The 288,358-nt window shown below is 39.8% G+C and overlaps 2 protein-coding genes across 2 annotated transcripts; both read left to right on the top strand.

Moving 5' to 3' along the window:
- Positions 1 to 39,421: 39,421 nt before the first annotated feature.
- On the top strand, positions 39,422 to 46,372 carry LOC126069859 (serine protease 52-like). Its single transcript, XM_049873492.1, has 7 exons — positions 39,422 to 39,590; positions 39,751 to 39,879; positions 40,181 to 40,300; positions 44,225 to 44,360; positions 44,739 to 44,986; positions 45,479 to 45,612; positions 46,100 to 46,372. The coding sequence occupies exons 1-7, from the start codon at positions 39,422 to 39,424 to the stop codon at positions 46,370 to 46,372; spliced, it is 1,209 nt and encodes a 402-aa protein (XP_049729449.1).
- Positions 46,373 to 80,394: 34,022 nt separating this feature from the next.
- LOC126069858 (glycine receptor subunit alpha-3-like) lies at positions 80,395 to 266,425 on the top strand. The gene is made up of 9 exons (XM_049873491.1): positions 80,395 to 80,509; positions 83,760 to 83,770; positions 91,878 to 92,031; positions 92,235 to 92,425; positions 138,231 to 138,454; positions 150,467 to 150,549; positions 192,736 to 192,873; positions 210,744 to 210,958; positions 266,306 to 266,425. Exons 1-9 carry the CDS (start codon positions 80,395 to 80,397, stop codon positions 266,423 to 266,425), a joined length of 1,251 nt encoding a protein of 416 aa, XP_049729448.1.
- The last annotated feature ends 21,933 nt before the right edge of the window (positions 266,426 to 288,358 follow it).

Genomic DNA, 288,358 nt, shown 5'->3' with positions numbered 1-288,358 from the left:
TAGCAGCAGGGGGTCCCACTCCGGGGGAGTGCAGGATGCTGACAGGCTTCCCCCAAGTGCCAGTGAGGTAAGTGTGTCTCTGTTCCTAAAGCACTTTGGTGAGTGGGCTCTGCAGCTGCACCTTAGTCACCCAATGCATGTACCTCTACAGATTGGTAGGTGTCACTATCCTCAGACCCCTGTGGCAGGAGGCTAGGTTGTTTGGGTAGAGCTTCAGCCCTCAGTTCCCCGTTGTGTGTCAGTGAGGGCTCTGTTTAATAGGTAGAGATATCAGACCTGGGAAACTTGTCTTTCCAGTAGTCTGCTAAAACAATTACAGTCAGATCCCTATCAGAAGTGCCTTTGCAGTATAATAGCCACCTTGTTGCCTGTAGGGATGAAAGCCCAAGACTGTGGATCTGATAGGCTTGGCTGGAGCTGGTTCTGTATTTTTAGTCCAATTTCGGGAAGTCAGGGAAGGAGTTTTGGTCCCTGGGTTTTTTGTAGCTGCTTCTCTCAGGGCAGGAGAATGGGTTAGGAAAAGACAAAAAAAAAAAAAAAATTGCAGAGCACTTCACTCCCTGGCCCAGGAAATTCCAATGTTAATGAAGCCACCTGGGAAGGGGAGGGGAGGAATCAGATAGATAGGAGAGAGTAGCACCCAGGAATATAGACAAAGTTACTTATCTTGCTTGGTGAGGACTGTTTTATCTGAGATTCTCGAGGGGCGTGTAGCCTGTGTGCATTGGCTGCGTCGAGATTGCCCTCGAGGGTCAGGCCTGCATCCCGTCCTTGCACTGTCTCAGAAGCTGTGGTCAGTTCCTCTGCTCCCAGTCCAAAGCCCAGCGCCAAGGTTCCCTGGCTGGGACTCTGCATTTCAGGCTCCAAAACCAGTCGCTGCCTCCTGGTAACTTCTCCTGCTGGTAGCTGCGTTGCTGCGCTGCCTGCGTGCACTGGCTGGGCTTCCCCCGAGGTCACTTCTGAGGGCTAGGGCTGCATCCCGTGTTTGCGCCATCTCGGGATGCCGTGCTCATCTCCCCTGCGCCCAATCCAAAGCCCAGCGCCAAGGTTCCACAGCTGGGACGCCGCACTCCAGGCTCCAAAACCAGTCGCTGGCTCCCGGTGACTTCTCCTGTCAGCTGTGTCGCTGTGCTGCCTGCGTACACCGCCTGGGCTTCCCCTGAGGTCACTTCTGGGGTTAGGGCTGCGTCCCGTGTTTGCGCCATCTCAGCATGCTGTGCTCAGCTCCCCTGAGCACAGCCCAAAGCCCAGCGTCAAGGTTTTCTGACTGGGATTCTGGCTCCAGGCTCCGAAAACAGTCATTGGTACCCTGTGGTTGTTCGTCCTCAGCCTCTGTCACTCACGTCAGCTCTTTAGATCTGTGTTTGATGGTCAGGGTTCATAGATTGTCATGTATGTGATCGATTCACTTGTTTTTCCGAGTCTTTGTCTGGATCCTGTTCTCAGTGGGAATGGTTTTCCCTCTCACTCCATTTCAGTTGGTGTTGGCTGTTGGCTTTGTATAAATGCCCTTTATAATTTTTAGGAACTTCCCTTCTGTTTCTATTTTGCTAAGAGTTTTTATCATGAATAGGTGTTGGAGTTGTCAAATGCCTTTTCTGCATCAAATGAGAAGATCACGTAGTTTCTGTCTTTTGTTGTATTTATGTGATGGATTATACTGATTGTTTTTCTAACGTTGAACCATCCCTGTGTTTCTGGTATGAATCCCACTTTGTCATGGTGAATTACTTATTTTGATATGTTTTTGAATTCCATTGGCTAGAATTTTGCTGTGGATTTTTGCATCTAAGTTCATGAGGGATATTGGTGTGTAATTTTCTTTTTTTGTGGAGTATTTACCTGGTTTTGGTATCAGAGTTATTCTGGCTTCATATGAGTTTGGGAGTACTCCATCCTTTTCTGTTCTCTGAAACACCTTTAGTAGTAGTGGTGTTAACTTTTCTCTCAAAGTTTATTAGAATTCTCCAGTGAAGCTATCAGGGCCAGGGCTTTTCTTTTTTGGCCTTTTTTTGATTACTTTTGAAATCTCTTCTTTTGTTATGTGTTTATTTAGTTGTTCTGTATCTGTTTGTGTTAGTTTAGGTGGGTAGTGTGTTGCTAGAAATTTGTCCATTTCGTCTTAAAGTTTTCAGATTTGTTAGAGGACAGCTTTTCATTGTACTCTGTTATGATTCCTTTAATTTCAGTTAGGTCTGTTGTGGAACTGCCCATCTCATTTCTAATTTGAGTTATTTGCTTCATCTCCCATTTTTCTTTTGTCTGTCTGGCCAATGGTTTATTGTTTTTTTTTTTAATCTTTTCAAAGAATCAGCCTTTTGGTCTTGTTTCATCTTTCAATTGTTTCTCTGTTTCATATAACTGTGCTCTAATTTTTATTATTTGCTTTCTTCTGGTTCCTCATGATTTCTTTGTTGTTCTGTTTCTATTTTTTGAAGTTGTAGGGATTATTCTTTGATTTTGGGCATTTCTTTTTTTGTATGTGTGTATTTATAGATATAAACTGACCTCTGAGTACTGCTTTCGCTGTGTCCGAAAGGTTCTGATAGGAAGTATATTCATTTTCGTTGAATTTTGTGATTTTTTTTATTTTCTCCTTAATTTGTAGTATAATCCAATCATTTTTGAGTGAAGTTTAGTTCAGTTTCCATGTGTTCGATTTCTTTTCCCCGATATTTCTGACAGACTTCTAGTTTAATGGCTTTATGATCAGATAAGATGCTTTGTAATATTTTGATGTTTTCGATTCTGTTAAGCTTGCTTTATGACCTAATATGTGGTCTATTCTAGAGAGTGTTCCATGTGCATTGGAAAAGAACGCATACTTGGCTGCTGCTGGGTGGAGTGTTCTGTATAGGTCTGTGAGGTCTGGTTGTTTAATTGTGGCATTTAACTCTTTGATGTATTTACTAAGCTCCTTTCTGGATATTCTGTACTTCACTCAAAGTGCTGTGTTGAAGTCTCCTGTTATTGTAGAGCTGTCTGTCTCACTAATCAGTGCTCTTAGAGTTTGTTTTATGTGTCTTGAAGTCCTGTCATTGGGTGCATAAATATTTAATATGGTAATATCCTCCTGGTGTATTGTCTGTTTAATCATTATATAGTTTCCTTCCTTGTCCTTTGTGGTAGATTTAAGTTTGAAGCTTGTTTTGTCAGAAGTTAGTATAGCCACTTAATGCCCTTTTTTGATTGTTGTTTGCTTGATATATATTTTTTCCATCCTTTGAATTTTAGTTCATTTGTGTTTTTAAGTCTAAGGTATGTCTCTTGTAGGCAGCATACACCGGGATCATGTTTTTTATCCATCCTGCAACTCTGCATTTATTGGTGCATTAGTGCGTTTACATTCAGCGTAATCATAGATACGTGTGAGTTTAGTGCTGCCATTTCAGTGACTTTGTCCTGTGTTGTTGACAGTTTCATGTTTCCATTTACTTTTTTGTGCTGAGAAGTTTTTGTTTGAAATTGTGTGTTCCTCTTTTTTATTGTAGTTAAATTTGTTTTTGCTGAGTCTTTGTATTGTTTTTTTATTTTGAAGTGTAGGATTGCTAGTCTTCTTTGTGATTGCCTTAATATTTACCCTATATTTTTCTAAGTTGTATTTCCCTGTATCACCTTGATTTCCTCTCCATATGAAAGATCTTTGCCTACTTTATTTAGTCTCTGTTTATTGATTATTGTGGTCACCTTTTACATAATGACATCACTGATTCCCTGTTTTGAATTTTTTTTTCAAACCTTTATTTTTGTGATTCCCCTGCCTGAGTTGATATCTGGTTGCTGTGTTCTGTGTTCTAGTGTTGAGTTAATATCTGATATTTTAGATTTTCTAGCCAGAGATTGTAGTTTTGGTTTGGATTTTTGCAAATTCGGTGAGCTTCTGTTTATCTGTAGTTTTGCTGGATATATGATTCTTGGCTGGCAGTTTTTCTCCTTCAGGGCTCTGTGTATGTTATCCAGTTGCCTTTTTGCCTGCATGGTTTCTGCTGAGTAGTCCGAACTTATTGATTCTCCTTTGTAGGTGACTTTTCGCTTAGCCCTGGCTGCTCTTAAAATTTTCTCTTTATCTTTTGTTTAGGCAAGTTTGGTGATAATATTTGTTGGTGTCTTTCTTTTGGGATCTGCCTTGTATGGGGTTCGATGAGCACCTTGGATAGATATCCTGTCATCTGTCACAATGTCAGGGAAGTTTTCTGCCAACAAATCTTCAACAGTTCTATTTTCTGTTATCCCTCCCTGTTCTGGTATTCTAGTTACTCACAAGTTATTCTTCTTGACAGAGTCCTACATGATTCTTAGGGTTTCTTCATTTTTTACAATTCTTTTCTCTGATTTTTCTCATATATATCGGTGCCAAGTGGTTCATCTTTGATCTCACCAACTGTGAATTCCAGTTCCTCAATTCTGCTCCTCTGACTTTCTGCTGAGTTGTCTAAGTCTGTAATTTGATTGTTAATCTTCATAATTTTTGAATGCTGTCTCTGTGTGGATACTTGTAGCTTATTAAATTTTTCATTATGTTCTTGAGTACTCCTTTTAATTTTTTCAACTGCTTTATCTGTGTGTTCCTTAGCTTTTTCTGTGTGTTGCCTGATCTCGTTGCTGTTGTCTTGAACAGTTCTGTATATTAATCTTTTGTATTCTGCGTCTGGTAATTCCAGGAATACAACTTTATCTGGGAGAGTCCTTGATTCTCTATTTTGGGAGCTTGTTGAAGCAATCATGGTCTGCTTTTTTATGTGATTTGGTATCAACCGCTGTCTCTGAGCCATCTATAAATTATTGTATAAGTTTATTTTATGTTTGCTCACCGTGTGCTAATTTCCTGCTTTTTTTTGTTTTTATATACTGAAATAGACTACTAGAGTGAGCTACCTTGATTATTGGAGCCTTTCAATCACTAATGTCCAGTTACCAGATGGCTAGAGCTGTTTGTTACCAGGTATATAAGCCTAGGAGTCCCTTCACTATTCATGTACAGATTCAGCTCAGATGTTCTGATAGTTGGTCACCTACTGTGTGGTATAGGCTCTCATCCACTATCTTAGAGAAGCAGTGGCAACTGCTATATGCACAGGTTTCTGGTAGCAGCAGGGGGTCACACTCTGAGGATGGCAGGGTGCTGACAGACTTTCCGTACATGTGAGTGAGGAAGGAGTGCCTATGTTTTCTAGAGCATGCTAGTGGGTGCACTCTGCAGTGGTACCTTAGGCACCCAGTGCTTATATGTGTGAGGACTGCTATGAGCCACTTATCCTTGGAGCCATGTTGTCTAAAAAGCCCACTCTTAAATAACCATTATCTTTTAGGCAGCATATAGCTGGGTCATATTTTTTATCCATTTCTGCACCCACTTCCTTTTCACAGGAGCATTTAGTGAAAGGATGAAAAAATATTTCTTATGCAAATATACTTTACCCAAAAGACAGTAGAGGTGACAATCTTACTATCAAAGTAGACTTCAAGCCAGAACCTGTCTTAAGAGACAAACAAGGCTATTATATAATTATAAAAGTATCAATTCATCAAGAGGAAATAACAGTTATAAATAGATACATGTGTCTAATACCAAAGCACCCAAATACTTAAAGCGAAGATTGCAAAAACTGAAAGAAGAAATGGACACTTCAACCATTATAGTGAGAGACTTCAATACACCACTTTCAGTAATGCCCAGAACATTGAGAAACATCATCTGAAGACCTGAATGACATGATAAACCAACTAGGTGTGACAGACATACATAAACATTCTCCCAGCACGACAACAGTATAATACACATTCTTCTAAGTCACAAAGCAAGTCTCAGAATTTTTTAATTATATATTTTCTCTGACCACAATAGTAAGAAATCAGAAATTAACAGAAAGAATACTAGAAATTATGCAAATAGATGGAAACTAAACACATTGTTACCAGGTCTTTAAAGAAACTTCTTACCAGTGTCTTGAACTCCATTCCTTCTTTCATTTTGTCTGCTAATTTTTTTTTATTTAGTTGTTTTTTTTTGTTGCTGTTGAGAATATACACAGCAAAACATATACCAGTTCAGTTTCTGCATGTACAGTTTAGTGATATTTATTACATTCTTCAAGTTGTTGTTCAACCATTTTCACCTTTCTTTTCTGACTTGTTCTCCCCCATTAACATAAACTCACCGACAGTTAAAGTTCATATCTGATCTTTTGAGTTGCTGTTGTCAGTTTGATCCTTTACAGATAGGTCTTAAAAGAGCGTAGTGCTCAAGGTGGACTAGTTAAGCAATTTTTGTTTGGTTTTAAGAAGACTTTAGGGGTGTTTTTGGTTTTAAAAGTTAAAGATTATTTCAGAGCAGTAGTTTCAGGGGTTCGTTCAACCTCCATGACTTCAGAGGATATGAATTCCATGAGAACTTAAAATATTGTTCTGCATTTTTACCCTTTGGATCAGAATTCTTCTGTAGAATATTTTACCAGAAGTCCACTAATGGTAGCTGGACGTTGTTGGTTTTTGGTCTCAAGGTAAAGGAGGCGGTTATTCATTGAGGCAATTAACCACACATCCCAAATCCACCTCTTATTCCTGACTTTACTTTTTTTGTTGCTCCAGGCAAATAGACATCAATTGTTGTGCCTTGGATGGCTACTGGCAAGCTTCTAAGATGCCAGGCACCTTACCACAAACTAGGAGGCAGAAAAGAAGCACTAAAGACATTATTAGGCCAGTTAACTGAAATGTCATGTGAAATCGTGACCCTAAATCTTCAAAGCAAGGAACTGGATCCTATGAGGTTTTTGATTGTTCATAAGCAGCCTGAGCTGCTACTGCTTAGGTATTTATTTGTTTTGTCATTATTGTAAATATATCTATCATATAACTTTTGCCGGTTCAACTTTTTCTAGGTGTACAACTTACTGACAGGATTTACAATAATTGACTGTGTGATTTTTCCACCACCATTAACTCCTCTTTTCCCCTCCCTTCTACTCCTGGTAACCACTAATAAACTTTGGCGTATAGATATTTGGCTTTTAATGTCTTTTTTTATAAGTGAGATCATATGATATTTGTCCTTTTGTGATTGACTTATTTCACTTAGCATAATGGCTTCAAGAGGAAGTCCTTGTGATGTGGTGGTTAAAGTACTTGGTTGCTATCCGAAAGGTCCATTGCTCGAACCCACCAGCCACTCTGCAGGGGAAAATGTAACAGCCTGTTTTGGTAAAGATTTTCAACCTTAGAAACCTTATGGGGCAGTTCTACTATGTCCTGCAGGGTTACTATGAGTCAGAAATGACGCATGGCAGTAGATTTGGTTTTAATGCCCTCAGGCTCCACCCATATTGTAGCATGTATCAGGACTTCATTTCTCCTACTGGTCGAGTAGTATTCCATTGCATGTATATACCATGTTTTGTTTATCCATCTGTTGAGGACATTTAGGTTGTTTCTACCTTTTGTCTGTTGTGAATAGTGCTGCAGTGAACATTAATGTATAAGTCTCTGTTTGAGCTTCTGCTTTCAAGTCTTTTGGGTATGCTCCTAAGTGTAGAATCCTGGGTCACATGATGGTTCTATTTTTAGTTTTCTGAGGAGTAGGCCCAGTGTTCTTCCCAAGCCTGTCTTATTGTGGACTCCTACTGTCTTGCCTTCTTGTCCTTGTGTTTTAACAGGTGTCGCCCATTTTGTCTCAGATACTTGACTGAACTAAGATGCATGTTCCACACGTGTATTATTGTTTGTTTTATCAGTCTGTTTAATCTTTGGTTGAAAAGTAGACTTCAGGAGTGTCTTCAGTTCTGAGTTAGCAGAGTGTTCAGGAGCCGTAGTCTCAGGGTTTACTCCAGCCACTTTTTTTGTTGTGAATTTTTCTCCTGCTCTGTCCAGAACCCTCAGTAGTGCTAGAGTGGTCAGTGGTGGTAGCTGGGCACCACCTAGTTCTTCTGGGCTCAGGCTGGTGAATGCTGTGTTTTATGTGGTGTTTTGCCCTTTGGACAAATATTATCCTTGTGTCTTTCGTTTTCTTCATTCTCCTTTTGCTCCACATGTGGTAGGACCAAAAGATGTATTTTAGACGACCACTCTCAGGCTTTTAAGGCCCCAGGTGCTACTCACCAAAGTAGCACGTACAACATTTTCTTTATAAACTGTGTTATGTCAGTTGAGCTATATGTTCCCTGAGACCAAGGTCCCAAGCAATCAGCCCCATACTCATCCCTCAGGGAGTATGGATATGTCTGTTAACCCTCTATGACTTTGCCTTGGTCAAGTTGTGCCGACTTCCTCACTATTATGTACTGTCTTACCCTTCATTAAGGTTACTACTTATGTGTTGTCTAGTTAGTGTTTTTCCCTCCTTAACCCTGCACTTTGTCGTGACTATCAAAGATTGTTTCTTTCATGAGTTTTCGTAATAGTGGTCTCATACACTGTTTGTCCTTTTGTGACTGACTTAATTTCACTCAGCATAATGCCCTCGAGTTCCACCCATTTTGTGTGATGTTTTATAGATTCGTCATTGTTCTCTACTGTTGCATACTATTCCATTATATGTATGTACCATAGTTTGTTTATCCATTCATCTATTGATGGGCACTTAGCCGTTTCTGTCTTTTTGCTATTGTGAATAATGCAGCAGTGAACATGGGTATGCATATGTTTATTCCTGTGATGGGTGTTATTTCTCTAGGATGTATCCCTAGGAGTGGGATTGCTGGATTGTATGGTATTTCTGTTTCTTGCTTTTGAGGGAATTGCCATATCCTTTTCCAAGGTGATTGTACCATTTTGCATTTCCACCAGCAGTGCATAAGAGTTTCAGTCTCCCTGCAGCCTATCTAACATATGTTATTTTCTGTTTTGTGCATGTGTGTGTGAGTAATGTTGAGGTAAGATGGTATCTCATTGTAGTTTTAATTTGATTTTTTAATGGCCAGTCATCGTGAGCATTTCCTCATGTGTCTGTTAGCTACCTCAATGTCTTCTTTGTAGTATTTCTTCAGATCCTTCGCCCATTTTCAATTGGATTATCTGTTTTTTTTTGTTGTTCTTGTAGAGGTGTTAGATTTTCCTACAGATTTTAGAGATTAGAACTTTGTCAGATATGTCATTGCCAAAATTTTTTTTCCAGTCTGTAAGTTCTCTTTTGATGAAGTCTTTTGATGAGCTTAAGTGTTTAATTTTTAGAAGATCTCACTTACCTAGCTTATCTTCTTGTGTTTGTATATTGTGAGTTATAGTTTGTGTTGTATTTAAGCCTTATGTTAGGGTCCCTGGCATTGATTGTATTTTTTCTTCCGTGATCTTTATAGATTTTAGGTTTTATATTTAGATGTTTGATCCAGTTTGAATTAGTTTTTGTATATGGTGTGCAACATAGGCCCTTTTCATTTTTTTATAGGTGGACATCTAGTTGTGCCAGCACCGTTTGTTAAAAAGACCCATCTTTTCCTCATTTAATGGACTTTCAGCCTTTGACAAAGATCAGCTGAGTGTAGGTAGGTGGATTTATACCTGGATTCTTGATTGTTTCATTGATCAGTGTGTCCGTTGTTGTACCAGTACCAGGCTGCTTTGACTGCCACAGCTGTATAGTAGGTTCTGAGGTCAAGTAGTGTGAGGCCTCCTAATTTGTTCTTCTTCAATAATGATTTACTTATTGTGGCCTTGTTTCTTTCCAGATAAAGTAAATGTCATGGATTGAATCGTGTCCCCCCAAAATATGTGTCAACTTGGTTAAACCATGAGTCCCAAATTGTGTGGTTGTCCACCATTTTTTCATTGATGTAATTTTCATATGTGTTGTAAACGACAATCTCTGCCTGTGGCTAATGAGGCAAGGTTAGACTTTGTTAAAGAGCATTATTGTGGAATGTAACACCCTTACTCGGATCACATCTCTGATCCAGCGTAAAGAGAGCTTCCCTGGGGTAAAGAGAGTATACCTTACAAAAGATAAAAGGAATGGAAGGGAGCAGAGTGTTGGGAACTTCATACCACCAGGAAACAAGAGCCAGGAGAATAACATGTCCTTTGGACCCAGGGTCCCTATGCTGAGAAGCTCCTTGACGGGCGAAGATTGTTGATAAGGAGTTTCCCCAGAGCCAGCAGACAGAGAAAGCCTTCCCCTGGAGGAGGTACCCTGAATTTGGACTTCTAGCCTCCTAGACTGTGAGAGGATAAACTTATGTTTGTTGAAGGCATCCACTTGTAGTATTTCTGTTATAGCAGCACTAGATGACTAAAACAGTTAATGATTAGTTTTTTCATCTCATTAAAGAATGTGTTGATATTTGGATTCAGATTGTACTGTATTTGTAGGTTGCTTTGGGTGGAATTGATATTTTCACAATGTTGAGTCTGCCTATTCATGAGCATGGTATGTTTTTCCATTTATGTAGGTCTCTTTCGGTTTCTTACTGTAGTGTTTTGTAGTTTTCTTTGTACAGGTCTTTTAGGTTCCTGGTTAGATTTACTCCTAAGTGTTTTATTTTTTTAGGGGCTAATGTAAATGGTATTGTTCTCCTGATTTCCTTTCCATAGTTCTCTTTATTTGTGCATAGGAGTCTAACTGATTTTTGTATGTTTATCTTACATCCTGCTGAATCTTTATCTAATAGCTCCAGTCGTTGTCTTTATGGTTCTGTATGTATAGTATCGTATCATCCACGGGCAGGGATAGTTTTACTTCTTCATCACCAATTTAGATGTCTTTTATTTCTTTTACTTGCCTTATTGCACTAGGGAGCCCTGGTGGTACAGTGGTTAAAGCAAGGAACTGCTAACTGAAAAGTTGATGGTTTGAAACTACCAATAGCTTAGGAGAAGAAAGATATGGCAGTCTGCTTCCACAGAGATTTACAGCCTTGAAAACACTCTGGTGTTTCTGTGAGTTGGAATTGACTTGATGGCAGTGGTTCAGGTTTCTTTTTTTTTTTTTTTTTGGTTGTTGCTCTAGACAAGAATTCCAACACAGTGTTAAATAGGGAGTGGTGATAAACGGTGTCCTTGTCTTGTTCCAGTTCTCAGAAGGAGTATTTTCAGCATCTCTCCACTGAGAATGATAGTTCTTGGTTTTATATAAATGGTCCTTATTACTTGAGGATTTTCCCTTCTATTACTATTTTATTGAGAGTTTTAATGAGGAGTGGATGTTGGTCTTTATCAAATGCCGTTTCTGCGTCAATTGAGATGATTATGTGATTCTTTTATTTATGTGGTAGAATATGTTGATTGATTTTCTAACGTTGAACCATCATTGCATACCTGTTATGGATCCCACTTGGTGGTGGCGTATTATTTTTTTGAAATGATGCTGAATTCTGTTGGCTATAATTTTGTTGTGAATTTTTACATCTATAGTCACGAGAGATACTGGTCTGTAATTTTCATTGTTTGTAGTGTTTTTCCCTGGTTTTAGTATCAGAGTTGGCTTCATAGAATGAAATTGGAGTATTCCTTCCTTTTCTTTGTTCTAAAATAGTTTGAATATTACAGGTCTGAGCTATTCTGTGCATGTTTCATAGAATTCTCCAGTGAAGCCATCTGGGCCAAGACAATTTTTGTTGGCCAAGAGGTTTTTTTAATTTTTTAAGAATACCTTTTGAACCTCTTCTTTTATTATAGATGTGTTCAGACTTTCTACCTCAGTTTGCATTAGTTTAGGTAGGTAGGGTGTTTCTAGAAACTTGTCTGTTTCCTCTAGGCTTTCAAATTTGTTGCAGTACAGTTTTTCACGGTACTGTGTTATGATCCTTTTAATTTTTGTTGGGCTTGTAATGTCCCCATTTCCTTTCTTACTTGGGCTTTTTCTGCTCCTGTCTTGTTGTTGTTGTGTTGTTTGTTTGTTTTGTTGTTAATTTGATCAATGGTTTGTCGATTTTGTTGATCCTTTGAAAGACCCAACTTTTGGTTTTGTTGATTCTTTCTATTGTTTTTGTATTCGCTATTTCATTTATTTCTGTTCTGATCTTTATTACCTTTTTTGTGATGGCTATGGGCTTCTTTTGCTGCTATCTGTCTATTTGCCTGAGTTGTAAAGCTAGCATTTTGATTTTATCCCTTTCATCTTTTTTTGGCGTATGCATCTATAGCTATAAATTGACTTCAGAGCCCTGCCTTTGCTGTGTCCCAGAGTTTTTGGAATGGTGTGTTTTCATTCTTATTTAAGTGTAGGAATTCTTTGATGCCAGCTTTGATTTCTTCTGTCACTCAGTGGTTTTAGGCAAGGTGTCACTCAGTTTCCATATTTTTTTCCTCTTGCTCTTCCTGTTAGTAATTTAGACTTTCATGACATTGTGATCAGAGAAGATGCTTTATATTATCTCAGTGTTTCAATTTTGTTGAGGGTTGCATTGTGGCCTAAGGTATGGTCTGTTTTGTAGAATGATCCATATGTATTGGAAAAGAATGTATACTTTGTTGTTTTTGGATGGAGTGTTCTGTATATGTCTATGAGGTCAAATTGGTTGGTTGCGACATTTAGATCTTCCGTATCGTTGCTGAGTTTATTTCTAGATATTATGTTCTTTACTGAGAGTTGATATGTGGAAGTCTCCTACTATTATTGTGTAACTGTCATTTTTCTCTTCAGTACTGTTAGAATTTATCTATTTTGAAACCTTACCATTGAGTGCATAGATGATTATTTTGGTTATGTTATCATGGTAAATTATTGCTTTAATCGTTATATAATGTCCTTCTTTGTCTTTTAGGTGGATTTTGCTTAGAGTCCATTTTATCTGAATTAACATCGCTAGTCCTCTTTTTTGGTTGCTGTTTGCTTTATAGTTTTCCATTGTTTGGATTTTAATATATTTATATCTTTGTTTCTAAGGTATGTTTATTATAGACAGCATATTGATGGGTCTTGTTTTTATTAACCATTCTGTCAGTCTCTCTTTACAGATGCATTTAAACCATTAATGTGCAGTGTGATTATTGATAGGTGTTTATTGCTGCAGTGCTTTTTTTGTGATCTTCTTGATTTCTTTGTTCATCTAACTCTTTCTTACTGAGTTGTTTTTATTTGTGGATTTTCTTTTTTGTTTTTGTGTTTACTGAGACTTAATGTTTTTTTCTTTATTTTGATGAGCAGGTTTGTTGGATTTCTTTGTGGTTACCTTGAAATTTACCCCTATCCTTCTAAGTTTGAACTAGTCTTTTAATATTTGATATTGCTTTGACTTCCTTTCCATTTGAAAGCTCTATACCTATACTGTGTTTTCTCTCTTTTATGCTCTGAAGTTGTTGTCATGCACAGATTGATGTCTCTGGTTTCCTGTTGTAAATCTTTTAGTTTTATCCTTGAGGGTTCATGTTATGGATTGAATTATGGACTTTCTTTTGGGGTCTATCCAGGTATCACTTGGGCTGGGGCCTTGATTCCCAATACTGTGTGATTTTCCTATATGTTGTAAACCCTGCCTTTATGATGTTAATGATGGAGGATGGGTAGCAGCTGTGTTCGCAAGGCAGGACTCAGCCTACAAGATTGGATTGTGTCTTGAGGCAATCTCTTGAGATATAAAAGAAAGAAGTGAGCAGAGACACGGGGACCTCATACCACCAAGAAAGAAGTATCAGGAGCAGAATATGTCCTTTGGACTTGGGGTCCCTGAGTTAAGAAGCTTCTAGTCGAGGGGCACATTGGTGAGAAGACTGACAGAGAGAAAATGTCTTCCCCTGGAGCTGATGCCCTGAGTTTGGAGTTTTAGCCTACCTTAATGTGAGGAAATAAATTTCCCTTTGTTAAAACCATCTACTTGTGGTATTTCTGTTACAACAGCATTAAATGACTAAGACAGTTTATTATCTAGGTTGGTATCTGGCTGATGCTGTCCTGTGTTCTAGATTCAAGTTGTTGTCTGATGGTGTTTCTCTAATGAAAGGATGCCTTTAATAATTCTTTTAAGTTTGGGTGGTTTTTACAAATTCCCTTAATTTTTGATTATCTGGAAATGTCCTAATTTTGCCAACATATTTGAGCAAGAGTTTTGCAGGGTATATTATTCTTGGATGGCAATTTTTTTTTTCTTTCAAGCTTTTATATATGTCCTCCCATTCCCTTGTTGCCTGAATGGTTTCTGCTGAGTAATCAGAGCTTAGTCTTATTGTTTTCCCTTTGTATGTGACTTTTCGTTTTTCTCAAGCTGCTTTCAAGATTTGTTCTTTGTGTTTGGTTTTGGCAAGTGTGATTATTATATGCCTTGGTGACTTTCTTTTGGGGTCTATCCAGGTGGGGATTGTTGGGCTTCTTGGTCGGTCAGCCTTTTATTTTTCATGTTGTTAGGGAAGTTTTCTGTTAGTAAATCTTCAGTGATTGCAAACATTGCACTCTGTGGCATGTTCTATTTCTCTCCCTGTTCCTGAACTCCAACACACGGATTTTTGCTCTTGATTTTATCTCACATAGCTGTTAGATTTTCTTCATTCTTTCCTTAAAGTGGTGTTCCAAGGATTTGTCTTCAATTTTGCTGATCCTGTCTTCTGTTGTTTCAGATTTGCTCCTTTAACCTTCTGTTATGTTGTTCATTGCTGATATTTTGTTTATCTTTTGGATTTCTATTTGCAGTTTTTATATGATTTCTAATTGTTTCTTTTTTCTTTATTGAACTTTAGATGAAGGATTACAGAACAAACTAATTTCTTATCAAACAGTACACACATTGTTGTCTGACATTGGTTTAACAACCCTACAACACGTGAACACTCTTCCTTCTCAACCCTGGGTTCGCTTTTACTCCCTTTCCTGTTCCCTCCTACCTTCCAGTCCCCACCCCAGGGCTGGTGCACCCCTTTAGCCTTATTTTATTCCATGGGCCTGTCTAATCTTTGGATGAAGGGTGAACCTCAGGAGTGACTTCATTACTGAGCTGAAGGGGTGTCTGGGGCCATACTCTCAGGGTTTCTCCAGTCTCTATCAGGCCACTAAGTCTGGTCTTTCTTTTTGAGTTAGAATTTTGTTCTGCATTTTTGTCTAGCTCTGTCTGAGACCTTCTATTGTGATCCCTGTCAAAGCAGTCAGTGGTGGTAGCCGGGCACCATCTAGCTGTACTGGACTCAGCCTGGTGGAGGCCGTGGTAGAAGTGGTTCATTAGTCCTTTGGACTAATCTTTCCCTCGAGTCTTTAGTTTTCTTCGTTCTTCCTTGCGTCTGAACAGGCGAAACCAGTGGAGTATACTAAGTGGTTGCTCACAGGCTTTTAAGACCCCAGACATTACTCACCAAAGTAGAATGTGGAACATTTTCTTTATAAATTCTGTTATGCCAAATGAGCTAGACATTCCCTGAGACCATGGTTTCCACAGCTCTCAGCCCAGCAATTTGGTCCCTCAGGGAGTTTGGATGTGTCTGTGAAGCTACCATGGCCCTGCCTTGTACAGGCTGTGCTGGCTTCCCCAGTATTGTGCACTGTCTTACTTTTCACCAAAGTTACCACTTATCTATTATCTGTTAAGTGTTTTTCCATCCCTCACCCCTCCCCTTCCTTGTAACTATCAGAGATTGTATTTTTTGTATGTAAACCTTTTCATGGGTTTTTACTATAGTGGTCTCCTTCAGTATTGGCCCTTTTGTGATTGACTTATTTCACTCAGCATAATGCCCTCCAGATGCGTTCATAGTATGTGATGCTTCACAGATTCATCGTTGTCCTTTAGCATTGTGTAATACTCCATTGTGTGTATGTACCATAGTTTGTTTATCCATTCATCTGTTAATGGACATCTAGGTTGTTGCCAACTTATTGCTATTGTGAACAATGTTGCAGCGAACATGGGTGTACATATATCTGTTCATGGGTGGAAAAGAGTGTGTACTTTGCAGCTGTTGGGCGGAGTGTTCTATGTATGTCTTTGATGTCAGGTTGGCTGATTGTGCTCTTTAGCTCTTTTGTATCTTCGTAGACTCTTTTTCTAGATGTTCTGTCCTTTACTGAGAGTGGTATGTTGAAGTCTGTTACTGTTATTGTGGAACTATTAATTTGTATTTTTGGTGCTGTTAGAGTTTATGAATTTTGGAACCCTGTTGGGTGCGTGGATGTTTATCGTTGCTAAATCTTCATGATGGATCGTCCCTTTAATCATTATATACTGCCCTACTTTGACTTTTTTGTTGGATTTTATTTTAAAGTCTAACTTATCTGAGGTTAGTATTGCCACTATTGCTCTTTTTTGGTAGTTATTTGCCCGATGTATTTTTTGCATCCTTTGATTTTTAATAAATTTACATCTTTGTCTCTAAGGTGTGTCTCTTGTGGACAGCATATTGATGGATCCTGTTTTTTTTTTTTTTTTCAATCAACTCTCACACTCTGTGTCTCCTTATGAGTGCATTTAGGCCATTTACATTCAGTGTAATTATTGATAGGTGTGAGTTTATTGCTGTCATTTTGCACTACTTTTTTTTTTATGGTGTTAACATTTTCTTTGTCCCTCTTACTCTCCTGTGCTAAGTTCCTTTTCTTTGTGGATTTCTTTTTCATTTCTTTTGTTTTTATTGAGGCTTTATGTTTTACTTCTGTATTTTGATAAGTAGGTTTGCTGACTTTATTTGTAGTTACCTTGAAATTTACCTTTATCTTCCTAGGTTTGAACCAGTATATTATTACTCGGTATCGCCCTGTCTTCCTCTCCATTAGAAAGTTCTGTACCTACCACTGTTAATTCTCTCTTTCATTGTTCTAATGTTGTTGTCATTTACAGACTAACCTCTCTGGTTTGCCTTTGCAGTTGATTTGGTTTTGGATAGTCCTTGAGAGTTCATTCCCTAGATTGGTATCTGGCTGGTACAATCATGCATCCTAGATTCAGGCTGTGATCTGATATTGCTTGTTCTCAGACTAAAGTACTCCTTTTAGTAATACTTGTAAGTTTGTTTTGGTTTTTACATAGTCCTTTAATTTCTGTTTATCTGGAACTGTCCTAATTTGATCCCCATATTTGAATGGAAGTTTTGCAGGATGCATTATTCTTGGTTGGCAGTTTCTTTCTTTGAAGGTTTTGTATATGTCATCCCATTGCCTTCTTGCCACCATGGTTTCTGTCGAATAATCAGAGCTTAGTCTTATTGTTTCTCCTCTGTGTGTGATGTTTTATTTTTCTCAAGCTGCTTGCAGAATTTTTTCTTTATCTTTGGTTTTAGTGAGTGTGATTATGATATGCCTTGGTGTTTTTCCTTGAGGGTCTGCCATACATGGGGTTCACTGAGCTTCTTGGATGGTCAGCGTCTCATCATTTGTGATATATGGGAAGTTTTCTGTCAGCAGTTCTTCAGTGATCCTCTCTGTGTTTTCTGTTTTCTCTCCCTGTTCTGGAACTCTGATCACTTGTAGATTTTTGTTTTTGATTTCTGCTTTTTGCTTCAAATCTTGGATTGCTCTGAATATTAGAGATTTGAATTCCCTGTCAGGTAGTTCTGGTGCCTTTTCTTCCACTGGAAAGTCATCTGATGTTTTATTTTAGATGCCTACTGGAACCGTCCTATCCTGTTTTTTTATGTTTTGATATTGTCTCCTGTCTTCAGGACATTTGGTAGTTATTTTCTTCGTTTCTTGACTGTAGATTTGTTTGTTTCATCCTGTTTTTTTATTTGATTTGTTTTTGTCTCAGCAGGTGGGCTGTGGGTTCTTTGTTGTTTGCTCGTCTGTAGTCACGAGACTTTTCCCTTCCTTGTCCCAATGGACAGGGCCAGTAAGTCAGCTGTGGTACAGCAGGGAAGGTACATCTGAAGGGGAGGGGCTGGGATAGGTTGTTTGTGGCATGTACTAGGGCTGACAGGGTAGGCCAGGAATCAGTGCAGGGCAGGTTCTGGTAGGCCGTGCCTCTGCTGCTCAGGGGTATGATGTTCAGTGCATGGTGCACGTAGGTAGGGAAGAGGGAAGAAGTAGTGATGTGTGGAGTTAATAGGGTTTTGGGAAAGAGGAGAGAGGAACAGGATCCAAAAACAAGCAATAAAACACAGAAAAAAAAGAACGTGAAGGGAGCTTGCCGTTAGAGGGGAGAGATGAGAAACCGAGAATTGGAGAAAAGCAAGAAGGGTAAAAGAAAGAAAAAAACTTAAAAAAGAAAGAAAAGCACCAGGAGTCCTGTAGTCCCACCAGCGGGGCAGCTGAGAACTGGAAAAGTTGCTCGCACACTGCTCAGTAGAGCCTTGCTAGAGGGGGTATGGATGTTACACAGCAGCAGGTGTTGAGGAGATAGGAAAAGAATGTAATTGTAGAGAGACGAGAACTGAGAAATGGAGAACGACAGAAAGGGAATAAAAGAGAGAAAATTAAAAAAAAAAAAAAAAAGAATGTCCCCCAGAGATCCTACCTATATGGCTGCGTAGCTGGGGACTAACCCCTAAGTCGCATAGTGCAGCCCGGCTAGAAGGGGCTCCCAAGCAGCGAAAAGAAAGAGAAAACAAACAGAAGAAAGGCAACAAGGCAGGAAAAAAAAAAAGCCCCAGGGATCCCACCAGTGTGGTGTTGAGGGCCAGGGGAGTGGTTCCCTAGTTGAGCATGGCTTCACAGCGTTTCAAGAAGAAGCAAAGCTGGCACACAGAGCCAGGTGTTCCAGAGAAAGGAGGGGAAGGAGGTAGGAGGCACAGAAGAAACAAAAGGTATGGAAAGAACCAGCACCAGCTCAGGGGCCTGGCCTGTGTGGGCAGGGCAAATCCAAAAAGCCTGTGGCCAAAGCAGCTGCTTCCAGGCCAAGAGACTCCTGCTGGTGGGAAGCAGAGGAAGGGGAAGAGGGGGTGGGGGCCGGTGCTAGGAAAGTGTAAGATCTTGTTACTGGGTGCGCTGTCTCTTGCTGGGAACTTCTTGAAGCTACTTTTCTGTACTCCTTGTCTGCCAATCTCTGACGTGGGTGAGGCAAATCCAAGCAGCACGGACACTGGACTTCCAGCCAGCCGAGCTACAACAGCCAGCCAGGAAGCTTGGAGGTAGAGCAGCAGGGAGAGAATGGGGGGTGGCAAAGTGTGTATCACTGGTTACCACGTGCTCTGTCTCCTGTTGGGAGTTCCACGAAGCTGCTTTCCTGTGCTCCCTTTATGCCGATCCCCAACAGGAATCTAAGACGGCAGATCCATGCTGCATTAGCTGAAGGGGCCCTCTGCATGTATCTCTCGTTGCTCTCTGTCCTCTTGTCAGTTTCTTATACCATTCCGTGCTTGGCTGAGTTCTTTCCCTGTTCATTATTTGTCATTTCAGGTTCCAGGAATGATGTTTGTCTCTGTTTTACTTAGGTTTTTGGGTCTTCGCTAAAGAGGATGGTGCTTGCGCCTATGGTGCCATGTTGGCCAGAAGCACTCCTAATTGTTTTTTTTTTTTTTTTTGATATTTTGCTCTTATATTATTTTCAAAATTCTCCCATTTCTTTGTGTTTTTTTTCTTGATTTGTCTGTATTTTCTATTGTCAATTTTTTCCTTTGTTTTGTCTGTTTGCTTTGATGTTTTTCCTAATCTCTTAGAAAGCCCTTAACATTAAACATTTGAATTCCCTATCAGGTAGTTGGTGTGCCTTTTCTTATACTGGAACTGAGCCATTCTGTCGTATTTTTTGTAAATTTTAATATTGTCCACTGTCTCTGAGACATTCAGGCATTATTTTATTCATTTATTGATTGGGGGTTTGTTTCATGTTGCTTTTTTATATGGTTATGTCTAGGTGAGTGGGTTGGGTATGTTTTGTTGTTTGCTTATCTGTGGGCACGATAGGTTCCACCACCTTGTCCAAGTGAGCAGGGTCAGTGCTCAGCTATGGTACAGCAGGGCACATTGGAGGGACAGGTCGTTGCCTGCAGCACCAATTGGTGCCAGTGGCTGGGTCCAGATGTCTGCACCAGTCCTACCAGGAGAAGGGTGGCATTCAGTGGGGCATGTCCCGGGCAGCGCATCTACTTGGGGGTGCAGTGTTCATTGGGGTGGGTCGGGGGCAGTGCAGGCTGGGGTCTGGGGGTCTAGGGGTCCACCTGGTTGCATTTGGGGGCATGGCACTTGGTGGGTGCAGGGTCAGTGCAGTTGTTCTGGGGTGCAGGAACTCATGCAGGTACCACTCGGGGTGCAGTGCTCAGAAGGTGGGGCTGGGCCATGGCACAGAGCATGGTTTGTAGATTGAGGTTCCAACCTGGTGCTGATACAGGGTGTGGCATTTGGTGGGACAGGGCCATGGGGCAGTATGAGGTGGGGTGTGATGGTCCAAGGGTCTATGCAGGTACCACTCGGGGCCCAGGTCAGTGTGTCACAGGGTCAGGGAGTCTATGTTGGTGCCATTAGGGCTTGTGGTGTTTTCTGGGACAGGGTGAGGGCAGGTGTCGGTGTGGGGCAGGGCCTGGGACTTACGAGGTCAACACCAGTGCTGCTGGAGTGCCCAATGCTTGGCAGGGCTTGGGGGGCAATGTGGGACAGGGTCCAGGGGGCCAGAGGCCTGTTCAGGTGCTGCTCAGGGGCATGACTCTAAGCAGGCAGTGCAGAAACCAGGAAGGAAAGGAGAGGATGTGATGTGGGAGAAAGAAACAAGAGAGAAAAACGAAAGTGCATACACACACACAAAGAAAAATGGCACAGCAGGAGCCAGTGGTAGGGGTGGCGTAGACCCAGGGAGTATCAATGGCTCTCGTAGACCCAGGGAGTATCAGTGGCTCTCTAGAAGAGTGGTACTACGTGCCTGTGAAGAAGAGATGGAGGGAGTGCACGGGGCTAGGTGGGCAGGAGAAAGAAAAGGAATGAAGGGAAAGGGAGAGGAGAAACAAAGGAAGAACACATGGCCCTGAGGAAACCAGCTGTTAAGGGAGGGGAAGGATGGGGTGGCGGGATGCTCGGGTCTCCCTCTCCAGGCAGCATGGCACAGCCCATGAGGAAGGGGCAGAGGAAGCACAGGGCCTAGTTGGAAAGGAGAAAGAAAGGAGAAAAAGAGAAAGGGAAATAAAAATAAAAAAATATAGCTGAGGGAACCAGCTGGCAGGGACAGGGAAGACCCTGGTTGACAGTGGGAGATGTCTGTCTGTTCAGGCGACTGTGGCCTGTTGGAAAGCAGTGGAAGCAGCATACAGGCCAAAAGGGTGAGGGGTGGAAAAGCATGTATCTCTGGTTATCAGGAGCTCCTGTTGGGAGCTGCATGAAGTTACCTTCCAAGATGGTGGTGCTATGCTACGGTAGCTAGCAGGGGACCTCTACTGTGTGTCTCTCCTCATTCTCTGTCAGTTTCTTCTTGATTTAGTTTTGTGCTTGATCTAGTTCTTTATGCTTTCATTTGGTGCTTAGGGTCCCAGGACTGACATTTGTGCCTGTTTTACTTAGTTTTTGGGTCTTTGCTGTGAAAGGATGGTGGGAGTGCTGTCTACAGCACCATATTGGCTCCCTCTTTTTAATTTTTAGGAGCTCCTGGTTATGTAGTTTATCTTCTGGTGTCTGTGAATTGTTAGATATGGTTTATATTTTATTTATGCCATGTATTAGGGCCCCTAGTATTGTCCCCGTTTTTTTGTCCATGATCTTTATCATCTTAGGTTTTATATTTAGGTCTTTGATCTACTTTGAGTTAGTTTTTGTGTATGGTGTGTAGTATGGGTCATGTTTGATTTTTTACAGATGTTCATCCAGTTTTGCCAGCACCGTTTGTTAAAAACATTTTTTTTTTTTTTTTTGCCTTTTATCCATTTAATGGACTTTGATCCTTTGTCAAAGATCAGCTCACCATAAGTAGGTGGATTTACATCTGGATTCTTGATTCTGTTCCTTTGGTCATTGTGTCTCTTGTTGTACCACTACCAGGCGGTTTTAACTACCATGACTGTAGTGTGAGCCCTTCAACTTTGTTCTTTTTCTTCAATAATGGTTTGCTCATTTGGAGCCTCGTTCCTTTCCATATAAAATTGGTAATTAGTTTTTTCATCTTGTTAAACAATGCTGTTGCTGTTTGGATTGTGATTGCATTATATCTGTAGATTGCTTTGGGTAGAATTGATGTTTTCACAATGTTCTCCTTTATTTTGATTCCTGGGATCTTAACTCAAACATTAGTTTAATAGCATTAAAATTTTTTTCTGTTACTTATTGCTATACCAAAAAACAAAATAAAATCATTGTCCTCAAATCGATTGTGTCTGATGGTTTCCTAGTGTGTTACAGAGTAAAAATGCCTCATGGGGTGTTGTTGGTTGTAATTGTTAGAGAAGCAGATTGCCAGTCCTTTCTTCTGCAGCACTGCTGGATGGTTCAAACTGCCAACTTATTGGTTAGCTGTTGAGTGCAAGGCATTTGTGTCACCCAAGCATTGTGTTTGTCTGATTTTGAGCATTTATTAATTTAAAAAATGATAATTTTTATAGTTTATTATTTAAAAGATACTTTTAAGACTTACTGAAAAGCTTAATTTACTAGAGTATTCCTTGCCATACTGTTTGTCTTAGTCATCTAGTGCTGCTATCACAGAAATACCACAAGCAGATAGCTCTAACAAAGAGTTTATTCTCTCACAGCCTAGTATGTTACAAGTCCAAATTCAGGCCTCAGCTCCCAGGGAAGGCTTTATATCTCTGTTGGCTCTGGAGGAAGGTCCTTGTCATCAGTTGTCCCCAGTCAAGGAGTTTCTTAGCACAGGGGCCCTGTGTCCTAAGGATGCACTCAGCTACTAGCTCTTATTTCTTGGTGATGTGAGGTCATCATATCTCTCTGCTTGCTTCTTTGTGTTATACCTCAGAAGAGATTGACTTAAAACACAGCCTGATCTCGTAGACTGAGTCCTTCCTCACAAACATAACTGCCATCAGTCCCACTATGTTAACATCATAGAGGCAGGATTTACAACACATAGGAAAATCATATCAGGTGACAAAATAGTATACAGTCATACAATACTGGGAATAATGGTGTAGCGAGTTGACAGATTTTGGGGGGCGACAATTCAATCCATGACAGTGTTGTTGTTTTTAGTTGCCATTAAGTCTGTTCCAACTCATGGTGACTCCATACGTTCAAAGTAGAACTTCTTGATAGGGTTTTCAAGGCTGGGCTGTGACCTTTCAGATGCAGATTGTCAGCCCTGTCATCTGAGGTACATCCAGGTGGATTCAAATCACCAACTTTCTGGCTGGTAGCAGAGTGCTTGACCTTTTGGAGTCTGTGCACCATTTGGACTCTTGCACATAATAAGTGGAAAAGAAAGAAAGATAGGAAACCAGTGGGTAGCCAGGAAATGTAAGCAGTCTATTTTTGTTGAGGGTTTTTTAATAGATACTGACTCAGCTGGGAAATGTAAACTTTTACCCCATGTCCTTTCTTCCTTTTTGTTGTTTTGAAAAAAGACATGAAGACTGGCACAGATAAACTATCTTGCAGTCATTCTGAGGACAGAAATCAAATAGTAAGCAGAATGATAGAATGAGGTGGAATTTCTGATAAAATCACAAGCCTGCCTCCTGCTTTGATGGTGTATCTCTTGATTCACATCATTGCCATTGGAGGGAAATGAGCTTAGATCTTCAGATAATTTTCTATAAATTTACAATATAAATATTTCTGAGCTAGTGATTAATAGGTGTAGGTATATGAATAAATGTATCAAAAATACGGCTATACGCTCTGTCATGGATTGAGTTGTATCCCCCTCAAAATATGTGTCAACTTGATTAGGCTGTGATTCCCAGTATTGTGTGGTTGTCTTCCATTTTGTGATAGTAATTTTATGTTGAGAGGATTAGGGTGGGGTTGTAACACCACCCTTACTCAGGTCACCTCCCTGAGCCCAGGTAAAGGGAGTTTCCCTGGGGTGTGGCCTGCACCACCTTTTTATCTCTCAAGGAAAGGGAAGGAAGCAGGGAGTTGGGGACCTTACACCACCAAGAAAGCAGCACCAGGAGCAGAGTGTGTCCTTTGGACACAGGTTCCTGAGCCTGAGAAGCTCCTCGACCAGGGGAAGATTGAGGACAAGGACCTTCCACCAGAGCTGACAGAGAGAGAAAGCCTTCCCCTGGAACCGACACCCTGAATTTGGACCTATAACCTACTAGGCAGTGGGAAAATAAATTTCCCTGTATTAGAGCCATCCGCTTGCAGGTATTTCTGTTATGGCAGCACTAGATGACTAAGACACTATCATATCCTGATCTACAGATTATTTTAAGCAGTTGGGTCATATAGGTCTATCTCATTCTTTTTAATTAGGAAGTAGTTTGTGGTAAATAATATCATATGGTAAAGCCAAACAGAGCATAACTTTTTACAAGAGAAGAGACTGGAATACCGGTTGTGTCAACTCAAAAAATAAGGTTAATATTGGGCTAAAGAATAAAATTTTCTTTTAATTTTAAAATCACCTTTAACTTGGCTTTCTTAGTGTATGACAACTCTAGTTGGTTTATCATAATAGAAGGAAGGAAAATATCTCACAATAAGTTCTTATGATGTCAGACATTCTATACTCTATAATTTCAGCCTCAACCTGGGTAGCCAGTCTCCTAGAGCCCTATCTTGTATTCACACCCACCTGAGCCAGCATGAGAGCACCGATCTTCTTCTGCCAGTTTTGGGGATTGGTTTTTCATTGCTGTGGTGGTAAGTTACAGATTTGGGGGATTTTTCTTTTTTCTCTTGTTTGTCTTGGTACTGTGGACACTGTTTTTATGTTCCTTAAAAAAAAAAAAAATTCTTCTATTTTCCGTGTCATTTGTCCTATCTCTTATTTCTTCTTCTAATTTTCATTTGTTTTTTTTCCTAATCTTGCTTTTTTTAGGTCACATTTTCTCTACCCCTTCTAATTTTCTCTATAGTCCCTACTTTTCTCATCTTCATGAACCAAAAAACTGTAGGGTGACAAGTCTCGTTAATCATTCAACAAGATATTGTTCTTCACATTATGTTTACCTCTTCCTCTTCGTATCTAACCGTTGTAGTGCCTAATTCTCAACAGCAGTGGCTAAGCTCAGTGACCCCAACGATTGCCCCATTGTCAGCATCCAACAACATCCCGTGGCTAGTGTCCATGGCTGAAACCTGCCAGGGCATTATCCTGAGTCGGTGGTGGATCCTCTCCACAGCCAGCTGTCTGATTAAAATGTAAGTACAGCTAAAGACATAAAAAAGGGATCAGAGTTCAGTATACTTTTCATATCTTCTTCCAGTGGTGTCACTGGGACTGGTGTCACCTAGTGTAATAACTCATGATGTCACCCTCCTCATGCTCTACCACAATATTGTAGCTAAGCACCAGAAATTTGACAAAACCACAAAAACAACAACAACCACTGCTGTTGAGTCAATTGCGACTCATTGCGACCCTATAGGACAGAGTAGAACTGCACCATAGAGTTTCCAGGGAGCACCTGGTGGATTTGAACTGCTGAGCTCTTGGTTAGCAGCTGTAGCACTTAACCACTATGCCACCAGGGTTTCCTATCAGCACATGGAAATGAAACCAAACTGTCGTTGTAATTGAGTAATAATGACAGCTGTGACCATAGGGCGTTAAAAGGTTCAAAAAGTAAATTAGCATAAGAGTTTTAGCCTGGTAGATATGTTGATATGTGTGAGCTGGGCTTATAAAAAATTATTGTTGTTGTAACTAAGTACAGAGATACTTTCAGAAAAAATAGTAAATGTCTGCTGAAACATTGCACAGAAATTTTATGGACAGTTGTTTTTGTGTCACCCCTTTGGACAGTGTCACACAGTACAGTCTGCACTACCTAGATAACACTGTCTCCATCATACTTACCTGTATTTGCATTGAATTTTGATGCATTAGAGGAGCTTTGATTTTTTTGGAAATTATACTAAAAATGAAGTTTGAAGTTTGTGTAGCCTAATTCCATTTAGTGCTTAAAATAGAGTTATCAATCATGGGACTATAAAGTAGAAATGTATTGGGTTACATTCCCAAGTAAGTGATATGGCAAACATATCAGTTTAAATATAAATTTAAGGAAATGTTTTAATCATTTTAATTTTATTATATTGTTATTCATCTTTCTGTTTCCTTAGGAAACATTTGCGTTCTGACATTTCAATAGTCATTGACCAGGAAGGAACTCTATTTGGCCATAAAATATGCCTGCACCCAAGTTTTGATCCAAAAGTTGGAACTGATCCATCCAAAGGAAACATAGGGGTGATGCTCCTGCAATACCCTATCAGGAAGGAAGAAATACCACTTTCTTACACTTATAACATCTTCTGGAAGAGTTGTTACAACTGCCAGTACAGACGCTGCCGGGTATACCAATATCAGAGTAAGCCACAAGAGTCATGTGTTATAAATGTAGCTCAGAAGAGTTAATATGGAAAAAATACCTATCAAATTAATAAAGAAATGGAAAGTTCAAAATAAGCTTGTAAATAAGTTTGTCCATATTACCCCACTTTATAGAGGAATAAACTGAGTCCTAAGGAAAAAAATAGTATCGGGGTTACAATTATTTAGTGTTCTGTTATTTAAGACAGATTTTAGGAACAGCTGAAAAATCCATGGCTATGTGAAATAAGTGTGTATGACATAAGATTAAAGGAAAGGGGAAGTCAGAGTATCAGGAATTCTGTATGATCAAGTGATTTAAAACTGTATGGTAAAATACTTGGGAAACTATTCTATAAAATATTTGAGAGGGAGAATAACCTATGTCTCACAATTCTTACCATCTGTGTCCCTTCAGATGACAATAACCTTGGCACCAGTATCAAGCAATTGTCAGTTAACCTTCTGGACCTCTCATTCTGCCACCATCAACATATCCACTTAACTAAAACTGACAGCTTATGCATCTGGAGTCAACCACAACAAGACTGCTGGGTACTCACTGTATAAGGGAAAAGTTACCATTGGGGGGGGATTTAGAAATTTATGTAATATTCTATAAAAATGCAGAGAGACTTTTATTCTTAAGCTCATAATTAAATAAAGCAGGAAAATTTTCATGGGATATTTGAGAAAAAGGTTTTGGGGAACAATGGAAAGAATAGAGGAGTTATAACCTGGAATTGAGTTGTTGGAATATAAATATAATTCAGTTTAAAATACAAGCTAAGAATCTATGAAAAGCACCAAGCCTACAGTTATAAGGAATAATGATTATCCCGAGGCAACAAAAAGAACAACATAAAATTAGCCAAGGAAAACATGTCTACCAATAACTAAATCTTTAAAGGATGTTATGGCAATACTATTAAACAGAAACCTAACTTAAGAAATCATATAACTGTCTTAGCAAAACATTTGCCATTCTGTCGTTTTTCACATGTGCAGTTTAATGACATTAATTGTATTCATCAGCCTTCACCATTAAGTGTTTTCAAGTTTTGCCATCACTCTTAACAGAAGCTCAGTGTATCTCAAGCAATGAGCCCCCTTCCTCCCATTCTCCCCAAACGTTTGCCTGTTACAGATATTTCATATAAGTGTAATCATACACTCTTTTTGTGGCTGACTTATTTCACTCAAGCATCATGTTTTCAAGGCTTATGCATTTTGTAGCATGTAATAATAGAGTGATAGTTATGACTAATAAACTTAAGATAAAAAAATTGTTAGAAGGAAATTTCAGGTGAAATAAATACACATGCAGATGTATAAAATACACTTGATATTTTTGTGTTCTGGTGGGGACTAGCTTATGCCCAGTCCCTAGGGAATTTATGATTTGATAGGAGAGGTATTCTGTAGATAAAGAAATGCTTAAAATAGGTTTTATACAGATAAGCCATGTAAATGTAAGAAGAACATTTAATATACAGGTAATATCTGGGCAGTAGGGTGTTTTTGGGAACTGTTTGTAAGGGACATACAGATGAAATGTGAACAGAAAAATAAGCTGGGGCCATATTATGTAGTTATGATATATGAACTTGATTATTTAAGCTGTGGAAGCCACAAAAGATTTTAAGCCCAAAACTGACATTTTAGAATAACCAAGCATTATCTGTTTTAGAAGGTGGTATGAAGAATGCCTTCTGAAAAATTTTAACAATCAAGTTTATTTAGTACTTTAGTCTCCTAGTGCTGCTGTAACAGAAATACTACAAGTGGATGGCTTTAATAAACTGAAATTTATTTTCTCTCAGTTTAGAAGGCTAGAAGGCTGAACTCAGGTTTCAGCTCTAGGGGCAGATTTTCTCTGTCAGCTGTGGGGGAAGGTCCTTGTATCCTTTCCTAGGTGATCTTCATGTGGCATTGCATTTATTTACCCCCATCAGTGCTTCTTTGTTTCTGTGCCTAATCTGCTCTTTTGTATCTTAGAAGTGATTGGGTTAAGATACACCCTCCACTTACATGACCTCATTAACATAACAAAGAAAAACTGTATTGCCAGGAGGGATTATATCCACAGGTATAAACCTGTTGCCGTCAAGTTGATTCCAAGTCATAATGACTCTATAGGATAGAATAGAACTGCCCCATAGGGTTTCCAAGGAGTGTCTGGTGGATTCCAACTGCCGACCTTTTGATTAACCACTGTGCCGCCAGGGCTTAATCCACAGGTATAGGGTTAGTATTCCAACACATATTTTGAGGGTACACAATTCAATCCATAACATTTAGGAATCTGTTCAGCAGTCTAGTAAGTAACTTCTATACTCTTCATGTTTTGTCATAATTATCTGGTGTAATGCAAGAGCAATTAAAGTTTCATTCATTCCTTAAATATTAGATGTCTAAACATTGTTTTTTAGTGTTGTGCTGAGGCTTAGCAGTTAAAAAGAGAGAACTATTTTTACCCTCCTGAAGCTTTTTTTTTTTTTTGGACAAGTGGCAGGTGACAAATAAAACCATAAAATTGCAAGCAGTAATATGTACTTTCAAAAAAATAACAAATTTTGGGGATGTGCTGTTAAAAATAGGGAAATCACAGAAGGCCTTTTTCAAAATGTGTTATTTGAGTAAAGACTTAAAACTCTTGAGGAAGCAAGCCATGTGGATAGTTGGGGGAAGAGAATTCCAGACATTCAAATTTTCTGAGGCCAGAATGTACAGAGCATGTTTGAAGAAATAAGCAAGAGCGATGGTAGCAAAACAAAGGAAAGATGTTGGCAAGTTGTATCAGAGACAGGTGAAGATTTAGCTTTCACTCTGATTATCTTTCTAGGTGCTGGGAGGAGAACAAACAATGGGCTGGCTTTGTAGGCTGGTGTGAGAGTGAAATAGGGAGATCAAACAAGAAATGATGGCAGAATCAGAATAATGGCAGTAGAGGTGATGAGGATAAACAAAATCATTATACATGATTGTTCAGGTTGTGCTCTGCCTAAACATGTTCAGCCAAGGAGATACATGATATCCAAATAGAGATGTTTTGGTTATGCACTGATTTTTTTTTAGCTTGGAAATTCCCTCTAGCATTTGAATTTCTTCTTTTATACAGAGTTACAGTTCATTTGTGTCTAAGTCTTATATCCGGGAACTCTTTGAAGTATGTGCCATGTAACACTTCTTACTGTCTGTGATGTTATTTAGATCCCTGGTGTTAGAGAGGTTGGCTGCCAGCCAAGAGGTCAGGAGTTGGAATCACCCACCTGCTCCTTGGAAACCCTGTAGGGCAGCTCTACTCTGTTCTGTAGGGTTGCTATGAGTAGGAATTGATGGCAACTATGTGTTGACTATGAGTCAGTGGCAATGGGTTTTTGGTTTTATGATGATATATGTGGTAGAAAAGAATATGTAAAACTTAGTGTATTTTTATACCATATAATTTTACATATAATTTATAAATATGCTTTGTACACATACTAAGCATATTTATAAATTATGAATCTATAGGTTTTACAATTCTTATGTGTTATATATGTTTAAATATGCATTTAAAATACATTTATGTATGTATTCTCTCATGTACACATATTTCACTTTGTATATATATATATGTGGATTATCTTTGTTTCCTCATTCAGGTACAGCAGGGTAGTCCTGTTCTCTGTCTTTTTGGCAGCCACTGGGAACTGGTAGGCCTGGTCAGTGAGTCCTCAATGGCCTGTTATGACCCTGTTCTTGTTATCAAGACAGCTCCATACCTATCTTGGATGAGATGGTTTATTAAGGCATCCCAGAAATCACCGGCTCCTGTATTTTCCTTGCCATGCGGTTTTTCCTCTGGAAGAGGAAGTAATCCACGAGATCGCTTCAACATTAGCTCAGGCCCTGCCATCTTTACCTCCCGTGGATTCTCTACACAGTCATGGAGGAGATTAGGCACTCTCCTGCTAAACAGACAGCACCGGAATCCACCTTCAGTATTTTTTGGTTTGAATAATAAAGACATGTTTCCTGGCAGTAGAGAGTTACACCTTCAAAGTAGTCAGCTCTCCTCAGCTAGTAAGCTTCCAGTGGTACCATCTTGGACCTCCGCTATTGCCAAACCATGGGATCCTTCTGATACAGCTGAGTACCAGGATACCCCAGTAGCTGACATGTCTGAATCTTGGATTTTCTCTAGATCCAGAAACACAGCTGATACACCTATACCCTTGGACCTTCCACAGAATGATGCAATGAAATATCAAACTGAGAATAATTCAGTAGGATCCCAAGTTCAACGTTTAGCTGGTATAACTGAGCTTCAGACTGTACCACTAGTTAATGCTGGTGTGTCCTGGGGTTTTCTTCCAAATAAAATAGATCTAGCCAAAGTTTCTTCTGAGATGAATATTATCGATTCTCAAATTCAATCTGCTAAAGTTCCTTCTCATGGTCAGCTTGAAGCTACACCTTTGTTACAGATTATTACTGATGTTGGATCTTGGACACACACTGTGCCTGATAAAGTAGGAACAGAAACTCAGATTCAATCTAATGGAGAGAATAGTAGATCCCAACTACAGTATACAATTAATGCAGTTGAACAAGGTTCCAAGCCAGTAACGTATAATTTGCATCCGTGGGATCATCTAATAGCTAATAAAATTGAATTCTGGGCTCATTCCTCACTCAATTTGGGTGGATCTCAATATTCTACAGTCACCAGTACACCGGAGCCCTGGTTTCAGCCAGTCTTAAATATTCTTGGATCTCAAGAAGCTGTGGAAAAGACATGTGGATACTGGGTTCCCTCTGAAATTAAGTCAGTTAGATTTGGGGCTTTTTCTAATCTTAATATACCTTTCTCTTGGGATCAGTCTGCAGGTTATACTGTTGGGTCTTGGACACAGTCTAAGGCCAATATGATCAGACATTCAAGTCAAATGCATGGAATCAGACCCTTGAGTAAACTTGAAGCTACCGTAATTAAACCCCAGATGCAGGATGAAGATACAGCTTGGCTCATGACCCATCGTCTTAATGATGTAAGTGAGCCTTTGGCTTATTCCAAAGTTGTTACTCTTAAACCATGGGCTCAGTCTGAAGCTGATATAGTCCATACTTGGGCCCAGCCAAAAGCCCAAGCTGGAAGACCCTTGACTCAGCCAGTAGCTGAAGTAATCAGACCTTGGTTACAGATTCAAAATGAAAGAATCAGACGCTGGGCTCAGCCTAAATTTCAGATAGCCAGACCCAGAACCCAGAGTGAAGAAGGAGAAGACAAATACTGGACGCAGTCAGAAATGGATGCATTTAAATACTGGACACAGTCTGAAACTGAAACAGTTAGTCCCTGGGCCCAGCCTGAAGCTGGTATAGTTGGATCTTGGTCTCACAGTATATCTGATCAAATGAGACCAAGGATCCAGCTAGAATTTAAAACAGTCTACCCCTGGGCCCAGCCAGAAGTTGATATAGTTAGACTTTGGACTCAGTCTGGAGCTGATACCATCCAACCCTGGACAAAGCCTGAAGCAGATACATTCACACCCTGGACACAGTCCACAGTTGATACAGTCAAACTGTGGACACAGACTGAGCCTGATATATTCAGAACCTGCAGCCAAACTGAATCTCAAAATATCTTCTCCTGGTCCCAGTCTGAAGCTGATAGAATTAGGTCTTGGTTCCAGACACAGATGGAAACAGTGAGGCCTCAGATACATACAAAATTTCCAACAATACGCCCATGGACCCAAGTTTACATTGACGTAGCTAGACCTTGGACTCAGTCTGAAGCTGATACTATTCAGCTTTGGTTCCAGACTCTAACAGACACAATGGATAAAATCAAACTGTGGACACAGTCGTTAGCTCAAATGGACCCTGTAGAGTCTGAAGCTGAAATGGTCAGTCTCTGGACTTGGTCTGCAGCTGATACGTTAAAATCATGGACACAAAATGAAGATTATACAGCAGGACCCTGGATTCACCTGGATAGTAATAGTGTGAGATTCTGGACACAGCCTGAAGTTAAAGTAATTACACACTTGGCACAAACTGAACCTGACAGAGTCATACAGTGGACAGAGGCTGAATCTCCAGCCATAAACTCCTGGATGCAGTCAGAAGATGATGTAGTCAAATTATGGACTCAAAGTGAAACTCCAAGAATAAGTACCTGGACACAGGCTGTACCAGATACGGTCATACCATGGGCCCTAGCTGAATCTGCAGCAGTAAATACTTGGACACAGGCTGTAACTAATATGGTCATATCATGGACCCAGACTTATTCTCTACGGGTAATGCCCTGGACACAGCCTGAATCTGATACACTTGCACTGGGGACTGAGGCTGAAATTCCAATAGTTAATCCCTGGACACAGCCTTTAACTAATGTTGTGAAACTGTGGACCCAAGCTGAATCTCCAACCATAAATTCCAGAGCAGATCTTGAACCTGATACTGTCACACTGTGGACACAGGATGATTCCGAATTCATAAATCCCTGGACAGAGGCTATAGCGGGTATAGTCACACTGTGGAGCCAGACTGAATCTCCAGCAGTGAAATTCTGGACAGAAGCTGAAGCTAAAACGGTCATACCATGGAGTCAATCAGAATTTTCAGTAGTGAATCCCTGGACACAGTCTGTAGCAGGTACAGTCACACTGTGCACCCAGGCTGATTCTGAAGAGGTAAATACCTGGACACAGGGTATAGCTGATATAGTCACAGAATGGACCCAGGGAGCCACTCCTGTGGTAAATTCCTGGATACAACCCGAGGCTGATAAAATCACACTGTGGACACGGGTAGATTGTCTGTCAGCAAATCCTTCAGCAGAGGCTGAGGCTGATATAATCATACCATGGACACAGGCTGATGCTTCAGCAATATGTCCCTGGACACAGCCTGAAGCTGATATGGGTAAACTATGGACACAAGCTGAAACATCAGCAGTAAATCCAGGGACACAGAGTATATCTGATGCATTCGTGTCATGGACTCAGCCTGAGTCTCCAGAAGTAAACCCCTGGATAAAGGCTATAGATGATATAGCCATACTGCATACCCAGGCTGAAACTCCATCACTAATGCCCTGGGAACAGACTGAGGCTGATACAGTTGCATTGTGGACACAGGATGAAATTCCAGCAGTAAGCCTGTGGACACAGTCTGAGGATAATATAGCCACATTGTGGACTCAGGATGAGTCTCCAGATGTAAATCACTGGACACAGACTGTAGCTGATACAGTCACAGTATGGACTCAGGCTGAGTCAGTAAATCCCTGGACACAGTTTGAGATGGATGCAGGTGCACCATGGATTCAGGATGACTTACTAGCATCAAATCCCTGGACTCAGACTGCTGTTAATACTGTCATATCATGGACCCAGTCCAACACTCCACCAGTAAAGATATGGAAACAGCCCATAACTGATACAGTCACAACATTGACCCAGGCTGAATCTCTGGCAGTAAATCCCTGGACAGAAACTGTAACTGATGTGGCCACGCCATGGGCCCAGTTTCTTTCTCCAGCAGTAAATCCCTGGAAATACCCTGTAGCTATTAAAGTCACTCAGTGGACCAAAGCTGAATCTCTAGCTATAAATCCCTGGATGCAGGCTGTAGGTAATACAATCACACTATGGACCAAGGTTGAAATTCCAGCAGTAAATCTTTCAACACAGTTCAAACATAATAGTATTACAGCATGGACCAAGGCTGAAACTCTAACACTAAATCATTGGACACGTACTGAAACTGGTACAGTCACAATGTCTATCCTATCCGAATCCCTAGCAATCAAAACTTGGACACAGGATGTAGCTGATATAGTCACACTGTGGACACAGGCTGAAACCCCAGAACTAAATTTCTGGACACAGCCTGAGGCTAATACAGTTCAAATATCTATCCAGGCCGAATCTCCAATAGTAAATGCCTGGAAACAGCCTATAACTGGTAAAGTCACACGCTGGACCCAGCCTAAATCCCCAGTAGTAAAACCCTGGAAACAGCTTGTAACTGGTACAATTACACTATGGACTCAGACTGATTCTACAGCAGTAAATTCCTGGACACAGACGGAGGTTGTTACAGGCATGCCATGGACCCCTGATCAATCTCTGGCAGTAAATACCTGGACTCAGTATGTTGTGGATACGATCACACCATTGACTCTGGGTGAATTTCATATAGAAAATTCTTGGACACTGGCTTTAGCTGATAGGGTCACACAGTGGACTCAGCCTGAATTTCCCACTGCAAATCCTTGGACAGAAGATGTAGTTAATTTAGTTACTCTGTGGACCCAAGCTGAATCTGCAACAGTAAATCCCTGGACACACCCTGTGGTTGAGACAGTCATACTGTGGACTCAAGCTGATTCTCCTGCTATAAATTCTTGGACAGAGGATGTAGCTGATATAGTCACACTGTGGACCCCAGTTGGATTTTCAGGAGTAAATTTATGGACACAGGCTGTAGTTAATACAGTTACACAGTGGAACCAGGCTGATTTTTCAGCAGTAAATCTATGGTCACAGGCAATAACTGGTTCAGTCACACTGTGGACCCAGGCTCATTCTCTAGCTGTAAAGCCCTGGAAACAATCTGAAAATGAGACAGTCACACCATGGACTCATGTGAAATATCCAGTTTTAAATCCCCAGAAACAGCCTATACAGCCTGAAACAGTCACAGCGTGGACCCTGGCTGAATCTCCAGCAGTAAATCTCTGGACACAGGCTTTAACTGGTACAGTCATACCATTGACTCAATATGACTCTATAGTAGTAAATCTCTGGACAGAGGCTGTAGCTGATAAAGGCACCCCGTGGACCTGGTCTGAAACTCCGTCAGTAAAACCCTGGATATATCCAGAATTCGATACAGTCACTTTCTGGACCCTACATAAACCTGAATCTACGAAACCCTTAACACTTCCTGCAGCGGATATATTTCAACTTCCATTACCATTTCAAACTGATTCTACACAGCCTTCTATTCAACTTGAATCTCAAATATCTCTTCCCTTGATACAGTCTGCAACTGATATAGTCAGTTCTTGGACTATATCTGAAACTGGAAAGATACCTATAACCCAAGCAGGTAGACCATGGGTCCGGCCTGAAGCTGATATGAAGAGACCTTGGTCAAAAACTCAAACAGATACAGTAGAACTCTGGACCCAGGCAGAATCTCAAATACTCATTACCTTGGCCCAGTCTGAAACTGAGAGAGTAGAGCCCTTGACCCAACCTGAAGCTGACACAGTCATATCATGGATGCTACCTGAAACTGGTCTAGTCCACCTGTGGATGAAACCTAAAGAAGACACAGGGAAATCCTGGGCCCAACCTAAAACTAGTACAATTGGACCCTGGATCCAGGCTCAATCTCAAATGGTCAGACCCTGGACACAGCCTGAAGCTGATACAGTCACACTGTTGACCCAGTCTGTGATGCAAGTAGTGACTCCCTTGACCCTACCTGAAATTAATACAGTCAGACCTTGGTTCCAGACTCAAACTGATACAGCAAGACAGTGGACTCAATCTGAATTTCAAATAGGTACTAACTGGATCCACCCAGAATGGGAAATACTCCACTCCTGGAACCATACTGAAACTGATACGGTCAGGTCTGGGACGTGCCCTGAAGGTAATGTAGCCCAACCCTGGATCCAAGCTAAAACCAATATAGTCAGACTCTGGACGCATTCTAAAGTTGATACATTAGAACCATTGACCCAGCTTGAGTCTCAGACAGTTAGGCTGTGGACTGAGGCTGATACAATCACACTTTGGCTGCAGACTCAAAATGATGCATTCAGGTCCTGGTTCCAGTCTGAATCTCAAATGATCCATTCCTGGATTCAGTCTGAAGTTGGTATAACTTACCCTGGGGCTCAGGATAAAGCTGGTTCAATCAGACCCTGGATCAAGCCTGAAACTAGTACAGTCAGACCTTGGACCCATCCTCAAGCTGCTACAATCGCACCATGGACCCAGCCTGAAACTCTTGAAGTCCACCCATGGACCCAGCCTAAAAGTGATACAATAGTAAAATATTCGTTCCATACTCAAATTGATTCAGTCAGACCCTGGACCCAGTCTGAAGCAGAAACAATCCAAACTTGGTTCCAGATTCAGAGTGATACAAATAGACCTTGGTTTCAACCTGAATCGCAAATAGTCAGTACCTTGACTCAGGCTGATGTCAGTGTATTGCATTCCTGGACTTGGCAAGAAGCTGCTCCAATCAGACCATTGACGCAGCCTGAAACCGAAGAAATCAAGCCCTGGTTTCAGCCTGAAGCTGTTTCAGTCAGATATTGGTTCCAGATTCAAACAAATAAAGTCAGACCATTGAGCTTTCCAGAGTCTAAAACATTCATACCCTGGACTCAGCCTGAAATTGATATGGTCCATCCCTGGAACAAACCTGTAGCCCAGACAATCAAACCCCGGACCCAGTATGAATCCTATGTAGTCAGATCCTGGGCGCAGGTTGAATCTCAAATAGTCAAATCATGGAGCCTGCCTGACAAAGCTGCAACTTTCACATCCTGGACCCTGCCTGTAATCCCAGCAGACATACCCTGGACCCAGCCTAAAGATACTACTGCATCCTTTTCTGTTTCTAAAACTGATATAATCAGAACTTGGATCCGTCCTGAAACAGAAATATTCAAACCTGGAAACCATTCTAAAACTATTATAATTGCATCGTTTGCTCCTCCTGAAGTTGAGCCTGATGGAGTAACCCTCTTAACTGGTCAGTTTGGTTTGTGGTCTGCACTTTTTCCCATAGAAACTGTTCCCGTGTCTGAACAATCCTATATAGCTTTGTCAATGAAGATAGCTCCTACAGAAAGCCAAGACAGAATAAATTCTCTCCAGTCTAGTCAGTTCACAACCATTCTTCTTCTTACCCTTTCAAGTGGCTGGCTTCCTAGAAGAGTTGGTTACCAGAACTTTGGCAGCATATTACAAATGACTGAGAGAACAGGAAGTCCTGGTGTCCCATCCACCACTCTTGGTTTCTTTTCCCCATCCTTTTCCTTTTTTATTCCTTGTTCTTTCTCATCTTTATGTACCCTACCCCCTTCATGTTCAGTCTTATCACCTTGCCCATTGTCTTCACCTTGCATTCTCCCTTCTTGCTCTGTTCTTTCAACTGTGATCTTCACTCCTGTTCTTCTGCCCTTAACCTCTTTTAGTGACCCTCTCCAGGATCTGTCTTCCTCAAAGTTTACTGAAGAGGCAGTTCTTTCTCATACTTTTTCGTTCTTGCATGCTTCTCCAGCCACACTTTTAACAGAACAGCCTTTTCTGATACCTGGATCTCAGTCTGGACCCAGGCCTAAATATCATCCTGAACAAGAACCTCTCAAGTATTCAGAACTCAATGTTTCCCTGGCTGAGTGTCACCTGGGTATGGTCTGGAAAGAGAGTCTCCAGGCTTTCTGGCTCTTTAAGACGGCTGTTATTGCTCATGAAACCACAGGTGAGTCCATACTGCCTAGTCATATATTTGAGTTATTATCCTTGGGATCAAAGTTCTTAATAGTGTCTGAAACCAGAGTTGCAGAGTATATCAGAAGTCATGTTCACAAACATTAGGAAGACCAACATTCCAGTTATTAAGGAGAAGGGGATGAATAATATAATTCTTCAGGGATGTCCAGATATTGAGAGAAGAATATTTAATTTTTTCCAGACAGGGTTTATAAGCTAAAAGTTTTATAAACATAAATCCTTTCAGGGGACAGTCCTTTAAAACTACTTGCAGTGCTTGGAGATGGTTTATTATTCCACTTGAGAAATGAATAGAGACCCATAAAATTGTTATTCTCAGAGAGTGTGCATACCGTCTGTGTTAACCTGTAACTCTTGTTTTTAGGGTAAATAGCATGAATTTCCAAGCATTTTCCCCAAATGAAAGTTGTTAAATTGCTAAACATTTTTCTGAAATAGGAAGTTAGCCCTTTCAGATTAAAGAAGATAGGGACATTAACCACAAGTGAATTCCTTCTCCAGAGTGTGGATTACGTCCTGGCCTTGTCCCCCACTGTCCCAACTGCTGGGAGGCAGAAGTGGGTGAATTCCCATGGATGGTTTCTGTGCAACTGTCTTCCTCCCATTTCTGTGCTGGCTCTATATTGAATGAACAGTGGATCCTTACCACAGCTAGATGTGCCAATTTCATGTAAGTCTGATTAAGTCACTCCAGGTTTAAGATATCATGAAATGATGAATACTTTGAGGTTATTAGTGGGTTTTTTTCTTTTAAAGATAGGAGGTAGAGATTCTTCCTTATCTATAGAAATAAAATTTGATGCATCTTATTACCTGCAGTCATGACAGCTTATAAGCTAAACAGAGAGTATACCTGAAATATTCCAAACCCCAGATAAATATTTCTACTACTTTTGGTAGGGATATTTTCTGTTTTTATTTCCTATGTAGATGGCACACCCTATGTAAATCTCCAAATTAGTGCTTCATCTATTTTCTGGGATAATTTCAGAATCCAAAACAATAGATTTATTTTACAAATTTTAAAAAAGATACCCTATTTTTATATAATTTTATTTTGTGAATCATAACCTAAATTAGAATCATAGTTCTGCAACCTGTTTATTATATTACTTCAAACATCTTAAAACTTCAAATTTTTCATTTCTAGAAGAATCATATCTAGCTCAAAAGATTCTTTTGGGTATGTAAGTTACTTATTTTACCATAATAAAGTAGTGTCGTTAATATGACAAGGAAATGAGGTTTGTGGAGAGGAAATAACTGTCCAAGGTCTCACATCTTGTAAGTGAGATATTCAAACTCCTGATTTTCAACGTTTGTGTTACTAAGTGTTGAACACACTGAAAATTATAATGTAAATAATTTTGAGTCAGGAATTTTCAGATTGCAACATAACATTTAAGTTCTCCTTCCTGAAAGTGTGCATGGATACTGTGTCTAAAAGACAGTATGTATTGGCAACAAAGGAAGAATATGAGTATTACTTTAGTTTTCACTGGGACTTCATTTAATTCATATGACCTTCAAGATTCTTTATGACCTTGAATGTGGAAATAATAAAGTTAATGATGAATTTTTCCCTCCAGAAAAAACTCAGAAGCCCTGGCCTTCGTTCAGGTGGGGCTTATTGATCTTCAGGACTCTGCCCAAGCTCAGACTGTAGGCATTCATCGGGCCATGCCCTACCTAGGTCCCAAAGGACCTCTGGGTCCTGGGCTAATCTTCCTGAAACAGCCACTGCATTTCCAACCACTTGTGCTTCCCGTCTGTCTAGAGGAGAGTCTGGAGCAAAAGAATAACATACAACTATATGACTGCTGGTTACCCAGCTGGTCCCTCATGAGGGGTGAGTAATGTAGAGGGCTTTGTGGTGGGATGAAAATGATGTATTTGGAAAAATAATAGCATCCTCTCAAAAGTAATATATGATTTGTTGTTGTCTTCCTCTTCAGCTAGATTCCTTTTAGCTAAAGCTATAAAAACCTCTATTCTCTGTTTTTTCTTAGGAAGTCCTGGAATTCTGCAGAAAAGGCACTTAAGCATCCTGAAAGTCATCACTTGTGACCAATTTTGGCCCAAACTGAATGAATTCACTTTCTGCGTGGAAGCCAAGAAAGCTATGGGGGAGGCTGGCTGTAAGGTGACAGGTTGAGGGGGTGCGAAAGGCAGGGAGAAAGAAAGGGGTATCCTTCAATACCAAAAGTTACTTCCTGCCCTGCTTCAAAATATCCATGGATATCTTCTTGTTTCTTTAGGGTGACCTTGGGGCCCCCCTGGTGTGCCATCTACAACAAAAGGACACATGGGTGCAGGTGGGAATCTTGAGTCACTTTGATGAGCATTGCACAAAGCCCTACGTCTTCAGCCAAGTGAGCCCTTTCCTATTCTGGCTCCAGGGAGTTACACGGCCCAGCCATGCACCCTGGTCTCATCAAGGGCCCGTGACTACCTCTGCTTCCATCTCCCTTTCAGTCTCTACCTCCATGAATGCCTCGGCTTTTACCGCCACTCCTGCTTCTCTCCGGCCACACTTCATCTCCCTGCCACAGCCTCAGAGTAAGGCTCCAAAAAATGGTAGTAAGGGAGGTGTAAGAAGGAAAGGAAAGAAAGAGGAGAAGGGAAGTAGAAAGGAGGGGAAGGAAGAAAGAGCTCTTTTTCTAAAAAATGCATAAGTTTTTATATCTACTAAATAGTGGGAATCATTCAGTACCCTGTAAGACCTCACAGCTAATGAAGGCTTCTAATACGTGGTCTATTACTTTAATCTTATCTCTATATGATATACAGGCATACTTCAGAGATGTTGTGGGTTCCGTTCCAGACTACCACAACAAAGTACATACCACAATAAAGCAAGTCACACAAAATTTTTCGTTTGCCAGTGCATGTAAAAGTTATATTTACACTATACTGTAGTCTACTTAAGCACTAGTAGGGTAGTGGTTAAAATGATCTGCTAACTGAAAGGTCATTGGTTCAAAACTACCAGTAGTTCCCAAGGAGAAAGATATGACATTATGCTTCCACAGAGATTACAGCCTGTGGGGTTGCTATGAGTTGGAATTGACTTGACAGCAGTGGGTTTGTTTTTTGGTTTTGTTAGTATATTAAGTATACAATAGACTATATAAAAAAAGATGAAAATGATGTATATAATTTAAAATATTTTATTGGTAAAAATTACTGACCACCATCTAAACCTTCAAGTTGTAATCTTTTTGCTGTTGGAGGGTCTTGTTGCCTTGATGTTGATGGCTGCTAACTGATTAGGGTTGTGGTTGCTGAAGGTTGGGGTGGCTGTGGTAGTTTCTTAAAAGAAGACAGTGGTGGCACTTGCTGTATCAGGTGACTGTTCCACGAAACATTTCTCTGTAGCGTACCGTACTGTTTGATAACATTTTACCCACAGTAGAACTTTTTTCAAAATTGGACTCAGTCTTCTCAAACTCTGCTGCTGCTTTATAAGCTAAGTTTATATAATAATCCAAGTCCTTCATTGTCATTTCAACAGTGTTCACAGCATCTTCACTAGGAGCAGATTGATCTGAAGAAACCTCTTTTTTTGCTCATGTTTAAGAAGCAACTCCTCATCCATTGCAGTTTTATGAGATTGCAACAATTCAGTCACACCTTCAGGCTCCACTTCTAATTTTAGTTCTCCTGCTATTTCCACCACATCTGCAGTTACCACCTGCACTGAAGTCTTGAACGCCCAAAGTTATCCATGAGGATTGGAATCAGCTTTTTCCAGACTCCTGTTAATGTTGATATTGTGACCTTATCCTGTGAATCATGAATGTTTTTAGAGGAGTCTAGACTGGTGAATCCTTTCCAGAAGGTTTTCAGTTTACTTTGCCCAGATGCTTTATGAAATATACTTCTTAAATAAGTCTTGAAAGTCTAAATTGCTTCTGGATCCATGGGCTGCAAAATGGATGTTGTGTCAACAGGCATGAAAACAACATTTATCTCTTCGTATATCTCCATCAGAGCATTGTCAGCAAGCACACCAGTGGGCTTAAAATCATTCAGTAAATTCTGTTGTAAACAAATGTGCTGTCATCCAGGCTTTGTTGTTGCATGTTTAGAGCATAGGCAGAGTAGGTTTAGCATAATTCTCAAGGGCGGCTAGTATTTTCAGAACGGTAAATGAGTACTGGCTTCAACTAAAAGTCATCGGCTGCATTAGTCCCTAGTAAGAGAGTCATCCTATCCTTTGAATCTTTCAAAGCAGGCGTTGCCTTCTCTGTAGCTCTGAAAGTCCAAGATGGCATCATTTTCCAATATAAGGCTGTTTGGACTAAGTGGAAAATCTGTTGTTCAGTGTAGCCACCGTCATCATTTGGCTAGATCTTCGGAAGGCTTTTACATGAGCACTTACTGCTTCACCTTGTATTTTTATGTTACAGAGACAGCTTCTTTCCTTAAGCCTCGTGAACCACCTTCGGCTAGCTTTAGCCTTTTCTTTTGCAGCTTCCTCACCTCTCTCAGCCTTTATAGAATAGAAGAGAGTTAGGGCCTTGCTCTGGGTTAGGCAGGTTTAAGGGGATTTGTGACTCACTTGATCTTATATCAAGACTACTAAAGCTTTTTCTGTATCAGCAAAAAGGCTGTTTCACTTTCTTATCATTAGTGTGTTCACTGGAGGTAGCACTTTAAATTTCAAGAACTTTGCCTTACTATCACAACTTGGCTGTTTGGCACAAGAGGCCTAGGTTTCGATATGGCTTCCTCACTAAGCTTAATAAGTCCTAGCTTTTGATTTACATGAGATATGTGTGACTCTTCTTTTTACCTGAACACTTACAGGCCATTGTAGGGTTATTAACAGGCCTAATTTCAGTATTGTCCCAGTGAATGGGGACTGGAGGGAAGTAAGAGAGACAGCAGGGTGACAGCCAGTTGGAGAAACAGCCAGAACACACACAAACTTCTCAGTTTGTGGTGTCCAAAACAGTTACAGTGGTAACATCAGAGATCACTGATCTCAGATCACCGTAACAGACTTAATAATAAGGAAAATGTTTGAAATATTGCGAGAATTACCAAAAAGTGACACAGCAACTCGTGAGCACCAATAGACTTGATGCAGAATTGCCACAAACCTTCAATTTGTAAAAAACATAGTATCTGCGAAGCACAGTAAAGCAAAGCACAATAAAATGATGTATGCCTGTAGATGACAGGGTTAACCTAAGTCCCAAAGAAGTAAAATCGTTTGATCAAGTTCTGAGGAGCATAAAATAGGGCCAGCACTCAGACTCAAAGTTAGTCTCCTAACACAAAATTCTTTTCTACCAAACGCTGGCTTATGAATATAGTAGAACTTTTAAGTAAAAGATTTTTTTGTTGGTAATTAATAACTAGTGGTTTTTATAGTTTCCTGTGTACGCAACTCATATTACATTATGATTCTCTTCTTCCTCCATCACTTGACTATTACCAAACATCGAAGTATAATCAGTGGCTATTTCACTTTACTCTTTATACAATTACCATCCTAGACAGCTATTTCTGACAGAATATTATTCCCACATATTTAATTTTCACCTAATTAAAGTTATTTACGAGCTACCTCTTATTGCAACATCCATAGTGAACGATTCTTTTAAAACATAAGTGAGGTGTTACTGCCTTTTTACTCAACTCTTCAAAGTGTGCTTTCAGTAGAATTCAAAGATTCTATTTCTTTGAAGATCTTAATTTATGTTTGAGTTGATTGTACAGCCTTACCTTACTCATTTTGTAGATAGGTTGTCTCCTAAGCCAGTTTTTCATATATATATATATATATGTACATATACACATATGTATGTATATTATCTTTGATATATATGTAATATATTTGTCCTGATTCACATATTTTTATGTTCTCTTTCATATATGTGTGTCTCTATATAAAAATACATATAATTGCATTGTTTCAGTTCATACTTTTTTGAGGAAACCTAAAATTTGTTTCTTTAAATTTGAGCTTTTTCATGAGCTTCAAATCTGAATTTTTTATTTAATGTTATCTATGTGATTTATCACTAAGATTTTGCATTTAGCAAGCTCAACCTCCTCCAGCTCAGAGAAGAGTGCTTACTTATCTCCAAACTTTTGATTTCTTTCTGTTAACATTTTCAAATCAAATTGTTTATTTTCCTTTGTGTTGTCTAACTTCCTTAACAAAACCTAAGTAACTAAGATAATAGTAATATAAAGGTGGCAATATAGGAAAAAGCTGGAATGGTTCCTAATTGGAGTTTAAACTGGACCATAAAGAAACTAAGGATTTTGAAAGCTAGCCATAAGAGAAGGCACCCTTTCCAGGGAAAATAGTATGGATACCACGGTGTGGAAGAATTTTTGTTTGCAAGTCAATCTTAACAATGCTGACCTCTTCAGCAGTGCTAGAAGAGATGAAAAACTTTTAAAGTTGGGCTACAAGTGACAATTCAGCTGAATTTACTTTTACTGTTTTTTTTTCCCCCTCAGCTTTGGCAGGTAGGATTTCTCTTCGTTATGCCATGCCTTGGCAGGCCATGATCATCAGCTGTGGCAGTCAAGTTTGTAGTGGTTCCATTGTTAGTAACTCTTGGGTTCTTACTGCTGCACACTGTGTCAGGAACATGTAAGTTTGTGCACTGCCTCTTCCCATAACCCTAAAATCCAGAATCCCAGAATTACTTTGCTGAAGCCCTCTTTGGATAAATTGCCCTCATTTCATACTTGAACCATTGCTCTTACCCTTATGACTTCTTTGTTTCAGGCTAAATAAGAAATTTGACTTAGTGTGTTTGGTTGATAGGTCCATCAGTTAATTACTTTGTAATAGCACTGCTGGGAAGTGCGACTTCATTCATAGATTTCTGATTTTCCTAGGAGTGAGCTTGATAGGGTCCATGTATTATGACTAAGGAAATACATTGCCAAGTCTAATGTGGTAGTCTTTAAAGGCTCAGACATCCTATTAAATCTATTCTACTTATCTCTACGTATGCACACATAGGAATCCTAAAGATACTGCTGTGATACTGGGCCTGAGGCACCCTGGGGCACCTCTAAGGGTTGTTAAGGTGTCTACCATTCTGCTACATGAAAGATTTCGGTTGGTAAGTGGAGCAGCAAGAAATGACCTAGCATTGGTACTCCTTCAAGAGGTCCAGACTCCCGTTCAACTCCTAGCACCCTTGGGTCATCTGAAGAACCTGAATAACTCAGAATGCTGGCTCTCTGGACCTCTAATTCTAAACCCAGGTTAGTGATTACTTCTCCTGTAGGGGAGTGGTTCTGAAACAAGTAGGACAGAGAATCTGTATTTATCTAAATCAGAGATATATGCAGAGTTCTGTTTTTGTTTTATAAATGAGAGATTTGATGATGACTCCATAGATGATTTGCTTCCCAGTCCTTTGCTAACTTCAGAACTTATTTTTACATATTTGGAAAAAGAAGCAGGATTAGAATCTTTACTTCAAAGTTTAAAGTTAAAAAAAATACTTGCTTAATTATGAAGAGTGCCATTTAAAAAGGCAGGAAAGGGGTTGGAGTAGTTACATGTGTGGTGTGAGGTGCTAATTGTGATGATATGTGATAAGAAAATAAATGAAACTTTTTAGAATAAAGTTAGAGATACAGGTTAGATATAAATGTTAAAGTGATGATAGATGTCATGGTTTTGTCTCTGACCTTGGTGATTCAATAAAGGCTATGTTGCTAAATCTTTTTATATTCCATCTGTCTTTCTAGGAGAGACAGATGAGAACCCAGAAATGTTACAGATGCAAGTGAAGGGAGCTTCAAGCTGTGCCCACCTCTACCCAGACATAGGCACTTCTATTGTGTGTTTCATTACTCAGGCCACAGGCTCTGATAAAAATGTGGTAAGCAGCACTTTTTTTTTCCATTTCCCATCTTTCTAATCTAGGCTAATAGAAACTTTAATGTTGCCTTTTATATAACTATAGGCTACCACATCTACCCCTAAATAATACATATAAGAAAGTCAACCCTGTCGTAATGACAAAAAATAAAAACCTCTTTTATACAGAACAAGCTACTAATTCCTGGTTCATCTGACACTGATTATTATTCTTTATGCAAACTGAACAACTTATTTGGACTCTCCAAACAACTTAGGCATTTTACACAGTATCCTCTGTTCTATTTATACTGCTTTTGCTCCCCAAGGTTCACCATAGTGCATACTTCTCTAGTTCTCCCATTACAAATGATATCCGTATAGTCTAAACCTGGATTCTGTCTTCCTGTCCTCTTGATTCTCTTCCTTACAGGTCACTTAAAAATTCTACTATTAAGTAGGAGCTTGGTAACAGCGACTTGAACACAAATTCTGCTTTGACTTTACAGGAGCCAGTGAGTCCAGGCAGTGCTGTTATGTGCAGACCAATATCTGGCAATGGCAACTGGAGACAAATAGGCCTTACCAGTCTCAAGGCACTGGCTACTATTGTGAGCCCACATTTCTCCTGGATCTTATCCGCTTCAGCAAAGGCAGGCCATCCCCTAAATCAGGCCCGCATGCCTTGGGTGGAAAAGCCCAAGTCCTCTAGCCTCCTTAAACAACCACCTGCACTACCACTTTCTTCAATAATGATCATTGCAGCACACAGTCTGTTGTAGCTAGTGATAATCTTTTCACACTGTGACAGAAAAGACACCAGAAACAGAGAGGAATTAAATGATATAATGCCTTATAGGATCTCTTAAAGTATTCCCTCAATAAATAGTCACTTCCTCTATAACGACTGCTTTTTGCTTACTTCCAGATTAGTGCATGCATTTTGATTCAGTGTTTTCATATTTCAGAGCGTTCAAGGTGAGCGTTTTTAACATGAAAGGAATTTGGGGTTTTAGTTTATCAATAAGTGAAATCTTAAAACAGAGGAAGAGAAAATTAAAAAATTCAAATAACGTTCTTGATGCCTAAACATCTCTCAGATTTATCTTTTGCAGTCATTCCAATACAAGTTATGTTGTACCACTGTGAATAACCTGCAGTTCTACTTTAGGTCCAAGACTGTATCTTTTACTTGTTTCTGAATTTAAGAATCTTTAAGTACCCAACGTTTGCTGTTATTGCAGTATTTATTCCATTATATGGAAAATACTATTTACATTTATTTCTCCCATTAGTTTATGAGTCCAGGAATGATAAAATGTTTCATGTTAATAGGCATAGAACAAGTATATATCAGGATGGTAGAAAGAAATCAAAAATGAAAATGTGGACAAATATAATACTTTCCAGAAGAATTGCTTCTAGGTAGTCTCACACAATTCCCACTCCTTATTCTTCCTGGAGATTTCATTTTGAGTTTGTGGGCCACCACCATAAGACAAGATCTCCTTTATCCTTGTCCTTAAATAGAAATTATTGAAAGAGGATAGCAAAGAAAAAATTCCACCTAGGAAGAAGCTTGCTTACACTTGTTTTCTGTATTTGACAGCATACCATGAACAATTTTAACTGTTGAGTTTTCACACATATTGTTAACTTACAGAAGCACTAACTGAAGGTAAACTCTGCAATCCTTTAGTAAACCCCTTACTTGGAATGTGATATATTATCTTTTCTTTTTGTTTTGTTCCATTTTGTCAAATTGATATGTAGCTGAGCATGTCTTCATATTCCTCACTGATCATGGCTGACATGGTTCACAAAATGCTTTCGGTCAAAAAGCATTGAGAGGCCAGGCAGAGAAGGGCTCACGCAGGTGAACACACGTGGGCCAGCAACAGTAGCTGGGGCAGGTGGTCTCCCAGACCTCCTGCCATTGCCACGCCCACTATCCCACCCCTCAGCCATGGTCCCTCATCACATGTTATCTTGGAGACTGGTGATCCCTTTAAATTGTATGGGTATGAGGATATTTGCATTCACATTTTGAAGGCTTCTGCCCTTGATATTTCAGCTAAAAAGAAAATACCACATGTGAGAAATTGAATGGAAAAAACTAGAGTAAAAAAAAGTGGAGAGAAGCGTACACAAAAAGAAATAGACAAAATATAAATTACGTGAAATTATCAATTAATAGTGGGAACCTGACATTTATAAAACTTCTATACATAGAGTATACAAAAGGAACTTTGAAAAGAATGTTTACTTGAGGTTACTATAGGCATTAGTTACAATTAGTAGAGTTTTGAATTCAGATGTGGTTAAGTACTGCTAAACAAGGTTCACCACATGTTTCAGGAATTAGTTTTTTTATTGTGTGATGTTACTGCTACCATATCTCTTTAAGATTCTGACTGATAGTGGGAAGCTTTTGGTGTCATCTTACGTGGCCCGCTATGCCCTATGCAACATTTCTGAAATCCACTGAACAAATGAGACTTCCAGACACCAGCAGGAGACTGCCTACGAGCACTTGTCCTGTGCCACAGTCAGCACAGGAAAGTTTCTGGCTGGGTGGGGTGAGAACGGGCAAGGTGTCGGCTGCCTGTGGGGGGCACCGATTTCAGCCATGTGATGGCCTGTCTGCAACCGAGGACTGAGCGACAAGTGGTGGCAGGCACAGTAGAGAGGCGCCACCACGGGCCTGCAGCAGCAGCCTGGACTTGCTGTAGCGCTAATGATGAGAGTCCAGCCACCTTGCATCTGGAGAGCCAGGGTGACGGCCTCTGTCCTTGGCGGGGCACCCTCTGCAGGCTGGGGCCTAGTGGTTAAGAGGCAGCTCTGGGTGGGAGGCGGGATTGGTTCCCTTCAGGACAACCGCCTGGGGCAGGGCAAAGCCGGTTCCCGCCGGAGGTGTGCAGACTGTATGCGCAGAGCCAGGGTTAGGCGCCCGCGCTCTGTATCCACCAGGGGGCGCTTCTGAGAAGAGCGGCTGACCCGGGCCAGGTCGGTCTACCGTCCCCGTGACACCTGCCCCAGCGGCCACCAGACCCCATGGTGAGTGAGGCGCGGCCTGGGGAAGCCCGGGCTGCCTCGGGACCTTGGGAGGACAGGGGCCTGCGAAATGGCCCTTTAGAGGGACAGTGCGCAAGGTGTCCCGGGGAGCAGCCCCCGGGGAGCTGTAGCGCCAAGCGGGAGCAGGTCGCAGCAGGTGCGCAGGGAAGGACGAGACGCCTGACGAGGCCGCCGTCTTCTGTGGGGTGCTGGTAGAGGAGAGCGGGGCTGGGAGGGGGAGATGGAGGCGCAGGAGGAGGTGGTGGTGGCGGGGGATGGAACGCCGGAGGTGGAGGTCGTGGCCATGGGAGACACGCAGGAGCAGGAACAGGCGAAGTAGCAGGAGCACCGCGAAGAACCCGAGCCCAAGCCGGCCCAGCCTTGGCCTGCACCCTGCAGCCTCGGGCGCTCCCGGGAGGTTGTTCAATAGAGCTGAACGCCAGAGCCAGCAGGGCCTACTTCCGCCTGCGGTGTAAGCTCTTGCAGACTTGCAAGCCATACCTGGACCGGAGAAGACTCATCACCCAGTGCATCCCCGGCTTCTGGGTCCAAGCAGTATCCATTCTGTGGCTGAGTCCCAACGGCCTCCAAGGGGTGCAGAGTGGGAGACAGGGCTAAGAGGTAGGAAGGGCGTGGGGCTGGTGCTAAGAGACTTGGAAGGGCTCAGGTCAGGGCAAAGAGCCAAGACAAGTGGCCAAGAGACACTGGCCAGGGACTGCTAGTTAATCTTTAGGTTCTGTACTGAGCAGGGAAAAAGTTCCCGGGGAAGTAGGTGCACAGTCCACAGAAAGCAGAAGAATTGCTCAAAGAACCGGGCACTGGCAGCAGCAGGAGTTGCCCAACAGGCCAGAGATGCACACAGTAGGAGTTTTCGGCCAGCCTACAGCACGGAGGAGACAGAGCTCAGGAGTCTCAGGAGAGAAACTGCTTGTAGGCCTTCGGAGAGCTTCAGATGAACACAAAGGCCAACTTCAATGCCCCAAGGGACGTGTGAGGAAGAACCATGGTTGTGGGGTAGTAGGGGTGGGTGTGGCAATGATAGGAGGCGTGGGAGACTGTCTATCCCAGCCACTGCTTGCTGGCCAGGCGGGCTTTGACTGCTGCTAGCCCTTCTCTCCCTGGCTTCTGAAAGCTCCTTGACCCCATGCAGGTTATGAACCAACCCCAGATGTCAGCCCTAATCAGTGAGGAAGAGGAAGACATGCTCAGCTACATGATCAATTTGTAGATCAGGCTGGGGTCAGGTGGGGGAGGGGAGTGGGAAAGGATTCATCCATGAAAACAGACAAGGGCAGGGCTCCCTGAAAGGCAGGTCACCTAAAAAGATGTTTTTGCTGTCCGCATCTACTCCTTTCTCCCTGGTGGAAAAGCTCATCCATCCTAATAACCAAATGCAAAAATCACATTTCACTTTCAGGGCAGCCCCTATTTTCGGAATGAAGTCATCATCAAAGAGTATGGTCTTAACATCACTGGTAAGAATGGCTTCCTTGATGGGTAGCGGAGAGTGTCAGTATGACCCAGCCCCTTCCCTACATTCTCCTTTTTCTCCAAGGTGTACACCATCTAATTCCACTCTAACCCAGTGGTTCCAGGACTGTGAACATGAGGCTTAGAGCTGCGGGCATCATGACAGCAGCCTCAACTTCTTCAACTGGTTCTCTGGTCTGAACTTCTCAGGGTATAACAGGATTGCTGAGGTGGGCCTCTGTAGGTAGGGTCAGAAATGGCTTTGGTATGTTCCTAGCTGTGTTTTGAAATGAGGGCTGAACCTGGCATAATCTGTTCTTTTTCTACTATCAGATCAGTGAGGACTTATGCATTAATTCCCTAAAGTACCACCTGAGGGAGGAAGGAAGCAGGAGAGGTACTGGAGAGAACAGGTGATGAACAGGTGAGAATTTCATTCTGTTGTGCATGGATTTGCCCTGAGGTGGAAGGGACAGGAAGCCATCTATAGGTAACAACATGAAAAGTGGAGATTGAGTTACGAATCAAAAACTGATGCACAAAGAAAAGCCCAAGACCATATGGCTTCACAGATAGATTCTACTAAACATTTAAGGAATTAGCACAAATCCTTCTAAAATGTTTCAGAAAACTGAAGAAAAGGGATCACTTTTCACCTCATTCCATGAGGCCAGCGTTCCTCTGAAAAAAGAGCATAGGAAGACGTTGCTAGTAAGTTAGTGACCACTTTATTTTATGCTTATGTAAATATAACGTTATTTTGTGTTAAATTTTGAATCAGTTTTAAGTGCAAATGTTTTAATGATTTCCTTTCAGAGTGCATATTACTGGTGTGTAGAAATACACTGGACTTAGTTCATTTTGTTATTGTGTCCTACAATCTTAATTTACTATCTCTGATGCTTTTTATTTTTTATGATTTTTATACAATTTTTTAATTATAAGTTTATGTGTGGAAGGAGATAGTTTGTCACTTCCTATTTGATGCCATCTATATCTTGCTAAATTTCTCTGGCTAGAGCTTTGGGCGTACTGTTGAATACAAACGGCAAGAGCGGGCATCCTAGCTTTGTTCTTGGTACTAGTGGGGTGCTCCTAGTATTTCTCTATTGAATGCAATGCTAGTTTGGGGTTTTTAATAAATTTCCTTTTGCAGTTAAGCATCCTTCTATTTCTAGTTCGAGGGTTTTCATCATGAAAGCCTGCTGGGTTTTGTCCAGTTTGCTTCTGCACTGAGATGTTGTAAATTTGCCCTTCATTCTCCAATGTGCTGTATTATGCGTATGGATTTTTATGTATTCAGCCAACTTGTATGACGGGAATACCTTCTGTTTGAACATGGAATATAATCCTGTAATTATCTGATGGATTTTGCTAGCATTCTCTTCAGGATTTTTGCAGGCATATCTATAAAACGTATTTTTCTGAAGTTCTTTTGTTGTTTCCTTACCGGCGTATTTTTCTAGCTTTGATATCGGTGTAATGTTAGACTCGTAGGATGAGATAGAAAGTGTTCTCTAAGGTGGTGCTTTTGGAAGACCTATACTTTGCTTCCTGTCTTGGTGTTTTATTGACTTTATCACAGTGCAACTTCAATTTTGTTCTAACTTTTTTCTGCAGTTTTTCATTTTCCTTCTTTATGGTTTCCCTTCAAATTATGTTAACACCTTAAGTTTAGAAAACCTTCATCGTACCTTAATACTAATTTAGTTTTAGTACTATACAGTTGTCCATCTTTTGGGTATGTTGTTATTGTCACACATTACATCTGAACATAATGCAAGTCCAATACCATATGCATAATAATTGTTTTGTACAGTTTTCCTTAAATAATATATGAGTCAAAAGAGTCATTTCAAAGGAACTACAACAAAATGGTTTTAAATCTTAATTCTACTTATTATGTATAATTTATGCATACATATGTGTATTACATGTGTGTACATATGTGTATTATAATTGCATTGTTATAAATATACTCATATAATTATACTTCAGTGTCTATTCTCATTTTTTAGCAGTTAGAATCTTTTCCCCACTCACTTTGTGCTGTCTTTGTCCATGTATTACACATATATTAATTTTGTCCATAGTGTAGGTTCAACAATGCATATCATTTCATATGTTTTGTTTTAAAAGAAGAGGATAAAGAAGGTAGCACACGCATTTTTAACATATGCATTTTTAAGGTGACCTTTGTCTGTATTGAGTTACCCTTTTAGTCTTTCTCATGAGGGATGAGCTGGAGACAAATTCTCTCCATATTTCTTTAACTGGAAGTTTTTTAATTTGCAATAATTTTTTTAAATTATGCCTTTACCAGATAAAAGGTCCTTGGCTGACATTTTTGTTTCCTTTGATAACTTTGCAGATAGTATCCCTCTGCCTTCTAGCCTCATGTCTTTCTTCTTAGAGATCACCTTTTAGTCTTACTGTGTTTCTGTTGTCAATGATGTATTTTTTCTTGCTGCTTTAGAGATTTTCAGGTTGTATTTAGCTTTTAGCATTTCTATTATGCTATGTTTATTTGTAGATCCCTGCATTTTACCTCCTTGGAAATATTGGAGCTTCCTAGATATACAGGTTATTTTTTTATATACATTTCTGAACTGTATAGAAATTATTCCTTTTAATTCTTTCCTTCCTCCCCCTTTCCCTCCCATTCTCCCTCCCTCCCTCCCTCTTCTCACTGCTCTCCTTACATTATTCCCGTAGCCCATTCAGTGGTGTCCTTAATGGCACCCCCTCTTTTTCTGAGACCTGGTTCATCTGTCGTCATTCTTTATACAGTGTACTTCAGATTGAATAACTTCTGTCAATCTAACTTTAAATTTTCTGGTTACTGGCAAATTATACCCATTGCAACTCTATAATTTCCATTTTAAAAAAGTAATTTATATCTCTGCATTAATATTCATTAACATGACAATCTCATCACACCTTTCTTTGCCTTTTCAATCATGCTTTCCTGTAGTTCTGTGAAATTGTTCTCTGTTACAGTCAACTTTTTGTTGGTCTCACAGGCAGTTATTTTGCCTGCATTATTGCTGACATACGGGTCATAACTTCAATGTTCCTTTACATATCTCATGATTTTCTTTCTTTTTTTCATTGAGGAGGAACTAGACATTTCAGATAGTGCTTTGTACTAACTCTGGATACTGTCCATTCCTTGGTAGCTTGTTATTGTTTGTTTATTTGTTCAGTAACTGAACAGAGTATTTTAGTGAAGTGTGTTCCTTGCCTAAAGCTGTAAGACTCTGATGTTCCTCCTTAGGGAGCCATAAGTTTGGGTAGGTCCACAGTGACTGTGGAATGACAGTTGTACTGGTAGGACTTTGTTTCACTCTTTTCCTGACAACACACCGCACGCTTCAGTAAGCTCTGATTCATAGTGACCTTATATGTAAAGGAATGAAACTCCTCTTCCTGAACCATCCTCACAATAGTTGCTATATTTGAACACATTGTTGCAGACACTGTGTTAATCGATCTCACTCAAGGTCTCTTTCTCTTTTGCTGACCATCTGCTTTCCCAAGTACTTTGTTCTTCTCCAGCGACCAGACCTTCCTTATGATGTGTCCAAACTTACTGAGATGAAGTTTTGCCGTGCTTGCTCCTTAGGAGAATTCTGGCTGCACCTCCTCGATACTAATTTGTTCACTTTTCTAGAAGTCGATGGTATATTCAACATTCTTTGCCGGACCTACAATTTCAATTCACTGTTTCCTTTTGGGTCTTCCTTTTTCATTGTTCACATTTTGTATGTATATGAGGCAACTGAAAACAATATGGCTTGGCCATTAGGCATCAATGTGACATTAAGGTACCATCTATATTATTTCAGATTTAAAGAGTTTTTTTTTTTTTTACTAAATACTTTCTCAGTGTGCTACTTTCATCTTGACTGCTGCTGACATTGGCAGTAATGGTTAATCCAAGTAGAAGGAAATCCTTTGCAAATTCAATTCCTTCTCTGTTTATCAGGATGTTGGTTAGTGGCCCAGTTGTGAGGATTTTGTTTTTCTTCATGTTCAGGTGTAATCCACACTGAAGACTGAGGTCTTTTACCTCTGCCAGTAAGTGCTTCACTCATCTTCATTTTGACAAGGAAATTGAGTCATCTGAATGTTTGTAATATGTTGATGAGTCTTCTTCCAATCCTCATGCCACATTCTTCATGTAGGCCAGGTACTTTTATTATTTGCTGAGCATGCAGGGTGAATAATTAAGGTGAAAGGATGCAGTCTTATCACAAACCTTCTCCAGTTTTAAACCGTGCAGTATCCCCATGTTCTGTTTGAACACAGGCCTCTTGTTCCATGTACAGTTTCCACACAATGAGTTCTGGAGTTCCCATTCTTCACAATGTTATCCATATATATATGTATATTTTATGATCCACACAGCAAAATGCCTTTGCATAGTGGATGGGACAGAGAAATATCTTTTTAGTATTACCTGCTTTCCTTAAGATCCATCAGACATCAGAAATCATATTTCTTGTTCCATATCCCCTTTTGAATCCATGTTGAACTTCTGGCAGTTCCTGGTCAGAGTACAGCTTTGTTTTGAATTATCCTCAGCAAAATTTTTCTAGAATGTAATAATAATGATATTGTTCAACAATTTTCTAATCGATCACCTTCCTTTGGAAAGTACACGAATATGGATCTCTATTACCTGGCTGGCCTGATACCTATCTCTCCAATAGCTTGACATAGACAAATAAACCCTTCCAGCATTTTATCTGCTTGCTGAAACATATTAAGTGGTAATCCTTCAATTCCTGGAGGCTTGTTTGCGTGAATTTCTCCCTTCAGTACCAGCAGTTTTTCCTCATACGCAACCTCCTGTTTGGATGAACATTGGCCACTCCTCTTGGTACAGTGACTGCGTATTCCTGACATTCTTTTTGTTGCTTCTTGTACCATTCAGCTTTTTTCCCATGGAATACTTCAGTATTGCAACTTGAGTCTTCTTTTCTGTCTTTTCTTTTATAGAAATGTGAAATTTTTTTTTTTTTTTTTTTCAACTCCAGGACTTTGCATGTCTTGGAGCCCTGGTGGCTGAGCAGTTAAGATTCTGCTGCTAACCCAAAGGTTGGCATTTTGAATCCACCAGCCACTCCATGGAAACCATATGGAGCAGGTCTCATCTGTCCTATAAGAGCCGGAATTTACTCAATGGCAACAGGTTCTCACATTTCATTACACAGGAAAACCTGCAAAAGCCAGAACCTGGGAAAGACAGAAACTGTCACAGAAAGAACACTCAAATATTTTCCACTAAGATGAGCAAGAGAAAAGTGGTAAGACTGCACCTCATTGATAGTCATAGCGGTCATCCTGTTCTCAAGTGGGAGACTCTCAGTCTTTTCCATTCAGTGTTATGCTGGCTGTTGGTTTTTTATAAATGCACCTTATTCATCCTCAAGAATTTCCCATCTATGCATATACTGTTGACAATTTTTATTAGGAAAGGGTGTTGGATCTTATCAAATGCCTCTTCTCCATCTATTGAGGTGATCATATAGCTCTGTTACTTTGCTCTGTCGTTGTGGTGTATTACATTGATAAATTATACAATGTTGAATCATCATATGTACCTGCAATAAATCGAAACTGTTCATGGTGTATAATTCTTTTAATATGTTCCTGTTTTCTGCTCACCAGTATTTTATTCAGAATTTTTTTGTGTATATTCATGAGGGGTACTGGTCTATTTTTTTTGTTTTGTTTCGTTGTTTCCTTGTCTGGCTTTGAAATCTGGGTAATGTTTCCTTTATAGAATGACTTAACGGAGTATTGCTATGTGTTCTATAGTTTAGAAGAGTTTGAGGAAGAAGGTGTTGCTTTTTCTTTGAATAATTGGTAAAGTCCCCCAGGTAATTTTATTTGGTCCCATAATTTCTTGTTGCTGGAAGGTTTTAGCTTCATTCTCTTCTCTTATGAGTTTGTTGAGATTTTCTACCTCTTTTGTGTTAGCTTAGGTAGGTTATGTGTTTCTAGGAATCAACCCATTTTATTTACATTTTCAAATTTGTTGGAATACAACTTTTTATGGTGCTCCGTTGTCCTTTTTTATTTCCATTGTATCTGTTGTAATGTCTTCGGTTTCATTTCTTATTTTTGTTATTTGCATCCTCTGACTTTTGTCAGTTTAGCTGAAGATTTACAACTTTACTGACCTTTTCAAAGAACCAACTTTTGGCTTTGTTGATTTTCTCTGTTGTTCTTCTGTTCTCCATTCATTTATTTCTGATTTGATTTCTGTTTACCTCAACTGAAATGCTTTTTCATCTCTGTCAAAAATTATTTGTCTCGGCGGGGTCAAGGTGACAGAATAGTGAGATGCTTCCTGTGGTTCCACATATAACAAAGACCTGAAAAAATAAGTGAATTGAAAATCTGTCACAATCAGGGGGCCCTGATCATCATAGACAAAGTCGAGGAGTCAGACTGAGCAACAGGGGGAAGAAGTGTCAGCTGTAAGGTATCCAGAACCCTGTGGGTTAAGTCGCCAGGCACATTCAGGCCAAAGCAAACAGCAGCACTTGGGACTCGTTTCTTCATGGCAGGCAGTGGAGAGTCTGCAGAAGCCTCCAGAGCTGAGGGGAAGCAGCACTGGACCTTTGAGAGTTAAGTGCAAGTGTATAATCTACTACGAGGGGTCAAAATAGCCCTACCCCCTTCAGGACTCTGACAGCAGAGAAGTGCTAATTTCTACTCACCCACCCCTCTCCCAGCTCTACTTCTATACCCGATCTGGGAGTATTCAACAAATGCCACCCCCCTAAGCCAGAACTGAGGGCTACCCTCATCAAAACCAGTCTTCCAGCTTCAGAAGAAAAAAATTGGCAAGCTCCCTAAACCTCGAACTCAGGATAGTCTGCCCAAACCACTCTTGTACTTCAAAAATAGATATACCCTGCCAAGCCAGGAACCCAGGGCAGGCACTGCCCCTTTGCCTCGGCACTGGCATAAGGGTGAATGTGAACTTACAACACCCTTCAACCCTGCCTAGACCTGTGTAGGGTGATTCAGCACTGCAGGTCCTCATTAATGCCACACCCCTAAGCTGGGAACTCTACATCATTCACCCCTAAACCAGTCTAATGCTTTCAAAAATTGCCATGCTCCCTAAGCCAGAAACTCAGGACAGGCACTATCCCTTTGCTTCAGCATTGGCATAAGGAGTCCATGGACCTGTAACACCCTTCATCCCTGCCTAGACCTGCATGGGCTGATTCAACAGTGTAGGCCCTCATTAACATAGAACAACAGGGCATGTACCTGAAGCCTATTTTTACAGCAGAAACCAAGGGGGAGTTGCAGATTCATGACATTTGACATCACCCTGCCCATTAAGCAGGGTCCTCACCCACCCACATAAGAGGCCTGAAGCCTGGTGATATCGCCCATTCCATATAGCTATAAGCGACAGAGGCCAGGAATAAGTGGTGCCTCCCAGTGCTTTTTGCCAACAGCACTGGGTACCCAAAGTCCAGTTGCAAAACCCACCCACCTACACACTCTAGGGGACATGGATATGTCTTCCACCCAGGGACTCAGGGACAGCTCTCAGCCCTGAGCCTTGCTGAGCACATAGGCTCCTACTGTAACCAGATGCCTTTACCCACTCCAAACACCCCTAGATATCCCTGCCCATCTAGGACATTAGGATAGAGTCTGCAGCACATACTCGGTGACTGATGACCAGGACACCAGAGCTGAAGCTGCACAAGAGACCTGAACGGACTCCTGAACTCACATACCTAGTGACAGAACCTGAAAGCTTCAAAGACACCAATAAGAAATACAGCTCTCATGCCCAGCCAACTACTTGGACATATCAGAACAAATGAAAAAGCTAGGAAAGAGTAAGCAAACACACAATAAATAAATATGATAACTTATTGATGGCTCAGAGACTGGAGTCAATATCAAATCACATAAAGAACCAGGTCAAGATGGCTCCAGAAAGCGATCAAAGAGCCAGGAAATCTTCCCAATCAAGAAAAGCTCTTGGAATTACCAGAGTTAGAATTCAAAAGTTTAATATTCATAGCTCTTGAAGAGATCAGGAAGGAAATTAGGCAAAACTCAGAATAACCCAAGGAACACCCAGAAAAAGCAATAGAGGAATTCAAGAAAGCAGTACAAGAACAGAACAAGAAATTTAACAGGCCGCTAGAAATCGTAGAGAAACAGCAACTACAATAAAATTTCTGAGTTAGAGTTAGACAACCCAACAGGAAGTCTCAGGAACAGAATTGAGGCAATGAAAGTCAGAATTAGTGAGACTGAAGATAAATGCCTTGAAACTAATTTATTTGAAGAAAAATCAAAGACTTTTTTTAAAAATGAAGAAACTGTAAGAATTATGTGAGACACCAACAAGAGAAAAGATTTAATAATGATTGTAGTACCAGAACGGGCAGTAAGAGGAAATAATAGGAAATGCAGAGAGAATTGTTAAAGATTTGCTGGCAGAAAACCTCCCTGATATTGTTAAAGATGAGAAGATATCTATCCAAGAAATTTATTGGACCACACTCAGATTGGATCCCAAAAGAAAGACACCAAATCATATAATAATCAAACTTGCCAAAAACAAAGATAAGACAGATTCTTAATAGTAGCTAGGGATCAACAAAAAGTCACCTACAAAGGAGAGTCAATAACAGAAAATGCTGACCACTCAGCAGAAACAAGGCAAGCAAGAAAGTAATGGGATGACATATATAAACCCTTGATGGAAAAAAAAAAAAAGTATCAGCAAGATTTTATATATCTAGCAAAGCTGTCTTTCAAATGTGGTGGCAAAATTAGGACATTTTTAGATAAACAGAAGGTAAGGGAATTTGTAAAAACAGAACAAGTATTATAAGAAATATTAAAAGGAGTTCTTCGGCTAGAGAGCCAAGAATATCAGACAGTGACCCAAGATTAGAGCACAGGACACAACAACCAGGTATCAACCCAGATAGGTTAGTTGCAAAAATAAATCAAATTCAAAAGACTGAAAATAGGAAAGAGTGACATCAATATGTAAATGATAACAACATTAAAACAGAAAAAGAGGGACTAAATACTGTAGTCATAGAACTTGAATATGGAGAGAATGGTAAGGTGATACTGAGAAGTAAAAACGACTCAACACAGAAAATTAAGTGGAACAAAGAAACTGTCAACACCACACACACACACAAATCAAAATGATATCACTAAACTCTATCTATCAATGATTACACTGAATGCAAGTGGATTAAATGCACCGATAAATAGACAGAGTGGCAGAATGGATAAAAAACATGACTGTTCTATATGCTGCCTACAAGAGTCACATCTTAGACTCACAGAGAAAAAAAAATATCAAAGATAGAAAAAAATATATATATCGAATGAAAACTAAAAAAGCAGGAGTGGCAATATTAATCTCTGACAAAACAGACTTTAACATAAAATATAGCACAAAAGACAAGGAAGGACATAATATATTGCTTAAAGAGTCACTACAGCAGAAGGACTTAACAATAATAAGTACAAATGCACCAATGATAGGGCCCCAAAATACATAAAACAAAATCTAACAGCATTGAAAAGAGAAACAGAAGCTCCACAATAATAGTAGGAGACTTCAACACACCACTTTTGGTGAAGGACAGGACATCTAGAAACTCAATAAAGACACGTAAGATATAAATGCCGCAAGCAATCAACTTGACCTGATAGACATACACAGAACACTCCACACAACAGCAGCCAATTATACATTTTTTCCAATGCACATGGAACATTGTCCAGAGTAGAACACATTTCAGGCCACAAAGCAAACCTTAACAGAATCTAAAACATCAAAATATTACAAAGCATCTTTTCTGACCCAAAAGCCATAAAAGTAGAAATCAGTAACAGAAGTAACAAGGGGAAAAAAAATCAAATACGTGGAAACTGAGCAACACCTTGCTCAAAAACTACTGGGTTGTAGAAGAAATCAGGGATGGAATAAAGAAATTCATGAAATCAAATGAGAATGAAAACAAATCTTACCAGAACATTTGGAACATAGCAAAAGCAGCACGTAGAGGTGAATTTTTTGAGACAGGCGATACCACAGCAGACTCAACTGAAATGATAATTCTCAGAAAAATTGTTCTCCAACAAATTTGAAAACCAAAAGGAAATAGACAAATTTTAGAAATACAGATATAAGTAAATTAACACAAACCCAGGTGGAAAAACTAAATAAACCCAAAATAGGGGAGATTGAAGAGGTAATAAGTTCCTCCAAACCCCGCCTCCCCCCTCCCAAAAAAAAAGCCCTGGCCCTGATGGCTTCAGTGGAGAGTTCTACCAAACTTTTAGAGAAGAGTTAATACCAGCACTACTAAAGGTATTTCAGAACATGTAAACAGAAGGAACGCTCCCAAACACATTCTATGAAGCCAGCATAACCCTGAAGCCAAAGCCAGATAAAGACACTACAAAAGAAGAAAATCACAGATCAATATCCCTCGTGAATATAGACACCAAAATCTTCAACAAAATTCTAGCCAATAGAATACAATAATGTATATAAAAAAAAAATTCATCATGACCAAGTGAGATTCATATCTGGTATGCAGGGATGGCTCAACATTAGAAAATCAATGTCGTCCATCACATAAATAAAAGAACCACAAGATCTTATGAAATGATTCAGAAAAGGCATTTAACACAGTCTAATAAACATTCCTGATTAAAAAAAAAAATCAGCAAAATAGGAATTGAAGGGAAATTCTTTGACATAATAAAGGGCCCTTATACAAAGCCAACTGCCAATATCAATCTAAATGGAGAGAGTCTGGAAACATTCCTGTGAGAGTGATAACCAGACAAGGATGCCCTTTATCAGCACTGTTATCCAACATTGTGCTGGAGGTCCTAGCCAGAGCAACAAGGCAAGAAAAAGAAATAAAGGGCATCTACATTGGTAAGGAGGAAATAAAAGTATCCCTGTTCACAGATGATATGATTTTATACACAGAAAACCTCAAAGAATCCACGAGAAAACTATGGGAAGTAATAGATTTCAGTAAAGTATCAGGATTTAAGATAAATGTAGGAAAATAAGTAGGATTTCTCTATATAAACTAAGAAAATTAAAAAAAAAAATCATGAAATGAATACCATTTACAGTAGCCCCCTAAGAGATAAAGTACTTAGGAATAAACCTACCCAGAGATGTAAAAGATGTATACAAAGAAAACTACAAGACACTATTGCAAGAAACCAAAAGAGACCTACGTAAGTGGAAAAACATGTTGAGAGGAAGACTCAACACTGTGAAAATGTCCATTCTACCCAAAGCGATCTACAGATACGATGCAATCAGGATCCACATTCTAATGGCATTTTTTATCAAGATGGAGAAACAGATCACTAACAGCATATGGAAAGAGAAGAGGACCCAGATAAGTAAAGCATCATTGAAGAAGAGGAACAAAGTGGGAGGTCTCCCACTACCTGGCTTTAGAACCTGTTATACTTCCACGGTGATCAAAACAGCCTGGTACTGGTACAAGTACAGATACATAGACCAATTGAACAGAATTGAGAACCCAGACATAAATTCAGTCACCTATTAGCAGTGGATATTTGACAAAGGCCCAAAGTCCACTAAATGGAAAAACGTCTCTTTAACAAATGGTGCTGGCATAATTGGATACCCATCTGCAAAAAAAAAAAAAAAAGAAACAAGACACATATCTTACACCATGTAAAAAACTAACTTAAAATGGATCAAAGACCTGAATATAAAATCTAAATGATAAAGATCATTGAAGAAAAATTAGAATACTAGGAGCCCTTATACATGGCATGAATAGTATACAAACCATAACTAACTGCACAAACACCATACACACACACACAATACTATACTAAAGAAAAATAAAATCATTTTTACACACAAAAACTTGTACGTGGGTATTTATAGCCATGTTGTTCATAATAGACAAAAGGTAGATACAACCCAACTATCTATAAATGGTTGATTGAATAAACAAAATATGGTAGCACAACATGGGTGAACCTTGAAAATACGTTAAATTAAAGAAGCCAGTGACAAAAGACTATATATTACTCCTTTTATATTAAATATATAGAATAGGTACATCTATAGGGACTGAAGGTCCCCTGTAGTGCAAATGGTTTTCATTGTGCTCATGAGAAACCTTTACATAGATTGAGGCAGTTGTTGGGCAGAACAAAGGGATACTGATTGGTTTAAAGTCAGGAAAGGTGTGCATCAGGGTTGTATTCTTTTACCATACCTGTTTGATCTGTATGCTGAGGAAATAATCCGAGAAGCTGGACTATATGAGGAAGAATGGGGCATCAGGACTGGAGGAAGACTCATTAACAACCTGCGTTATGCAGATGACACAACCTTGCTTGCTGAAAGTGAAGAGGACTTGAAGCACTTACTAATGAAGATCGAAGACCACGGCCTTCAGTATGGATTACACCTCAACATAAAGAAAACAAAAACCGTCATAACTGGACCAATAAGTAACATCATGAGAAACGGAAATAAGATTGAAGTTGTCAAAGGATTTCATTTTCCTTGGATCCATAATGAACAGCCATGGAAGCAGCAGTCAAGAAATCAAAGGATGCATTGCACTAGGTAAATCTGCTGCAAAGGACCTCTTCAAAGTGTTGAAAAGGAAAGATGTCACCTTGAGGACTATGTAGTGCCTGACCCAAGGCATGGTATTTTCAATCACATCATATGGATGTGAAATCTGGACAGTGAATAAGGAAGACCAAGGAAGAATTGATGCCTTTGAATTGTGGTATTGCTGAAGAATATTGAATATACCATGGACTGCCAAAAGAACGAACAAATCTGTCTTGGAAGAAGTAAAACCAGAATGCTCCTTAGAAGCAAGGATGGAGAGACTGCATCTTACATACCTTGGACATGTTATCAGGAGGGATCATTCCCTGGCGAAGGACATCATGCTTGGCAACTAACAGGGTCAGCGGAAAAGAGGAAGGCCCTCAAGGAGGTGGATTGACACAGTGGCTGCAACAATGAGCTCAAGCATAACAATGATTGTAAGGATGGCACAGGACAGGGCAGTGTTTTGTTCTGATGTGCGTAGGGTCGCTATGATTCGGAACCGAATTGTTGGCACCTAATAACAACAACTAAGCTAAAGTTTCTTGTTTCTAACCCATGCATTGTCTCTGCAGAAGAAAGGCCTGGCAATCTGCTTCTATAACGATTACAGCCAAGAAAACCTGACTCTGCACAGTTCTATTTTGAAATACTTGTGATTGTCAGGAGTCAGAATCCACACAATAGGGACAGAAAGTGGTTACTTTGAGCTGGGTGTGGGGATGGAACAATTGGTAGTTGAAGTGTACATGTTTCTTTTTAACATGATTAAAATGACTCTAAAATGGAACTGATAATATTTGTAGAGTCCTTGGGTGGTACAAATCTCTAATGTACTTGCTAACCGTAAGGTTAACAATTTGTGTTCACCCTAGAGGTATGTTGGAAGAAGGGCCTCGTGGTCTACTTCCAAAATATCAGCCATTGGAAGCCCTGTGGAGTCCTCTGACATACATGGGGTTGCGCTGAGTTGGAACGAGTGTTAGAGTACTGGTTTTGGTCATGGCTGCAGACATCTGTGAATATACTCAAAAAAACTGAATTGTACTTTATATATGAAATGTATGAATTACATCTCAATAACGCTGCTAAAAATCAGTTGCACGTGCTTGTGTAGTTTTATTTCAAGGTCCTCTGTGCTGTTGTTTTGATCAGTGTACCCCGTCCTTCACAGATACCACACTGTTTGATTACTGTAGCTATTTAGGGAGCCTTGACTTTTGGATGTCACCCCCCGTTTGTCAGGTTGTTGTACTGTGATGCCTTGCACGTTGCTAGGATACTGAAAACTATGTCACTGATACTTTAAATGCCAGCAGGGACCTGTGCAGAGCTTCCAGACTTAGACTAGAGAGTAAGGCTTCCTGATCAAATAAATATGGTGAAAGGATACACACCTGACACACACCTTTCTTGACTTTAAAAAACGCATTGTCCCCTTGTTCTGCTCAAAAGACTGCCTCCTGATCTATGTACAGGTTCCACATGATCACAATTAAGTGTTCTGTAATTCCCAGTCTTTGCAGTATTATCCATAATTTGTTACGATACACATGTTTGAATGCCTTTTGCATAGTTGATAAAACACAGGTAAACGTCTCTTTGGTATTCTCTGTTTTCAGCAATGATCCATCTGCTGTAAGCAATGATATTCCTTATTCCACGTTCTCTTCTGAATCCAGCTTGAATTTCTGTCAATTTTCTGTCGATGTACTGCTGCAGCCACTTTTGAGTGATCTTCAGTAAAATTTTATTTGCATGTGGTATTAATGATATTGTTCTATAATTTCCACATTTTGTTGGATCACCTTTCTTTGAAATAGGCATAAATATGTATCTCTTCCTGTCAGTCGCCCAGGTAGCTGTCTTGTTAATTTCTGGGCATAGATGAATGAGAGCTTCCAGCACTCCATCCAGTTGTTGAAACATCTCAGTTGGTATTCCATCAATTCCTGGAGCCTTGTTTTTCAGCTTGAACTCCTTCTTTCAGTACCATCAGTTTCTGATCATATGCCACCTCGTGAAAATGACTGGATGTGGACCAATTATTTTTGGTATAGTCAGTCTCTATAAATCTTTCCTCTTCTTTTCACACTTTCTGACTCATTCAGTGTTTTGCCCATAGAATCCTTCAGTACTTCAACTTGAAGCTTGAATTTTTCCTTCAGTTTTTTTCAGTTTGAGAAACGCTGTGCCTGTTCTTTCCTTTTAGTTTTCTAACTCCAGGCTTTTGCACGTGTCATCCTAGTACTTTACTTTGCCTTCTTGAGCCACCTTTGAAATCCTCTGTTCACTCTTTTGCTTCGTCATTTCTTCCTCTTGCTTTGGTTACTCTGTGTGCAAGAAAAAGCTTCAGAATCTCTTCTGACATCCATTTTGGCCTTTCTTTCCTGTCTTTTTAATGACCTCTTGCTTTCTTCATGTATGATGTCCTTGATGTCATTCCACAACTCATCTGGTCTTCAGCCATTAGTGATCTATGTGTCAAAGATATTCTTGAGATTGTTCTAACTTCATGTAGGATGTGCTCAAGGTCATACTTTGGCTCTCACGGACTTGTTCTAATTTTCTTCACCTTCAATTTTAATTTATATGTATATATGAAGTAAGCCTTCCTAGCCCTGAACAGAGAATGTCTACTTAGTCCTTTTCTGATTTCTCTTAATCATAATTTATAATTTTATGTGTATAATCTTTCACTTTTCTGGTTAAATATATTCCTAGATACTTTAGTCTCTTAGATGCTATCATAAATGCTAGTTACTGTATTTTTCCCCTTGCTGATACTGATGTATAGAAACCTGAGTGATCTGAGTATGTTGACAATGAACCCTGATACTTTGGTAAATTAATTTACTAGGTCTAATAGCTGTTGAGGTTTTTATGTACAGAATCCTATCTGTTTTCTTTCCTTCTCCATTTAAATACTTGTTTTTTTTTGGTAGCCTAAAAGTCATTTGTATCTCCAGAATAATTTCAAATGATCACTGGTGATAGTGGATCTACCTGTAGTTACAACAGAATTGTGTGCCCGCCCCACCGCCGCTGCAAAATATATATTGTAAATCCGAACCTCTGTAAGTTCTAAGGAAACCCTGGAAGCACAGTGGTTAAGAGCTACGGCTGCTAACCAAAAGGTTGGTGGTTCGAATCTAGCGGGTGCTTCTCGGAAACCCTATGAGGCAGTCCTACTCTGTCCTATAAGGTCGCTGTGAGTCAGAATCTAGTTGATGGCCAAGAGTTTGGGTTTCTATAAATCTTAACCTCCATAATCCCATTTGGGAATGGGTTTTCTTTGTTATGTTAAAGAGGAAGTGTGTCAGGTGTGCCTTAATTCAATCTCTTTTGATATACAATAGAGCCAGGAAGTAGAGAAAACACTGGAGGCATAGTGGTTAAGAGCTGCTACAGGAAAGTTCAGCATCTTGGATTCACCAGGTGCTCCTTGGAAACTCTGTGGGGCAGTTCTACTCTGTCCTATAGGGTTGCTATGAGGCAGAATCGACTGGATGGCAATAGGTTTGGGTTTTTTGTTTCGAAGGAAGTAGAGATGGGAGAAGTTAAATGCCATGGCACATGTAGATCACTAAGGGGTAGAAAAGAGACAAGGACATTCCTGTAGAAAACCCGGAGAGGGAAAGCCTTCCTGCCTGGCATCATGAATTCTTCACTCTCACCCTGCTTATTTTGAGAAAATGCATTTCGAATAATTAAACCAACCCCCTTGTGTCATTTCTGTTATAGCAGCACTAGATATCTGAAACACTTGCCTTGCTCCTTATCTTAAAAAGAAAAATATCAGTCTTTCTCCACTGGGCAGTATTTTTTTTTTTTAAAGCCTTTATTATATAGAGAAACTTCTCTTCTAATCCAATATTAGTCAGTGTTTTTTAACATGGAAGAGTATTAAATTCCATCAAGTGCCTTCTCTGTATCAGTTGAGATGATCCTGTGTTTCTTTTATTTTGCCCTATTAGTGTTTGTTTTTTGTCATTTATTTCCTCCAATAATACCTTGTTTTGTGCTAAGCTGATTTTTTAAAGCTATTTTGATTCCCTTCGCCTTTCCTTTTATGTATATCTTTAGATACTTTTTGTGGCAACCTTAGAATTACATTTAACATCAAAACTTAAAACAATTTAGTTAGTATTGTTATTCACTTAACTTCAAAAGCATACAAAGCCTTGTTCCTATGCAGAACTATCCTGTCCCTCTTTTTTTTATTTTTACTGTTATCACAAATTACACTTTTATACATTGTGTGCCCATTAACTTACAATTTTATTTTTCTTCCAGCATTTTAAATATGCTATCTAACTCTCTTCTTGCCTCTTTGGCTTTTGGTGAGAAATTGGATTTTAATTTTATTAAGATCCTTTGTAAGATGATTCACTTTTGTCTTACTGCTTTTAGAAGTCTCTCTTAAACTTTGTGTTTTTTCTTATTGTGTTTTAAGTGAAAGTTTACACTTCAAGTCAGTCTTTCATACAAAAACTCATACATACATTGTTATGTGACCCTAGTGGTTCTTGCTGTAATGTGACAGCACAGTCCTCCTGTCTACCCTCTATTCACCATGTCTGTTCAGCCAGCTCCTGTCCCCTTCTGCCTTCTTATCCCCCCTCCTGACAGGAGCTGCCCATTATGTTTCATGTATCTACTTGTGCCAAGAAGCACACTCTTCACCAGCATCATTTTATGTCTCATAGTCTAGTCTAATCTATGTCTGAAAAGTTGGCTTTGGGAATGGTTCTAGTTCTGGGCCAATGGAGAGTCCGGGGACAGGCCTCCTGGGGTCCTTCCAGTCAAGTCTGGTATTTTTACTAGAATTTGAGTTATGCACCCAACTTTTCCCCTGCTCCATCATGGACTCTCTGCTGTGTTCCCTGTCAGGTGGTCGGTGGCGGTAGCCCAGCACCATCTAGTTCTTCAGGTCTCAGGCTGATTGAGATTCTGGCTGATATGGCCCTTTCTATCTCTTGGGCTCATATTTTCCAAGGGAACTTGCTGGAAAGGCTCACCGGTGCTGATTTCTAATTTGTTCCTCTACAAAGTGCCCTTCATCAGAACATTGTCTAACTTTTCTTTTTGAAGGAAAGAAATATGATTATAACCTTAAAAGAACTCAGTAAACATTAAAATGCTATATTATTAGAAGCTGGACTTTGCATTTTGCCTGAGGCAGACTTCTGCAGATCACAGCTAACAACACCCTCACTCTCCTCAGGCCTGGGGAAGGAAAGAACAATCAGGAAATCCACTTGTGCATTTCTTTGATGTATAAGATTTTCACTCTCCACATTCAGCTCTGGGTATACAGGGCAAGGTGTCCGGTTTCTCCTCTTGCCTCCATAATTTTGAAGTGTTGCCTTGTTTTGCATTCTGCTACAAATGCCACTGGTGATGCGGCAGTTAAGTGCTCGGCTCCTACCAAAAGGCTGGCAGTTCAAGCCCACCCAGCAGCTCCACAGGAGAAAAGACCTGGCGATCTGCTCCAGTAAAGATAACAGCCTTGAAGACCATATGGGGCAGCTCTATCGTGCCCTGTAGTGTAGCTGTGACTTGGAATCAACTTGGCAGCACACACAACAACAACCTGAACTTCCAGGAGTTGGAAAAAAACAAAATGAAACAAACATTCCAGTGAATATTGAAATGGGTTGATTTATTCATTGGGTCAGCAATGCTCAAGGACAATCCTACATCGTAAAACAACAACTGTTTGGGCAAAGTTAATGAAACACCTGAGCACAGTGCAAAGAGAGTCACATTGTCTTTCTAGATTCAGTGTTTAGATCCTATATACATACCACAAAGATGGTATTCAGTGGAGATAATGGGAGTTTAGACCCCAAAGAACTCGAAATATGATCAGTGACAAAGTTTGTATTAAAAGAGCCATTACCTTTACCATCAAGTTGATTCCAACTCTTAGCAACTCTATAGGACAGAGTAGAACTGCTGTATAGGGTTTCCAAGGCTGTAAGTTGTTACAGAAGCAGACCGCCACATCCTTCTCCTGTGACTGGAACCACTGACCTTTCAGTTAGTAGCCGAGTGCTTAACCATGGTGCCACCAGGGCTCCTAGAAATGAATATTAGGAACATAAAGTCCCCATCATGCTTACACGTGATAGGCTTTCTGAAGCGCTCAGATATATAGACCCCACTATGGTGAAACATTATTGATTACAGATTTATAAGGAAAAAAAAGAAGAAGTGTAACTCAGACCTCTCTCTGCTGGCTACATGATGTATGGGCACATTCATCCACTCTGTCCTGTTCAGAGCTTTTGTCTGGAATCATTAAGTTTTTCCCCTGCAATTGAGCAGTTCCACAATTTTGTATTCTCCCAGAGTCAAATGCCTCATTCTTCTTAACTGGCTCATTAAGTCCCTCTAACGTTCCTTGTAAAATATGTTATTGCCTTACAGTTTTCTATCATAATTAACTATTGGGGTGACTTCGGAGCTCTAAGTATTCAAATTCATCGCTGCATCTGTGAATTGTATTTTGGAAAAACAGAACGTATGTAGAGAATATATATATATATATACACAAATATGTGTGTGTGTGTGTATATATATATATATCTACCTGCCCCCCACATATCTGCCAGTTTGTCATACTGTGGGGGCTTGTGTGTTGCTGTGATGCTGGAAGCTATGCCACCGGTGTTCAGATACCAGCAGGGTCACCCATGGAGGACAGGTTTCAGCTGAGCTTCCAGACTAAGATAGACTAAGAACAAGGACCCAGCAGTCTACTTCTGAAAAGCACTAGCCAGTGAAAGCCTTATAAATAGCAGCGGAACATTGTCTGATATAGTGCTGGAAGATAAGCCCCCCAGGTTGGAAGGCACTCAAGAGATGACTGGGGAAGAGCTGCCTCCTCAAAGTAGAGTCAATCTTAATGACGTGGATGGAGTAAAGCTTCTGGGACCTTCATTTGCTGATGTGGCACGACTCAAAATAAGAAGAAACAGCTGCAGACTTCCATTAATAATTGGAACCTGGAAGGTACAGATTATGAATCTAGGGAAATTGGAAATCATCAAAAATGAAATGGAATGCATAAACATTGCTATCCTAGGCATTAGTGAGCTGAAATGGACTGGTATTGGCCATTTTGAATCAAACAATCATATATAGTCTACTATGCTGGGAATGACAACTTGAGGAGGAATGGTGTTGCATCCATTGTCAAAAAGAGCGTTTCAAGATCACACAAAGGAGGGTTATTCATGTCTGTACGTACATTTCAGCATTTAAAAAATTTGTATATTTGTGTGTGCCCTATTTTACGCAAATAATGCATGCTGTACTGTTTTTTCCCCCACGTGTCTGTCTGTTTGTCGTACTCTGGGGGCTTGTGTGTTGCTGTGATGCTGGAAGCCATGCCACCGGTATTCAGATGCCAGCAGGGTCACCCATGGAGGACAGGTTTCAGCTGAACTTCCAGGCTAAGACAGACTAGGAAGAAGAACCTGGCAGTCTACGTCTGAAAAGCATTAGCCAGTGAAAACCTTATGAATAGCAGCGGAACATTGTCTGATACAGTGCTGGAAGATGAGCCCCCCAGGTTGGAAAGCACTCAAAAGATGACTGGGGAAGAGCTGCCTCCTCAAAGTAGAGTCAACCTTAATGACGTGGATGGAGTAAAGCTTTTGGGACCTTCATTTGCTGATGTGGCACGACTCCAAATGAGAAGAAACAACTGCAAACATCCATTAATAATCAGAACCTGGAATGTACAATTTGTATGATTTGGAATGAAGAACAGAAAAGGACGATATGTCTGCTAATGAAATAAAATCACCTCTTTTTTTTCAAACTTACATCATTGAAGTCACTAAGGAGTTACCTAGTATTAATGAATGCTGTTATCCAGATTTTTTTTTTTTTTTGCACGAATGCATGAAATGATGCCATATTGCCAAACAGGATTTGACCCTCCAGGGGTTTGCCCTTCATTATAAAACCCTTTTTAGCCTCTTCCATGAAATACTAGACAAATCCCAAAGGAAACCGCTATAATGAATACGCATAGGACAAAACCCACTTACTGGATAAATTATGGACTTTGCATAATGAGTTGTTCAATAAATGGTTTAAAAGAAAAAAAAAACCCACATGATCATTGTGATGGAATGTAAAGGAAAGAAGACAGGCTCTGATATCAGAGGACAGGCCATTTGTTGGATGTGAGAATTCGCCCCAGTCTCTCTAGTTCACCCAACATCAACGCCATTCCTGTAAAATGGATGTAACTCTGTAAGGGTGAAGATGAGATTACATCAGGCAGTGAAGCGTGAGCGGGCAGTGTGCACTGTGACCCATTCTGGAAACCTGCATTGTTGCACAATTTGAACCTTTCTCTTGCTCTTGTGGTATTTTCTAGATTCTTAAGTTTTATACTTATTACGTTCAATTAATGAGGTGATGGTGTTTCCCTAGTAAAATTCTCTCCTTCCATGTGGGACACCTGGGCTCTATTCCCAGCCAGTGCACCTTATGCCCGGCTACCACCTGTCTGTCAGTGGAGGCTTGTGTATTGAACGGGTTTCAGCGGAGCTTGCAGACTAAGACAGACGAGGAAGAAATGCCTGGCAATCAATCTACTTCTGAAAATCAGCCAGTGGAAAACCTCTGGAGCACAAAGGCCCGATCCACAACAGATCATGGGGATGGCCGTTAGTCGGGGTCAACTCTCCAGCAGCTAACAACAACACCACATTGAGTATTGTATTTCATTGCCCTGCTAGTACTAGATACTTGGTGAAGATGCTTATCTCATGCCTGCATGGCTCGGATTTGATAGTGTTCTTTACCCTCCAGGAATGGACTGGTGAAATCTAAGTAGTCCATTCCAGGGTCAGTCATCAGGGCGTGCTTCTTGCTGTAAGGGTCTGCAGGAAACCCAGGTAGCAGGTTAGGGCAGCTAGGATACAGAGGACTTATAGTGAACATGGCGTTGTTAGTTGCTGTTGCAGCGGCTCCAACTCATGGCCGTCCTTGTACAACAGAACGAAACATTGCCTGGTTCTGTGCTGTCTTCGAGATGATCCTTGGGGGCTCAGTAGTTAAGCACTTGGCTGCTAACTGACAGGTCAGCAGTTCAAACCCACAGAACAGTTCCTTGGAAGAGAAGACCTGGCAATCTGCTTCTGTAGAGATTACAGCCTAGGAAAGCCTGTGGGGCAGTTCTGCTCTGTCTCACATGGGGTTGCCATGAACGGAAATTGACTGGAGGGCAATAGGTTTGTTTTGGTGCCGTCTTAATGATGGGTGATAGGTTTCAGTTCACTGTTGTGGGTATTCTGTCTTTCCATCTCATGGATGGTTTCTCTCATTTTTACTGACCCTCTACTTTACCAAATATAGTGTTTATTTCCAGTGATTGACCTTTCCTGGTGGTGTCTCCAAAGTAAGCAAGACAAAGTCTTGCCATTCTTGTTGGCCTTAAAAAATGAATAAACATTGTGTAGTGAAGTACTACCGATACGTATATCTGTTTGATATTAGAAAATTCCATTAATTTTTTTTACTTCTCGAAGTTTAAAAAAAAATTAAAAACAAAAATTCTGAAATGAAGATGTTCTTTGCTAAAGAATAAAACCCTGGAAATATGGTAATTCTATTACTGATCCCTTAAAATTATAAAGGTTACTATTCTCCCATTATGCTTTATTTGATGTTTAGATTTTTCTTAACATTTTTCTTGTGTTATGTTCAAACAGGGTGATGGTTGGGGCTGATTAGTATTCGCTGGTCTTTCTTGAAGAATGAGCTCTGTGGTTTCCATTTAATATTTCAGGATAGATTCCACCTGAAAGAGGAAGACGTGGTCAGGTATTCAAGGAGCAGCAGAAATGGCTAAATAAAACCCCTACTCTCATCACTCTGATGATTCAATTCCATTGTGTTTAGATTAGTAAAAAGTTAAGCTTTTGTCCCCTAACACACGTGAATTAAATCTCCAAAGTTCTCAAATAAATTTGTTCAAGATGTGTTGGGAAAATACAGGCCCATTTATATCATGTGAAGTGTAGTTGATTTTATTTGTTTAAAAGCCACAATAAAAAATAGACAACATCTTGGAACCGGTAGGAGCAAGGACAAGCATATATGCGTCTGTTCATGAGCAAAGCAAGGTGAACACTGATCTCTAGGCCCCATGAGGTCAGGGAGAGTTTCTGTCTTGTTCTTCTCCGCACACAAAGTGTTGGCCTTGTAGATGAAGAAATGCTGAAATCAGTGAATAAACTCATCCAACACAGTGGAGACTATCCAAGCAATTCAGTTCAGGAGCTCCAGACCCTAATAGCGGAGTCCCCGCCAGCATTTCAATACCCATTGCCAAGGAATAAATGCCTTGCGATATTACTGGATTTCAAAATTATTAGTAGTTTCAAATCTCGTTCACTCTGAACAATACTAGAACAGCTCGGTAACTATTAAGGCCATTCACTGTGATAATAAATCACAGACGATAAAAACCACAGTCTGTAATGTGTCAGAGTGAACCTGATAAAGTTCAACGTCTATTCTGACTCAAAAATATGTAATACAATAGGATGATACATTTACTATGGAAAAAATAAGTATTTTCAGGCAAGAACCAGCACCTTAATTAATATGGAAATCTTAGAAAAATTCCTGTTAATGTCAGGTATAAGATAAGAACGCCTTCAGCCATTGCTGTGGCTCCACATTTTTCTGAAATTGCTAGTCAATTCAGCCAGACAAAAGGAAGAAAGAAGAAGGACAATTATTGAGGATATGAATGTATATGTGAAAAAAGAATCAAGAGTATTATGTGAATCCTGTTAGAAACAAGAAGACAATGTACTGATTCTATACATATAACGAACTCTGTTGTTAGCTGCCTGTGCCCATGGCAACCTGAAGTACGACAGGACAAAAGCTGCCTGGTCCTGCTCCATCTTCATGATCGTTGGTGTGTCTGCGTCTGTCGTTGAGGCCTTTGTGTCAGCTCCTCTCATTGAGGGTTTTCTCTCATTTTTGCTGACCTTCGGCTTCACCAAACATAGTGTCTTTTTCTAGCAATTGGTCTTTCCTGACGACATGTCCAAGTTTATCAAGGCAAAGTCCTGCCATCCTCACTTCTAAGGAGCATTCTGTCTGTACACTTTCTGATATATACATATCTGCAAAGCAGTCTTAGAGCATGTATACAGATATAGATATGAGCTCTGGTGATGCAGTAGTTAAGCGCTCACTTGCTAACTGAAGGGTCAGCAGTTTGAACCCACCAAGCTGCTCCAAGGGAGAAAGATGTGACTCTCTGCTTCTGTGAAGATTTACAGCCTTAGAAACCTATGGGGCAATTCTACTCTATCCTATAGAGAGGTAGCATCACTAAGGGGGTGCAGGGGTGTGGATCACGCAAGGTGACACTGTCAGAGGGGGCAACACCAAAATGACTCTCTATAAAATATCCTGTAGTTGATTATCATGACAAAACATTTTTCAGCAGCCAAGCTTACAGGTGTCAATGTATCTACAAGGCTGCAACTCTATGCTGACTTACTTTTTGAACCTTCTAATGCACTCTGTTCAGAGCTGTCATTATTACCCAATTATACTTTGAACTGGAAACCCTGGTGGTGCCGTGGTTAAGAGCTATGGCTGCTAACCCAAAGGTCGGCAGTTGGAATCTACCAGGCGCTCCTTGGAAACCCTATGGTGCGTCTCTACTCTGTCCTATAGAGTCGCTATGAGTTAGAATCGACTTGAAGGCAGTGGGTTTTTTATGGGGTTTACCCATGGTTTCATCTGTACGTGCTCTTGTATTCTTTGCAGCCGGTGTTTTTACAGTTACTGATTTTGTCAAATTTCCCAGTGTTTTAGCTACAATATTGTGGTAATTCGTATTTGTGAACCTATGTCAATAACTTTTTTGAGAATGAAGTAGTAATTAAAGGAAAAGAAGGAGTGACATACGAGAATTACGATTTACAAGTAACATTAGTACAAAAGCATGACTAAGGATTCTGCATGGCCAGGTACAGGAAGAGGTCCATGTGGTGGGGGAGGTGACACCATGAGTTACAGCACTGGGTGACCCCAACCCTAGTGACGCCACTGCTAAAGGGTGGCTGTGAGTTGGAATAGACTCGACAGCAATGGATTTGGTGTTGTTTGATGTATATATATACATACATGTATCTATATGGAGCCCTGGTGGCACAACGGTTAAGCGCTTAGCTGTGACCAAAAGGTAAGTATTTTGGACCAACCCAGCCACTCCGAGGGAGAAAAGACCTGCCAGTCTGTACTCGTAAATATTACCGCACAGAAAACCCTATGGGGCAGTTGTATACGGTCACTATGAGTTGGAATCAACTAGATGGCCCACAACAACAATATATATGGATATACGCATACACATTTATAATATGATGCTAAACAAGTTCATAGGTATTAAGTTCATCTGGAAAAACAAATATGAGAATTACTTTTAAAATTTCTAAAAAAGATAAGTAAGGAAGCAAGGCTAGCCCACTTGATATTGAAACATGGTATCCAGTAATGTTTATAAAAGTTGACTATAGGTTCGTGAAAAAAAACCAGAAAACAAAACCTGTTGCCATCAAGTGGATTCCAAGTCATTGTGACCATATAGCAGCTCTATATACAAAGTAGAACTGAGCTGAGTATGGTTTTCTTGGATGTAATCTTTACAGAAGCTGGTTGCCAAGCCTTTCTTCTGCAGAGCCACTGTGGGGGGCTCAAACTGTCAACCTTTAAGTTAGCAGTTGGTCACAAATTGCTTGCACCACCCAGGCCCCCATGGGGGGAGTATAATGTTCTGTTAAAACCAAAACCAAACCCGTTGTCGTTGAGTCGATTCTAACTCACAGTGACCCTACAGGACACAGAAGAACTGCCCCATAGAGTCAGTCTCCAAGGAGCAGCTGGTGGATTTACACTGCCAACCTTTTGGTTAGCAGCCGAGCTGTTAACCACTGCGCCACCAGGGCTCCCCATGAAAAGATAGACCAATTTTCCTTATTGTTAGGTATCATCAAAGTGGCTCTGACTCATGACAACCTGATGCATAATAGAAGGAGACATTACCAAGTCCTCTGCCCTCCTCACAACCTTTGATATGTTTGAGCTTATTCCTTCATGAATAGACAGATTAATAGGAGAACATAAAATCATGAAATTGCCCCAGTACATATGAAAAGTTTGTTTTAATAAAAACAGCATTTCAAACCAATGTCAAACACACAAATCTCCCCGCGTATGGCATTGGGTCAATTAACTGAAGGTTTGAGGGGAAAAACAAAGACGAATATCTATCTCAGTCCTTCTAACAAAATAAATTCTACATGTTTCAAAAATTAAAGTTCAAAAGGGTAAAAAGCACAGACTAGCAGAGGTCGGAAAATATTTCTTAAACAATCTCAGGGTATACAAGGCATTTCTAGCAAATCAGAAAGCAGGAAACTGTAAAGATTTATAAACTTGATGATAAAAAAAAAATTCCTGTCAAAATAGCAGGGGAAGGCAAGAGAATAAAATAAGGCAAAACATCATATGCAAAGCCTTAATATGCCTGATGTTTAAATAGTTTTTATAAGTTAATAAGGGGACAAGAATCCAACAGGGGGAAAAATGGACGAAGGATGTGAACAGACATTTTTACAAAAAGAGAAAATATATATATAGATACAGTTTGCTTATAGACAGATGAAAGGTTGCTCAGCCACGTTCATAATATTAAAAGGAAAATTAAAATAGTGAAAAAACATACTTTTAACCTGTTTTTCTTTGACAAAGCTCAAAAGATCTGAAAATAAATAATGTTTCTAAAAATGTGGGAAAAAGAGGTTCGCTCGTAGAGGATACTGGTGGGGATGTAAACTGGTGCAACCTCTTTGGAAGGAAACTTGATCTAGCAATTCCAAATCTAAGTATGTATGCTACCCGTCCATTCAAATACAGGCATGATGTCCAACAGACAAAAGTATTCTTTCCAGCGTTGTTCATAAAGGAAAAGACTAGGAACGAACCTCATGGCCGTAACTGGGGACTAGTTACATCAACTATACTACACAGCATAAATAGGATTGTTTTGATGCTGTCATCTATGCGTGTGCAACAGTGAGCTGAAAGAAAAAAAAGCTACAAAAGAATGTATATAAATGTGCATAAATATCTAACATTTGTGAAAAAAGACGATGCTGCATATATGTATATTTATTTGTTGCCATCAAGTCCAATCTGATTCATAGCGACCCCAAAGGACAGAGTAGAGCTGCCCCATAGAGTTTCCAAGGAGTGGCTGGTGGATTCCAACTGCCAACTTTTTGGTTACCAGCCAAAGGCTTAACCACTGTGTCACCAGGGCCTCATATATATGTATAGGTATAGGTGTAAGGAAAAGAAGAAGATGCTTAACGAAGTGGATTGACACAGTGATTACAACAATAAGCTCAAGCATAACGATGATTGTAAGGATGGCTCAGGACCAGGCAGTGTTTTGTTCTTTTGTGCATACGGTCGATATGAGGCGGAACCGACTCAACGGCACCTAACAACAATAACAAAGGTACAGGTACAGGTATAGGTATAGGACTGTGGTATGCCCCACCCAAACCATGGTGTTTTCAGTCACCTCATAAGCATGTGGAAGCTGAACAATGAATAAGGAAGACCTAAGAAGAATTGACACCTTTGAATTATGATGTTGGGGAGGAATATTAAATATACCACGTACTGCCAAAAGAACGAACAAATCTATCTTGGAAGAAGTACATCCAGGATGCTCCTTAGAAGCAAGAATGGCAAGACTTCATCTCATATAGTTTGGGCATGTTGTCAGGAGGGATCAGTCTGTGGAGAAGGATATCATGCTTAGTAAAGTACTGGGTCAGATAAAAAAAGGAAGACCATCAACGAGATGGATTGACACAGTGGCTGCAACAGTGGGCTCAAACAAGCATAGCAACAATCTTGAGGATGGCACTGGACCCAGCAGTGTTTTGTTCTGTTGTACGTAGAGTCGCTATGAGTGAGAACTGCCTCGATGGCACCTAACAACAGGAACAACATGTATATATATGTATGCGTGTATGTTGTAAATGGCAACTCCATGTACAAATGAATGAAACAATGCCCAGTCCTGCGCCATCTTGGTGATCATCACTAAGTTCATTGTTACAGCATTCTGTTGTGATTCATGGGATTTTCCTTGGCTATTTTTCAGAAGCAGACCATCAGGCCTTTCTTCCTAGTCTGAGTCTGGAAGCTCCACCCAAACCTGTCCACCATGGGTGACCCTGCTGGTATTTGAAATACCGGTGGCATAGCTTCCAGCATCACAGCAACATGCCAGCCACCACAGTAAGACAAACAGACAGACGGGTGGTGGATATGTGTACATACACATCCACAAAAATACACACCTACAAACACATGTACACACAATAAGAATGTACGAATAATATGAAAATAGTTCTTGGTATAAGACAGAGTTTTATTCTTCATTGCATATCTCTTTTTCCTTTTGAGTCCCCCCGCCGCACGTATGTGTATTGCTTTTGTTTTTCTAACTAAAAAGCAAGTTAAAAAAAAAAAAAAACTAAACGAAAGCCCAACATTTAAATAAAAGATATTCAAGTCACCTTACTCCTATTATTATTCTGTTTTACATCTTTTTACTCAAAGTTACTCTCTTTTGAGAGCCAAACAAAAGCTGACAACCTCTGAGTTTTTTTTTTTCTCTTGCAAATAAAAACAGATTACTTGCTGGATATAAACTAAAATTAATCCAGTTTCGTCCTGAGTGCATTCATAATTTGAGATGTCTGCGACACATCGGAAGATGTACTGGGAATTCACTGAGCCTTAGGCTCACGTGCAGGGCTGTCAGTTACTGTTGTGCATTGGATGTGCTGACGTCTAGGTCAATAATAAGAGGAGTGCCTTTTGAGAGAATGCTAGTTAAGGTACCCTTTCCTGACGTTCTCGTTTATCTCTTCCTGTTCCCACTGATGATCTATTTTTGCCTTATCTTCCCCAACACGTGATCACCTCCATGAGCGTAGCCCATAGCCAGCCTGTTGTCCTTGTTGTCTTCAGTTGCTGTCAAGTGGATTCCGACTCATGGCAACCCCACGTGTGCAGAATAGAGCTGAGCTGCTCCACAGGGTTTTCAGGGTGTGACCTTTTGGGAACAGATCCCCAGGCCTGCTTCCAAGACACCTCTGGGTGGGTTTGAACAGCCAGCGTTTGGGCTAATAGTTGATCACTGAGTTGTTCTCACAACCCAGGGACTCCTATAGCCAGTCTCCACCTAGTCCTTTTGGGTATGTAATACGTAATAAACATTTGCGTAATGATTAAAAAATAAATACATAAAACAGTATTCTTGGTAATAACGATCGTTGTTGTTAGTTGCCGTAGAGTTGCTCCAACTCATGGTGACCCCATGCAGAACGGAGTAAAACGTAGCCTTGTCCGGCGTTATATCACAGTCACTGGTGTGTTTGAGGTCATTGTTATAGCCACCATGTATTTTGAGCGCCTTCCAATCTAGGGGGTTCATCTTCCAGCACTATATCAAACTATATTCTTTTATGGTACATAAGATTTTCACTGGCTGGTTTTTGTTAGCAGGTCACCAGGTCTTCTTTCCTAGTCTGTCCTAGTCTGGAAGTGTTGTTGAAATCTGTCTACCACGGGTGACACTGCCGGTATTTGAAATACTTGCTGGCATAGCTTCAAGCATCACAGCAACATTCAAACCACCAAAATAAGACAGACTGACAGAGGGGTGGAGGAATAATGATTCCTGTTAAATACCCATTGCCATCGAGTCGATTCCAACTTACAGTGACCTTATAGACAGAGTAGAACTGCCACCACAGGGTTTCCAGTTTCCAAGGAGTGGCTGGTAGATTTGAGCTACTGACGTTTTGGTTAGCAACCATAGCTCGCCACGTAGCTCTTAACCACCGCGCCACCAGGGCTCTGCAATAAAGATTAGGAAGGGCTAAAATTAAAACTAAGCACTAGTTTGCAGGATTTTAGTGGTCCATGAAAAGATCACCTCTGTCTACTTTGGGTTCTGTGAAGACAGGCACTATAGAAATACAAAATAGTATTACCTCTGTTACTACAGCACCAACCTGTCAAACAGGCATCCCCACCACGCTCCTTGGGTACTAGACAGTCACTTAAAAGCAGCCACTTCCTGCCTGCCCTCCCTCTCCAAATACAGAGCCTTATGTCATAGCATTAAATGTCTGTGTGTTTTTAATACACTGACTCCATAAAGAGGCTCTGCTGAATGGGAAATTATAGAATTAAACCGCCACACATGTCACTGGAATCTACATCAACTGCAGGCATGTGTGTGGCCTTTTTGCTGATGACATTCTCTGTGTGATTGTTTTTAGAGTTCAGCAGCACTTGTTGGCTATGCCAAGTGAGTGACAAATAGAAAGGTTGAAAATGCAGCCTAGTCGGGGATGAGGACGGTTTAGGCTCTGTGACAGTTCCATGTGTCTTCTATTTGGGTAATCTGTCACAATCACAAATCAGGTGACCTATTTCCCCTACGTTTGGGTGATGGACAGTGGATGTCAGCTCATCCACGTGCGGCTGGATGAGGAAGAAGGGAGAAGAGATTCAGGCAAAGCTTGGACGCGGGAGCAGAGTGGAACATCCTGGTATCGGAGACCAGGTAGTCATGGCAGATAAGGTTGGATAATTCCATCGGCTCATGAGGACATTCAGGGTTAGGGAACTGGATTCTTCTTTTTTGTCCGTTTTGGTTTTGTTCTTATGGTTTTTTGTTATTAGAGACTTTTAAGAGCAGCACAGCAATGGTTCTCAGGAACCTACCCTTGCGGTGTGAGGCAGTGGTGATTCAGCAGTAAAACTGTCCCCCTTCCACATGGGAGACCCTGGTTTGATTCCCAGCTAATGCATCTCACTCACAGCCACCACTGGTCTGTTGGTGAAGGCTTGCATGTTGCTAGGGAGCTAAACAGGTTTCAGCAGAGCTTCCAGACTAAGACAGACTAGGAAGAAAGGCCTGGAAATCTACTTCTGAAAATCAGCCAATGAGAAGCCTAATGATCACAAGGGTGTGATCCATGACTGATCATGAGGATGGCACAGGACCACGGGGACAGTATCATTCCTTTGTGCATGGGGTCACCATGAGTCAGGGGTAACAGAGGTCCCACGATAGCACTTTCAACATGAATTCAATTAGCACCCTTATCAGTCTTGAAAACCAAATTTGTTCTCACTTGAATTTAAGATATTACTAATAAAACCAAAAAACCAAACCGGTTACCATCAGGTCACTTCCAACTCATAGTGACTCTATAGGACAGAGTAGAACTGCCCTGTAGGGTTTCCGAGGAGTGGTTGCTGGATTTGAATGGCCCACAATTTGGTTAGTAGCCATAGCTCTTAACCATTACGCTACCAGGGCTCCATGTTACTAATAGGCAGTAACAAAATCTGTTTTATAAGAATCTCCAACTCATCAGTTGCCCACTCTCAGCTTGGTTGTTGCTGTTACTGTTGCCATTGAATTGATTCCATTTCATGTTGACCTGACATAACAGAGTGAAACTGCCCCGCAGGGTTTCCTAGGCTGTAATCTAGACTTGGTAGTTTGTGATTAATTACCTGCTCAGAGCAAATTAGGTAATCTCATTAATACTAATTCAGCAACAGGAAAAAAACAGAGAAATTCTAGAGTTTTGTCTCCATCTGCACTAGGGGACTAGGTTAGTATAGTTAAGCATTTTGATAGATTTGAGGGATAAAATCAAAGGTCATTGTCTTAGGCTGGATTCTCTGGAGAAGCAAAAGCAGTCACTGTCCATATACATGCAGAAAGAGGTTTATGTCAAGGAGATGGCTCATGCGGTTGTAGAGGCTGGAAAGTCCCAAGTCTGTGGGTCAAGCTGGAGGATTCTCCTGACTTACACAGCTGCAGATGCTGGTGAAGCCAAGATCAGCCGATCAGAGAGCAGGCCTCTGGTTCACAGCCTGTGAAGATCAACGAATCCCAAGATGGGCAGGTAAGCCGCTGGTTCAAGTCCCCAGAATCACAGGTCAGATGAAGAGGAGCCAGCTGCAGGATCCAGAGTGAGCAAATGCCAGGGAGCCTTGACAGAAAGTCTGTCTATATTGGATGCAGGACACATGCCCAGGGAAACTCTCTTTCAACTGTTGGCTACTCACAGCAGATCCTATCATTGAGGTGATCACATTATATCAGTTCTCATCATGGAGGTGATTACATCATCACACGACTGCCAAACTACGTCGTATCTGCCAAACCACTGAGAATCATGGCTCAGCCAAGTTGATACACAACCTTAACCATCGCAGTCAATATACATCCTTTTAATATTTTTATAGAGAAAAACTTACATCATTTGTGCCAATGAGAGATAAATCACTGGAGTGTGAAATCCTTAACAATTTTAAATCCTCAATTTTTTTCTCCATGTGAAAAGTGTCTCTTAAATTTATAAAATGATTAAAAAAAAAATTCTGGTCATACTTCTTCAGGAATTTTTTTCCCCCTCTGAGACTTTAAAGCAAAAAACCAAACCCATTGCCATGGAATTAATTCTGACTCATGGCAACTCCATGTGTTACAGAGTAGAATTGATCTACAGGATTTTCTATGCTATAGTCTTCATGGAAGCAGATCTCCCAGTCTTTCTTCTGAGCTGCTGCTGGGTGGGTTCAAATCACAAACCTTCAGGTTAAAAGTCAAGCACAGTAATTGTTTTTGTCACCCAGGGACTTCCTGAGCCTTTAAGAATGGGTTATTAACTAGAAGAATAAAGAAAGAGCATAGTGTGATGTCTTGGTTATCTAGTGCTGCTATAACAGAAATACCACAATTGGATGGCTTTAACAAACAGAAATTTATTGTCTCACAGTTTGGTAGGCTAGAAGGCCAACCTCAGGGCACCAGTTCCAGGGGAAGGCTTTCTCTCTGTCAGCTCTGGAGGAAGGTCTCTGTCATCAATCTTCCCCTGATCTAGCATCTTCTCAGTGCAGGGAACTTGGGTTCAAAGGATGCTTGTTCTTCTCCTGGCTCTTGTTTCTTGGTTGTCTGGGTTCCCTGTGTCTCTCTACTTGCTTCTCTGTTTTATCTCTCAAAAGAGATTGGCTTAAGACGCAATCTAATCTTATAGATCTCATCAGCGTAACTACCGCTAAATGTGTGGTTGATAGGAATTGACTTTAGGCCTTTCTCTTTTTCTTTTGAAAGCAAATTTACTTTATCAGCAAATGTCTCAGGACCCCTCTGTCTGATAGAACCCCAACTCCAGGTCACCATATTTTTTCCTCATGTTATATTCAAAACAGCCTTCAAGTCTTGGTTTGATGAGGCAGCCTTTTCACTATTAGTTATTTAGTGCTGCTATTACAGAAATACCACAAGTGGGTGGCTTTAAGAAAGAGAAATTAATGTTTTTACAGATAGGAGGATAGAAGTCTGAATTTAGGGTGCCAGCTCCAGGGGAAGGCTTTCTTTCTCTGTCAGCTCTGGGGGAAGGTCCTTGTCATCAATCTTCCCCTGATCTAGGAACTTCTCAGCACAGGGACCCAGGGGCCAAAGGACACACTCTGCTCCTGGCTCTTGTTTCTTGGTGGTATAACGTCTCCCTGTCTCTCTGCTCACATCTGTCTTTTGTGCCTCAAAAGAGACTGATTTAAGACACAACTTAATCTTGTAGATTGAGTCCTACCTCATTAACATAGCTGCTTCTAACCCTGCCTCATTAACATCATAGAGATTAGGATTTACAACACATAGGAAAAACAAAATGGTGGAGAGTCACACAAAACTGGGAGTCATGGCCTAGCAAGGCTGACATGCATTTTGGGGGATACAGTTTAATCCATGACAACTGTGTAACCACAAATGCCTCTTTCTTGGTTTGCAGGAAACTTGGAGGTAAGTTAAATCCTGTGTATAGACTCAATTATGTACGCACTGTAAGATAAGGCTCTTTTTGCTTTCTGAGGGAATTGTTCATAAGGTTGGTGGCAATAACAACTCCTTTCTTCTCAGGGCAGGTTTACATCTGAGCGTTCCATGTAATGCACCGAGGAGAAGTGCCAATGGCAGCAGCTGAACACCCCATGAGCTGGAGAATTGGAGGCACTAGTGTCATAATCCCGATCGCTGTACAATATAGGTATAGGGGAGGCTTTCTGGAAAATGTTTGTGGTTTTAGCTTCGGTTCTCAAAAAGTGAATTTGGACTTGAACTTGGCCATGTGGCCAAGACATTGTAGTTCAGACATAAGCTGATCCTCCCTCTGTAGATTTTACTTCACATTACGTAGTGAAAAAGCTGCCTCGTTGAAACCAACACTGGTAGGCTATTCTCAACATGGTGGCGGGGAGAAATGGTGGCCTGGAGTTGCGTTTCTGTCAGGAACGTGTCTCCCTTCTCATCCCTCCATTGGCCTAGATAATGTATCCGTAAAGTGTTAAGTATTTCACAGTTCACAAAAAATATTTTTTCCACATGCCCCTTGTCCCATGATCTTCACAACGGATCTGCGAGGAGGCAGGTGGAACAGATATTATTTTGTGCACTTTGCACTGGAAGAGACAGCGTTTTGGAGGTTTCACACATGGCCAATGTCATGTGTGGTCGTTAAGAAGCAGCAGTGGAATTGGAGCGGGATATTCTGACCTTCAATCACATGTTCTCCCCGTGATGTGACTCCGTCTCTGTTGTTGTTGTTAGGTGCTGTTGCGTTGGCTCCGACTCATAGCGACCCTAGGTACAACAGAACGAAACACAGCCTGGTCCTGCACCATCCTCACAATTGTCGTTAATGCTTGAGCCCATTGTTGCAGTCACTGTGTCAGTCCATCTCTTTGAGGGTCTTCCACTTTTTTGTGACCCTCTACTTTACCAAGCAGGATGTCGTTCTCCAGGATCTGGGTTAGATGTTATATAAGAAAGCAACCATGCTTGGGAACAGGAGCAGAAATGCAGTAATTTAGAGGAACAGAATGGTTCCGGGTTGTCTTCATAATCTTTTATGCCTGAGTCCATTGGTACAACTCTTATGCCAATCCATCTCACTTAGAATCTCCCTCGATTTCACTGACCCTCTACCAGCCCAGAGGTACTTTTCTAGCAATTGGTTTTTTCGGATGACATGTCCAAAGTAAGCAAACCAAAGTCTCTTCGTCCTCAACTCTAAGGAACTTTCTGGTTGTATTTCTCCTTAGACAGATTTGTTGGTTCTTCCGGCAGTCCATGGTATATTCAATATTCCTCACCAATACCACAATTCAAATGTATCAATTCTTCTGTCCTCCTCGTATGGAATCTGTTTCTCTGTACATCTCTTTTAATGCTACTGAACAAGTGCATGGGTTCATTGATGTACCAAGGGATGTATATTTAGGTGATACATTGACCCAATTCTCTTGCTATTAAGACTGAAAATATTTGTTCCCTTTATTATTGGGTAACAACACTAAATTGTAGTTGTTTTGGGTATCTGGTGTTGCTATAACAGAAATACCACATGTGGATGGCGTTAATAAACAGAAATTTATTCTCTTACGGTCCGGTAGGCTAGAAGTCCAAATTCAGGGCATCAGCACCAGGGGAAGTCTTTCTCTCTCTGTCAGCTCTGGAGGACGGTCCTTGTCATTAATCTTCCCCTGGTCAAAGAGCTGCTCAGGACGGGGACCTTGTGTCCAAAGGATGAGCTCTGCTCCTGGTGCTTCTCTCTCACTGGTGTGAGGTTCCCCCGTCTCTCTGCTCACTTCTATCTTTTGTATCTCAGAAGAGACTGGCTTAAGACGCTGTCTAATCTTGTAGATCTCCTCAATATAACTGCCACTAATCCACTTCATTACATCATAGTGGTAGGATTTACAGCACATAGGGGAATCATGTCAGATGACAAAATGATAGTCAATCACATGATACTGGGAATCATGACCTAGCCAAGCTGACAGATATTTTGGGAGGCACAATTCAACCCATGACAGTGGTTCTAATTTTTTTGCTGTTAGTAAATTTTTTGAAGTATTTTTTCTCCCATTTTTCTGCTTCAAAAAATCTTTGCTCTCTAAAATTTGGGATATTTTTGAAATTTCAAAGGGATTCCTTAGGGAATAGCTTTACTTCAAAAGTGGAATTTTAGTTTTAATTAGTTAGTTATTAATTGGTTAATTTTCAAGGCAACCTGATTCCAAAATGCCATCCAAAATATGACCTCTGTATTTTTCAGTTTTCAAGGAGACTAAGTTTATAGGTAAATGCATTCTTACGTAGAAAAACTTGGTGGGGTTCTCTAAAAATATTACTTGTGTCTAATTTTTATTAACACATACAACTTCTAAGGACAGTTAAGAAATTAAAAAAAAATTGTAGTTGTCTAGATATTAACTCACCAAAGTGTCCGGTTGATGGCTATGGATTGACTTTGTATAATAAAACTCTTTTTTTCCCCAGAATTCCACAACTAGAAATGTACAAATTGTTGATATTCTATACTGTTAGCATTATATAGATTTTTAATACTCATATTAGAATTATTTGCCTATGAGCCAACAGTGAGGCTGTCTCAGGTTGACCATATATTGCATGGTGACTAGTTAAAAATATTTGATAATATGATTTTCTCTTCCACATAAATCGAAATTAAAAATCCAGTCCAAGAGCTGGCATAGAGCTGCCATGGACACAAAGCTATTTTTATAATAAAGATAAAACCAACATCGTTGCTTCATAATGATGTTTTGAGAATGTTCCGAATGGAACTGAACACTCCACTGTTCTAAAAAACACTGAGGTTATTAACCAAAGACAGTCAATTAACCCTTTTATGGATAAATTATTATTTTTTTGGAATTTTCTGGTGATGCAAAGTTTTTTCCACTAATGGAATGAAAGCTGAATCATTGTTTGCTGGTAGTGTTTTTTTATTTGAAAAAGTGGGATGACAATTGCAAATGGGGCATATTGGTCCCATGTTCAATAAAGCACATCACACATGTGGGACATGTTGGTCCAATGGGGCATTACACATCCTGGTTACACTTCAGCCATAAAATATCTTAATCAGCTTTCCAAAAGTACACACAAAATGTTAAATAAACATTGCACTTGCTGCACATAATTGTTATCAATTTGATTTAGAGTGGACCATATCGATCCCATGTTCCATGACGCACATCGCACATGTGGGACCTGTTGGTCCCATGGCCCCGGGAGTGCTTCACACACTGCATTCCCAAATGCCAGCAATGGTACCTTCCCAATAACACAAAGGAAATAGTACACATACTTGCAAGCTTTGTCTCACTGGACAGAAGCCAAAAGACACGAAAGTTTCACACAATCACTCCTCCGGGAAGCATCCCCTCATTCGAGTGGCTCTCGGCACTCAAATGTGGTGCAAATCAACTTCCTTGTCTTTTAGGCAGTCACACCAGTATGTGCCATGACACCAGAATGTACTAAAGTGGCTCAAATGCCTAGCATTAAATGTCCAAGGGTGAAAACATGTAACAGGATCATTATCCCTTGGTCCATGAAAGGGTTAAGGAAAAATTAAAAAGGAGACTCTACTTGGATTAATGAAGAAGGGAAAAGTCTCATTTTCTGGAAATTACACGATATCTGAAGCCTGACTGAGTTGATCTATAATATTTAATGAAAGCTGACCTACCCAAAGCCTTGCAGTAGTAAACTCAAAGAATCACTAAAATAGAAATGGAGAGAAGAAACTCAACATTTTCACAATTCAGCTGGGACCTTTCCTGAATTATTTAGATATGTAGGCTAAATGGCAGAAAACCCCAAAGGCTGTTGCCCATGAGTGCTGTGATTTTTTTTCCCAAAGACAATCTTAGAATTTCTCTCATTTAGTAGATTAATTTTTAATTGAGCTGTCAGTGGTTCACATCTTCAGGGATGCTGTATGAGGGTAGGTAGTATAGAAGAGAGTTTTAAGGTGCAGATGGTAAATACCAACTCTACTACTGTGATCGTTAAGGTTGTTTGTCACCTTGGCTGGGCCGTGATACTCAGTGGTTTGGCAGTTACGATGCAGTTTGGCAGCTGTATGAGGATGACAGCTATACACATGGACTTTGCCAAATGGAACACACAGGAATCAAATGGACTATACCTTTAGAAAGAGATGATGGAAAAGCTCAATATCATCAGTCAGAGTAGAAAGAGACGATGGAAGAGCTCAATATCATCAGTCAGAACAAGGCCAGGCACTGACTGTGGAACAGACAATCAACTGCTCATGTGTAAGTTCAAGCTGAAACTGAAGAAAATCATTGCAAGTCCACGAGGACCACAATATGACCTTAAGTATATCCCACCGGAATTTAGAGACATCTCAAGAATAGATTTGATGTGTTGAACACTAATGACTGCAGACCAGATGAGTTGTGGAATGACATCAAGGACAATCATACACGAAAAAAGCAAGAGGTCATTGAAAAGACAGGACAGAAAGAAAAGACCAAGATGGGTGTCAGAGGGGACTCTGAAACTTGCTCTTCAACATTGGGCAGCTAAAGGGAAAGGAAGAAATGATGAAGTAAAACAACTGAACAGATTTCAGAGGGCAGCTCGAGAAGACAAAGCAAAGTATTACAATGACACATGCAAAGAGCTGGAGATAGAAAATCAAGAGGGAAGAACATGCTCGACGTTTCTCAAGCCAAAAGAACTGAAGAAAAATTTCAGGCCTCAAGTTGCAGTAGTGAAGGATTCCATGGGGAAAATATTAAACTATGCAGGAAGCATCAAAAGAAGATGGAAGAAATACATAAAGTCATTATACCAAAAAGAATTAATGCATATTCAATGATTTCAAGAGGTGGCATGTGATCAGGAACCGATGGTACTGACAGAAGCCCAAGCTGCTCTGAAGGCATTGGCAAAAGACAAGGCTCCAAGAATTGATGGAATATCAATTGAGATGTTTCAACAAACAGATGCAGCACTGTAAGTGCACACTTGCCTATGCCAAGAAATGTAGAAGACAGCTTCCTGGCCAACCGACTGGAAAAGATCCATATTTATGCCTATTCTCAAGAAAGGTGATCTGACCAAATGTGAAAATTATCAAACAATATCATTAATATCATGTGCAAGCAAATTTTTTCTGAAGACCATTCAAAAGCGGCTGCAGCAGTATATCAACAGGGAACTACCAGAAATTCAGGCCGGATTCAGAAAAGGATGTGGAACTAGGGATATCACTGTTGTTGTCAGATGGGTCCTGGCTGAAAGCAGAGAGTACCAGAAGGATGTTTACCTGTGTTTCATTGACTATGCAAAGGCAATCGACTGTGTGGATCATAACAAATTATGGATAACATTGCGAAGAAAGGGAATTCCAGAACACTAAACTGTGCTCATGAGGAACCTTTACATAGATGAAGAGGCAGTTGTTTGGACAGAACAAGGGGATACTGAGTGGTTTAAAGTCAGGAAAGGTGTGCATCAGAGTTGTATCCTTTCACCATACTTATTCAATCTGTATGCCGAGCAAAGAATCCGAGAAGCTGGACTATGTGAAGAAGAACAGGGTATCAGGATTGGAGGAAGACTCATTAACAACCTGTGATAGCAGATGATACAACCTTGCTTGCTGAAAGTGAAGAGGACTTGAAGCACTTACTGATGAAGAACAAAGACCGCAGCCTTCAGTATGGATCACACGTCAACATAAAACAAAAATCCTCACAAGTGGACCAATAAGCAACATCATGGTAAACGGAGAAAAGGTTGATGTTGACAATGATTTCATTTTACTTGGACCCACAATCAACACCCATGGAAGCAGCAGTCAAGAAATCAAAAGATACATTGCATTGGGCAAATCTGCTGCAAAAGACCTCTTTAAAGTGTTGAAAAGCAAAGATGTCACCTTGAAGACTAAGGTGGGCCTGACCTAAGCCGTGGTATTTTCAATTGCATCGTGCTTGCATGTGAAAGCCGGACAATGAATGAGGAAGACCAAAGAAGAATTGAAGACTTTGAATTGTGGTGCTGGCAAAAAATATTGAATATAACATGGACTGCCAAAAGAACAAACAAATCTATCTTGGAAGAAGTATAACCAGAATGCTCCTTAGAAGCAAAGATGGAGAGACTGAATCTTAAATATTTTGGACATGTTGTCAGGAGGGATCAGTCCCTGGAGAAGGACATCATGCTTGGTAAAGTACCAGGTCAGTGGAAAAGAGGAAGACCCTCAATGAGGTGGATTGGTACAGTGGCTGGAACAATGGGCTCAAGTGTAACAATTTTAAGAATGGTGAAGGACTGGGCAGTGTGTTTGGTTCTGTTGTGCATAGAGTTACTGTGAGTTGGAACTGACCAGAATGCACCTAACAACAGAACAACAACAATGATGATGTGATCACCTCCATGATGAGATTTGATATCAAAGATAATCTAAGAATTTCTGTCATCTATTAGATTAGTTTTTAATTGAACTATCAGTGGTTTGTGTCTTCAGGGATGCTGTATGAGGGTAAGTAGTAGAGAAAATTGTTTTAGAGTGCAGACGGTAATTACCAACTCTATTAGTGTGATGGTTAAAGTTGTGTGTCACCTTGGCTGGGCCATGACTCTCAGTGGTTTGGCAGTTATGATGTAGTTGGGCAGTTGTACGATGATGTGATCACCTCCATGATGAGATTTGATATAACGTGATCACCTCCATGGTGGGATCTGCTGTGGTCAGCTGATCAGTTGAAAGGGAGTTTCCTTGGGAATGTGGCCTGCACCCAGTGTAGGTAGACTTTCTGGCAAGGCTCAAGGTTTTTGCTCACTCTGGATCCTGCATCTACCTCATTTTTGTCTGATCTCTGGTTCTTATGACTTGAGCTAGCAGGTTACCTGCTGTCTTGCCTGCTGATCTTGGCATTCATCAGTCTCTGCAGCCTGTGAACCAGAGCCCTGCTCTCTGGCCTTTCGATCTTGGCTTTGCCAGCCCCTGCAGCTATGTGAATCAGGAGAAGCCTGTATCCTGGCCCATTAAACTTATGATAAGATTTGGCCAATGAAAAACATTGTTTTATGAAGTCAGTGAACAATGAATGAAATGCTGTTTAAATGCTGTCAGAAGAAGAACAAGTAAGTCAAGACTAGAAGCTGGGACAGAGATGGCTCGGTCTGAATACTATGTGTGTCTGAATGGGAGGTGTAGTATACAGACAGAAGACTCAATTTGGGTTGTACTGCCCCAGGGGTTAAGAGCTCGGCTGCTAACCAAAAGGTCAGCTGTTCAAATCTATCAGCCACTCCTTTGAAACCGTATGTCGTATAGGGTCTCTACAAGTTGGAATCGATGGCCGCAGGTGTATGTGTGTGTCTGTGTGCGTGTATGTGTGTGTGGGCTAGTTGCTGTGAAGTCATTTCCAACTCATTGTGACCCCATGTGTTTCAGAATAGAACCACATTCCGTATGGTTTTCAATAGCTGATCTTTCAGAAGTAGATTGACAAGGCTTTCTTCCTAGGTGCCTTTGTGTGGATTTGAACCACCGATCTTCTGGTTAGGAGCTATCTCAGTTACCTAGTGCTGCTACAACAGAAATACCACAAGTGAATGTCTCTAATAAAGAGAAATTTATGCTGTCATAGTCCAGGAGGCTAGACGTTCAAATTCAGGCTTTCTCTCTCTGTCACCATATCATAAAATAACGATTGCAAGGCCACCTAACTCTATATAACCCAGTCCCTAACTGAGGATGAAAAACACAGGGTTATTAAAATTATTCTTTATAAACATATTAGGCTATGGAGGGCCAATAACATCTTGCAGAAGTTCTTAGGCTGCCTTTCATATATGACACCTGAGCTCCAACCAGGAGGATATCTGTGGTGATCAAATAATAAACCTGGTGTGGCTCCAGAAATTTAGAGAAAGGCAGTGGGCCTCCACCTTGCACAGAAATGAATCCTGATACTCAGCTCAACTCCTGGTAAGGAGTTAACCTTGGAAGTCATCCAGGATGTAAAGTCAGGTTTTATTTTGACTACAGGGTGACTGCTTCCTAGTCATCGTCACCACCATCATCACCATTACCGCCGTCATCATCCCCACTACCATCGTCATCACAATCATCATTGTCACCATCATCATCTTTATGATTATCACCATTATGACCACCATTACCATCATTGTTACCATCATCAGTGCCATCATCATGACCTTCATCACCATCACCATTATCACAGCCATCACTATCATCATCACCACCATCATCATCATTATCACCATCATCATCACCACCAACTTCATCACCATTACCATATCACCACCATTACCATCACCATCATCATTGTTACCATCATCACTGCCGTCATCATGACCTCCATCACCATCACCATTATTACAGCCATCATCATCGTCTCCATCATCTCCATCACCATCATCGCCATCATTGTCACCGTCAATATCATCACCAATATCATTGTCATCAACACCTCCACCATCATTTGTCTGATCTTTACTGTTGAGAAAGCATTTTCATGTGATTTCTTGTTACATGTAAATGGCGTGGCTGATTTCTGTCTTCAAGAACAGCAGGTAAAATGGGTGGGAAACTCGAGACTGATTAACAGTGAACAAGAGTTAAGTACTTGCTTAATTACCATATATAAACACCCAGGAGTTTATAAGGGAAAGTGCCTTAGCTCTGAAGAAAAATGAAAGATGCTAGGAGCAAACTTCTCGGAGAAGTGAGACAGTCAAATGCATTTTGGCTTGTTTTAGACATGTCGGCAGAAAAGAGCCATCACTAGAAAAGTTGTCATGTTGGTTGAGAGTCAGCAGAAACAAGGGAAGCCCTCCATGAGATGGATGACACAACAGCCACAAAAATGAGCCCGAACAACGATGGGCTCAAACATACAGTCATGAAGATGACGTGGGATCGGGGGTTCTGTTCTCTTCGTTGTATAGAAGGTCGCCCTGAGTCTGAGCTCACTCAACAGCAACTAACAGCAGCAGGGTTCCCTTGAAAGGGGAAGGAACGGTTTGAGGGCAGGCCATTTATATAGGAACGTGATCTACGGAGGCAAGAGTCTAAGACACAGGGAGTGAGACAGAGAAGGGGGAACAGCCAGTACAAAGATGCTTCATGGGTGGCGCAAATGGTCAAGCCCTCAACTACTATCCAAATCGTTGGTGTTTCAAACCCACCCAGAGGATCCTGAGAAGACAGACCTGGTGACCTGCTTCTGAAAGCTGACAGCCACCGAAAACCTTATGGAGCAGTTGTACTCTGCACACACACGGTCGCCATGAGTCAGGGTCCACTTTATGGTAAATAATAACAACAATGAAAGACTGATGCTCAGTCCACTGGGGACCTTCGTACCAACATTTTCAAATGCATCTCAGAACCGTCCACCTGCGGCACAAAGGGAGCAACAATGATCTCCTGACTCTTGTTGACCATCGGCCAAGAGAGACCTCATGCGTGTTTACAGCCGTATGACTTGAAGTTACATAACCCTGAGTACAAGGAAGGCTTTGTAGATGTCTCATTTTGAGGTGTCATAGGAACCCCAAGGCAGGCAGAAGGAAAGGAACACTGTCCAATTGTACCCAAGCGAGTCACCGGGTGGTGCAAATGCTTAATGCACTCAGCTGCTAACTGGAAATTTGTTGGAGGTTCAAGTACACCCAGAGGTGCCTCAAAAGAAAGGCCTGCAGGTCTACATGCAAAAAATCACCCACTGCAAACCCTATGGAGCACAGTTCTGCTCTGACACACGTGGGGTCCACATGAATTGGAGGCAACTCTACGGCAGCTGGTAAAGCACCGTAGCTGTGGTGGCTGGAGTTGACAGGATATTGAAGCAGTTCACACAAGATGCCTAACACGGCCACATTCTAGGGGTATCCATTCCATTCTTCATTAATGACACTATCTCAAAAAAATGCATGCTGTTTGGTAATGCCAAAGAGGAGGGGAATTTAACTTTGATTTTTCTTGACAGGCAACCTTAAGATAACTGCTTAGTCTCTTAAATGACAATGAAAAGATTTGTAGTAATTGGAAGATTATAAATATAGCCAGACACTCATTTTATTATTTGCATATCTACAGTCTACTTTTCAAATAAGCCTTAACAAAGTTTATACCGATTTTTAATAAATAAAACCAATTAACATCTCACAACATTGGAGTTAGAGCTTTTGGAACGGATTTTCTTTTTAGACTGTTAATCTTTATTATTTTTTTTTAGGCTCTCTTTTCTTAGAGTTCAGATAAGAAATATGCCTTTAAATAGTAAGTGATTTTTGAAAGAAAAAAGACGTACATTTTAGAGTGAGAATTGCAGTTATGTGAGTGATGGGTAGCCCGATAATGTGTACGAAAACGCAACTTACCTAAAATGTCAGATTGAGATTAAAGTAGTGGCTCTTAACCTTGGCTGTGTATTAGAATCGCCTGCAGTATTTTTGTTGTTGTTTTGTTGTTCAGGCCACATCCCAGAGATATTCCATCAGATGCTTCCCAACAGACCCCAGTGTACAGCTAAGACTGACAACTGTTGGTCTAGAGAACTATTTCTCAGACTTTAATATGCATTGGAATCTCCCAGTTATCTTGTCCAAACGGAAGGTCTAATCTAGTTGATCTGAGGTTGGGGCTGAGATTCTGCATTTCTAACAAGCTCCAGTAATTCCTGTTGTTATGGGTTGAGTTGTGTCCACCCATAAAAATAGGTTGTGGTCCTAACTCCTGGTACCTGTGACCTGGTTTGGAAATGTGACCTTTGAAGATGTTATCAGTTAGGTTAACATGAGGTGATACTGGGGTAAGGTGAGTCCCAATCCTGTATGATGGGTGACCTTATAAAAGAGAAGATACACACAGACAAGGGAGATAGCGGAAGGACACCGTGTGATGCTGCAGCTGAAAGCTGAGGAATGCCTGGGACCAGCAGACGTTAGGAGAGACAAGGGAGAGTTTGTGTTTCAGAGCCCTCAGAAGGAATCTACACAGCCGATACCCTGACTCAGACTTCCACTTCAGAACTGAGAGACAATAAATTTTGTTCTTACAATCCACCCAGTTTGCAGTATTTTGTTATGGTGGCCCTGGGAGGTTAACACACCCAAGCTGCTAGTCTGTGAACCACACCGGAGGAGCAAGGGCAAGTGCTTGGACAACTGACCACATGATTGTCTGATTGAAAATGGCCAATACCAGTCCATTTCAGCAGTCTGAATCCAGCAGCCGCTTATTGGAAACCCTACAGGGCAGTTCTACACTGTGCTGTAGGGCTGCTATGAGTTAGAATCGACTCGACAGCAGTGGGTTTGTGTTTTTGGAAGGGGCTGAGTATTGCTGCTATTTTCACAAGAATAATCTTAAAGGTCTGCAATCCTTATTAAAGCAAGTCAGCTGGAATGTTCTCTAGTTGTTCTTCTCATCGTAAGAATATGCTTTATGGTTGGATACCATCATTTTAAATATTCATGCAACCTCAGTTTAAACTCAGCTAAAGAAGAGTTTCCTTGCCAGTAAATAAAGCATAAAGTCCAAAGGAAGCAGTCTGAATACAGACTGAACCAGTAAAGTCTTACCTCTTGAACACGAGTGGCTTCGGAAGTGTGTCCTTTCTCCATATCCTAGCTTTTGCTCTGTGGCATTCAGGCTCAGCTATTCCAGTGTGCTATGAATGGAAGCCTTTTACCTTGGCATACAGTATTGAAAATTTAGCAATTGACCCTGTAATCTGATTGACAGGCCTGCATCAACTGTCTGCAAAGTAGCCTAGTGGCGTTTATTTTTCCATATAAAAAACAGAGGTGTTAAAATGCAGCACAGCACAATTTACTCCAGCTTAGTGACAACTGATTAACTACTTGGGTCCAATTTAGAATAACTCATTTCCACTAGAGATAGCCCATAAATCTTAAATTGAAGAGGATGCAAATCCCCAGTGCCTTCTAGAGAATGGAATTTACATCATTTCCCTGCAAAAGACTCTCTGAAAAGTATTTGCTATTTGGAAGGGGATAGTTGGTCGAAATTACATAAAAGATTAAAAAAAAAAAATGATTTTCATGTCGCAACTGAACAAAGCTGAAATGAGGTGAATGATTAACTTAAATTTCTGAGTTTCTTGCCAAGAAAACGAGAAGACACTGAGGAACTTAACATTCCCACCGATCTCAAGGTATATACCGGATGTCCATGTCAGAAAGTTAAGATTTTTTCTCCTCAATAAATTGAATCATTTGAAAAGGCCCTGTCTGTGACTTTGAGAAAATTGCTAAATGGGTTTGACTTTTTCAAAAACCCATTTGGCATACAGAGCGGGAGATGTGGCATGGCCTTTCTCAAAGAGATGCCTGTTCTTAACAAAAAATTATCTAGTCTGTTTCCTGAGTTCATTCATCTTTATTTGATTAAGAATATAATTGTTTTCCCTGCTCACTCAGAGTAAACTGTTTAAAGGCCCGCCAAATAAATAAATGTGGGTGTGTGTCTTATAGGAGCCAGAGGCAGGACACGGCTGGGAGAAAATCATGGGAAAAACGGGGCAAGGGGAGACTGGGGACTCATCTGGAAGAGTGGGTAGTGGGAGGGAAGTGAAAAGACCAGCTGCATGATACCCAAAACCCATTGCTCTCAAGTGCATTCCAACTCCTAGCAACCCTATAGGACAGAGTAGAACTGCCCGGTAGAGTTTCCAAGGAGCGCCTGGTGGATTCGAACTGCCGACCCTTTGGTTAGCAGCCGTAGCACTTAACCACCATGCAACCAGGGTTTCTAGCTGCATGATAATTGGAGCCGTATCATAGTCACATCCATTTATCTGTGAAAGACCCCCACAGGGGAGCGCCGTGTTATTGAACACTCATTCCGCTCCCCACTTCCACCAATTGCTGTTGTCGTCGAAAATAAGAACTTAACCAAAATCAAATTCTTACTTTTGCTTTGCCTGTCCAAGGAAGGCTCAGACACCACCCTCCTGTCAGTGGAGGCTTGTGTGTTGCTGTGATGCTGAACAGGTTTCCAAGGAGCTTCAGACCAAGACAGACTAGGAAGAAAGACGGGGCAATCTGCTTCCAAAAATCAGCCAGTGAAAACCCTGTGGATCGCAATGGCCCGGTTCAAAACCAATCATGGGAATGGAGCGGGACCAGCAAGCGTTTTTTGTTGTGTGTGGGGTCACCATGAGTCAGGGCCAACTTGACGGCAGCTAGCAACAAGAGCGTTTAAGGAAGAGAGATAAAAGATATGTAGTTGTCGTTGTGGGCTGCTGTCGAGTCATCCCCTGACTCATGGAGACCCCATGTAGAGTAGAACTAATCCATCGCCTTCTCTTGGCTGTAATATTTACCAAAGTGGATCACCAGGCCTTCTTCCACAGAACCTATGAGCAAGTTCCAGTAGCCATTCTTTAAGTTAGCCAAAAAAAAAAAAAAAAACCCCATTGCCATTGAGTCAATTCTGACTCATAGCGATCATATAGGACAAGGTAGAACTGCCCCATAGGGTTTCCAAGGAGTGCCTGGTAGATTCAAACTGCTGACATTTTGGTCAGCGGCTGTAGCACTTAACCACTGAGCCACCAAGTTTCCTTTAAGTTAGCAGCTGATGGCAAATAATTTGTACCACTCAGGCTACTCTGATAAAAGATAAACCTTGTGTAATTATAGATAACAACTAGGTCCCATTTGGGAAAGCAAGCATGCAATTAAAACCTGAACTGTTACCTAGTGTTATAATGGAACAAGGGGATTATTGAAGGGCCAAAATCTTTTTTTTTTTTTTGTAATAGGAAGCATTTGCTTCCTTGTTACTTGCTTCACACTCCCATTTGGCTGCAGCCAGTATCTGCCCACATTTTCTTTCAAAAAGACACCAAACAAACAAACAAACAAAACCCACTGCCATCAAGTCTATTCCAACTCATAGCTATCCTATAGGGCAGAGTAGAACTGACCCATAGGGTATCCAAGGCTGTAATCTTTTTTTTTTTTTTTTATTGTACTTCAGATGAAGGTTTACTGAACAAACTAGTTTCTCTTTAAATGGTTAGTACACACATTGTTGTATGACATTGGTTAGCAACCCCACGAAATGTCAACACTCTCCCTCCTCAACCCTGGGTTCCCTACTACCAGCTTTCCTGTCCCCTCCTGCCTTCTAGTCCTTGCTCCTGGGCTGGTGTGCCCTTAGTCTCATTTCGTTTTTTGGGCCTGTTCAATCTTTGGCTGAAGGGTGAACCTCAAGAGTGACTTCATTACTGAGCTAAAAGGGTCACTAGGGGCCACACCCTCAGGGTTTCTCCAGTCTCTGGTCAGGCCAGTAAGTCCGGTCTTTTTTTGTGAGTTAGAATTTTGTTCTACATTTTCCTCCAGCTCTGGCTGGGACCATCTATTGTGATCCCTGTCAGAGCAGTCAGTGGTGGTAGCCGGGCACCATCTCGTTGTACTGGACTCAGTCTGGTGGAGGCCGTGGTAGATGCAAGACAGTAATCTTTACAGAAGCAGATGGCCACATCTTTCTCCTGAGGAGTGGCTGGTGGATTCAAACTGCCGACTTTTCAGATGGCAGCCAAGTGCTTAACCACTGTGCCATCAAGGCTCCTTCGAATAGCAAGCAAAGAGATAAATATTCTAGACAAACCAGCATCGCGTCTGCTTCTGTACCACATCCGTCTTGGTGTGTTCCTCTTGCCTTCTGTTACTTAATGCTTTTTGCTCAGTAGCCAGTTGCTGTGGTTTATGAAGTCTTTGTGTGTGTGTGTGTGTGTGTGTCTGTGTGTCTGTGTGTGTGTTTCAAAGTCCCAGACAGAAACCTCTTTCTTGTAGCTGCCCTTCTCAGCACCTGCTAGCCCCTGACCATGGAGTGACGTGAACATCAGCATTCAGTGACCAGGACACAGGTAGCTCTCTGCGTCCCCCTCCGCCCCAGATCTCCTTCCAAGTAGCCAGAGCAGCAGAGCACACAATTCCAAACCTGCACGTCTTGCGCTCTCTGGCACGCACCATCTATCTGGAAAGAAATGCTGCCACCTCTGAGCATGCACAAAAAGAAAAAGGCAGCTGGGGGCTGGGTCCCCAGCCCCAATCAGCTGCCACCTATAAGTAACTCCCATCATCATCTCTTGGAGCACCGTAGAGAATCCATTGTTCACGGCTCAACATATTCTGTCTAAACCTGACCATCTCAAAGCCCAGCGTGTTTCTTTGCAGTTTGGTGGTGAGTCATGGTCATGCGTCGATGTTAAGTAGATTCTGCTGTGTATTGACATGTCTGTCAGATGCATTTCAATTACAGATCCTACAGAAAAGAGGAAAAGGTGAAGAGCCTCTTGGGCCTTCTTTAAGTGTTTTTATTACCTTGTGGTGAGCAGAACTTGGTCAGGTTTTTTAAAGACTCCCAAATAAGCCTTACAGAGCGGGCAGCTTTATCACAAGCACAACTCTTTGTACTTGGGTGTGGGGATTGACAGGTAGGCCTCTGTCCACCTTATCATCTTCCCAGGAGCGTGCTACAGAGGGTGAAGAAATGGGCAATGGGAGGAACATAGTGGTGACTTTGATTTACGTCTTTGCCACCTCGCTTTGGCTAGGGAGCTCCCTAAAGATGGGTGGTCTGAACCCACTCGGTGGCATCGCCAAAGAAAAGGCCTGGTGATCTGCTTCCATTAAGACTACAGCCAAGAAATCCCTGTGGAGCACAGCTCTATTCTGGCGCATACGGCGTCGCCACGAGTCGGAATGGGCTCAGGGACAACTAACGACAACACCTTCAAGACAAACCCAGCGACGGAATCTCTACCTTTCAGTGGCAAACGTTGATAACTGGTGGCATTTTTCATCCAGGTTATGGGGGTGAAAGTTCATTCTATTTAGATGATTTTCGTAAGTTTTATTGTGTCGCCCCCTCCCTTCAATCACCAAACCAGGTGCTATGGAGTCAGTTCTGACTCCCGGCATCCCCACGTGTGTCAGAGTAGAGCTGTGCTCCCTGGGGTTTTCCATGGCTGATTTTTCAGAAAGAGATCACCAGGCCTTTCTTCCGAGGTACCTCTGGGTACAGTCACCAGGCCTTCCTTCCGAGGTACCTCTGGGTACTGTCACCAGGCCTTTCCTCCGAGGTACCTCCGGGTACAGTCACCAGGCCTTCCTTCCGAGGTACCTCCGGGTACAGTCACCAGGCCTTCCTTCCGAGGTACCTCCGGGTACAGTCACCAGACCTTCCTTCCGAGGTACCTCCGGGTACAGTCACCAGGCCTTCCTTCCGAGGTACCTCCGGGTACAGTCACCAGACCTTCCTTCCGAGGTACCTCCGGGTACAGTCACCAGGCCTTCCTTCTGAGGTACCTCTGGGTACAGTCACCACTCTTCCCTTCCGAGGTACCTCTGGGTACAGTCACCAGGCCTTCCTTCCGAGGTACCTCTGGGTACAGTCACCAGGCCTTCCTTCCGAGGTACCTCTGGGTACAGTCACCAGGCCTTCCTTCCGAGGTACCTCTGGGTACAGTCACCAGGCCTTCATTCCGAGGTACCTCTGGGTACAGTCACCAGGCTTTCCTTCCGAGGTACCTCTGGGTACTGTCACCAGGCCTTTATTCTGAGGTACCTCTGGGTACAGTCACCAGGCCTTCCTTCCGAGGTACCTCTGGGTACAGTTACCAGGCCTTCATTCTGAGGTACCTCTGAGTAGACATGAACCTTCGACCTTTCCAGTAGCAGCTGGGGAGATTAACTGTTGGCATCATCCAGGGACTTCCTATTTTAAAAAACTAGGAACCGATGTTTTCATTATGGCTACTTTGGGGGTAGATGTGGTTTAAGAGGACAGGGATAGAATCTGGAATCAGATAACAGTGGATTTGACTCCTGTTCCACAGCTAGGTAACTCTGTGACTTTGGAAAAATTATCTGGGCTCTCTGAGATTTGTTCTGAGCACCTACAAAATGGAGGATAATACGTTATTTGGTAACAAACTCCTCCACAGTATAAAACCTCAACTCACGGGGACTCCCTGTGTGTCAGAGTAGAACTGTGTTCCATAGGGTTTTTAAAGGCTGATTTTTCAGTAGGTCACCAGGCCTTTCTTCTGAGGTACCTCTGAGTGGACTCAAGTTTCCAACCCTTTCAGTTTGGACCCAAGGATGTTAATCTTTTGCACTACCTAGGGACTCCAAACCTGCTATTCAAAACTCCATTGCTGTCAAGTCCATTCCAACTCTCGCAGACCCTGTAGGACAGAGCAGAACTGTCCCATAGGGTTTTCTAGGCTGTAATCTTTACCGAAGCAGAGTGCCACATCTTTCTCCCTTGGAGCCGCTGGACTGGTTTGAACTGCCAGCCTTTTGGTTAGCAGCCTAGTCTTTTAATCATTTCACCACAAGTGGTCCTTAAACCAGCCATAGATGATACATAAACAAATGGGTGAGGCTGCATTACAATAAACCTTTATTCGTGGACACTGACTGGTATTTGAAGTGTGTATCATTTTCATGCTGCAAACTACTAATCTTTATTTTTTCCAACCACTTGAAAATGTAAAAAAGAATCTCACTTCACATGTCATAGAAAACAGGCAGCATGTTGAATCTGGCCTGAGGGCCATACTTTGCAGACCCCAACCTCTACCATGTTGTGATGTGCCACAGAGGCAACTCGTACTCATTGCGACCCCATGCGACAGAGTAGAACTGCCCCGTAGGGTTTCCTAGGCTGTAATTTTCATGGAAGTTGTCTCAGTCATCTAGTGCTGCTGTAACAGAAATACCACAAGTGGATGGCGTTAACAAAGAGAAGTTTATTTTCTCACAGTCCGATAGGCTAGAAGTTCAAATTCAGGGCACTGGCTCCCTGGGGAGGCTTTCTCTCTCTGTTGGCTCTGGAGGAAGGTCCTTGTGATGCATCAGTCTTCCCTTGGTCTGGGATCATCTGAGCACAGGAACCTCAGATCCAAAAGGTCTGCTCTCGGCGCCGCTTTCTTGGTGGTGTGAGGTGCCCGTGTTTCTCTGCTGGCTTCTCGCTTTTATATCTCAAAAGAGATTGCCTTAAGACACTATCTAATCTTGTACATTTTACCAGTATAACTGCCCATAATCCATCTTACTGAGTCATAGTAATAGGATCTACAACACACAGGGGAATCACATCAGACAACGAAATGGTAGACAATCATACAATACTGGGAATCATGATCTAGCCAAGTTGACAGATATTTTTGGGGGACACAATTCAATCCATGACAGAAGCAGATCGCCAGGTCTTTCTCTCATGGAGCCCCTGGGTAAGGCTTGGACCACCAGCCATGCCATTAGCAGCTGAACACTTAACCATTTAGCCACCAGGGCTCCTTGAGCTCTACCATATTGTATTGTAAATACTTGTTTAAGTATGTTCCCTGTCTGACTAAACCCCTCAAGGGTAAGCCTCCTCGACTCTTTAGCAGCCTGCCAGAGGACACAACCTTACTTGCTGAAAGTGAAGAGGACTGGACCTACTTACTGATGAAGATCAAAGACCACAGCCTTCAGTATGGGTTACAACTCAACATAAAGAAAACAAAAATCCTCACAACTGGACCAATAACCAACATGATGATAAACAGGAAAGATTGAAATTGTCAAGGATTTCATTTTACTTGGATCCATGATCCACACCCATGGACGCAGAAGTCAAGAAATCAAAAGATGCGTTGCATTGGGTACCTTTGCTGCAAAAGTCCTCTTTAAAGTGTTAAAAAGCAAAGATGTCACTTTGCTAAGATGGGACCAACCCAAGCCATGGTGTTTTCGGCCGCCTTATATGCATGCGAAAGCTGGACAATGAATTAGGAAGACAAAAGAAGGATTGACCCCTTTGAATTGTGACACTGGTGAAGAATATTGAATATGCTATGAACTGCCAAAAGAACAAACAAATCTGTCTTGGAGTAAGTACAGCCAGAATGCTCCTTAGAAGCGAGGGTGGCGAGACTGCGTCTTACATACTTTGGACATGCTATCAGAAGGGACCATTCCTTGGAGAAGGACATCATGCTTGGTAAGGTAGAAGGTCATCGGAAAAGAGAAGACCCTCAATGAGTTGGATTGACACTGTGGCTGCAACAATGGGCTCAAGCATAACGATTGTGAGGATGGTGTAGGACCAGGCAGGGTTTCCTTCTGTTGTTCATAGGGTCGCTATGACAACAACAATACCCTTAGCATCACGCAGGACATTATTAGTGAGAGAAGTAAAACATGGCATGGGAACGTGAAGTCATCAGTGGTGCTCTTCAGAAATGACCTTGGAAAGCCATACAGTGCTCCTAGAACAGACTCAAAAAGAGATCCCTGCACCATCATGAGCTGAACATATCTGCTGTGGAATGTAAATACCTTAAAGGGGTATTTAACATTGAATCTTAGAACTCTGGGAGTGATAAATAAGCTTCCTGAAACATGTGTCAATTATGCATTATAAAAACACCAGCGGATCAAAAGCTTTGGTAAAGATTGTCAAAACAAGGCCATCAGCAGGATGCGAGACCAGCTGGATCTTGCTATCCTACTCTAACTTCTGTTTTACAGACCTCTTTGTGGAGATGCATACAAGTTTAGAAAGGAGCACTTTTGAGCTTGGAGGCCTGATGCAAATTAATTAATGAATGCAGCCTGCAACAAAACATCTATATCAAAGGACTAGTGGCAGAGCAGGAGTAGTCAATGTTTAAAACATGAGTTGCCATCACATTTATTTTTAGAGCCTGGCTTTCCAGAACATAGTCTATGCACTTGTAATTTCTGCTGGTCTGCAGGTTCCTATCAGGATCCTGGTGTTTAAGGCCCAAGCAAACTGAGGAGCTGTGTTTTCTCTTTGCAGGGTGTGAGGAAAACACCAGAGAAGTGTTCAGTAAGGACATGGCTCATCTCATGAGTCCTTGTCAAGCTCTGTCTGACCCTGGTCTCCTCTCCCCATCCCTGTCTTGCACGCTGCCCATTATCTTGCCCTTGCAAACATTAACAGTCCACCCGCTTCATCGTCCCACTTTTTGATTCCCACTTTACGCACAAAAAAGCTAAGATACTGTAGCCAACACTTGGAGAATCAGGGTTGACATCCTTTCTGACCACAGTTCTACCCTGAAACATTTGGGGTCACCATGAGTCAGGATCAACTTGAAGGCAACTTTTTGTTGTTTTTGTTCTTTTTATACCTTTGACCTCAGAATTAATCACCCAAGTCAATGACTTTTAAGTAGCATCTCTGTAGGAAGGAAGGAGCCCTGGTGGTGCAAACAATTAAGGGCTGTTAACCAAAAGGTTGGTGTTTCCCACCCAGGAGAGGCTCCTCAGGGGAAAGACTTGGTGATCTGCATCTGGCAAGATTACAGCCAAGAAAACCCCTTGGGGCAGTTCTACCCTTTGACATGGGGTCTCCACGAGTCAGAAGTGACTGAAAGGCACACATCAGCGAAACAGGAAGGAAGGAGCCCTGCTGGCAAAGTGGTTAAGCACTCAGCTGCTCACCCGAAGGTTGGTAGGTTGAGCGCACCAGTGAAAGAAAAGGCCTGCCAATCTCCTCCTGTAAACATTACAGCCTGGAGAACCTTATGGGACAGCCCTACTCTGTCACGCGGGGCTGCTATGAGTCGGAATCGACTTGATGGCAAGCAGCGACAACAAAGGAAGGAAAGAACCCTGGTGGAGCAAATGGTTAAGTGCCCTTCTCCTAACAGAAAGGTCTGTGATTTGAACCCACCCAACAGCTCCATGGGAGAAAGATCTGGCGATCTGCTCCCGTAAAGATCACAGCCCGGACGGGAACACGCGTTTCACTAAAGAAGATATTCAGGCAGCTAACAGATACATGAGAAAATGCTCTTGATCATTAGCCATTAGAGAAATGCAAATTAAAACTATGATGAGATTCCACCTCACCCCAACAAGGCTGGCATTAGTCCAAAAAACACAAAATAATAAATGTTGGAGAGGCTGCAGAGAGATTGGAACCCTTATACACTGCTGGTGGGAATGTCAAATGGTACAACCACTTTGGAAATCCATCTGGTGTTTTCTTAAAAAGTTAGAAATAGAACTACCATACAGCCCAGAAATCCCACTCCTCAGAATATACCCTAGAGAAATAAGAGCCTTCCCATGAATAGATATATGCACACCCATGTTTATTGCAGCTCTGTTTACAATAGCAAAAAGCTGGAAGCAACCAAGGTGTCCATCAACAGATGAATGGTTAAATAAATTGTGGTATATTCACAAAATGGAATACTATGCATCGATAAAGAACAGTGATGAATCTGTGAAACATTTCATAACATGGAGGAACCTGGAAGGCATTGTGCTGAGTGAAATTAGTCAGAGGCAAAGGACAAATATTGTATAAGACCACTATTATGAGATCTTGAGAAATAGTATAAACTGAGAAGAACACATACTTTTGTGGTTACAAGGGGGGGAGGAAGGGAGGGTGGGAGAGGGTTATTTACTGATTAGTTAGTAGATAAAAACTAGTTTAGGTGAAGGGAAGGACAATACTCAGTACATGGAAGGTCAGCTCAACTGGACTGGACCAAAACCAAAGAAGTTTCCGGGATAAACTGAATGCTTTGAAGGTCAGCGGAGCAAGGGCATGGGTTTGGGGACTATGGCTTAAGGGAACATCTAAGTCAATTGGCAAAATAATTCTATCATGAAAACATTCTGTGTCCCACTTTGAAGTGTGGTGTCTGGGGTGTTAAATGCTAACAAGCGGCCATCTAAGATGCATCAATTGATCTCAACGCACCTGGATCCAAGGAGAATGAAGAACACCAAGGTCACACGATAACTATGAGCCCAAGAGACAGAAGGGGCCACATGAACCAGAGACTTACATCATCCTGAGACCAGAAGAACTAGATGGTACCCGGCCACAACCGATGACTGCCCTGACAGGGAGCACAACAGAGAACCCCTGAGGGAGCAGGAGATCTGTGGGATGCAGACCCCAAATTCTCATAAAAAGACCATACTTAATGGTCTGACTGAGACTAGAGGAATCCCAGTGGTCACGGTCCCCAAACCTTCTGTTGGCCCAGGACAGGAACCATCCCCGAAGACAACTCATCAGACATGAAAGGGACTGGACAATGGGTTGGAGAGAGATGCCGATGAAGAGTGAGCTACTTGTATCAGGTGGACACTTGAGACTGTGTCAGCCTCTCCTTTCTGGAGGGGAGACAGGAGGGTAGAGAGGGTTAGAAACTGGCAAAATTGTTACGAAAAGAGAGACTGGAAGGAAGGAGCGGGCTGACTCATTAGGGGGAGAGTAAGTGGGACTATGGAGTAAGGTGTATATAAGCTCTTATGTGACAGACTGACTTGATTTGTAAACTTTTACTTAAAGCACAATGAAAATTATTTAAAAAAAAAAAAAAGATTAAAGCCTGGAAAACCCTAGAGGGCAGTTCTGTCACATAGTGACTATGAATCAAAATTCACTCTATGGCACCTAACAACAACGACTTGTGAAGAAAGGCTGGGTGATGTATTCTTGAAAAATCGGCCAGTGGAAACCCTGTGGATCACAATGCACACAGGGCCGTCATGAGTTGGGGGCAAGTTGACAGCAGCTGACAACATTGAGTTTGCAACCCAATTTATCTCTCTGGTCATGCCTCTTACCAAGTAAACAATACCATGTATTTAACCCTAATCTGATAGCCAATATTTAAAATATTTATAAACAGTACCATGTACCGTGAGTCTTACAAGCACTTTTTGAATCACCTGGTTCACATCAGCCATGGAAAGTCCGCATCTTCTTTCATTCCCACCTCTCATGTGAAGAAACAGAGACCATTAGATTCTTCCAAGTTCACACAGCACTTAACCAAAAAAAAAATCAAACCATGCAGTTGAGTCTGGCTCCTGGTGACCCCATGTATGTCCAAGAAACTGTGCTCTGTAGATTTCCAGTAGCTGGTTTTTCAGAAGTAGTGCACCAGGCCGTTCTTCCAAGGTGCCTCTGGGTAGACTCAAACCTCCAACCTTCTGGTTATCAGCCCAGCATGTTAACCTTTTGCACCACACAGGACTGCATTTCAGTATTGGCCAATGTTAACTACCCGGCAGTGTTGTGCGATGTCTTCCTCGTTTATGTTCCTGACTCAACAACTCAGTAGTTCCATTGGCCCACTCTATAGTGACCCTAAAGGACAGAGTAGAACTGCCCCATAGGGTTTCCAAGGAGTGCCTGGTGGATTCGAACTGCCAACCTTCTAGATTTAGGAGGAAGGCTTCACCTCTCTACGCCTCATTTTATAGCCTTGTGAAGTGGAGATATTGATCGTATCCACTTTATAACGTTGTTCCGGAAGTTAGATACCTGGAACATACCAAGGTCATGGTAAGTACTTTAGTGGTTGTTATTGTTGTTGTTACAACAACTTGCAGGGTATTAATAATGATTGTTAATAGTAATCACCATGGTAGTACTCATTATGGAATTTTTTTAGAGTCCTGTGTGCAATGAAAATGAACTATCTGTGGAGGCTAAAGAGCCCTGGTGGTATAGCGATCAAGAGCTATGGTTGCTTACCAAAAGGTTGTCAGTTCAAATCCACCAGCCACTCCTTAGAAATCATATGGGGCAGTTCTACTGTGTCCTATAGGGTCGATATGAGTTGGAATTGACTAGGCGGAAACTTTTTTTTTTTTTATGGAGGCAGAAGCCCTCTGGAGTCAGTCTTGATTCATCAGGATAATCACAGAAATTTGCAAGCAGAGCTCCACACTCCTTTTTGGGGGCTGGGGAATTCCGTGGAGCTGAGGATGGATCAGACAGCGTATCACGGAAATTAAAGAACGAAATGGGAGGGGAGAGCCGAGAGGGGGGCTGAGACCACTTAGAAAGAGCTGTGAGGCCCACCTTGTCAGAGGAGACCAGAAGGTTGCTGAGTGGAGAGGGCTGAAGTAGACATTGAAGAAAGAGCAAGCCAGGGGAAGCCACTGTGAGAAAGGCCTGGGGCAGCAAGTTTAGAATGAGCAGACAGAGGTCCTGGCCACAGGCCTGGAGAGGATGGCGGTGGCTGGCCAGACCGAGTACGTGGAGTTTAACCATCTGGTGCAGCAACTGGGGGAAACTGTAGGACCTACCTGTGGTCAAGTAAATTCCACACTGGGAGTAAACTTTAAAGGGAGACCCAGAGTCTTTCTTATTGCTGTTAGGCGCTGTCAATTTGGCGATGACTCATAGCAATTGTATGCATAACAGAACAAAACACTGCCTGGTTCTGCACCAGGCTCATAATCATTGCTATGTTTGAGCCCATTGTTGCGGCCACTGTGTCAATCCATTTCACTGAGGATCTTCCTCTTTTTCACTGACCCTCTACTTCCTTTGTCATGGTCGCACTTTCACACGCATATTAGGTGACTGAAAATACCATGGCTTGAGTCAGGTGTACCTTAGTCATCAGAGTGACATCTTTGCTTTTTTAGGATTTTAAAGAGGTCTTTTGCAGCACATGCAATGTATCGTGTGATTTCTTGACTGCTGCTTCCATGGGCCAGCTGTGGTGTTGGTGAAGAATATTGAATATACTGTGGACTTCCTGCCCGAAGAACAAGCAAACCAGTCTTAGAAGAAACGCAACCAGAATACCCCTTAGACATTAATATGGTGTGACTACTTCTCACTTACTTTGGACCGGGCATCAGGAAAGACTGTTACTAGAAAAGAATATTGTAGTTGGTAAAATTTTTGTTGTTTAGTGCTACTGTGTTGGTTCCAGCTCATCGTGACCCTATAGGACAGAGTAAAATCGCTCCATAGGGTTTCCTAGGCTGTAATCTTCACAGGAACGTATTTCCAGGTGTTTTCTCTTTGGAAACCCTATGGGGCAGTCCTACTCTGTCCTGTAAGGTTGCTATAAGTTGGAATCAACTTGACGGCAATGGGTTTGGTTTGGGGTTTTTCTCCAGTGGAGCTGCTGGGTGGGTTCAAACCGCTAGCCTTTTGGTTAACAGCTGATTTCTTAACCATTGCACCACCAGGACTCCTTCGGTAAAGCAGAGGGTCAGCAAAAATGACAGAAATCCTCCATGAGATGGGCTGACACAGAAGCCTCAACAGTGGGCTCAAACTTACCAATGATTGTGAAGATGGGACGGGACCAGGCAAGGAGGGATTCCTTCTGTTAAACATAAGGTTGTCACGAGTCAGAGCTGACTAAGTGGCAGCAAACAGCAATGGCAAAGACCGTTCAATGCCAAAGGCATCTATTAAATGCAGACGTGGAAGCATACCGCCCTTTGAGGTGAAAAGAGAAGATTCTTACACGTGTATACATTCTTATACAGCTTACACATTCTTAGACTCTTTATGTAAGGGCCCCAGGAGGGAGGCTCAGACCTGTCTGCAAACCTGCGATCTGCTTGAAATGTGCCTGAACGTATGGGCAGAGCTCGCGTCCTGTAAATATATTGGCCAAGCATGCAGACACACAGATATTTATCAGGCCATGGGCTGCCAGTGTTACATAGATCGGTGCAAACGATCTCTCCACCACAGCTCCCTCCTCTGCTTCTATTCAAGTAACTGTCATTTCTAGATGTCCGTGGAGAATCCAAAGGGGCCCTGCTGGTGCAACGGTTAAGTCCTCAATTGCTAACAAAAAGGTCAAAGTTTGAACTCACCAGAGACTCCATGGGAGAAAGGCCTGGGCGTCTGCTCCTGTAAAGGTTTCCTCCTAGGAAACTCTATGGGGCAGTTCTACTCTGTAACACATAGGGTCACTCTGAGTTGGTAATGACTGGATGTACACAGCAACAACAAGAATCCATATAATGTCACCATAAACCATCACTGGGACTTACACAAATATGTCACTTGCTTCAAAGACCTTCCAAATTTAGAAACTGTTCTAGAGCCTTGCTTGGGTTAAATGTACTGAAACAATTAATCGTATCCGTAAATAAATTAACATGTAGGGTTTTATAGAGTTTCTAGGAGCCCTGGGGATGCCGTGGTTAAGCACTCAGTTACTAACCGATACGTTGGAGGTTCGAGCCTACCAGTGGCTACACAGGAGAAAAGTCCTGGAGATCTGGTTCCGTAACAATTAAAAAAAAAAAAAATTGCCTTCAAGGCAAGTCAATTCCGACTCGTAGTGATCCTACAGGACAAAATAGAACTGCCCCATAGAGTTTCCAAGGGGCAGCTGGTAGATTCAAACTGCTGACCTTTTAGTTAGCAACCAAGCTGTTAACCACTGCACCACCAGAGCGCCTCCGTAAAGACTACAGCCTAGAAAACCCAATGGGGCAGCACTACTCTGTCACATGGTGTCACTATAAGTCTGAGTCAACAGCAGTAAGTTTTGTAGGGTCTCACATCTTTTTTTAATCTGGCAAATACATCCAAGCCCAAGGCTATGGTAATAAACTCCAAATTATAGGTTTTGTGTATTTTTATGTAAAAGCAGTGACTGTATCCATGTCAGGAGTTAATTTTCACAGTTGGCAAACTTTTATTTGAACTTTGTTTTGAAGAAAGAATGGGTTGTGGGAACAATGAACTGGAAGCCAAGTTGGACAGCCCACTGGGTATAATCCATCAGGAAGGGATGAAAGTGAGCATTGCGTTTCTGGAACCCTGTCACCGCGCTGAACCGAATGCACTGAGCAGACACATATATAGTCTAGCAATTTCCTTGTTCCTTGACATCCTCAATATAAATGGAGGTCTTCATTTCTTTAGCCATGTGTTTAATAGATAATTATTCCTTTATAAATAAACTATCATGAATATCACTGTATTAAGAATCAGCATCCATATTATAGTACCATTTATCAGGTTACATGATCTCAAATGAGTTCCATCATGGAAAAATCGTAAGATTACTGTCTAGACTGGTGCGTCTGATAGAACATCCTGGAATGTTGGAAGTGTTCTGTACCTGTGCTGTCCAATATCAAAACCACTTGGCACATATGGCTGTTGAACTTGGGAAAGGTGGCTAGTATACCTGAGGAGCTGAATTTTAAGTTTTATTTAATTTTAGCAAATCTAAATTTAAGCTCAGACAGATACATGTAGCTAAATGTATCAGGCAGTATATGGGGTCTCTACCAGTTGGCATTGACTTGGTTAATAAACGGGCATGAATCTAGTTAAGGAAAGGCAAACTCCACTGACACTGTTGCAGAAAAATGCAATGCTACCGTAAAACCATCTGCAAGGAAAAACTCAAAAAGGGCAGGCTGAAGTTTTGTCACAATCTCACAGAAACACAACTGATCAGTGACCCATAAATCACATCAAGATCCCTGGCTTTAATGTGGTTCTATCTTCCTAGTCTCTGCAGTAGGAAAGGTCAAATGGAGGTTGAGTGCCAGTCTCCCACACAGACCACAATCCTCCCATCCTCAACAGATGACATTACTTCTGTCTTCACAAAGTAGAAACCATCACATGAGAGAACTCCCTTGATCACCTGCCACCAAACCTAAGAACGAACCTGTATCTACACTGTTGTATCTTGTTATTATGAGACATATTTTTTCCTTTTATGTAAAATTAATTCCTTTTTTTTCCAGGCAAAATTTTTAGCTTGTTTTTTTTACTCCAGGACCACATTCGATATGCTATCAACTCTCCTTCTTACCTCAGCATTTCCATTTGCTAATGTTTCTCCTGTAATTACAAGTTTTTCCCTGACACCATGTCCTCTTCTAGCTATTTCCATATTTGTCTCCTTCTTTTCACAGCCAAATCACATTAAAGGATTGTACATGACACCATTCTGTAGTTTCTTACCTAAAAATCTTTTCTCTTTCTACTCTCTTCTGACTTCTCACTCATTATTTCACTGAAACTGCTATTTCCAATGTTTTAAATAACTCTATGAACTACTTAGGCCTTAATTTTGTTGATCTCTTTAAAATATCTGCTAATGTGTGGTCTCCTTTATATAAGTGTATCCTTTCTTTTGGTTTTAATTGCAATCTACTTGTATAATGGAAATTTTTAGATCAATATCTCCACCCCAGATTTTCCCAAATTAAGGAGATGGGGAAGCAACACATCTAGGTAACTTTGGAAGACAGTATTTTAATTGTATGTTATAATGTTAAAGGTGAATGTAAGTGCCCACCAACAGTGTCCTCTAATTAATAAATTTGTTTCTAAGTTATCTGAACTGAATATCATCCTTAATATTGCACAAAATCCTAAAACTTACTATATCCAAATCTGCTTTTTCAACTGTCTCATTGGATGAGCCAAAAATCTGAGTAACCATTCCTTCCTCTAGCATAACCAATATCTAACCAATCACAGGGTACCAACAATCATGCTTCCCAAATATTTCCCAAATCTGTAACTTTTTCACCACTCTGAAGATCACCTCTCTCTTCCATGACGGTGACGTTGGATCCATAGATTCCAGTTCAGTTCCAGCTTGGCTTCCCATCTAACTTCTACCTTTTTAATCTATAGGGATTTTTCTAAAATTCAAATGAGAGCCTGACATTTTTCTACTCTTTCATTGCCTCCCAATGATTTCATCTGAAAGCAAAACTCAAATTTGTTAAGAATGGTTTACCATAGCCTAGATAGTCTTCCTCATCTTACATCTTCAGACTCATCTCTCTCCTCACCCCACGTCCTAACCCAATCTGTATTCCAGACATACCTGTGGACTTTTAATTTTTCACATACACTGTATTTTATCTTGCTTCTGTTTCTTTGCATTTGTTCTTCCATCTACCACTGTGTAATTCCTTCATACTCACCCCTCAGGCCACTCCTGAGTTGAGGAGGTCAAAGAGGTATAATACCTCTTCAAGGGAAAAAAATCACAAAGACAAAACCCAAAACATTTATAGACCAATAATGGAACAGTAATCAAATATGCAGTTTGATTATAATTTTGTGAAAATAAATTTAGAACATAACCCTAACATCTTCAACCTTCAAATTTCTTCTTCCTTTAAGTTCCCATGTCATCCCAAGATGTCCTTTTTAAGATATGCTATTGTTTTAGCAAAATTCTTTCCGTTTAAAATTAAAGAAAAAAATTGCTTAAATATAAACATCTGTTGTATGTACCATTCCAATTTCAGAAATGGCAAAAAAGTTTTAAAATGCCCTAGACATCTGTAAGAATTCTTTTGTATAGTGCTGACTTATAAAACCATGCAATGTTTCACTTCACTAAAAATGAATAATTAAAATCAACCTGAATGCAGGATGTTGGGGGAACCCAAAATATAATGCAAAGAGTAACACATAAACCTCACTGCATTACAAGTGAATACTACAAGTGAAGAGACAGGAAAGAAGAGGTAAAACAAAACAAAAAACCCCAAGCTCATTGCCATCAACTTGATTCAGAATCACAGTGACCCTACAGGACAGAGTAGAACTGCCCCCTAGGGTTTCCACTTTTACCTTTTTGATTATATGCCCAATGAAAGTTTCTTTTTGCTTTACTAAACCTTGTGGTGTTTTTTACCCTACAACACCCTATACTACAGAGTAGAACTGCCCCCTAGGGTTTCCAAGGAGCAGCTGGTGAATTTGAACTGCCTATCTTCTGGTTAGCAGCCAAGCTGTCACCAGGGTTCCAAACCTAAGTAATTTTGGAAAACACAATTTTGGTGGTGTACTGTAAGGTTAAAGACAAAATGAATTGTACACTGATGCTGTATTTTACTTAATAAATTTGCTCCTCAAATGGTTATGGGTTACTAATTCTGAAAATATTTCAGATGTATACGGGGATTTGCAAGTAAGTAAATATGTTGAGGATAATGAGAAACAGGTTTCTCACTGTCAGAGAAAGGAGCTATAAATAAGGAAAGGGGGAAGGCTAGAAATAACCTGTGGGTTTGGATTAGAATTGGAGGTATCAATATAAGCTCATGGTTTTAATATGTATGGATATATACAGAAATAAACACATGTGTATGAGTGTGTTAGTACACGTACATATGTTTCTTAGCTCTGACTGCTGACAGAACCTAGAAGCAATGACACCAGAACACATGAGTGCAGTCAATGCCCAGTATTTTGGTTGTATGCTGTAATATTAAAGACAAAACTAACTGCACACTGATATGGCATTTTAATTAATTGATTTATAGCTAATAAATTTCTACATGCTGTTCTAGACTCCTTAGATAAATATCTAACCACACTGAGGGCCAGGGCAATGAAAATACAAGATGAGGCTGGAATATCTTGTGGTTAGTAAGTAATGCTAAAAAATGATACTAAAGAAATAATGGCAGATCTCCAAAGGACATAGGACCCAGCTTGAAGGAGCTCACATTGGCCAAATACAGAACAATTTGAGCAAAAAATAAATTAAAAAAAATATTAAATTAAAACCTACAGAATAAAACAAAGGTCTGTAAGCCACAGTAATATAAAAAAGTAGATTGATAAACAAACTGGGAGAAAATACAGCTCCTCCTTCTAATAGAAGCAATTAATAAATGTAGTAGGGAGAAAAGAGATATAAAATCACCATTATGTAAACACCGTAGTAATAATTATAATAACTGATGGATGCTCAGAATGGTAAGAGACAGGATATCTGCACAACCTCTAAGTATCTCCTTATAAGATGCTTACTCATTGCAAATGACGTTACCATGAAGAAATAAGGCAGATGCCACCTTAACCAAGTAATCCAACATCACTTCATCAATAATGAGACATGTAAACCTGTACCACCAATGTGATGCAATAAGAAGGGTGCACAGCATCATTTCTGTGTTATTCTTGTCAAAAATCAACATCAACCTAGCCTAAGAAGATATCAGAAATCAAAAACAAAAACCTATTGCCGTCTAGTTAATTCTGACTCATAGCAACCCTATAGGACAGAGAACTGTCCCATAGGGTTTCCAAGGAGCGCCTGGTGAATTTGAACTGCTGACCTTTTGGTTAGCAGCCTTAGCTCTTAACCACTATGCCAGCAGGGCAAACCCAAATTAAGGTACATTCTGTAAAATAATTAGCCATTTTTCTTCAGAAGTATCAAGGTCATAAACAACAAGGACTAAGGGACTGTCATAGATGGGAAAGGCTAAGGTGAAAGCTAAATATAAAATGGGCTTATAGACTGTATCCTAGACCCGAAAAAAAGGACATCAGAGGAAAAACTGGTGAAATAAAGTAAATAAATAATATTATAGCAACATTGATTTTCTTGTCTTAAAAATTATATTATGTTTATGTAAAATATTAACTTTGGAGAAGCTGGGTAAAGAGTTTACAGGAACTCTGTGTATTGTTTTTGAAAGTTTTCTATAAAATTGTTATAAGATGCCATCAAGTCAGTTCTGACTCGTAGTGACCCCATATATAGCAGAACAAAACACTGCCCAGTCCTGCACCATCCTCACAACCCTTGCTATGTTTGAGTCCATTGTTGACCACTGGGTCAATCCATATCCTTAAGGGTCTTCCTTATAGTGGTTAAGAGCTTGGCTGCTAACCAAAAGGTTGGCAGTTTGAATCCATAGCCACTCCCTGGAAACACTATGTGGTAGTTCTACTCTGTCCTATATGGTCATTATGAGTTGAAATCAACTTGAAAGCATCAGCTTTGGTTTTGGGTCTACTTTACCAAGCGTGATGTCCTTCTCTGGGGACTGGTTCATCGTGATAACATGTGCAAAGCACCTGAGACAAAGTCTCTCCATCTTCCCTTCTAAAGAGCATTCTGGCTGTACTTCTTCCAAGACAGATTCATTCGTTCTGGCAGTCCATTGTATATTCAATATTCTTCACCAACACCATAATTCAAAGGCATCAATTCTCCTTCAGTTTTCCTTATTCATTGTCTAGCTTGTGCACGCATATACCAAAAAATCAAATCCACTGACGTCAAGTCGATTCCGACTCATAGCGACCCTATAGGACAGAGTAGAACTGCCACACAGAGTTTCCAAGGAGTGCCTCGCGGATTTGAACTGCCAACCTCTTGGTTTGCAGCCATAGCACTTAACCACTACGCCACCAGGGTTTCCTGCATGCATATAAAGTGAATGAAAATACCATGGACAGAGTCGGGTGTATCTTAGCCCTCAAAGTGACATTTTGCTTTTTAACACTTTAAAGAGGTCTTTTGCATCAGATTTGCTCAATGCAATGTGTCAATGCAATGCAATGCGATGTGAATGTTGAATGTGGATCCAAGCAAGATGCAATCATTGATTAGAATGGAGAAAATACCTTATTTCTGAATTTCCCTAAGAAATACTTTCATTCCATACATATATATGGAAACCCTGGTGGCATAGTGGTTAAGAGCTACGGCTGCTAACCAAAAGGTTAACAGTTTGAATCCACCAGGCATTCCTTGGAAACCTTATGGGGCAGTTCTACTCTGTCCTACAGGGTTGCTGTAAGTCACAATCAATTCAATGGCAATAGATATGTATCTATATATAGTTTCATATAATTTATTAGGTTTTTTTTTCTTCTTTGTTTTTTCTGTTATAAAAATGGGAAGGGTAAAGTACAACAAAAGAGCCAACAGAATGGGCTTTGAATAATCAGGCGTCTCTCATCTGTAGTAACCACCTCTCCCATTAGCTCTGCTTATTCAGCAGTAGATTGAGACTCATAAGGATCAGAGTATTTAAAGGAAAGGAAAGACCTATTCATGGTGATTCTCTTGTAGTAGTTTATGTCTGTGGTACAATGAATCACTTTTATATGGCCATTCTCATCATGGTCTTGTAACTCTCATCCAAGTGATTGGCTTGGAATATGGAGATAAGGTAATTGTGACCCACCAAGGGGATTGAATAGCAGGTAAATAAAATGCATGGCACCTGTGTGAAGATGGGGTCATGCAGATAAGGAAATATATGGAACTCTAACAAGGGATTGGTCAGTTCTGACCTCCAGCTAGTCTTAAAATGAACCATCCCAGAGGCAGAGGGGAGGATTTCACCACCACCAAGAAAGAAGAGCCAGAAGTGTAGTGTGTCCTTTGGACCCAGATTCATGCACTTAAAAACTCCTGGAACCAGGAGACTGAGAGAGAGACAGGGAGAGAGAGAGTGCTCTAACACTGAAAACAAAGAGAAGAGGTGGCAGAGAAACGGTGGCAGGAGACTGACAGGAGACAGCGCAGTAGGCTTCCCAGCTTATGGAGTGAGAAAGTTAAGTGCCTTTGGGTAGAGGCTTGCTGGCAGAGTGGGCTGCCTTTGGGCACTTATCAGCAGAGGTAAAAGAGCTTTGTAACATTTGCCCAAGCAGGGCAGAGGCCGGGCCAAGGGGCTGATGGCCAGAGAGAGAACTACCTGCAGGCACAGCTGAGAATATGCTGTCCTGTTCAAAGAACAGTATCTTGGGTATTCCTGAACCAGAACCTGTAACATTTTACTTCGCTAATAAACCCCGTAACTGTGAATATGGTCTCTGAGTTCTGTGTTTTTCATCAGAAAAAAGAAAAAAAAATCTAATATAACTCAATCTTGTGTATATAAAAGAGAGAAGTAGGAAGAAAATAGTATTCGAAAAACATACTCAAGAATATCTAGCAATGCCAGTCATGCTGTATGTCTGAAAAAAGGAAAATTTCATTTATTTGGATTTAAAGCTGAACCAAACTCAGAAATGAAAGAATACTCTCTGACCCAGTGCAGGTTTATAGCTCTATAAGAAGATACCACTCTAGCTATTTTAAAGCAATACTTTCCTGAATTAAAAATAGAGAATGCCCTTGATACACAGCGCTCTCCAGAGTTTTTCCTATATAGCTCTTAAGAATAAGCTATTTGTGCTTTTTAGGGCATGAATGGGAAAAGGAAGAGTCTCTTCATTTCTAAAATATTTTACCTAATCCTCCTCCTCATAAAAAATTAGTCTAAGCTTGTCAAAAGAAAGAAAAGTGGTCAAACTACTATTTTTTAAAGTTATCTTACAAATTCATGAATTTTCTGTTAATAATATCTAAAAAAAAATGTTTTACCACTAACAAAAGCTGTGACTTAAGCCGTGATATTCTAGGTGTATTGAAGAAAAAGAGAAGCCAGCTTTACTCAGATATCAACTCCTGGCCTCTTGTGGTCTTTTGGACATGATTATTTTCCATCCAATGCTCTAACACTCTGTGGTAGATAATTTGCAAAGATGGCTGCCATGGCTTCTCCCATCTTTGAAATGTGATTCTCCTGTTCTCATCAGAAGATGAAATCTATTTTATTTCCCTTCCCTTTGAGCTTGGATTGGTTTTGTTAGTTGTTTTTCCCAGCAGAAAATGGCAAAAGTAATGCTGTACAATTTGCAGAGTCTAAGCTGCAAGTGGCTTTGCAGCTTCTGTTTTGACAGCATTAGAAAGCTTAGACTGCCATGAAAGCCTTTCCAAGCCTGTCAGACAATGAAAAACCATTGAGCCCAAGCAAGGTGCCCAAGCAAACAGCCAACAACTAACTACCAGAGATGCAAGTGAAGGATCTTGGGCCATTCAGCAACAATCAAGCAGCCAAATGGCTACAGTTGCATCAGTGACTCCAGGCAACGCCAACAGAAGAATCTCCCAGCTGATCCTAGCCCGTTTTGGTGATCCACAGAATTGTAAGAAAATAAAATTGTTGTTGTTTTATGCCACTAAGTTTTGGGTGGCTTGCTGTGCAGTAACAGATAATTGTTTTAATATTTGACCTCTGAATACAATTATCTTCACTAATTTTATATGTAGGGTAGAGGCCAGATGTACCTATGAATTCCACTTGGGTCTATGGGCGTTTGGGTATATAACTCATTGCTGTCAAGTAGATTCCATCTCATAGTGACCCTATATGATATGATGGCCTTGCTACTATATCCCAGTTTATTTTAACCACATAATCAATCCTCCAAATAAGGATAATTTTAGATTAAAGGGAAGAACTAAAATAACAAAATTTTTAAATATATATAAAGAAATCTCAAAACTTAAAATACATGAACAAGTAAATAAATAAAACTTTATTTTGGGCAAAAGATTTAGGTCAATGAGCACACAAAAAACTGCTCAACCTAGTTACCCATTAGCAAAACACAAAACCACAAAGAGTTTTTACTATGTACTTATTACAAAAGCTTTTGTGTAAAAAATATGCTGCTTTGCTGCTAAGTAGCTTTTTCATACCACTTTCTGCCCACAAAATATTGGGAAATTTGTGAGTCCTTTGAATTATCAGCCCATTTTCATTTTTAATAGAAATTAATGGTATTTCTACTGGTCTAATTCTCTTAACATTTTTATGTACTTCCTATGAACTTTTTAGAGGTTCACTCTGCACACACAGAGCTCTTCAAGACTGGCCTTCTCCACACTGGCTGAACATAAAGTTTCTGTGGACAATGACCTTAAGATTCTTAGATGCCTTTTAACCAAGTTGAAAAAATTCGTGAAGCAGATCTTCAATCGTTCTGAAATATTAACAAGGATTTCAAGTAACACCCTTGAGAAGATATTTACCTTAAGCCCATAAAAAATACATAAATAAAATGGTATTTTCAATATTTTTCCTGGAAATCTCTTTAGCCAAATGCAACAGTTTTTACAAAGTGGGACTTCTCTTTTAAATTTTCAACCTCTAGCAGGTCATTAGCTATATTTTTTGTTTTCCACGTTACTGAGTTGTCACATGTTCTGCCACCATAAAACAAAGGTGCATTTTTTCCCATCCTCTAATAACAACTTCCTACTGATCCTTTTAGCCTTCACAACAGTCTCTTCAAATTCCTTCAAGCTTGTACCCACTGTCAGGTTCCAAACTCAATGCCATATGCTTTAAGGGTTTTTTGTTTGTTTTTCTTAAAATGGCACCCGCTTTCAGTTACATAATTTCATTCCAGTTATTATTTCTGAGTAGCCAACTGCCCCAAAACTTAGTGGCTTATAAAAACTACCATTTTATTATATTTCATGATTTTGTGGATGATAGATTTGGGCAATGCTCTGCTAGGCAATTTTTCCTTTTTGCACGGCATCAGCACTGGTCACTCAATGGTATTCTACTGGCGGATGGGAGAAAATGATATACTAGCCTAAAAGAGACTTTGCCTTTGAGATAAGATAACTTGTAGTAAGCAGTATATTGTATATCATCCTGAATTACTTAATGCCCTCAAGGCCCAAAAGAAAATTAGAGATATCTGTTTCTGACCTTGTCCTATAATATGGCATTGGCAAAGACATTTCATTTACTCCAACTGTTCTTATCAGTTAATGTGTTTTCCTGTCCTGAAAATATTCAAATATAAATAGCAAACTAATTTCATGAGAAGAAGAATATCTCAATAGATTCAGAAATGGGCCAGGACAAAGTACAATGTGGAAATGAAATAACCATATTTAAGTATTTCTAAAATTTCAGCTCACACATTGTGTTAAACTTTCTGTAAGATTTGCATTTGATAAAATATGCATGTCCCCAAGTTTATATACTCAAAAGATCACACCCAGAGGTTACTAAATGTTTGAATGAAAAGTGAAAAATACACCTAGGTATGGCTATTTATCTTTGGTCTAGAAGATACTATACACCTGAATACTTTTAAATATGTATGCATAATTACAAATATCTGTAAATATAACCACCCAGAATCTGTAAATAAAGAAATGTTAAAATGTATTGTCTACTCAAGAATTAAAATATATAATAATTGATTGCATTTGATTTTAATTCTGATTCGATGGGTGGCATATGTATTATTTAGGTAATTATGCTATGAGTAAATTATAAATTTTTAAAGTGGTTATTTGTTTTGATGCTGAAGAAGCAAAAGTTTCATCTGTTGCTCTCAATAATTATCCCAAATAAGGCTGCAATATTTAATAAGAGTTCCCCCAAAAAGTTAATTCCTCTATGGTTTTCAGTGCAACTAATTGGTTTCACACAGCTTCTTGACCAGTTTCCAAATCAATAAACAGCTAAATCAAGAATTATCTAGATTGCTCAGAAGAAAACAGCTTTCCAAGTATAATTTAATTTTGTCTTGGACAGGGACTATTTTACTCACTAAGACTTTTCCATAGTGGGACTTTTCTTTTTAAATTTTCTGCCTCTAGAATTTGATAGTTGATGATACACGATATAAGCCCCAATGAATTAAAGATTATTCCCAAGAGACATATCAAAAAGAAAAAAGAAAGACCTTGCCTTCAAGTCAATTCCGATTCATAGCGACACTGTAGGACATAGTAGAACTGCCTCAATAGGGTTTTGAAGAAGTGGCTGGTGGATTTCTATATTAAAATATAAATTAAGTTTTAAAATGTAATAGCGTGCCTCAGTGTAGAGAAAATTTTGAAAATACTAAAAAGAACTATTGGAGTAATTTATATGAGGACAAATATAACAACAAACAAAACAAAGATCCTTTGCAAGTAATATATATTCCTTTGTTCTTCTTTACTAAACAATATCTTTTCCCCAAACACCAAGCTGCTAAGTATTAGTTATTAAAATTGTGAAGAAAACTGTGAATATACCAAAGTAATAAGTTATATTTAAAAAAAAGTAGGTATATAATTAAAAATCTAGATATCTTTAATTAAAACACTCGAGGCAGAGATTACTGCCAGATCTTTTGTTTACTTCGGTGATGTTTGAATTATGTAGGCTCCAAATAATTCCTCTTTCCTTTGTTAATCCTATAACATTACTCCTAAATTACATACAATATTAAAATAAGACCTGATTACAAGGAAGTCAATAGATATACTCTGACAGTGTCAGAAATCAAAATCGTGAAAAGTATGTTTAATGTTAAGTAAAGCTGTTAGACCTACAAAAGAATATGTTCTTGAAAAGTAACATGCAAGATAAATTTTAATTAATAAATTTTAATTTTTTTTTACACTGCAAATTCAAAGTATCTACTTTTATGCTTGAAAGAAAAGAATAATCACTCTTCAATTAAGAGTAGCATTTTCAACAATTCCACTCCTAGGTATATACCCAAAAGGCTAGAAAGCAGAGACTCAGAGACTTGTATACCTATGTTTGTTGTAATACTATTCACAATAGCCAAAATGTGGAAACACCCAAAATTCCTATCAACAGATGATGGATAAACAAAATGTGATACATACTGTCACAGATTGAATTGTGTCCCCCAAACATATATGTCAACTTGGTTAGGCCATGATTCCCAGTATTGGCTCAGTTGTCCTCCATTTTGTGATTTTCTTATGTGTTATAAATCATAATCTCTGCCTGTGGTTAAAGAGGATTAGGGTAGGATGGAACACCCTTGCTCGGGTCACATCCCCAATCCAATGTAAAGGGAGTTTCCCTGGGGTGTGGCCTGCACTTCATTTCATCTTACAAGAGATGAAAGGGAAGCAAGCAGAGCATGGGGGACCTCATACCACTAAGAAAGCACTTCTGGGAGCAGAGCACGTCCTTTGGACCTGGGATTCCTGCACAGAGAAGCTCCTAGTTCAGGGGAAGATTGATGAAAAGGACCTTCCTATAGCCCATAGAGATAGGAAAGTCTTCCCCTGGAGCCGATGCCCTGAATTTGTACTTCTAGGCTACCAGACTGTGAGAAAATAAATTTCTCTTTGTTGAAGTAGTCTTTTTCTGGCATTTCTGTTATAGCAGTAATAGATGACTAAGACACTTATGTACAATAGAATACTACACAGCTAATAGGAGAAATGAAGTCTTGATACATGGTACAATGTGGATGAAGCTGGAAGACATTACGCTGAATGAAATAAGTCAATCACAAAAGGACAAATATTGTATGACCTCAAGTATATAAAAAGACAAATGTATACAGAAAAACTTTATTAGTGGTTACTAGTGGTGGGAGGGAGGAGAAATGGGGGTGGGGGTTAGCAGAGAGGGAAATATCACTTTGATTAGGGGTGGGGTTGCACAACTGATTATTGTAATTTCTGTCAGTAAGTTGTACACCTGTACAACTTGAACTGGCAAAAGTTGTGTGATATGTTTATGACAACAACAAAAACGATAACTGTTGAGTGTGCTTATGTACAACCAAACACCTCATAGAATATGATTTTTTTGTTTGTAGGTTTAGGGTCATGGTTTCATGGGACTTTCCAGTTAAGTGAGCTAACAACATGTTTAGTGCCTCTGTTCTACCTCCTAATTCGATGCATAGTTGTCTGGGATCTTAAACAATTGCAATTAACAGTCCAATTCAAAACAATTGGTCTTTATTCATCTGGAACAACACAGGAAGAAGGACAGTCAGGAACAAAGGAGGATATGGAGCTAATAGCCTCCACAAACAACTGCCTCCTTTACCATGAGACCAGAACTGGATGGTGCCCAGCTACCATTACTGAACATTTTGATCAAAGATTCCACAGAAGAATTCTGATCAAAAGGAGGAAAATGTAGGACTAAATTTCAAATTCCCATGGACTCCAGACATCCTAAACCCTTGAAGGTAGGATGAACCCCTGAAGCTATTGTCCTGAGATAGTACTTAAACCTTAAACCATAAATATTCCCTGAATTCTTCTTAAAATCAAACAATAATTTTGGCTAACTAGTTAAAAACGTCTGCCTTGAGCATTATGCTCTTTTAGCAAATATATGGAATCAAATTGGCAACAGCAGCTCTAAAGATTAGATAGGAACCTTGTGGGGCAGTGAATTTATGTTAATGGGGAGGAACAATTCAGAAAAGAAGGATAAGAATGATTACACAACTTGAAGAATGTAATTAATGTCACTAAGCAGCTAATGTAGAAACTATTAAATTGGTGTGTTTTGCTACGTATATTCCCAACAACAAAATAATAGATAAAATTATACTAACAAAGAGTATAACTTTTTGTTACTAATGATGACTGTGAATTGTGATGGGAGTATATTATATGTATATATTATATATAAAACCAAAACCAAACTAAACCTACTGCCATTGAGTCGATGCTGACTCATGGTGACCGTATAGGATAGAGTAGAACTGCCCCATAGAGTTTCCAAGGAGCGCCTGGCAGATCTGAACTGCCGACAGTTTGTTTAGCAGCTGTAGCACTAAACCACGACGCCACGAGGGTAGTGTCAGTTATGTGTGTGTGTGTGTAGGGCCCTTGGGGGCACGGTGGTTAAGTGTTTGGCCGCTAAAAAAAGGTTGGCAGTTTGAATCTGCCAACTGCTCCTTTGTAACTCTATGGGACAGTTCTATTGTGTCCTATAAGGTCACTATGAGTGGAAATCAACTCAAAGGTGAAGGATTGGTTTTATTTCAAATATGTTATTGTCAGGTGCTATCAATTCAATTCCAACTCATAGTGGCCCCCGTGTGACAGAGTAGAGCTGCCCAGTAGGGTTTTCTTGGCTGTAATCTAGTAATCTTTATGGAAACAGACCACCAGGTCTTCCACACACAGAGTGGCTGGATGGATTTGAACAGCAACCTTTCAGTTAGCAGGCAATCATTTAATCGTTATGCCACCATGGCTCTCTCACTCTCTCTGTCTCTTCCTATATATATAATTCCCTTTGATATTTTATATATATATATATATATATATATATATATAAACCCATTGCCATTCAATCGATTCTGACTCAAAATGACCCTGTAGGACAGAGTAGAACTGATTCATGGTGTTTCCAAGGAGTGTGTGGTGGATTCAAACTGCCAGCCTTTGTGGTTAACAGCCAAACTCTTAAACGCTGTTCCATCAGGGCTCCAAAAATATCCAGAGCCAAGAGAGGAGAGCGAACTGAAGATGAGGCTTGAATCCAGGCTGTCTGTTTCCAGAGCCTATTAGCTTAACCACCAAAAACATCACCTTGCCTATATAATTTGCTCCATGGGAACCTTCAAGTTTCTATAAATTAAACAGATGGTTTCTATGTTTTAAATACATTTCAAAACACACATATAATGAACCTTGAAAATCCTTCCGAACTAGGAAAATTGAGTGTGTAAATAAATGCTAAGTGAAAGAAGCCATGCACAAAAGGTCGTGTATCGTAAGATTCTACTTATATGAAATTTCCAGAGTAAGTAAGTCCAGAGACAGAAAGCACCATTTATCTGTCAGTTTCTCCTACTGTGATTGCTTGCATGTTGTTTTGATGCTGGAAGCTATGCAGTTGGTATTTCAAATACCAGCAGTGTTATTCATAGAGGACAGGTTTCAATGAAGCTTCCAAACTAAGACAGACTAGGAAGAAGGACCTGGTGATCTACTTCTAAAAAAATTGGCCAGTGAAACTTTTGAATAGCAGTACAACATTGTCTGATATAGTGCTGGAAGATGAGGCACTCAAAATACAACTGGGGAAGTGCTGCCTTCTCAAAGAGTGGACCTTAATCATGTGGATGGAGTAAAACTTTTGGGACCTTCATTTTCTAATGTGCTGTGACTCAAAATAAGAAGAAATAGCTACAAACATCCATTTGTAATCAGAACATGGAATGTAAGAAGTATGAATCTAGGAAAATTAGAAGTTGTCAGAAATGGAATGGAACACTTTAAGATAAATATCCCGGGTGTTAGCTAAAATGGACTGGTATTGACCGTTTTGAATCAGACAATCATATGGTCTACGATGATGGCAATGACATAATATTGAAGAGGAACAGTGTTGCATTCATTGTTGAAAAGAACATGTCAAGATCTACCCTGAAGAACAACGCTGCCAACGATAGAACAATATCCATACACCTAAAAGGAAGATCAGTTAATACGACTGTTATCCAAATTCACGCACCAGCCAGTAATGCCAAAGATGAAGAAACTGAAGATTTCTATCAACTTCTGCAGTCTAAAATTGATCAAATGTGTAATTTTATATGCATTGATAATCACCAGTGACTAGAATGTGAAAACTGGAAATAAAGATAAACAATCTGTAGTTGGAAAATATGGTCTTGGTGATAAAAAGGACACCGGAGATTGCATGATAGAATTTTACAAGAGAAACTATTACCTATTCATTGGAAATAGATTTTTTCAACAACTAAAATGGCAACTATACATGTGAACCTCACCAGATGGAATACACAGGAATCAAACTAACTGTATCTGAAGAAAGAGGCAATGGAGAAGCTCAATATCATCTGTCAGAACAAGGCCAAGGGCTAACTGCAGAAAAGACCACCAACTGCTGATGTGTAAGTTTAAGCTGAAGCTGCAGAAAATTAAAACTAGTCCAGGAGAATAAAACATGAGCTTTAGGATACACCAACTCAATTAGAGACCATCTCAGGAATAGATTTGACTCATTGAACACTAAAGACTGAATATCAGATGTATTATGAGACGAAATCAAGGATATCATAAATGAAGAAAGCTAAAGGTCATTAAAAAGATAGGAAAGAAAGAAAGGACCAAAATGGATGTCAGAAGAGGCTCTGAAACTTGTTGAAATATCTCAGTTGAAAAGGTGTTTACCTGTATTTTATCAGCTAGCCAAAGGCAATACACTGTGTGGATTATAACAAATTATGGATAGTATTGGGAGGAATGGGAATTCCAGGACACTTAATTGTGCTCATGAGGAACCTATACATAGATCAAGAGGCAGTTGTTCCAACAGAACAGGGGGATACTGAATGGTTTAAAGTCAGGAAAGGCGTGCGTCAGGGTTGTATCCCTTGACCACACTTAATCTGTATGCTGAGCAAATAATCCAAAAAGCTGGACTGTATGAAGAAGAACAGGGCATCAGAATTGGAGGAAGACTCATTAACAACCTGCGTTATGCAGATGACACAACCTTGCTTGCAGAAGGTGAAGAGGACTTAAGGTACTTACTGATGAAGATCAGAGACTACAGCGTTCAGTATGGATAACAACATAAAGAAAACACGAATTCTCACAACTGGCCCAATAAGCAACATCATGATAAATGAAGATTGAAGCTGTCAAGGATTTTGTTTTACTTGGATCCACGATCAACGAGTATGGAAGCAAAACCAGAAAACCAAACCCGTTGCCATCAAGTGGATTCCGAGTCATAGCAACCATATAGGACAGAGTAGAACTGCCCCATAGAGTTTCTAAGGAGCACCTGACGGTTTCCAACTACCAACGTTTTGGTTAGAAGCCATAGCTCTTAACCACTATGCCACCAGAGTTTCCAAAGCAGCATTCAGAAAATCAAATGACATATTGCAGTGGGCAAATCTGCTGCTGCTGCTGCAAAAAAAAAAAAAAAACCTCTTTAAATGATTAAAAATCAAAGATGTTACTTTGATGACTAACATGGGTCTGACCAAAACCACGTTATTTTCGATATCCTCACATGCATGCGAAAGCTGGACAATGAATAAGGAAGATCAAAGAACTGATTCTTTTGACTTACTGTGTTGGCAAAGAATACTGAATGTACCATGGACTGCCACAAAAACAAATATGTCTTGGAGGAAGTACAGCCCGAATGCACCTTAGAAGCGAGGATGGAGAGACTTTGTCTTGTGTACTAAGGACATATTATCAGGTGGGACCAGTCTCTGGACATTATGCTTGGTAAAGTAAAGGATCAGTGAAAAAGGGGAAGACCCTCAATGAGATGGATTGATACAGTGGCTACAACAACGGGTTCAAACACAGCAAAGGTGTGAGGATGGCACAGGACCAGGCAGTGTTCTGTTGTGAGGTACGTAGGGTTGCTATGAGTCAGGATCTACTCAATGGCACCTAACAACAACAAGGGGCTGGAGAAGGGGAGAATGGGACTTTCTTTTTGGGTGATCTGGAAATAGTGAAAATTTTTGCACAACATTGTGCATGTACAAAGTGTCACTAATGGTAAATTTTATGTTATATGTGTTGTTCCACTTTTAAGGAATTAAAATACACACATACACAGACACCTAATAAAATATAATACCGTTTACACCAGACATTCAAGGAAACACACTAGCTGGAGAATCTTCAAAAACTGTTATTTTATGAAGCTATTACTCATTCTCTAAGCATGAAATGCTTGCTTGATTGAAGAGCATCTGTAGTGTTGATTGACAACAGGGTGTTCTAAAGTCTATTTCATACCTAATTTCCTTCAAGATTCAGTTTCTTGTGATCCAAGTCGTATATTCCAGTAGTGATACAACAATTGCTTAATGAAAGACAAAAAAAAAAAGAAAAAAAATCATTGTACCAGTACCAGTACAAGGCTGATCTGATTACAATAATCATGTAATAGGTTCTGAGATCAGGTAGTAGGAGGCCTTCCACTTTGTTCCTTTTCTTTAGTAATGCTTTACTTCTCCTGGGGCTCTTTACTTTCCGTATAAAGTTAATTCTAGTTTTTCCATTTCGTGACATGAGAGACCTGCTTCACAGTTAAATCATGTATGTGAGACTAATGGGCACGCCAACCCAAAAGCAAAGATGAGAACCAGGAAGGGACTCAAAAACTGGATGAATGGAAACAGGGAACCTGGGGTGGAGAAGGGAAGAGTGTTGACACATTGCAGTGTTGGCTACCAATGTTGCTAAACAATTTGTGTATTAACTGCTTAATTTGGAACTATTTGCTAAGCAAAGTTTCACCTAAATGATAATAATAAAAAAAAATTATGCTGCAGGCCACATATCGTTAAATATATAAATTGTAACTTAATGCCTGTGAGTAACTGGTCATGACTATTTAATTTCGAGATACAAATTATGTGACTAGCATTTAAATAGAAATAAAAGCAAACTTCTAAGCATATTCAATGTTGGAGTAACTGGGTTTTTGATGTACATTTTTGGTCATGAATGAAGTAGTAGTGATAGGATTTCCATGTCTATGTTGCATAAGCCAGGAGGAACATGTAAACTTCCTCTTCTACTCAGTGTAGTACAAAAGGGAATGAATAAAGGTTTAGAACTAACAAGTGGGCAGAAAAATGAGGAAGGGGAGAGTGTGCCTTTTTTTTCTTTTTTCCCTATCTGCCTGTTGGCTGGGGAGTTCCTGGGCCGTGCAAATGGTTAACAAGTTTGAATGCTCATCAAAAGGTTGAAAGTTCGAGTCCACCCAAAGATGCCTCAGAAGAAATGCCTGGTGACCTACTTCCAAAAATTCTGTGATTGAAAACCATATGGAGCACAATTTTACTCATTCAGGCATAGGGAAGCTGTGAGTCAGAGTCATTCAACAGCAACTGGTAACTAGTTTACATGTTTGTTGGCTCAACTTGCAGTGAAGGAGAGATAGCATCTACCCGGCTGTCTATCCCAAATTGTGAGAAGGGTCACAATTAAGTATATACTGTTTACAGAAAAAAATAGTGGGAGGGAGGCAGGTCGACTCCACTAGCCACTGCTCGGAAACCCTATGAGACAGTTCTATTCTGTCCTATAGGGTTGCTATGAGTTGAAATCTACTGGACGGCAAGGGGTTTGGTTTTGGATTTTGCTAGAAGTGAGCGGAGAAGACAGAAGAGAATGGCTACATAAATGGGGTCCTGTGGAGCACTGCTATGAAGTACATTGAGGCAGATAATAGCTTGTTACCTTACAACCAAAGAACAACATAAATCACTATTTATGCAGCTACTGGAAATATTACCTCTGTACAGGTGCTTACCCTTAAAGTCATGCATACGCGAACTGAATGAGCTGATTAGTGGAAATAAATTTTTCGGTTTAAGGGAGAAGGTTCCCAAGGACTAATTTTATGTCTCCAGGAATTCTTACATCGGAGCGTAACCGTTGGGTAGTGTTTGGTTAGAATATACGGCTTTTTTTTTTTCCCCAGTATTTTATCTTTCAAGCTTATGTTTAAATAGGAATTACTGAATGAGACCTGAACAATGTTGTTTTATTGATTTAACACACGTTATGTTCTAATCAATAGTGACAAATCTCATGAATTGTTATAATTCACATGAATTATAATAACTAATATGTCCTTCAAATAATACTGTTATAGCAAAATATTAATAATAATAATTCAATTCCTGAAAAACAGGATGGATTTTGTTTATGAGATCATTTTCTACTTATTCTTAAAAGTCTACTTTAATCCTTGGGAATGTTTAATTTTGTGTTTTGAGAATTGGAATACACAATTTTTTTAACCTTTTTTAAATTTTAAAATAATTCTGTACCTTTCTGGGACAATAATTAAAGATGTGGATAATGCAGACTTCAGGAAGAGATTAGAAATAATCTTTCTGAGTCTTTCAACAGTTCTTACAAAATGGCTTTCTTCCCTGTTGGTTTAGTAACTGAAAATTGGAAGACACTTTCCCAAAGGGCCATTATTACTAAAACAGTGGCCCCAGATGGCCACCCTCCTTATGGCAGGGCTGGTTCATAGAGCAGATGGTGCAGGCAGCATGGGATGTTATGGAGATGACATTAGGGGCAGTTATTCCACCACTGAGCATTAGTGTTCTGTGCTTGGTGATACATGGACACCTCTGTTGTGCAGAACTTCAGGATTAGAAAATGTTATAAAATTAAACCAGTGAGACAACTGTAAGGGAGTTTAGACTTTGTCCTTCTTTCTTTGAGAAAAATAAACTACTTTCTGACCATTTTGAAATGTACCAGCATCTCTAATTATGACTCCCTAAGCAGAAAGGGATTCCCAGAGTGGCACAAATAGTTAAGCTTTGGACTCTGGCTGAAAAGTTGGAGGTTCAAACGCACCCAGAGGCACCTTGGAACACAGACCTGGAAATCTACTTCTAATAGGTCACAGTACACACTTTGAAAACTCTATTCGGACATATATGGGGCTGTCTCAAGTCAGAATTGACTCTACTGCAACTAACCACAACAACAAAGTGGAAGGATTTGGAGTCGTTCACATTTGGTATGAATCCAGTGATTTTGCCTTAAATGTTCTGCCTTCTCCAGTGACTGGCAAAAAATCTATTGTTCTAGAAACTTCTTCAAAAACCTAAATTTAGAAAATATGTATTAGTTGGCACTACTGCTATAACAACAGATTTAGTGACTTAATACATCACAAATTTATTATCTTATCATTCTGGAGGTAAGGAGCTCAAAATAGGTCTCATCTGCTAAAATAAAGGTTTCAGCAGAGCTGGAGGCTTTTAGGGGAGAACCCATTCCACTGCCTTTTCCAGACTCCAGGGTCTGCCCACATCCCTTGGCTCATCCTCCATCTTCACAGCCAGCAATGGCTGACCAAGTCTTCCTCACATCACAAAACCCTAACACTGACTCTTCTACTCCCTACCTGCATTTAAAAGGACCTTTGTGATTACATTTGACCACCTGGGTAATTTCAGCTCAAGATACTCAACTTACTCACATCTATAAAGCCTCTTTGCCGTGGAAGATAATATATTCACAGTTCTGGGGATTAGAATGTGATATCTTTGGGGGCTGTTATTTAACCTACCACAGCATCATATAGGATCTGCTAATGATAACGTGTTGAAAATTACAAAATATATTACAAAAGGTATATGCATGACGAAACACTACAGTGTATAGGGTATTTTCAGTAACCATTATTCATTTCATATTTGGTATTAATATTTTGGCGTGTTGTTGTTGTTATGTGCCATCAAGTTGGTTCTGACTCATAGTGACCTTATGCACTACAGGATGAAACACTGCCTAGTCCTGTGCCACTCTTACAGTGGTTGTTATGCTTGAGTCCACTGTTGCAGGCACTGTGTCAATCCACCTCGTGGAGGGTCTTCCTCTTTTCTGCTGACCCTGTACTTTGCCAAGCATGATGTCCTTCTCCAGGGACTGATCCCTCCAGACAATGTGTCCAAAATATGTAAGACGTCCTCTCGCCATCCTTACTTCTAAGGAGCATTCTGATTGTACTTCTTCCAAGACAGATTTGCTCATTCTTTTGGCAGTCGATGGTATGTTCAATATTCTTTGCCAACATTATAGTTCAAAGGTGTCAATTCGTCTTCTGTATTTACTGTTCAGTTCTCACATGCATATGATGCAACTGAAAATACCATGGCTTGGGTCAGGCACACCTTAGTGTTCAAAGTGTCATATTTGCTCTTCAACACTTTGAACCGGTCCTTTGCAGCCGGTTTGCCTAATGCAATATGTCTTTTGATTTCTTGACTGTGGCTTCCATGGGTGTTGATTATGGATCCAAGTAAAACAAAATCCTTGACAACTTCAATCTTTTCTCCATTTATCATGACATTGCTTATTGGTCCAGTTGTGAGGATTTTTGTTTTCTTTATGTTGAGGTGTAATCTATACTGAAGGCTGTGGTCTTTGTTCTTCATTAGTAAGTGCTTCAAGTCCTCTTCACTTTCAGCAAGCAAGGTTGTGTCATCTGCATAACGCAGGTTGTTAATGAGTCTTCCTCCAATTCTGATACCCTGTTCTTCTTCATATAGTCCAGCTTCTTTGATTATTTGCTCAGCATACAGGTATGGTGAAGGGATAGAACCCTGACACACACCTTTCCTGACTTTAAACCACTCAGTATCCCCTTGTTCTGTCCAAACAACTGCCTCTTGGTCTATGTACACATTTCTCATGAGCACAATTAAGTGTTCCAGAATTTCCATTCTTCGCAATGTTATCCATCATTTGTTATGATCCACACAGTCGAATGCCTTTGCATAGTCAATAAAACATAGGTAAACATCCTTCTGGTATTCTCTGCTTTCAGCCAGGATCCATCTGACATCAGCAATGATATCCTGGTTCTACGTCCTCTTCTGAAGTCGGCCTGAATTTCTGGCAGTTCCCTGTCAATATACTGCTGCAGCTGCTTTTGAATGATGTTCAGCAAAATTTTGCTCACATGTGATATTAATGATATTGTTCTATAATTTCCACATTTGGTTGGATCACCTTTCTTGGGAATAGGCATAAATATGGATCTGTTCCAGTCAGTTGGCCAGGAAGCTGTCTTCCATATTTCTTGGCATAGACGAGTGAGCACCTCCAGCACAGCATCTGTTTGTTGAAACATGTCAATTGATATTCTGTCAATTCCTGGAGCCAGTATTTTGGTAAATACTTACATAAAGAATATTTGTCAGAGATGAAGTATAAATTAACATCAAATAAGAAGATAACATAAACACTTCAGAATTAGAAAATGACAATATTAAAGTCTTTATAATCCACTCCAATTTCTCCCATTCTCTTAAAATCTCCCATTTCCCTAGGTAAAAACTATCATGAATCTTGTGTTTATAATCCCCTTGTTTGCTCTTACCATTTTATATACTCACTATACATATATTTATATATAGATAACAGATAATGTATATACTTAGACATAGATACATATCGTTTTTGAATTTTACAAAACTGATGTCATAACATAACTTCTGGACTTGCATTTTTCACTTAATTTTGCAATTCTAAGATTAATTCATATTGGTGCAAATAGTAGCATTCAGTTTTGTTAACATATTATAATTTATTATCTATTTTCTTGCTGATGGATATTTCAATTGGTTCCAGTTTTGTTGTTAGTGTTGTTATTGCTACAGGTAATGGTTCTGCTAAAACATCCTTGCATATTTCTTGTGGTGCATATGTGTAAGAATTTCTCTAAGGTTTATGTTCAGAAATAAATATTTTGTATCTTGAGCACTTACACAAATTTACAATGTAGTCTCAATTTTTTAAAAATTGTATCTGTTTCCACTTTCAACAGCAGAATGTAAGAGATTGCTTTGCTCTTTATTCAAGCCAAATTCGGACATCACCAAACTTCTTATTTTTAACAACTCAATGCTCATAAATTAGTATCTTATTAATGTCTTAATTTGCATTTCTTCATTCAGTAATGAAGTTGAATTTTTTTTCCAGATATTTATTAGCCATTTGTGACCCCGTCCTAAGAAATACCTCTTCATCCCTTTGATCATTTCTCTACTTGGTTGCTTGTGTTATTCTTATTCATTGGTATGAGCTTCTTTATAGTTTGTTCGTAAAATCATTTTTTATATCATATCATCCTTATTTTGTTTTGGAAGACCTCTTTTTTCATAGCCTTTATTTTTTAAAAATGGGTAATGCTTGGTTAAAAATCAGTAAAATTCATGTTTTTATGTATAGTCTTTCCATGCTTTCTGCTTTTATTCATGAGCATTCTACTTATATACCTCTTTTCTCACCTAAAGTATTAGCACCCAGGAGGCAGGCACAATACATTGTCCTTTGCTATAAACTGGACTTTATAACCCTCGGCACCTTTCCTGTTACACAGAAGGTATTCAATAAATAAAAATGAAATACATAATGAGCTAATCACTAAAATATAGAAAAATTTAGGTACTAATCATACAAAGATACAATGATTAGCAGATTTTGTGTCAAAATATTACAGCATAAATTATGATAAGTCCCCAATGTTTGTCCAGCTAATGTATTTTCATTTTGAAGACCAAGATCCGTTATGCTTTCCTCAGGAAGTCTTACTGACCCTTCACCTTTGATCTCTCTTAGCTACTCCTTGCCTGTGTTTCCAGAGCATGAGGCGTTCACTTCCAACATAATTCCTATAACGTAGAACTATGGCCATCTGTCTGTAATTTATCCTCCCCAATATAATGAGCAATTTTACTGAAGGAATTGTCTTTTGGTTTGGTGTCACCAGCACTAAACTAAATTCAGGCTGACAATATGTGCTCAATAAACATGTTCTGAATGAATTTAAGAAAACTTGAAAGTATAAACATTAATTCATTTTTCGTAATTCTATTTCTGTAAAATATATATAATAATTTTTTTTCCATTTTAAAGAAAGGGTGATCAAACAGAATACATAAATTATCAAAATATCATTAACATCACATGTTATCAAAATTTTGCTAATGAAAATTAAAAAATGGCTGCAGTATTACATCAGCAGGGAACTGCCTGAGGTTCAAGCAGATTCAGAAGAGGATGTGAAATGAGGGATATCATTGCTGATGTCAGACAGATTTTGGCTGAAAGCAGAGAATACCAGAAAGACGTTTACCTGTGTTTTATCAACCATGCAAGGACATTGGGCTGTGTGTATTATAACAAATTATGGATAACATTGCAAAGAATGATAATTCCAGAACACTTTATTGTGCTCATGCAGAACCTATACATGGATCAAAAGGTAGTTCTTAAACAGAACAAGGGAATACATACAGTGTGCTTTAAAATAAGAAAATTTGTGCAGCTGGGTTATATTTTTTCACCTACCTTATTCAATCTATATGCTGAAGAAATAATTTGAGAAGCTGAACAATATGTAGAAGAATGAGGCATTGAGACTGGAGGAAGACTCATTAACAACCTGAGATAGGCAGATGACACAACCTGTTTGCCAAAAGTGGGATCATTTGAAACACTTACTGATGAAGCTAAAAGACTACAGCCTTCAATATGGCTTATACACCTGAACATAAAAGAAAAATCCTTACCGCTGGACCAATAAACAACATCATGATAAAGGGCCAAGAAACTGAAGTTGTCAAGGATTTCATTTTTCTTGGATAGATAATCAATGCCCATGGAAGCAGAAATCAGAAAATTGAGGGACATATTGCATTGGGAAAATCTGCTGCAAATGACCTCTTTAAAGTGTTAAAAACAAAGATATCTCTCTAATTAATAAGTCACACTAACATGCACCTGGTTCAAGCCATGGCCTTTTAAAACATCTCATATGCATATTAAAGCTAGACAATGAAAAAGGAAGACTGAAGAAGAAATGACACATTCGAATTGTGGTATTGGCGAAGAATATTGAATATTGAAGATACTGTGGATTGCCACAAGAATGAACAAATTTATCTTGGAGAAAGTGTAGCCATAACATTCCTTAAAAGCGAGGATGGCAGGACTTTGTCTTGTTTACTTTGGAGTTATCATCTGGAGGGACCAATCACTGGTAAATGGATAGTGGTGGTGGTATGATGACGCGGAGAGTTTAATTTGTGCCTCTGATTTGGCAGTATATCCTGGAGGCTAAAGCTCTGAAGCCCGAACCTCGGGTTCTGAATTAGAGCTCTGCTACGTGAAAGCTGTAGTCTTGTTGAAGCTACAGAACTTAACTTTGCCCCAGGTGCCACATCTGTAAAACTAGGCAAATCACAGCACCTACCTTATAAATTTGCTATAAGAGTAGTGGGAATAATCCATAATGTGCCTTACAGCATGTGAAGAAAAGTGCCATGTCAGTATGAGCAAATCTTTACTATGATAGATGAGGGTTTTACACATGCACACACACACACACACACAAACGTGTGTGTGTATATTTATATATATGATAAAGATAAAAAATGTAAAAGTATGCCAATGCTGAAACTAGAAAAGCTAATACATAAAATTCATGATATAATGAATTATCTGTAATTAATGAAATAATAAGCTTGAGAGTTCAGTGGTCGTTCGGTGGTAAAATTCTCTCCTGCCATGCAGGAGACCCAGGTTCAGTTCCCAGCCAATGCACTTCCTGTGCACCCACCATACATCTGTTAGTGCAGGCTTGTGTGTTGATATGATACTGAACGGGTTCCAGTGGCACTTCCAGGTTAAGACGGACTAGGAAGAAAGCCTGGAGAGCTACTTCACAAAATCAGCCGGTGAAAATCCTATCTGATCTGCCACAGATCGTGAGGATGCCACAGGACTGAGCAGCACTTATGTATGTATACGTGTGTGTGTATATATATGTACACATACATATATATACATATGTAATATATACATATATATGTAATTACTTTGAATGGAAATTATCGGTCGGTTAACTTCCCTGGCTGATATCATTGTAACTTGTCTTGCTTCAGCCTACGCCTGTAGATGAGGCCAAGGGAGGTTGATATTTGTCTAGTGCAATTCCTTTGGTGGTAGTTAGGGGTGAGGCGTGCACAGCAGAATGGCAAAGGAAATTGGACCCAGCCACCATGAGTTCATGGTGTGGTTCATGGTGCTCTGAACTCTAGGTTAAGAGAGGATGACCTGACCATGGCTGGTAGAAGCTTGTTCCAGATTCCTGCTTACAATTTCTGCAGATATTTGTGGCTGGTGAGATTTCCGTGTTATCCTTAGCTTTATGATAAAAAAGCTGAGGTGAACTCTGCGACTGCATTGTCACTCTGGAAGATACATGGGGCACCTAAAAACCAAAAAAGAAAAAACAAAAAAACAAATCTCTTGCTGTCGAGTCGATTCCGACTCATAGCAGCCCTATAGGACAGAGTAGAACTGCCCCACAGCGTTTACAAGGAGCGCCTGGTGGATTTGAACTGCCAACCTTTTACTGGTTCGTAGCTGTGGCACTTAACCACTGTGCCACCAGAGTTTCCGTGGGGCACCTAGCAAGCAGAAAAAAATATATTATCTGGTATATAACTTCAGTTACAGATAGAAGACAGTGGTCTTACTGCAGAAATATTGACCAAAGGGCCTATATAGATTTGTAACATGCATTACAAACTATAAATTTGACCTACCTGCAATATAAGCAGTTCACCTGGCCTGCTATTAGAAAATCATTCTTTGTGATTGCTTGTTTACCATATTCTGACAACTTCCAAGTTGGTAGTGAAAGAATAAAAAAGTCAATAAATATCGGTGTTCAGCTTCTCCAAATATCTCCAGCCTTGGCTATTTTTCATGCAAATAATTCTTTCTTAATTTTTTTTTAACTTTAATCCTGCTTATGATGAACTCTAAGTATTTTATTTGTTCATGTCAAAAATCTAAGGGGAAAAGTATATGTGTAAAATCATATATAGTGCTTATATTCATATACTCTGTACACACAAACATACACATACCTGGTTATCAATCTTTGTCATTGTATCATTAATCCAAAAATTATGAACAAAAGTTTGGTAGAAATCATTGGCTCCGCTGTTTTTAAAATTGAATAAGAAAGGCTTAATTGGGAAATACCACTACCCAAACTTTCTTTATGGATGGTTGGCAATAATGCTCTTTGTTATTCTAAAATCACCCTTTATTTTTTCCCGAATCATCTGTTTCACAGAACTTACATGCTATATTAGCTATAAGAAATGTATTTTCATTGTGAAGAAATATATATGTCATTTTTATAGCACAGAAGGATCACAAGAAAATTTCACTAAATGCATCCCTAGATACTATTGCCTATCTACTAAAAGAAATGATACTAGAAAATAAATGCAAAGGTGAAAACATTTTATTATATGTGCCTAACAGCAATCTAATATTTTATTCTGGGAAACCAAGAGAGTAAAATGTGAATGGAACAGTAAAATATAGACACTTTTTTTTTTTTGAACTGTATAGATTACTGAAGACATGGGCAGTGTCTTAGCACTAGAATGGCTCTTGTAGGTGGAAATGAGTGATGATTGTGGAATACGAAGAATTCACCACAATGTCAGCGAATATCGTCATAATTCAGAAAAGCCCGAAGGATAGCTTATGAGATCCTAAATATAAATAAAGCAGGTGTTTCTTTCTTTCTTTTATCATAGGATTACAGAGTAAATATCTTCCTTCGTCAGAAATGGAACGATCCTCGCCTTGCATATAGTGAATACCCTGATGATTCTTTAGACCTAGACCCTTCCATGTTGGATTCCATTTGGAAACCTGATCTGTTCTTTGCCAATGAAAAGGGCGCCAACTTTCATGAAGTTACAACAGACAACAAATTGCTAAGAATTTTCAAAAATGGAAATGTTCTTTATTCAATAAGGTGAGTCATAGACTTAAATTCCTGATTTCAGTGAAACAGTGGTGTGTTTAGGGTTACTTTGTTTATTTATTTTTTGGTGAAAGTTTTGAAATTTGTGAGCAAGCACTATCATTGTTCCACTTGAGTTCTTTAATATACCATTCCCCAAATATGTCTGATCAAGGAATAATTGTGTACTCTTGTTAATAACACAGACCAAAGCCCCAGATTCAGGAACTGTGTAGTAATTCCTGGATATCCACTCTTTGAACAAGAGACCCAGGTCATTAACCAGGTTGTTAGGAGGCTTAAAGGAAAATTGAAAGGCAGCTGAATCATACATTGTGATTATGTTTTTATGTGTGCATACCTCACTTAAATATTTATAAATGAAGTAATGCTTATATTTACCTATCTGATATCCATTTTACATAAATTATTTTTCAGGTGTGTTTATGTTTTAGATTTCTTTTGGGTCTCCAGCCATTTTTCACCTTATCTGTCCAATTTCCATCCTTTGTAACATGGTACAGCTAGTAATTTATCAATAAACTTTGAAAAAAAGAGAGCAGAAGAAATAAATCACTGTAATATGTTAAAAAAAAAAAAAGATAACAATCAAAACCTTTATCCTGATTCCTGGCAAAGACCTTATTTATATTTCAGTTATTCACTTTACATTTCTCAGAAGACAGTGTAGCATTTAAAAATGAATACCAGTACGTAACGATAATTAATACCAAAACATAATCATTAATTTCTGGCCCTTTGAGCTCAGGAACTAATTCAGCCTGGGCTGTTCATTAAATATTAAACAAGTACAAATTCAGTAAGTAGGTCCTTATAGTCACATACTTCAATGGTTTGTGTTACATCTGAAAAACCTTCTAACATGGAATGATTACCTTAAAATGCTTATGATAAGTTGTGAAAAACAGGACATCAGGTACAGAATTCACGTCATTTTTCTTAAGGCAAGGAGAATATGCTTTGCTTAAAAAAAGAAAAAAAAATTGCCGTCAAGTCAATTCCAACTCATTGCAACCCTATAAGACAGAGTAGACCTGCCTCATAGAGTTTCCAAGGAGCAGCTGTTGGATTTGAACTCTCTGTCTTTTGTTAGCAGCCAAGCTCTGAACGCTTACATGACCAGGGCTCCATGCTCTGCTTAGAAACAGGCCAGTGTTTTAAAATATTTATATCATCAGTCAAGTGTTTTAAAACATATCATGATGGGCTTAATATTAAGTCTTCAGGCTTAAAATGAATTCCTTATACTTTATCTCCCTTCTTACTTTTTTGTTCATTTCATTTCTCATAAGGAAAGGAAATTTTTGATATTGAGTTTGCCTGCCAAAAATCAGGGATAGTTTCTAGTTTTGTCAGGTAATAGACTAAGGTAGAAGGAATGAGATAAAAATGTTTACTCTTACTTGCTTACTGATGATATTGAAAACTTTTTTTTACAAAGTGATTTTATAAATAATAGTAATCCCTTCATCTCAAAATATTGTGTCTGCTTTCACATTTTTTCTATTTCATATGAACAAATTTTCTTTCAATAAATTTATTACTTCCTAAGAGTAACAAGATGGTATTACTCTACAGTGATGTTTCATTTTCATCAGATTTCTGAAAAAAACTAACACATTTGTTAATCTTGAGTGATTAAGTTACTAAGAACATATAGCATGGCCCCAATATATGTCCACCAAACAAAAGAACTGCAAAGTATGTAAAGCAAAAACCGATAGAATCGAAAGGAGAAATAGACAAACCTAAAACTACAGCTTAAGACTTCAACACAGCTCTCTCAACAATTGATGGAATAACCAAACAGAAAAGTCATCAAGGTACAGAAGAACCCAGGAACACCATCAACCAACAGGATCTAATGGACATTTCCGGAACATTCCACCCAACCACAGCAGAATGTACACTCTGCTTAAGTGACCACAGAATATGTACCAAGATAGACCATAACGTGAGCCATAAATGAACTTCGAAATACTGAAATGAGTTTAAGTCGTACAGAATGTATTCTCCAGCCACAAGGGAATCAAACCAGAATTTAATAATGAAAGGTAACAGAAAAATCTCCGGTCACTTGCAAACTAAACCACACTGTTCTAAATAATCCATGGGTCAAAGAGGAAGTCTGAGGTCGGGGAGGGGATACAGTAAACTGAATAAAAATGAAATTAAAAAATATAAATTTGTAGGGTATAGCTAAAGGACCTGTGGTGGGGGCAGGGTGGGAATTTATAGCACTAGATGCACACACTGGAATAGAGAAAAAGTCACAAATCAAAATCTAAGATCCCTCTAAGAACCTAGGAAAAAAAAATCAAAATGAACCAAAAAAAGGCAGAAAAAAAGAAAATAATAATGATACAAACAGGAGTCAACAAAACCGTATTCACAAAATTAGAGAAAATCAATGAAGCAAAGAAAATGGTAATAAAATGGATGCAATCCTAGCAAGACTTCCAAAGAAAAAAATAGAGAAGACAAAAATCACCAACATCAGAAATGAAACAAGCAGCTTCATAATCACTATATGCCTTAAAGACATCAAAAGGAATATGAGGGAATACAATGAACCGTTTTATGTACATAAATTTGACAATTTAGACAAAATGGACCAATTCTTAAAAAAAAAAAAAAAAACGTAAATAACCACCTAATATAGAATAGATAATTTGAATAGCCTTATAACTACTTGAGGAGCCCTGGTGGACTAGCCGCTCTGAGGGAGAAAGATGTGACAGCTTGCATAAAGACTGACAGGCTTGGAAATCCTATGGGGACAGTTCTACCTTATCCTATATGTCCACTATGAGTCAGAATTGACTAAACAGCAGTTTTTTTGTTTTTTTTTTAACTAACCAGTTGCGTTCTGGAGACCTCGTGTATGTCAGACTAAACTGTGTTCCGTAAGGTTTTTAATGGCTGATTTTTCAGAAGACAAAGGAGCAGCTGGTGGATTCAAACTGCTGACTTTTTGGTTAGCAGCTGAGTTCTGACCACTGTTCCGCCAGGGCTCCATACCTATACAGCTAACATTAAAATGAAAACTTTCCTTCTAAGATCGGGAGCAAGGTGAGGATGTCTGTTCTCTCCTTTTGTAGTCATCACAGTGCTGACTGTTCTGTCTAGTGCAACAAGGCAAAATGGAAACAAAAGATATAAAAATCAGAAAGAAAGAAAACTGTCCCTATCCAGATGACAGCAATGTATATATAGAGAATCCAAAAAATCTACAAGAAAAGAAAATAGTCTTAACACCAATAAGTGAGTTCATCAATGTTGCAAGGTCCAAGATAAACATCAAATACTATATATATTAGCAATGAGCATGTAGACATTTACAGTTGCTCAAAAAACAAAGATGCAAATCTAACTAAACCCGTACAGGACTTTCATACTAAAACTACGTAACACTAATGAAACAAATGAAAGAAACTGCAAAGAAATGAAGAAACACAGCATATCCATAGACTGAAGACTCAATCTCCACAAATTGATATACACATTTAACACAATTTCTGTCAAAATTCCAGCAAGATATTTTGTAGCTAAAGATAAGAGTATTGTAAAATGGAAATGGAAAGCCCAGGAACTTAAATAGTATAAACAAATTTGAAAAACAATAATAAAATGCTGAGAAACACACTCTTACCTATTTCAAGACTTGTTGTATAGCTACAGTAATCAAGCATGTATGGTATTGGGGAGGCATAGACTCTTAGATCAAATATGCAGAAACATACTCACACAAATATGCCCAACTGATATTTGATAAATGTGCAAAAGTAGTTCAATGAAGGGAAAGCGGTCTTTTAACAAATGGTTCTGGAGAAATTGGACAGCTGCTGGTTACTTTTTTTTTTTTTTTTAACCTAAATCTTACACCTTTCCAAAAATCAACTCAGAACTAATCAAAGACATTACATTAATGTAAAACATGTAAAAATATAAAACTTTTAGAAAAAAATGTAGAAAACCTCTGAAATCTGTGGCTATGCAATGAGTTAGTTCTTGAAGTTGACAACTAAAGAATCATCCATAGAACAGGAAATTGATAAATGGGACTTCATCAAAATTAAAAACTTTACTTAACAAAAGACCCTGTTAAGAAGATGAAAATACAAGCTACAGAGTGGAAGAAAATATTTTCAAACCACGTACTCAACAAAGGACAAGTGTCTAGATTATAAAGAACTCTCAAAACTCAGTAGTAAAATAACAGAAATTCCAAGTAGAAAATGGGCAAAAGACATGAGACATTTCCCTGAAGAAGATATACAGACGACTGATAAAAACCAAAACCAAACCAAACCCATTGCTGTAGAGTGGATTCCGACTCAACGGAGCCCTGGTGGCTCAGCGGTTAACAGCTACAGTGAGTTACGACTGCTAACCAAAAGGCTGGCAGTTCAAATTCACCACCTGCCCCTTGGAAACACTATAGGGCAGATGACTGATAAGCACATGAAAAACATTCAACAGCATTAGCCATTAGGAAAGAGCAGTTATTGCACAGCTGGAAATTTATACTAGAGAAATGAAGACTTGTGTTCACACAAAAAAACTGTATGTGACTCTTTATAGAGGCTTCATTTGTAACAGCCAAAAAATGAAAATTCTCAGATGTCTTTCAGTAGGTGAAAGGTAAAATAACCTGTAATGCATCCATACTATGGTACAGTCCTCAACAATAAAAAGGAATTAACCTAGATGAATCTCTAGAAAATTATATTGTCTGAAAAAGCCAATGGCTGCATACTACGTGATTCCATTTATATAATCTTCTTGAAACGACAAAATTATAGAAGTGCAGAACAGATTAGTGGTTTCCTAAGGTTAAATAGGGAAAGCAATTGCAAGTCAAGTGGGTATGGCTATCACAGGGCCACAAGTTTCTTTTTGGTCATGGAAATATTCTGTATCTTGATTATAGCAATATCAGTATTCTTGTAATATTGTACTATAGTTTTGAAAGATGCCGCAATTGAGTGAAACTGAGCAAATGGTATGCAAGATCTCTCTGTATTGTCTGTTACAACTACATGTGAATATACAAATATTTTAAAGTAAAATGTTTAAAAAAGCATAAACGTATACTTTCTCTAAGTAATTTTAATATAGCTTAATTGGGTATTTTTATGGTCATGGTGCATTATTTGTTTAAGACTGAGATTTCAGATATATACCCATGCATTTACATCAATATAGTATGCAATAAATGAGATAATAGAAACTAAGAGAATGTATTCAACGTTCAATTAACTGTGTTAGAAAAATCAGCTATTCTTTTTCTTAAGTTAGTAACTTCACATCGTATACAAATTAAACTCCTCAAAAAAGTAAAAATAAAACTAGCATATGACCCAGCAATTCTACTCCTAGGTATATACCAAAAAGACTTGAAAGCAGACACGTAAACAGCGACTTATACACCAATGTTCATTGCAGCACTATTCATGTTCGCCAAAAGGTGAAAACAACCAAAATGCCCATCAACAGATAAATGGATAAACTAATAAATGGATAAACTAAATGTCCTACATACATACAATAGAATACTACTCAGCCTGTAGGAGAAATGAAGTCTTGATACATGCTATGATATGGATGGGACTAGAAGACACTACGCTGAGTGAAATAAGTCAATCACACAATGACTGGATGGCAACAGGTTTGGTTAAGGAGCCCTCGTGGTGCAGTGAATAAAGCAAGTGGCTGCAAACTGAAAGGCTGGCAGTTCAAAACCACCAGCGACCCTGTGAGAGAAAGATGTGGCAGTCTGCTTCCACAGAGATTTACAGTCTTGGAAACCCTATGGTATCACTATGAGTTGGGATTGTCTCTACGGAAGTGAAACCTTCCTTATTTGCAAATAAAAAGTTTACTGAATAACAGCTTCCACTTATAGGTAGCAGCATCCAATCACATGTATCTCGAATCACTTGAATTTTCTAGAGTTCTATCTCTGTTTAATTTTCTTTCAAAAATACATCCATAAAGTATATCTTGGCTCCCAAATTCAGCAAAGCCAGTGTTAGTGACAGCAGCAACAAGAGCAAAGAAGTATTGATTTAGAAGTGAAACATAAGATATCCCATACAGTTTGGCTAAATATATAATAAGGTGTGTGTACAATGTCCAAATCACATAACATCCTATTTCACAGAATGTATATATGACTATATTCGTAAACATAATTGGGTTTGTAAAAATACACATATATGTAAATCTATACAATAAGTTTAAAAGGGTGCACAATACTTTCAGAGTGATTAACTACGGAATGAGGAGTAGAATTTGGACAGAAATAAATGGAAACTAACTTTTATCATATATATTCGTACTGTTTGAATATTTCAGAATCAGTATGAGGTCTTACATATGAATTAAAAACACATACTTAGGTAGCAGAGGCCTTTAACCTGAGGTCATGATACTTGACACATCTGTGTTGTGGATTCATATTAGGTATTGGAATCAATGACAGGGTGCAAAAAAATTTTTTTTCTATTTCTTTCCTGCTAATTTGAAAATTTCCTTTAAGAACGATGTTTTGTTATTTTAATCGTACTATAAATTACCATGTCACTTCAGACAGGTTTTGAGTAGCAGCAGGTCAATTAACTGGGATATCCCATGAAACCATGACTTTAAACTCCCAAATTGAGAAACCAAATTCAGTGAGGTATTTAGTTGTACATAAGCAGCCTTGGCAGCTTTTTTTTTTTTTTTTTAATATCTATCACACATTTACCAGTTCATCTTTTTACAGGCGTCCAACTTATTGACATCAATGACATTAATCGACTGTGCAACCATTACCCTGAATCTATACAAATTTTCAATCAGCATAAACAGAAGCTGTTTCTTAATAAGCAATAAACTCTCCACCCCCCTCCCTACTACCGCAAGGTACACTACTTAATTAAAAGATTGCATAAGTTGGAGATGACAACTATACTGAAACACTGACTAGTTTCAGTCCTAATGCATCATAACAGAGAATCCTAAAAGTTAATTAGTACATGTAAAAGCTAAATAATTTACATAAGATTCATGAGACCTTGTTACTATGGCCTTTGGAAATGCTCAGGGGTTTTCTGTCTTGAAGGGAGGAATAAAACCGAAGTTACATCTCTTATAAATGGCATCATCAATTAAGAAATGCTCCCAATTCTTATATTACTTTGATTAAAAATATGGAATAATTCAGAAATGCATCTGTTTTCTTTCAGTACAAAGTCTGATGAAACAGGTGCTGTTTCTCAGTGTACTCTGCTCCTAATTTTTGTTTGCTGTATCCTGGCTGACATGATCAAAGAAGAGATTTATTTTCTGTGAGTTGTTTTTGGACATTTCACAGGACTTTGAAATCTTTGAATCAAATGGTTTCTTTGTGAACAAAATTTGTGTTAGAAGAAAATCTCTTTCAATTTACAAACAGAGCAACTGTGATGGTTCTGGAAAGATCTGGTTTTTAGGCCTGTTAAAAGCAGACTGTCCCGGCAAATGTGACCCACTGAACTTATGTATTTACCTGTACTTTCTCCTCAAACCCCATAAAATAAGAAATAAAGTGATTATAGGGTTAAAAATGGCATTAATATAGGAAGCTAAAACTAACGCATGAGTAATGATGACATATCTTAGGAAGCTTGAAAATGAATGCATGGGTGAAAACTGACTTAGTAGGCTGAGATAGATGGAACCTAAGCCTTACTGAAGGAACCCGACAAGAAAGTAAATGATTAATTTCCTTAACATTTAGAAATTTGAGGTAGCTTAGACTTCAGAAATGGCAGCCTAGAAAAGAGCTAAAAGAAAAAGAATTGATTTAATGCTTGTAGGAGCCACAGTGAACCCCCAGATACTGATTTCCTCACCTCCCGTTCAGACTTGGGCAGAAAGCAGGAGGAGGGCAGAAACCCTCACAGAGGTTGTGCCAAGGGCTTCAGAAGTCAGGGTTCCTTGTGCAACTGGGTCTGTCATTAGACATCATACCAAGAAAATGAGGACTCCAAGAGGTTTGCATAGTGAATAATGATACCCTTAACCTCCCTAAAATGCTGGAAGCCAGACCTAAACTGCTCCCACCAAGCAAGAAACAGAATACATGTGTGATGGAGAATTTGTTAACTGTGAAGTAATAATAGGGATACAGATACTGAAGTCGTTGTTAAAATGAGACAATTATTAACCCCAGGAAAAAGAAAATATTACACAAGAGCTGTAATGATAGCAAGCTGCTACGTTTAACCATGGCCAATACTTACGTATTCATAACGTGTTAATACTGAAGATTGTTTAGGCATAGATTTCTATATAACTAAACTTGGTAGATTGGTGGAGAGTTAAATGTACACAGAGGAGTGGTATAAAGGGAAGTAAATCCCTTGCAGGAAATTAATAAGCCGTCAAAATTGAAGGAAAAAAAAAAAACATCGATTTAGATACATGAATGTAAATGACAGAAAAATAGCTATAGAAAGGCTGCCTCTGGACTTAGGGATGGGGAGGGCAAAGGTACAACTGTTTTTTATATGCTTTATAGAACTCTTTGAACCTTTAAATCCTATGGGTGCATTATACTGATAATTTTTAAATAAAGGATTTTTCAAATGAGGGCTTCAGAGCAATACACATGACTTGAGATCACCAGGTTTGGGATTTGATTTTGCTCTACTTTTAAGCTAATAAATGGCTTGTTACTGTTTTATGGGTGCTGAAAGAAGGCACAAGACTCCTGGGTCAGAAACAAAGGATCTATCTGATTGTTCACGAAAAGCAAGCAGCAGGAGTGTCAGCATATTTGACAAAGCTCTTCCTTGCTCTCAAGGCCCCTCGGCATACTACGTTGGTCCCAGGTGAATATAACACACAAAGCCTGTTTATGTCACAGTTGTGGAACACTGAGCTTGGGAATTCCAGTGCTTTTATAGCAAGCTATAAGCAAATGTTCTCTTTGTCCAGGGCAGCAAAGTTAACTCAATTCTGAAAATAGTAGTTGTTACTGCCTTTGAGTAGACTCCAACTATTACAGAACTTCTACTGGTGCACTGAATTTAGACCAACCACCCCAGAGTTACCTATCTTACAATATTTTTAGAAATAAATTAAATAAGTATAAATATTTAACTGTGTATTTAAACATATATAATACGTATTTAAATATATATATGTATAATTTAGAATAGTATCTAGCACAGTAAACCAAGAGGCAATTGTCTTTGTGATACTAAGTTTAGAAATATTAGGAAATAATATAAATACTTCTGATTTTCATAAAGACACTAAAATAAAGTCAGACAACTTTTTTTTAAGTTCTTCAATTAGTGATTGGGATAGACACCAGGCTCTAGGCAACGTTTGCTCAAAAAATAGGTAATATACTAAGTTTAAGGAGGTCAGATATGATAGGCAGCTTGGCAGCTTTTCAAACATTACTACTTCATCAAACCAAGACTTCTTATGGGGCAAATAAAAAATGCCGTAGCCTGTTTGTGTGTCTTGTCTCAGAAAGAGGACTTAGCGTCCTTTCTTACACAAGTAGACATTCATTTCTAAAACAGTAGATGGTGATTAGTTGTCACTTGATTGAGGTTTCTTTTGATGTTCTCTAGACATGTCTTTAATTTTTATGTAATGTTTTGATAAGGAAATTCAGCATAACATCCCCCAAGTTGGCACATATTTTTCATCACTATGAGATTAAAGAAGTCTTTGTTTTGTACCTTAATCAAAAAAGAAAGAAAAGTCAGTAAGTAGATTTTCCAGGATATGATTTATGACAGAAGTTCTACAAACAGTGCTTTTCTTTGCCAAATAATTCCTTTCAAGCACTTTTTTTTTTTTTAATTATGTAATGTCTCTCATTTTATGTCAGAAAAATAGCCAGGATGTGAATTGGACATTACAAACATGGTGAGTGGCTGGAAGATTCTCAGGACGCTATTTACTTCTACCCAAAAGGTCACAGCATTGATGCTCCAAGCCAACATTTGAAACTGGCTGGCCAGAGAGCATTGGATGTTTGGAAAATGAATGTGTGTAAGTTCAAAATGTACTGGAGCATTCACTGCTACTAAACCCTCTGATGAAGCCGAGAACATCGTGTCCACCTACTTTTACAGACACCTACTTAAGACAGGTTTTAACCTGTCTGAGCCATAAAACAGAAAAAGAAAAAAAAGACTTTTGAAGAGTGAACTCTATGAACTATTTTAGGGTATTATGAACTCTGACTTGAAAAAGCTTCCAAACGATCCTCCTGAAAGCCTTCTTTAAAAATTCAACAGCTTCATGTGTCTACGCCTCCCAAATTATGTTCATTTTACCTAACTCACAAAGAGTATTATGGCACATACCATTATAACTTTATAACTATTGTCTACATATAAATGCCATTTTGAAGAGTCTGGTTACATTTTGTACAGCTGCTGGTTACTTTTTAAAGTTGAAATGTTTTCTACATGTGATACAGTCAGTCATTTTTGTGCCAACTTTGTAAAACTGGGAAGGAGGAAGGGGACAGTAATAGGAAATTTCATATGAGTGGGGGTATAGAATATATTAATAATGATTAATAACTAATATTTTAGTGTTTATTGTATGCCAAACACTTGTGTAAGGTCTTTAAGTCATGTATTGCTGTCAATCACTCTCTGGGGTTAGGTACTATTATTTCCTTCATTTTAGAAATGAGAAGACTGTAGTGAGGTAAAGTAACTTGTCTGTGATCACAAAGCTTAGGTTGATTTATCCATCTAGGGAGCTTGTTATCAGGGATCTAGTTACCGACTCCTATTCTTAATTTCAACGGGAATTCCTCCAATAAAAGAGGCTGGCCAGAGAGTTCTCACAAAAGAGTTTGTTTGAATAAGCTTGGGTTTGTTTGAGTCCGAGTCTCTCCTTCTCAGGTCTCAAGAATTTCATGTTTTTGATAATCCCTGAAGAGATTCAGGATAATATACTTTTCCAACATCAACAACAAATACACAAGTGATGCATAAACTGGAACGCCGTTGTATTAATACTTTCTGGAAGGAATTTTTACAAAGCTTTTCCAATGGGTAAATGTTAGTATCTACCATCCAGGTTATCCTACTTTGTGTAAGACCAAATCAAAAGTTTGCTTGGTGATGGTCTAGATAGTTCTTGACTGTCCTGAGATCTGATGAAATACTGAAGTCCAAAACATGAATCCTCACTGTAATAATTAGAATACACAAGTCTTCTGGACTTAGCATATTATTTATGTATTATTCACTAACAATTTGTTCAGTATAGTTACGACGATGGCTGAAATTTGTTACTCAAGGTTGCTTTTCTGCATTCTGCTTTTCCAAGCTCAGAACTCAAATTCTGCTGAAACCGTCATCCCTTTTAGCCACCATCCATGTGATTTTGGGAGAAAATGTGCATTTTTGCATTTGGTATCAATTTTGTAGAATCCAATCCAAATTTCTCTTTTGGGTGTGTCTTCTCAAAGTGTAGATTCTTTTAGATGCGTACAGCCTTCAATAAATCAATAAATGTGTCTACTTGGTTGTTGATACATACAGCTGTATGTATCCCCTCTTCAAAAAAAAAAAAAAAAAGATTTATGTATAAAGGGATGGCCTGTTTTATGATAAATAATGTACCCAGACTGGAGATTTTTATATGAATAGATGTTAGTAGTTACCAAGCAATATTGTTTTTCAGTTGTGCTTTGAACAATTCACCACCATCACCAGTTGCTCTTAAGTCCGTTCTGACTCATGATGAACCCCTATGTGTCAAAGTAGAACTCTGCTCCACAGGGTTTTCAATGGCTGATGTTTCAAAAGTATATTGCTAGAACTTTCTTCTGTGGTGCCTCTGAATGAATTCGAATCTCCAAGCTTTTGGCTAACAGTCAAGCAGGTTAACTGTTGGCACCATTCAGGGACTCCTACCTTAACAATAGATTATTAATATTTGCCATGAATTTCCTTTAAAAAGAGTTATTTTGAATTCTTTCAGATTGACATTAACACTGTCCTGTCCAATGGATCCCCAAAATTTTCCAATGGATGTTCAAACATGTATAATGCAATTGGAAAGCTGTAAGTATGAACAACTTAACTTTCTCTGAATACTTTGAAAAATATAGTTTATATGAGCTTTTAATGGCTTGTATGGATAATTTATTTTCTAATTGTTTTGGTTAGATTTTCACCAAATAGGCATGTATTTCACCAGGTATTGAAAGGAATGATATCTATCAAAACATGTACTCTATACTATCATAAAGAAACAAATAAAAGGTATAGAAACAACAATTTTTAAGTCTGAAAACAGGTATATGTCTCCATACAAACCATCAAAAGTAAAAAGATAATAATCATTAAAAACAAACTTTATTTATTGAGTAGCTGCTATAGACTAAAAAATTTTCGTCTTATTCTCACCACAAAGATATAGTTATTTCCATGTTTTCACATATAAAAATGGTCATTTTAGGTGATTTGACCACTGTGTTCCAATTTATAGAGGTGATTTTAACAAACCAACTCTCTGGCTCCAAAGGTGTGATCTGCCATACCTTCCTACAGCCCCTTAACTACTGTTTGTTCAGCGTGTACTCTGCTGGGTATGTTATGCATGTTAACTCAAGAGAGAAAAGAATTTCTCACATTTTATCAGAAACTTATGCAAGCTTGCAGGCATCCTTTACACTTATTCTTCCAAAGTGCATCCAGATACATTATTGTTAATGTTAACACAAATGAAACCTTTAGAACCTTCAGTTTCTCTGAATTTGTGTCATCAACCATAAATTAATTGCTTTGTAGTGTTTAATCCCATTTAAAAAGTCAGAATTATGCACCATTTTTTTTCTTGTAGCCCTGTATCTATTGTACCAGGGGAAAAAAGCCTGTTTTGAAGTGTTCCTTGGGGAAAATTTGAGGGTATAGAGTGGCTCTGAGTCCGAATCCACTTGACAGCAAAGGGGAGGGATTTGCTTTTTGGTTGGTCACTTCCGGGTCTGAGGCAAGATATGCAGTATGATGCTGCCACTAGATGGCGTGCCTGCCTCGTGGGAAGTGCCACCATTCCCTATATTTGGTTTCTCTTTAAAATAAGTAGAAACATCAATTTGTTTGATAATAACCGTTTCTTGTTAAATTTAATGCGTTAGTTTTGTAAGTAGTTCTTAAATGTCAAGCATACATATAAATAAAGAACTAAAATAAGTGAGGGGAAAATAATATCGTTTTAGTTAGGCGGGTACTTAGCAATATTAAATAGGAGGGGCAACGGAAGATTCATAGCAGCGCAGATTTCTGAACTGTACATAAAGAAAGGCATTTTGAGAACAGCCGTATTCTTTATCTTTGTTGCAACTAGGTAAATGGTAGGAAATAGAGAAAAAAATATGTGCAAAACAGTCTAAGACAAGACTGGTACACTAGTTAATAAGCACTGGATGTTGGACATTATTCAATAGTAAGGAGCTGTTCAAGATTTAGGTGCAAGAAAATGACTTCGTTAATATTACAGACCACCACCAATCAGTTTCTGTACCGTGGTGGCTGGTGTGTAGCTATGATGCTGGAAGCTATGCCACCGGTATTTCAGCAGAGTTTCCACACTAAGACAGACTAGGAAGAAGGGACTGGTGATCTACTTATGAAGGTTAGTCCGCGAAGGCCTTATGGGTCACAGCAGAGTATTGTCTGATACAATGCTGGAAGATGAACCCCCTGGGCTGGAAGGGACTACACAATGGCCACGACAATGGACTCAGACATACCAACGACCATGAAACTTGTGCAGGAAGGGCAATGTTTCATTCTGTGCTAGGTGCGATGGCCATGAGTTGGAGCAAGTTCAACAACAACTAATAATGACTTGCCTCAGAAGAGTATTTCTGCCAAATGAACCAAGATTATTTGAGAAGATTTCGTAATATTCCAGCAAAAAGAATAGAAAGTAGGGACAAAAAGGAGTGATGTGAAATATGCAAACAATAGAGGTTGATACAAATTGGATGTGAAAGCTGCAGGCACCAATGAATCAGGGCTGAAGAGCTTAGATAAATGGGAGCTTTATCAGAAAAAGAGAACATACGACGAGAAGTACCTGATGAAACGCATATTGGTAAATCCAATTTAATGTGTTTCAGACTTTTTGGACACTAATGTCTAAAGCCAAAGGAAGATGTTTGAAATAGAGAAACACTTTAAGAGACACGTACTGAATGCTTCAAAGAATCAAAGGCATTAATTTAAAGTCAAAATACGGAGAAGAAAAACAAGGACACACCCTTAAGAAATGCCTGTATTTGGGGTTTTTCAAAGAAATTCCAGATCAGGGGTTGTCATAGAGGGCAAATTAAAGGCAGTATTATTCATTCTCAAAAGAGAAGAGGAATTCAAGGAGAGTGTTTAATAGGAGCAAATGCTGAAAAAAAAGTTTTAAAAACAATCATTAAAAAAACAGTCATTGCTATTATGACAATCAAAGAAAAATTTGATTAAAATGATGAGGGTCAAAGTTAGATTCCAAAGAGTTAAAAAAAATAAATACATAAAGTGGGTGATGAGAAAGTGGGAGTAGTGAAAGAAATCTGTTATTATGTGAATGTTAGTTATTAAAGAAAGATGAGAAGAATTACATGCCTGAGGGATAGCTGAGTCACTGGACTTCTTTTATGGAATAAGGGAAGATCACTGGGGTTATTTTGCAAGACACAGGGCTGACATAACAAGATTTTGCATATTTCTGCCTTACCAAGAACGTTTCCAAATCAATATAAAACTCAAAGTGGAAAAATGGAGCTTCTTGCCTCTACCCCTAATTCCTCTTTCAGGAATAATGGGATTAACTCAACTGGCCGTTTATTATTTCAGAAACATTAAACATCCCCTAACCTCTTATTAGAGATTATTTTAGCCCACAATACAGACAATGTTTACTAAACACCATCAGCAGACATTAAGAAAATCCTGTCAAAGTAGAAGTTACTAAAGAAAAATTCTTGTTAATCGAATTATTTTGGATAATTTTTTACATAATGGCCTTAAAAGGACAAATTAATGAGTTTGAGTAAAAATGAACAAGAGAGTAGTTTCTAAAAATACTCAGGAGCTGTAAAGGGTCCATTGTCTACTGCTGAATGAATCGTGACTGCAGAGGGAGAAAACAAGGCAAATGGAGGTGAGAGATATGGAAAACAAGAGGGAGAGAAACATGATTTAAAAGCAAAAGTCTCAATGGCCTGTGATGATCAAATGAACTTACTGAAAGTTAATAAACATTCAATATATGTATGTCAGTGGTGAGGACTCTTCTAAGTAGCCTGGGAAATATAAATTCCTTTATTCATCAATTTAAAAAATCTATCAAATATCTGGAAACCCTGGTGGCATAGTGGTTAAGTGCTAACCAAGCGCTAACCAAGAAGGCGGCAGTTCAAATACATCAGGCGCTCCTTGGGAATTCTGTGGGGCAGTTCTACTCTGTCCTATAGGGTCCCTATGAGTCGTAATTGACTTGATGGCACTGGGTTTTATCAAATATCTGATATATGCCTTGTACTATACTGGGTGATGTAGCAATAAATACTGCACAAAAGTCTCTGTTTCAAGGATTTCAAGGACTAGTGGAGGAGTTATTTGTTGAATGTAATAATTCAATTAAAGATGATAAGCATATATAAACAGCAAACTAAGTTAGCACGAAGAAGAAAGTGAATAAGGGAAGAGCTATATAGAGGGTAAATAAATAAATTGGAATAATGCGTTTTATTTAAGTAAGCAAGTGCCCCACACAAACCCAAAATTATATACACATGACTTGGATTTAAAATCTTGGGTGATATAAATTATTATATAAATTATTAGTGAGGAGAAAAAAAGTCGTAGAGAGGAGATATGCAGGGAGAATCCAAAGGGAAGGAAATTTTTCATTAGAAATTGATGAGAAAAACAAAGACAAGTATGAGTCTTCATTAGTTAAGGATAACAACCAAAACATAAATATAGAGTGAATAACTTAAAAGCCAGAACTAAAAATTTCTATTCACCTAATGAAATATGGGAAAGATGAAAAACAAAAGAAATAAAAATAACATATTGTATATATATACACTTGTATATACACATAAAGCATATATATGTACAATACTTTATTTCTATTCCTTTTATTTTTTTCTGCTTGTTTTTTTTTTTTTTTTCCCCACCAGTCTCTGAAGGACATCATGCTCTGTAAAGCAGAGGGTCAGTGAAAAAGAGAAAGACCCTAAACCAGATGCATTGACACCAGTGGCTCTAACAATGGGCTCAAGCACGACAATTGTGAGGATGGCTCAGGGCTGGGCAGTGTTTTATTTTGTTGTACATAGTGTCGCTATGAGTTAGAACTGACTCAATGGTACCTAACAACAACATATATAAAGCATAACAAGAGAGCAAAAAATAGCTCTCAATATCAAAACTATTAAAACAAATGCAAATAGATTAAATTCACATAGCAAGATAAAGAAATTCCCAAAATTGAGGTCCACAAATGTCAAGATTAACAATATATTCTCAAATAAACACTTCTTAAAAATAGCATGCAAGAAAATTTGGAAGAAAAATGGAAAATTTGTATCAGACAAATATGTCTTAGAAAAATCCATGATAATGATTTCAATTAAATAAATTGTAGAAAAAAATAGATGGCTGCCTGTATTTTGACAAATTTTATAACCTATTCACACTCTGATGAAACTCTAAGAAAAATAAAATTAGATTACATATAAAAAGTACAGAATGAAGGGAAGGAAATAGTAAATAACCATATTAGAAACAGTAAAAGAATTTTCAATGAAACTCTACCTTCTTAAGTCATATCTAGTGGCTTGCCACTAGAAAGGACTGCAGAATCTGCTCAGGTGACTGTGGAATAAAAGCCAAAGTTTTATTTGAAGAGGAAGAAGTCTGTGGAAAAGAAATCCATGTAGATACCTAATTTAATCCTAAATTTATGAGAAGTTCGAAGAGCTGAGGCAATAATGAGAAAAACAAAAGAAACTTTTTGAAGTCTTCAAGAGATTTGCTAACTAATGGGAAGAATTAAGCATAAAGACGGTTCTACCAAAGTTTCTCTCAATCGGAAGAATTGAATGTTCTACATTATGAATTAGAAAAAAAAGTAGGAGATTAACAGAAAAAGTTGAGATAGATTTCTGCTTGAACATGTTGCATTTCATGTGAAAAAAAAGTTCAATTAGGAATTTATTTTCGATTATTTGAAGTTTTGGATTAGAGCTTGAATTAGGAGTGGTTATGGAGATACAGGGAAACCCTGGTGGCATAGTGGTTAAGTGCTACAGCTGCTAACCAAGAGGTTGGTAGTTTGAATCCACCAGTGGCTCCTTGGAAACTCTATGGAGCAGTTCTATTCTGTCCTATAGGGTTGCTATGAGTCAAAATCGACTCAATGGTAGTGGGTATTTGGTATGAAGATATGGAGAAATACGTTTAGAAATCTTGTATACAGTCATGAATATAAATGAGCTCTCTAAAGAACATGAATATGGAATATGAGGAAAAAGAAAGAACAAGGGAAAGAGAGCATCACATAATTTAGGAAAAATTGAGGACAGAGGAAGAAGTAAAACAGAGAGACAATGAAAAACTCTTTGTGACATTCTAAAAATGTTTCCTAGGGGTTTTTTTTTTGTTGTTGTTGTTGTTCTTAAATAAATGTCATTAACATAGTTTTATTAATCACAGGGGTGTAGATTCATTCCATTGTACATAAGGTTGCCCTGAGTTGGTGCTGACATGACGGCATCTAACAGTAGCAAATTCCTAGAACACTTGAACTTCACAAAATCGAAAATTGACATTAAGGATAAATCAAAATGTGTTAGCTGTAACAAAAATGGTGTTCACCATAGTGGTCTACTCTGCTGATACTTCAAGTCAAATGAAATAATCGCAGTAAAATTCAAACTTTACCCGTACATTGACTTCGAAAGCCATATCCCGTCACTGAGAATTCCACTGAAGCCAAAGGAATGTTAACTCCATTTATATGTTCCAAGTTCACGTTTCCCTTATCAAATGTAAAGGCTCACCCCATAACAAACTTATTCCTCAACTCTCCACAGAGTATCACCTGCTACTTTTATATAAGCCAGAAGTTCGACATCCCATGTATTCCTTTGGTATAGAATATCCTTCAAGAAATCTCACAAGAGAATTCTGGGATAAATACGGTGATGCATGCCTTTGAGTGTGAATAAAAAGTGTAGGTTTCGTTTGTTTCTCTTTCTCTTAAATACTTATTTTTTACTCTCAAGTTCAGCCAGAAAACACAGGCCAGTTACCATGACAACTTGCCTCTCCAAAATTTTTATCCATGGACCAAAACACCAAGCCCACTGCCTTCAAGTAGATTCTTAATGAAGTAGTAATAAAAAATAAATTGTGTGTGCACAGAGATGATTCTACAGTGAAGCTCTTCTTTCCATAAATGCTTTATTTAATTTATGTAGTATTAAATAATTTGATTTCCGATTTTCTTGTGCAGTTATTGCACTAATATATCAAACTGAGTTAGAGTTCCTAACAAAGATGAGCTAAACAGGTAGTCCCCGACTTACGATTTGAGTTACCATGAACTGCGCTTACAACTACCTTTTTTGTTTATGACTTGTGTATTTTTATGTGTGTGTCAAAATATTACTGCAAGTTTATATGTAGTGTTTCCAACCGCCAAAGGCAAAAAGATTAGATTTACAAAGATACTGATAATAAAAGGCAATCACAATAAAAAATAAAAATTAAAAAATGAGGTATTTGACTTGTGTCAGAACTGACCTATGATGGAATGATTGAAACGGAGCCCCGTGCTAATTCAGGGACTACCTGTATACTCAGTAGTCGCTAGCTTGACTTCTCAGGATTAGGCTGTATTCCCTTAGTCAACTCCAGGATCCACTGCATGTTCCTTTTTTGTTTTGTTTTGTTTGCTTGTTTTTTTTAACTGTATAAATTAAAACGTAAAGCTCTCTTTTGGAAAGTCAAATTTACATTGATATCACAGTTTTACTTATAGATGCATTTTGTTTACCTTGTAAATAGCTCATCTATGAGGAAAAGAAATACAGTTGCATTATAATTTAGATTATGCCCTTAAGAACTTTACACTCCAAAAAGGAATAGAATAAATGGAAAAATGAAAGGTTTAATTTTCAGCCTTTTAAACAAAAATTTCTAAATGGGCAATTTTTCCATCAGTGAAAAAAATAGGTTTTTTCCCCCCCTTAATCATGGAATAATACTGGTTAATATTTAGAGTCATAATAATAAAGCTTTGTTATTAATTAAAACATCAGATACATAGATGTCAGATATATAAGGTATCACCATATACACAAAGATCTGATTTTTTTATTTTTTATATCTGAAATGTGGATAACAAAAGGTGAAACATTACCAATGTGTAAAAGTTAAAGACATTTTGATTATTTAAGTTCAAAAAGAGATGATAAAAAAATTATTCAGTAAAGAAAAGGCTGTTTTCCACAAAAAACAGCCTTCATTCTTAAAATTGAAGAAAAACTAATTCGTAAGAGTCAACCTGAAAAAAAAAAAATGTACTGATGAAAATGTAACAAACTTTTAAAATAGGTTTTAATGGAGATTTTGGACAGAAATTTCTAAACATAGATGAGGTATTTTCAGTATTTAATTTTTCGGATTCATTTCAAAGCCACTTCTGATATTACTTAAACTGGTTATTCTAGGATATATGCTAAGACTAGCTCAGGCAGAAAATAGGCTCAGGCGATGACTTTTCACAATTATTTCCTAAAAATCTCTACTGTTATTCAAATTCTTTTATAATTTAGTACTGTGGATGTCATTTAAAACAATGCTCTGCCTTTTGCCTGACCAGTCATAAATACAATTATTTCCTGTTTTCTGAGTATCTGCTATTTAAGCCTTTGTAGATTAGAAAGCACAAGTCCTCCCAAGACAAAAACGTTCATTAATGCATTAGTTTTAAAGTTATCTCCCACTTAACAACTAAATAGTCTATCCTAAGTATATCTCTTCTCTCGATCCATCCAAATCTTTGTAGATTGTGATTTTGCTGATTTTCAGGGTTTTTTAAACACTTGAAAATGTAACATAAATATGTAGCCAAAAATCTAACAAAAAGATGGTGTCACAATAGATTTATATCTGATTTCATCTTGCTGTTGCTATAAGTCGTGGTTGGGTCAGTTCCAGTTGATAGCAACACTATGTACAACAAAATGGAACACTGCCCCATCCTGCAGCATTCTCTCAATCATTGCTATGTCTGAACCCATTGTTGCAGCCATTGTGCCAATCCATCTGGTTGAGGGTATTCCTCCTTTTCAATGAGCTTCTACTTTACCAAGCATGATATCCTTCTCCAGGGAGTTGTCCCTCCCGAAAACATGTCAAAAGTGCATAAGATGAAGTCTTGCCATCATTGCTTCTAAGGAACATTCTGGCTGCCCTTCTTCTAATACAGACTTGTTCATTCTTCTGGCAGTCTGTGGTATATTCAATATTCTTCCCCAACACCATAATTCATTCTTCTTTGGTCTTCTTTTAGTCCTCAAAGTGACATCTTTGCTTTTGAACACTTTAAAGAGGTCTTTTGCAGCAGATTTGCACATTGCCATATGTCATTTGATTTCTTGACTGCTGATTCCATGGGCATTGATTGTGGATCCAAGTAAAATGAAATCATTGACAATTTCAATATTTTGCCCATTTATTGTGATGTTTCTTACTGGTTCAGTTGTGAGGATTTTTGTTTTCTTTATGTTGAGGTGTAATCCATACTGAAGGCTGTGGTCTTTGATCTTCATTAGTAAGTGCTTCAAGGCCTCTTTGCTTTCAGTAAGCAAGGTTGTGTCATCTGCATAACACAGGTTGTTAAAGAGTCTTCCTCCAATCCTTATGCCCCATTCTTCTTCATATAGTCCAGCTTCTCAGATTATTTTCCAAGCCTACAGATTTAATAGATATAGTGAGAGGATACAACCCTACTATGCTCGTTCCCTCAGTTTAAACCACACAGTACCCCCTTGTCCTGTTCAAAGGTCTATGTACAGGTTCTGCATGAGCACAATTAAGTCTTCAGGAGTTTCCATTCTTCTCAATGTTATTCATAATTTGCTATGATTCACACAGTTGAATTAATTTGCATAGTCAACAAAACACAGGTAAGCTTCTTTCTAGTATTCTCTGCTTTCATCCAAGATACATCTGACATCAGTAATGGTATCTCTTGTCCTCATCTGAATTCACCTTGAATTTTTGGTAGTTTCCTGTTGATGTACTGCTGCAACTGCTTTTGAATAATCTTCACCAAATTTTACTTGAGTGTGATATTAATGATATTGTTTGATAATTCCTGCATTTGGTTGGATCATCTTTCTTTGGAATGAGGACAACTATGGATCTCTTCCAGTCAGTTGGCTAGTAAACTGTCTTCCAATTTTCTTGACATAAAAAAGTGAGCACCTCCAGAGCTGCATCCGTTTGTAGAAACGTCTCAATTGTATTTTGTCAATTCCTGAAACCTAGTGTTTTTATCATTCCTTTCAGTGTAGCTTGGACTTATTCCTTCAGTACCATCAGTCCTTGATCATATGCTGCCTCCTGAAATGAATGAACATCAATCAATTCTTTTTGGTACAGTGACTCTGTATGTTCCTTCCTTCACTTCTGATGCTTCCTGTGTTGTTCAATATTTTTGCCATTAAACCCTTCAATAGTGCGACTCGAGGCTTGAATTTTTTCTTTAGTCCTTTCAGCTTGAGAAATGCCAATTCTCTTCTTCCCTTTTGGTTTTCTAACTCAGGTCTTTGTACACTTCATTATAATACTTTACTTTATCTTCTTGAGTAGCCCTTTGAAATCTTATGTTTGGCTGTTTTACTTCATCATTTCTTATATTTGCTTTAGCTACTGTACTTTCAAGAGCAAGTTTCGGAGTCTCTTCTTTGTGCCTTCTTCATCTATGATGTCTTTGATGTCTTCCCACAACTCTGTCTGGTCTGTGGTCATTAGTGTTCAATGTGTCAAATCTATTCTTTAGATAGTCTCTAAATTCAGGTGGAATATACTCAAGGTTGTATTTTGGCTTGCATGGACTTGCTCTAATTTTCTCTTGGCTCAACTTGTACTTACATATGAGCAATTACTGTCTGTCTCACGGTTGGCCCCTGGCCTTTGTTCTGACTGATGATATCGAGCTTCTCCATCATCTCTTTCCACAAATGTTGTCAGTTTGATTCCTGTTTTCCAGCTAGTGAGGTCCGTGTGTATGGTCACTGTTTATGTTGTTGAAAAAGGTATTTGCAATGAAGAAGTAATTGATCTTGCAAAACTCTATCATGTGATCTCTGGAATCATTCTTATCACCAAGACCATATTTTCCAACTAGCAATCCTTCTTCTTTGTTTCCAACTTTCACATTCCAATCACCAGAAATTATCAATGTGTCTTGATTGCATGTTTGATCAACTTTAGACTGCAGAAGTTAGAAAAATCATCAGTTTTCTCATCTTTGGCATTAGTGGTTGGTACATAAACTTCTATAAGAGTTGTATTAACTGGTCTTCCTTGTAGGTGTATGAATATTATCTTGTCACTGTCAGAATTGTACTTCAACATAGATCTTGAAATGTCCTTTTTGATGATAAATGTGTCACCATTCCTCTTCAATTTGTCATTCCCAGCATGGTAGACCACAAGATTGCCTGATTCAAAATGACTGACACCAGCCGATTTCATCTCAATAATTCCTAGAATATTGATCTTTATGTGATCCATTTCATTTTTGATGACTTCGAATTTTCCTAGATTCATAATTCGTACATTCCAGGTTCTCTGATTATTAATGGATGTTTGCAACAGTTTTCATTTTGAGTTGTTCCACATCAGCAAATGATGGTCCCTAAAGCTTTATTCCTTCTGCCTCATTAAGATCAACTCTACTTTGAGGAGGCAGCTCTTCCCCTGTTGTATTTTGAGTGCCTTCTGAGCTGAGGGCCTCATCTTCCAGCACTATATCAAACAATGTTTCACTGCCATTCATAAGATTTTCACTGCCCAATTTTTTCAGGAGTAGACTGCCAGGCCCTTCTTCCTAGTCTGTCTTAGTCTGGAAGCTCAGCTGAAACCTGTCCACCATGGGTAACCCTGCTGGTATTTGAAATACCAATGGCATAGATTTCAACATCACAGCAACTCACAAACCAACACAGTATGACAATCTCAGGTACGTGGGCAACAGGTTTTTTAGTATCCCTTAGAGTAAACTTGAATATATTCCCAGCTTCAGTCTCTTAACAGCTTTTCAAGAACTTTCTCATCTATCTGAGATTTTATACAGCCTCAGCAATATAATCTGACAAGTCTTTCTGTGCCCTAATATGGATAAAATTGTAGGTATGTTCTCAATGCATCGAGCATTGTTTTTGATATTTATATTTGATTTGTAATTTATCTCCTTTACTTCATTGCATTTTACTGCATTTTTTCAAGGAAGCTTAAGAAAGATGTTTGCTATCAAATGATATGTCTCTTACAATGACATTGTAACCACAAAGCCTAGTTCCTTCTACCTAAAATGTGTTTCCTGCAGATCTACACATAGATTGACCCTTTGCATCATTCCAGGAAGATATTCCTGACCACTCCTTCTCAAGTAGCTCTCTACTCCCCAATTGTTTCCTGCCCTATTACATTATAACATTTCCATGAAATAGTTTTTTTTTTTTTTAATTTCTTTGTTTACTTTCTATTGCGTCCTCCCCATTGCATGCGCGTTATTTATAGCAAAGCTAACACGGCTTAAATATGGGTTAAATAATCATGCTTATCCCAAGGACTCATTAAAAAGAACATCAAATCTCCTGCTGGAAACAGCTTCCATCTTTACTACCAGTACCTGGGAGGACTCCTTGAGGCTTATGGGCATCGTATTTCCCCAGGCTCTAGTTTCATCTCCTGCCATGATACCACCAAGAGCTTCCTTTATTCAGTCCCTCCTCCTGACTTTCAGTAGTCCATTTACTGAACACCCCAAATCACCCGTCATTTAAAGCATTACAATCCTTTCTCTGTAATGCTGCCATTTGCTATTCTTTACTGCTCAGAGCAGCCCCCTTTTCTTTCTTCTTTAATTAAGGCCCCAAATTAACCCAGTTCCCTAAACCCTCATATTTTCTACCTAAACCAAATGGCCTTTCCATACACTTTCGTAAGTAGGATAGCACCTTTCCGAGAGATAGTCCCAGTGTGCATTCTCAATAATTCTTTAAGCTATGCAATTCATTAACAGCTCCATATATAAGAGAAGGAATTCAGGAAAATGGGTACTTACTTTTAATCTTTCATTAAGAAGCTATATAAATCCATCAACTTTTTACAGGCTCACTTTTCTCTTCTGTAAGATAACTAACTGGGCTACATTAGATGACAGCAAAATTTCCCTCAACTCTAGAATTCTATAAACTGTTTAAAAATACAAAATCATAAATCTGACATGAAAAATGAAAAACATAGCATCCAGAAACCAAAGGGTATCAGTAAGAATGATCAAGAGGAAAACAAAAACCTAACAAGTAAACAAAAGCAGTGAGGATCAAGAGGAAACCTAGCCAAACTAGAAAACAAGAAAATGAACATTTATAAAAAAGAAAAAATACATAATGAAAGTTTGTAGACTATATCTATTTTTTAAAAGGCACACAAGAATGTCATCAAGAAGTTTACATTAATGAATTGGTGTGGAGGGTTTAGAAGAGTTTTAATACAGTACTGAGATCAAAACCTGAGAACTGTGAGTGATGGCAATGGCAACAGCTACCAAGTTTATACGTTTTCCACTGGGCCAGGCATGTTCACAGATTCCTACCTATGGACTCTATTGCTTATGTAATATATATCTTTTCCAGATTCCAGACTTTGAAGTCTCTGAGGCCCTCCTCGGAAACTGTGTGGGGTAATTCTACTCTGCTCTAAAGGGCCGCTGTGAGTCGGAATAGACTCGACGGCAATGGGTTTGGGTATGGGAGATATTTAGAGAAGATCTAGACAAGTATCCTGGGTCTCAGAAGTTCCAAATGACCTGAACCTTCACAGCCCACCCCACTTGTAGTCGCTAGTTTCTAACAATGTACTGACTTTTCTGAGTTCTGAGAAAAGAAAGGAAAAGAAAATTCAGGTGCAAATCTTTAAAATATCCTGCCAGATAGTATGTTGCAGGAATGAGGATTCAGGCCATTTCCCATCTCTGGCCCTGCTAAAGAACTGTTGATTAAACTTGATAATCATAAATTATGACTCAGCAAATATGAGGGTTTTTTTTAATAATATGCCCTTTATGTATTAATATGATACAAATACACCATCAGTAAGATTTCTAGGATAGTGATTTTTATCGCATGTCACAAATAGTGCCACTATATTTTCTTTACTTAAGCTGTTAGATTACATTAATATTTTTGCTATTCTACAATGACATTCTCCAAATGTGTCTATAAGTATGAATCTGAAGTGGGGCTTAGGGTCTTGATAATACCATGTAAGGCTCCTCTCTCTGGATTAACCTAGTTTTTTGTCCTTGTAAATATGTAATGTGACTAAAATATTAGGCACCAAAAACCAGTCAAAAGAGTATTATAGTGCCTTCCTCTGCTCCACTCAAAGCTTTGTTACAGAACTTTTCAAAAAAAAACCCAAACCCACTGACACCCAGTTTATTCCGACCCGTAGCAGCCCTATAGAAAAGAGTAGAGCTGCCCCATAAGGTTTCCAATGAGTGGCTGGTGGATTCAAACTGCTGACCTTTTGGTTAGCAAGCTGAGCTCTTAACTACTGTGCCACCAGGGCTCCACACGAGTTTTAGACAATGCCAAGTTGATTTTAGCTCCCAGTGTCTGTTTTTTTTAGTTCTGGGCCTGTGGAATGAATAGATTATTTCATAGATTTGGGCAGATCTGAACCTTCAGCCTTTTAGTAGGCAGGTACAGAATGTTCTCCCACACCCGTGCAAAGAGGCAGGCAGGCAGGTTGAGCCTCTTATAACATTTCCTGGGGCAGAAATCCATCCAATGAGAATCCCTTTTCCTCATTTAAGATGGGTTTAGGGTTAAGACCTTTTCTTATTTTAGTTCAGATTTCTCACAAAAACTTTATAATGTTATATGTTCATCATGTGGTCATTTTGTGAATTTTTGAAAAATGTGAACAGTTATTGGTGTGATCGTTACTTGAGAACACCATTTAGGAGCCCCAAATGCTATCTCCAACTTTACCTTAAAAGAAGGAAGGGAAAAGGATTAAACTCGTGGTAAATACGAAGGTGCTCAGGTCCCCAAAAAGAAATTTAACCACAGTAAGCGTGGGATAATTGTTATAGTTTAGTTATACCAGAGAATTTCAGAGAAAGAGTCATCATGAAAAAGATTTGATTTAATTACTAAAAATATATAAGGCTTATAATTTAAACAAAACCACATGTAACAACACATGGTAAGAGTTTTATATATTCAAATTAAATGCACAAGATACAAATAAAAATGTTTTAGTTAAATACATTTGACAAAGCAGTTGTTCCTTGTCAGGTTGATGAAATTTGCTTGAGTAATGTTTCTCTTGGCAATAGCCTGTATGCTCCAGGGGTGAGTGTTTTTCTGTCTTTTGTTTTTACACTCCAACCGCCAGTTAAGAACACAAGCATGTACAAAATGGGTCAAACCAAGAAGTCCCAATCTCTCACAGATATACATACACATATATATATATGTGTATGTGTGTGCGTGTGTGTGTATACATATATGTTTATCCACCAGGCACTCCTTGGAAACTCAATGGGCCAGTTCTCCTCCTTCCTGTACAGTCACTATGAGCAGGAATCGACTCAATGGCCATGGGTTTTTTTATATATATGTTTATGTACATATTATAAAGTCATAAGATAGCCAACATAAAAATACAGGAAATAAAAATAATTTTGTATCGAACTTATGTTAACATTGCCATTTTCCTTTACATCAAGCTTTTCTTCTATTCTGATGGATGTGGAAATATATATCATTGTATTTTCTTCTCCTTGACTGAAAACTTTTTTTCATACATACTTACTGTTTTAATCATGGCTTTCCACACAGAGAGAGAGATTTTAAGGAACTGGTTGGCTCATGTCATTGTGGGGGCTGACAAGTCCGAATTCCATAGTTAAACTAAAATAAATAAATAAATAAAACCCTTTGCCGTCAAGTCAATTACAACTCAGAGCAACAATATAGGTCATAGAAGAACTGTTCCAAGGGGTTTCTGAGTCTGTAATCTTCATGGAAGCAGACTGCCACATCTTTCTCCTTCAGAGCTGCTGGTGGGTTTGAACCTTCGACCTTTCAGTTTGCAACTGAACACCACTTAACCACTGCACCACCAACAAAAATCCAAACCAAAGCCATTGCCATCAAGTGGATTCTGACTCAAAGTGACCCTACAGGACAGAGTAGAGCTGTACCATAGGGTTTCCTTGGAGAGGCTGGATTCAAACTGAGAACCTTTGGCTAGGAGTTGAGCTCTTAACCACTGAACCACCAGGGCTTCCATTGTGCGACCAGAAAAAACCAAACCCATTGCTGTCAAATGAATTCTAACTCATAACAACCCCCAAACTGCCTCATAGAGTTTCTAAGGAGAGGCTGGTGGATTTGAACTGCCGACCTTTTGGTTAGCAGTGAAATGCTTAATCAGTGTACCACCAGGGCTTCTTATTTCTGCAGTACAGGCAGAATTCCTTCTCTCTGTGAAACCTCACTGTTTGCCCTTAAATCCTTCAGCCGACTGGGTGAAGCCTACTGACATTAATGAGAGTAACCTCCTTTACTTACAGTCAACTGACAGTAGATATTAATCACATATATAAAATACCTTCACAGCAACTGTTAGACTAATGTTGGACCAAACAACTTGGCACCATAGCCTAGCCAAGTTAACACACAGAATTAATCATCGTACGTACTAATCAGTACTGTTTCTTCTGTAAATTGTCTGTTTACCTTTGTGCGTTACTATATTGGATTATATTTTTATTTATATTGTTGTTCATATATGTTACTTGACATTTTGGCTTGCTTTCATAGTACAGAAATTTTATATATATATATATATAATTAAATTTGTTTTTATTTGTATACTTTGTCCTCTGTTAGGCAGGACCATTTCTTTTTTTGTTGTTTTTAATTTTTCAAAGCTGTCTTTGCTAGATACACACATTTAAAATTCAGATTAATTTCTATTTGGAAATCTCATAAAAATTATCATTTCAAATGCATTGAAATTATAAATCCATTCTGAAAGATTGGCACTTCACAGTAACGAGTCCTCCCATCCAAGATCAGGAGCCCCTGGATGCCACAAACAGTTAAGTGCTCGACTACTAGCCGAAAGGTTGTCAGTTTGAACTCACTCAGAAGTGCCTTGGAATATAGATCTGCTTCCGAAAGGCCACAGCCTTGAAAACCCTATGGAACAGTTCTATTCCGCACACATGGGGTCACTGTGAGTCGGAATCAACTCAACTGCAACTAACAACAATATCTAAGGTCAGAAGTCCCTGGATAGCTATAACAGTTAAGTGTTCAGCTGCTAACTGTAAGGTTGGAGGTTCTAATTCACTCAGAGGCACCTTGGAAGAAGGGCCTGGCAATCTACTTCAGAAAGATCACAGCCATTGAAAACCCTATGGAGCACAGTTCTACTTTGACGCATGGAGTCACCATGAGTCAGAATCGATTCAATGGCAATTGGTTTGGTTTTTTTAATCCAAGATCATAACGTGGCTCTGTTTACCCAGTCTTCTTTTCTGTCTTAAAATACTGATTAGTTACTTAATTTTTATGTTTTCTATAAGTCATTCCTATACATATTATAATTTTTACTGCTACTGAGAATTTAATTTTATTTATATTAATCTTCAGTGGTACAATAATATTTAAAATATGTTTTCTAATAGACATTATATTGAAAAAGATTTTACCTTGTGCCTCAGAGATGCGAAAAGCTGGAACAGCCTAAAGCAGAGAAAGTTGCAGGGCAGCAAAGACAGCAAATAGATTATATGAGAGAATTCCCAGTGACAATATTAGGAAATAAATGTTCTTCTAATGCAAGATATTTAGAGGAGGCAGAGGAGGAAAAAGAGTCCGAGGGCCTTGGGACCCATTATACCCACCTCTTTGAGATTTAATGAAGTGGGAGGACTTCAGAGAAGTTAGAAAGTTTTGGAAAATGGAGGTGACTTGGGCCTCATTTCCCTTCAGGAGTTCTGAGAGGGAGCCACCTTGCAGTATGGCCCCAGCCAACATAAACTCATTGCCACCATGTCAATTCTGACTCATATCAACTCTACAGGACAGAGTAGAACTGCGCCATAGGGTTTCCAAAACCGTAATGTTATGGAAGCAGACTGACACGTCTTTCTTCCACAGAGCAGCTGGTAGGTTCAGTCCGCTGACCTGTTAGTTAGCACTTGAGCATGTTCAGGACTTGGACACCAGGGCTTCTCCCAGCCAGCAAGGCAATCACAAAAAAACAAAATAATATTAATGTAGTACATTTAGATAGATAGGTAGATAGATGATATGTAATAGATTAGACAGATGAGAGAGAAAGAGAAAGAGGAAGGGAGGAAGAGAGGGAAGGAAGATAGAAAGATGTAGAGACAGATAATAGGCTAAACCAACACTGTTTTCATGGCTGTTATATGACTCGCAAGAGGCCTAGAGGTTCCCATATACTGGCATGAGCATCAATCCCAATTTCCAGCTGACTCACCATGGGGCTGACAATAAAAGAGCTTCCATATCCTACCAGTTGAGGAGGACAAAAAGATCTCAGAGCAAAGGCTGAAGGCTACTTAAGTGGGCTAGTTAGGGAGTATGGCTGGAATTCAGAGGAGGGTCTGCTTTATTACTGATATGCCTTCACTGGCACAAAAGAAAACATCAAAGCCCGAAGAGGCTGAGGCAACCGATAGAGAATTTTACCAGCCTCAGACTTCACTACTGCCCTTAGACCCAAGGCAAATATCCCACAGCACAAAGGAGCCAAACACCAAGCATCTGAGTGGCTTTCACTCATATCTCCTCATTTTTATGAGGGCATTTAAGCGGCTTTTTATAATCAGGGTGACCATATAATTTATTGTCAAAATGATGACATTTTTTGAAAGAAAAAGGAAGGTACTGCAGACACTTAAATTAATATATATTTGAAATATTTATTTATTAACAGAGTTTTTTTAGTAGATGTATAAAAATAGTACTAAACTGTATTTTTAAAACAATCGTTTCGAAAGAAATATTCAAGTGCATAAATGCAAAACAAAATAAAGCTTTTTAAATTGATTATGTAAAATAAAATAATCATTTTTAATTCATAACCACATACTCTAATACTATATCAAGGGAAACTTTACAGAAAAAAGGGTTTTATACCAACAGTCTTATATTTTTTCATAAATATAAAACTCCCTGAAAGCATCTTTTAAGTTGTAATTTTTGCTTCTAAATTTGAAATTGTTGACACCTTCAATGTCCTTGCTCTGTAGACCACACTATTTTAATGATTAGAATATTTTCTATGTTATTATTCCATACTCTATATTCTGTAGACTATATTATTCTGTGTAGTTGCTAAGATTCTTGGTGATTTCAGAGGATGATTTTACTTTCTTGTATGTCAACAGGTAGCTATTTCAGCCCCCATGTCTTTACAGCTATTGTCTTTTTGTCTTGATTTAGAGTGAATTTTACCAACAAATACGCTTATCAAGCAAAACTCGGTCAAATTAACTGGTTGCTGCTGAGTTGATTTCGACTCATAGAGACACTATAGGACAGAATAGAACTGCTTGCGTAGAGTTGCAAGGACTGGCTGGTGGCTTCGAAGTGCTAACCTTTTGGTTAACAGCCAATCTCTTAGCCACTGCACTAGCAGAGCTCCAGCTGTCCATAAAGTTTCCAAGGAGTAGCTGGTAGATTCGAACTGCCGACCCTTTGGTTAACAGCCAATCTCTTAGCTACTGTACAACAAGGGCTCCAGCTGCCCCTATTTATGAATCCTTTGAAATCTTTGCCCAATTTAACTGCTGCAAAATATGCCTTATAAATTCCATTTAATTTTAATACAAATATTTTATCCAATTAAAAACAAGCACTCCATCAATATAATTTTCCCTTAAACTGAGATATTCCCAAGCACACTTATCAAATTTCAAAATAAATAAGCAAATAAATATTGTGATCCTTTGAATTGTCATTGTTTCTCCATTCTATTATAGGGGCTAATTTCAATGTGTTCCTGTTTATAGGTTTGCTATGAGCTGGAATTGACTCGACAGCAATGGGTGAATACCTGTTTAGAACTGTTTTCATAATTACTATTTGCTAAAAAACCTCAAAAACTAAAATTTTAGCACTTCCTTCATAAAATAAGATGATTAATTAGTCCCAAATGATTTTGAACAAAAGCAACTAAGATTTAGTGAACCCATTTATCAAAAGTTCAGTGCAATTGAAGAACATGTAAGTTGATTTACAAAAAACTTTGAAGAAAGTTTCAAAGGTATTAAAAACTTAACTGATTACAAGCAGAAAATAAAGCATATTTTGCTGTGATGAAATTACTACTTTTAATTCAACATCAGCTTTGTCACACTCACACACACGCAAAAAAAATTGTTTAGTTACTCTAACTGTATACATACTTAAAAAGTCACGAAATCTGGCAACTACAGCTTCCCTTCAGTTCATAGAGTTTAACAGATTTTATGCATGTAAAATAAATTATGTATGTACCCCAACTAATTCTAAAAAATTGAAGCTCCACAACTTTTTTAAATTTAGTAAGGACACTGTTTTTTATCACAATAATGAGTTACACCAAAATTTATATTCAGATGTGTCATAAACAAGTGTGGTTTATTTTCAATGTTGAACTTTTTAAACAAATTTAAGACAAAATTTAAAATTACATCAGATAGTACACCTTCACTAAAATGTTATTCCAAAAGCTTTACCATATTTACAGAATTAGATTTGAACATTAAACTATTTTAGGATTAATTTAACCAGTTTTCTCCTTGAAGTGGAACATGACTGTGAAAAAAGCCTGATATCTTTTCAGTGTTTCCTGGTTTCCAGTTACACACTCTTCTAAGAAACCTTGGAATTAAAAGAAAAAAAAGATATATCCAAATGGAGCCCTGGTGGTACAGTAGTTATGATCTCAACTGCTAACCAAAAGGTGGGTAATTTAAATCCACCAGTTGCTCCTTGAAAAATCTAGGGAGCAGTTCCGCTCTGGCCTGTAGGGTCACTATGAGTCTGAATCAACTTGAGGGCAATAAGGTTTATATCCAAAAAAACCCCATCTGATCTAAATGAAAACTCTTTTTCTCATAGAGTGATGTGCACATGTTTTCCCTGCAACTGCATATGTTAAGTGATCATTTTTGATAGACTTCTTAAAAGGACTTTAGTTTTGAAATACATGCTAATTCATTTCAGTTGATTTTTGTCTTGTGGGTTTTATGTGGACAGCAATATCCCCGTGGCCCTCTTGTTGTACAGTAAACATCGACAAACGTTTTGTGCAAGTTTCACATGCATCATCAACCTTGTTGTGGAATGGAAATACGATGCTTCATTTTTTGTTAAATATTGACCTTTCTTTTAGCCCATCGCTACTAGAAGGGTTTATTGCAAAATATGAAGGCATTGTCATTAAATAAAATTAATAAACAGTTGCAGATTTAAAAACATTCAGATTGGTTGTAAGAGGTGGAGCCAAGATGGCGGAATAGACAGATGTTCGATGAGCCCTCTTCACAACAAAGACCCGAAAAAACAAGTCAAATATTTATGACAAGCTAGGAGCCCTGAGCATCAAAGACAACCTTAGAAAATGAATGGAGGGGCAGGAGGAGGAAGAGACGGTTCAGAAGCAGAGGGTAGTTACCGGACCTGAATCACGGGGAGCCCTCAGGCACCATTCCCAGAGTGGCGATTCGGCCGCAGTTTCCTCAGGGAGAAGCAGCCAGCCACACTGCCTACTTGCACCTCTGGAACCAGAGAAGAGCGGTCCTCTGGGCAAAAGCTAATTACTTGCGTATATTTTAATGCGCCCCCCCCACCCCCAAGCCAGCTTCAGTGGCTGCATTCCCTGGGCCTGAGATAGGCACTGCTGACTGCCTACAGCCATCCTCCCAGCCTTGAAGAAGGGAAAAATTTGCAGATGGGGGGAAATATAATTTGCCAGCTGCACTAACCAGGGGAGCTCAGGACAGAAGCAGCTCCTGTCGGGGCATAAATGGCCTGTGGACTTTGCACACCTTTCCCCTTTGCATGGACCTGTGTGGGCCTATTTCAGGAGAACAGGCCCTTGTTGGCAGACTCAAACGTTTCACCTGTGCAGTGGAGAGGTGGGTGTTTGATCTTTGACATTGCTTTGCCTGTTAAATAGAGGCCTCACCTACCCACATCAGAGGCCTAAGGACTGGTAGATCCACTCAGGCCACCCAGCCACCCATTACAGGGGTCCAAAGATAACTGGTACCTCCCAGACCTTACAACCAAGAACATTGGGTGCCCATGGCCCCTTCTGCAGAACCCACCCACCTGCACGTTCTAGGGAACAGGGACATACTTGCCTCAGAGACACTCAGGGGTCAGTTCTCAACCCCCTGCCTTGTTCAGAGTGTAAACCCCTGCTACAACCAGATACCAGTACCTACACCAATCACCCCTGCCCCTCTAAGACTGTAGGATAGAGCCTGTACCACATACTTTATGATCAGCTACTTAGACACCTGAGCTGAATTCATACAAGAAAACTGAATGGACTCCTAGACTGATATACCTGATAACAGTTCTAGCCTTCTGGGGACAGGATGTCAGAGCTCCAAAGGTGAAAATAATCAAGCTAGTTCACTCAAGAAACCCATAGGGGTATATCAAAACAAAACAAAGCAAGACACTACGACATAGTAAGCAAACATAAACTAATACAATAACTTATAGATGGCTCGGAGACAATAGTCAATATCAAGTCATATAAAGAAACAGACCATGATCACCTCAACAAGCTCTCAAACCAAAGAATCCAGGTATCTTGTATATAAAAGTGTTTCCTGGAATTACCAGAGGCAGAATACAAAAGTTTAATACACAGAAACCTTCAAGACATCAGGAAGGAAATGAGGCAATATGCTGAAAAAGCCAAGGAACACACAGATAAAGCAATTGAAGAAATTAGAAAGATTTTTCAGGAACATAATGAAAAATTGAAAAAGCTGCAAAAATCCACAGACGGACAGCAATCAGAAATTCAGAAGATTAACAATAAAATTACAAAAGTAGACAACTCAATAGAAAGTCAGAGGAGCAGAACTGAGCAAGTAGAAGCCAGAATTTCTGAACTTGAAGATAAATCACTTGGCAGTAATACATTTGAAGAAAAATAAAATAAAATAATTAAAAAAAAATGAAGGAACCTTAAGTATCATGTGGGATTCTATCAAGAGAAATAACCTACGAGTGATTGGAGTACCAGAACAGGGAGGGATAACAGAAAATAGAGAGAATTATTGAAGATTTGTTGGCAGAAAACTTCTCTGATATCGTGAAAGGTGAAAAGTTATCTATCCAAGATGCTCATTGAACTCCAGAAAGGCAGACGTTAAAAGAAAGCCACCGAGACATATTATAATCAAACTTGCCAAAACCGAAGATAAAGAGAGAATTTTAAGAGCAGCTAGGGATAAACAAAAAGTCACCTACAAAAGAGAACCAATAAGCATAAGCTCGGACTATATGGCAGAAACCATGCAGGCAAGAAGGCAATGGGATGACCTATTTAAAAAATTGAAGGAAAAAAAATTGCCAGCCAAGAATCATATATCCAGCAAAACGGTCTCTTAAATAGGAAGGTGAAATTAGGACATTTCCAGATAAACAGAACTTAAGGGAATATGTAAAAACCAAACCAAAACTACAGGAAATACTAAAGGGAGTTCCTTGGTTAGAAAATCAATAATATCAGGTATCAACCCAAGACTAGAAGACTGGGCAGAGCAATCGGAAGTCAATCCAGACAGAGACAAAAAAAAAAAAAAAAAGCAAGATTTTAAAAAAATGCTCAAAACAGGGTAAGAACAATGTTATTATGTAAAAGAAGACAACATTAAAACAGTAAAGAGGGGCTAAGAAATGTAGTCATAGGTCTTCCACATGGGAGGAAAGTATGGTGATACAAAGAAATAAAAGATAGGTTTAAATTTAGAAAAATAGGGGTAAATAATAAGGTAATAACAAAGGAGACAAACTAACCTACTCATCAAAATAAAATACAAGGGGAAAAATACAGACTCAGCAGAAACACGATCAACAACATCGAATGTGAGGAAAGGACAATATATAAAGATAATCTACTCAACACATAAAATTAAGTGGGAAAAAGAAACTGTCAACAACACACACACACAAAGACATCAAAATGATAACAGTAAATTCATACCTATCCATGATTATGCTGAATATAAATACACTAAATGCACCAATACAGAGAGTCGCAGAATGGATTAAAAAACACGATCTGTCTATATGCTGCCTACGAGAGACACACCTTAGAGTTAGAGACACAAACTAAAACTCAAAGGATGGAGAAAAATATATCATGCGAACAATAATCAAAAAAGGGCAGCAGTGGCAATATTAATTTCTGACAAAATAGACTTTAAAGTTAAATCCATTATAAAGGATAAGGAAGGACACTATATAATGATTAAAGGGACAATATACCAAGAAGATATAACCATATTAAATATTTATGCTCCCAATGACAGGGCTGGAAGATACATAAAACAAACTCTATCAGCATTGAAAAGTGAGATAGACAGCTCCACAATAATAGTAGGCGACTTCAACACACCACTTTCGGTGAAGGACAGGTCATCCAGAAAGGAGCTCAATAAAGACGTGGAAGATCTAAATGCCACAATCAACCAAATTGACCTCATAGACAAATACAGAACACTCCACCCAACAGCAACCAAGTAGACTTTCTTTTCTAGTGCACATGGTACATTGTCTAGAATAGACCACGTATTAGGTCATAAAGCAAGCCTTAGCAGAATCCAAAACATTGAAATATTACAAAGCATCTTCTCTGACCATAAGGCCATAAAAGTGGAAATCAATAACAGGAAAAGAAATCAAACACTTGGGAACTGAACAATACCCTGCTCAAAAAAGACTGGATTATAGAAGACATTAAGGATGGAATAAAAAAATTCATAGAATCCATAGAATGAAAACACTTCCTATCAGAACCTTTGAGACACAGCGAAAGCAGTGGTCAGAGATCAATTTATATCAATAAATGCACAATCCAAAAAGAAGAAAGGGCCAAAATCAAAGAAGTATCCCTACAACTTGAACAAATAGAAAGAGAGCAACAAAAGAAACACTCAGGTACCAGAAGAAAACAAATAATAAAAATCAGAACAGAACTAAAGGAAATAGAAAACAGAAAAACAATTGAAAGAATTAACAAGACCAAAAGCTGATTCTTTGAAAAAATCAACAAGATTGATAAACCACTGGCCAAACTGACAAAAGAAAAACAGGAGAGGAAGCAAATAACCCGAATAAGAAATGAGAGGAGCAATATTACAACAGACCCAACTGAAATGAAAAGAATCACATCAGATTACTATGAAAAACTATACTCAAACAAATTTGAAAACCTAGAATTCCTAGAAACACACTACCTACCTGAACTAACACAAACAGAGGTAGAAAAACTAAATAGACCCATAACAAAAGAAGAGATTGGAAAGGTAATCAAAAAACTCCCAACAACAACAAAAAATGCCCCAACCCGGATGGCTTCACTGCAGAGTTCTATCAAACTTTCAGAGAAGAGTTAATGCCACTACTACTAAAGGTATTTCAGAGCATAGAAAATGATGGAATACTACCAAACTCATTCTATGAAGCCAGCATATCCCTGATACCAAAACCAGGTAAAGACACCACAAAAAAAGAAAATTACAGACCTATATCCTTCATGATACAGTGTTACTATGAGTCGGAAAGGACTCAACGGCCCTGGGTTTGGTTTTTTTTTTTTTTTTTTTTTTTGGTTTATCCCTCATGAACTTAGATGCAAAAATCCTCAACAAAATTCTAGCCAAAAGAATTCAACAACATATCAAAAAAATAATTCATCATGACCAAGTGGGATTCATACCAGGTATGCAGGGATGGTTCAACATTAGAAAAACAATTAATGTAATCCATCACATAAATAAAACAAAACACAAGAGTCACATAATTTTATCTATTGATGCAGAAAAGGCATTTGAGAAAGTTCAACACCAATTCATGATAAAAAATCTCAGCAAAATAGGAAAATTCCCCAACATAATAAAGGGTATTTATACAAAGCAAACAGCCAACATCATCCTAAATGGAGAGAGCCTAAAAGCATTCCTCTTGAGATTGGGAACCAGACAAGGACGCCCTTTATCACCACTCCTATTCAACATTGTGTTGGAGGTCCTAGCCAGAGAAATTAGGCCAGATAAAGAAATAAAGGGCATCCAGATTGGCAAAGAAGAAGTAAAATTATCTCTATTTCCAGATGACATGATATTACACTCAGAAAACCCTAAGGAATCCTCAGGAAAACTACTGAAGCTAATAGAAGAGTTCAGCAGGGTATCGGGATATAAGACAAACATACAAAAATCAGTTGGATTCCTCTACACCAACAAAAAGAACATCGAAGAGGAAATCACCAAATCAATGCCATTTACAGTAGCCATCAAGAAGATAGAATACTTAGGAATAAATTTTACCAGAGATGTAAAAGACTTATACCAAGAGAAACCAAAAGAGACTTACATAAGGGAAGAACATACCTCGCTCATGGATAGGAAGACTTAACATTATAAAAATGTCTATTCTACCAAAAACGATCTATACATTTAACGCAATTCTGGTCCAAATCCCAAGGACATTCTTTAATGAGATAGAGAAACAAATCACCAGTTTCATATGGAAGGGAAAGAGGATGTGTGCATTTATTGATATAAATTGATCTCTGAAATCTACGTGATACGTGATACTTCAAAAACTCAACTACAAAAAGACAAATAAGCCGATTAAAAAATGGGCAAAAGATATGAATAAACACTTCACTAAAGAAGACATTCAGGTAGCTAACAGATACATGAGGAAATGCTCACAGTCATTAGCTGTTAGAGAAGTGCAAATCGAAACTACAATGAGATTTCGTCTCACTCCAACAAGGCTGGCATTAAACCAAAAAACACAAAATAATAAATGTCAGGGAGGCTGTGGAGAAATTGGAACACTTACACACTGCTGGTGGGAACGTCAAATGGTACAACCACTTTGGAAATCGATTTGGCGCTTCCTTAAAAAGCTAAAAGTAGAACTACCATACAATCCAGCAAGCCCACTCCTTGGAATATATCCTAGAGAAATAAGAACCTTAACACGAACGGATATATGCACACCCATGTTCATTGCAGCACAGTTTACAATAGCAAAAAGATGGAAGCAACCAAGGTGCCCATCAACTGACGAATGGTTAAATAAATTATGGTATATTCACACAATGGAATACTACTCATCAATAAAGAACAAAGATGAATCTGCGAAACATTTCATAACATGGAGGAATCTGGGAGGGATTTTGCTGAGTGGAATTAGTTGCAAGAGGACAAATATTGTATAAGACCACTAGTATAAGAACCTAAGAAATAGCTTAAACTGAGAAGAAAACATTCTTTTGTGGTTACGAGAGGGGGGAGGGAGGGAAAGTGGGAGGGGGTATTCACTAATTAGATAGTAGATAAGAACTACTTTAGGTGAAGGGAAAGACACCACACAATACAGGGGAGTTCAGCACAATTGGACTAAACCAAAAGCAAAGAAGTTTCCTGAATAAACTGAATGCTTTGAAGGCCAGCGTAGCAGGGGCAGGGGTCTGGGGACCATGGTTTGAGGGGACATCTAAGTCAATTGGCATAATAAAATCTATTAAGAAAACATTCTGCATCCCACTTTGAAGAGTGGCATCTGGGGTCTTAAAGGCTAGCAAGCAGCCATCTAAGATGCATCAATTGGTCTCAACCCACCTGGATCAAAGGAGAATGAAGAACGCCAAGTACACAAGGTAATTACGAGCCCAAGAGACAGAAAGGGCCACATAAACCAGAAACTACATCCGCCTGAGACCAGAAGAGCTAGATGGTGCGCGGCTACAACCAATGACTGCCCTCACAGAGAACGCAACAGAGAACCCCTGAGGGAACTGGAGAGCAGTGGGATGCAGACCCCAAATTCTCATAAAAAGACTAGACTCTATGATCTGAGACTAGCAAGACCGCAGTGGTCATGGCCCCCAGGCCTTCTGTTGGCCCAGGACAGGAACCATTCCCAAAGCCAACTCTTCAGACAGGGATTGGACTGGACGATGTGTTGGAGAGGGTTGCTGGTGAGGAGTGAGCTTCTTGGATCAGGTGGACACTCGAGACTATGTTGGCATCTCCTCCCTGGAGGGGAGATGAGAGGGTAGAAGGGGTTAGAAGCTGGTGAAATGGACACGAAAAGAGAGAGTGGAGGGAGAGACCGGGCTGTCTCATTAGGGAGTGAGTAATTGGGAGTGTGTAGCAGGTGTATATGGGTTTTTGTGTGAGAGACTGACTTGATTTGTAAACTTTCACTTAAAGTACAATAAATATTTTTAAAAATAAAAGCATTCAGATTAATTTCTGTATGGCCATAGAAGCATTTCTCCGCTTATAATTCTCCATGACGCTTGGACAATTTGGCTGACGTATCACGGAGCTCACAGGTTTTACGCCAAGTAGACAGCAGGGAGAGTAAAACTGAATATCTCTCCTGCTGCTGCCTAGGTCAGGAGGGAGCTATCCTTGACAGGGGGATGTTGATTTGCGGTGATTGAAAGGATCTGGTAGTTGTTGATGTTGGCTGGTTTACAGGTTTAGCCTGATGTTAAAATAGTCTCATACACTATTTTTCAAGATCATGGGAAAATCAGAAGTAAAATTGGAGGTCTACCAAACCAACAGCATATTTTAATGCAAAAATTGTAATAGTATCTAATTTAAAAATGTAGACCAAATGCTAGCCAGAGAAGACATGATGGAAAAAGGAGTAATCCAGGACTGTCTTGACTAATGAAGACATATGGTTAACCCTTACCATGACAAAGAGATTTCTTGGTTATCAGAAGGGAAGAAGATAAATTTCAAGACTGGACATTTTCCCATAAGAAGCTAAGCTCCCTGAAAGACACTGAGTTATCTTTAAGTAATAAATATAAGTTATTCACCCTCAAATACAATCCAATCAGTCAGAATGGAGGTTCATATTAAGATAAGAACAGTTATAAATAGTTGAAAACAAATGCTACTTTGTTTTTCAGATCTGAAAGTAGTATGTATTTGTTTTAACCCTGCTGCACCTGGGTACCTGTTACTCATTCTTATAGTCATCTCCTCTGGAAGACTTCTCTGATTTATCCTTCTGCCCCATCCTCCAGCCCCCTCCCCTAAAATCCCAAAGCGCGCTCTGCTTACTCCTCTCTAAGGCTCCTCACAATCTGGTAGTTTGTCTGTTTAATTGTCTGCTTCCATTGTACTGTCATCACCTTGAGGACTGGAGCCAGCTTATTTTGCAGTTCCAGCACCTCACATGGTTCTTCACATAATATAGACGTTAAGTAATGATTTATTAAATTATTTCCAGGTCAAAATTTTAGTAATAAGTTCTTTCCCCCCTGGTTATACAGTGGTTAAGAGCTACAGCTGCTAACTGAAAAGTTGGCCGTTTGAATCCACCAGCCACTCCTTGGAAACCCTATGGGGTAGTTCTACTCTGTCCTATAAGGTTACTATGAGTCAGAATCGACTCTACGGCAACGGGTTTAGTTTGGTTTTGTTTAGGTCTTCTAATATCTATAAAACCAGGTGCTGTCGAGTTGATTCTGACTCCTAACAACTGCATGTGTGTCAGAGTAGAACTGTGCTACATAGGGTTTTCAATGTCTGATTCTTCAGAAGTAGATAACCAGGCCTTTCTTCTGAGCTCCTAATGTTTCTGTTAACAGTTGAGTGCACTGATCATGTGTACGACCCAGGGACTCCCCCCGATAACTCTTACCTTCTCAATTTCTTGTGTTTACTTAAAGGAAAAATTAAACAAACTTGAGTTTCTCAAGATAAGCTTTTTTTTTTTTTTAAATCTAGTAACATGAAGGAGAAATGGGATATGAAATACTGGACATTTGCATGCTTTCTTCCAGTGAGCTTCCAAAGAACCTGAGGAAAAATTGCAATTCGTTTCTTCGAATGTTACAAACTCCTCAACGTAGTCATTGTGCGTTTATTTAACACGTTTTTTAAATTTTTTCTGCTTCAAATTATGATTTATTGTTTAAGCATGTAGCAGTAGTGCATTTTTCTCAGGTCTTTGCACTCAATACATTGTACATATTTTTTTAAATTCTAAATAAATTCATCTTCAGCCCCCACTCACCAAGCCCAGTGAAAAGCCCAATATGATAAACTCTCCAGGACTCTCTCCCTCATGGAGTTATGCAACAGTGTGAGGCACTGGAGGGTCTTGAACAAAAGGCTCTCAGGCTGTAGCTGCTTCTTCTTAGGGGAACCAGTGCCTTTACCAGGTAAAGGCTGTCGACTGTCTTTTGGGCATTGTCCACTGTAGGTTAGCCTAGAGGTGTTCCTCAAGAAGTTCAGGCTCCAGGAGTCCCAGAACAGGGAGGGATAACAGAAAACACAGAGAGAATAGTTGAAGATCTGCTGACAGAAAACTTCCCTGACATCATGAAAGACAAAAGGATATCTATCCAAGATGCTCGTCGAACCCCATTTAAGATTGATCCAAAAAGAAAAACACCAAGACATATTATCATCAAACTTGCCAAAACCAAAGATAAAGAGAAAATCTTAAAAGCAGCCAGGGATAAAAGAAAGGTCTCCTACAAGGGAGAATCAATAAGAATAAGTTCAGACTACTCAGCAGAAACCATGCAGGCAAGAAGGCAATGGGATGACATATACAGAGCACTGACAGAGAAAAAGTGCCAGCCAAGGATCATATATCCAGTAAAACTTTCTCTGAAATATGAAGGTGAAATTATATTTACAGATAAACACAAGCTTAGAGAATTTGCAAAAACCAAACCAAAGCTACAAGAAATACTAAAGGAAATTGGTCAGAAAACCAAAAATATCAGATACCAGCACAACACAAGGTCACAGAACATCCTGATATCAACTCAAATAGGGAAATCACAAAAGCAAATTAAGATTAATTTAAAAAAAATGCTCAATACAGGGAATCATTGAAGTCAATATGTAAAAGATCACAATAATCAAAAACAGGGACTAAATACAGGTGGCATAGAACTGCCATATGGAGAGGGATACAAGGTGATATAGGACAATACAAGTTAGGTTTTTACTTAGAAAAATAGGGGTAAATATTAAGGTAACCACAAAGAGGTATAACAACTCCATAACTCAAAATGAAAACCAAGAAAAACGTAACGACTCAGCAAACATAAAGTCAAATACTATGAAAATGAGGAACATACAATTTACAAAGAAAAACATCTCAGCACAAAAAAGTAAGTGGAAAAATGAAACCGTCAACAACACACATAAAAAGGCATCAAAATGACAACACTGAACACATACTTAGCTATAATTACGCTGAATGTAAATGGACTAAATGCACCAATAAAGAGACAGAGAGTCTCAGGCGGGATAATGAAACACGATCCGTCTATATGCTGCGTACAAGGACACACTTTAGACTTAGAAACACAAACAAACTAAAACTCAAAGGATGGAAAAAAATATGTCAAGCAAACAATAAGCAAAAAAGAGCAGGATTAGCAATATTAATTTCTGACAAAATAGACTTTAAACTTAAATCCACCACAAAGGATAAAGAAGAACACTACATAATGATAAAAGGGACAATTGACCAGGAAGATATAACCATATTAAATATTTATGCACCCAATGACAGAGCTGCAAGATACATAAAACAAACTTGAACGGAACTGAAAATTGAGATAGACACCTCCACAATTATAGTAGGAGACTTCAACACACCACTTTCAGAGAAGGACAGGACATCCAGTAAGAAGCTCAATAGAGACACGGAAGACCTAATTACAACAATCAACCAACTTGACCTCATTGACTTATACAGAACTCTCCATCCAACTGCTGCAAAGTATACTTTTTTTTCCAGTGCACATGGAACATTCTCTGGAATAGACCACATATTAGGTCATAAAACAAACCTTTGCAGAATCCAAAACATTGAAATATTACAAAGCATTTTCTCAGACCACAAGGCCATAAAAGTGGAAATCAATAACAGAAAAATTGGGGAAAAGAAATCGAATACTTGGAAACTGAACAATACCCTCCAGAAAAAAGACTGGGTTATAGAAGACATTAAGGAGGGAATAAGGAAATTCATAGAATGCAACAAGAATGAAAATACTTCCTATCAAAACAGCAAAAGCAGTGCTCAGAGGCCAATTTATATCAATAAATGCATACATACAAAAAGAAGAAAGAGCCAAAATCAGAGAACTGTCCCTACAACTTGAACAATTAGAAAGTGAGCAACAAAAGAATCCATCAGGCACGAGAAGAAAACAAATAATAAAAATTAGAGCTGAACTAAATGAATTAGAGGACAGAAAAACAATTGAAAGAATTAACAAAGCCAAAAGCTGGTTCTTTGAAAAAATTAACAAAATTGATAAACCATTGGCCAGACTGACTAAAGAAATACAGAAAAGGAAACAAATAACCCAAATAAGAAATGAGATGGGCCACATCACAACAGACCCAACTGAAATGAAAAGAATCATATCAGATTATTATGAAAAATTGTACTCTAACAAATTTGCAAACCTAGAAAAAAATGGATGAATTCCTAGAAAAATACTACCTACCTAAACTAACACAATCAGAAGTAGAACAACTAAATAGACACATAACAAAAAAAAGAGATTGAAACAGTAATCAAAAAACTCCCAACAAAAAAAAGCCCTGGCCCGGACGGCTTCACTGCAGAGTTCTACCAAACTTTCAGAGAAGAGTTAACACCACTACTACTAAAGGTATTTCAAAGCATAGAAAAAGACGGAATACTACCCAACTCATTCTATGAAGCTACCATCTCCCTGATACCAAAACCAGGTAAAGACACCACAAAAATAGAAAATTACAGACCTATATCCCTCATGAACATAGATGCAAAAATCCTCAACAAAATTCTAGCCAATAGAATTCAACAACATATCAAAAAAATAATTCACCACGACCAAGTGGGATTTATACCAGGTATGCAAGAATCTTCCTTTTTTTATGCAAGGCTGGTTTAATATTAGAAAAACCATTAATGTAATCCACCATATTAATAAAACAAAAGACAAAAACCACATGATCTTATCAATTGATGCAGAAAAGGCATTTGACAAAGTCCAACACCCATTTATGATAAAAACTCTCACCAAAATAGAAATTGAAGGAAAATTCCTCAACATAATAAAGGGCATCTACACAAAGCCAACAGCCAACATCACTCTAAATGGAGAGAGCCTGAAAGCATTTCCCTTGAGAACGGGAACCAGACAAGGATGCCCTTTATCACCGCTCTTATTCAACATTGTGCTAGACGTCCTAGCCAGAGCAATTAGGCTAGTCGAAGAAATAAAAGGCATCCGGATTGGCAAGGAAGAAGTAAAATTATCTCTATTTGCAGATGACATGATCTTAAACACAGAAAACCCTAAGGAATCCTCCAGAAAAGTACTGAAACTAATAGAAGAGTTTGGCAGAGTCTCAGGTTATAAGATAAACATACAAAATCACTTGGATTCCTCTACATCAACAAAAAAGAACATTGAAGAGGCCTTTTCTGTGCCCCTCCAGGTTATGGCTACATTTTATTTCCCATCCGCTCACATATTCCCACTGCTACAGCCCATTTGATTTACCTGCCCTTACAGGGCTATCAGCTATTAGTGCAATATTAAATGTGCACATGCCCTTGGATCTCATGCTCAGCTTTATCCTTGGCTATGAGGGTGTCCTCCCATTGCTGGAAGAGTACCAGCTGTTTCTAACGCTTTATTTTATGATGCACTTTAATACTTTAGAAAAATTTTTAAGGATGTATTGATGGTATCATAAAACCAAAGTGGTGGAAAGGGCCTTGGAGTTCATCTATTTTAACTAAGCTAGTCATGGGATGTTCCTTAAGACATTCCTGACACATGATTTCCCAGCCTCAGCTTGAGGGAAACTTACTACCTTATCCATTACACTGCCAGATAGTTCTAATTATTAGACTATTCTTCCTTGTACTTAGCTGAAATGGCCTCCTTAGGTTTCTTATTTGATTTATTACCCTTCTGTCTTCACTTTGGCCATGCTCTTTCCAAGGCAGTCTGTAAGATTCTTCCTTTAGTATCATTCTCCCTTTATATACTAGTTCTTTGATACATTCAGATGCTCCATAATTTTAGTAATAATTGATAGAGAAGTCACTCTCAAACCTATATCTCCAATTGTGGCCTTACTTTCAACATATATGTCAATGATTTTAACTATTCTCAGCATGGCTGAGGCTTGTCAGCATCAACACCTGCATCTCCTACTACTATCTTACCCTGTGTGCCCCAAAATAAACTCACCACTCACACACACATGCCCTCCTCCTTCCACCTTCTATATTTCTGTTCATTCATTCACTTAACGAATTATCGAGAACCTGCTGTATGCCACACACTATTATAGGTACTGGAAAATATACCAGTGAATAAAATAGAAAAAAACCTGTTGTTCTGAAGTTTAAATTCAGGGTGGGGGGCACTGTAGAAAATTAAAAAAAAAAAAAAAACCTAATAAATATATACAATGTAAGGTAAAGATAAGTACCGTAGAAAAAAAGGGACATGTAAGATAGTCAGCAAAGACTGCTTTGAAATGAGATATAAGCAGAGACAGGGACATAACTATCTCTCAGGGGGTTAAACTGGAAGTTTGAAATTTCTTTAATTTCTTGTTTTGCCTAGGATACATATCTAATTAGTTGTCAGTTTTGGTAAAAATGACTTATTGAAATATTACTTCTGACTTATAAGCCTTGTGGACTTTTGCAAATGAGAGATAGTTTTTGTTCTGTTTTATTATTTTTGCCTTCTCAAGAAGGCAAATAAATGGTTAGTTTCTTATAAAATCCTTTCATGGCCAGTCAGACATACAACATCCACCTACATTTTCCACCTCTTGGGTTTATTGGGAAACCTACTGTCCCACTGATAATGTGTGCTGTCACAGGTGGGGACTTGCATAACTGTTTGAAATGAAGAAATGGGTTGTCTCAAATTACTGTTTTTACAGGGTATTGTATGATGTGGTGCAACCTGGAGGTGTGATTGTATAAAACTTCTGTCTCTTTTGGCTTTTGTATAGCTAGATAGGCCTTGTAAGTATATTTCCAGGTTCCTGTGTGTTATTTGCAGAGCCCTGGTGATGCAGAGTTTAAGAGCTTGGCTACTAACCAAAAGGTCAGCAGTTTGAATCCACCACCTGCTCCTTGGAAACCCCATAGGACAAGTCTACTCTGTCCTATAGGGTTGATGTGAGTCAGAATAGACTTTTTTTTTTTTTGGTCTGTTACTTGGAAGTTGCATTTGTCCTGATGATTCCATGTTCCTGAGAACCTCATTTTCAGGCACCAGTACAAGTTGCAACATATCTGACATAACCCTAACTCTACCCTCAGAGGAACATATGCATACCACCAATCTTACCCCCAGAGTCCAGAGGGAAATATTTGCCCCACATAATATGTACCAAAATCCCTATTACCTACCAAAAATTCAGACACAGTTAATGATTAAGCATGCATTTCATTAATGACAAAACATGATAACAACCAAAATTTAAAGGCAAAACTAATTCATTCATGAAAGAGTGAAATTTGAAACCATATCGAGGAACTGTTCATAGGATTTTATGTTAAAGTCCATTTGTCTGTCTTACACTTTGGAGGAATCTTTTATCTATGAAGGATTTTTTTTTAACACTATGCTTTGGTAATTTGGAAAATTAATTCCATGGGTTATTTAAATCTTCCAAATGTTGACACATTTCATTTTACAATATCAAAACATCACTTTTGTTACTATAACCATTGAGCTCATCAAAAAAAAAAAAAAAATTATCAAGTGTTTGGAAACTGTTAAACTCATGGTGGTGTAAATAATTTTTCCAAATTTCTAATACTGGAAATCTCAAAACCTATAATTGATAACAAATACTGTCAGTTGTTACCCCTGACATGATAGGTTCACTTCCTTTATTTTTGAGAAAATGATCTGCCAAATACGCAAACATAATAACCAGGGTCTTTCCATCATTTTTTGCAAGCAAAAATGGTTTTTCACAAAAAGAACATTTATTTCAGCCCACAACTCAACCACCCCAGAGCTTTTCCTTGAAAGAACCAACATGTTACACTACGCAGCAGAAGTCTTGTATGCAATTCCCATTTTGACATAAAAATATAGGTTTATTAAATATAAGTATTAATTGTTACTGCTTCATCAAATAATTTAACAGTTATAATTGTTACTGCTTCATTGTTTATTTTCTTAAATGAAGGTGGCAGTGTTTTCACTGCCAAACTGTGGCAGTGAAGAACACAATAACTGCCGGCACAGTTTGTTGGCCCCACCTTGATTCCTGCCAGAGCACCGGAAGTTTTACTGTACCCACCATTGTCTTTTCACCTTCAGAGCAAATGTCAACACAGTGAAAAAAGGCAACTGGTGTCACTATTAAGGCTCCTTGGTTCCCTAAGCCATTTGCAGTCTGCTTCTAACCCGAAAGTTGGTGGTTTGAACCCACCCAGCTGCTCCATGGAAGAAAAGTCGTGTAGATCTTCTTTTGTAAAGAGCATAGCCATGAAAACCCATGGAGCAATTCTACTCTGCAACACAAGGGGTCACCATTAGATGGGGCCTACTTGTAGACAGCTACAAACAACAGTCATTATTATTTTGAAAAACACTTTTGACTTTGTGTATCCCTTTCAGGGTCTTGCTAGAGTAATATTTCTGAAACACAATTTCCATCACATCACTGTCCTGCCTAAAAAATTTCAATTTTTCTTCATTGCCCACAGGGAGGAGAAAATTCAAGCTTTCAACCTGGAATTTACACTTTACACAATTTTACATTAATTTATCTTTTAATTCCCTATTCTCCTTTACTCAAACAAGCTGTAGTCAAATGAAGCTATTTGCTGTTCGTGTTACTGGTTGCATAGTGGTTAAGACCTACAGCAAGCTACAGCTGCTAACCAAAAGGTCGGCAGTTCTAATTCACCAACCGCTCCTTGGAAGCTCTGTGAGGCAGTTCTACTTTGTCCTATAGGGTTGCTATGAGTTGGAAGTGACTCAACGACAATAGGTTTAGTTTTGGTTTTTTGTTTGTTTGTTTATTTTATGACAAACCAAATAAACTGAGAGCTGGACCATATGAAGAAGAATGCATGTGATGGTTATGGTTATGTCAATTTGGCTAGGCCATGAGTCTCAGTGATTTGGTAGATATTATATAATCATCCTCCATTTTGTGATTTAATGTGGGTAGCCAATCTGTTGAAAGCCAATTAGTTTCCTTGGGGTGTGGGCTGTATCCAATAAATGTGGATATTCTGGGAAAGCTCTCTTGGGATCCTGCATCCGACTCATCACCCCCAGACCTCTGGTTCATGGGATTTAAGCCAGCAGCCTTCTGCCTGAACTGCAGATCTTGGAATTTACAAATTCTCACAACCTGTGAGCCAGCAGACTGCTCTCTAACCAAGCGATTTGGGTTCGTCATCCCTTGCAACCACATGAGTCAGAAGAAGCCTCCAGCCTGATGCCTGACCCATGGATCTGGCACTTGCCAGCATCCACAACTGTGTGAGCCATTTCCTTGAAATAAATCTTTCTTTTTGTATTTATATATACACCGTTCAATGGTTTTGCTCCTCTAGAGAACTCAGCCTAAGACAATTTGGCATCCGATTTAGAGGAAGACTCATTAACAACCCCTGATATGCAAACGGTTCAACCTCTCTAGCTGAAAGCAAACAGGGCTTGAATCTCTTACCAATAAAGATCAAAGACAACAGCCTTCAGTATGTATTGCACCTTAACATAAAGAAAACAAAAATCCTCACAACTGGATCAATAAGCAACATCATGATAAATGGAGAAAAGATTGAAGTTGTCAAGGATCCATTTTACTTGTATCCACAATGTCACCCAAGAGAGCCACAGTCAAGAAATCAAATGTCATATTGCATTGGGTAAATTTGCTGTAAAGGACCTCTTTCAAATATTAAAAAGCAAAGATGACACCTTGAGGACTAAGGTGCCCCTGACCCAGGCCATAATATTTTCAATCACCTCGTATGCATGTGAGCTGGACAATGAATAACGAGGACAGAAGAAGAATTGATGCATTTGAATTATGGTGTTAGCAAAGAATATTGAATTTACCATGGACTGCCAGAATAATGAACAAATCTGTCTTAGAAAGAGTACAGCCAGAATGCTCCTTAGAAGCAAAAATGGTGAGACTTGTCTCATGTACTTCGAACATGTTATCAGGAGGAATCAGTCCCTAGAGAAGGACATCATGTTTGGTAAAGTAGAGGGTCAGCAAAAAAGAGAAAGACCCTCAACAGATGGATTGACACATTGACTAAAAACAACGGGCTCAAACATGGCAATGATTGTGAGGTTGGTGCAGAACTGGACAATGTTTTGTCCTGTTCAAAGATTTGAATCAGTTCATAAAGGTTCAGTAATTGCAGAAGTAAACTATGGCAGTGTATGCACTCCATAGCAACCAAATCTGTAACCTGTTGGATTTTGAGCTGAGTAGGAAATAATGGTGCACCACTCTAAGATGGCAGCCAACTGTGCTGCTTTGAATGTGTGTTCCTCTCCACAGCCCTGCCAATAATCCAACATCCCACATCAGGCTCCTGAAACTGCCAGGATACATGAGGGAGGTTGGATTATTGGCAGGACTGTGGAGAGGAACACACATTCAATGTGGCAAGGCCAGCCACCATCTTTGAGCAGGGCAGCACTGTTCCTTTTCACCTTGAGTCAAAATCTGAGGGGCAACAGATTTGATTGTTATGCAACACATATGCTGCCCTCATTTAAGCTGCAAGTACTGAACCACTACCAGTTCGAAGACCTGGTTCTGCTGTGCATGAGGTCACTATGACTTAGAACCAATGTGACAACACCTTAACAACAACAACTTTATAAACCTTGGGACTTTGCAATTGATTTCCAATAATCGTGCTATTTCTTTTGCCTGAAGTGCCTCTCCTTCTCTCACTTTCTCTATGTACAAGGCCCTGAACTGTTTTCAAGATCTAACACAAATGAGGCTTAACAGGATATGATAGATTCCTCCTTCAAATGCACTTTGTACACGTCCCCTGGCACTGACTTTCTGTCTGGTGCTATCACCTCACATTCCAGGAAGCCAAGCAGGGTGCCTGACATACAGTTGTTGAATAAGCAAGTAACCCATTCACTTCTACACGTCACTGCAGCTACAAACGAGATGGTTGGCAGAATTAAGGTTAATGTCTTTGACCCCTGAAAAAAGTATTTTCCGCTGTAAAGCTTATTATTGTAGAAGGCAATTCATCTTGATCTCATTAGCCTTGATGTCATTAGCCAGTCTATTATCCTTAACATGTTCAGACTTACATAAAGTCTGCCAATCAAAAGTATAAGAAGGTTAAAACACTTTGAACTGTGTGGAAGGATACTGATTTTTATTTTAAGTTATGCTTAAAGGTGGTTATAGAGGCACTATTACCATTTAGTTATTTTCCTGAGCACTCAGTGAATTACTCAGAATAAAGGAATTGCCGTGTAGATGTAGACACGTCACTATTTTCCTGCTGGCTTTTGACTTAAGTATTTTACAGGCCATAATGCAGAAGCAGAGTGTGATTATGAAATGTCCATATTGAAATAACTTAGTGTGGATAATTATTTAACGCAAGAATAAGCTAAATATGTGGACTATAAACTGCATTAGACTGAAAGTAAAACTCATCCTTGAAGGAATTTCAGAAGCAGCCCTGGTGGCACAGTGGTTAAGCATTTGACTGCTAAGTGAAAGGTCAGTGGTTCAAACCCACCAGCCACTCAGTGGGTGAAAGATGTGGCAGTCAGCTTCCTTAAAGATTACAGCCTTGGAAACTCTATAGGGAAGATTTACTCTGTCCTAGGGGTCGTTGTGAGTCAGGATCAACTCAACAGCAATGGGTTTTGATTTGTAGTTTCTTTTAATAGAAGATCCTGAGGAAAAATTAGAATGTAAAAACAAAATGAAGTTTCAATTCACTTCTCCATTTATCTGTCTATATTGGGACAAAAATCTCACATATTTTGTCTTCAGTGATTTCAGATATGGAAGAAAAGGGTCCATGTCTTACACAGATAGCAGCAATAAGAACTGGTGCCTATTTTACTGTCTTTAAACATTCTTGAGAAATGTTCATCTTTTTTTCTCTCTAGGTAAAATAGTATTTATAATGAAAATATTAAAGAATTTATGATTAAAAATGAAACTTTCTATCATTAAAAACCTGTGGCCATTGAGTTGATTCCAACTCATAGCCACCCTATATGACAGAGTAGAACTTCCCCCTGTCATTTCCAAGGAGTGCCTGGTGGATTCAAACTGCAGACCTCTTGGTTAGCAGCCATAGCTCTTAACTGCTGTGCCACCAGGGTTTCCTTTCTATTAATAGTAATAAAATTATTATTAACTGCAGAGTTCAGTGAAATGCATTCCTATATAAGCAACTCAAGCACAGTTCTTCTTGTGATAAGTCCAGAAATCTTGAGGACGGTCCTGCAGTTTCCCATATCTGTTCTGAAACCAGAAATCAGACGTGCCCCCTTCCATTTGGATGACTTTACAAACTCTACAAAATAGTGGTCCCTCCGTAATGAGCCATCACTCTAATGGTACTTTTGATAACAACTTGGCAGGAGAATCCCGGGCAGTCCCAAGAGATCCTGTAATCACTGTTTCTCTTGATACTACTGTGGCCATTGCCACTGGAGTCTATGCTGCTAGGTGTGGCCAAGGTGGGTGTGTTTGGGCCTCTGGCTCCAGGTGCTACCTCAACTAAATCAGGTTCTTCTCTCTCTGCAAGGTTCTTCCCAGGCGCTGGGGGGAGAGGCTAATGGTAACCCCTTTCTTGCCAATACCTGCTCAGCCAAACCTGTTCCACCCCACGCTTCAAATCATGCCCCAGCTCCTGCCACCCCAAAGCTTGTTTCCAGGAGAATCTGCTTAGGTCAAAACCCATTGTTTGCTTCCTCACGGACTTAGAGCTTCTGTGCCCTTTATCTGACTGCTTGACTTAATTCAGAGGACAGACCATGCTTCCTCTCTCTTTCTACCTCCAAACGTTTTGCAGCAAATTACCCGTTGATCAGGTGCCATTCATATTTCACCCTCTCTGCAGCCTTCAAGCTTACATTTCAAGAGTTTCTGACTCAAAGGAAAGAAAAGGATAAAATTTTGCTTTTCTTAGATTCCTCCTCTATGGAAATAAGAACTTTTACTCTATGAAAAGCTGCTGACTTTATTAAAAGATGCATTAGTTATCCTCTCCTAAATTCACTAAAAGCATGTGCAAATGTGTCATCCTCTGTAATTATTCTGGGTGGATTTTCTTTGTACTCTGATTTTCCCTGAGTTCCAAACATGTCATTTTTAAATATCGTTCTGTCTGCTTTGGATCTTGGAACATAAAAATGGATTCCGTAAGCAAGGGAGAACGAAGAAAACTAAAGGCACAAGGGAAAGATTAGTCCAAAGGCCTAATGGACTGCAACTACCTTGGCCTCCACCAGACTGAGTCCAGTACAACTAGTTGGTGCCCAGCTACCACCCCTGACTGCTCTGACAGGGATCACAATAGAGGGTCCCAGACAGAGCTGGACAAAAATGTAGAACAAAATTCTAACTCACAAAAAAAGACCAGACATACTAACCTGACAGAGACTAGAGAAACCCTCAGAGTATGGCCCCCAGACACCCTTTCAGCTGGGTAATGAAGTGTATCCTGAGGTTCACCCTTCAGCCAAAGGTTAGACAGCCTGGTAATAGGGAACCCAAGAGAAGGGAGAGTGTTGATGTGTCATGGTATTTTAACCAATGTCATAGAACAATATGGGTACTAACAGTTTAATGAGAAGCTAGTTTGTTCTATAAATCTTCATCTAAAACAAACAAACAAACAAAAAAGAAAACCCATGGCAAGTCGAGTTGATTCTGACTCATAGCAACCCTATAGGACAGAGCAGAACTGCCCCATAGGGTTTCCAAGGAGTGCCTGGTGGATTTGAACGCCAACCTTTTGGTTAACAGCTGTAGCTCTTAACCACTACACCACTAGGGTTTTCTTCATCTAAAATACAATTAAAAAAAAAAAATTCACACACACCCCCAAAAAATTAGATTCCATAAACTCAAAGGGTTAATGGTCAAATCAAGAAAATATCAGCTCAGGTACTTTCCAGGTGGTAGAGTTTAGGCCATTTTGTAATCAGTGGCAATTTTGATTTTAAAAGCCTTGAAATTTTTGAGAAAAGGTGAGGGAAAAGCTAATGGAGTGGAACCAAAACTGAAAGTGCTGAATTAAGCCAGCATCTGCCCATCCCCAGAAAAGAATGTCTGTGAATATCCTTTAAAGTTTCTACATGCCATGCCATGCTTTTTAGTTGCCTATTTCATTTCGTTACACTACGTGGTGAGCGTTCCACATGGGTACACTTCAATAGACATTTGTAAAATGGAAATGGATGACACTCAGATAAGTTGATCGAGTTAAGACCGTTCTTCCTGTGTGAACTGTATAGCTGTCTTTTTAAATTTTTTTTAAATTTTGCTTCTTTAAATGTCCTTTTTAAGTTCTTAATATTTTATTATGTTTTGCCTAGTTGGGTACACAATGAATGATCTCATTCTTGAATGGCAAGATGAAGCACCCGTACAAGTGGCAGAAGGACTTACTTTGCCCCAATTTCTGTTGAAAGAAGAGAAAGATTTACGATACTGCACTAAACATTACAATACAGGTAAGAATCGAGTATTCCTCGTTACAATTATGAATCATGGTTTTAAAATCTTCAGGTGTTTCTTCATGACGGGATGGGTGAATTCTTTTAACTGACTGTAGTTCAGCATTTTCCATAATTGTAGAGAAGAAAATGACGTATTTGAAACTTGGGAATGCTTTGGCTCATTGTATGTTGTTATATAGTTGGCTTGCGAGGGACCAAAGAAATGTATGAATCATTTTTTTGGTAAAAAGCCCATGATTACATAGTAACGATATTTAAAAATAACTACATGAGCAATAAAATGTAATTTTTAAACACTCCTAGGGGAATAAACATTGTGTTTGTTACGAAAATGAAAGAAAAAATGCACTTTTTTTTAAAGCTTCACTTGCCTAAATTCCTTTTGGCTACATTTTCATGAATTTTGAGTTATCTTTAAGGGCCTGCTACTCACATATCAGCACAGGAAACTTCTGCCTATGAGGACAGATATCAGATAGCATTATCAACAGCAAGGACTGAGCAGTGTGTGATATTTGTACATTCATGAGATCTGTTACTGCTCTTAACCGACATAGGTTATTATTTCCTTAACACCTATTCTAACTGCATGAGCTGTTCCTATGAATTTCGTTAAACGGCCCACCAATGTGGTGAGTGCATGGCTTCCCATAGCATCAGCTGCTGCTCGTATCATTTCAGTACGGTAACTATGTTTCTTCTTGGGCTCAGCATTTTCCAGAATGCTGATCTGACCTGTCACCATACAAGATCCCTAGCCTCTCTTATCTCCTTAATCAAATCAATTCACAATAGCTCTGTACAAAGTCATTGCCTTTTCCTTAACTCAGAAGTGAGGCTGATATCTAATTTAGTAGGGAATTCAAGGTTAACATCTCAATACAAAGATAAAGGGCAGGCAGGTCAATAGTAGTGTTTTGCTCAGCTACCTAGAGGCAACTGGAATAGAAAGAGGAGATAGGCTAAAAAGCCTCCAGGGTTAGTTTAAAGAGTTGAAGTTGTAAGCACCATCCAGGGGTGAATTTTTAAGATAGGGAGGTTTCAAGGTCATCCCTCAAAAGCAAGCTTGCATATAACTAAGAGTTATCTACCAAGTTGTTACAGGTTAGAGGAAAACTTAGATTTCTAAGAATTGGATAGATGTTTTCTTGGGTGATACCACAAAAGTGTAACAAATTTACAGTCTAAGAAATTATAGCACAATAACCTGCCCCAAAGTATATACAGAGTAAAGGCATCTAACGTGTTCTCAATCAGGTATGCAGTTAACTTGCCCAGACCTCAAACTCCATTTTATACTTACTCCTGTAACTCAGAGAGATTCTTCTGCTAATTATTTCCCAATAACAGGTTTAGGAATCACATAGTAAGGTTATATATATATATATATATATATATATATAAAAAAAACCTAGTGCCGTTGAGTCGATTCCAACTCATAGCGACCCTAAAGGACAGAGTAGAACTGCCCCATAGTTTCCAAGGAGCGCCTGGCGGATTTGAACTGCCAACCCTTTGGTTAGCAGACTTAGCGCTTAACCACTACACCACCAGGGTTTCCAAGGCCATATAATGTCTGCAAGTTGAATGAATAAAAACACAAGGCTACATAAGTACAACACTTGCAAATAACCCTTTCCTACTATATGATACAATACACTTAGGTTAAAAATGCATTCACACACAAATGAATTTCCTAGACACGGAAGCTTTACTTAGTTTTGTTTTCGTTACTCCCAAGTATACCTTAATTAAGCACTACAAGAATTACAAGGACCTATGATCTGCCCCTTTTCTGTCTCTCCAAATCTTCTTCCCTCCCCCTTGCTCTGGCACCTCCTGCCACGATGACTTTCTCACACACCAAAATCATTCCAGCCTCAGGGCTTTTGCATTTGCTCTTCCTTCTGCACTTCAGGAAGCTCTTTCCCCAAATTGTCCCAAGCCTAATACTCTCACATCCTCCAGGTCTCCACTTCAATGCCACTTACCCAAAGGACTGTCCTTAACAAGTGTTTCCCACCCATCATAACCCTTCAGCCCTAGGCAACCACTAAACCATTTTGTGTCTCTACAGACTTATAGTTTCTTGGTATTTCATATAAATAGATTCATATATGGTCTTTTCTGACTGTTCTCTTTCACTTAGTATGCTTTCAAAGTTCATCTGTATTGTTGTTGTTGTTAGGTGCCGCCAAGTCGGTTCTGACTCAGAGGACCTACACACAACGGAACGAAACACCTCCCAGTCCTGCATCACCCTCATGATTGTTGCTACGCTTGAGCGCATCGTTGCATCCACTGTGTCAGTCCATCTCATTGAGGGTCTTCCTCTTTATTGCTGACCCTCTACTTCACCAAGTATGATGTCCTTGTCCAGGGACTGATCCCTCCTGACAACGTGTTCAAAGTATATAAGACACAATCTTGCCATCCTTGCTTCCAAGAAGCATTCTGGTTGTACTTCTTCCAGGACAAATTTGTTTGTTCTTTTGGCAGTCCATGGTATATTCAGTATTCTGACACCACAATTTAAAAGTGTCAATTCTTCTTCGGTCTCCATTATTCATTGCCCAGCTTTCAAATGCATATGAGATGATTGAAAACACCATGACTTGGGTCAGGTACACTAGTCCTCAAGGTGACATCTTTGCTTTTCAACACTTTAAAGAGATCTTTTGCTCAATACAATGTGTCTTTTGATTTTTTGACTGGTGCTTCTATGGGTGTTGATTGTGGATTCAAGTAAAATGAAGTTTTTGATAACAACAATCTTTTTTCCCTTTATCATGATGTTTCTTATTTGTCCAATTGTGAGGATTTTTGTTTTCTTTTCATTAAGGTGTAATCCATACTGAAGAGTGTGGTCTTTGATCTTTATCAGTAAGTGTTTCAAGTCCTCCTGACTTTCAGCAAGCAAAGTCGTTTCACCTGCATAACACATGTCATTAATGAGTCTTCCTCCAATCTTGATGCCTCATTCTTCTTCACATAGTCTAGCTTCTGGGATTATTGTCTCAGCATACAGACTGAATAAGTATGGTGAAAGGATACAACCATGACACACACCTTTCCTGACTTTAAACCATGCATTATCCCCCTGTCTGTTCAAAGAACTACCTCTTGATCCATGTACAGATTCCTTATCAGCACAATTAAGTGCCCTGGAATTCCCATTCTCCATAATGTTGTCCATAATTTGTTATGATCCACACAGTCACATGCCTTAACATAGTCCATAAAACACGGGATCCATCTGACATCAGCAATGATACCCTTGGTTCCACGTCCTCTTCTAAATCCAGCTTGAATTTCTGCCAGTTCCCAGTCCATATACTGCTGCAGCTGATTTTGAATGATCTTCAGCAAAATTTTGCTTGCAAGTGATACTAGTAATAATATTGTTCAATAATTTCCAGATTCAGTTGGATCACCTTTCTTAGGAATACGCATAAATATGGATCTCTTCCAGTCAGTTGCCCAGGTAGCTGCCTTCAAAATTTCTTGGCATAGACCTGTAAGCACTTCCAGGGCTGCATCCGTTCGTTGAAACAGCTCAATTGGTATTCCGTCAATTCCTGGAGCCTTGTTTTTCACCAGCGCCTTCGTTACAGTTTAGACTTCTTCCTTCGGTACCTTCAGTACCAGCGGTTCCTGATCATATGTTACCTCCTCAAATGGTTGAACATCCACCGATGCTTTTTTGGTATAGTGTCTCTGTGTATTCCTTCCATCTTCTTTTGATGCTTTCTGCATCATTTAATTTTTTCCCCATAGAATCCTTCACTATTGCAACTCAATGCTTGAATTTTTTCTTCAGTTCTTCCAGCTTGAGAAATGCTGAGTGTGTTCTTCCCTTTTGGTTTTCTATCTGCAGGTCTTTGTGCATATTATCATAATACTTCAGTTTTTCTTCTTGAGCAACCCTTTGAAATTTTCTGTGCAGTTCTTTTACTTCATCATTTCTTCCTTTTGCTTTAGCTACTTGACGTTCAAAAGCAAGTTTCAGAGTCTCTCCGATATGCATTTTGTCTTTTCTTTCCTGTCTTTTTAATAACCTCTTGCTTTCTTCATCTATGATGTCCTTGATGTCACTCCACAACTGGTCTGGTTTTTGATCATTAGTGTTCAATGTGTCAAATCTTTTCTTGAGATGGTCTCTAAATTTGGGTGGGATATACTCAAGGTTGTACTTTGGCTCTCATGGACTTGTTCTAATTTTCTTCAGCTTCAGCTTCAGCTTCAGCTTGAACTTGCATGTAAGTAATTGATTGTCCGATCTGCAGTTAGCCCCGGGTCTTGAGCTTTTCCATCGTCTCTTTTCACAAATGTAGTCCATTTGATTCCTGTGTATTCCGTCTGCCCAGGTCCATGTGTATAGTCACTATTTATGTTGGTGAAAAAAGTATTTGTCATGAAGTCTTGGTCTTGCAAAATTCAGCCATGCGATCTCCGGCATCACTTCTATCACAAAGGCCATTTTTTTCCAACTATTGATCCTTCTTCTTTGATTCCAACTTTCACATTCCAATCCCCAGTAATTATCAGTGCATCCTGACTGCATGTTCAATCGATTTCAGACTGCAGAAGTTCGTAAAAATCTTCAGTTTCTTCATTTTTGGTCTCAGTGGTTGGTGAGTAAATTTGAATAATAGGTGTATTAACTGGTCTTCCTTGTAGCTGTATAGGTATTATTCTATCACTGACAGCATTGTACTTCACAATAGATCTTGAAATGTTCTTTTTGACAATGTATGCAATGCCATTCCTCTTCAAGTTGTCGTTTCCAGCATAGTAGACCGTATGATTGTTGGAGCCAAAATAACCAATCCAAGTCCATTTCAGCTCACTAATGCCTAGGATATCAATCTTTACGTGTTCCATTTCCGCCTCTGTTGTTGTATATATCAACACTGCATTTCTTTTCATTTCAACATAGTATTCTATTGTATAGATATACCACATTTTGTTTATTCATTCATTAATTGATGATGTTTGGGTGGTGCTTCCAACTTTTGGCCATTATGAATAATGCTGCTATGAACATTCACATAAAGGTTTTTGTGTGGACATATATTTCATATCTCGTGCATATATCTAGAAATGGTGCTCCAGGGCATATGGAAACTCTATGTTTAATATCTTGAAGAATTGCTAAACTGTTTTCCAAGGAGGCCGTACTATTTCACATTCCCATAAGCAAGGTGCAAAACAAAACAAAACAAACCCATTGCCATGGAGTCGATTCCAACTCATAATGACCCTATAAGACAGAACTGCCCCACAGGGTTTCCAGTAAGCAGCTGGTGGATTCAAACTCCCAACCTTTTGGTTAGCGGCTAAATTCTTAACCACTGCATCACCAGGGCTCCATAAGCAATGTACAGGGTTTCCAATTTCTCCACAATTTTGCCAACACTATTTTCTGTCTTTTTTAATGGTGACCATTCTAGTGTGGTCACTGGGTGGCATAAATTGTTTGTGCTCCACTATTAACCTAAAGATTATTAGTTTGAACCCACCCAGTGGCATCATGAAAGAAAGGCCTGGCAATCTATTCCCATCAAGATTACAGCCGAGAAAACCTTACAGAGCAGCTCTACTCTGTACACACATGAGGTCACTGTGAGTCTGAATCAACCCAGTGGCAATGGGTTTTAGTGTGTGTGAAGTGATACTTCATTGTGGTTTTAATTTGCATTTCTCTAATGGTTAATGATGAGCATCTTTTCATATGTTATTGGCCATTTGTAAGGGGAGCCCTGGTGGCACAGTTGTTAAAGTGCTTGGCTGCTAACTAAAAGGTCGGCATTTCGGTCTCACCAGCTGCTCCACAGAAGAAAGATGTGGCAATCTGCTACCATAAAGATTTACAGCCTTGGAAACCACGTGAGACACCTCTACTCTGTCCTACAGCGTTGCTAGGGATGAGAATCTATTTGACGTCAATCAGCATAAAGGAGTATCGGCCCTTTGTATATCTTCTTTGGCAAAATGTGTGTTAAATCCTTTCCTCATTTTCTAATCAGACTATTTGTCTTCTTATTGATTGGCAAATACTTTCTCCTAGTCTGTGGGTTAACTTCTTATTTTTCCGATGGTATCACTTAAAGCACAAGAGCTTTTAATTTTGATGAAGTCAAATTTATCATTTTTTTAATACTCGTGCTTTTGATGTATTGAAGAAATCACCACTTAATCCTAGGTTATTCAAGTTTCGTGGTTATGTTTTCTTCTAGGAGTTTATGATTTTAGCTTTTACACTTATATCTAGGATTTATTTTGAGTTAAATTCTGTGTGTGCTGTGAGGTAGGTGTCCATATTTTATTTTGCATGTGAATATCTAGTTTTCCCTGTGTCATTTGTTGTAAAGACCATTCATTTCCTATAGAATTGTCTTAGTCCTTTGTCAAAAATCAGCTGACGATGGATGATCATTTTTGGACTCTCAGTTAAGTTCTGTTGATCTGTGTCTAGCTTTATGACATTTCCACAATTTCGAGATTACTGTAGCTTTGTAGGAAGTTTTGAAATCAGAAATGTGAGTCTACCAAATCTTTTTTTTTTTTTTTTTTTTGGAAGATTATTTTGGCTATTTTAGGTCCCTTGCATTTCCCTGTGAATTTTAGGATTGGCTTGTCAATTTCAGCCAAAAAGGCAGTTGGAATTTTAATAGAGTTTGCATTGAACCTGTATATCAATTTAGGCTGTATTGGAATCTTAACAATACGAAGTCTTCAGACCAATGAATATGGGATAACTTTCTATTAGTTTAGATCTTTTAAAAATTTTGGTCAACTGTATTTTGTAGTTGTTAGTATAGAAGCTGTGCACTTCTGTTAAATTTATTCCTAAGTATTTTTTTCTAATCATTTCTATTATAAATGGAATACTTTACTCAATTTCATTTTTCAGATTGTTGGTAGCTAGTGTATAGAAACACAATTGATACATGATATCGAATCCTGTAGCTTACTGAACCTTCCTGAACTTGTTTATTAGTTCAAGCAGTTTTATACTGGACTTTTTTGGATTTTCTGTGTATGAGATCATGTCATCTGTCTATAGAAAGTCTTACTTCTTCCTGTCTAATCTGAATATATTTCATTTCCTTTTGTTGCCTAATTGCACTGGCTAGATGCCTCCAGTACTTGTTGAATAGAAATGACAAGAACAGACATTTTTGTCTTATTCCAGATCTTACTGGGAAAACATTCTTTTCCCATGACATTATGACATTAGCTATAGGTTTTTTGTAGATGCCATTTAAAGGGGTGAGGATATTCCCTTCTATTTATATTTTGTCGAGTGTTTTCATCATGAAAGGGTGTTGAATATTAACAAATGCTTTGTGTCTATTGAGATGGTCATATAATTAATTTTGTTGTTAAATCAGTCTTGCATTTCTGAAAAAAATTCAAATTGGTTATGGTATATAATTATTTTCATAGTAGCTAGATTCAACTTGCTAGTATTTTGCTGAGGGTTTTTGCATCTATATTCGTAAGAGATATTGGCATGTTTCTTTTTTGGTAACAGGGTCATACCGTTTTTGGTATCAGGGTAATACTGGTCTCATACAACGAGTTGAAGTGTTTCTTCTATTTTCTGAAAGTGTTCTTCCTCAAGTTTTTGGTAGAATTCTCCAGTGAAGTTGTGTGGTCCTATGCTTTTCTTTACGGGACGTTTTTAAATTACTAATTACTTTGCTTTACTTGTTATTAAAAATAAACCAAACCCATTGTCATTGAGTTGATTCCAAATCATGGCGACCATATACCACAGAGTAGAACTGCCCCATAGAGTTTCCAAGGAGCACCTGGTGGATTTGAACTGCTGACCTTTTCGTTAGCAGCCGTAACTCTTAACTACTATGCTACCAGGGTTTCCTTACTTGCTATAGGTCTATTCAAATTTTCTATCTCTTCTTTAATCATTTTCAGTAATATGTATCATTCTCCATATTTGTCTACTTCATCTAAATTATTTAACTTAGTTATTCCCAGTATTCCTTTATAACCCTTTTTTTTTTCTATAGGGTCATTAGTGATGTCCACTCTTTCTTTCCTGATTTTAGTAATCAGATTCTTCTGTCTTTTTTGCTTGATACAGTCTCAGCTGAATACTTTTAATTACAAATCACAGACAACCCAAGATAAATAAGCTCAAACATTGTAAAATAGATGATAAAAAGGTAAAAAGAAGCTTCTCACTGTTGTTTTACTAACATTGTTGTGTGTGATGGTTAAGGTTGTGTGTAGATTTGGCTGGAGCTTGATTCTCAGTGGTTTGGCAGTTATGTAATGATGTGGTTTGGCACTTAAGTAATGAAGTAATTTGGTAGTTATGTAATGAAGTAGTTTGGCAGTTAGGTAAGGATGTTATATCACCTTCATGATGTGATCTGATGTGATCAGCCAATCAGTCATAAGGGGAGTTTTCATGTGACCTGCATCCAATATATATGGATGTTCTGGCAAAGCTGGCTGGCTTTCGCTGACTCTGGATTCTGCATCTGGCTTATCATCATCAGACCTGCAGGCCTTGGGACTTGACCCAGCAGCCTGCTGTCTTACCTACTGATTTTATATTCATCAGCCTCTACAAATGAGTGAGTCAGGAGAATCCTCCAGACTGATGCCTGACACAGCCTTGGGACTTGCCAGCATCTACAACCATGTAAGCCATTTCCTTGGGATAAATCTGTCTTTTTCTCTACACACACACACACACACACACACACACACACACACACACACACACTTCACTGGTTTTGCTTCTCTAGAGAACCCAGCCTAAGACATTTGGTACCAAGAGTGTTTCTAAAGAAACAAAATTGTAAGGATTGATTTCTAAATTGGTTCTCAAGTCCGATTGGTCTTAAAGATGTTGATAACTCTGTTTCCAATAGAAAAGAAGACACTACTAATCCATGGCATGAGGTGACAATAGAAATACGCAAGCTATTGCCACCAATAGATCAGGTATTGATGCTCTGGATGATCACATCTCTGATACTTTTCGACAATTTTATCACGATGAGAAGTATAAGAAACCTGCTTGGTTCGTCTTACTTTCACTAGACAGAGTGGTGAAAGAAAGAGGTGAGCTCAGGCCTTAAGAGTCACAGCTTAAGCACCGCATAAATGACCTCAGAGTTGCCACTTGTACACTGAAAGAAAGCCTTATTTCTTGTAGTAACAGAGCTGATATTGCTGAAAATGAAACCCAGAATCTTATCATGAGAATGGCTGAATTACAATGCCAATTGAATTGTGAAGTTAAAGTGAGGGTATTGATTGAGAAGAAATGGGATCCTGAATTTGGGTTGGAGACATATGGGCAGATAATCAGGAAGCTTGGGACACTAAGCCCCTAAATTCCGTCGAATCACTCCTGGCAACGGAACCAGCCTTCTCACTCCCATCTGAAGAGATTACTATATCTTTGTCTGTTAAGCCACCTTTCCCAGTAAAATCATTGTCTCTTCCACCTGCATCTGATGAGATTAACCCAGCTGTGTCTGAAAAGCCTTTGTCTGAGATAGTGCCTGAGGCAGAGTCTCAGTCATCACCCGGGGAGGAGTCTGAGTCATTGCCTGGAGCATCCCCTGAAGCAGGTGTCTTACAAGGCATTGCTAAATGATGTCAGAACACATCTTCAAACACTCATTTTGCTTTTAAACATACAGCTAGATTTAAGTCCCAGTGAGCCCCAAAAGTACGAACTGTGACCCAGGAGAAGGTACACTACACTATAAAAGAACTGCTTGACTTATCTAATATGTACAAATAGAAACCTGGGAAATATGTGTAGGAACGGCTGTTAAAGGCGTGGGGTAATAGTGCAAAGAACATAAAGTTGGATTGGTCTGAGTTTATTGATATATACCCACTAAGCACAAATCCTTCATTCAGTATTTCAGCTCAAGGTGTTAGAAAAGGATCTAATAGTTTATTTCATTGTTTTCTAAGGCTTGGGTTATTCGGTGGCCTATATACTAAGTGAAGCTGAAGTACCAGACCTGTCTTGGTATATTCTGGAAGAAGGCATTCAAAGGCTTAGGCAAACTGGCAAGATAGAATAGGTTTATTACGTTATACCCACAGACCCACACATGGAGTACACAGAGGGCACACCTTTTACCACAATGGTGAGGAACAAATTTGTGAAGGGAGCCCCAACATCCTTGAAGACTGCTGTGATTGCTAGTTTATGTAAATAAGATTTGACAATGGGAACCCTCTTAACTGAATTAAAACACCTAACTGCAATGGGCTGATTGGACCCCATGGTGGTAGGGGTCAAGTGGTAACACTCAGTTTACAAAGAAAAGATGCGTGTGATTACCCTAAAGGACAGCAGAGTGAAAGCAGTAATCAGAGTAGTCTGTCTGATATGGATTTATAGTGTTGGCTACTTAGTCATGGTGTCCCTACAAGTGAAATAGATAGGGAATCCAGTACATATTTACTTGATCTGTACAAGTGGAAGAATTCTAGGCCATGTGAACTGCAGTTTAACTGGAATTGCCTGAACAAAGAGTCACAGCCTCTCAATCAATTCCAAGATGGAGCCAGTTTTCAGACCCACAACCCACTGAATGAAGGGGAAGCTGGGTTCATTGAGGGTGGACCCCACTGCACTGCAAAAAGTTTTGTAGATCTATGGTCTTTTATAAGAAGGATGGCTTATTGGGGAAAAGGAAATAATCAGACTTTTAGGGAATTACTGGATACTGGCTCTGAACTGACACTAATTCCAGAGGACTCAAAACATCACTGTGGCCCACCAGTCAGAGTGGGGGCATACGGAGGTCAGGTTATTAATAGAGGCTTAGCTCTGATTTACTTCAGAGTAGGACCAGTGGGTCCCCAAAACCATCCTGCAGTCATTTTCACAGTTCCAGAATGCATAAATGAACTGGCAGGTGCTGCACTGGATCCATGAGCAGTTGACTAAGGGGTATTTTTGTAGGAAGAGACAAGTGGAAGCCATCAGAACTGTTCCAACCTAGGAAAATAGTAAACCAAAAGCAATACTGCATTCCTGGAGGAATTTCACAGATTACTGCCACCATCAAGGACTTGAAGGATGCAAGGGAGGTTATTTTTACTACACCCCCATTCAACTGCCTATTTAGCCTGTGCAAACAAGAGATGGATCTTAAAGAACGACAGTGGATTATCACAAACTTAACCAGGTGGAGACTCCAGATGCAGCAGCTGGAGTCTTCTGTTTCATTGCTTGAGAAAATTAATACATTTCCTGATACCTGGCATGCAGCTATTGATTTGGCCAATGCCTTTTTCTTGATTTTGGTTTCAGAGGAACATGACTGAAAAATTGGAGACAAGGAGATATGAGGAAGAGATATGTAGATAAACCTCTCGGAATGGGTCAAAGAAGTGAAGATATTTGTGTCTCAAGTGAATGCTCATCAAAGGATAACCTGAGCAGAGGAGGATTTTAGCAATCAAGTGGATGAGACAATGTGTTCTGTGCAAACCAGTCATCCTCTATCCCCAGCCACTTCTGTTATTGCCCAATGGGCTCATGAACAAAGTGGCTGTGGTGGCAGGGATGGAGGTTATGCTTGGGTTCAGCAAAACGGAGTTCCAATCACCAAGGCTGACTTAGCTACAGACACTGCGGAATCCCCAATCTACCAGCAGCAGAGACCAACATTGAGTGCCCAATATGGCATCATTCCTCTAGGTAATCAGCCAGCAACCTAGTGACTGATTAATTATACTGGACCTCTTCCACCATGGAAAGTGCAGCATTTTGTTCTTCCTGGGATAGACACTTGCTCTGGATATGGCTTTGCCTTCCCTGCATGCAATGTTTCTGAGAAAACTACCATCCATGGACTTACAGAATGCCTTATCCCGCGTCATGGTATCCCACACAGCATCACTTCAGATCAAGGAACTCACTTCACAGCAAATGAAGTGCAGCGATGGGCCCAAGTTCAAGGAATTTACAGGCCTTATCATGTTCCCCATCATTCTGAAGCAGCTGGCTTGATAGAATGATGGAATAGCCTTCTAAAGACACAATTACAGCACTAGCTAGGTGGCATTAACTTGCAGGGTGGAGGGAATATTCACCGAGAGGCTATATATGGTCTGAACCAGCATCCAATATATGGTGCTGTTTCTCCTATAGCCAGGATTCATGGGTCCAGGAATCAAGGGGTGGAAATAGGAGTGGCACCACTCCTAGAGACCCACTCATGAAATTTTTCTTCCTGTCCCCATGATCCTATGCTATGTGAGTCTAGAGGTCTTAGGTCCAAAGGCAGAATTGCTCCTGCCTGGAGACACAACACTGATTGCATTGAACTGGTAGTTGAGAATGCCACCTGGTCACTCTGAGCATTTTATGTCTCTGGATCAAGAGGCAAATAAGGAAGTTCCATACTGGCTGATGTGACTGATCCTGATTACTAAGGAGAAATCACGTTGATATTACATAATGGAGGTAAAGAAGATTATGTCCGGAATACAGGAGATCCCCTAGGAAATCTGTTAGTACTACTACGTCTTATGATTAAATTCAATGGAAAACCATAGCAACCCAATTCCAACAAGACTACTAATGATGCAGTCCCGTCAGGAAAAAAAGTTGGAGTGACCCCACCAGGAAAAGAACTATGACCTGCTGAAATACAGAGTGAGTGGTGGAAGAAGGTAATTCTAAATTTCAGTTATGACCGCATGATCTGTTGCAGAAGTGAGTGAGGACTGTAATTGGTATGAGTATTTCTTCCTAGTATGTGTGCATCATATATTTTTGTTATCTTCACTTGTGAAATATAAGATGTAAATGGGGCTAGTGTGTTTTAGGTTTTATGCATTTTAGTTGTATCATGTTAGGTAGAAGTATGACTTTGTAATTTTATTTAGAGATTGCAACAAGTTGAGAAGGGGTGGACTGCGATGGTTAAGATTGTGTATCAACTTGCCTGGGCCATGATTCTTAGTGGCTTGACAGTTGTATAATGATGTAGTTACCCTCCATTTTGTGATATAATGTAATCACCTCCATGATGTGACCTGATGTGATCAGCCAATCAGTAGTAAGTGGAGTTTCCTCAGGGGTGTGGCCTTCAACCAATATATATGAATTTTCTGGCAAAGCTTGATGGGTTTTTCTTACTCTAGATCTTACATATGGAAAATCGTCATTTGACCTTTTGTTCCTGGGACTTGAGCCAGTGACATACCATATTGCCTGCCTATCTTTGGCAGCATGTAAACCAGAAGCCCTCCCTATTACTTATCATTCTTTGATTCCTCAGCCTCCAAACTCTGTTACCCAGCAGCCCATCATCTGACCAGCTAATCTTGGGTTTATCAGCCCCTGCAGCTACACGAGTCAGGAGAAGCCTCAAGCCTGACACCTGCCCTGTGGTCTTGGCACTCACCATCCCCTATAACTGAATGAGCCATTTCCTTGAGATGAATCTCTCTCTCTCTCTCTCCCTCATTCTCTCTCTGTTGTTCTTGTTAGGTGCCATTAAGCCAGTTTCAATTCCTAGTGACCATATGTACAGTAGAATGAAACCCTGCCCAGTCCTGCTCCATTCTCATTATCGTTGCTTTGCCTGAGCCCATTGTTGCAGCCACTGTATCAATCCACCTCTCGGTGAGTATTTTCTTCCCTTTCGCTAACCTTCTACTTTACCAAGCATGATATCTTTTTCCAGGGACTGGTACCTCCTGATAACACGTTCAAAGTACGTGAGATGAAGACTCACCATCTTCACTTTTAAGGAATATTCTGACTGTACTTCTTCCAAGACAGGTTTGCTTGTCTTGGAAGTTCATGGTATTTTCAGTATTCTTTGCAACACCATAATTCAAAGGCACCAATTTTTCTGTCTTCCTATTTATTGTCCAGCATGCATATGAGGTGATTAAAAATACCATGGCTTGGATCAGGTGCACCTGATCCTCAAGGTGACATCTTTGCTTTTTAACACTTCAAAGAGATCTTTTGAGCAGATTTGCCCATTGCAGTACTTCATTTGATTTCTTGATTGCTGCTTCCTTAGGCATTGATTGTGGATCCAGATAAAATGGATACTTGACAACTTCAATCTTTTCTCTGCTTATCATGATGTTGCTTATTGGTTTAGTTGTGAGGATTTTTGTTTTCTTTATGTTGAGGTGGAATCCATACTGAAGGCAGTGGTCTTTGATCATCATAAGTGCTTCAAGTCATCTTCGATTTCAGCAAACAGGGTTGTGTCATCTGCGTATTGCAGGTTGTTAATGAGCCTGCCTCCAGTCCTGATGGTATATTCTTCTTTGTATAGTCCAGATAATTTGTTCAGCATACAGATGGCATAAGTATGGTGAAAGGATACAACCCTGATGCAAGCCTTTTCTGAGTTTACACAGTATCCCCTTGCTCTGTTCAAATGACTGCCTCTTGGTCTTTGTACAGGTTCCTCATGAGCACAATTAAGAGTTCTGGAATTATTATTCTTTACATAGTTATCCGTAATTTGTTATGATCCACACAGTCAAATGCCTTTACATAGTTAATAAAATACATGGAATATCTTTATGGTATTCTCTGCTTTCAGTCAAGATCCATCTGATATCACCAGCGATATCCCTCATTCCATGTCCTCTTATGAATCAGGTTTGAATTCCTGGTAGTTTCCTGTTGATGTATTGTTCCAACCATTTTTGAATTATCTTCATCAAAATTTTACTTGTGTGTCATATTAATGATATTGTTCAGTAATTTCCACACTGTGTTGGATCACTTTTCTTTGGAATGGGTATAAATACAGATCTCTTCCAGGCAGTTGGCCAGAAAGCTCTATTCCAAATTTCTTGGCATAGATGAGCAAGCATCTCTAGCATTGCATCCATTTGTTGAAACATCTCAATTGATATTCCATCAATTCCCAGAGTCTTGTTTTTTAACAATGCCTGCAGTGCAGCTTGATCTTCTTCTTTCAGTACCATCAGTTCCTGATCATATGCTACCTTCTGAAATGGTTGAACTTCAACCAATTCTTTTTGGTACAGTGACTCTGTGTATTCCTTCCATCTTCTTTTAATGTTTCCTGTGTCGTTCCATATTTTGCCCATAGAATCCTTCGATATTGCAACTCAAGGCTTGAATTTTTTCTTCACTTCTTTCAGCTTGAGAAATGTCAAGGATGTTCTCCCTTTTTGGTTTCCTATCTCTAGGTATTTGTACATTTATTTATATTACTTTGTCTTCTTGAGCAACCATTGGAAATCTTCTGTTCATCTCTTTTACTTTGTCACTTCTTGCATTTGCTTTAGCTACACTACATTCAAGAGCAAGTTTCAGAGTCTCTTCTGACATCCATTTTGTCTTTTCTTTCTTTCCTGCCTTTTTTAATGACCTTTTTTGCTTTCCTGGAAACCTTGGTGGTATAGTGGTTAAGTGCTATGGCTGCTAACCAAAGAATCGGCAGTTCGAATCCACCAGGCGCTCCTTGGAAACTCTATGGGGTAGTTCTACTCTGTCCTATAGGGTCGCTATGAGTCAGAATCGACTTGACAGCACTGGGCTTGGTTTTGGTTTTGGTTTTTTTTTTTTTTTTTGCTTTCCTAATGTATGATATGCTTGATGTCATCCCAAAACTCTGTCTGATCCTTGGTCATCAGTGTTCAATGCATCTTATCTATTCTTGAGATTGTGTCTAAATTCAAGGTCAAACTTTGGCTTTCATGGACTCATTTAGTTTTCCTCAGCTTCAACTTGAACTTCATGTGAGCAATAGATGTCTGTTCAGCAGTCGGCCCCCAGCCTTTTTCTGACTGATGATATTGAGCTTCTCCATCTTCTTTTTCCACAGGTGTAGTCAATTTGATTCTTGTGTATTCCCTCTGGTGACTTCCATGTGTATAGATGCCATTCATATTTTTGAAACAAGATATTTTCAATGAATAAGTCACTGACCTTGGAAAATTCTATCATGCAATCTGCAGGGTCCTTTCTATCACCAAGACCATATTTTCCAACTACTGATCCTTCCTCTCTCTCTCTCTCCCTATATACTTCACTGGTTTTTGTTCTCTAGGTAACCCAGCCTAAGTTACCATGTAAGAATATTTGTCATGCACTTTCATGATGTCACATTTACTTCACTATAAGAAATCATTTTATTTCCTTAAAATTACTACGTTTTGTCTCCAAGTATAATGTACTGGCATGTGGTGGTACTGGATTTTCTCTCTCTCTGTCTTTTTTATTTCACCTTATTATTCATGCAGTTATTTTCCTCCTGCTGTTGATTTTATCTGTATTCCTTGGTTTGATTTGCTGTATGAAAGTGGGGACAGTATAAAATTATGTTAATGATATTTATATAGAAATAATGTGTGTATCCATTATACATATATATGTTTGTATTTATGTATGTATCTGTAATTTTCCCCATTCCAGTGATACCTATAAAACAGTTTTTAAAGGATTAAAGCACAATGAGAGTTTCTTTTTTTTTTTTTTCCCTTGAGAATCATATACGCCTTAGAGGATTTATACAAAGTTTTCATGTGATCAATAATTATTACAGATAATATCTGTTTGCTATTTTAGTGGGCTACTGAATAATGACATAAAATATTTTGGTTATTCTTGCTCCAATTTATTTTGTTTTTTAATAAAAAGTTAGGAAACATTATATTTTAAGACAGCATTAATAATCTAAAGTATTTTCATATACTTTAGGAATCCTTAGGCATTCTGTATGTATTTGACAAATAGATACAGGAGTCATGTATAGCTTGAACATTTGTTTCTGATTACCAGACATTTAAGATTGGAATTTGACTTTCTCAGAGCTCACGAAACTGTTGAGACCTTTAAGCCCTGCAATCTTGCATTCAACCCTTCATGCAATGGTTGTGCCATTGCATCACAGTAACATGCGGCCCAAGTCACGTTAATAGAAGCTTTGCACTGACCCCATCTAGTAAAACATGCTAGCAATTTTTCTGAAAGAATTCTCTGTCATTTTTCATTCATTGTTGGGTCAGTCAGAGAATGTCACTTAAAGGATGCTAACACACTGTCCTCATCCTTTTCAAAATATTTGGAGTAAGGAAAGGATAAAACCTCGAATCAGGTGGTTCAGAAGAACATTAAGTCTAAGGAGAAATAACATGGTAACAGGGAATGAAAGCAGAAATAGAAACATAGTGTTTATTTGGAACATATTTTACTTCTCTATTAATTACTTACCATAATACATTCACAGAGACATACATATCTAGAACAAAAGTATCTCACTTTTTTTAAAGTGTTTTTAATTTATGCTCAAAATCATTAATGGGAAGTAACACACATGTTCCTATTGGTTTCAATTATAATTTAAAGAACTATTCAGCTTCAATTTGATTTATCTACTACCACTTACTTTAAAATAAATGTAAAGTTAATCCTCTGTAACAAGTTGCACGTGGCTCTAAATAAACACGTAAAAGTACCAGGAATGGGCAATGAGTAAAGAAGACATATATGTAAATTTCTTCTTTCTACCTCAGAAGCATTTGTTAGAATCAAGTGAAATAATGGACTCTTTCAGTACTTTCACAAGTAGGAAGTGCTATTCAAATGTGAAATAAATAAGATTATATACTATTCCTGAAAAAGTACACTCATAATACATTGCTTCTAGATACTAACATAAAAATTTTTTTAAAATGTTTTCCAGGAACCACTTGAAATATGCGGTTTAAACTCTCTTCATTGTAATGGAAAAATTTAGGACAGAATTATTGTGGAAACAAAATTGAAATATTTGATGTCATAATAAACACCTGTTTTTAACAATCTCTGCATTTATTTTCCTATAATTTAGGAAAGTTCACATGTGTAGAAGCACGATTCCATCTTGAACAACAAATGGGATACTATCTAATTCAGATGTATGTTCCCCATCTCCTGATTATTATTCTCTCCTGGGTGTCATTCTGGATTAATATCGATGCGGATCCGGCCAGGGTCGCTTTGGGAATAACCACTGTGCTGACTATGACCACATACAGTTCGGGATCCCAAGCCTCCCTACCAAAGGTAAGTGAGCTAAATGGATGTACACGTACATTTCCATATATCCTTATATGGAGACCATTGTCAGCTTTTGCCAGATCCTTTTTAACAGTGCTTATTATTTATTACTTATTTTTTAAGTAATATATAATCAAGGCAGAAAATTTGTAAAATGTAGTAATAGATGAAAAAAATTCTACAAACCAGTGATATTTGCTATTCACATTCTGTGTTATGACCACTTATTCTTTTAACTTCCGTAATATTTTATACACTATAGAATTTTTTGTATCCATAGGTACTTAAAAACTTGCAAATACATCAAACATGTATGTTAGTTGAATATACAAGGTAATTTCTTAATAGATTTTGTTATGTCAATTGACTTAGATGTCCCCTGAAACCATGGTCCCCAGACCCCTGCCCCTGCTACGCTAGCCTTCGAAGCATTCAGTTTATTCAGGAAACTTCTTTGCTTTTGGTTTAGTCCAACTGTGCTGACCTCCCCTGTATTGTGTGCTGTCTTTCCCTTCACCTAAAGTAGTTCCTATCTACGATCTAATTAGTGAATGCCCCTCTCCCATCCTCCCTCCCTCCCCACTCTGTAACCACAAAAGAATGTTTTCTTCTCAGTTTAAACTATTTCTCAAGTTTTTATAATAGTGAGCTTATATAATATTTTTAAGAACTTGAGAAATAGTTTTAATAGTAGCCTTCTACTATATTTCCCCGACGTGTCTGTCAGTTTGTCGTACTGTGGGGGCTTGTGTGTTGCTGTGATGCTGGAAGCTATGCCACTGGTATTCAGATGCCAGCAGGGTCACCCATGGAGGACAGGTTTCAGCTGAGCTTCTAGAGAAAGACAGACTAGGAAGAAGACCCGGCAGTCTACCATTAGCCAGTGGAAACCTTATGAAATCAGCGGAACATTGTCTGATATAGTGCTGGAAGATGAGCCCCCCAGGTTGGAAGGCACTCAAAAGATGACTGGGAAAGTGCTGCCTCCTCAAAGTAGAGTCAACCTTAGTGACATGGATGGAATAAAGCTTTCGGGACCTTCATTTGCTGATGTGGCATGACTCGAAATGAGAAGAAATGGCTGCAAACATACATTAATAATCAGAACCTGAAATGTACGAAGTACGAATCTAGGAAAATTAGAAATCGTCAAAAATGAAATGGAATGCATAAACATCGATATCCTAGGCATTAGTGAGCTGAAATGGACTGGTATTGGCCATTTTGAATCAGACAATTGTACAGTATACTACGCTGGGAATGACAACTTGAAGAGGAATGGTGTTGCATTCATCATCAAAAAGAATGTTTCAAGGTCTATCCTAAAGCACAACGCTGTCAGTGATAGGATAACATCCATAGCCCTACAAAGAAGACCAGTTAATATGACGCACCAACCACTAGGGCCAAAGATGAAGAAATAGAAGATTTTTATCAGCTGCTGCAGTCTGAAATTGATCGAACATACGATCCAAGCACATTGATAATTACTGGCAATTGGAATGCAAAAATTGGAAAAAAAGAAGGAGGATCAGTAGTTGGAAAATATGGCCTTGGTGATAGAAACAATGCTGGAGATGGAATGATAGAATTTTGCAAGACCAACAACTTCTTCATTGCAAATACCTTCTTTCACCAATATAAACGGCAACTATACACATGGACCTCTCCAGACGGAACACACAGGAATTAAATTGACTACATCTGTGGAAAGAGACGATGGAAAAGCTCAATATCATCAGTCAGAACAAGGCCAGGGGCCGACTGTGGAACAAACCATCCATTGCTCAGATGCAAGTTCAAGCTGAAACCAAAGAAAATCAGAGCAAGTCCACGAGAGCCAAGATATGACCCTGAGTATATCCCACCTGAATTTAGAGACCATCTGAAGAGTAGATTTGATGCATTGACAGAAGACCAGATGAGTTGTGGGATGACATCGAGGACATCATCCATGAAGAAAGCAAGAGACCACTGAAAAGACATGAAAGAAAGAAAAGACCAAGATGGATGTCAGAGGGGACTCTGAAACTTGCTCTTGAGCGTCGAGCAGGTAAAGAAAAAGGAAGAATTGATGAAGTAAAAGAACTGAACAGAAGATTTCAAAGGGCCTCTCGAGAAGACAAAGTAAAGTATTACAGTGACATGTGCAAAGAGCTGGAGATGGAAAACCAAAAGGGAAGAATACGCTCGGTGTTTCTCAAGCTGGAAGAACTGAAGAAAAACTTCAAGCCTCGAGTTCCAATAGTGAAGGATTACACGGGGAAAATATTAAATGACACAGAAACCGTGAAAAGAAGGTGGAAGGAATACACAGAGTCATTATACCAAAAAGAAGTAGTCAATGTTCAACCATTTCAAGAGGTGGCATATGATCAGGAGCCGATGGTACTGAAGGAAGAAGTCCAAGCTGCTCTGAAGGCATTGGCAGAAAACTAGGCTCCAGGAATTGATGGAATATCAATTGAGATGTTTCAACAAACAGATGCAGCACTGGAGGTGCTCACTCATCTATGCCAAGAAATATGGAGGACAGCTTCCTGGCCAACTGACTGGAAGAGATTCATATTTACCTATTCCCAAGAAAGGTGATCCAACCGAATGTGGAAATTATAGAACAATATCATTAGTATCACACACAAGCAAAATTTTCCTGAAGATCATTCAAAAATGGCTGCAGCTGTATATCGACAGGGAACTGCCAGAAATTCAGGCTGGATTCAGAAGAGGACATGGAACCAGGGATATCATTGCTGATGTCAGATGGATCCTGGCTGAAAGCAGAGAATACCAGAAGGATGTTTACCTGTGTGTTTTATTGACTGTGCAAATGCATTCGACTGTGTGGATCATAACAAACCTGTGGATAACACTGTGAAGAATGGGAATTCCAGAACACTTAATTGTTCTCATGAGGAACCTTTACATAGATCAAGAGGCAGTTGTTCAGACAGAACAAGGGGATACTTATTGATTTAAAGTCAGGAAAGGTGTGCGTCAGGGTAGTATTCTTTCACCATACCTATTTTATCTGTATGCTGAACAAATAATCTGAGAAGCTGGACTATATGAAGAAGAATGGTGCATGAGGATTGGAGGAAGACTCATTAACAACCTGTGTTATGCAGATGACACAACCTTACTTGCTGGAAGTGAAGAGGACTTGAAGCACTTACTAACGAAGATCAAAGACCACAGCCTTCAGTATGGATTCCACCTCAACATAAAGAAAACAAAAATCCTCACAGCTGGACCAATGAGCAACATCAGGATAAATGGAAGAAAGATTGAAGTTGTCAAGGATTTCATTTTACTTGGATCCACAATCAACAGCCATGGAAGCAGCAGTCAAGAAATCAAAAGACACATTACATTGGGTAAATCTGCTGCAAAGGACCGCTTCAAAATGTTGAGCAAAGATGTCACCTTGAAGACTTAGGTGCGCCTGACCCAAGCCATGGTATTTTCAATCACATCATATGGATGTAAAAGCTGGACAATGAATAAGGAAGACTGAAGAAGAGTTGACGCCTTTGAATTGTGGTGTTGGGGAAGAATATTGAATATGCCATGGACTGCCAAAAGAACGAAAAAATCTGTCTTGGAAGAAGTGCAGCCAGAATGCTCCTTAGAGGCAAGGATGGCGAGACTGCGTCTTACATACTTTGGACATGTTGTCAGGAGGGATCATTCCCTGGAGAAGGACATCATGCTTGGCAGAGTACCGTGTCAGCGGAAAAGAGGAAGACCCTCAGCAAGGTGGATTGACACAGTGCCTGGAACCATGAGCTCAAGCATAACAACGAATGTAAGGATGGTGCAGGACCAGGCAGTGTTTTGTTCTGTTGTGCATAGAGTCGCTATGAGTTGGAACCGACTCGACGGCACCTAACAACAGCATACAATATGTATCCTTTTACAACTGACTAATTTCACTCAGCGTAATGCCTTCCAGGTTCCTCCATATTATGCAATGTTTCACAGATTCCTCACTGTTCTTTATTGATGTGTAGTATTCCATTGTGTGAATATACCATAATTTATTTATCCATTCATCCGTCGATGGGCACCTTGGTTTCTTCCATCTTTTTGCTATTGTAAATAATGCTGCAATAAACATGCGTGTGCATATATCTGTTCGTGTAAAGGCTCTTATTTCTCTAGGATATATTCCAAGGAGTGGGCTTGTTGGATCATATGGTAGTTCTATTTCTATCTTTTTAAGGAAGCGCCAAATCAATTTCCAAAGTGGTTGTAGCATTTTACACCCCCACCAGCAGTGTGTAAGTGTTCCAATCTCTCCACAACCTCTCCGACATTTATTATTTTGTGTTTTTTGGATTAATGCCAGCCTTGTTGGAGTGAGACGAAATCTCATTTTAGTTTTAATCTGCATTTCTCTAATGGCTAATGATCATGAACGTTTCCTCATACATCTGTTAGCTACCTGAATGTCTTCTTTAGTGAAGTGTTTATTCATATCTTTTGCCCATTTTTCAATTGGATTGTCTTTTTGTAGTTGAGTTTTTGCAGTATCATGTAGATTTTAGAGGTCAGGCTCTGATCAGAAATGTCATAGCTAAAAACGTTTTCCCAGTCTGTAGGTCATCTTTTTATTCTTTTGGTGAAGGCTTTGGATGAGCATAGGTGTTTGATTTTTAGGAGCCCACAGTTATCTAGTTTTTCTTCTGCATTCTTAATAATGTCTTGTATACTGTTTATGCCATGTATTAGGGCTCCTAACGTTGTCCCTATTTTTTCTTCCCTGATCTTTATTGTTTTAGATTTTATATTTAGGTCTTTGATCCATTTTGAGTTAGTTTTTGTGCATGGAGTGAGGTATGGGTCTTGTTTCATTTGTTTGCGGGTAGATATCCAGCTATACCAGCACCATTTGTTAAAAAGACTGTCCAAGACTGTCTTTCTTTTAAGAAACTGATATCATTACGACTTTGCAAAACAAACTTGCCAGTTGAGAGATGCTGCTATTGCTATATCCATTATGGGTGTTGAAGAATTCTGCAAGGAAATAAAATATACATTTATAAGTTTTCCATATGATAATAATTATATTTTCCTTTTCATTTTGGACCAGTCAGGTATAAATAACCTCACATTCACCGTGACTCATGACTTGTCTCGTCCAGTCCTGTGCAAAGTGAGCCAAAACTTGTCTTAAGATTGAGCATACCGTTGTATTTGTGTGATGCTGTTTGCGATTGCTCTCACTACTGACAGATATCAGCAATAGTCCAATTTACTTTGAAGATGAGGCATCAAAGAATGGAAGGAGTGCACAAGTTTTTAAGTATTTCAAGATGAAAAACACCCATGCTCTACAAAGTGCCTGCCAACAAACGTTGTAGGACAAACTAATGAAATTATTTCTCATTACTTTGTAAGTGCTATTCCTTTTGACTATTTCAGACCTGAAGAACAAATTACATGATCCAAATCAAATCCCTTTTTTACTTACTAATTTTCAAACATAAATTTTTGTGTTAATGTCCAAACTTGAATGTAAATTTTATTTTATAAATTTTACTTGTTTCATAAGTTTTATTTATTTTCAATTATTTAAATGTATTGGCTATGGACACATTATCAGGAAGTCTCAGTCCCTGGAGAAGCATATCTTGCTTGAGAAAGTAGAGGGTCAGCAAAAAAGGGGAAGACCCTCAATGATGTGGATTGACACAGTGGCTACAACAATGGGCTCAAGTGTACAATGATTGTGAGGAGGGCACAGGATTGGGCAGTGTTTCGTTCTGTTGTACTTAGGGTCCCTATGACTCAGAACCTACTCGACGGCACCTAACAACAGCGGTAGAACCAAATTTTTTAAAAGTGTCATAACGTGCATATACCATGTAAAATGAAACGATAACAACTAACTGGAGTGCAAACAATGAAAACCTGCAGAAGGTAAAAAGTATTTGTGAATCCCTGAAGACAATTCCAGAATTAATTCCCTTTTTAAAACGTAATGAATGAGAAGAGACTTCTTACCTTGAACACTTGAGTTTAGTAAGTGCAGATCATTGTACTAGCACCAATAGTTCTGAAATTATGAATAGCAATACGAATATAACAGAATTTGTTACAAATTCTGCATGCATTCCTTGAGGTAGTAAAAAATTAATAATGGTGTAGAAAGTGAAACGACCTTTGCATCTGGAATTGTTGCGTCTGCAGACCTCGTAAATAACAGAAACGCAGATCCTACTCTGGGGAATAACTTTTCTTCTAATGATGTAAATTATCAGATTGAAAGAAGGCCAAGCGATTGTCAGCATCACAGTGAACCGTATGAAAATTCATGTCAAAATTTTCTGGATGGTAAACCAACAAAATTCTGTAGCCAGAAGATATTTCTAGGGTGCAAAGCTAGTGGTGGAAATTATGAGAGGGAGCGGCTACCATCTTCTCCATCAGTGGGCTCTGCATATTGTTTTGATTGACAACTATTCAGTCGTAAATCATTTAATTCTTGGTTTGCTAAGGGTGGATTTAGGAACTAGCACAACTCAAATATGATCGATAAACATGAAAACAGTTCAATTCACAGAGATTATAAGTTGTCATATTTAAAATGAAGACCTGGTTTTGGCTTAACTCATGAACTAGAAACACAAATTAATGAAGATTGTCAATATTGGAAACTCATTTTGCAATGCATTATTGTTGTCATTCTAACAATCGCTGAATGCAGACTACCGTTTTGAGGAAGACATGAAGTGTTTGGGTTCCCACAAAATGGAAATTGTGGGGGTTTACTGGAACTTGTTGCTCAGTTTGATCCACTTTTAGCAGGTCAGATCTCAAAATATGATAACACAGGAAAGCAACCCATCGTATGTCTACAAAAACGTGTGAGAAATTAATAAAAGTAAAAAGTGACAAAGTTTGATCAACTATTTTCAGCAAAATAAGTATAGCTCAATCCTTCAGTTTATCTGTAGATTCCACTGATGATCTTTCTCATACAGAGCAGCTAAGTATTATGTTAAGATACAGATTTACAACAGATGGAAAACCCTGTTCAGTGATTTGTCACAATTACTAGCTTAAAAATTCATACCGGTGAAGGAGTTGCAAATCAAGTACTTCACTATGTATGCGAAGTTTACAAAATCAGCTTTTCTAAGTGCAGAGGCCAGGCCTATGACAAAGCTGCCAATATGTCAGGGTGTTATAAAGACATGCAACAGAAGGTTTTCAGAATGTAATGAATATGCCATTTTCATGCCACCCACATGCTACTCACTCACTTAATCTTGTAGGACATAGCTCAGTAGATTGTTGTCCAGAAACAGTTGAGTTTTTTCTACTGTTCAGTTACTGTACACATTTTTTTGCCACCTCTACTCTCCAATGGGCAGTTTTTAAAACATATTTAGGCAACGACTGAGTATTAAGACGTCTTTCTAATACATGTTGGAACGCGCATGTTGTAGCAACAAGCGCAATTCTGAAATCATGCACTAAGATTCTAGATGCCTTAGAAAGTATTGCTGAAGACCAGACACAAAAAACGAGATACCAAAAGAGAAGGTGAAAACATTGTCAACAAAATGCAAACTCTAGAATATGTATTTATGATGGTTATGTAGGATAACATATTGAAATACCATGGCTTGGGTCAGGTGCGCCTTAGTCCTCAAAATGACATATTTGCTTTTTAACACTTTGAAGAGATCTTTTGCAGCAGATTTGCCCAATGTAGTGAGTCATTTGATCATTTGATTTCTGGACTGCTCCTTCCATGGGCGTTGATTGTGGTGCTCCCCCAAAATATGTGTCAACTTGGCTAAGCCATGGTTCCCAGTGTTATGTGATTGTCCACCATTTTGTCATCTGATGTGATTCTCCCATGTGTTGTAAATCCTACCTCTACGATGTTAATGAGGCAGGATTAGAGGCAGTTACGACAATGAGGCTGGACTCAATCTACAAGATGAGGTTGTGTCTTGAGTCGATCTCCTTTGAGATATAAAACAGAAAAGTGAGCAGAGAGACAGGAGAACCTCACACCACCAAGAAAGCAGAGCTGGGAGCAGAGTGTGTCCTTTGGACCTGGGGTTCCTGTGAGGAGAAGCTCCTAGACCAGGAGAAGATTGATGAGAAAGACCTTCCCCCAGAGCCTACACAGAGAGAAAAACTTCCCCTGGAGCTAAGGCCTTGAATTTGAACTTACACTGTACTAGACTGTGAGACAGTAAACTTCTCTTTGTTAAAGCCACCTTCCTTTAGTATTTCTGTTATAGCAGCACTAGATAACTAAGATAACCTCTAAAAACAAAAACCAAACCAGTTGCCCTGGAGTTGAGCCCGATTCTTGGTGACCTCATGTGTGTCAGAGTAGAACTGGGCTCTGTAGGGTTTTCAGTGGCTGATGTTTCAGAAGTAGATTACCAGTCCTTTTTCTAGGTTCCTCTGGGTGGACTCAAATCACCAACCTTTGGTTTAGCATCCAACTTCCTTAGCTGTTTAAACCATCCAGGGAGTCCTTAGCCATCGGGAACCAAAAAAAAAAAAAAAAAAAAAAATCAAAACTTGTTGCTTCCCAGTGGATTCTGACTCATGGCTCCCCCGTGTGTGTCAGAGTAGAACTGTGCTCCATAGAGTTTTCAATGGCTGGTTTTTCAGAAGTAGATCGCCAAGCCGCTATTTCACGGCACCTCTGAGTAGGCTTGAATTTCCCACCTTTGTGTTACCAGCTCAATGCTTAACTGTTTGCTCCACTCAAGGACTCCACTTCGAGCCACTAAGTGGGTGGTCATTTGTTATGACAGCGATAATGGTAATACCCAACATGCACAGTTGATGAAGCCCTTCTTATTGGTAGTTGCCATCAGATCAATCCGAATCATGGTAAAGAACCGGCCTCCACAGGGTTTTCAATGGCTGTGACCTTTTAGAGTAGATTGCCAGGTCTATCCTCCAAGGCACCTCTGGGTTGGTTTGAACCACCAACCTTTTGGCCACTAGTCAAGTATTTAACCATTTGTACCACCCAGGGATTCCTATGAAGCCCCTGAAGTAACAAATTAATTGGTAAACTATTGAGGGAGCTGAGATTCCCTTCTTTCAATGCTGGAAATGTCAACATTTCCTCCTGGAACTTTAAGCAGGTAGGAAGGTTACAAAAGACTAATTTAGAGAACTGACCTGGAGTTATTTCAAATGGTTTTTATTGCCATTGTAAGCAACTATTCTGGGTAAAATACTGCTTTTGTCAAAGACCCAACTCAAAACCAGCCACGTTGACATCCAAGGACAATTTCCAGACCTAAGTTACCCACAGAGCCTTCATCTTAGGGCATGTTGTAAATCTCCCCGTTCTCAAAGGTCCAAGACTCTAGTGGAAGTTGTTTGTGTTTACCATTGCTATTGTAACTCACAGTATCACTTACAGAAAATTAGCTGTACCTCTACAGACTGGAGGGTTGATTTTTACTCCCCCCAGGGTTGCCTTGCTCTTCTCTCAGCCAGTCCTCTTCTGCCTGCTTAGGCTCAGCCAGTTAACACCCCATCAATATTTCAATTTCATTGTGTTTTTCTGCTTTTGTTGTGAACAGAATCCTTTAGGCCCAAGGAAACCTGCTCAACTTTTGGCTTACTGCCAAGCTATTATTGGGTGCTTTGGAGTTGATTCCAACTCAGGGGAACCCCATGTGACAGAATACAACTGCCCCGTAGGGTTTCCTAGGCTGTCATCTTTCCTTTGGACATGTTAGCAGGAGGGGCCAGTGCCTGGAGAAGGACATGATGTTTGGTAAGGCAGAGGGTCAGTGAAAGAGAGGAAGGCCCTCAATAAGATGGACTGACACAGTGGCTGCAACGATGGGCTCAAGCATAACAACGATTGTGAGGATGCTGCAGGACCAGGCAGTGTTTCGTTCTGTTGCACATAGGGTCGCTATGAGTCGGAAGTGCCTTGATGGCACCGAGCAACGACAGTCTTCACAGGAGCAGATTGCCACACCTTTCTCCCTTGGAGCCACTGGGTAAGTTCAATCCGCCAACCTTTCTGTTAGCAGCTGAGCGCTTAACCATTATGCCAGTAGAGGTCCTTCACTGCTAATCAAAAAGAAACCAAACCCGTTGCTGTTGAGTCAATTCCGACTCTTAGTGACCCTAAGGAACACAGTGGAACTGCCCCATAGAGTTTCCAAGGAGCACGTGGTGGATTCAAACTGCCGACCTTTTGGTTAGCAGCCACAGCTCTTAACCACTATGCCACCAGGGTTTCCAAGCATAATTATATAAGCTTTTCACTACCGACGTTTAACAGCATGATTTATCACCAGTCTGCTATTTAATTCGTGTTAATGATTCTTCATTCTGCAAATGTTGACTCAGGGCCTACCATATTCTGGGATGCACTAGAAGAAATGAAGAGGAAGGGGTTACCGTCTAGTAGGTGAGCCAGGCTTTCCAAAGGTGCAGTGCATGCTACCTGGAATACAGGTGTGCCACCCACAATGCCACTAAACCTTTTGGGGACCGTCAGAAAGGTGTCCTGGAAAGCAGAATGTGTTATGAGTCTCAACGAGAGAGCAGGGGGCTCCCAAGAACATGCCAAGGGGAAGAGCAAGCCCACTCAGAGAGAATAACAAAGGAATTGCTGGAAGGTTTGTGAATAGGTAGTGTAGTTTGAGGACTGATGTGCATGGAGAACAGTCTACTACCTGTCTGTCAGTCTCTCCTAATGCAGTGGCTTGAGTGTTACTGAGATGCTGGAAGCTATGCCACTAATATTTCAAATACCAGCAGGGCCACCCATAGTGGACAGATTTCAGCAGTTGCCAGACTAAGACAGACTGGGAAGAAAGGCCTGGCCACCTACTTCCGAAAATGAGCCAGTGAAAACCGTATAGATCAACACAGAACATTGTCCAATTTGCTTGTCATGCACATGTCATCAGGAGGGGTCAATTGTTGGAGAAGGACATGATGTTTGGTGAAGTAGAGGGCCAGTAAGGGCAGGAGAGACTACATTTCGTTTATCCATTCATCTGTTGATGAACATGTAGGCAGTTTCCGTCTTTTGGCTATTATGAAAAGTGCTGTAATGAACATTGGTGTACAGGGTTCTGTTTGCATTCGTGTTTTCACTTCTTCTGGGTGCATACCTAGGACTGGGTTTGCTGGATCTCAGGGTCATTGTATGTTTAACTTTTTGAGGCATGGCCAAAACTGTTCTACACAGCAGCTGTAGCATTTTACACTCCCGGCAGCAAGGGATGAAGGAGTGTTTGCTTTAGAATCTGCTAGAGTCATCTACACGGGAAAAGCAAGATTCAAAGACTTTGAAAATGTCTGGCCAATAAGGAAAGTTATATGTAGGTGTGTGTCTGTGTCTGTGTCTGTGTCTGTGTCTGTGTCTGTGTCTGTGTCTGTGTCTGTGTCTGTGTCTGTGTCTGTGTCTGTGTCTGTGTCTGTGTCTGTGCGTGTAGAGAGGGAGAGAGAGAGACAGAGGAAAGAGACAGAGGCTCGGATTTATTCATGATGGAAAAATTAAACATGATCAGCAGGGTCATTTTAATTCTAAGTGAGCAACTTCAATTTCCTGTAGAAAAATTCTACAGCTAAAAGAAAGAAAAGCATCACCTGCTGCAGACGTGTTTGGCGAGGTTTTCCATTATCACGAGCTTCATGGTTACAGGCCATGTTCCTGAGAGGTGAAATAAAAATGTTGCCCTTAGGAATGGCATGCCAAGGAGACTTTCTGAGAGAAGAGGAAAGTAAATAGGTGTAAAAAACAAAAAAAGAGACAGTTGTCATACAGACTTAAATATAATTGTGGCTCCCACCTCCCTGGCCACCCGAGAGGGCCACTTGTTCGCTGTATTCCTGTGGTTGTAGACAGGACATTCTCTCACCTTCTCTTCCCACCTTGCTCAGAAGAACAATGATCAGAATAGACCCTACATTCTCAAGACGCTTTTATCAATGCAATTCTTTGTTTCTAAAGAAATTTTTTCATCAAATAACAATAGAATTATGTTAATTTTTTTATATACAAGTTTAGATTAAAGTTTCAAAGCTTCCTGCTGGCACAACCTCAAAGTTTGTGGTTCAAGCCCGCCCAGCAGTACTATGGAAGAAAGGCCTGGCACTCTGCTTCCAAGAAGATTACAGCCAAGAAAACACTGTGGGTCAGCTCTACTCTGCAACGCATGGGGTTGCCAAGAGTCAGAATCAACTGGCAACTGTTTTTGTTTTTTTAGGTGACATAGGTGGAATTCCTGGGCATACAACAGGATATACATTTGTGTGTATGTATATTATATGTATGTATATATATATATATATATATATATATATATATATATATATATATATATATATATATATATATGGAGCCCTGGTGGCACGGTGGTTAAAGCACTCAACTACTAACTGAAAGGTCGGCAGTTTGGAACCACCAGCAGCTCCTTGGGAGAAAGGTGTGACAGTCTGCTTCCATAAAAGATTTACATCCTTAGAAATCCCCTGAGGTCACTGAGTTAGAATCAACTCAACAGCAGTGGGTTTTTTTTCTTTTTTGTATATGCATGTATTATATATAAAAACTTATTTATGTATATATATGTTTGTCATTGTTGTTAGGTGCCATCAAGTTGGTTCCAATTCATAGTGACCCTATAGGAGAGATTAGAACTGCCCCATAGGGCTTCCAAGGAGCGCCAGGTGGATTTGAACTGCTGACCTCTTGGTTATCAGCCAAATGCTTAACCACTGCCCCACGAGGGCTCCATATATACATATATGCGTATGCTTGGCTGCTGACCAAAAGATCGGCAGTTCAAATCCACTGGCCACTCCTTGGAAGCCCTATGGGGCAGTTCTGCTCTGTCGTATGAGTGAGAATAGACTTGAAGGCAATGGGTTTGGCTTTTTTTTATTTGTTTATATGTATACACACAGAGAGAAGTTTATATGTATACACATAGATTTATTTCTACATAATATTTACGTATATAAATAAATACATGTCTGAGTGTGTATATATATATACACATATATATATGTATCCAAAAAAAAAAAAAAAAAAAACACACAACACGCTGCTATCAAGTTGATTCCAATTTATAATGTCCCTACAGGACAGAGTAGAACTTCCCTATAGGGTTTCCAAGGCTGTAATCTTTCTTCAGCTGAGCTGCTGGTGGTTTTGTACTGACTTTTCAGTTAGCAGTCGAGTGCTTTAACCACTGTGTCACCAGAGCTCCTTATATACATCCATCCATCCATCCATAAATACATATACTCAGATTTAGGACTGGAGTTTCAAAAACCAGGTCAACACACCAGAAACAGACTCATTTTAAAGACAGCAAGACTTAAAGCCAGTTATTCAGGGGTAAGCAATGATTAGGTCAATTAGAACAGGTTTCTTCCCACGTATTTCCTGGAAAGCCTTGCTTTAGGAAGGTATTGCAAATACCCTGAAAGCCTTTGATTCAAATCTGTGGATAATGAGGTTAGAAGAAGTTTGTACCTGCCTCCCGTGTATTCCAAATTCCAATTCTCACATTTATTAAAGCAGCCATATTGCTTTTCGTGGATTGATATTAAAAGAGCCAAAAACCCCAAACCAGTGGCTGCCGCGTCAAAGCCAACACACGAGGACCCCACATGTGCAGAGCACAGCTCCCTAGGGTTTCCAATGGCTGTGACGTTTTGGAAGTACATTGCCAGGCCTTCTCAACTCTGGGTGGGCTTGAACCACCAATCTTTTGGTTAGTAATTGAGTGCTTAACTGTTTGCACCACTCAGAGGCTATATGAAGTTATAAGAAACAGCTACAAATTTAAATTTTAAAAAATGACATACTGCATTTACTATTTTATATATTGGGTTTGGGAGCCCTGGCAGAGCAATGGTTAACCACTTGGCTGCTAATCAAAAGCTTGTTGGTTTGAACCCAGCCAGCAGCACTGTGGAAGAAAGACCTGGCAATCTGCTCCCATAAAGATTACAGCCGAGAAAACCCTATGGGCAGTTTTACTGTGTCACATGGGGTCGCTGTGAGTTGAAAACGGGACTCAGCACCTAATAACAACATTGAGTTTCTGAAGGTGGTTTCATTTGGGGGGCAAGTGGAGGTTGGAGGGAGTTGCCTGGCAACTTTCCCTGGCGGCAATGCCGCTGGCTCTTCTGGGGTCTCCAAGACAGCAAAGTGCAGTGTTCGGCTCTGCTTGGGACAGTCGTCAGCGCAGAATTACCCCAGGTCCATTTATGCTATGTCATAAACACCTTTTATAAGCCTTGCAGCTGTGTGCCTGGCAGGCGTGTTAGCACACCAAGTCCTTGGCTGCAAAAAAACTCAGGGACAAGGAACGTCACCAACTCCTGCTCCCCATGTCCCACCTGTATTGTCTCAAAGTTTTCTTTCAACACTGTTTTATTTTTGGCACCCGCTTTGTTGAGATATGATTCACATGCCATACAATTTACCCATTTGAAGTACGCATTTCGGTGGTTTTTAGTATAGTCAGAGGTGTTCAGCCATCGCCACAATGAATTTCAGCACGTTTTCCTCACCCCCAAAAGAAACCCCATACCGTTTTACCCTTTAGTTTTTCCAGCTCACTTCCTCTTCTGTCTTACTCTGTGATGCTGCCGTTTGGATTGCCCGCCTCATTCACAGGAGTTGGCTCTGCGTAAATTTAGTTATTTCCTGGGCTGAAAGCCACTGTCAGAGGTTTAAAAACTATATCACATCATTAAGACAGGAAAAAAAAAAATGAGTTGTTGTCTCTCAAAGCAATTTCAATGATATTAAAACGCAGAGACCAAACGGGATAAGCAAAACACAGAGGAGAGTTGACGGCTGGATGGGGAAAGGTTGCTGCAGGAAGTACTAACTCACTTTTACTTGTATTTTCCTCCTTTAGTGTCAGGCCTATTTCACTTCTTTCTCAAATGCCCATTAAAAAAAAAATTCAAACCTAGAGAGAAATAGAATAATACCATGAACACCTGTATACCCTTCATGGAGATTCACTAATTATTAATATTTTACCTTTTTTTTGTCTCCTTTATTAGTTTGTTGTACCATAGTGCCTTGTATGCTGCTGTGATGCTGGAAGCAATCCCATGGGCCTTTCAAATACCAGCAGGGTCGCCCATGGTGGAGAGGTTTCAGTGCAGCTGCTGGACTAAGACTAGGACGAAAGACCTGGCGATTTATTTCTGAAAGGCAGCCAGTGAAAACCCTGTGGATCCCAACAGCACACTGTCCTATACAGTACTGGATGACGAGCCCCTCGGGCTGGAAGCCGACCAGAACACACGGTGGTCACAGCAATGGACTCAAGCCGACCGACAATCATGAAGATGGTGCAGGGCCGGGCAGTGTGCATAGGGTTGTCGTGAGTCAGAGCTGACTAGACAGCCAGTAACAACACAGAGGTTTGCTTGTGTTCTTTCTCTCTCCCCATGCATAAATACACACACACACATTGTTGTTGTGAGTGCTGTCCAGATCCTCTGACTCACAGCAATCCCATGTGACTTAGGAGAACTGCCGCATAGGGTTTCCTAGGCTGTAGTCTTTACAGCAGCAGATTGCCAGGTCTTTCTCACGCAGAGCCTCTTGTGTGGGTTCTGACTGCTAACCTTTCACTTAGCAGCCAAGGCCTTAACTATTGCACTACCAGAGTTGTATATATATATATATATATATATATATTTCGTTTTTTTTCTTGTTAGGTGCTGTAGAGTTGATTCCAACTCAAAGGGACCCTATATAGAACAGAATGAAACACTGCCTGGTCCTGCACCATGCTCACAATCGTTGTTATGCTTGAGCCCATTGTTGCAGCCACTGTGTCAATCCATTTCGCTGAGAGTCTTCCTCTTTTTCGCTGCCCCTCTACTTTACCAAGCAGGATGTCCTTCTCCAGGGACTGGTCCTTCCTGATAACATGTCCAAAGTAGTTGGGATAAAGTCTCACCATCCTCTCTTCTAAGGAGCATTGTGGCTATACTTATTGCAAGACATGTATATATATATATATATATATATATATATATATATATATATGTATACACACACATATATACAGTGGTGTAGGAAACCCTGGTAGTGTACAGGTTAACAGCTATGGCTGCAAACTAAAAGGTTGGCAGTTCAAATCCACCAGGCACTCCCTGGAAATTCTACAGGGCAGTTCTACTCTTTCCTATAGTGTCACTAGGAGTCGGAATAGACTTGACAGCAGTGGGTTTTATATATACTTCTGAATCATTTAAAAGTAATGCACCAAGACATGTTTACCACTAAATTCTTCACGGTGCATCTCTTCAAAACAAAGACATTCTCCTACATAACCATAGTAAAATTATCACTGTCATGTCTAAGATATTTAAAAATTGACACAATAATGTCCTCTAATGTACTGTCCCATATTACAAATTTTCTGTTGTGTCAAAATTGCCCTTTATAATTGTTTTTTATATAAACTCAGGCTCCATTAATGACTGTGCCTGTCTTTTGGTTGTCACGTCTTTTTATTCTCTTTTAACCTGGAGCTGTCCCTCTGCCTTTTGGGTTTGTTTGTTTCACAGATTTGACAAGTGTAAAGAGTTCATGCTGGCTATTGCATAGAGTGCCCTTCACCCTGAATTTGTTTCATGGCTTTCTCATGAGCGGATTCCATTTAAGCTTTTTGGAAAGGACATTATGTAGGTGATTTTGGGCACATCATTTCAGAAGTCAGATAATGTTAAGTTCTGCCTTTGCTAATTCATTCTCTTTATAATCTACCCAAAGCAAACCCATTGCAGCAGAATGGATTCTGACTCAACAGGTATGTATATATCCAAAGAGCTCTGGTGGCACAATGGTTAAGTGCTCCACTGCTAACTGACAGGTTGGTGGTTCGAACTTATCCTATGGCTCTGCTGGAGAAAGATCTGGGGATCTGTTCCTGTAAAGGCTACAGCCTAGAAAACCCTACGGGGCAGTTGTTCTCTGTCACATGGGGTCACTGTGAGTCAACATGGACTACACCGTGCCTAACAATAACAACATGTATATATTCACCATACCAAAAGGGATACTGGAAAAACTGGCTCCAATAAAACCACTTGTTCTTTTTTCCCTTTTTTATTATACTTTAGATGAGTGTTTATAGAACAAACTAGCTTCTCATTAAACAATTAGTACATGTATTGTTTTGTGACATTGGTTACTGACCCCATGACATGTTAACACTCTCCCATTTTCGAACTTGGGTTCCCTATTGCCAGCTTTCCTGTCCCCTCCTGCCCTCTAGTCCTTGCCCCGGGGCTGGTGTGCCCCTTTAGTCTTGTTTTGTTTTATGGGCCTGTCCATTCTTTGCCTGAAGGGTGAACCTCAGGAGTGATTTCATTACTGACCTGAAAGGGTGTCCGGAGGCCGTACTCTCAGGGTTTCTCCAGTCTCTATCAGGCCAGTAAATCTGGTCCTTTTTTTCTGAGCTAGAATTTTGTTTTAGCACTGAAGGGGCAGTGCTTAAGCATTTGGCTGCCAACCAAAAAGTTGATAGTTTGAATCCACCAGCTGCTCCTTGTAACCACTATGGGGCAGTTCTACTCTAACCTATAGCATTGCTCTGAGTCGGGATCAACTCAAGGGCAATTTTTTTTTTTTTTTTTGGTATAGTATACCCCTTTGATTTTTCTGTGTTACTTGATTTTTCCAGTGGAATTCTGATAGTGGGATTTTTCGTTCTTTGTTGGAGGTCACCTTCGTTTTAAAATTATATAGCCAAAAAAGTTCTTAGTACTTGCGTTTTCATGAAGAACACTATTTGTTAAGTTCCAAGATCAGAATTAGCTTTTGATATTTAATCCATGGGTCTTCATCTCATATCAACTATAAAAAATAAACAGTTGCCGTGGCTTCAACTCTAAGCCACGTGTGTCAGAGTAGAACTGTGCTCCATAGGGTTTTCAATGGCTGATTTTTTTCAGAAATAGATCTCCAGGCCTTTCTTCTGAGGTACCTGTGGGTGGACTCGAACTTCCAACCTTTAGGCTAGCAGCCAAGCATGTTAACCGGTTGCACCACCCAGGGACTCCCAAACCAAACCAAACCCTGTGCCATCGAGTCAATTCTGAATCATAGCAACCCTGTAGGACAGAGTAGAACTGCGCCATACAGCGCCTGGCGGATTCAAACTGCTGACCCTTTGTTTAGCAGCCATAGCACTTAACCATTATGCCACCAGGGTTTCCAACATATACCCCAAAAGCCAAACCTGTTGCCATTGAGTCCAGTTGGACTCATACACCGGGTTATTAATGGCTGTACTTGTCCAGGTGAGAATCTTTCCTGAGACCAAAACCCATCTTTGGCTGTGGGGGAAATGCATTCTCTTACTATCTGTAAGCCTTTTTCTTCCCACAATTAGTTTGTCTCCACTTTGGACTTGTTTTCAGTGTATTTCATTTGGAATTTTTCATCATTTTAGTATTCATGTTTGGGTACTTAAGAATTTTTCATCATTAGGATAAAAATTCCTCCATTATCTGAAATTAAAATTTTCATTTGCTGATTCAAAGATTTCAATGTTTCAGAGTAGATCTTTTTATTCCTACACCACTAGTAGTGAATGGTTTTACAAAAGAGTAAAATTTCCTATTAACTGAAATATACACTTTAAAACTAAAACCCCCTGCTGTCGAGTGGCTTCTGACTCAAGTAGTGGCTGGTGGATTCAAACCACCGACCTTTAGGTAGCAGCTGTAGCTCTTAACCACTATGCAACCAGGATTTCCTTTAGAGATCTTTTTTTTTTGCCATGGAGTCAACTCCAAGTAGAACTGTGTTGCATAGAGTTTTCAGTGGCTGAGTTTTGGGAAGGAGTTTGCCAGGCCTTTCTTCGAAGGTACCTCTGTGCAGACTCGAACCTCCAAACTTTTGATTAGCAGCCAAAAATGTTCACCATTTGCACCACCCAGGGACTCCTTAAAGTTCTTAAGGAAACATTCAGATGTGTTTTTGATAATTACTCTCAATATTATCTTTATCTAAAACCCAATTTGCTATCTCTTAACATTCAAATCCCTGTACACTTCCAGCCTAACCTCTGATTACACTCAACACAGGTCTTGGATCCAGACATTCTGCACGTTTTCCAGAACCTTCCACATGCTTTGGATTTTCCTGCCCCCCTATTTAGTGCCCAGGTTGCTAATACCCCACTCCTCATCTGTTACGTGGAATCATCTCAGTATTGACCTCTCCCTATCTTTTACTGAGTGCCACTTCAAATAGTGACACCTCCACAGCCCACCTGTTATGGACCGAATTGTGTCCCCCGCAAAATGTCTATCAACTTGGCTGAGCCATGATTCCCGGTATCATGTCATTGTCCACCATTTTGTCATCTGATGTGATTTTCCTATGTGTTGTAAATCCTACCTCTATGATGTTAATGAGGTGGAATAGGCGGCAGTTATGTTAACGAGGCAGGACTCAATCTACAAGATTGGATCATGTCTTGAGCCAATCTATTTTAAGATATAAAAGACAGAAGCAAGCAGAGAGATGGGAGAACCTCATACCACCAAGAAAGCAGCACTGGGAACAGAGGGCATCCTTTGGACGTGAGATTCCTGCACAAAGAAGCTCCTTCTAGTCCTTTGTGTTATGGATTGAATTTTGTCCCCCCAAAATGTGTGTCAACTTGGCTACACCCTGATTCCAGTATTGTGTGATTGTCCATCTTTTTGTCATCTAATGTGACTTTCCCATGTGTTATAAATCCTACCTCTATGATTTCAATGAGGTGGAATAGGTGGCAGATATGTTAATAAGGCAGGGCTCAATCTACAAGATTGGATTGTGTCTTGAGCCAATCTCTTTTGAGATATAAAAGAGAGAAGCGAGCAGAAAGACATGGGGACCTCATATCACCAAGAAAGGCAATGTCCAGGCACAGAGCGCATCCTTTGGTCCTGGAGTTCTTACATGGAAAAGCTCCTAGTCCAGGGGAAGATTGATGACAAGGACCTGCCTCCAGAGACGAAAAGAAAAAGGCTTCCCGTGGAGATGGCACCGTGATTTTGGACTTCTAGCCTACCAGAGTGTGAGAAAATAGATTTCTCTTTGTTAAAGCTATCCAATTGTGGTGTTTCTGTTACAGCAGCACTGGATGACTAAGACACCACCCAGCTGACAGCCCGTCTCTTGTGCTTGGTATTTGTGTGTGTGTGTGTGTGTGTATGTGTGTGTGCAGTGTACTTGTCCAACATATACATGTGTACTCACACACAATACACACACACGTATTTTCCTGTCTACCTTGAAGGCATGTGGTATAGTGCAAGGCATGTGGATTCTGGAGTTAGGGGAACCTAACCCAAATCATGACTCTGTTACCATGTGGTAACTATGGCCTTCACCTCTTTTGCTTTCCCCTCTCTGTAACAGTGGGTCTCTATAACTGACCTTAAGGGGGCAGTGGTGGGTCAGCGGTAGACTCCTTACCTTTCATGCAGGAGATGGGGGATCCACTCCCAGCCAGTGTACCTCATGTCCAGCCACCACCCGTCTGTCAGCGGAAGCTTGTATACTGCTGTGATCCTGAACAGGTTTCAGGGGAGCTTCCAGATTAAGACTGACTAGGAAGAAAGGCCTGGCAATCTATTCTGAAAATCAGCCATTGAGAACCTTGTAGATGACAACAGTCTGATCTCCACCTGTCTTAGTCATCTAGTGCTGCTGTAACAGAAATACTGCAAGGGGGTGGCTTTAACAAAGAGAAATTTATTTCTTCACAGTAATATAGGCTTAAAGTCCAAATTCATGGTGTCAGCTCCAGGGGAAGGTTTTCTCTCTCTCTGTCGGCCTTCTCATCAACCTTCACCCAGACTTTGAGCTTCTCTGCACAGGGACCCTGAGTCCAAAGGATTTCTTCTGCTCCCAGCACTACTTTCTTGGTGGTATGTGGTCCCCCTGTCTGTCTGCTCGCTTCTATCTTTTAAATCTCAAGAGATTGCCTCAAGACACAATCCGATGTTGTAGTTTGAGTCCTGCCTCACTAACACAACTACCACCCATCCTCCCTCATTAACATCACAGAGGCAGGATTTCCAACACATAGGAAAATCACACAACACTGGGAATCATGGCCCAGCCCAATTGATACACACATTTTTGGGGGGGCATAATTCAATCCATGACACCAACCACGCATTGGGATGGCACAGGATCAGGTAGTGTTTCATTCCATTGTGCACGGGGTCACCATGAGTCTAGGCTAACTGCACAGCACCTAACAACAGCTCTCGTGACTCATAGAGAAACTATAGGGAGGAGCAGAGCTGCTTCATAAGGTTTCCTAGGCTGTACTCATGACGGAAGCAGACTGCCGTATCTTTCTCTTGCAGAGCAGCAGGTGGCTCCGAACCGCTGACCTTTTGGTTTAGCAGCCAAGCACCTAACCATTGTGCCACCAGAGCTTCTTAACAACATTACCTTCCTAATATGGTTGCTATTGAATAAATACCACATGTAAGGGAAGTCTCAGTGCACAAAGCACGGGCCATCCCAGTTCTTCCTCTTTAAGGGGATAATCTTCACCCTCCCTGTGTTTTGCACGGTGGTATATAGATAGAAGGAGCTCAATTATATGTTGTTGTTACACTCACTGATTTTAAAATTATGCCTCATCAGTTTTCAAATTGCGTGAAATGAAATATCAGTCTGTCATCTCCGTTGTCGATTGTGAGACCCAGGTTTATAGTGGAACGCATTAAACTGTTTACACCATCTTTTCTTTTTTTAATAGTTTATTTTACTTTTGCTGTTGTTGAGGATATACACAGCAGAACTTCCACCGATACAACAGTTTCTGCACATGCCATTCAGTGACATTGATGACATTCTTTGAGTGGTGCAGCCATTCTTACCCTCCTTTTCTGAGTTGTTATTCTTGCCCCACTAACATAAACTCACTGTCCCCCAAGCTGCCTATCTCATCTCTCAACAGTTGCTGTTGTCACTTTGATCCCATATAGAGAGCTCTTTTAAAGAGCACAAGGCTCAAGGCAGACATTCTTTACTAATTAAGCTATTCTCAGTTTAAAGAAGATTTCAGGGAATATATTTGTTTACGATTTAAACATGATCTCAGGCCAACAGTTTCAGGAGTTGTTACACCAACTTTTGACATTTTCTTTAACAATGGTTTCAATCATCTCAAGCCCAAAATGTGTCATTTCTCCTTTTCTGTAACCAGCCCTGGAATTGCTCATTCATTCTTAGCTTGCTTGAGATCACTCTGATTCCCATCTCCTCCCTGGCTACCTCCCCTCCCCATTTGTCCTTAAGGCACATTGTTCCTTTAAGTAAAAGCTCCTCAAGTGAGGAGAGAAAAGCTGGTTTCTCTGCCAAGGAAACCCCCTGGCCTCTAGAAAAGCTGTCAGAGTCTCCCAAGTGTGTGCAAATAAATTAATTCGCTTCACGGGTATAGAAAACAGGCTGGGAGGCTTGTTTTTCCACCAGCCCAGAGAGGCCTTTAATTTCAGCTCATTGAATTAAGCATGGGATCTTGCTAAGTGGTGAAGCACAGCTCAACCTCAGGGCTTTCCTGAACAAATAACTCTTCTACAGAAACTACAGGTAATTGAGTTGGCGTCGATGCGCTATTACGTCTGCGCTTCCAGAGTTCAGGTATTTGCTTAATTTTCCCCAAAGTGGAAGCTGAATGAGTGATGCATTTCCTTTGTATCTGTCCTGGCATTTGGCGCCCGGCCGTCCACTGTAAGGACACCTTCTACGATAGGAAATCTGATTAAGTAGAAGGTGCAAATTCAAACTCAAGAAAGGGAGGCTGATGAAATGTCACACTCGTAATGAGAATTAAATCTGTTTTCATCTATCCTTTTAAATTATGGACAATTAGGTGAGGGGATCTTAAATCGTTTAGCTCAGAAAATAATACGCTTCCGTTCCACCAAATGCAGCCTTATTAGGTGGTATTTTGATAGTAGGCACCTTTTTGTCTATTGGGCCTAAGTTAAAATTCCAGTTTTCCCCCTGAATAACAATGGGTCTTTGAATTAATAATTTAATCTCTTTGAGCCTTGTTTGTAAAATGGGCATCGTGTTTGTTTTTGTTGTTAGGTGCCATGGAGTCGACTCTGACTCACAGAGACCTTAGGTATCATAGAACAAAATGTTGCCAGGTCCTGCACCACCTTCAGGAGTACTGGTATGTTTGAGCCCGTTTTGGGGGCTGTTGTGTCAATCCATCTCATGAAGAGTTCCCCTCATTTTCACTGACCCGCCCATTTACAAGCATGTAAAGTATGTAATGCTGTTGTTAGCTGCTGTCAAGTTGGCCCATGATGCATAGTGACCCCATGCAGGGCACAATATGATGTTGGTTTCTAGAGAACGGTTCCTCCTATTGACACGTCCCGAGTAAGTGAGCCAAAGTCTCACCATCCTCCTTTCTCAGGAGCATTCTCCTTGTATTTCTTCTTAAGACTGATTTGTTTGTTCTGCTGGTAGTCTGTGGTATAGTCAATGTTATTGCTGACTGAAAAAACTGAGTCCACTACCATCAAGCTTATTCTGACTCATAGCGACCCTAGAGGACAGAGTAGAACTGCCCCATGGGGTTTCCAAGGCTGTAAATCTTTACAGAAGGCAGATTGCCAAATCTTTCTCCTGTGGAGCAACTGGTGGGCTGGAACCCATGACCCTTTGGTTAGCAACTGAGAGCTTAACCACTGAGCCACCAGGGCTCCTCTCAAAATATAGAAGTGTTTGAAATAAAGAATAAACATATCTGGATTATGATGTAATTAACTCAATTTTAGAATATTCCCTTAGGATTTTAACCTTAACAGGAAGCCGTGGCAAACTTCTTCTCAGTTTTGATTTTATCAAAAGCCAAAATGGACAAGCTACCCTTCCTGTTTAATTTCTTTCTTTCTTTTTTTTTTATCTTCAGAATAAGACTTAACCATGAATATTTGCAGATAGACGCACCTGGGTATGTGTGTGTGCTTGTTTTAATGGCACCTGGGGCTGCCATGAGTCGGAATCCACTCAAGGACAACTAACAACAGAGCAAGGATCATCAAGCTTTGGCCCACAGCCTGTTTCTGTAAATAAAGCTTTATTGGAACACATCAGAGTCATTTGTTGATGTGTTGTATGTAGTTGTTTTGACACTACAACAGAAGTTGTAGCTGTGATAGAGAACACATGTCCTGCAAAACCAAAAATCTTTATTCTCTAGCCCTTTACCAGTCAAAGCTTTCCTACCCAGGATCTAGAAGACAGACAAGTTTTTCTTCTCAAGAACTTATGTACTTGAAAATAATCTCAAATATTCTGAGTTGTTCAGGTAGGAAAAAAAAAAATGGCAGCATAAAACCAAGCCAGAATATTCTGATTATTATGTAAAATACACCTGTCCTGTCTGCAAAAAATACCGTGATAGAGGCCGAAATGTCACGGTCAGATTCAGCCTATAGCCTAAGTAACTAGACATATTGAAAGAGAAGACAAATAAATGGTGGAGAAACCCAACCAAGGTGTCCATTTATCTGTTCCGTCTTTGTAAAGCTTTTCACTGTATCAGGATGGACTAAAATTAGCAACAGCCCAAGACAAGTGGCAAGAGCAGAGAAAGGAAGTAAGAAACACTTTAGATGGTAAATTTATCTCTGTCTGGAAATTATCCTTAAGACACATATGCAAAATATTTGCCTTGCTAGTACCTGGAGGTGGATTCAAATAAATCATATATACAAACACAAAAAAGCAAACCATTTGCCATCAAGTCAATTCCAGGTCATGGGGACCCATTCATAGGCAACCTGGGTCCCCTCTGGCAACTTTAGATATACTTGCTAAAAGAAGATCCATTACTGCTTTGAGGCAGTGGATTGATTGAAAAAGCACAACACTGAAAATCAGAAATGCATCTAGTCCTAGGTACTTTGAGGTAGTTTTGGGGACTCAAGGGATTTACTTCAGTTCTCTGGCATTCACTTTCTTCTTTTGTAACGAGAGGCTGCTGGGACTAGTTTTGTCTCTGATGTTGTTGTTGGGTGCCATTGAGTCAGTTCCGACTCATAGCAACCTTATGTACAACAGAATAATTAAATATTGACACCAATTAGATATTGTTGTAGATGTGACCACCGCATAGAGTTTCAGGAAGTACTTTATGTACATTTTCCCATTTAGTCCTTTCAGAAACTCTATGAAGTAAGAATTGTTACCCTGTTTGACAGGTGCAGTAGATGGTCCAAAACAGGGATCAGGAAACTTTTTCTGTAAATATTTGCAGACAATATGATCTCTATTAAAACTAATGGACTCAGCCATTGCAGTGCAAAACACTCTCCCTCCAAAAAAAACACCCATTGCCATAGAATCAATTTCAACACACAGTGGCACTATAGCAGAGTAGAACTGCCCCATAGGGTTTCCAAGGCTGTAATCTTTATGGGAGCAGATTCGTAGGTTTTTTTCAGCGGCTGGCGGGCCCCAACTGCCAACCTTTCAGTTAGTAGCCAAGGGCTTTAACCACAGTGCCAGCAGAGCTCCTTCAAAGCAGCTATTAAAAAAAAAAACAACAAACAAAAAACATTGCCCTCGCGTCTATTCCAACTCATAGCAACCCTATAGAACAGAGTGGAACTGCTGCAAAGGGTTTCCAAGGAGCCACTAATGGGTTTGAACTGCTGACGTTTCAGTTAGCAGCCAAGTGTTTAACCACTGTGTTGCCAGGGCTCCTTCAAAGCAGCCATGGTTGATACTAAATGAATGGGTGTGGCTGTGTTCCAATAAAACTTTATTTACAAAAACAGGTTGTGGACCACATTTGGTTCACGAGTATTATGGACTGAATTGTGTCCCCCCAAAATATAGATTGAAGTCCTAACCGCTGGTACCTGTGAATGTGAGCTTGTTAGGAAATAGGGTCTTTGAAGACTTGAAGATGTCATGAGCTGATATGAGGCCATGCTGGATTTGGATGGGTGCTAAGCCAATTTGAGCATTATAAAAGAGACGCAGAGAGACAGAGGGAGAAGATAACCCTGTGACAATGGAGCTACAGTGCAGCTACAAGCCAAGGAATGCCTCAGGTTACCAGAAGGTGACAGAGACAAAAAAGGATCTTCCCCAGAGACTTTAGAGAAAACATGGCTCCACCGACACCCTGAGTTTGTACTACCAGCCTCCAGAACTCTGAGACAATAAATTTCTCTTCTTATAAGCCATCCAGTATGTGGTATTTTGTTACAAGAGTCATAGGAAATGAACACAGCAGACTGTAGGTAGTTGGTGACTCCTGGTCTAAAGGATGGTAACTAAGTTTTCCAAAGTCATAACTTTAACGAGGTTGCTGGACTAAGTTCTGAGCACACGTTTTTTTAGACTCCTAGAGATGTGTTCTTATTTGCTGCACTATGTGCACTGTGAAAACTTCGAAAATTATAGGATAGGCCAACCGTTCATCTTCCGATGCTCAGGCATCTTCCAGAGAAAGCTACTGGTATCCCTGGGCTGTGCTTTTTTCCAGTCTTTTCTATCAGCACATTTTTGTACATGGTTAAGACTGCAAGGTTTATAACCCAGAACAAAACCAAACACCTTTCTGTGGAGTCGATTACTAGTCATAGCCACCCTGTAGGTCAGAGTAGACCTGCCCCATAGAATTTCCAAGGCTGTAATCTTTATAGAAACAGGCTACCACAGCTTTCTCCTGTGGAGCTACTGATGGGTTTGAACCACCAACTTTTAGGTTAGCAGCTGAGCACTTACCCATGCACCACCAGGGTTCTTTACAGTGTTTATAGATTCCTGTAATCTCTCTAGTTTACTGAACATGTGTCTCAATTATCTTGTGCTGCTGTAACAGAAATACCCCAGGTGGATGCTTTTAATGAACAGAAATTAATTTTCCCAAAGTTTAGGAAGCTAGAAGTCTGAATTCAGGGCGCCAGCTCTAGAGGAAGGCTTTCTCTCTGTATTGGCCCTGAGGGAAGTCCTTGTCTCTTTTCAGCTTCTGTTCTTTTGTTCCTTGAAGATCTCATGTGGCGTACCATCTGTCTTCACCTATCTGTGCTTGCTTGCTTTTTCTATTAATCTGCTCTGTTTATATCTCAAAAGAGACTGATTTAAGATACACCCTCCACTAATGCTGCCTCATGAATGTAACAAAGAAAACCCAACCCCCAAATGGGCTTATAACCAAAGGTATAGGAGTTAGGATTTACAAGACATATTTGGGGGCAACACAGTTCAATCCATAACAACATATATTATGACCATTTTTGCTCACCATTAAAACCTTTCCTAAGCACCATATCAGTGTGGCGGTTTTGTACAGCCTACCCTTGCCCACCCCCTGCAGTAATGGCCGGCTGAACCTGGGTACAGAGGGATGGTGTTTGGCTCAAGGGGAACTAACAGGGAGGGGTGGGTCCAGCTTAGAGCCCTGTTCCCGCCGTGGGGTCAGGCTGAAGCTCATCTCCAGTTGGGACCACATCCAGCGGGACTTCTCCCTCCCCCCATTTCCCCAATCCTTCCATATGCCACTTTTCTAACTTTCTCCTGGAGCCTTCTGTTATCATTTGAATTATGACCCCCCAAAATACTTACCAAAGTCTTGGCCCCTGTACCAATGAATGTGACTCTGTTTGAAATAGAGGGTTTTTTATGTTAATGAGGCCGTACCAAAGTAAAACCAAAAAAAAGAAAAACACCTCCTGCCATGTAGTCAATTCTGACTCCTGGGAACCCTAGGGAAACCCTGGTGGCATAGTGGTTAAGTGCTACAGCTGCTAACCAAAGGGTTGGCAGTTCAAATCTGCCAGGTGCTCCCTGGAAACTTTATGGGGCAGTTCTGCTCTGTCCTATAGGGTTGCTTTGAGTTGGAATTGACTTGATGGCACTAGCTTTGGTTTTTTGGTTTAGGAACTCTACAGGACTTAGTAGAACTGACCCATAGGGTTTCCAAGGAGCCGATGGTAGATTTGAACTGCCAGCACTTTTTGGTTAGCAACCTAGCTTTTAACCACTACAGCACAAGGGCTCCTAAACCTATTAACTCTTGAGTTATAAAAACACTAGATGCATGACACAATACAGATGAACCTTCCTTGAAGTGAGTCAGTCATGAAAGGGCAAATACTGTCTGATCTCATGTATATGAGATAAGCAAATATATAGACACCAAAGATATTTGGTTACCAGGGGTGGGAGGAAGTGGGAAGTGGGATGTTTTGCTTAGGGGGACAGTGAGTTTGTGTAGTGGTAGAATGCGTTGGAAAAGGATAGCCAGAATGATTGTACAATATAAAGAATGTAATCAATGTCATATTTTAACAGTGGAAAACAGATGCCATGTGAGGACCCGTCAACAGCCAAGGAACGCCAAGGATTTGCTAGAGACACCAGAAACTAGGAGAGAGGCCACAGAAGGGATCCACATGGGTGAGCCCTGATTTGGACTTTTAACCTTTCTCTTCTTTAAAGCTGCTTACTTGTTGTATTTCTGTTACGGCAGGGCTAGGGAACTAAGACATCCTCCCTCAAAAATGTCATAGGCACTCCTTCTGGAAAACCTTACATAAGTCACAGGCAAGGTTTTTTTTTTTTTTTTTAAGGTTTTCTAGAAGCACTGCCTACGGCATTTAATATATATATATATGTATATATATATATATATATGGATGGGTATGTGGAGCCCTGGTGGCATGGTGATTAAGTGCTGTGGCTAAAAACCAAGAGATCAGCAGTTCAAATCTACCAGCTGCTCCTTGGAAACCCTATGGGGCAGTTCTACTCTGTCCTATAGGGTCGCTATGAGTCAGAATTGACTATTCATGTGAATAAAACCTTTTGATTAGCAGTTGAGCTCTTAACCACTGTGCTACCAGGGCTGCTAACCAAGATTGGCAGTTGGAATCCACCAGCCACTCCTTAGAAACCTTAAGTGGCAGTTCCTACTTTGTCCTGTAGGGTCACTACGAGTTTGAATCAAGTCTGCAGCAATAGGTTATATATACATAACCAAATGCTTTGGTTAGCAGCCAAGCTCTCAACCACTGTGCCACCAAGGCTGCTAACCAAAAGATTAGCAGTTGGAATCTACCAGCTGCTCCACAGAAAACCTACGGAACAGTTCTACTCTGTCCTATAGAGTCACTATGAGTCTGAATTGACTGAATGGTAACAGGTTTGGTTTGGGGTTTTATATATGTACAAAATCCTTTAATTTGGTTTTAAAAAAACTAATATTTAGAGATACTGAATCTAAAAATGCTCTCAACTTTTTAAGACTCGCCATTTCATATTATTTGAAAATGAGAAGGGGAAAGAAAAAAAAAACAGTGATTTCCTAAACGTCTAACAAATCACTACAAATCCTTAATGAACCTAATCTCGAGTCTTTGGTGGGAGAAAATCCATTCACTGAGTAAGATAATGACTCTGTCCTCTGAGTATTCAGCGTCGTGTCGGTAGTTGGGTAAACTGTAGGCTTTATGGTGGAGAAAATTAACTTGGAGGATTAAAATAAATATAACAGCCCAAGAACAACTTCATTTAAAATTAGCCCAAGGGAGGGATATAAAAGTAAGATGTTTTGTGCTTGATCTTCAGTAGAACATTTCCGCTATTAGAAAAATAGCAAATAAAAACCATGTGTATTCAATACTATACTCAATAGTGTCACATTTAATTATCAATATTCCTTGCTCCCAACCTCAAATAATTTTTTTTTAAACTAACCATTTTCACTTCTCTTAACTGATTGTCCATTAGGCTACCATTTTAATTTCTTTCTTTCTTTTCTTTATTTCCTCCAAATAGAAATAGATTTATGTAAGCTATTATTGTTTTCACAAATGCTTTTAGCAAAAACCAAGGAATAGTTTCATGCTGACGTCTTCCTTAAGCAGTTATTAAGTCACCTGAAAACAGGTGTGACCCTCATACAGGGCTCATTTAAGGCAGTGGGGGAGAAGGGTTATAATTTATGCATACTGGAAGGGTCCCTTTCTGCGTCTGCATTTTCCTCCAAGCACCCTTGGCTGGTGGTACTGAAGAGATGGTGTTAACAGACCTTGCCCAGATTCACGCAAGAGCTAGCACTGGGCGCATCTGTGCTGGAACTTTTGGCTTTTGCTCTCTGCTCTGACTTGGTGCCTAACCCTGATCTCAGTCCTTCCTACCAGCCATAGTTTTGAGCTTGCTGTTGTTGCTGTTAGCTGCCATCAAGCTGGTCCCAGACTCATGGGGACCCAAGCACAATGGAACGAAAAGCTGCTTAGTCCTGTGTGATCCACGGGGTTTTCACCAACTGATTTTCAGAAGTAGATCACCAGGCCTTTCCTCCTCGTCTGTCTTAGTCTGAAAGCTCCGCTGAAACCTGTTCAGCATCACAGCCACACACAAGCCTCCACTGACAGATGGGTGGGGGCTGTGCGTGAGGTGCGTTGGCCAGGAATCGAACCTTGGTCTCCTACCCCAAATGTGAGCATTCTACCACTGAACCACCAAACCCAAACTACTGCTGTCTAGTCAATTCCAACTCATAGCGAGCCTATAGGACAGAGTAGAACTGGCCCACAGAGTCTCCAAGACTGTAAAACTTTCCGAAAGCAGACTGCCACATCTTTCTCCCAAGGAGCGGCTGGTGGGTTGGAATCGCCGACCTTTCGGTTAGCAGGCGAGTGCTTTAACCACTGTACCACCAGGGTTCCTCACTGAACGACCAGCTCCCCCGAACTTTCCTTTACCTTATGGCTAGCAAGGGGGACAATTTTTCCCCCTAGGAGACATTTGGCAAAGCCTGGAAACGTTTTTGATGTCACACCTTGCGAGGGGGTTGCTATTGGTACCTAGTTTTTAGAAGCCAGGGTGCTGCAATGGAACCTCCTAGAGTGCCCGCGGCAGCTCACCACAATAAGGAACTATCCAGCTCTGGATGGCAGTACTGCTGAGATTGAGAAACCCTACCCTACACCATGTGCTTTGTTTTTAAATATCTTCTTTTATTTTAAAACCGTTTTAGAATTTTTCAAAAATTGTGATCAGAGTACACAGAGTTCTCGCATACCCTATACCCAGTTTTTCTCTCATTAACATCTTAAATTAGTGCTGTACATTTGTAAGAATGCTTAATTAAATTTCATACTTTATTCAGATTCCGTTAGTTTTCCAATATGTCCTCTTCCGTTCCCGGGATCTCGCCCAGGGCACCATATTGTATTTGGTTGTCAAGTGGCTCTTTGGGCTGTGGCAGTTTCTTCGATGTTCCTTGTTTTGGATGACCTTGGTAATTTTGAGAACTGCTGGGCAGCTATTTTGTGGAATATCCCACAACGGATTTGTCATGATGTTTTTCTCATGGTTAACTCATAACCTTTGAGTCGACTCCAACTCATGTGTGTCAGTAGAACTGTACTCTGTAGGTTGTGACCTTTTGGAAGTAGATCTCCTGGCCTTTCTTTCAAGGCACCTCTGGTGGATTTGAACCATCGACCTTTTGGTGAGTAGCTCAGCACTTAACTCTTTGTGCCATTGAGGCTATGGGTTTTGGGAGGAAGACCACAGAGATAACTTGCCCTTCTCATCCCCTCCTGTCAAGAGTACATACTATCGACATGGTTTATCACTGTTGATGTTGACCTTGATCGCCTGGCTGGGGCAGCATTTGTCAGGATTCTCCACACTAAAGTTACTCATTTCCCCCACTTTTGGAAGGAAGTCACTAAGCACAGCTCAGACTTGTAACGACCCTATAGGACAGAGTAGAACTGCCCCATAGGGTTTCCAAGGCTGTAATCTTTACGGAAGCAGACTGACATACCTTTCTCCCATGGAGCAGCTGGTGGATTTGAACCACCGACCTTCCAGTTAGCGCCAAATGCTTAACCACTGTACCACCAGGGCTTCTTTTCAGATGTCGCTAGTGGCATTTAATGATGGGACTGAGAAGTGCTGGTGTAAAGCATTGAAGGCGTCCACTTACAAGCCAATATCTTCTGTAAGTGGAGTCATGGACATCCGTTCCAAGCTATTTGCAGCCTTGCAGGAAATGGCCAATCAGGGCTACAAACCTGCATCCTGGCCCTGGAGGTTAAGATCTCTGAGAGAATATCAGTGGGCCAGCCTGGGAAGATAGGTTGAGCCTGGGTGCCCTGGAGAGGCATTGTCTTGGTCTCCTAGTGCTGCTGTAACAGAAATACCAAATGTGTGTGGCTTTAAAGAACGTTTATTTTCTCACAGTTCCGGAGGCCTGAAGTCTAAATCAGGACCTCAGCCATGTCAATTCCTTCCTTGTCAGCAGCCATGGGCTGTCCTTGGTTTTCCTGGATTACAGGCAATCTTCATATGGTGTGTGTCTTCCGCAGTAGATGCTTGTCTCTGTATCTATTCTGCTATTTTTATAACTCAGAAGTGACCAGGTTTAGGACACATACCCACAGTGATTGCATTATGGAAGTTGATTACATTATATTACATTATGGAAGGTTCTTACATTACATCACACTACATTACATTATGCAAAGTAATTATATTACATTATACTGCATTCCATTACATTATGGAAGAAAATTACATTATGGAGGGCTATTAATTACATTGTATTGTATTACATTACATTAGGGAGGGCAATTACATTACATTAGTGTAATGTACATTATACTACATTACATTCATAGGTATAGAGGTTAAGATTCCAACACATATTTTGGGGGACACAATTCAGCCTATAACAGGGATCCTGTGTGGTCCACAGACAGCATCAGGACCGGGGGTACCCTTAAGTAGGGTACCTTTTTTACAATGAAAAAGGAGAAGGAAGTACCTAGGCTTCAGCAGCACTTCCAAACTCAGATAGGTTAGTAAGAAAAGCCTGGTGACCTATTCCCACAAACCAACGAATGGACACACTGTGGTCTATATCTGTCTGATACAGTGCTGGAAGATGAGCCCCTAGGTTGGAAGGCACTCAAAATACGCAGTGCATACAATAATGGACTTGAGCATACCAATGATTGTGAAGATGATGCAGGACCAGGGCATGTTTCATTTGTTGTACACAGGGTTCCCACGAGTCAGAGCCGACTAGATGACAACTAATAACCACAACCAAAGACATGCTTCCTCTGTAGCACAATTTTGCCTCAGTTTGATCTTTTGTGCACACCTTGACTTCTTACTGGCAACAAGAATTGAGCAGTCAACTACCCTCAGTTTCTCTGTTTTTAATTTAGTTTTGATTCTACACCTTTCTCTTTAATACCACGTCTCACCTGCGAAAGATCAGATTAATACTCAGCCTAGAACACAGATGAAATTCTCAGTTGAGTTAATTAAAGTTTCCGTGAAAATTAGCATAAAACAAAATTATATGTGAGCTTCCATGCAATGTTATCTGGATCACCTAAGGTCACAGGTATGCCTCACCTGATGACACATTAAGATAGCTTAACAGTCTGAACCATTCCTGAAGGTAGTTGGCATGACGCTTAGTCTACAAATTCAACAAATGCAACTGCACTTTTTAAATTCTCATTTTCTAGTTAAAGCAGAATGAGGGAAATGTCATCTCAGTTAATATAGCCAGGACACTGATTTCTTCTGGGGTGTTGTATAGTATTGAGACATCGGGCGACAGGATATTCTCTGGCCCTCAAGTTCTGTCTCACTCAATCTGGTTGTCAACTTTGACCAATACAAAGATGCTGAGATTTGCTTCCTGCCCACTCTTTGGTCCTCTCTCTCCAGTTATCCTCAGCTGTGTTGAGTATTGGGATCCAGGAAGCCATCTGTGATGGTTAAGGTTGTGTGTCACCTTGGCTGGGCCATGGTTCTCAGTGGTTTGACAATTACATAATGATGTGGTTTGGCAATTATGGAATGATGTAGTCATCCTTCATGATGTGACCTGATGTGATCAGCCAATCAGTTGGAAGGGGTGTTTCCTTGGGGGTGTGGCCTGCATTCAAATATTTATGGACCTTCTGGCAAAACCTGCTTGCTTGTTCTGGATCCTGCATCTGACTCGTCATCATCTGACCTCCAGTTCTTGGGACTTGAGCCAGTGGCCTACCATCTGACCTGCCAATCTTGGGTTTGTCAGCCCCTGCAACTACATGAGTCAGAAGAAGCCTCTGGCCTGAATCCTGACCCACAGACTTGGGACTTGCCAGCCTCTACAACCACATGAGCCATTTCCTTGAGATAAATCTCTCTCTCTCTCAGTGTCGAGTTGATTCCGACTCATATCATATACTTCACTGGTTTTGCTTCTTTACAGAACCCAGCCTAAGACACCATCTGCGATGCTTTCTGCCTAGCTGCACCATAAATCCAAATGCTTATAGGGTTATTTTGCCTATGGCTTTATCCCAGCATCAAATGTTCTCTGGCTTCTCATCCATTTCCAGCTCACACTCCCAGCCCAACAAGGAAATTCCTTGTGTGTTTAGCCGATAACAAGTTGCTGTCATGTTGATTCTGACTCATGGTGCCCCCACAGGGTTTAATGGCTGATTTTTTAGTAGTCGACTGTCACGACTTTCTTCTGAGACACCTCAGGGTGGCCTCAAACTTCCAACCTTTTGGTTAGCAGCTGAGTGTTTTAACCATTTGCACCACCCAGGGACTCCTTTACTAGTTTTGTCATTGTTGTTGCTGTGTGTCTTCGAGTCAATTCCAAGTCATAGTGACCTTATAAGACAGAGCAGAACTGCCCCATAGAGTTTTCTAGGCAGTAATCTTTATAGGACCAGATCGTAAGGTCTTTCTTCCATGGAGCTGCTGGGTGGGTTCAAACCACTGACCTTTCGGTTAGCAACCAAGCACTTAACCATTGGTGCCACCAGGATGCTTTTTACACGGGTTTGGGGGTTAGGATTTACAACATATATTTTAGGGAGTTACAATTTGATCCATAACGCAAGGTTAATCTCTATCAAAGACATTGAAGTTATAATTAAAAGCTTTATGCAAAGACGTCACCAAGGACAAATGGCCTCAATGGCCTGTTCGGTCAAACATTTAAGGAAGAAATAATACCAATCTTAAAAAGACACTTTCAGGAAATAGGAAAAGGGCTAAGACACCCCATATAATTTTACTAATTGAGTATTATCAATATAGCAAAACTACACACACGCGCGCGCATCTAAAACACTAACGTAAAAAAAAAACCCAGAGAACAATATTTATCAGGAACCTGGATGCAAAAACAATTAAAGCATGTTAGGGAACAGAAGTCAACAATACATAAAGGAGATAATAAATAATGATGAACTTGGGCTTATCCTAGGCATGGAAGGTAGGTGGTTATTAGGTCTGTTTTGGCTATTTTGACTCATAGCGACCCTATGTGACAGAGTAGAACTGCTCCATAGGGTTTTCTAGGCTGTAATGGTGGCACAGTGGTTAAAGCACTCGGATGCTAACCGAAAAGTTGGTGGTTCAAACCCACCAGCTTCTCCGTTGGAGAACGATGTGACAGTCTGCTTCCTTAAAGATTTACAGCCTTAGAAACCGTATGGGGCAGTTCTACTCTGTTATATAGGGTCGCTATGAGTCAGAATCCACTCAGTGGCAGTGGGTTTGGTTTGAGTTTACTCTTTACAGGAGCAGATTGCCAGATCTTTGAGCCAATAAGTGGGTGAAAGCTACCAACTTTTCGGTTATCCCTTGCCACCAGGTCGATTCTGACTCATAGTGACAGTATAGGACGGAGTAGAACTGCCCCATAGGGTTCCCAAGGAGCAGTTGGGGGATGTGAACTGCTGACTTTTTGGTTGCAGCTGAGATCTTAACCACTGTGCCACCAGGGTTCCAACATTTCAATTAACCAAAAAAACCAAACCTGTTGCCATCAAGTCAATTCTGACTCTTGGCGACCCTACAGGAAAGAGTAGAACACCTGCCTAGAGCTTCCAAGGAGCACCTGGTGCATTCAAACTGCTGACTTTTTGGTTAGCAGCCATAGCACTCAACCACTACACCCCAGAAATTGAACCCAGGAAGACTAATCTCCTCCTCCATCCTGACCTCATTGAATCTGTTCCCTGAGGCAATTAACATAAAACCAGTGCATATATTTGAAAAAGTGGGGAGAGGAAGGGGTGGATTACTTAATTTTTCCAAAATATCATCTTGGCACAAAAGCACACCATCTCAGAACAGCATCTCAAGCCCTCGCAATTTTTTTTTTTTAAATCATACCCTGCAAATGTGTTGCATTTAGAAGCCCCTTGTGGAGAGTGTGGTTTTTCTGGCTTCATGGCTGTGTTTTGGGGGTTGTGAACATCACTCCTCAAACTCTTTCTAACTGAGGCCGGCATTACAAAAACATTCTGCACTAGCGGCATGATTCTTCTCCTTTTTCACAACACACACAAACGCTTATCTTGAAGCAGACTTTCTCCCTAAATGATAAAAGCTGGAAATTTTTCGACACTGTGTTTTCAGTGGAAGCTCTGCTCCGTTAGTGAAACCTTCGCCGGGTTTACACTAACACATGAATTCTCTCTTTCCTCTTTGTAGCTCTATTTTGAGCAGGCTGCTATAAGGCTCTCAGTATTTCCAAAATCCTTCCATTCTCCTCATCTGCATCACCACAACTGCCAACTTCTTGGCATGAACAAAGCTGTAACTCTCATGATAATCAGTGCTGGTGGGTACACACCACCAGATTTGAAACTTACTAGCTTTCCTGTATGCTTGATTCTAGGCTCTATGGGCTTCAAGTTTTTGCGGGTGTCCAAGTTTTGTATTGAGACATCCAGTGTAGAACCTCACAGTTATGACCTTATTGGAGCTGTAATACAGATTATAGAGGGCAGTGTTGGTTCAGTGGTAGAATTCTTGCCCTCCATGTAGGAGACCTGGGTTCTATTCCCAGCCAGTGCACCTCATGCGCAGCCATGGAGGTTTATGAGTTGCTGTGACATTGAACAGGTTTCAGTGGAGCTTCCAGACTAAGACAGACTAGGAAGAAAGTTCTGGCAGTCTCCTTCCACAAATCAACCAATGAAAGCCCTATGGATCTGTTATGGACTGAACTGTGACTACCAAAAATATCTGTCAAGTTGCCTGGGCCATGATTCCCAGTATTGTGTGATTGTCCACCATTTGATCATCTGATGTGCTTTTCCTGTGTTGTAAATCCTACCTCTATGATGCTGATGAGATGGGATTAGCAGCAGTGTTGTTAATGAGTCAGGACTCAATCTACAAGATTGGGCTGTGTCTTGAGCCAATCTCTTTTGAGAGATAAAAGAGAGAAGCAAGCAGAGAGACAGGGAAACCTCATACCACCAAGAAACAAGAGCCAGGAGTACAGTGCATCCTTTGGACCTGGGAAAGATTGATGACAAAGACCTTCCCCCAGAGCCAACAGAAAGACAAAGAAAGCCTTCCTCTGGAGCTGATGCCCTGAATCTGGACTTCTAGCCTCCTAGACTGTGAGAGAATAAACTTCTCTTTGTTAAAGCCATCCACCTGTGGTATTTCTGTTACAGCAGCACTAGATGACTAAGACAGGATCACAACCTTCTGATCCACAACTGATCGTGGGGCTGGGGCAGGACCAGGCAGTGTTCGTTCCATTGTGTACAGGGTCTTCTTGAATTGGGGGCCGACTCCATCGCAGCAAACAACACCAACAATATAGATTAAGGACTCTTCCCAGTTTTGTTTCTTTCAGAGTTAGCCTTAGCAAGAGGTTGAGTCTATGTTGTTTGACTTAATGATGCCTCACTACACTTTAAATTTAGGACTTCACTGAATCTGCCTCCCACAGGCTTGAGTGGGCTCATCTCTCCCCAGCTCCCTGTTCAGTGACCTCATGCAGGTAGCTCGAAAGCAGCCATGCTGGGAGTATTTATGCCAGGGAAATCGGCAAACAATTCAAATCATCTTTTTCCCTATAATCCCTTTGGAGAGCCAGTTGATAAGCCTTTACTAGCGCTCCGCTGTCCACATCTACACAGAGATAGATGTGCGTGTGTAGATACAGACAGAGATAGATATGGAGCCCTGTGGGCACAATGCTCAAGTGCTCAGCTGCTAACCAGATGGTCAGTAGTTCAGACCCACCCCGCAGTTCTGCAGAAGAAGGGCCTGGTGACCTACTCTCCTGAAGATTTAAAAAAAAAAACCCTGCTGCCATCAAGTCGATTCTGACTCATAGGGACCCATGAAGATTACAGCCTAGAAAACCCTATGGGGCAGTTCTACCCTGTCACACTGGGTCACTAGGGAGTGCAAATGGTCAAGCACTTGGCACCTAACTGAAAGGTTGTCGGCTTGAGTCCACTCAGAGGTGCCTCGAAATAAAGCCCTGGCGATCTACTTCCAAAAATTGCAGTGAGTCAGAGCCGACTGGAAGGTAGCTGGTAACTGGTATCCACGTTAATGACGCAACACCAGTGAAGTGATTAAGAATCAGGCTGAGGGTAAAAATAGCTTTGTATGGGGATGCAAGGGGGCTGAGATTCCCAGTGAGACACATAGGGAAATCTTCACAGCCAGTCTGTGAAATCACAAGACAGAAGAGCATAAGGGCGCCCTGAGTGCCCGAAGGAGAAAAGTCATTACAGAAGAGAGAGATAGGTACTCAAGATGAGGCCCCCAAAGGAAGCCCTCATTGCAAAAGTTGGATTTTGGCTAGCCTTCCTCCAGTAGCCATCTTGTCCTGCAGTCTGATGTCTAAACTTTATGACACAGGCTTATATCAGTAGTGCCATTGCTCTTTTGTGCATGAAAAAACAGTTATTTTAAAATGTATTAACAGTGCAGCGAATGGCTTGTATGTGCTATGCCTATTTTGGTGAACACAGAACTCCTTATCCTGACATTTAAAGATCTGCTGTCATCCTATATAGGAGGCTCAGGGTGGGACAAATGGCCAAAACACTCAGCTCTAACTGAAAGGTTGGAGGTTCAAATCCACCCAGAGGCACCTCAGAAGAAAGACCTGGCAATCTCCTCCTGAAAAATCAGCCATTGAAAACCCTGTGGAGCACGTTGTACTCTGACACACATGGGGCCGCCATGAGTTGGAGTTGACTCAACAGCAGCTGTTTTGTTTTAATCTTGAACCACTTTTCTTTGGAAATTTATTTAAACCGCATCTTCCTTCTGTTTGCTTTTATCATTCTATCAGACTTGCCAACTTTTCCCTAATCAATCCTCACTTTGTAAAGTCCAATACATACATTCCATTCTCCCCAACTATTCTACCCACAGTAGCTTCCTTAGATCATTCCGGTGGTTCCATTTCTAGAGGGTTCGGTGGGCAGCTGATGGAGGTGTGTTAGAAATTCAGACGTCAGTTGAAATCCCCTTTCTGAGTTTCCAGGTGCCGCTGTACCAGATGAGCCCTGGTGGTGCAGTGGTTAAGCACTCAGCTGCTAACTGAAAGCTCTGTGGTTGGAATCCACCAGCAGTTCCAAGGGAGAAAGATGTGGCAGTCTGCTTCCATAAAGATGACGGCCTTGGAAACCCTATGGGGCAGCTCTACTCTGTCCTATAGGGTCACTATGAGTAGGAATCGACTTGATGGCAACGATTTTCTGGCTAATGAGCTGTAACAGAAATACCTCAAGTGGGTGGCTTTAAAGAACAGAAACTTATTTTCTTACAGTTCTGGAGGCTAGAAGTCCGAATTCAAGGCACCAGGTCTAGGGGAAGGCTCTCTCTCTGTCAGTTCTGGGGGAAGGTCCTTGTCTCTTTCAGCTTCTGTTCCTTAGCCCTGGAGACCTCCACATGGCACCTAAAAAACCGAAAGCAAACCCGTTGCCATCAAGTTGATTCCGGCTCACAGTGACCGTATAGCACAGAGTAGAACTGCCCCTTAGAGTTTCCAAGGAGCAGCTGGTGGATTTGAACTGCCGATCTTCTGGTTAGCAGGTGTAGCACTTAACCACTACGCCACCAGGGTTTCCAACACATGACGCCTAAGTTCCCTTATTTGTGCTAACTTTTCTGTCTGTACTACTCCTTGTACCTCCAAAATGAGTAGGTTTAAGAGATACTCTGCACTGATATGGCCTCATTAACATAACAAAGAAAACCCTATTCCCAAAGAGGATCATGTCCACAGGTATAGGGATGAAGATTCCAGCTAATATATTGGGAGGGCACAATTCAATACTTAACACCCTCCATTCTTATCCTACGTTCAGCAAGCTGTATTATCCACATTGTAATTAAAAATGGAGCCCTTTTTGCCCTCAAGTTAGGATGTTCCATAGCTTGGGGGGATTAGTACATGAACATCATTGTTGTTGCCGCTGGGTGTTGTTTAGTGGATTCCAACTCATAACAACCCCATGTGACAGAGTAGAACTGCCCCATAGGGTTTCCTAGGCTGTAATCTTTACGGAAGCAGTTTTCCAGGTCTTTCTCCCATGGAGTAGGTGGGTGGGTTCGAACCATCGAACTTTCCGTTAGCAATGGACATCGTTGGAGGTGTATTATTCAGTCTACCACAGAGTAAGACAGGCTGTCTTCACTCACCTCCCCTGGAAAAGAGGAGACTGGAGACTAGTTTTGGTTGAAGCTCTTAGCTGTGACCTACAGAGTTTTACTCTCTGTGTTCTGATACCATTTGTAGGCAGTTGCTTTCTTGAAGCTCTAGCTATCTTTTGTGCAAGTTAATTGCATTATAAAAACTGTGAAAACTGTTTTAGAAAAACCATACAACATGATATTCAGAAACCAGAGCCTCAAAATAATTTTGTACGTGAAACAGCCAACTTCTGGGTGGAGATCTTAAATTCAGATCTACATTTCAACAAAGATTCAAATACTCCTGTTGGTCAGGCATGCAAAAATAAGATTTCTTTGAAACTTGTTTTGAAATGGACTATGAAATAACCGGAGGTCTGGCCAGGTAGAGGTTTGAATGCATGGCCTGAGTGGTTGAAACGCCCAAAACCATTCTTTCCCACAATTTCTATGTTTACTGGTTGTAAGAAAATACTTCCAAAGTCGCACTGAAAGAGTCTCAGGATAATGCTACTGGAGTGTTAAATATCTGACTTCTGTGTTTCAGACGTAATTTTATTTTGGGAAAAGAAGACCTTGTTGAAATGGGGCCAATGAGATAGAAGAGAAATGCTGGCAACACGCCCAGACAGTGATTATCAAGTAATTCTCTCGAAAGCCAAAACTCTTCAAAAGGAACACTTTTGGGGGGCGGTGGGGACTAGGGGAGGTATCTGGTTCAGTTTTTCTGGAGACATGTCTTCTGAACTGAGAAAAGGAGAGGGGAGGAATACTAGAATGTACCTTCTCTTTCTCCAGGATGGGACAGTTCTCTAGAAGGCAAAAGCATTCTGTAGATGTGGTGCTGGGCAGAAGGAAGTTCTTTTTTTTAAATGATGAAAATATGCACAAGAAAATATACCCATTCAACAGTTTCCACACGTACAGTCCATTGACCAGCGTTACACACTTCATGTTGTGCCTCTGTTCTCCATATCTCTGCCCATATTGCTCCACCACCATTCACTTCAACTCCCTGCCCCTTAAAGTTCTCCTCTGTGTTTTAGAGTTACTGTTATCCACTTGATCTCATATGGATAATTTTTTCTAAAGAGCGTCATGCTCAAGGTGAACATTCTTTATTAAATGAGCTAAACAGTTGTTTGGATTAAAGATGACTTCATGGGATAGTTTCGGTTCAAGGCTTCAAAGTTTTTCCAGGCAATGGATCTGGAGTTTCCTCCTGTCTCAACGTCCCCAGTAAGTCTGGTTCAAAGGAAATTCATCATATGGAAAGGAAAAAATAAGCAAATGATTTAGCAAAGAGGTATAAATTTAATGAATTCAGAAAAATGCTTCCCTTATGGAGAGAACAAAGAAGAAATCAAGGAGACCAGTGAACACAAAGCCTTTTTTGTGTGTGTTCTTCTTTATCATCATCATCCCCCTCCCCATCCTCCTCCTTCATCTTCATACTCTTTCTTTTTCCTTCTCCTCCGTCCCCTTCTTCTTCTTCACTTTCCCCCTCTAACTTCTCCTCCTCATCTTCTACCTGTTTGGAGATGGAGTTCTCTTTCTGTTAATTAGATCCTACCAGTGTAGGGTGGGTCCTAAACCTAATCACTTTTGAATTATAAAAAGAGGAGATTAGACACATAGAGAAGCACATACTGGAGAAGACAGAAGCCATGTGAGGACCGTCTACAAGCGAAGGAACTAAGGAAAGCCTAGGGGGGTACTGAAAAGGAAGGATTGGACTTTCAGCCTCCAGAACCATGTGAAAATAATGTTCTGTTCTCTAGAGCCATCCCCTTGTGTTATTTCTGACATAGCACAATTAGAAAACAAAGACCCTGGAGAATACTCACATTGTCAATGAGGGGTTTCACAGCAAGTCGCTCTATAAAGAAAAATGTATGAATCTTAAATACATGAAAAGTGATAACATTTGTCACTGAAAAAATCATTCACCCCATTTATTTTCCAAAACTTTTCAAGAAAATGAGACCGGTTTTGTTTCCTCTTACGTCAGTTCTTTTGGTATACAAGGTGTGCGTTCATGCAGTTAAGATTTCTCAGCTCTCCACCGTGTGCCCTCTGAGAAGGAAGGGAAAGACCTGAGAAAACATTTGAAGCAATGAGTTTTCATAACCCTCTTTGGTATTCCCACTGAATTTGACCTTATACCTTCGTTCAACCAAATTAGTACATAACAATTTAAATAAGTACAATTATATGTTTTTAGTCAAAGAGCTAATTTTCTTTCTAAGGTGAATTCAGTTAACCGAGACCTTGTAGAGTGTTTCTTTTCAATACATACTATTATCTTAATTTCACCTTTTCTCTTACAAGCACATTTTGTGAATACAAAACAAGTCCCATGCAGTTTTCAGGAAAATAAAATTGCCTTGCTGGCTGTTGAAATTGTAAACCATAGATATTTGGAAAGAAGCATTTATTTATCAAAGTAAATGCTGATATTTAGATCAATACTCAGGTTTTCTATGTGCCCTAAGAAATTGTATGGTATTTTGTGAAAGAGGAACAAATAATATAGGAAGTACTTGGCTGGGAAACCCTATGGGAGAGTTCTACTCTATTTTATAGGGTTGCTGTGAGTCTTATCCATCATCAAAAAGAATGTTTCCAGGTCTATCCTAAAGTTCAATGCTGTCAGTGATAGGATGATATCCATATACATACAAGGAAGACCAGTTAATGTTATTTACATTTATGCACCAACTATGAATGCCAAAGATGAAGAAATTGAAGATTTTTTTTTACCAAACTTCTGCAGCCTGAAATTGATCAAACATGTGATCAAGATGCATTGATAATTACTGGTGATTATAATGTAAAAGTTGGAAACAAAGAAAAATCGGTAGTTGGAAAATACGGCCTTGGTGAAAGAAATGATGCTGGCGATCTCGTGATAGAATTTTGAAAGACCAATGACTTCTTCATTGCAAATATCTTTTTTCAATGACATGAATGGTGACTATACACATGGACCTCATGAGATGGAATACACAGGAATCAAGTCGACTACATCTGTGGAAAGAGACGATGGAGAAGCTTAACATCATCAGTTAGAACAAGGCTACGGACCAACTGCAGAACAGACCAGAAATTGTTCATATGCAAGTTCAAGTTGAAGCTAAAGAAAATTGAAACAAGTCCCAGGGAGCTAAAGTACAACCTTGAGTATATCCCACCTGAATTTAGAGACTATTTCAAGAATAGATTTCATGCATTGAGCACTAATGATCAAAGACCAGATGAGTTGTGGGATGACATCAGGAACAAAACTAAGAATTTAGGTATAGGATAACCACAGATGACAAAGCTCTTTCTTTCTTATTTCATCTTCCCAACAACCTTGGGCACTTTTCTCCTCATTTTATAGAAAACATAAGGTTACACACTGTTTCCAATGAACCACTGCCTCCTCCATCTTGAGACCAGAAGAACTAGATGGTCCCCAGCTACCACTACTGAATGTTCTGATCAAGAACACAATAAATGAATCCTGATAAAAAGGGGGGTAAATGTGGAATATACTTTGACTTCTTAAAGAAGTCAAACTTACTGAACCTAATGAGACTATAGAAATCTCTGAGACCATGGCCCTAAATTGCTCTTCAAATCTTGAATTGAAACTATCCGCTGAAGTCACTTTTAAACTAAGTAACAATTTAGCCCAAAGAGAAAAGATTGTTACCCTTGAGAATTAAACTTAATATATATATCCAAAGGGTCAACAGCTATTTTTAATGTATAGATAAGAAGGTTGGGGGGCAGGAAGATGGAAGTCAATGGAAGCAAAAAAACTAGAACAGAAATAACAAGAATGTTGACACAATATGAAGAAGGTAGTCAGTGTCACTGATCATTATGTTTGAAACTCTGGAATGGGAGCAGATTTTGTGGTGCACATTTTCACCAAAAATAAACTTAAATACTAAAAAAAAAACCTAAAGAGGTTACATGCCTTGCCAATGTTCACATAGCTATAGGTGCCTGAGCTGGGACCTTCCTTAGCTTGCCGACTAGGAATCTTTTTTCAGCTCTTGGCATGGTTACTGCCTTCTTGCTGTATGCACTTGCCTGTACTTTTTCCTACTTCCTGGTGAACATTTTACCATTACAGGCCACTCACAGAATCATGCGGTCTTCATGGCTTGGAGAACAGTGTCTTATCCCTTGATCGCAGAAGCCTTGTTGGAAGTTCTCTCTGTGTGCCAGGAACCGCCTCATTTCACCAACATTCTGGCTCACTGACCAAAATTTATATGAAAGCAGCTATTTCCTCTCAGCCCAAATGATGTCTAGACAGCAGTCTAAATTGGACTACTAAAAAAGATATTTTACTCTGTGTCCATAGAAAATCCGCTTATGAGGACAGTCTCAGTAATGCATTCTTTCGTTCATCTAACATTCATCTAATATGTATTCATCAACTAGTTTGCTCAGAAGGCACTGGTGAGTCAATATGAAAACTTCGTTGTTGTCCTCACAGTCCCCTACTGGAATGAGGAAAGCAGCCATTAAAAAAGCAAAAAAAAGAAAATCCACATATTGTGATGAGTTCTATTATAGAGACCCTTGCCTATGCCATGTTGTTAGGTCAAGTTGATTTTTGATTAATAGCAACCCCGTGTGACAGAGTAGAACTGCCCCCATAGGGCTTTCTTGGCTGTCATCTTTACGGAAGCACATTGTCAAGTCCTTTCTCCCACTCAGAGAAAACCGCGAACCGTTTGGTTAGCAACCGAGCGCTTAACCATCGTGCCGCCAGGGCTTCTTGCCTGAACTGTGGCATCAGGGAAATGCCCTTCAGATGCCAGATCCCTCTAGGGAAGGGAGTTTGTTTCCTTCGCTGCTGCAGAACTAAGTCTTTCTATGATAGTTAAGAAGGGTCCCAGAAAAGGGGACTTGAATTTACTAAAAATAGAAAGGCGTTCCCGTGAGCATTTGCAAAAGCAAGGGGGCAGATTATGGCTTATAGTCTGGGGCACGGCTAAATGCTTCATATCAGATTGAGAGAGAGAAAAAGAGTATGTTATCAGAAATTTTACACTGGCATACCTAAGAAATTCCTGATATAACTAAATCCTTATAAAGGTAGATCCTTATAGATAGATCAATAATTTTTTTTTTTTTGGCTTTTTTTTTTTTAATAATTTTTATTGTGCTTTAAGTGAAAGTTTACAAATCAAGTCAGTCTGTCACACATAAGCCTATATACACCTTACTACATACTCCCATTTACCCTCCCCCTAATGAGTCAGCCTGCTCCCTCCCTCCAGTCTTTCCTTTCATGACCATTTTGCCAGTTTCTAACCCTCTCTACCCTCCCATCTCCCCTCCAGACAGGTGATGCCAACACAGTCTCAAGTGTCCACCTGATACAAGTAGCTCACTCTTCATCGGCATCTCTCTCCAGCCCATTGTCCCGTCCCTTCCATATTGGATGAGTTGTCTTCGGGAATGGTTCCTGTCTTGGGCCAACAAAAGGTTTGGGGACCATGACCGCCAGTATTCTTCTAGTCTCAGTCAGACCATTAAGTATGGTCTTTTTACGAGAACTTGGGGTCTGCATCCCACTGTTTTCCTGCTCCCTCAGGAGTTCTCTGTTGTGCTCCCTGTCAGAGGAGTCATCGGTTGTGGCCGGTCACCATCTAGTTCTTCTGGTCTCAAGATGATGTAAGTCTCTAGTTCATGTGGCACTTTCTATCTCTTGGGCTTGTAATCACCTGTGTCCTTGGTGTTCTTCATTCTCCTTTGATCCAGGTGGCTTGAGACCATTTGATGCATCTTAGATGGCCGCTTGTTAGCATTTAAGGCCCCAGACACCACACTTCAGAGTTGGATGCAGAATGTTTTCATAATGTAATTTATTTTGCCAATTGACTTAGAAGTCCCCTTAAGCCATAGTCCCCAAACCCCCGCCCTTGCTCTGCTGACCTCCGAAGCGTTCAGTTTATCCCAGAAGCTTCTTTGCTTTTGGTCCAGTCCAGTTGAGCTGACCTTCCATGTATTCAGTATTGTCCTTCCTTTCACCTAAAGTAGTTCTCATCTACTAACTCATCAGTAAATAACCCTCTCCCACCCTCCCTCCCTCCCCCCTCTCGTAACCACAAAAGAATGTGTTCTTCTCCGTTTATACTATTTCTCAAGATCTTATAATAATGGTCATGTACAATATTTGTCCTTTTGCATTTGACTAATTTCACTCAGCATAATGCCTTCCAGGTTCCTCCATGTTATGAAATGTTTCACAGATTCGTCACTGTTCTTTATCGATGCGTAGTCTTCCATTGTGTGAATATACCATAATTTATTTAACCATTCATCCGTTGATGGACACCTTGGTTGCTTCCAGCTTTTTGCTATTGTAAACAGTGCTGCAATAAACATGGGTGTGCATGTATCTATTCGTGGGAAGGCTCTTATTTCTCTAGGATATATTCCGAGGAGTGGGATTTCTGGGTTGTATGGTAGTTCTATTTCTAACTTTTTAGGAAAAAGCCAGATAGATTTCCAAAGTGGTTGTACCATTTGACATTCCCACCAGCAGTGTATAAGAGTTCCAACCTCTCCGCAGCCTCTCCAACATTTATTATTTTGTGTTTTTTGGATTAATTCCAGCCTTGTTGGAGTGAGATGGAATCTCATCGTAGTTTTAATTTGCATTTCTCTAATGGCTAATGATCGAGAGCATTTTCTCATGTATCTGTTAGCTGCCCGAATATCTTCTTTTGAGAAGTGTGTGTTCATATCCTTTGCCCACTTCTTGATTGGGTTGTTTGTCTTTTCGTGGTTGAGTTTTAATAGAATCATATAGATATTAGAGATCAGGCGCTGGTCAGAGATGTCACACCTGAAAATTTTTTCCCAATCTGTAGGTGGTCTTTTTACTCTTTTGGTGAAGTCTTTAGATGAGCATAGGTGTTTGATTTTTAGGAGCTTCCAGTTATCTGGTTTCTCTTCGTCATTTTTAGTAATGTTTTGTATTCTGTTTATGCCTTGTATTAGGGCTCCTAACGTTGTCCCTATTTTTTCTTCCGTGATATTTATCGTTTTAGTCCTTATGTTTAGGTCTTTGATCCACTTGGAATTAGTTTTTGTGCATGGTGTGAGGTATGGGTCCTGTTTCATTCTTTTGCAAATAGATATCCAGTTATGCCAGCACCATTTGTTAAAAAGACTATCTTTTCCCCAATTAACTGACACTGGGCCTTTGTCAAATATCAGCTGCTCATATGTGGATGGATTTATATCTGGGTTCTCAATTCTGTTCCATTGGTCTATGTGCCTGTTGTTGTACCAGTACCAGGCTGTTTTGATTACTGTGGCTGTATAACAGGTTCTAAAATCAGGTAGCTTAAGGCCTCCCACTTTCTTCTTCTTTTTCAGTAATGCTTTACTTATCCGAGGTTTCTTTCCCTTCCATATGAAGTTGGTGATTTGTTTTTCTATCACATTAAAAAATGTCATTGGAATTTGGATCGGAAGTGCATTGTGTGTATAGATGGCTTTTGGTAGAATAGACATTTTTACTGTGTTAAGTCTTCCTATCCATGAGCAAGGTATGTTTTTCCACTTATGTAGGTCTCTTTTAGTTTCTTGCATTAGTACTTTGTAGTTTTCTTTTACATCTTTGGTAAGGTTTATTCTTAAGTATTTTATCTTCTTGGGGGCTACTGTGAATGGTATTGATTTGCTGATTTCCTCTTCGATGTTCTTTTTGTTGATGTAGAGGAATCCAGTGGATTTTTGTATGTTTATCTTGTAACCTGAGACTCTGCCAAACTCTTCTATTAGTTTCAGTAGTTTTCTGGAGGATTTCTTAGGATTTTCTGTGTATAAGATCATGTCATCTGCAAATAGAAATAATTTTACTTCTTCCTTGCCAATCCAGATGCCCTTTATTTCTTTGTCTAGCCTAATTGCTCTGGCCAGGACCTCTACCACAATGTTGAATAAGAGCGGTGATAAAGGGCATCCTTGTCTGGTTCCCTTTCTCAAGGGAAATGCTTGCAGGCTCTCTCCATTTAGAATGATGTTGGCTGTTGGCTTTGTATAGAGGCCCTTTATTATGTTGAGGAATTTTCCTTCAGTTCCTATTTTGCTGAGAGTTTTTATCATGAATGGGTGTTGGATTTTGTCAAATGTCTTTTCTGCATCAATTGACAAGATCATGTGGTTTTTGTCTTTTGTTTTATTTATGTGGTGGATTACATTAATGGTTTTTCTAATATTAAACCTGCCTTGCATACCTGGTATAAGTCCCATGTGGTCATGGTGGATTGTTTTTTTGATATGTTGTTGAATTCTATTAGCTAGAATTTTGTTGAAGATTTTTGCATCTATGTTCATGAGGGATATAGGTTTGCAATTTTCTTTTTTTGTGGTGTCTTTACCTGGTTTTGATATGAGGGATATGGTGGCTTCATAGAATGAGTTGGGTAGTATTCCATCATTTTCTATGCTTTGAAATACCTTTAGTTGTAGTGGTGTTAACTCTTCTCTGAAAGTTTGGTAGAACTCTGCAGTAAAGCCATCCGGGCCAGGGTTTTTTTTTTTTGTTGGGAGTTTTTTGATTACCGTTTCAATCTCTTTTTTTGTTATGTGTCTATTTAGTTGTTCTCCTTCTGATTGTGTTAGTTTAGGTAGGTAGTGTTTTTCTAGGAATTCATCCATTTCTTCTAGGTTTGCAAATTTGTTAGAGTACAATTTTTCGTAATAATCTGGTATGATTCTTTTAATTTCAGTTGGTTCTGTTGTGATGTGGCCCATCTTGTTTCTTATTCAGATTATTTGTTTCCTTTCTTGTATTTCTTTTGCCAGTCTGGCCAATGGTTTATCAATTTTGTTAATTTTTTCAAAAAACCAGCTTTTTGGCTTTGTTAATTCTTTCAATTGTTTTTCTGTCCTCTAATTCATTTAGTTCAGCTCTAATTTTTATTATTTGTTTTCTTCTGGTGCCTGATGGATTCTTTTGTTGCTCGCTTTCTATTTGTGCAAGTTGTTGGGACAGTTCTCTGGTTTTGGCTCACTCTTCTTTATGTATACTTGCATTTATCAATATAAATTGACCTCTGAGCACTGCTTTTGCTATGTCCCAGAGGTTTTGATAGGAAGTGTTTTCATTCTCATTGCATTCTATGAATTTCTTTATTCCCTCCTTAATGTCTTCTGTAACCCAGTCTTTTTTCAGCAGGGTATTGTTCAGTTTCCAAGTATTTGATTTCTTTTCCCTGATTTTTCTGTTACTGATTTCTACTTTTATGGCCTTGAGGTCTGAGAAGATGCTTTATAATATTTCGATGTTTTGGATTCTGCAAAGGTTTGTTTTATGACCTGATACATGATCTGTTCTAGAGAATGTTCCATGTGCACTAGAAAAAAAAAGTACACTTTGCAGCTGTTGTGTGGAGTGTTCTGTATAAGTCTATGAGGTCAAGTTGGTTGATTGTAGCAATTAGGTCTTCCGTGTCTCTATTGAGCTTCTTACTGGAACTCCTATCCTTCTCCGAAAGCGGTGTGTTGAAGTCTTGTACTATAATTGTGGAGGTGTCTATCTCACTTTTCAGTTCCGTTCAAGTTTGTTTTATGTATCTTGCAGCCCTGTCATTGGGTGCATAAATATTTAGTATGGTTATATCTTCCTGGTCAATTGTCCCTTTAATCATTATGTAGTGTCCTTCTTTATCCTTTGTGGTGGATTTAACTTTAAAGTCTATTTTGTCAGAAATTAATATTGCTAATCCTGCTCTTTTTTGCTTATTGTTTGCTTGATATATTTTTTCCATCCTTTGAGTTTTAGTTTCTTTGTGTCTCTAAGTCTAAGGTGTATCTCTTGTAGGCAGCATATAGGCGGATCGTGTTTCTTTATCCAGTCTGAGATTCTCTGTCTCTTTATTGGTGCATTTAGTCCATTTACATTCAGCGTAATTATAGCTAAGTATGTGTTTAGTGCTGTCGTTTTGATGCCTTTTTATGCGTGTTGTTGACAATTTCATTTTTCCTTTTACTTTTTTGTGCTGAGACATTTTTCATCGTTAAGTTGTGTGTTCCTCGTTTTCATAGTAGTTGAATTTATGTTTGCTGAGTCATTATGTTTTTCTTGGTTTTTATTTTGAGTTATGGAATAGTTAGACCTCTTTGTGGTTACCTTAATATTTACCCCTATCTTTCTAAGTAAAAACCTAACTTGTGTCGTCCTATATCACCTTGTTTTCCTCTCCATGTGGCAGTTCTATGCCTCTTGTATTTAGTCCCTCTTTTTGATTATTGTGATCTTTTACATAATGACTTCAATGATTCCCTGTCTTGAGCATTTTTTTCTTTTTAAAATTAATCTTAATTTGTTTTTGTGATTTCCCTGTTTGAGTTGATAGCAGGATGTTCTGTTCTGTGACCTTGTGTTGTGCTGGTATCTGATATTATTGGTTTTCTGACCAAACAATTTCCTTTAGTGTTTCTTGTAGCTTTGGTTTGGTTTTTGCAAATCCTCTAAGCTTGTGTTTATCTGTAAATGTTTTAATTTCAACTTCATATTTGAAAGAGAGTTTTGCTGGATATATGATCCTTGGCTGGCACTTTTTCTCCTTCACTGCTGTATATATGTCATCCCATTGCCTTCTTGACTGCATGGTTTCTGCTGAGTAGTCTGAACTTATTCTTATTGATTCTCCTTTGTAGGAGACCTCTCTTTTATCCCTGGCTGCTTATAAAATTTTCTGTTTATCTTTGGTTTTGGCGAGTTTGATGATAATATGTCTCGGTGATTTTCTTTTTGGATCAATCTTAAATGGGGTTCGATGAGCATCTTGGATAGATATCCTTTCGTCTTTCATGATGTCAGGGAAGTTTTCTGCAAACAGATCTGCAACTATTCTCTCTGTATTTTCTGTTATCCCTCCCTGGGACTCCAATAGCACGCAAGTTATTCTTCTTGATAGAGTCCCACATGATTCCTAGGGTTTCTTCACTTTTTAAAATTCTTTTATCTGATTTTTTTTTTCAGCTATATTGGTGTCAATTCCCTGGTCTTCCAGATCCCCAACCCTGCATTCCAATTGCTCAATGCTGCACCTCTGACTTCCTATTGCGTTGTCTAATTCTGTAATTTTATTGTTAATCTTTTGGATTTCTGAATGCTGTCTCTCTATGGATTCTTGCAGTTTATTATTTTTTCCACTATGTTCTTGAATAGTCTTTTTGAGTTCTTCAACTGCTTTATCAGTGTGTTCCTTGGCCTTTTCTGTAGATTGCCTTATTTCATTTCTGAGGTCATCCCTGGTGCCTTGAAGCATTCTGTAAATTAGTTTTTTATATTCTGTGTCTGGCAATTCCAGGATTGTATCTTCATTTGGGAAAGATTTTGATTCTTTAATTTGGGGAGTTGTAGAAGCAATCATGGTCTGCTTCTTTATGTGGTTTGATATCGACTGCTGTCTCCGAGCCATCTCTAAGATATTGTAGTGATTTATTGTATATTTGCTCACTGAGTCTTATCTTCTTTTGTTTTCTTTCAATATACGTAGATGGGCTACTAGATTGCGCTGTCTTGATTATCGTAGCCCTTGAATCACTTATGTCCTATTACCAGCTGGTTTGGGCTGTTACCAGATATATAAGCCTAAGAGTCCATTCACTATTCTTGAGTGGAATCTGATTTGGGGTCATCAAGTGTGTGGTACAGACTGTCACCTATCCACCTAGAGGAGTAGTGGTGATAGTTGTGTGCACCAGATTCTAGTAGCAGCAGGGTTTCACACTCCAGGGGGGTCAGGATGCTGACAGACTTCCCCCAAGTGCCAGTGAGGTAGGTGTGTCTCTATTCCTGAAGGGCTTTGGTGGGTGGGCTCTGCAGCTGTACCTTAGGCCCCCAATGCAAGTACCTCTACAGATTGGTAGGTGTCACCCTCCTTAGACCCCTAAGGCAGGAGGCTAGGTGGTCTGGGGGGAGCTTCAGCCCTCAGTTCCCTGTTGTGGGTCAGTGAGGGCTCTGTTGAATATGCAGAGATATCAGACCTGGGAAACTTGTCTCTCCAGTAATCTGCTAAAACAATTACAGTCAGATCCCTATCAGAAATGCCTTTGCATTATAATAGCCACCTTGTTGCCTGTAGGGATGAAAGCCCAAGACTGTGGATCTCATAGGCTTGGCTGGAGCTGGTTCTGTATTTTTAGTCCAATTTCGGGAAGTCAGGGAAGGATTTTTGGTCCCTGGGTTTTTTGTAGCTGCTTCAGGCCAGGAGAATGGGTTAGGAAAAGAGAAAAAGGAAAAAAAAACCACAGAGCACTTCACTCTCTGGCCCAGGAAATTCCAATGTTAATGAAGCCACCTGGGAAGGGGAGGGGAGGGATCAGATAGATAGGAGAGAGTAGCACCCAGGAATATAGACAAAGTTACTTATCTTGCTTGGGATGACTGTTTTATCTGAGTTTCCCGAGGGGTGCGTCGACTGTGTGCGCTGGCTGGGTAGAGATTGCCCCCGAGGGTCAGGCCTGTGTCCCGTGCTTGTGCTGTCTCAGAAGCCGTGGTCAGTTCCTCTGCTCCCAGTCCAAAGCCCAGGGCCAAGGTGCCCCGGCTGGGACGCCGCACTGCAGGCTCCAAAACCAGTCGCTCCCTCCGAGTAACTTCTCCTCCTGGTAGCCGCGTTGCTGCTGCCTGCGTGCACTGGCTGGGCTTCCCCCAAGGTCACTTCTGGGGGCTAGGGCTGCATCCCAATTTTGTGCCTTCTCAGGATGCCGTGCTCAGCTCTGCTGCGCCCAGTTCAAAGCCTGGCACCAAGGTTTTCTGACTGGGACACTGGCTCCAGACTCTGAAAACAGTCGCTGCTTCCCCGTGGTTGCTCGTTCTCTCATTAGCCCCATCAGTGTGCAGCCTGCTTGCGCTGGCTGAGTCTCTACGGAGGTTATCCCAGGGGGCTAGGGGTTAGGGCTGTGTCCCGTGCCTGCCCCACCTCAGCAAGCCGCAATCAGCTCTGCCACTCGGCACCTGGGAACTGCGCGGGCTCAAGGCTATGGCGCGGGTCGCTGGTTCCAGAAGTGGTCGCTGCTTCAGGGTGCAGCTTTTTGCTCTCCTGTCACTCAAGTCAACTGTTTAGATCTGTGTTTGAGGGTCAGGGTTCATAAATTGTCATGTATGTGATCTATTCACTTGTTTTTCCGAGTCTTTGCTGCAAGAGGGATCCAAGGTAGCCTCTACCTAGTCAGCCATCTTGGCCCTGCCTAGATCAATAATATTTTTGAGAATATATGACGGCGTGCAGTTTTACTTAACTAAATCTAGCCTTGGGTATGCTCAGTTCTACGGTTGGCATATGGTAGGTTCTCAGAAATTGAGAATGGTGAGACTAAATCCCATTAAACCAAAAACCTAACCCACTGCTATCAAGTCGATTCCAACTCATCGTGACCATATATGACAGAGTAGGGTTTCCAAGGCTGTAAATCTTTACAGAAGTAGACTGCCATATCTTTCCCCCACTGGTGGGTTTGAACTGCCAATTATTTGGTTAGCAGCTGAGCAGTTTAATCACTGTGCTACCAAGGCTCCTCAAATCTCATTAGGAAAAAAAAAAAAGGAGGTTAAGAGAGAGGAGGAGGAGGGAGATGAAAATTGTTTGACCTCTCAAGCACAGTTTCAAGCTGAGCAAATGAAATCCACATTGATTTTCAACTAAGAGAGGAAGAACATGCCACCATAGTTGTCCCACTAAAATACAAAGTCCAAGTGGGAAGGGGTTTGTTTCTGTTTTTGTTGTTTTAACCACTTAATTCTCTGTTCTTACATCATTGGCACTGGCACTGAAAAGTAAGTTCATCCTTATCTCTCCAGTACTTAATGGCTATCCAAAAGAAGGTGCTTAATGAATGTTCAGTAAAGAGATGGATGGTTAGAAGCAGGGATGGATAGATGGATGGATAGGTGGGTGGATGGGTGGATGAGTGGGTAGGTGGATGGGTGGATGGATGGGTGGGTGGATGGTTAGATGGATGGGTGGGTGGATGGGTGGATGGATACATAAATGAATGAATGAATGAATGAGAATGAAAGTACACAATGATGTGCATGAGAAAGAGAGACATGAAGATGGAGGGAAGGGTTACTAAAGAGAGAAGAAAGAGGATACATTCTCCTTACTCTTGATGCCATTACATATACTAGAAAAGTAAATTGGAGAAGAGAGAACTGAGAAGACATTTCTGATGCTATGTTGTTGTTGTTAGTTCCATCCTGTCATCTCTAACTCATAGCAACCCTACGTACAACAGAACGTAACACTGCCTGGTCCCACCCCATCCTTACAATAGCTGCTGTGTTTGAGCCCATTATTGCAGCCACTGTGTCAATCCATCTAGCTGAGGGTCTTCCTATTTTCCCCGACCATCTAATTTACCAAACATCTGATGCTGTAGATTCTAATAATGTTGTTAACTATCTCTAGCATACAACATTGAATGATACTTAACACAAACTTACTGCATTCGATTGAAACGGTGAGTGTCTGATGGCAGCAGGTCTGTCCCCCCATCTTAAAACGCTTAAGACACTGTGTATTTTTTCTATTTTCTGCACTGCTTCAAATGATTTATATGTAAGAAAATGGTCTTTAAGTATTAACAAGAAATATTAGCTCTAATCGTATTTTTCCATGTTATAAGTTTAATGTATAAATTCAGATGTACTAAGCAAAGGATATGTATTCAACAGATTCAAACAAATGGCTAAGTATTAGTGATTTACTGAGTGACAAGGGAATTTTACATTAAACAACTTCACTAATATTGCACAATCTTAATCGCTCTCTCTTGACAACTAGAATGCTAAATTCCGGGCATTTTACATGATCAATGATCATACTGTACAAAATAAGTTTGCTTTCCAGACGTTGGAACGCTGTGAGGTATTCCTGCTGTTTGAAATTACAGAGAAATCATGAAATAATAGTGAATGTGAGCTCCTTGATTCACTGACTCAGTAAATAGCATTAAAAACAAATAAAATAAAACACTCAGTCCTCCACTCAACTGCTAATGTGGGAAGCTGTTTAAAAACAAAATTTCGATCCTCGTGGAAACGATATTGGTTTAGGATACTTTAGAAACCAGGTGGTTGAGATGTTCTGCAGGGTTCTTAACACACCACTTGAGTGAGGCCAACAGCACTTACCTAGAGCTGTAGGTTTGCCCACGGCAAACAGATGCAAGCTCTTATAGCCCAACCCGGCCTTAAAACAGACACACATGAGACTGCATTTAGTTCTTACAAAGGCAGAAACAAGCTGACATTCTTCCCCTTGCTTCTCATAGCACCTGTGAATAGAAAAGACTTCGTCTTTTCAAAAAGTTCATACCATAATTGGTCTTAGATCATTTTTAGTGCTTCTGTTCTACCTCCTAGTTTGTTGTGTAGCGCCTGGGTTCTTAAAAGCTCGCAACTGACCATCCAAGGAACAGTAATTAGTTTTCCTTTACCTGGAGCAACAGGGGAAGAAGGAGGGAAAAGTTACTGATTGGAGAAGAAAGAGGATAAATTGCCCTTACTCTTGATGTGGTTATATAGACAAGAAGAGTAAGGCAGACATTCTTCACTAAAAAAAAAACTTGCTGTTTGGTTTAAGGAAACACTTTAAATCTAAAAGTCAGGAATCAGAGGAGGATACAGAATGTGTGGCTCATTGCTTCCATGAACAAATGCTCACTTTACCATGAGACCAAAAGAAATTGGATGGTGCCCAGCTACCATTACTGTACATCCTGTTCATGGATTCTGTAGAAGAATCCTGATCAAAAGGAGGAAAACTGTGGAACAGAATTCCAAATCTCATGGAATCCAGACTTTCTGAAACCATTGAGGCTTGATGAGACCCCAAAACTGTTGCCTTGAAATAATTCTTTAAACCTTAAACATTAAACCCAAAATATCCCAAGTCTTCTTTAAACCCAAACAATACTTTAGCTTAACTAATAATGAATGTCTGCCTTGAGCATTGTGCTCTTTTGAGAACTGTCTCTATGGGATCAAATTTACAACAGCAACTCGAAAGGTTAGATAGGAAGAGTAGGAGATTGAATTTATGTAAATCAGGGGGTGATAATTAGGAACAGGAGGGTTAGAACGGTTGTACATCTCAACATCACCAGATTGTACCTGTAGAAACTGTTGAGTTGATGCATTTTTTGCTCTGTATACTTCCAACTACAAACATTTTTTAAAAACAAAAGGTCATACCCCTTCTCCCTCCCATCTCCGTCTCGCCACCCACCAGCCCCACACCATGCTAGCCCAACAGTAGCCTGAGAACTCATATGGAGAACTTTGGTTTTCACCCATGATTTCTGATTGGCTGTGTGGTATTTCATACAAAGGGCTTTTGTTGAGAGTTAGTCTTGTGGATTCAGAGAATGGGATGTTCCCACTCGGTCGTTTCAAGCTTGGCCAATTTCCAGCATTACTGTGTCAGGTGAACATGACTTTAAGGAAGAAACACATGTGGCCTCATTACAAGGAAAGGGAGCTTAAAAGGATTTCCTCTTTAGGACTTTATCCAGCTGGATTTACAGTTTATCCAATAATTGCTTTAATAGCGTTGTATAATTCAGAGCACATTTTCGAGGATCTTCATCTCTTTGATAGTTCTGTGGGACTTAGGACTTAAACAGCATTTGGGTTATAATCCCAACAGCTCACTAAATGGACAAAGAAAAGGCTGGAACTGTCTGTAATCACAGGACCCCAAAATGTTAACATCACTGTGAATATTTGGGTGGTGAATTCTAATTGCAGATGCAATTTAAGGTCAGCTTAAATTTATTTTCTGGGAAATAAATTTTTAAGAATAAGTACACCAACTTAATAAGTTATCCACACTTATATCAAGAAGCTTAGCTACTGAAGACAAATACACCTGCTCCTCACTTACGGACTCTCTCGTTAACTGATATTTCGCATTTACAGCAATAGTAACACATCTACTATCCTATTATTTTGCCTATTAATGAAGTTGTCTACCAGTAACAAATGCCAAGGTGTGAGGCAAGAGTAACATTGGCTGTGATGGTTAAGGTTATGTGTCAGCTTGGTTGGGCCATGATTCTCAGTGGTTTGGTAATTGTGTAATGATGTAGTCACCCTCCATTTTGTGATCTGATGTGGCCATCCTCCATTTTTGCTTAACGACATGGTCTTTGGCACCTAAACATGTCAATAAGAGAGGAGTGGATGTAAATAAATAAGTCCCAGATTGATTATAAAGAGACAGTAGTAGTACTCAGTCTCTTTAAACTTTTGTGAAATTATTTGAAATCTAGAGCTTTAATTAAGTGACTGTTATTATACTGTGATAATGTCATTTCATTCACTCCTCAGAGAATGGCCATATGAGAACAATGCAGCCCTGAATCCATAACTACCTCCACTTTTTTCATTACTCTTTTCTACTTTTGGAATCAGGAGCCCTGGTGACACAGTGGTTAACTGCTCATCTGCTAACCAAAAGGCTGATGGTTCAAGCCCACCAACTGCTCCGTGGGAGAAAGGTGTGGCAGTCTGCTTCTGTAAAGATTGCAGTCTTTTGGGGACCTTGGTCTCGGGGGACATCTACCCCAATTGGCATAACATAGTTTATAAGGAAAATGTTCTCCATCCTGCTTTGATGAGTAGGGTCTGGGGCCTTAAAAGCTTCTGAGCAGCCATCCAAGATACTCCTCTGGTCTCACCCTGTCTGGAGCAAGGGAGAATGAAGAAAACCAAAGACGTGAGGGAAAGATTAGTCCAAAGGGCTAATGGACTACAACTACCACAGGCTTCACCAGACTGAGTCCAGAACCATGAGATGGTGCCTGGCTACCACCACCGACTGCTGTGACAGGGATGACAAAAAGGGTCCCAGATAAAGCAGGGGGAAAATGCAGAGCAAAATTTTGACTCAAAAAAAAAAAGGACTAGACTTACTGGTCTGACCGAGAATAGAGAAACAGTGAGAGATGGGCCCCAGACAACCTTTTAGCTCAGTAACGAAGTCACTCCTGAGGTTCATACTTCGGTCAGCATTTAGACAGGCCCGTAAAACAAAAGAAGACTAAATAGGCTCATAAGCCCAGAGGCAAGGACAAGAAGGCAGGAGGGGACCGGAAAGCTGGTGATAGGGAACCCAGGGTTGAGAAGAGGAGAGTGTTGACATGTTGTAGGGTTGGCAACCAATGTCTCAAAACAATAAGTGTATTCATTGTTTAATGAGAAACTAATTTGCTCTGTAAACCTTCATCTAAAGCACAATAAAAATAAATAAAAAGATTACAGCCTTGCAAACCCAATGGGCAGATCTACTCTATCCTAGAGTCCCTGTGAGTCGTAATTGACTTGATATCAATGGGTTTTGGGGGGGGAGATTTTACTTTGGGGTCCGAACAACAATTTTTGTGACATCACATGTCTCATTGTTCTTATCGTGATACATTGCCTGTCTTGTTGGTGGTAGAAAACTGGGTTTTAACCGTTTAGCTTGTCTTTTGTCTTGGGTGGAGGGGAGTTCTCACTCACTGTGATTTAACTGGGTTGAATCTGTACTAATCCATAGTAAGGAGTTTGTTTGTTTGTTTTTTGGTTTAGTGGTGGTTCGGTGGTGGAACTCTCGCCTTTCATGCATGAGAGCAGGGCTCGATTCCCAGCCAACGCGCCTCGTGTGCAGCCACCACCTGTCTGTCAGTGGACTCTTGTGGGGTGCTGTGATGCTGAACAGGTTTCAGCAGAGCTTCCTAAGACTAAGAAGGACTAGGAAGAAAGGGCTGGTGATCTACTTCTAAAATTGGATCACAACAGTCCAATCCCGTTGTGCATGGGGTCACTATGAGTTAGGGAGCAACACAATGGCGGCTAAAAACAACATGCTCTAACAATTGTTTATTTCTAGAAAAAACATATGTGACTCTCCTGGTTCCTTTTTCTTCAACACACACTAAATGTCCCAAATTATGATCTCAAATCTAGTAATCCCAGGCAATTCCTGTTACTGGAATCGATCAGTCTGTAAATTTTAGAGAAAAATGTATTACCGTATGTCCCAAAATAACCTGTGTATTACAATGCTCTTTTATTAATTTTTTCACCAACAAAGATTTATCAGTCCCCTACTATGTTCCACTGAGAAAATGTCTACAAGTGATGGAATATAAAAAATGCACACAGAAAAATTTGAAAAGTGATTAATCGCATTCTAAAGTGTCGTATGAGACCCAGCCTCGGAGCTGAACACCATGTCTTCCGGGCCCCACGGGAACGCCCAGCTCAAACTGGAGGCCTGGTGGAAAGGATCAAGGTCTCTCAGGTGGCTGCGGAGCTTCAACAGCACTGACTGCAAGCACAATACCTGCAAGAATGTCCTGCTGGTCTATGTTCCAGCCGGAAGCAACCCTTCTGGGAGCCCAGATCCAATGCTTTACTCTGAAGACCGTAGGGAGGAAGTTGGCTTCAAGTACAAAGTGACAAATGACTGTCTCCAAGTCTCAAGAAAACATTTTTCTCTAGCCAAACAACTTTTAGATATTTGAGACCTTTCCTGTGGCCTGTTCCTGTAGCAAAAATTCTATAGAAATGGACGTGCTTCTGCTCAAATAAGGAAACTGGGTGAAGGAGCAGACCTTTAAATATTAATGGCCTGGATCTTTGGGTGAAGTGCTTTGTACTGAAGACAAACAAAAATCTTACCACCACACATACCAAAATACACCTTTTTCATAAATGAATTACTGTTGTTTCTATACCTGAAATACCATGCATGCTTGATTTACTGGATATTTGTATCTTAAGAAGGAAAACATTTTTGTCTAATAAAAAAATTGAATATAATTTGTTCCCAAGATTTTTATATCATAACAAAATCTGTCTCATGATTTACAATTTCTAAGTGAAGATAAAAAAAAAAAAATAGCAAGTATCAAATTTGGGGGAAGAACAGGCTTTACTAATTAATGGATGCCTTGATTTTTCTAAATAAGAAGATAGTTTTATTTTATTTTAATTTTTATTGTGCTTTAAGTAAAAGTTTACAAATCAAGTTGGGCTCTCATACAAAAATTTATAAACACCTTGCTATATACCCCTAATTGCTCTCCCCCTAACGAGACAGTATACTCATTCCCTCCACTCTCTATTTTCGTGTCCATTCAGCCAGCTTCTGACCCTCTCTTCCCTCTCATCTCCCCTTCAGACAGGAGATGCCAACATAGTCTCATGTGTCTACTTGATCTGAAAAGCTCATTCTTCGCCAGTGTCATTTTCTATCCCATAGTCCAGTCCAATCCCTATCTGAAGGGTTAGCTTTAGGAATGTTTCCTGTCTTGGGCTAACAGAAGGTCTGGAGACCATGACCTCTGGGGTCATTCTAGTCTCAGTCAGACCATTAAGTCTGGTCTTTTTATGAGAATTTGGGGTCTGCATCCCACTGCTCTCCTGCTCCCTCAGGGGTTCTTTGTTGTGTTCTCTGTCAGGGCAGTCATTGGTTCTAGCCTGGCACCATCTAGTCCTTCTGGTCTCAGGCTGATGTTGTTTCTGGTTTATGTGGCCCTTTCTGTCTCTTGGGTTTGTAATTACCGTTTGTCTTTGGTGTTCTTCATTCTCCTTTGCTCCAGGTGGGTTGAGACCAATTGATGCATCTTAGATGGCTGCTTGCTAGCGTTTAAGACCCCAGGCACCACTCTTCAAAGTGGGAAGAAGAATGTTTTCTTAATAGATTTTATTATGCCAATTGACTTAGATGTCCCCTGAAACCATGGTCCCCAAACCTCCATCCCTGCTACGCTGGCCTTTGAAGCATTCAGTTTATTCAGGAAACTTCTTTGCTTTAGGTTTAGTCCAGCTGTGCTGACCTCTCCTGTATTGTGTGTTGTCTTTCCCTTCACCTAAAATAGTTCTTCTCTACTATCTAATTAGTGAAAATCCCTCTCCCTCCTTGCCTCCCTCCCCCAACCTCGTAACCATCAAAGAATATGCTCTTCTCTGATAGTTTTATTTTTAACACTAAACATAGGAGCTGTTTCTTAGCAAACTTGTCTGGAAAGATTTTTGTTGTTTTGTGTATTAAGTTGCCCCATCTTGTATATGAAGCAGATTTGGCTTTTGTCTTCTTCAATTCCTGTACTTTCTGGTTGTCCTCATACTTAACAAAAATAACAACAAAAAAAAATTATTTCATGTCTTTGAAAAAATGTTTAAAATGTAAACTACAGGACATTGCAAATGATTAAAAGGAAAGCCATGTGAAAATACTACAACCTAAGAGAATTTTTAATGTCATGAGTGTTTTATTTTGATGATATGCCTTTGATTTTATTAGGGACACTTTTATAAGGGTACTTTGTGTTTGCGATCACCTTTGAAGAGCTTGGAAATAAAATTTCTGCTTAATTCATCATTTTCTATAACAAGAAAAAAAGTGTTATATAAATTTATTTATACCCTTTGGTTCCTTTTAAATGCTTATATTCCAGACACTTTAAATGTGATATTACTAAATATATAGTATTTACTATAATACAATTTTTTTTTTAAATAGTTGTTTTTGAGTAGGCTCTGACTCATCGCAGCCCTGTGTGTGTCAGAGTAGGACTGTGCTCCACAGGGTTTTCACCAGCTGACTTTTTGGAAGTATATCGCCAGACCTTCCTTCTGAGCTGCCTCTGGGAGGTCTTGAACCTGTACCTTTATGTTACCAGCTGAACAAGTTCAAAGTTTGTACCACCTAGGGACTCCAAAACCAAACCAGTTGCAGTCAAGTCAACTCCAGCTCAGGGCAACCCCAGAGTAGAACTGCGCTCTATTGGGTGTTCGACAGCTGATTTTTCACAAGTAGTTCACGAGGTCTTTCTTCTGAGGTGCCTCTGGGTGGACTAGAACCTCCAAGCTTTCTGTTAGCAGCCAAGCACGTTAAACCATTTGCACCACCAGCTCAGAATCTCCAGAAGAATGGTAGACTTGCAAAGAGCTGGGCATAGGGAAAAATGAACCATGTTTTGGGAGGTTGAACAATGAATGTGTGCCTCTTGGTACCCAGCTGTTTGCCTCAGGGAAGTGAGTAAGGGTGGATGCCGGCGAGAGCTGTTTCCGCAGTAGGCGGGAGGAACCCGCCTGCCAGGATAACACAGCAGCAGCCCCAGCTTGAGAGTGGATTCAATTGCATCCCCTCCTTGACCTTGACATTTGATGCCTAAATTTGCAGTTTATTCCCAAATCCCTCAAAACAGTTGCTGGGCAAAGGTTTTGTAAGGTAGAACCCATATTGTAAAGGTGCGCACAAAAGAATAAAACACGCATAAAAGAATCTTTGTGTACGGCTGATCAGCACCCATGAATCATGTGCCCGGCACAGCTTGGGGATGCACTGAATATACAGGCATAGGATATAACTCTTGTCATCTAGTTGTTGATGGTGTTAGCTGCTGTCTTAGTCATCTAGCACTGCTATAACAGAAATACCACAGTGGACAGCTTTAACAAAGAGACATTGATTCTCTCACAGCCTAGTAGGCTACAACTCCAAATCCAGGGTGTCGGCTCCAGGGGCAGGCTTTCTCCCTCTGTCCGCTCTGGAGAAAGGTCCTTGTCATCAGTCTTCCCTTTATCTGGGAGCATCTTAGGGCAGGAACCTTAGGTCCAAAGGACACGCTCTACTCCTGGCACTGCTTTCTTGGTGGTATGAGGTCCCCATGTCTCTCTTCTCACTTCTCTCTTTTATATCTCAAAAGAGATTGTCTCAAGACACTATCTAATCTTGTAGATCTCATCAATATAACTGCTGCTAATCCATCTTATTACATCATAGCAATACGATTCATAACATATAGGAAAATCATATAAAATGGTGGACAGTCACACAATACTGGGAACCACATCCCAGCTAAGTTGACGGATAATTTGGGGGGCCACAATTCAATCCATGACAGCTACTGTCCAGTCAACTCCGACACATGGGAACCTTATATACAACAGAACAAAACAATGTTTGGTCCTGTGCCACCCTCATGGCCACCAGCTGGTTCCAGTCCAGCATTGCTGGTTTTGTGCCCATTCAACTCACCGAGGGTTCTCCTGGGCCCTTGCTGGCCCTCTACTTTATCAAACATTTCATATGTTTCTAGGGTGCTGTCAAATCCCATAAGACACAATTCACTATTATGCTTCAAAATACATATGTATAATTGGTGGCGTAGTGGTTAAGTGCTACAGTTGCTAACCAAAAGGTTGGCAGTTTGAATCCACTGGGTTCTTCTTGGAAACTCTATGGGGCAGTTCTTCTCTGTCCTATAGGGTCGCTGTGAATCAAAATTGACTTGATGGCAATGGGTTTGGTTTGGTTTGGTTTAATATGAATTTAGAAATAGAAATATGTCTGCTTTTGTAAGATTCTGTAACATTAACTAGAAGCCATTGGAAACCTAGTTAATCTTTGTAAACTAGCATTGAGACATCAGCCTAAACAACCTCCTTAAAACCCTTTCGTGCCTGGTGGTACATATGGCAACAATGAAATTTTTCAGCCTGTGGGGTTTATTGGGAAGATGCTGTACCACTGGCAGTGCGTGCTGCCACAAGGCAGGGCCTTTATGACTGCTGGAAACTGAAGAAACGGGCGTGTGCTGCAAATCACTGTTTTTTTTTTTTTTTTACAGGTATTTTACAGGTATTACAAGTGTCTGAATTTTTAGTAGGAAACACAGAAATTAAAAAAATTTTTCTTTGTTACACATACGTACCAATAGACCCCAGAGGGGACTCTGGGGTATAATTAGAGATATTTTCTATGTGCCACTAAGCACTTAAGGTAGGCTTGTGGGAGGGGGAAAGAAAAAAAAATTCCATACTGCCCACCAAAAATCAAGACACATTCAATGATTCAGCATGCTTCCATTAATGAAAAGACATGGTATCAACAAAAACTTCAAAGCAGAAAATAATTGAGTCACCAATTAACCTCTACCCTTGAAGAAAAAATGTGACATTTGGCTAATTTCTAACCCTGGAGAAAAGACATAGCCTACTAGTCTTTGACGTCACACTGGCCCTTGTTGTGTGGAGCCAAGGTGAGTATTTCACACATACACCCTAAATTTCTGCTCTTTCAATGGGAGACAGCAGAGGCAAACGAATTTTTCTCTAGGCTCTTACTCTCGCTGAAGACTGAGAGCTGCTGAGACTCTACCCACCACTGCCAACCTCAGACCCTAGCTACGGGGGACCTCCACCAAGTTCCAGCCATGGTTAAGCCTTCCTCCCGAGACCTCTCATTAAAGGTAAAAGCCTGAAGTCTAAAGAGCCAGACGTTGATCATTGACTTACTATTGTAATTGTTAATTCTAATTCTCTAGTTCTAAATGAATGTTGCCAGGTCTTGCTTGCATGCTTTGCCATGACTGCTTTGCCATAAACAACAAGTTTATGTGTAACAAACCTGAGTATCCCTCTATTAAGTTTCTAAAATAAAATCTTACACAGCAGCAAATGTGTTGTCCTCCTCCAGCAGGTAATCCCTCCTGACAACTTGTCCAAGACAAGCCACTTGGAAAATGTTGTTGCTTGCCTTCCAGCCAATTTCAATTCAGCGACTCTATAAGACAGAGTAGAACTGCCCCATAGGATTTTTTAAGGCTGTAAATATTTGCCTAAGCAGACTGTCACGTCTTTCTCACAAAGAGCAACTGGTGGATTTGAACCACAGACATTCAGTTAGCAGTTGAGCATTTAACCGTGGTACCACCAGGGCTCCTTTGGACAACATTAAGGAGAGAAAAATAAACATGGGATAAAAGCCACTGATACTAGAGCCTTATATTTGGCAGTGTGACAAAGGTGTCTTGATGGATTTTGTTTGTACCATAAAATGTAAAGAAATGAAGCAGATCACCAGTAAGATCCTTACTCCTGCCAAAATTCTATGATAATCAAGGGCCACATGGGTAGTATAATTATATGCAGAGTTCAGAAGAGAAGGAGACGAGAGCTGGCCCACTTACATGTGATTTTCAGAGTAAGTGGGTCTTGGGATGGCTAAAGACTGTGTTACGTTTAAATGGTGTCTTGGTTATCTAGTGTTGCTATAATGGAAATACCACAAATGGGTGGGCTTAATCAACAGAAATCTATTTCCTCGTGGTTTAGGAGGCTAGAAGTTGGAATTCAGGGTGCCAACACCAGGGGAAGGCTGTCTCTCCGTCGGCTCTGGGGGAAGGTCTTGCCTCTTTTCAGTTTGTGTTCCTTGACATCTCTCTTCTGCCATCTTTGCTTGCTTGCTTGCTTGCTTAATCTGATCTTTTATATCTCAAAAGAGAATGACTCCAGACACACCTTACATTAATTCTTTGTCATTAACATAACAAAGAAAACTCCCAAGTGGGATTGCAACCATAGGTATAGGAGTCAAGATTTACAACAAATATTTTGGGGGTACACTGTTCAATCCATAGTAGATGGATAGAGGGAAATGAGGTTATTTTGTTCATGAGACTATTAGCAGGAGCCCTGGTGGAGCAATTGATAAGAGCTTGGCTGCTAAGCAAAGGGTTGACAGTTGGAATCTACCAACTGCTCCCTGGAAACACTGTAGGGCATTTCTACTTTGTCCTATAGGGTTGCTATGAGTCAGAATCAACTCAATGGCAACAGGCTTTGCTTTTTAAGTAAGTGTTAAACCAAACTTAAACCAAAACCAAACCTACTGCCTGTAATCGATTCCAATTCACAATGACCTTATAGGACAGAGTAGAACTGCCCCCATAGGTTTTCTAAGGCTGTAATCTTTACAGAAGCAGACAGCCACATCTTTCTCCCATAGAGCCACTGGGTAGGTTTGGACCTTTCAATTAGCAGCCAAGTGCTTAACCACTGCACCACGAGGGCTCCTTACGGAGAGGATTAGAGTGGAAAAAAGATTTCCCTAAACTCGAGTATCTCACCATGTTATTGTTGTTAGGTGCCATCAAGTCAGTCCTGACTCATAGTGACCCTATGTACAACAGAAGGAAACACTGCCTGGTTCTGCGCCATCCTCATGATCATTGTTATGCTTGAGCCCATTGTTGCAGCCACTGTGTCAGTCCATCCCATTGAGGGTCTCCCTGTTTTTCACTGACCCTCTACCTTACCATGTTTTAAGTACTCTAAATCTGTTGTATTGCCAACTGACTTGGTCATAACCAAATGTTACCAAAATTGGTGTTCCCTGCCTCTACCTTTCATTACCTGCCCTGCCTCTACCTTTCGTCTACCTTCCTGACCGGGTTGATGACCCAAAGACTGAGAACCATATAGCTCATTCTCCTGAATGGCCCCTTGCTGAATTGACTGGTCTTGCTGGAAACTTTGGTAGGTTTCTGCTTTTCTAGCTCATTAATAGTTAGGAGAAACCTAAAGACATTATGAAAACTTGGGAAAGGAATTTATGTGCATACAATTTTTTTTTTTTTGAGGGAAGTTATCTTAGGTATCTAGGGCTGCTATAACAGAAATACCACAAGTGGGTGGCTTTAAAGAACATGAATTTATTTCCTCACAGTTCTGGAGGTGAAAGTCCAAATCAGGGTCTCAGCCAGTTCAATTCCTCCTGTGAGCCTCTCTCTCTCCTAGCTTATGCTGTCTGCTGGCAATCCTTGGCATATCTCGGAGTTTATAACTCAGAAGGGAGTAGGTTTAGGACCCAGCACCTCTGGTGGTGGTGTTAGTTCCCGTGGAGTGTGTTCTGATTCATGGTGACCCCATGTACGAATAGAAGAAAACATTGCCCAGTCCTACCCCATCTTTTTGCTTTTTGGTATGTTGTTGGCCATCGTGTCAGTCCGTCTCATGGGGAGTTTCTCTAATCTGACTCACGGCGACCACATGTACAATGTAAAGCAGTGTTGCTCAGACCTACGCTATCTTCATGATGGTTGGTGTGTCCGAGTCCATTGTTGGTGGTCATTGTGTCAATTTGTCTTATGGAGAGTCTTCCTCATTTTCACTATCTGCTGTATCAACCATCCTGTCCTTTTCTAATGACTGATCTTTCCTGTGACGTGTCCAAAGTAAACAATATGAGTCTCTCCATCCTCGATTCTAAGGAGCAACCTACACAGGTCCAACCTCATCAGCATAACAAAAGAAAATCCCTATTTCCAAACAGGATCACCCATGAGTACAGGGGACACGACCGCCGTACATGCTTTTTTGTGGAGAGGGGACATAATTCAATCCACAACACTTATAAACACCATTTTGAGAAAAAAAAAATTAACTCTTGGCAATGATTTTTGTCCTCTTCCCATAAGATTGTCAGAGAAGATTCATTTTTTTGTTTCTTTTTTAAGCTTTCTCCCATCAGCCCCTTATTGCTGACCCTGAGGAATCCTAGTTTCTGCTCCTGAATTGTTGTAACTCACATCTTCTATGTTTTCCACAATCACTCTATTCAGTGGTCCTTTACTGACAACCCATTTTTTTTTTTAATTGTGTTTAAGGTGAAAGTTGACAGGGCATATTAGTTCCTCATTCCACAATTTATGTACAAATAGTTTTGTGACATTGGTTGCAATCCTTGCAATGTGTTAGTACTCTCCCCCTTTCCCTTTCTACCCTGGGTTCCCCGTGTCTGTCGGTCCAGCTTTTCTGCCTTCTTCTCATTGTTTTTGGGCAGATTGTTGCCCTTTTGGCCTTGTAGACTTGATTGAGGGGAGTATTCCCTTTAAAGATGAGTTCTAGGGCTCTGAGCTCCTGGTCGAAGGCTTTAACCATGACTCTTAACCACATTCCCAGCCCCAGAGCGCACCAGCCGAGGGACATGCCAATAGCCACATAAAGATGATTGCTGTTCTCTCTCTGTACAGCGGCTGGTAAAACTCAAGTAGGCCTGCCCAAACGGCATTCTCGGCTGTGGGAAAGTCTCCGTGAATGGGCTGATTGAAGGGAAGTGATTAAAACAGAAGCTCTCGGAAACCAGTGTCCTTTAAAGGATTCCTGGGGGCATTCTTTGCCTGGAAAAGCAAGCAGATAAGGGACCTACAGCTTGAGGACCCTCCTGTTTAATGGGGGGGACTGGAATGCCCTGCTCTCTCCTCTCCCATAAAACAATGCTATTCAGGATGCTTTAAAGCCAAGGCAGCACCACAAATCAGTTTGCCATGTGAGATCTTTGTAGTACAGGCAACTCAGATCCTGGGAATGTTCTTCTTTGTCTTCAGACCAGTTGAAGGGGCTTTGCAATTAGAATATTGACGTGACAGTCCCATAAACCACACAGCCATACTCATAGGGTTTGCTGGCAATCCTTAGCATATCTTGGCATTTATAACTCAGAATGGATCAGGTTCAGGTTCTTAGTTGCCATCGAGTTAGCTCCGACTTATGACCACACCATGTATAACAGAAGGAAATGTTTCCCCATCCTTCTCCATCTTCATGATCATTGGTATTGTCAAGTCCATTGTTGAGGCCACTGTGCCAGTCCACCTCAAGGAGGGTCTCCCTCGGTTTCATTACCCTCTAATTTACCATATATGATGTCAGTCAGTATATACTGAGTGTTACGGATTGAATTATGCTTGGAAAATTGAAGGTCAGCAAAAAAGAGGAAGACCCTCAACGAGATGGATTGACACAGTGGCTGCAACAGTGGTCTCAAACATAATGATTTTGAGGATGGCACAGGACCGGGCAGTGTTTTGTTCTGCTGCACATAGAGTCAGAACTGACTCCATGGCACCTAACGACAATAACATGGATCGAGTTATGCTCTCCTCAAAATGTGTATGAATTCCTGGCCCCTATACCTGTGCAGGAGCCCTGGTGGTGAAGTGGTTATGAGCTATGGCTGCTAACCAAAATGTCGACAGTTTAAATCCATCAGTAGCTCCTTGGAAACCCTATGGGGCAGTTCTACTCTGTCCTATAGGGTCCCAATGAGCCGGAATCTACTCAACAGCAATGGGTTTTTTTTTTTTTTTTTGGCTTATATATGTATATAAAATGAAAACAAATAAAAAATATTAACCAAAAAAAAAAAAAAAGATAAATTTAAGTTAGCAATAGTTCATATACTGAAATTGTCAAATGACTTCTCAGACAGCCTTTTTTTTTTTTTTTTAAACATTGGTAATAAGACAGGTGCTGGATAACCTGCACCCACCGCGTGGAGGGGTAAGCTGCACACCTCACACACGCAAGCAGAGGTTCTGCCTGGGAACCACACTGTAATTCTTATAACACCCTCAATTCATGCAGCTGCCACCCCTAAGCTTCTATTTCCTGACCTGGACAACAGAAATATGATTATACCCTACCTAGAGAGTCATCAGACTCTTTTTTTAAAGAGTGTGAGGGCCTGAGACCGCACTCTGTAACTAAAAACATCCAAATAAAAACAAAAGTTAACGGTGGCAGGCCGACCTCTGCATTAGTGTCCTGTGACCTTGAGCTGTTGGTGGGTCTGGCTAAGGAAGCACGGTGTGTAGACGGGAGAAAGATGTCATTTAGAGAAATATTCACACCAAGAGTGAGATTCATGGGTTCAGCCGGCTGGACATGATCCTGAATGGCTCTTGAAGAACCGAAAAATTCAATGCCCTTAAATTATGACCAGGCAGTGAATCTAGTCCATTACTCCATCAATCAAGCCCAGTTAACAAGCTCTTACAGCACAGCCCACAGTTGTATAAGACTCTGAACCAAGTAAATAAAAAGCAAAACCTTCAGACCCTGGCATCTAAGAACTTAAAATGAGGATGTGGGGATTAGAACATACAAAAAGGTTCAAGAACAATAAATGCGGAGGTTGAAATTATATAGTGGGTATTACAGCTACCGTGTTCTGTTGTTGTCCATGAAGTTTTTATTGGCTGATTTTGGGAAGTAGATCACCAGGTCTTTCTTCCTAGTCTGTCTTGGTAGGGAAGGTCATCTGAAACCTGTCCATTGTGGATGGTCCTGCTGGTATTTGAAATACTGGTGGCATAGCTTCCAGGATCACAAAAATACATGAGCCAATGCAATACCACAGACTGACAGACAGGCAGCACCAGAAGAATGAACACATCAGCCTGAGAAGAAATACAACCATCCTCCTCAGAAGCAAGGATGGCAAGACTTTGTTTTCCTTACTTTGGACACGTCATCAGGAAAGACCAAACTCTAGAAAAAGACATCATATTTGGTAGAGTTGGCAAAAACGGGGGAAATCCTCCATAAGATGGACTGACCCAGTGGCCACAACGATGGGCTCGAGCATAACAACGATTATGAAGATGGCACAGGACCAGGCAGCGTTTTCTTCTGTTTTACGCAAGCTCCCCGTGAGTCGGAGCTAAGCCCAAGGTAACAAACAACACTACAGATATGAAGCCCTGAGTTATTTATTACGTATGGCACCATTTATGAAGGCTTTCCTAGATTGCAAAGTTGTTTGTCTTTGAAGGAAAACAGATTTCATTTCAGAACGGGAATCCTTTCCGGGAAGAGAGAGTCCTGAGCTTCACTAAGACGAGGCTTAAAAAATATAGAAGGGAGAGAAGGGGCCAAGATGGCTGACTAGGTAGAAGCTACCTCAGATCCCTCTTGCAACAAAGACTCGGAAAAACATGTGAATCGATCACATACATGACAATCTATGAACCCTGACCATCAAACACAGATCTAAAGAGTTGACCTGAGTGACAGAGACTGAGAACGAACCACGGGGCAGCAGCGATTGTTTTTGGAGCCTGGAGCCAGCATCCCAGTCAGAAAACCTCGGCGCCGGGTTTTACACCAGGTGCAGGGGAGCTGAGCACGGCGCAAACATGGGACACAGACCTAGCCCCCAGAAGTGACCTCAGGGGAAACCCAGCCAGTGCGCGCAGGCAGCGCAGCAATGTGGCTGACAGGAGAAGAAGTCACCGGGAAGCAGTGACTGGTTTTGGAGCCTGGAGTGCGGCCTCTCAGCTGGGGGACCTTGGCACTGGGTTTTGGACTGGGAGCAGAGGAACTGACCACGGCTTCTGAGACAGCACAAGCACGGGACACAGGCCTGACCCTCGGGGGCAATCTCTACCCAGCCAGCGCACACAGTCGACGCACCCCTCGGGAAACTCAGATAAAACAGTCATCCCAAGCAAGATAAGTAACTTTGTCTATATTCCTGGGTGCTACTCTCTCCTATCTATCTGATCCCTCCCCTCCCCTTCCCAGGTGGCTTCATTAACATTGGAATTTCCTGGGCCAGAGAGTGAAGTGCTCTGTGGTTTTTTTTTCCTTTTTCTCTTTTCCTAACCCATTCTCCTGGCCTGAAGCAGCTACAAAAAACCCAGGGACCAAAAATCCTTCCCTGACTTCCCGAAATTGGACTAAAAATACAGAACCAGCTCCAGCCAAGCCTATGAGATCCACAGTCTTGGGCTTTCATCCCTACAGGCAACAAGGTGGCTATTATAATGCAAAGGCATTTCTGATAGGGATCTGACTGTAATTGTTTTAGCAGATTACTGGAGAGACAAGTTTCCCAGGTCTGATATCTCTGCATATTCAACAGAGCCCTCACTGACCCACAACAGGGAACTGAGGGCTGAAGCTCCCCCCAGACCACCTAGCCTCCTGCCTTAGGGGTCTAAGGAGGGTGACACCTACCAATCTGTAGAGGTACTTGCATTGGGGGCCTAAGGTACAGCTGCAGAGCCCACCCACCAAAGCCCTTCAGGAATAGAGACACACCTACCTCACTGGCACTTGGGGGAAGTCTGTCAGCATCCTGACCCCCCTGGAGTGTGAAACCCTGCTGCTACTAGAATCTGGTGCACACAACTATCACCACTACTCCTCTAGGTGGATAGGTGACAGTCTGTACCACACACTTGATGACCCCAAATCAGATTCCACTCAAGAATAGTGAATGGACTCTTAGGCTTATATATCTGGTAACAGCCCAAACCAGCTGGTAATAGGACATAAGTGATTCAAGGGCTACGATAATCAAGACAGCGCAATCTAGTAGCCCATCTACGTATATTGAAAGAAAACAAAAGAAGATAAGACTCAGTGAGCAAATATACAATAAATCACTACAATATCTTAGAGATGGCTCGGAGACAGCAGTCGATATCAAACCACATAAAGAAGCAGACCATGATTGCTTCTACAACTCCCCAAATTAAAGAATCAAAATCTTTCCCAAATGAAGATACAATCCTGGAATTGCCAGACACAGAATATAAAAAACTAATTTACAGAATGCTTCAAGGCACCAGGGATGACCTCAGAAATGAAATAAGGCAATCTACAGAAAAGGCCAAGGAACACACTGATAAAGCAGTTGAAGAACTCAAAAAGACTATTCAAGAACATAGTGGAAAAAATAATAAACTGCAAGAATCCATAGAGAGACAGCATTCAGAAATCCAAAAGATTAACAATAAAATTACAGAATTAGACAACGCAATAGGAAGTCAGAGGTGCAGCATTGAGCAATTGGAATGCAGGGTTGGGGATCTGGAAGACCAGGGAATTGACACCAATATAGCTGAAAAAAAAAATCAGATAAAAGAATTTTAAAAAGTGAAGAAACCCTAGGAATCATGTGGGACTCTATCAAGAAGAATAACTTGCGTGCTATTGGAGTCCCAGGGAGGGATAACAGAAAATACAGAGAGAATAGTTGCAGATCTGTTTGCAGAAAACTTCCCTGACATCATGAAAGACGAAAGGATATCTATCCAAGATGCTCATCGAACCCCATTTAAGATTGATCCAAAAAGAAAATCACCGAGACATATTATCATCAAACTCGCCAAAACCAAAGATAAACAGAAAATTTTATAAGCAGCCAGGGATAAAAGAGAGGTCTCCTACAAAGGAGAATCAATAAGAATAAGTTCAGACTACTCAGCAGAAACCATGCAGTCAAGAAGGCAATGGGATGACAAATATACAGCAGTGAAGGAGAAAAAGTGCCAGCCAAGAATCATATATCCAGCAAAACTCTCTTTCAAATATGAAGGTGAAATTAAAACATTTACAGATAAACACAAGCTTAGAGGATTTGCAAAAACCAAACCAAAGCTACAAGAAACACTAAAGGAAATTGTTTGGTCAGAAAACCAATAATATCAGATACCAGCACAACACAAGGTCACAGAACAGAACATCCTGTTATCAACTCAAACAGGGAAATCACAAAAACAAATTAAGATTAATTTTAAAAAGAAAAAAATGCTCAAGACAGGGAATCATTGAAGTCATTATGTAAAAGATCACAATAATCAAAAAGAGGGACTAAATACAAGAGGCATAGAACTGCCACATGGAGAGGAAAACAAGGTGATATAGGACGACACAAGTTAGGTTTTTACTTAGAAAGATAGGGGTAAATATTAAGGTAACCACAAAGAGGTCTAACAATTCCATAACTCAAAATAAAAACCAAGAAAAACATAATGACTCAGCAAACATAAATTCAACTACTATGAAAATGAGGAACGCACAACTTACAATGAAAAATGTCTCAGCACAAAAAAGTAAGTGGAAAAATGAAATTGTCAACAACACGCATAAAAAGGCATCAAAATGACAGCACTAAACACTTACTTAGCTATAATTACGCTGAATGTAAATGGACTAAATGCACCAATAAAGAGACAGAGAATCTCAGACTGGATAAAGAAACACGATCCGTCTATATGCTGCCTACAAGAAACACACATTATACTTAGAGACACGAAGAAACTAAAACTCAAAGGATGGAAAAAAATATATCAAGCAAACAATAAGCAAAAAAGAGCAGGATTAGCAATATTAATTTCTGACAAAATAGACTTTAAAGTTAAATCCACCACAAAGGATAAAGAAGGACACTACATAATGATTAAAGGGACAATTGACCAGGAAGATATAACCATACTAAATATTTATGCACCCAATGACAGGGCTACAAGATACATAAAACAAACTTGAACGGAACTGAAAAGTGAGATAGATACCTCCACAATTATAGTAGGAGACTTCAACACACCACTTTCAGAGAAAGACAGGACTTCCAGTAAGAAGCTCAATAGAGACACGGAAGACCTAATTGCTACAATCAACCAACTTGACCTCATAGACTTATACAGAACACTCCACCCAACTGCTGCAAAGTATACTTTTTTTTCTAGCACACATGGAACATTCTCTAGAATTGACCACATATTAGGTCATAAAACAAACCTTTGCAGAATCCAAAACATCGAAATATTACAAAGCATCTTCTCAGACCATAAGGCCATAAAAGTGGAAATCAATAACAGAAAAATTAGGGAAAAGGAATCAAATCCTTGGAAACTGAACAATACCCTGCTGAAAAAAGACTGGGTTATAGTAGACATTAAGGAGGGAATAAGGAAATTCATAGAATGCAACGAGAATGAAAATACTTCCTATCAAAACCTCTGGGACACAGCAAAAGCATTGCTCAGAAGTCAATTTATATTGATAAATGCACACATACAAAAAGAAGAAAGAGCCAAAATCAGAGAACTGTCCCGACAACTTGAACAAATAGAAAGTGAGCAACAAAAGAATCCATCAGGCGCCAGAAGAAAACAAATAATAAAAATTAGAGCTGAACTAAATGAATTAGAGAACAGAAAAACAATTGAAAGAATTAATAAAGCCAAAAGCTGGTTCTTTGAAAAAATTAACAAAATTGATAAACCAGTGGCCAGACTGAGTAAAGAAATACAGGAAAGGAAACAAATAACCTGAATAAGAAACAAGATGGGCCACATCACAACAGAACCAACTGAAATTAAAAGAATCATACCAGATTATTACGAAAAATTGTACTCTAACAAATTTGCAAACCTAGAAGAAATGGATGAATTCCCAGAAAAACACTACCTACCTAAACTAACACAATCAGAAGTAGAACAACTAAATAGACCCGTAACAAAAAAAGAGATTGAAAGGGTAATCAAAAAACTCCCAACAAAAAAAAAGCCCTGGCCTGGACGGCTTCACTGCAGAGTTCTATCAAACTTTCAGAGAAGAGTTAACACCACTACAACTAAAGGTATTTCAAAGCGTAGAAAATGATGGAATTCTACCTAACTCATTCTATGAAGTATATCCCTGATACCAAAACCAGGTAAAGACACCACAAAAAAAGAAAATTACAGACCTATATCCCTCATGAACATAGATGCAGAAATCTTCAACAAAATTCTAGCCAATAGAATTCAACAACATATGAAAAAAACAATCCACCATGACCACATGGGATTTATACCAGGTATGCAAGGCTGGTTTAATATTAGAAAAACCATTAATGTAATCCACCACATAAATAAAACAAAAGACAAAAACCACATGATCTTATCAATTGATGCAGAAAAGGCATTTGACAAAATCCGACACCCATTCATGATAAAAACTCTCAGCAAAATAGAAACCGAAGGAAAATTCCTCAACATAATAAAGGGCATCTATACAAAGCCAACAGCCAACATCACTCTAAATGGAGAGAGCCTGAAAGCATTTCCCTTGAGAATGGGAACCAGACAAGGATGCCCTTTATCACCGCTCTTATTCAACATTGTGGTAGAGGTCCTAGCCAGAGCAATCAGGCTAGACGGAGAAATAAAGGGCATCCGGATTGGCAAGGAGGAAGTAAAATTATTTCTATTTGCAGATGACATGATCTTATACACAGAAAACCCTAAGGAATCCTCTAGAAAACTACTGAAACTAATAGAAGAGTTTGGCAGAGTCTCAGGTTGTAAGATAAACACACAAAAATCACTTGGATTCCTTTACCTCAACAACAAGAACATCGAAGAGGAAATCAGCAAATCAATACCATTCACAGTAGCCCCCAAGAAGATAAAATACTTAGGAATAAACCTTACCAAAGATGTAAAAGACCTATACAAAGAAAACTACAAAGTACTACTGGAAGAAACTAAAAAGGACCTACTTTAGTGGAAAAACATACCTTGCTCATGGATAGGAAGACTTAACATAGTAAAAATGTCTATTCTACCAAAAGCCATCTGTACACTTCCGATCCAAATTCCAATGACATTTTTTAATGTGATGGAGAAACAAATCACCAACTTCATATGGAAGGGAAAGAAGCCTCGGATAAGTAAAGCATTACTGAAAAAGAAGAAGAAAGTGGGAGGCCTTAAGCTACCTGATTTTAGAACCTGTTATACAGCCACAGTAATCAAAACAGCCTGGAACTGGTACAACAACAGGCACATAGACCAATGGAACAGAATTGAGAACCCAGATATAAATCCATCCACATAGGAGCAGCTGATATTTGACAAAGGCCCAGTGTCAGTTAATTGGGGAAAAGATAGTCTTTTTAACAAATGGTGCTGGCATAACTGGATATCCATTTGCAAAAAAATGAAACAGGACCCATACCTCACACCATGCACAAAAACTAATTCCAAGTGGGTCAAAGACCTAAACATAAAGACTAAAACGATAAAGTTCATGGAAGAAAAAATAGGGACAACGTTAGGAGCCCTAATACAAAGCATAAACAGAATACAAAACATTACCAAAAATGACAAAGAGAAACCAGATAACTGGAAGCTCCTAAAAATCTAAAGACTTCACCAAAAGAGTAAAAAGACCACCTACAGATTGGGAAAAAGTTTTCAGGTATGACATCTCCGACCAGCGCCTGATCTCTAATATCTCTAATATCTATATGATTCTATTAAAACTCAACCACGAAAAGACAAACAACCCAATCAAGAAGTGGGCAAAAGATATGAACACACACTTCACAAAAGAAGATATTCAGGCAGCTAACAGATACGTGAGAGAATGCTCTCGATCATTAGCCACTAGAGAAATGCAAATTAAAACTACAATGAGATTCCATCTCACTCCA

Source organism: Elephas maximus, chromosome Y (assembly GCF_024166365.1).
Source record: "Elephas maximus indicus isolate mEleMax1 chromosome Y, mEleMax1 primary haplotype, whole genome shotgun sequence".
Taxonomy (NCBI): Eukaryota; Metazoa; Chordata; class Mammalia; order Proboscidea; family Elephantidae; genus Elephas; species Elephas maximus.
Note: the sequence above shows the minus strand (reverse complement) of the source record. Positions and strands in the feature narration are given on the sequence as shown.

Excerpts from the sequence above, each read along its gene's own strand:
- LOC126069859 (XM_049873492.1), top strand. The coding sequence starts at position 39,422 with ATGCCCTACCTAGGTCCCAAAGGACCTCTGGGTCCTGGGCTAATCTTC. Across the intron at positions 44,987-45,478 it reads ACCTCTAATTCTAAACCCAG|GAGAGACAGATGAGAACCCA; the intron begins GTTAGTGATTAC and ends CTGTCTTTCTAG. Across the intron at positions 45,613-46,099 it reads CAGGCTCTGATAAAAATGTG|GAGCCAGTGAGTCCAGGCAG; the intron begins GTAAGCAGCACT and ends TTGACTTTACAG.
- LOC126069858 (XM_049873491.1), top strand. The coding sequence starts at position 80,395 with ATGGACAGTGGATGTCAGCTCATCCACGTGCGGCTGGATGAGGAAGAA. Across the intron at positions 92,032-92,234 it reads CATCATTGTTACCATCATCA|CCATCATCATCGTCTCCATC; the intron begins GTGCCATCATCA and ends CCATTATTACAG. Across the intron at positions 138,455-150,466 it reads AATGTTCTTTATTCAATAAG|ATTGACATTAACACTGTCCT; the intron begins GTGAGTCATAGA and ends GAATTCTTTCAG.